Genomic DNA, 288,358 nt, shown 5'->3' on the forward strand with positions numbered 1-288,358 from the left:
AGTACTTTCTCACCACTTGTTGGTAGGCAGAATGATAACTAACATAATATTTTATTTTTTCAAGATTTATTTTTCATGCATGTAAGCTAAAAATAATTGCAATATTTTTGAAATATGATATGTGAGCATTTTGTATTAAACTTTTTGAATTCTGTATGAGAGATTTAGGCTGAAAAGTGTTTTAGTGTTGATACCACTGTTAGTGGTAATAAGTACATTGTAGAGAGGAGTAGATGGAAGAACTTGTGATTTTTTGGACTGCAAAGGTGGTGTGCATTTATGACTCACTTGAAGGATGGACATACTTGAAGTACGAACTGACATTACGGTATGAGAGTATGGAGATGTAATACAAAAACATTAATTGCAGTGTACAGAAGAACATATGTGGGAAATTAAGAATTTTGTTGTGTATGTATTCATACACTATTGGTTCATGTGAAAGTTGGACACACTTGAAATATAAGCCAGTGCTACTAACTAATCAGCTAACAGTACAAGTGTGAAGATGCTGTACAAGGTGAAATGATTACAGGAAGTTATGCTGCGTTGAGTATGAGATATAGATTGATCTACAAGGACTGCTATTGGAATGTTGTGTGTATCATAATACAACTTTATCCTGACAAAACATTCAAATGCTGTTTCATTTTTTTGTTTATTTATTTATTTATTTATTTACACATCAAGTTCCATAGGACCAAATTGAGGAGCAAGTCTCCAAGGTCATGGGATGTGTCAGTACATGAAATTACAACATAAAAATACTAACAGATAAAAATAAGTGTTTATGAACCCGAAAAATGTCAGTCCATAAGTCTAAGTATACACAATCAACAATACAACAAGAATCAGCTTAATTTTTCAAGGAATTCCTCGAAAGAATTGGAGTGACCCACGAGGAAACTCTTCAGTTTTGATTTGAAAGCGCGTGGATTACTGCTAAACATTTTTGAATTCGAGTGGTAGCTTATTGAAAATGGATGCAGCAGTATAGTGCACACCTTTCTGCTCAAGAGTTAAGGACGTCCGATCCAAATGCATGTTTGATTTCTGCTGAGTATTAACTGAGTGAAAGATGCTTATTCTTCGGAATAAGCTAATTTTGTTAACAAGAAATGAGAGTAAGGAATATATATATTGAGAGGCCAATGTCAAAATATCCAGACTTGTGAACTTACACCACTTATTTCCCGAATCACCCATTTCTGGGCCAAAAATATCCTTTTAGAATGGGAAGAGTTATCCCAAAATATAATACCATACAACATAAGCAAATTAAAATAAGCAAAGTAGATTAATTTTCATGATGAATGATCACTCACTTCAGATACCGTTTGAATAGTAAAACTGGCAGTATTAAGACTTTTAACAAGATCCTGAACTTGGGCTTTCCATGGCAGCTTACTATCTATCTGAACACCTAGAAATTTGAACTGTTCAGTTTCACTAATCATATGCCCATTCTGTGAAATTAAAACGTCAGGTTTTGTTGAATTGTGTGTTAGAAACTGTAAAAACTAAGTCTTACTGTGATTTATCATTTTCTACAAGCCATGAACTTAGGCCATGTACTGCACTATTTGAAACTGAGCCAATGTTGTTCACAACATCCTTTACTACCAAGCTAGTGTCATCAGCAAACAGAAATATTTAATATTTTAGAGTTACCCGTAATACAAGAGGGCATATCATTTTTATAAATAAGGAACAGGAGTGGCCCCAACACCGATCCCTGGTGCAACCCCCCCCCCCCCCCCCCCCAAACTGTACCTCATTCAGACCCCATATCACAGCCATTATCAACATTGTGAATAATGACCTTTTGCTGTCTGTTGCTAAAGTAAGAGGTGAGCCAATTGTGAAAAGAGAATATAGCATTTTCAGTTGTTAAACAACTTCTAAAGCCGAACTGAACATTTGATAGCAAATTGTGTGATATAGAATGATCAATTATCCTTACATACACAGCCTTTTCAATAACTTTTGCAAATACTGATGGCATAGAAGTAGGTCTAAAATTATCTACATTATCCCGTTCTCTGTTTTTACAAATCGGCTTTACTACTGAGTACTTTAATAGTTCAGGAAACCGACCATTCCTAAAAAAAAATTACAAATATGGCTAAATACAGGGTTAACAAGTGCGGCACAATACTTTAATATTCTCCTAGACACTCCATCATAACCATGAGAGTCCTTGGTCTTCAGTGATTTAATTATTGCCTCAACCTCCATCTTGTCTCTATCACAGAGGAGTATTTCAGACATCAGTCTTGGAAAGTATTTGCCAAGAAAGTTATATGATTCCCTGTAGAAACTAAATTTTTATTTAATTCACTAGCAACGCTCAGAAAATGATTGTTAAATACTGTACATATATCTGATTTATCAGTAACAGAAATATTTTTACTGCAAACTGACTTTATATCGTTGACCTTGTGCTGCTGCTGACCAGACACTTTCTTCACAACCGACCATGTTGTTGTTGTTGTGGTCTTCAGTCCTGAGACTGGTTTGATGCAGCTCTCCATGCTACTCTATCCTGTGCAAGCTTTTTCATCTCCCAGTACCTACTGCAACCTACATCCTTCTGAATCTGCTTAGTGTATTCATCTCTTGGTCTCCCTCTACGATTTTTACCCTCCACACTGCCCTCCAATACTAAATTGGTGATCCCTTGATGCCTCAGAACATGTCCTACCAACCGATCCCTTCTTCTGGTCAAGTTGTGCCACAAACTTCTCTTCTCCCCAATCCTATTCAATACTTCCTCATTAGTTATGTGATCTACCCATCTAATCTTCAGCATTCTTCTGTAGCACCACATTTCGAAAGCTTCTATTCTCTTCTTGTCCAAACTATTTATCGTCCATGTTTCACTTCCATACATGGCTACACTCCATACGAATACTTTCAGAAATGACTTCCTGACACTTAAATCAATACTGGGTGTTAACAAATTTCTCTTCTTCAGAAACGCTTTCCTTGCCATTGCCAGCCTACATTTTATATCCTCTCTACTTCGACCATCATCAGTTATTTTGCTCCCCAAATAGCAAAACTCCTTTACTACTTTAAGTGCCTCATTTCCTAATCTAATTCCCTCAGCATCACCCGACTTAATTAGACTACATTCCATTATCCTTGTTTTGCTTTTGTTGATGTTCATCTTATATCCTCCTTTCAAGACACTGTCCATTCCATTCAACTGCTCTTCCAAGTCCTTTGCTGTCTCTGACAGAATTACAATGTCATCGACGAACCTCAAAGTTTTTATTTTTTCTCCATGCATTTTAATACTTACTCCGAATTTTTCTTTTGTTTCCTTTACTGCTTGCTCAATATACAGATTGAACAACATCGGGGAGAGGCTACAACCCTGTCTTACTCCCTTCCCAACCACTGCTTCCCTTTCATGTCCCTCGACTCTTATAACTGCCATCTGGTTTCTGTACAAATTGTAAATAGCCTTTCGCTCCCTGTATTTTACCCCTGCCACCTTTAGAATTTGAAAGAGAGTATTCCAGTCAACATTGTCAAAAGCTTTCTCTAAGTCTACAAATGCTAGAAACGTAGGTTTGCCTTTCCTTAATCTTTCTTCTAAGATAAGTCGTAAGGTCAGTATTGCCTCACGTGTTCCAGTGTTTCTACGGAATCCAAACTGATCTTCCTCGAGGTTGGCTTCTACTAGATTTTCCATTCGTCTGTAAAGAATTCGTGTTAGTATTTTGCAGCTGTGACTTATTAAGCTGATAGTTCGGTAATTTTCACATCTGTCAACACCTGCTTTCTTTGGGATTGGAATTATTATATTCTTCTTGAAGTCTGAGGGTATTTCGCCTGTTTCATACATCTTGCTCACCAGATGGTAGAGTTTTGTCAGGACTGGCTCTCCCACGGCCGTCAGTAGTTCCAATGGAATATTGTCTACTCCGGGGGCCTTGTTTCGACTCAGGTCTTTCAGTGCTCTGTCAAACTCTTCACGCAGTATCATATCTCCCATTTCATCTTCATCTACATCCTCTTCCATTTCCATAATATTGTCCTCAAGTACATCGCCCTTGTATAGACCCTCTATATACTTCTTCCACCTTTCTGCTTTCCCTTCTTTGCTTAGAAGTGGGTTTCCATCTGAGCTCTTGATATTCATACAAGTCGTTTTCTTATCTCCAAAGGTCTCTTTAATTTTCCTGTAGGAGGTATCTATCTTACCCCTAGTGAGATAGGCCTCTACATCCTTACATTTGTCCTCTAGCCATCCCTGCTTAGCCATTATGCACTTCCTGTCGATCTCATTTTTAAGACGTTTGTATTCCGTTTTGCCTGTTTCACTTACTGCATTTTTATATTTTCTCCTTTCATCAATTAAATTCCATATTTCTTCTGTTACCCAAGGATTTCTACTAGCCCTCGTCTTTTTACCTACTTGATCCTCTGCTGCCTTCACTACTTCATCCCTCAAAGCTACCCATTCTTCTTCTACTGTATTTATTTCCCCCATTCCTGTCAATTGCTCCCTTATGCTCTCCCTGAATCTCTGTACAACCTCTGGTTCTTTTAGTTTATCCAGGTCCCATCTCCTTAAATTCCCACCTTTTTGTAGTTTCTTCAGTTTTAATCTACAGGTCATAACCAATAGATTGTGGTCAGAGTCCACATCTGCCCCTGGAAATGTCTTACAATTTAAAACCTGGTTCCTAAATCTCTGTCTTACCATTAGATAATCTATCTGATACCTTTTAGTATCTCCAGGCTTCTTCCATGTATACAGCCTTCTTTTATGATTCTTGAACCAAGTGTTAGCTATGATTAAGTTGTGCTCTGTGCAAAATTCTACCAGACGGCTTCCTCTTTCATTTCTTAGCCCTAGTCCATATTCACCTACTACGTTTCCTTCTCTCCCTTTTCCTACTACCGAATTCCAGTCACCCATGACTATTAAATTTTCGTCACCCTTCACTATCTGAATAATTTCTTTTATTTCATCATACATTCTTCAATTTCTTCGTCATCTGCAGAGCTAGTTGGCATATAAACTTGTACTACTGCAGTAGGTGTGGGCTTCATATCTATCTTGGCCACAATAATGCATTCACTATGCTGTTTGTAGTAGCTTACCTGCATTCCTATTTTCCTATTCATTATTAAACCTACTCCTGCATTCCCCCTATTTGATTTTGTGTTTATAACCCTGTAGACACCTAACCAGAAGTCTTGTTCCTCCTGCCACAGAACTTCACTAATTCCCATTATATCTAACTTTAACCTATCCATTTCCCTTTTTAAATTTTCTAACCTACCTGCCCGATTAAGGGATCTGACATTCCATGCTCCAATCTGTAGAACGTCAGTTTTCTTTCTCCTGATAACAACATCCTCTTGAGTAGTCCCTGCCCGGAGATCCGAATGGAGGACTATTTTACCTCCGGAATATTTTACCCAAGAGGACGCCATCATCATGTAATCATACAGTAAAGCTGCGTGCCCTCGGGAAAAATTACGGCTGTAGTTTCACCTTGCTTTCAGCCGTTCGCAGTACCAGCACAGCAAGGCCGTTTTGGTTATTGTTACAAGGCCAGATCAGTCAATCATCCAGACTGTTGCCCTTGCAACTACTGAAAAGGCTGCTGCCCCTCTTCAGGAACCACACGTTTGTCTGGCCTCTCAACAGATACCCCTCCGTTGTGGTTGCACCTACAGTACGGCTATCTGTATCGCTGAGGCACGCAAGCCTCCCCACCAACGGCAAGGTCCATGGTTTTAATTTTATCCTATGAATAAGCTACTCTATTTGCATACCACATACTCTTTGCCTTCCTAATAACATTTTTAAGCACCTTACAATACTGTTTGTAATGGGCTACTGTAGCTTGATTGAGACTACTTCTAACATTTTGATATAATTCCTGATTTGTTCTACAAGATATCCTTGTCCAACTAGTCAGCCACCTGGGCTGCCTATTACTGCTAGAACCCCGATTAGAATGTTCTAATGGAAAACAACTCTCAAAGAGCATGAGAAATGTGTTAAAGAAAGCATTATATTTATCATCTATGTTATCGGCACTATAAACATCCTGCCACTCTTGTTCCTTGAGGTGGTTTAAAAAATTTACTGATTAAGAGATCTTACATCTCCATAAAAAATGTTACACTGTCCTCAACAAGAATGATCAAAGTCTCTATCTTTTCTTTGTTTGAACTATCAGATTACAAAAGTACTAATTCATTTCACTATTTATTTTTCACAATGTTATTACTGAAAGGTGTTGAAATGTCTCTACATTAGAACAGTGAATAGTACTTCAATAAAATCAGTAACTGTAAATCTGAATAACAATTTCACACAGCATATTCATTTTCTCTTCACTAAGCGAGATTTTCTTACAACATATCAACAAGGCAGATGAATGTCACATGAACGGTGTCTTCAGTGCTGCAGAAAGCATAGCCATACATACTGCCTACATTGTATGGCAGTGTGATTATGTTTGAAATCAACACCTGCAAGGTGGGGTTTCAAGTTTACATTGGAGAATCAAAATGTCATGCATCATATCTGAACATGTATTAGCACATGGGCTCAGTGCCAATCCAAGCCTCACAGTGGTGTGTAGTTACCCATAATAATCAATGAAAGGCCATTTTTGGAACAATGAATTTTCATTGTTTGGCTTCCAGATCCATGAGCAAGTTAATCTAATTCCTAAGTACATCCCATTTAGTCACCTGGATTTGTTGAGATGATCAAAGGAGTTATTTGTGCATATGTTATTAAAGTCGTCAATACATCCATATTTCTTTATGCTTACCTGGTACCTAACACAGTGAGTGAGGCTGTAAAAGAAGAAATTGGTCAACTGCAGAAAAACAGTATCATCACCGCCGTTTAGGCAAGAAGTTAATTGATATGACCACAGTAGTAATTAAAAGATGGAATGGTGCTACAAATGTTTGTGGTTGGTTCAGAGGCACAGCTAATGCACTTTCTAACACAATTATATACAGTTCTGGATTCTTAAAAATTGATGGTGAAGTTAGCCGGGAGACATAACTTTTCAAAAATTGAGTTAAGAGAGACATATTTGCCATTGGCAGTAGATGCAATAACACAACAGATACTTGCACTGAATACACCTTTCGAAATGTAGAAGTACAATAGATTACCATATGGAGACAGAGATGCTACCACAATTTTTCAAGAGTATTAAGAGCACCTCATCCCAGTGCTCAAGTGTCAATGCCACTGTCTTCTCCCACCTACCCATGGATTCTGCTTTGATAAACACTAAGTAGTATGAAACTGACTGGCAGATTAAAACTGTGTGCCGGACCGAGACTCGAACTCGGGACCTTTGCCTTTCGCGGGCAAGTGCTCTACCAAGCACGACTCACGCCCCGTCCTCACAGCTTTACTTCTGCCAGTACCTTGTCTCCTACGTTCCAAACTTTACAGAAGCTCTCCTGTGAACCTTGCAGGACTAGCAGCCCCAAAAGAAAGGATATTGCGGAGACGTGGATTAGCCACAGCCTAGGGGATATTTCCAGAATGAGATTTTCACTTTGCAGTGGAGTGTGTGCTGATATGGCACTCCCTGGCAGATTAAAACTGTGTACCGGACCGAGACTTGAACTCGGGATCTTTGCCTTTCGCAGGCAAGTGTTCTACCAAGCACGACTCACGCCCCATCCTCACAGCTTTACTTCTGCCGGTACGTCGTCCCAAGTTCAAGTCTTGGTCCGGCACACAATTTTAATCTGCCAGGAAGTTTCATATCAACGCACACTCCGCTGCAGAATGAAAATTTCATTCTGGAAACTAAGTAGTATGTTTTTAGATCGTAGACACTATGAGCTACATGTTATACGACTTTCCTATCACATTTTGTGAAGTAGCTCACACCACAGTAAACAACTCACTACTTCAGCAGGTACTGTCTTCAACATGGTTTTAGGGAATGGAGCACATGCCTAAAGCAACAGATGTTAATTTCTGCACATATTATTCCCTGTCCCATTGCTTCAGTGCCAGGGATGGCATAGTCAGGGTGTATATGCCGGCAAGAAAAGAAATTCCCTGATCTCCTAGTTAAAAATGTACTTTTCTCCCATTAGAATACACTTCTTCCAAGGTGAAAAATACACTTTTTTCATCATAAGTGAAAGTGTACTTTCTTTGGGGCTGTAAAAAAATAAATCCTTTGAATGGTAAAGATTTCATACATCAGCGTGGAAATTCAGAGGTCGAAAAACTCAGCAAAAAAAAGTTCTGGAAAGATTTGATCTGCAGCTAAACTTACGCTGCATATTTTCATATTACAGTACACTGCACATTTTTATATTCGTATTAAGAAAGTATAGATTCAAAACAGCACCATAGGTTCCGAAGCATTGAAATGCGCTTTTGCAAGTCAGTCATAGCTCACGTTACGAGACCTCACCTGCCAATGACAGCAGAATTCAGGGCATAAGACACACGACGTAGTCAGCCAATAGCAGCCAACTTTTAAATACTGTGAACACACAAATAGGAAGAGTAAATGGTTTAAATTAATGTACGTAGTGCAGCTACAAGAAAAGTTAATCTTTCACATATAATACTGGTCTTTTTCTGCGTGTGTTACACTTTCAGATACATCACACAAATGTGCCAGTAAAATTTTAAATAATGACAATTTCTGGTCTTCAGTACTTGAAATTCTTCTAAATGGCTAGTTCTCAGTGTGTTGAGTTTTAAATGAGAGCCAAATGCTGTTTGATTTAAGAAAGTCTTTGCACATTTGCACATGGAATGTAATTCATCTTGTGTAAAAGGAATTTACTTTGAAACTGATGCTTTTCAAATTACCATTTGCAATATTTCCCTGTGACCTGTTAGAAATAGCTTCATTTCACTATCTGCCAGAGGGCGCCAGAAAACACGTGTTACTGCGCGTGGGCAGCTACGATGATGTAGGAAGCCCATATGTTCGTACATATATAGTATTAAGAGATCTTACATGATATCATAAAAGAAATAGTATACTCCAAGAGCATCGGAATTTTGTAAACCACACTAAACTGCATAATTTGGCTTAAAGAGCACATTCATATGTTCAGATTCACAAAGAAGTACGCCCAACCTGTTATGAAGCTTTCCAGTGCAGTTTTCGGTATGCAAATTTTCTTGCAGTACCAGTACTATATTATCTCATGTTTGGTTCTTTATTATGGCATACTACCATACATGCCAGAAGCTAAAAGTGTGCTCTTGAAATTCAGTGAACAGTTGAAACTAGCCAATAGTGCGGAACAAAACACTTCATTTCTAATAAACTGACTGCCTCTGGGAAAAAGATTAACAAAAGCCATATTTATTTACCAAACTGACAAAAATAACTTCATTGTTCTGCAAGGTGACTGACAGCCAAAAATGTGGAAGTAAAATAAAATCAGAAAGCAAACTAATAACATCTTTTAGCCTTCCGTAATTATGTGAATGTATTTTAGTTCACTTGATAGCTCTCAGCCACAATAACCCATTTTGTTTTCATTTCATGTGAGACATGTAAATGAAGGGAAACAGCAAAATCACTAAACATAAACACAGCTTAAGTGGAGACTAACCCCCTCTCTCCACTACAATCGCAACTGTTACACTCATGCACGAATCTGACAGCTTCGGTGTGACAGCAAATTTTTCGGGATAGCATCTGGCTGCTTGTTGCTAAAGTTGATACAGCTAACACAGGAGAATGTCTGCCGATATGGAACTAACCTGCGGATGCATGTGAGCCCATGGGCAACTGCTCAAACTAACTTAATGTAAACAGTTGTGATGTCACGCTCATTGGCAGCAGTTTCTTGTTATGAAGTATTCCACAGTCTTCGTCCTAACGGCTTTGACACATTTTGCTGTTTATCAGTTCTTACCAGTCAAAATTACAAAAATTTAACTGAAGACTAAAGCAATGAAAAATTCCTGGAATTCTAAAAATCGTGGGTTTTTCACAGTTTTCTCCAGGATGAAAAAATTCCCAGGTTTTTCCCAGATTTCCCAGTTGTCCCGGCATGTATACACACCGCATACCACTCTTGGTCACTGAGGAAGCAGAATGCAGAGTTGCCCTTCTGCCCACGATCCAGCTTGATATTCTCCAGTTACTACATAAATTACAATGAGGGATGTCAACAATATAGCCAAAAAATAGGCTGTTACTTACCGTAAAGATGACACGTTTAGTTGCAGACAGGCACACCGAAAAGACACTTACACATTAGCCTTCGGCCACAGCCTACATCAGAGCAAGAAGCACACTCATATTCATTCATACAAGCCAGCACACCTCACACCACCTCACGCACGTACAACAGCCACTTCCAGCAACTCAGACTGGCCGGTGTCATATTTACAGTAGGTAGTAAACTATACTTTCCCTATATTGTTGATATTCCAACCTGGGGTTTCCACTGTTTGACAATGAGGGATGTTATGTATGAAGGTGTTGGCTCGAGGTCACATTTACTGTCACAGTGTGGATGCCAACACTGAACATGTGGGTGGTACCTCAATGTTTGTGACCGCTACCAGGCAGCACCAACATGGCAGTTTCTCAGGGCCCAAGCCATAGCACCCTTGGGAGTGGGTGCATTTTGACTTCACTATATCATTCCACAGACTGTTGGTGGTGGCTGCTCTAGTTTCCCTTATGTGGCCCAGTTGGCAAACACAACCACTGCATCAAGATCTACAGGCCAAGCCTTCTCCAAATTTTTGTAAATTAGGAAGCTTACGAACTATTGTGTCAGACAATGGCCAGCAATTATATCATCTGTATTTGAAGAATTCTGCCAGTGAAATGGTATTCAGCATTTGATCATTGTATCTTTCTACCCAGCATCAGACTCGTAGGTGGAATGGTTGGTCAGGACATTTAAAATGCAAATGATGCAGGGAATGACAGCAGGGGAAGCGATGAGTGGTTTCCTAGCTACTTACTGGTCCATGCCTGTCAACAGCTGCAGCCTAGCTGAGCTGCTACATGGGTGCAGACAACTCATGTATCTTCCCCTGAGAGTCCAGCACATGTTATTGTGGAGGCTCCTAGGTCTGTGAACAATCAAGCTCATCTGATTTGCCAACCACAGTCAGATCTGGCTACTTCACTTCATGGACAATATATGCCTCACAATGCTGGCTCCCGCTGTAACTCAGTTCCCAGCTGGCATAGCCCACTCTTTCTGACCTTGACTCTGACCCCCCGTCATTATGCTCTTTGTCTGGGCCAGCTTGGTTCCCAAAGACCTACTGCAAAAAGGCATGTGCATCCATAGAATTGGATCCATGCTTTTCAACATCAGTGGAGCTGTAGCCTCTACCAACAAACAAGCATGGAGACCCGGCCTCCAGTTGTGGAAGTTAAAAAGCACCATTCTGCCAGCCACCCCTGTTCCCTACGTGGACATCACCCAGCACAATGCGTCTGTGGCAGGTGGCAAGCGTTAACAGCCCTATGTGCAGGTAAAACGGGAAAGAATATAGTATCCTTACTGGCTAGCAGCAGTGATGCAGAAATGAACTGGGTGGCTAGCATAGATTGTGTCGACTTGTACTGATCTTGGCTTATACCATGGCAGCTATAGTGATCATAAGTGATATGTAGAGGGAGGTACAGCATGCAGTTTAAGCATGGTCCTCAGTACACAAAGTTGATTTTCTGCAATATATGTTACTTATTGTTTAATCCCTTATATTGTTTACTGCATATGACCATCCTATTATTTTAGATTTAGTTCTGGGTCTGTTTGGACTGAACTCATTTTCTCACAATGACTTTGTATTTCTCACATTTTATTGAATTACAAGTTTCAGATTTTGGTGTTTCACCCACTTTCTTCAAAAGTATGAAGTCTGTATTTAGTGGTAGTTCTGCTGCACTTCAAAATGTGTTGTAACCCTATTTGCAGAGATATAAAAGCTACATCCACAGCTCCACAGTGGTGAGACTAATACCATGTTGGACATGCGATATTCTGCCTTGGAGTAGCAGAAGCTTAATGCAGAATCTTTCATTGTCTCTGGCTGTGATTCCCAAATTGTTTCTGAACTTCTGCACTACAATGCTCCCAGTACCCAATGATTTCTTAAAGGCCAGGAATCGCTCCAAAGTGACTTCAAGGTATTTCAAAGCTGTGCAATGTTACAACAGAGCACAGCCAATCTGGAAGATTCTCTGTGTCTTTGTTTCACCTGGTGACTCTTGAAGTAGGCGAATTATGACTTAAGACTTTTGGAAGCTTTCATTAATGCTTTTGAAACTGATCCCCTGTTTAGTTATTGCACAATCATCCACATAAACTTCCCCAACCCCTTTTCTGTCTTCTAACCCTGCTGCTTTGTTTCAGGAGCTCTACAACGTAGTTTAGCTCTTGAGAAGTTTCCTGAGGTCTGTGTAAAATTAAAGTCCTACATTATATTGTCAAACTTCCCGAGTAGGTGGTGATGATTGATGGTATCACAATAAACTGAAGGGGCAATAAACACTACTCTTCTAACCAGCTGCCTTTCATACCCACATGCTGATGCTGTCAGTTTTAGTATTTTTTACTTCAGCATCTCAAGGTGTAAGCTCTCTAGCAATTTCTAAAGAAGACAGAAGAGGGAAACTGATCTATGGGCAAAGCAGGAGGGCAGTTGCCTCAGCCAATTTTTTTAAAAACGTGATAGTGTTAATTTTACTTTAACAGTGGTTGTACAGTGTTTATATCATTCTTGCCAAAAGCTGAGAAATGATTTATTCTTTCACAGCTACTCTGGCTCTGCCACACAGCATCCTGTTGTCTCAATACCCCTCTAGGTGCTTGACAGGCTGTGGTGTGGTTACATCAGCTGCTGTAATCCACTCTCACATACAGTCGCATGAAGCACAGCAAGACTGATAAGGAACCTTCCTCTCATATTACTATGGAGGCTGTCCAGTGAATTCTCATGCATTATCAATTTACTACATGGCATTTAATCTACATCTACATAAGCAATCATTTTCAGTGCACACTGTTAACAGCAGAGCACCATTATATAACAATGGTGCCCCATATGGTGTATCATGTTTACAGGTGGCAGTCTAAGACGTAAAAGCAAGACTATGATTTTGAAACTGTCTATAATACTGCTACACCCACAGCTATGTGTACACAAATATTCCATGGCCCAGCTGTTTTTCACAGAGTTAAGTCTGATTCTGCACTGACAAAAACTGACAAACATGGAGATCAGAATTGCCTTATTATTGCATTGCAATTGTTCAACAACCAAACTTGCATCTTGCCCCATCAAACAGATAGACATATCAGTTCAGTACCAGTTTGAAGAAAGCCACATGTAATGGATACGGTCTAGTATCTTGTTATTCACTACAACACTAACAAGAGACTCTCCCGTCAGCTCAGTTCCTGTGTGCATTCTTGTTTAGGGTCCTATTTTCCCTAGTTCTGCACTAAATACATGATAAGCCAACACATTATGACCACTGCCAACTGCAAGGTTGGATGCTTCCTGGTGGCGTTGGGGGCACATGACACAGTAAGCAAAGTATGTAAGCCAAGTAGACATGGATGGGAGATTACCCTAGCAAAGCTATGCACTGTAAATGGAGAAATCCACTGACTTTGACAAAGGGCACATTATTATTACACAGAGGCTATGAACGAGCATCTCAAAAACGGTGAAGCTGGTCGAATGGTCACGTGCTACTATTGTGAGCATCTACGGAAAGTGTTAGAAGGGCAGTGAAACAACCACCAGGCACTAAGCGGTTGGATGTTCAAAATTCTTCACAGAACATGGGGTTCTGAGGCTTTTCCACTTTGTAAAGTAGAGTAGATGGGGATCTGCAGCACTTCTGTCGAAATAGCTCGATGCCAGTGGATGCACATTTTGGAGCACACCATTCAGCACACATTGTTGAGCAAGGGGCTCTGCAGCAGACGATCCCTGCCTGTTTACACTGGCCCAACAACATCGTCTATTAAGACTGTAGTGGGTTTGAGACCATTGAGATTGGACCATGTATCACTAGAAACATGTCGGCTCATCAGATGAATCATGTTTTTGCTACACCACATCAATGGTTGTCTCCACAAACGCAGTCATCTAGGCAAATGGCTGCTCAAAACGTGCACCTTGCCACAGACGCTGGCTGGTGGGAGCAATATTATGCTATGAGAGACATTCTGCTGTCCTCGCAAAGGACCTGTAATAGTAATCGAAGGCACACTGACGGCTGTGGACCACCTGTACCCCTTCATACTTGATGTCTTCCCTGATGCCAATGTCATCTTTTGACAAAATAATTGTCCATGTCTTGAAGCCAGAACCACACTCAGTGGTTTGAGGAGCATGATAGTGAAATCACCTTAATGTCTTGGCCACCAAATTTGCCTGAAGTGAATCAGATGATTCCCATTTGCATTCAATAGCACCATCACCATGCACACAAATCAATGGCCAGCTGTTTACAGGAATTAAAAGAGATGTGCATAGATATTTGATGCCACACAGCTCCAGAAATGTACCAACGACTGCAGAATCAGTGTTATGCAGAATTGGTGATATATTGTGTTACAAAGATGGCCCAACAATCTATTGAGCAGGTGGTCATAATGAGCAGGTGGTCATAATATTTTGGTTCATCAGTGTATAGGGTATTTTGCATGACTGAACAATGTTGTTCATTAATTGCATAGGCTAACATTTAGTAACTGATTCAAAGTTCTGTACCTGTTACAGTCTTTGAAGATAGCTGCTTTGCTCTTGCTCATGGGAAGATCTAGCTCTACTGCAATGAATGTATGGCACAAGTTGTTTCTTTTGTCAGTGCAAAGCCATATAACTGCTTTCTTTACTATTGTGATGGCGGTAGTTTACTTTCCACTTTGTCAAAGCTGGTAAGTGATCTGTCAGTCTTTACTTTGAAATGTAAAGCTGGTGAGTGATTCGTCAGTCTTTACTTTGAAATGTAAATTTTTTTGGGAAGCACTCTTTCTAGGCCATCTTAACAGCTTGCATATTTGCTCTCAACTCCTATTCATCGCCAGTTCTGTCAATAGTTTCAATCTTTAATAGAATGTTTGTCATAAAGCTTGTAGTAATCTTCCTGCAGGACAGCTCCTTTGGTGTACTATCTGGAAGACAGTGAGTCCCTCAGCCACTTTACAGTATTTCACTTGGTCAGGAAAATATTCATATTCTTCCCTGACCGGTCCACTGTGCTGATCTTCTTATCCAACACAGTAGAAAACTTCACCTTCTTAAAAGTGTATATTATCAAAGGTACCTCTTCTGGTTTTATTGCTAGATAAGAGGTCTGTTCAAAAATTTCTGTAACATTTGTAATTTTGCACCAATGGTGTGTTGGAGCGAAATGTGGTTGGCATCCCTGCACATGCCTGTATTTAACGTGTAACTGCCAGAAGTTTCATTGTTGTTATAGTTCAGTGTTGTATCGAGCAGAATGTTGTGTCACACAGTTTGCGAATTTCGAGATGGCGGAGTTAGAGGAGCAACGCGTCTGCTTTAAATTTTATGTGGAACTCAAGAAAACCTTTAAAGAGAGACACCAAATGATGTGAGAAGCCTACAGTGATGAGTGCTTAAGATGTATTCGGTGTTGCGAATGGTTCACATGGTTTCAAAATAGCCAGACGAAAGTTAAAGATGACTCTCATTCAGGACCCTTTGACATTTACCAATGATGCTTATGTCAGGAATGTCAATGAAATTGTGCATGCCAATCGAAGACTGACTGTCCGAGAGATTGCAGAAGAATGTAACACTTCAGTTGGATCATGTCATGAAATCTCGACACAGCACCTTGGAATGCATCGTGTTGCCACCAGGTTTGTTCCACAACTCATGAGTCAAGACCAAAAAAACCTTCACCTCACAATCTGCCAAGAGCTTTGGGATCGTGCAAATGAGAATGAGATGTCCCTTAAGAGAATCATAACTGGTGATGAGACAAGGGTCTACACTTATGATGTTGAGACCAAGATTTAATCTTCACAGTGGGTCAGGAAAGGTTCACCAAGACCAAACAAAGCTCGTTAGGTCAAATCAAACGTCAAAGCCATGCTGGTAGTTTTCTTTGACTTTGAAGAATTAGTTCATCATTAATTCATGCCACAGAGACAAACTGTTAATCAGTAGTACTATCACCTTGTGTTGCAATGCCTTTGAGAAAATGTGAGAAGGAAACAGCCTGAATTGTAGGTGAGATAATTCATGGAACTTGCATCATGATAATGCACCTGCACATTTATCCCTGTTGGCACATGACCATTGTACAAAAAAATGAAATAATTGTGCTGCTTCCTCATCCTTCATACTCTTTCAGACCTGGCCCCTGCGGACTTTTTTTTTTATTTCCGAAGTTGAAAACCCCACTTAAAGGACAAAGAGTTGCAACAACAGATGAGATGAAAGAAAATTCAAAGATGGAACTTCACATGATCCAGCAAGAGGCATACCAAGACTGCTTCTGAAAGTGGAAAGGGCATTGGTAGTAGTGTATCGATTGTGGAGGAGAGTATTTTGAAGGAGAACATTCACAACAACAGAAGGTAAGCATAGAGAGATTTTGTGGAGAAAGTTTCAGAATTTTTAAGAAGTCATCATACACTATCAAGCAATGTCATGTATTCAATATGAGTGCACATATAAATTATGTTTACTGTTAAACCTCACATTTCTCCACAAACAGCAGATCTGTCATATATCCACAATGCCATTGAGAATGTGAAAATAGTTTAAAGACTCAAAATTCAAAAGTAGCTTTTATAGCAGTTTGAATATACAAACAAAAAAACATTTGATGAGAAAATGAGTAATACTGTATCAAACACTAACTAACATCCTACATGTCACTTGTCTGATGGCATTCTGGGTTCTTAAGCCTAGAGGCAGTCAAATGGACACAGGAAAACCAGTCTGCAAGCCACTGTGGATTGCAAGGTGCATTAACTATGGCTCAACACAGACCCCTGGGCACACATATTCTTATAAGGTCAATATATCTGGCATTTTGTTATGTACCAAAAAATCTCAGTTGGTATCAAAATACCTTATTAAATACATCATAAAATCGCAGTGACACACAGTCGTTAATGAAAATAGAACCCATACATATGAGTTGAAATTTATTTAATGGTAATGAATTTAATGCAGGAAACATATATTAGTTGATGACAAGAGAGGATTCTATATTGCACAGGGAACATCCACTCAACTTGAATAAGGAATGATGAATCTGCCCTGGAAAATAAGGGGCTATGTTCACATATTAATTTAAAACTCGGTAGTGATAAAATTTTATGAAATGGGTCCTCACAATTGGCACCATGGTGACATGACAGTCATGAAGAAAACAGAATACGAAACGAATGAGGCACAAAGAAAAAATTAGTCATATATTCAAAGGAAACTGTTGAAATTTGTAGTGATTTTGAAGAAACTGAGTATTGGTAAAGAAAGGATCTATTGCAGTTTATGTTTTAAGGGCTGATGAAGGAAAATTAAAAAAAAAGATTTCAGAAGTAATAAAACTGTTGTTTGGCTGGAAGATTGTGTTTTTGTCCGAATCACAAGTGTCCATAGTGAGCCAAATATAATGCCACCCGCTGCCAAGTCTGCCTCAGTGTGCCGTTATCCAGCTCGCCTCTTCATGAGGACTCCACAATGCTACTACTCGTACAGTTTACTCTTTAGTGCCACAGATCATGAACTTGCTGTTTCAACGACCTTTTGCCTACATGGAACTTTTGTTATAAAATACACAGTGCATCCAATAAATAATGAGACTGATTTTTTACCAGGAACATTTTTAAGAAACATGCTGAATGTGGTTACCATTTCACCTCCTAGATTGTACTGTTCAATTGTGTCAAAGACTTGACCAATGTATACACTGCTACCAGGAAAGTAATGCTTGGCAAGTAGCAACAGTTGAATATCGTGTCACAGATCAAAGAGCTGTGATAAAATTTTACCATAAATTACAAAAAGCGGCATCAAGACATGCAAAGTGTTTACAGAGATGATTGTCTTAGTTGGCACCAGTGTTACACTAGTTTTCAGCACTTAAGAATGGAAGAGAATCCCTAGAAGATGAACGATAAGTTGGACATCCTGTGTCTGTTCGGGTGCATGAAAATATGGAAAAAGCCAAGAAAACTGTTCCCAGCAATAGACGAATCGCCACCAGAATGCTTGCATGAAACTGGGTGTCAGTAAGGAAATGGTCAGGTCAATTTCAGAGAAAGATTTGCATAAGAGAAAGATCTGTTCCTGTTTGTGCCACATTCATTGGCAGAAGAGCAGAGAGAGCATAGAGCTGCATTAGTTTCATCACAACAGTTGATGAAGATTCCAATCTGTTGAAACAAATTATAACTGGGGATGAAAGTTGATGTTTTCAGTTTGATCCAAAGACAAAAGTCAGACTATGGAATGACATGGAACATTGTCACCAAGGCAGAAGAAATTTAGGTTCTAGAAATCATACAGCAATACAATGGTGACTGTTTCTTTCAATGTTTCAGCAGTGATACATCATGAATTTCTCCCTAAGGACACAACAGTGACTGGATAATAATACTTATGTCGTGCAACATCTCTTTGCTCATATGTGTTACGCCAAGATGCATCTGTTCCAAAGTACGAGCAATGCACTGGTTCATTGCTCACTGCCTATGAAACACTCTGTAGCATCAAAACAAACCTGTGCGCTTGGATATCCACTCTATTCACCTGATTTTCCACCTACAGATTTTTTTCTATTTCTGAAAATTAAATGTGTTTCAAACGGGGAACTTTTCAGTGACGTTGAGGATATCCAACACGTGATCAACAGTCTGAAAGAGGTACACAATCAAGACTTCCAGCATTCACTCAACAACTTGTACGATCGATGTATATGTTGTGTGGAGTTGCAAGGGGATATTATATGTAACTGCAAAATTAAAATAAAGTTATGAAATGTATTCACAAATTCCCAATAAGTTTTACAACTGCTGTATGATTCACTAAAAACATGTGAAAATCTGTGCTGGACTGCAACTCGAACCTGGATTTCCCACTGGTTATGGGCAGTCACCTAAACCCTTTGAGTCCTACCAATATGAAAAAGAATGTAATTTTAAAAATTTTCGCATAATTAATCTTTATCATCATAGTAAGCCTTGAATACAAGAAGAAATTCGCAAAAAAAGGAAAAAATCAATTGTTTTAAGGAGGTGGTTGCACTTTAGAATAAAACTGTACAATTTTTAACAAAATTAATCATTATTATTTTTGTAAGCACCCATTGTTTTAAGGAAGTGGCTTCATTTTCGAACCATTGGGACATTCTATTTCAACCAATCATCATGTTATGTGAGACATTTGAAACCAAATTCACATTTTTCCTTGATAAAATCTCACATCTCAAAACTTCCATGAGTTTATAATGCCTAAAACAAGTTATATTTGTAAATAATGAGCAAAAATGTGTCTAAAATTCGAACTACATATTGTCTCAGTGGTTTCATTTCAATAATACTTCATCACTACGAGTCTCTGCCTTGTAATAGCCTCTGTGGTTTCATGCGAAAGACAGTGGTACTTAAAAAAATAGTAATACTAGTAATAATAATGAAATGGTGATTTGAGGCAGAAATCACTGATATGCAAAGGGTTAACTACTTCAGCTACCTGAGTGCGCGTCCAGGAACACCCCAAACTTCCAAACATTCTGGTGCCTACATCTCATAGTGCTACAATTCACAATTTAATATGGCTATCAACTGATAGCAGCATCTGTTCCTTCAGACACACTAGCATGTCTGAAGGAACACTGCATTAAACTAAACAGACACTATCAAATACAGACACTGCACTACCATAAAAGAAAGTTCTTAGATGGATGTAATGCTAGTGGTCTTCATTATTTGGTGCACTGTACAGGGGATATCCAGCAATGTCCTTCTTGGACTTTATTCTTCTACTCTAGAATGATAGTCAAATAATTTCTATTGTGGTTCTAATGAATATTTTGCTGTTAACTGTTTCTGCTTGCCTCATGGACTAACTGACTTTTTATGTTGTTTTCTACAGAATATTTATTCATGTTCAATAAATGTTGTTGCCAAAAGTGAGCATTACAACAGAACTGATAATTTTAATGACAAATGATACATATGGAAATTTTGAATAGTTCACAAGAGAAGATTTGTTGTCGTGGTATTCAGTCCAAGGACTGGTTTAATGCAGCTTTCCAAACTACTCTATCCCACGCAAGCCTCTTCATCTTCGAATATCTACTGCAAACACCATTTATATAGTCGTCTATTTGACTACTGCAATTTTTACACTCCAGACTTCCTTTCAATTCTAAATTGACAATTCCTTGATGCCTCAGAATGTGTCCTATCAACCGATCCCCTCTTTTAATCGAGTTATGAACAAATTTCTTTTCTTCCCATTTCTATTCAGTATTTCTTCATAAATCATGTGGTTTAGCCAGCTAATCTTCAGCATTCTTCTGTAGCACTGCATTTCAAAAGCTTCTATTCTCTTCTTGTCTCAACTGCTTATCATCCACGTTTCACTTCTCTCTATTTCGACCATCATCAGTTCGTTTACCGCCCAAAATAGTAAAACTCCAGAACTACTTTTAGTGCCTCATTTCCTAAAATAATTCCTTCCACTTCACCTGATTTAATTCAATTGCATATACCATTACCCTTGTTTTGCTTTCGTTTATGTTCATCTTATATCCTCCTTTCAAGCCATTATTCATTTTATTCAACTGCACTTTCAAATCTTTTGCAGCCTCTCATAGAATCATAATGTCATCAGTAAAACTCAAAGTTATTATTTCTTCTCCTTGAACTTTAACTCCATCTCTGAATTTTTCTTTGGCTTCCTTCACTACTTGCTCAATGTGCAAATTGAATAACATTGGAGATAGGCTGCAGGTTTGTCTTGCTCCCTTCTCTAGCACTTCTTTCATGACCTCTGATTTTTATAAGTGCCATCTGGTTTCTGCACAAGTTGTGTATAAACTGTTGCTCCACATAATTATGCCTGCTACCTTCAGTATTTCAGTGAACTTATGCCAGTCAACATTGTCAGAAGCATTCTCTCTGTATAAAAAAGCTACAAATATAGCTTTGCATGTCATTAACTCATAGGATTGGGGAGAAGAGGAGTTTGTGGCACAACTTGACTAGAAGAAGGGATCTGTTGGTAGGACATGTTCTGAGGCATCAAGGGATCACCAATTTAGTATTGGAGGGCAGCGTGGAGGATAAAAATCGTAGAGGGAGACCAAGAGATGAATACATTAAGCAGATTGAGAAGGATGTAGGCTGCAGTACGTACTGGGAGTTGAAGAAGCTTGCACAGGATAGAGTAGCATGGAGAGCTGCATCAAACCAGTCTCAGGGCTGAAGACCACAACAGCAACAACTCATATTCTAAGATAAGTCATACAGTCAGTATTGCCTTGCACGTTACAACGTATAACTGATATAATTTTGTACAATTATGTTGGTCACCAAGTTGAAAATTCATAGTGGTAGTTATGATTACTGCATGCACATTTTGCAGGAACAGAAGGAATGGCCGTCAAAATACAGAGAAGAATGATAAAGAACATCTGTACATGAATTAAAGAAAAATTAACAGATTTTAAAAGTTGAAACTGCTTGGTAACATGAGTTGGAATATCATATGAGAGAAGTTGTTATACTTTGAAGATGTTATTTATTTCATTCGTGTTCTGTAGACCCATTAGCGATAAATCGCTTGGGTGCAGAACATGTCATTGAGTGTCATGTGAGTGTGGGTTTACTACTTGCCTTGCTGTATATGAATTATGGCTCTCAAAGTCTGGCTACTTTGCACAGAGAGTGTATACCTTCTACATAAGGGAGTGTGCATTCAGAGGTGAAAACTATGGCATCTTACAGATTAAATCAGTGTGAACTTTTAGAGAGTGTGTTTTGAGGCACACTGCTACAAGTGGGACCATCTCTGCATACTCACTGTTTCCAGGTAGACCTCAACCACTACAGCATGTTTCAGGATGATGATGAGATTTACTAATTGATAGTCTGGTTTTACCTCTCTACTGCATTGGTATGCATTTTGTGACAGACCATTGCACCTGCTTTTAATATCACAAGCAAGCACAAAGATTATCACCATGGCTAAAAGACAGTTTATGAGTTTTGACTGAAGAGGGTACAATCCTCTGCTTTGTATTCTTGTGAGTAACGCCAGGTGTGAGTGTGGCTGTTTCAGAGCTTTTATAACAATGGAAACTGAAATTTTTCCCCTCAGAACATTATATGTATTCAGATGATCCAATAGTCAGTCATTTATAATGGAATGAATTATTTTTGAGAATGATGACAGCAGAAAAATAAACCTGCAGTTTTCTTCCTCTTTTGTTTTACCTTTCTTTAGAAGAGGCACAACTCTTGCCTAGTTTAGATAGTCTGGACACTGAACTGAGCAGAAAGAGTCAGTTATTATATCAGTTAAGGAAGTTCAGTTGCGTAGCTGATTACAAAAAGGGCCACACAGATAACAACAAAAATATTAATTTAGCTCATTGTAAAGACTGTTCAAAACCTTGGGAATGTTAGTTAAGTCATGTGACTACATATAACAATCAGTTATGCACAACAAGGAAAAAACCCTTGATAATTACTGCATAAACAGTTCTGTCCAAACCCATGGAACAAGATCTAGACTGAACTTATATTTATGAAGAAAGACTAAACATTAAACTCAAAATAGCACTTTTCACCAAGGAATAAAACTGGACAATAAACTGCCTACAGAGGTTAAAGAGATTACTAGAACTAACTCATTTAAAAAGACAGTTTAAAAGTACCTATTACACTATACACTCTATATGTGGAAAGATTACTTAAATAACACAGATTATGGATTTGGTTAAAAAAGTAAAATAAATAAATAACAATTCATTCACAGTACATCTCCTTACAATAATGTCCACTCCCCCCTCCCAGAAAACCTCATACCAATGCTCTGCAATGGCCATCTTATTCTCTTTCTGAAATCAGTGTCTCGCTCATTAAGGGAACATGCTGACTAAATTTCTGAGGCAACTTACTCTGAAAACTCTGATACGCAAAATGAAAAGCAAACATCAATGTCGTTGTCCTCATGTCAGCTGATAGTGTGTGCAGTGACTGATATTGAGAAATGAATTAGCATTTCAGCATTAGATTTTTACATTATCAAATAACTTCTTTTCAAGTATCAATAAGCACAACAGTACTGTACAGTAACACTAAACTGAATTAGGTTGCAAACTTGTAAACAGACTGGTAGTGCTTTCAGGCAGTTGGAAGCTCTAATCCCTATTTGACCATTCTGATTTGCATTTCCTGTGGCTTATCTAAATTACTTCGGGTAAATGCTGAGATGATTCCTGCTATATGACCAGACCCGTTCTTGTCAAATTATACCCGAAAGTACATGAGTACCTGTGTATAGGCTACGGATTATGTTTTTTATGCTTAAACTGTAGTAACATGAAATGCTCAATATCCTTGTAAAATGATGTACACATGAACAAAGTACTACTACTACTACTACTACTACTACTACTACTGGAATGTACTACTACTACTACTACTACTACTAGTAGTAGTAGTAGTAGTTGTTGTGGAATTTACTATTTTCTGACATAATATTCTATTGAGGGTAATAACATGACTGTACTGTCTAAATTTTACAAAAGCTTTGTCTATTTTTGGGAATTTTTGATGTAATTTCTCTGTAGTACAGTAGTACCCCTGTAATTCGACCTTGGATGGTCCGTCACTCCGGTTAGTCCGACCATGCTCAGGCTCGCGAGCCTGTGCCGACTTGTCACTGACTGGACGCCTGTTGCAGTGTCTATTGCTGTGCATACTGTTATACTTTACGTTATTGTGCAGTTTTATCCTTTGTTGGGATTTTAAAAAAACGTCGTTGTTTGCTTTATTCTGTGTTCTCTACAGTACTGATTACTGTAAATTTATTGTGTGTACAGTTGCCTGTTTTTCAGCATGTCTGGATTCAAACAAAAATTTAACTCTTTCACTAAATGAAAAATTAGGAGTTCTACGAAGACTGGATGAAGAATAGCTCCAAAAATTGCAAAGGAACTGAATGTAGTTGTTACTACAATTAAGAATTAAAGAAAGAATCGGAAAGACATTGAATCCTATACAGTTATGACTGATGGTGAAAACACTCTGAAGAATCGCAAAACATTAAAAAAGCCTAAACTTCAACTGATTGATAACGCTTTGTGGATGTGGTTTTGTCAAGAAAGAAGGAAAGAAACTCCAATGTCCGGGCCAATTCTCAAAGAAAAACCGATAGTTTTGCACAAAAAACTGGAAGCCAAAAGTAAATTTGCTGCCTGTGAAGGCTGGATTGATTGTTGGAAAACTCGCCGTGGTGCCCGATTTGTTTCTATTTCCAGTGAAAAACTATCTGCTGATGCCGCAGCTGCTAAGGAGTTTTCTGTTAAGTTTCAAGAAATTGTAGAAGAAAATGAACTGTTACTCTGCCAAGTGTATAACATAGACGAGACAGGGCTGAACTTTAAAATGTTGCCAACAAAAACGCTCGCAGCTTCAAATGAATCCGTGGTAGGAACGAAACTTATAAAAGATAGAATAACAGTCATTTTTTGTAGCAACACAGCTGGTACCCAAAAGCTCCCTTTGTTCGTCATTGGAAAATCTAAGAAGCCAAGGGCATTCAAAAATATAAACTTATCTTCCTTGCCTGTTTATTACCGCAATCAAAAATTTGCTTGGATGGGCTGCAACCTTTTTAAATCCTGGTTTTTCGACAAGTTTGTGCCATCGGTCGAAAAGGACTTGACCCAAAAAAATCTGCCTGTTCATGCTGTACTGCTGTTGGATAACGCACCATCACATCCATCTGAGGAAGATTTGGTGAAAGGGGACATAAAAGCTCTCTTTCTGCCTCCTAATGTGACCTCACTCATCCATCCAATGGATCAGGGCGTTATCAAATGGTTAAAAAGGTGATACCACAGACAGTATATCAGCTCAATCTTGGAAAAATACGAAGGAGGTCATAACTTATTTGAGGCAATGAAATCCCTGAACATCAAAGATGCTATCTACACAATCGCTGCAGTGTGGAATGATCTGAAACCTGACACACTGCGGAAATCGTGGCGTAAGCTTTGGCCACAAGTTATGACTGAAAATGAGCATACCGAAGATGAGCAAAACAAAGACGCACTGGAAATCGTTAAAGATCTACAAATTCTGGAGCCGAACGTCCCTGCCAATGAGGCTGAAGAGTGGATTAACAAATGTGACAAAGACTGTGACACTTTTGAAGAATTCAATTACGACCAGATTGTTGCCGCTGTTAGCCAGGAAACTGTGAATGAGGACTTGGATGGTGAAGATGAACCCCCACCCGGATTTCACACAACGATGCAAAAAACGCTTTTGACATCGCCCTTCAATACATCGAGCAGAATCCAACTTCAACTCCAATGGACGTTTTGTGGATAAATGGAGGGACACTGCAGATAAATCTAGAATAACATCTGCTAAACAAAAATGTATCACTGACCTTTTTTCCAAGTAATTTGTTTTCGTTTTTACTGTAAAAACAATGCATACAGTATAATCATTTCTTAGTTTATACATACTGTAGTTTATTTCTTTGTAAAAAATTTCTTTTTATATACAGTGCTATAAACATTTTTTAGTTTACAGTATATATCGTTTATGCGTTATTAAGTACAGTACAGTACTGTAATATGTTTGTCATTTTTCCTTTTACAACCAATACATATTATAGTGTGTGTAGACGTTTTTTAGTTAATATATTGTTTAACACTGTGTAAAAAACATCTTTTTATATTACTGTAGACGCCTTTTAGTTCTCAAATCATTTAATTTTTTGTACTGAATATCTTTTTATATTTTTTGCAATAAATAGATTTTTCGGATAATCCGGCCTTTTTTTCGTTCTGACCATGGTCCTGATCCTGAAGGTGACAGATTAGAGGGGTTCTACTGTACTGGAAAAACATTCTCTCTTGAAACTTGTTAGTTTATAAGGGTTATTTATTCACTTACTAATGCCTTAATGTGTGCATGGTGACTGCTTTTGTTCAAAAATAAAGCTTTTTACATTATCAAATAACTTCTTTTCAAGCATAAATAAGCACAACCGTATATTACAGTAAGGCTACACTGAATAAGGTGCACTCTTGTTAACAGACTGATATTGTTCTCAGGTAGCTGGAAGCTCTAATCCCTATCTGACGACTCTAAACCAAAATCTGTATGCAGAACCTCCCCCCCCCCCCCCCCTCCTGCCCCCCCCCCCCCCCCCAATCCACACTAATGCGAAGCAACCAATAAATGAATTACAAAATTATGAACACAATTAGCATCAAAGAGCATTACTATTAAATGATAATGAGAAGGATTCATGGCTACTCACGGTAAAGACGACACATTCAGCTGCAGACAGGCACAATGAAAAGACTGTTACACACACGCTTTCTTCACAAAAGAAAGGAAAACACACATATTTACATAAGTAGGCACATCACATGCATACTTGACTGCTATCTCTGGCTACACTGCAACTATTGTGCTGCCAAAAATTGCAATCCTGGGTGGGGAAGGTAAGGGGGCAGGACAGCAGGGTACATGTGGGAAGAAAGAAGAGCACTGTTTAGCAGAGTCTGCAGGGACTAGAAGGTAGCTGGATAAGCCTGCCATGCGCAGCATTGGGAGGCTGTGGAAGAGTTGAGCAGTAGAGAAGCTGTGAGGGAAAAGACCGGTGGCGGTATTACTACCAACCAACTATCCACCAGGATGAAAGGCCACCACCAAACTGTGGCCAAGAGCAGAGAGTGGCAAAACATCCACCTGAATATATCATTCTAGATCTCAATGGGTGCTTTACAACCCGGGCCATCTGGATCCTCCCCTCCACCACCAGCTTTCCTGAACTGCACAGCTTGCACGGCTAGGATTTATCCTGACAACGCATTCTCCACTCCCGAAATTATCTTGGCCTCAATCTAAGAACCTACTGTCCCCATACACTCCAATCAACAGTTTCCGCCCTTCTGCTCTATAATTTCCACCCAATTCACACCCTTCACCCTAACTGTGTGTCGCTCTTTGCCACTGTACCCACCAGCCTATTCCCCTCTCTGCTCCTCTCCTTTTCCACTCCCCTCTCACTCCCCTCCCCCTTCTCTGCTCCTCTCAGGCTTGCTGATTTTGTTCAACACAATAGTTGCAGTCCAGCGGTATAGTGATCATGTGTGCCTGATGTGTTCCCGCTTGTTTGAATGTGTGGTGTTCCCTTCTTTTCTGAAGAATGCTTTGCCCAAAAGCTCAATGTGTGGCAGTCTACCATTTTCATAATAGTTGATATTCTAAACTGAACTTTCCATAATTTGTTTTTACTATTAAATAAGATTCGGTATGCAAACTGTTATAATACTGCCTGTTGGACTGTTGTTTTGTATTAAAGTGAGAATATGTAGTAGTCAACCACACACAGGACATTGAAAAAAAGAATATGTTTATTTACAAACACTATCTAACATCAGTGAATCAACATTTAAAGCAAAAGGCAGTTTTCTTGCTGGCAAGGTGGATTCATCACAGAACTTTTTGGAAGGCATGCCATCGTCTCTGAAATTGAAAACATTTTTCAAAGTTATTCACAAGGATCAGTTACAAAAACATTGTTACAATGAATTCACATTTTCTAGCTTTGCAGTATGAATGTACTGCACTACAGATAGCATACTACAGACACACTTAATGAGTTTTGTCACAGAATATTATTGCATGATATTTTAAATTTGGAGCATAAACAATACTATTTTGGCAAACCAATTAATTTAGATATTTATATTTTCTACAACTAAGCAAGTCTCTAATATGTTCTGTGATTGAAAAATATTTTACAAACCAAAAGTGGCGAAGCTAATTTTTTGTGATGCATCAGCAAAGTATGTCAATAATTATGAAGCAGAATTGTACATTGAAAGAACAAATAAATGCTCCAGTATTTGCAAAACATTCACAAAGCTACAGTATGGCACTGTCATAACTGGTGGTGTAAAATACATGTAGTTTACGATTCTAATAGATGAGTTTCTGGAACAGTAGAGGTATTTTGGTATTTGCTAAGTAGAAAAACTAATGATAGTTGAAATAGAGAGGAAATAAAATCCAGATCGGCAGAGGCAAGAAAAGCATTTCTGAAAAACAGAAATTTGCTAGCATCGAATATAAATTTACAGTTTTTTTTCCTTCATAGCAGATAGCACAGCAAAAACCCTAAATTATTAAATCAACAAGTTCTACATACTTGAAAATAAATGCACAATAAAATACACATGAATTTGTTAAACAAATCAAATACATGTATTCCTGATAACAGTACACTGGTTTCTTTTGACATAACTAATCTCTACACTTACAGCCCTCTCTCCCATCCCTCCAATATACACACATGAATATACAGTCACAGTATTTGAAATTATTATTCCAAGTTTAACTTTATTCTTTGATCAATATAATCATCATCATCAGTTATCTGCTATATTAGCAGGTCCTTTGCCTCTCCATTTTCTGCGATCCATTGCTTCCTTCTTAAGGCTGCTGTATGTTGTACCGTCCATCATGTCATCCAGTATCTGGAATCTCTTCCTTCCTCGCTTCCTTTTCCCTTCTACATAACCTTCTAAAACTGTTTTTATCAGTCCGTCATTCTTTCTTAATATATGCCCAATCCAATTTCTTTTTCTTCTCTTTATTACATCTAGTAACTGCCTTTTCTCTCCCACTCTTCTCAGTACCTCTTCATTTTTTACTCTGTCCATCCAACTTATTCCTTCCATCTTCCGCCATGTCCAGATCTCAAAAGCCTCCAGCCTTTCTCTGTCTTTTTTCCTCATAGTCCATGTTTCAGCGCCATATAGAAGAACACTCCATACAAGACATTTTATGAGTCTCTTTCTGAGTTCTCTGTCCATACCGCTGCAGAAGATTCTCCTTTTCTTATGTGTAAATGTTAAAATGTAAAACTAACAAGGTAGCATTTGTGAACTAAAACAAATAAAAAGCATGCTGACACTTCAATATGTAAGGTATAGTTTTCTATTGCAAATAAATGTATTTAAAATATATTTCACATCATATTTGTGGAGGTAATGTAATGTACTCTAGAGGGTCATTCTAAATGATGGACCCATTTTCAAAACTTCGTACTTATTCAAGTACAAATCCAAAATGTACAAGCTTTATACCAATGAAAAAAAGGCAGTTTCAAAGTTTTTTCATAATGTTTGATATCAATTTAATAAATTTGATAATTTGTAATTAATTAATGTTTAATAATTATTTAATAATTAGAAATGTGATAACTGTTCAATGTGGCCATCGTTTGCTGCACGGCAAACATTGCCGCGATAGCCAAACTCGTCTCACACAGGTGAAAGCATATCTACAGACATGCCAGAAGGCTACAGAAAAGAGAAGGAAGATGAGAGAGAAGTGGCTAGCTGACAGGGAGAATGAGCAGCAAAGGGAATATTTTATCAACATCAGAAGGGAGACAAAGCGAATCCTAAGAGTTGAGAAGAGAATATATCTAACCAGTTTGCTAGAACACGTTGAGGCAGAGAGGCAAAACAAGAACTCAAGGCAATTTTCCCAATACATAAAAAATCGGAAACTTGGATTTCAGAGCCCAACTTTTTTCATTATAGATAAGAATGGCAACTTGATAAATGACAAGGAAAGAATTGTAGAAAGATGAAAGAATACTTCTCAGAACTGTTGAATCGCCCAGACCACGATGAGATATTACCTGCAAACACTACCGAGGAAAGGAAAGATTAAGAAGAATGGGAAGTTAGTGAAGAAGACGTGAAAATTGCAATCAAAGGACTCAGAAACAACAAAGCCCCAGGGGAGGACAGAATAACATCAGAATTAATCAAGGAGGGAGGTGAGAGCTTACACTTATAGATATATAAACTGATCCAGTTGATATGGGAGAAGGAGACACTGCCAGAAGAATGGAAATTGGCTATAATATGCCCAATATACAAGAAGGGAAGCAAAATGGAATGCGGTAACTACAGAGGAACCAGCTTGTTGAATGTAACTTATAAGGTGCTGTCCATCATTATCCTCAGAAAATTGTAACCATTCATAGAGAACAACATACAGGGGTACCAAGCTGAATTTTAACCAAACCAATCAACAATAGATCACATTTTCACACTAAGACAATTGTTTGAAAAACATTGGGAATATGATAAAGATATCTACAGCCTGTTTGTCGATTTTCAACATGTGTATGACAGCATCCACAGAAATAGCCGATACAATGCAATGCGGGACTTCAGAATCCCTGAGAAGCTAGTGAGAATGGTGCAAGTTTGTATGGAAGGGTCAAAGGCAGCAGTAGGTTTCTGAGGAGCCACATCAGAAACATTCGAGATTGAGACAGGCCTCAGACAAGGGGATGCTCTCTCATGAGTTCTGTTCAACGTCATCTTAGAGAAAGTAATAAAAGAGTGTAGGCAACAAGAGTCGGCTGGAGTAGAGATGGACGGTAACTTCAATTGTCTCGCATATGCAGATGGCATAGTACTATTAAGTGAATCAAAGCACGAGTTGAAAGAAATGTACCAGAAAATGGACAATTATGCACAGAAGGTAGGGCTCAAAGTGAATCGAGACAAAACAGAGTTGATGCAATTAGGAAGAAGACAAGAGCAGATAGAATTTCTTGAGATAGACGGCAAGAGGTTCAAGAGAGAAGACCAGTTCAAATACTTGGGATCGTGGTTTACCACGGACAACATAAAAATGGACATCAAGGAAAGAATAGCAGTGGGAACGAAATACATGCAAACCCTCAGAGATACGCTTGGCTCTAAATCGATCTCAGTGAACATGAAGATGAAAATCTACAACACAGTGATATGCCCAGCAGTAATGTACAGTTCAGAAACATGGAGCATGACTAAGTAAGAAAGGGAAAAACTATTAATATTTGAAAGACGAGTAACGAGGAAGATATGGGGACCAGTTTTAGATAATGGAGAATGGAGGAGGAGGAAAAACGAGGAAATCTACCTTTTTATTTATTTATTTATTGCTTGTCATTAGCCAACATTTGTTGAAATAGACAGTTTTGACATTACATTTGATAGTGAATCTAAAATTGGGAAACTATGTACATTCAGATTACATTACATGAGGATAAAGAGTTATTCTCTACATTATAATCCCTTAACATCATAGTTACTCTCTACTACATTCCAATTCCTTAACGTCATAGTTACTCTTTACTACATTCCAATTCCTTTACATCATAGTTACTCTCACTCTCTACTACATTCTAATTCCTTTACATCATAGATACACTTATCAGCTAACAATTTGTGCAGCTGCTTCTTGAAACCATCACCTTGTAGGTCTTTCAGTGATTGTGGTAACTTGTTATATAATTTTAATCCTGTTTGCTTAAAGCTACTTTGGACCTTAGAAAGCCTAGTAAAGTCTACATCAAGATTGTTTTTATATCTGGTATCATGTGAATGAACACCTGTTCTGGAAGGTAAGGTATGTATTTGTTTTTTTATGGAAAGAAGACACGTTTTTATATACAGAGAAGGTGATGTTAAGTTCCTTAAAGTGCTTTCGACATGGTTATTGGCTTTTAATACCTGTAATTGCCCTAATTGCTTTCTTCTGCCACATGAACACTGTCCGAGCACCAGTTGAGTTGCCCCATAATTTTATTCCGTACTGTAAGTGAGATTCAAAGAAGGCATAATAAGAAGATAAAAATTGTTTTCTGCTAACTAATGTTTTTAGTTTCCTTAACAAAAAGACTACTCAAGACAGTCTGGTATATAACAGTTCTGTGTGGGTGTTCCATGTTAATTTCGGGTCCAGGTGGATTCCTAGAAGTTTTACAGAGTCAGACTCATTTAATTTTTCCTGTAGATTGTGCAAGAAGAAATACGTAGTTTCAGTCTTGCTACTGTTGAGTATCAGCTTGTTACTGTGGAGCCATATGGCAGACTTTTCAAGCATTACTTTTGTTTGTTTCTTCACTTCCTCCAATTTGTTATCTGAGGTAATCAGGGTTGTGTCGTCAGCATATATTATTGACTTGTGAAGCATGAAAGTAGGCAAGTCATTCATTCATGTATACCAGGAAGAGAAAAGGTCCAAGCACTGAGCCTTGTGGCACGCCTCTTACAACTGGTAGGGCATTTGATTGCTGGCTATTTACTATAACTACCTGAGTTCTGTTTGTCAGGTATGATCTGATTAATGCCAGTTCATTATTTTTGACACCATAGCACTCTAGTTTATTTATTAGTATTTCATGGGATACAGTATCAAATGCTTTACTCAGATCTAGTAGTACAGCACAAGTGATGGAATTGTTCTCAAAGCCATCAAGTATGTCTGTCACAAGAGTTTCTACTGCATTTATTGTAGACAAGCCTGGCCTAAAACCAAAGAGCAAGGAGGAAAAAAGATTTTGTTCAGCAAAGTAGTTGCAAAGTTGTGTTTTAATGCAGTGTTCTATCATCTTGGATAATATAGGTATGAGGGATATTGGATGGTAACTTTCAGGTTTGTTTTTTTCTCCTTTCTTATGGATTGGGATAACAATAGTAGCCTTCAGGACCTAAGGAAATTTTCCAGCTGTAAGAGTACTATTGATCAGAAAGGTAAGAGGGGCAACAATAATTTCAATTATTTGTTTCAAGATGGTGTTGGAGATGCCATAGAGATCTTCACTGTATGAGCCATGTAGGTTTGTGACGACTTTGTATACAGTTTGGCAGGTCACCTGTTTCCATTTAATGGATAAGTTATTTAGGTCAGGAATGTTGTAGGTAAAACTTTCAGAAGTTGCATCATCTGGTGCAGAGGTAGCAGTAGCTTCGAACTTAGTACTGTTAACAAAAAATTCATTTAAGTTTTCTGGCACTATTAGAATTTCTTGTCTGTTTTTATGCTTCCCTGCTATTTTGTTTATTACCTGCCAGGCTGCTTTGCATTTGTTGCTGGAGTTTTCAATGAAAGCATCATTGGCTCTGTGCTTTGCTGTCTGTATTTCAGTTCTATAATTCTTCCTGGCTTCTTTATACCTCTGCTTTGATTCTAGGTTACCAGTTTTAGCCATTTTGTGTAGGGCAATAAGTGTGTTTCTCAGGCCATGCAGTTCAGGAGTGAACCAGTTGTGCTTCTTTTTTCTATTTGGTGCACCATCTATTTTCATCTTTTTGATTATTTGTGGGCAACAGTTTTAAACTAAGCTTGTTAGTATGTTCATGAATAAGTTAAAAGCATTATCGTTGTTATTACAATTATATACTCTGTCCCACTCAACTTCTGATAATTTTTGCCTTAACTTTGTAATGTTGTCAGGATATAATAATCTGATTCTCTTAATGTGTTCAGGTTGCTGAATAGGATAGTTTTCACAGTTGACCATTAGCCATAGGCTGTCATGGTCAGATAGAACTGGATTTATCACTCCGTACTGACACTCGTCTTTTGTCAAATTGGAGATTACGTTATCTAGGCAGGCATCTAATCTGGTTGGCTTGTTATTCATACAGTACAAGTTGTTAGACCTTAACATGTTTTGAAAGTGGGTGACAGTTGGTGTTTTTAGTCGTATGTCTATATTAATGTCACCAATGTATGCTATCTTGTGGTGTCTGTATTTTACCAGCAGGTACTTATTTAAAGTCTCCATTTGGTCAATAAACTGATGACTATCAGTGCGATAAATAGAAATGATCACTAATTTAAGTTTGGGAAGGAATAATGCAGCAATTTCAAAAAGTTTGCTCTTTGCAACAATGATCGACTTTTTGTGCTACATATTCAATGTTAAAGTTTCTCTTTATAAAAATAGCGACTCCTCCATGACTGCTTTTGGTTCTACAATATGAGCTTGCTAATTCAAATCCTTCTGGGGTATACAGGGCAATTTCAGCTTGTGTGAGCCAGTGTTCATTTACACAGAAAACATGACATGGGTTTGAACTTAGGAACACACCAATTTCATCTATTTTGTTTTTGATTGATTGTACATTTAGGTGCATAATTAAAGTTCTGTTTTTGAGAAGGATAGGCAAAGAATTAGATGCTTCTACCTTGTGATGGACAACCAACTATCCTACAGAAGATAAAGAGCAAAAGAATACAATGGGTGGTCCATGTAGCCCCTATGCCAGATGGAAGACAGGCAAAGATGGCACTAGCGGGGAAACCAAAAACCAAATGCCCTATTGGATGACCAAGGCAGGGCTGGATGGACGACCTGGCGAAGGACCTAGCAGCCCTGGAAATTGAAAACACCTGGTCTGGTGGAAACGGGCACAAAACAGGAAGGAATGGAGGCAGTTTGTGGAAGCAGCACGTGGTCTGCAGGGCCTGTGATCACTGAATATCTATCTATTTATCTGAAATCCAGAGACCCAAAGTTAAACTTTTAACAAACATACATAGTTTAGTATAAAACCATTGAACAGAAGTTTCTGTAGAGTTATATTATGTACTTGCTGTTGAACTGGCATTGCCAGGTATGTAGAGTTATATTAAGTTCTACATGTGTACTTGGCATTGCCCAGGAATGTATTTGTTCCAGTATTCTGTTAGTAATCTTCTCCTTTCCCCTCTATCCATCTCCCCCTGCCCTTCTCTCTGTATATCTGCTCCTCCCCCTCTTTCTGTCCATCACCTGCTTCCCTCCTCAATGTCCATCTCCTCCTCCCTCCCTCCAAGTTATCTCCTCACTCTCTCTAAGTCAATCTCCTCCTCCCCCTCTCTGTTCATCCCATCCTCCTCCTCCCTCCTCTCCCTGTCAGTTTCCTCATCCCCCCCTCTCTCTGTCCATCTCCTCCTCCTGTCTCTGCCCATCTCCTCCTACCAACCTTCTCCCTCAATCATCAAGTTACCACCCCATTGCATTAGCAGGGTCGTGGTTCTAATCCTACAGTATTTCTTTCCAGATAGTAAGTAATATGTGTACCAATTGTAACTGAAAACAGTCCAAGAGTTTAGGAGGAGCCTTTCAGCTGCCGCTTTGCTAGAGTCCACACACATCACATGTATTTAATGTATCTGTCACGTATTTGTATACATATTTCACCTGTATCTGTAGCAGATTTCATCCTGCAGTTCTGTTTTCATGCAGCTCAGTCTTCATGACATCACATCTCTTAAACTGTGTTGTACAATGACATAATTTTGCATGTACATTCAGTGATATATTTGAATGGTGTCTGCAAAGTGTGATGTTAATAGAGTTACTAGTAACAACATAATAAATTAAAATTTCAAGCATGGTGTGGCAGTTTTTCATGCATCTCAGTGATTATGACATCATATATCCTAAACTGTGTCGTACAATGGTATCATCTGCCCTGCCATACTCCCTGCTCCATCCTCCTGAATGATGAACTTATGCATCACTGGATTGGGCGTAGTGGTGCAGATGATGTGGCTCTGTTCCCTTGGCTGCCCAGGTCGTGTGACTTAACGCCTTGTGATTTTTTTCCTTTCGTCATATATTAAGGACTGTGTTTATGTACCCCCATTGCCAAGAAAACTGGAATGGCTCTGAGAATGTGTCAATGCTGCAGTGGTAATCATTGACAGGATATTCCTGCATAAGGAATGGAACAAACTTCAGTCTCAGGACCTGTGTCACGTGAACAGAGGGGCACTCAGAGAACATTTGTAGAGTGAAAAATGCAAACTTGGCGAGTTTATGGTTCTTTCAATGCATCAATCAAATTTGTATGTGTAATACTTCCAAACATATAGAGCTTTGAAAACTAATGAATCATTCAATATAGTCCTGTTACTGAATGCCTTACTGTACACGGCATTCCAAGGAGTGTGGCTCTAATACTCAAAAACAGATAATTTTCCTTCTGTAAAATTTGACAATGGTGTCTTTGGAGGCTAGTTTTGCCACACGCAATTTGCAAATTACATTCCATCACAACCATTGAAGTCACTGGAACGCCCAGCCATCACAAAACTATTCCACCTCATTTACAAGATCTGTGAGACAAGTGAAACACCCTCAGACTTCAAGATGAATGAAATAATTAAAAAAGAAGGAAGGTGCTGGAAGGAGTGCATATTATCAAACTGTCAGTTCAAAAGTCAAGGTTGCAAAACACTGACAAATTATTTACAGAAGAATGAAAAAGCTGGTCTGGCCTGACCACAGGGAACATCAGTTTGGATTTTTGGAGAAATGTAGGAACACATAAGGTTGAAGAAAGGAAGAATGGCAAACCTATGTTTATAGCATTTGTAGATTTAGAGAAAGGTTTGATGGTTCTGACTGGACTACACTCTTTGAAATTCTGAAGGTAATGGGCATAAAATACAGGAAGCAAAATATTATCTACAACTTGTACAAAAACTGGACTGCTGTTAAAACAATTGAAGGACATGAAAAGGAAGCAGTGGTTGTGAAGGAGATGAGATAGGACTTTACCCTGTCCCCAATGTTGTTCAATATGTACACTAAGCAAGAATAAAGAAACAAGGGACATATGTCATAATGGATTTAAAGTTCATGGAGAAGGACAAACATTGAGGTTTGTCAATGACATTGTAATTCTGTCACAGATGGCAGAGGGGTTTGCAGAGGAGATGGGTGGAATGGATAGTTTCCTGAAAATTTTTTTATAAGATGAATACCAACAAAAGTAGTATTAGATTAGGAAATGAGATAGTAAAAGTAGTAGATGAATATTGCTGTTTGGCCACTAAAATAACTGACGATGGTTGAAGTAAAGAAAATATATAATTCAGACTTGCTATAGCACAGAAAGAATTCCTGAAAAAGAGAATTTGTTAACACTTAATGTCAATGTGTTCAGAGGTATTTTCTGGAAGTACCTGTCTGGAGTGAAGTCTTGCATGGAAGGGAAATGTGGACAATAAACAGTTCAGACTAGGAGACATTAGAAGCTTTTAAAATGTAATACTACAGAAGAATGCTGAAGATAATATGGCTAGACTGATTACCTAATGCAGAGGTACTGAATGGAAATGTGGAAAAAAGAAATTTATGGCACAACTTGACAATGAATACAGTAAGCAGGTTCAAATAAATGTTGGTTGTGTATTTAAATAGAGATGAAGAGCCTTGCATGGGAAAAACTAGTGGGAAGAATTGCATTTTCGGACTGAAGACCACAACAAGCAACAGAGCTGCTCATAGGTCTTCTGTAAATGAAAGAATACATTACATGTTTAATCCTGTACAACACAAGGATTTATTAGCATTTCTAAGTCCAAGCATTACACACAGTCCAGTTACATTAATGTGGCCATCACCACGTTCGACGTCAAAGTGCAGTAACCACTCACAGAAAGCATCTGGCAGCACTAGTAGTGGAAGGAATATAAAGCACTTGGGAGGGGGATGGGGGACATGTAAAAAACAGTGCTGTCATTGCTGTATTGCAGAAATGGAATGATTTATCTGCCATCCAAAACAGTACGATCATTGGCTTTCGGGCCAAGGGAGGTAGGAAATTCCGAAATGACTAAGCCTGTTAATTGTTCACACGCCACTGTGGTACTGTGCTCGGTGAAATGGCAGTATCTAAAACCGTAACCAAGGATAGTGTGGTGTAACATATGACAAAGATGAATGACAGCTACAGAGGTGTGTGCTGGTGAACAGACGTGCAATTATGGGTCACCGCAGCAGTCACCTTTCGTGCACCCACGCTGATTGCTGTTCATTATCAATGAAGGCTGGAAGTTGCATACCAATACCGCAGCTGGACGTCTACTTAGGGTGACAGGTGGACTTTTCAGTTGAATCACATTTTATGTTCCATTGGACAAATGGCTATTGGTGTGTGCAGTATGAAACATCTGGAAGCAAACATGCAGCAACCAGGAGGGAGCATTAGAGTCTGGAGAATGTTTTCATGGTGTTCCCTTGGTAATCTCATCATTCTGGAAGGCACAATAGATCAACAAAAGTATGCATTTATACTTGGAGACCATGTCTACCCCTAAGTGCACTTTGTTTCTCCTCACCACAGTGGCATCCACCAACTGGACTATCCACTCTCACACAGCTTGCTGTGTACGTGCATAGTTCAAAGAGCACTAAGATCAATTTACCTGTACTACCCCGGCCATGAAATTCCCTGGATTTAAACCCAATCAAGAATCTGTGGGACCATCTCAATTGGTCTCTTTGCACTGCACATCCCTGGAGCTTACCTGGCTCCATATCCCTATCGGAAACTTCTACAACCTCACTGACTCTCTTCCTGTACATCTTGCAGTGGTCTGCGCTGCAAAAAAGTGGTTATTCAGGCTTTTGACAGGTGGTCACATTACTGTGGCTGGACAGTGTAGTAAATGAGGATTCTTCTTCTTCCACAGTCACCACTTTTTGTTGCTTCAGCAATTTAGACATAAGAGAAATTCTCATGAAGATAAGGAAAATGGTCTGTATGTCCGGCAACAACTGCTATCAAAGAACAAGTTTTCTGTATACCAGTTATAACTGAAGGATATGTTCTCTGTACCCACCTTGGATAAGTGCTCTTTAGATGGTTCGGTAGTTGTCTTACAATTGTACATGACAGATTATGTGTGGAATTGCTTCCAGTTACTGGTTAATATGCTGAGGGGAAAAAATACTTAGTGTTTGGAATCTTGACATTGATTGTGCCATAAGTCTGAGATCAGCACATCGCATCGTAACATCATTGTAACAGTATAACCTACAGGAAAAGAGTTAGTCTTATTTGTATCATCCACGGTGATCATTATCAAACGCATGAAGAGGGCAGGAGTGTGAGCAAAAGACTTTTTTAAGGTCTCAAAATGTTCATTTTATTTCTTAGTTTTGATTTATATTTTTTAGCATTTAGTCTTTCTGTATTTTCTTCAGCCTGCATTATTTATCACTTATTGTATCTACTAAGTGCATTATTTGTCTCCAGTTATGCTCCACTGTTTCTTTTCAATATAATTTGTAACTTTTTCATTTCCCTTTATTGTATCTTTTTATTGTTTTCATGTCTTCTTTGAGCTTTTTGATCTTTTAACATCATCTCACTTTTGTGTATGATACCAAAATTACTTTTTACATGAAGTTTATGTTAGCACTTAATTAGTGAGTAATGATGTGTTCTCTTAGTATAATCTTCCATTTTTTTACATGAAGTTTATGTTAGCACTTAATTAGTGAGAAATGATGTATTCTCTTAGTATAATCTTCCATAACAATTTCTCAGTATTTTTAGAAAATTATTAATATTTTTATTTAAATTTGGACATTCTGATTTTAAGTATTGTACTTATGGCAGATCATACATAATTGCCTTATTATGATGCAAAATGGTAACACACAATTTAAGAAACACATTCTGGACTTACATTTCACCTGAAGTTTCCACTGTCTGATTGCCCACATTTAATCAGGTAACTTCTTCAGGAGAAGTTTTGGTATTTGACAAATACAACTGCTGCTAATTCCTTACAGAATTCCTCAAGAACAATGAATCCTTCAAACAGAGTACTGTTCTCATCCCTGAAAAAAAAAGGCATTTTGCTTATTACATTAATGTGAATCCCAGGATGAGAAGAAGAAATAAAACAGAGGAAAGGCAATCATTCACCAACAGATGGTTGCTCTCTCTCTCTCTCTCTCTCTCTCTCTCTCTCTCTCTCTCTCACTCACTCACTCACACACACACACACACAAACACACACACACACACACACACACATACACGAGTATACCACAGTACAGTATGTTGTTCTCATCAGCATATTTTGTCAATGAATCTGACCTTATGCCCCACATACCCCCAACCCTCTGCCACAAGAGTCTTATACCTGTGAAAGAACAAGATGCAAATGTGTCCTGTGCACCCACTCACCACATCCTACATCCTGTTCGAGTCTCATCACGAGCATATCTTACACTATCCAGAGGCAGGCCACCTGTAAAAGCAGTCGTTCATGTACCTGTTGTCCTGTAACTTTTGCACATTATTCTATGTGGGCACAACCACTAACCAACTTTCCACCCAACTGAATGGGCACTGCAATAGTGGCCAAGAAGAGTTGTCCATCCAGTGGCACAACATACTACTGAGCACAATAAGGTCATTTTCAACTGCTACTTCATAACCTGTACCATCTGGATCCCTGTCCCATTAGCAGCTTCTCAGAATTACGTAACTAGGAACTGTCTTCACGAAACATCCTTTGAACCTGATGATCTCAATGTCCAGCAGTCACTGTCCCACACTCCCCTCTTCCTCAATTCACCAAACAATCTGCACCCACATTTTCCTCCAGGAGTCTCCCTCTTCCTCTGTTCTGTCTCCTCATCTCCAACTATTCCCCTACCTCATGTGTCACATGGAACTCGTCATGCCTGTGCCAGGGCAACCTCACCAGTGACACATTCCCATCCCGTTTCCTTGCTCACTTTCCTTCCCATTCCTTCTCTGCCTCTTCCTATTCAGAGAGACAGAGAGAGGGGGGGAGGGGGAGGGAGAGACTGGCATTCTACTACTTAACTCTTTTTGTATATGCCTATCTGCTGTTTATTGTATCTTTTATTTGATGTGTAATGATCAAATCTCACATAAATTGTCATCATCATCATTTAAGACTGATTATGTCTTTCAGCATTCAGTCTGGAGCATAGTCCCCCTTATAAAGTTCCTCAATGATCCCCTATTCAGTGCTAACATTGATGCCTCTTCTGATGTTAAGCCTATTACTTCAAAATCATTCTTAACTGAATCCAGGTACCTTCTCCTTGGTCTACCCCGACTCCTCCTACCCTCTACTGCTGAACCCATGAGTCTCTTGGGTAACCTTACTTCTCCCATGCGTGTAACATGCCCCCACCATCTAAGCCTGTTTGCCCTGACTGCTACATCTACAGAGTTCATTCCCAGTTTTTCTTTGATTTCCTCATTGTGGACACCCTCCTGCCATTGTTCCCATCTACTAGTGCCTGCAATCATCCTAGCTACTTTCATATCCATAACCTCAACCTTATTGATAAGGTAACCCGAATCCACCCAGCTTTCGCTCCAATACAACAAAGTTGGTCGAAAGATTGAACGGTGCACAGATAACTTAGTCTTGGTACTGACTTCCTTCTTGCAGAAGAGACTAAGATCGTAGCTGAGCACTCACTGCATTAGCTTTGCTACACCTCGCTTCCAGTTCTTTCACTATGTTGCCATCCTGTGAGAATATGCATCCTAAGTACTTGAAACTGTCCACCTGTTCTAACTTTGTTCCTCCTATTTGGCACTCAATCTGTTTATATCTCTTTCCCACTGACATTACTTTCGTTTTGGAGATGCTAATCTTCATACCACAGTCCTTACATTTCTGATCTAGCTCTGAAATATTACTTTGCAAACTTTCAATCGAATCTGCCATCACAACTAAGTCATCCGCATATGCGAGACTGCTTATTTTGTGTTCACATATCTTAATCTCACGCAGCCAGTTTATTGTTTTCAACATATGAACCATAAATAATATGAACAACAGTGGAGACAGGTTGCAGCCTTGTCTTACCCCTGAAACTACTCCGAACCATGAACTCAATTTACCGTCAACTCTAACTGCTGCCTGACTATCTATGTAAAGACCTTTAATTGCTTGCAAAACTTTGCCTCCTATTCCATAATCTCGTAGAACAGACAATAACTTCCTCCTAGGAACCCGGTCATATGCCTTTTCTAGATATATAAAGCATAGATACAATTCCCTGTTCCACTCGTAACACTTCTCCATTATTTGTCATAAGCTAAAGATCTGGTCCTGACAACCTCTAAGAGGCCTAAACCCACACTGATTTTCATCCAATTTGTCCTCAACTAAAACTCGCACTTTCCTTTCAACAATAACTGGGAAGATTTTACCCACAACGCTGATTAAAGAGATACCTCTGTAGTTACAATCTTTTCTATTTCCATGTTTAAAGATTGGTGTGATTACTGCTTTCGTCCAGTCTGATGGAACCTGTCCTGACTCCCACGCCATTTCAATTATCCTGTGTAGCCATTTAAGGCCTGACATTCCACTGTATTTGATGAGTTCCGACTTAATTTCATCCATCCTGGCCACTTTATTGCACTGCAATATATATAATATGTTAAAAGAAAATTTCAGTAACTAGGAGCCAGAACATGACCATACGCTTTAAATCATTGATGAATCAGGCTCATAAATACCTGTAATAGCTACCTATCTCAGTAAACTCCTCCACTTGCCTATGCAGTGCATATGAATAAATCAGAAAGCTCATTTCTGAAAGTAAAATACAATCCACAATGCAAGAATTTTAGGGATGAGTACAGAATGACTTGCAGTAAGTATGATGATCCTATAGAACAAAATTGTGATGTAATAAAATACTGTTAATTTTTTTCTCTAAACAGTGCAACACTACCAATCATAGTTGTATGTAAAGGAGAGTACATAAATAATATAATTTTTTTGATCAGACATAGAATACTGCTGTGGTTAAAAAGTCTTTTGTGATAGGGTCCTCACCATTTCAAATTCAGATAAAATCTAAAGCTTTTGATGGTTGCCACTATCATCATCATCATCATCAGGGGCTAAGCCTGACTGTTGTGAAACTGCCAAGGCTCCCACTTTTATACCAATCTGATTGGCTGGACTATGCCACCATGATGACACACACAAATGACGTGTACGGGTGGTTGTGCCCTATATTTCAATAGATTATGTCTGCATTCTCTATCCATCATCACACCCAGTGTCATCTCTCACATAAGGTGGTATACTGCGAGAGAAGTCTTCATCTGTGCTCTTTCCTTATCACACAAATGCTCCATGCATTACTTAAGGCATAGATGATGTCACTATTAAAGTTGTTTTCACATAGTCTAATTTCAGTCACTCCCTGCTCACAGAGTCCCAATAGTTCAATGCATGAGTATATGTAAATAAATAAATAGCATTGTAAAAAGTGGCTGGTTGCTGTAATCTTCTATGTAAGAGTCAACCTATATTTTGTACACAGCCATGAGCTCAAAATGTCAGTTTTTGACAAAACAGCATGCACAAGTATTTTTGTTTTTACAAACAAAATCTTATGTTTATTTAATAGCCTGTGCCCTGGCACCACTGATTTTTCCAAATTCCTATTTTTGATGTGTTGCAAATACTCAACACAGTGGGCAGCAACAGTCTGTGAGGCCCATGTAACTTTTGCAAAAGTCGCAAGGAATATTATAAATTCATGGCACTTTCAGGCCAAGATTCTCTGCCTTTTTAGGACTCTACCTATAATATTAGTTGTTGCACTGCAGAATGAAAGTCATGCTACATGTTGGTCATCTTGGATTGCTTGAACAGCATTGCTTCTTAGTTTCTTCGGCAACATTGACCTAATAATGCGGACAGAATACCCATTGCTTCTGGACACCTTCATCAGAGGATTAATCTCAAGTCCTAGGTGGTCCTTATGCAAAACAGTCCTCGTTCTACATACTAAGGTATTCAGTATATAGCTCTCTTCTGAGCTGGATGGTGAAAGCTACACCTGCTGAGGTACAGACCTAGATGTTTCGGTTTTCCGTACTCAGAATGGCAGAGTTGTCCATCTGATTTCTATTTGACCAACATGTCTAAGAAAGGTAACTTCCTGTTCCTCTCTACCTCCATTGTAAATATTATGTTAGTATGTACACCATCCAAATGGCCCTCAAACTGCTGCAGCACCTCATTGTCATCAGCCCAGATTAAAAATGTATCACCACCATACCTGAAGAGGTAGGTTGAATGGAGGGGAGCACTGTTTAATGCTCATACTTCAAAATCTTTCACGAAAAAAATTCGTTATGGCTGGTGAGTTGTGAGCACATTACTGTTCCATCAGTCATTTCACAATAATTTCCACTGCACAAAAAGTGAGTGGTCATCAGAGTGTGCCAAAATTACTGGGAAATTTTAGGGGACAAATGTGTGGACAAAAGTTTTAATTTGTCTTTCACTGGTACCTTCATAAACAGGGAGACCACAACAAGGCTGACTATAACTTCACTCGTGCCTATCCTTATCTGCTTTATTGCATCAACACACATTCCTGAGTTCTTAATACAATGTCCACAGTGGCCGACTATGGATACCAATAATTTAGTTAAGTACTTTTCCAGTTTGTATGCAGGGGAGACATGAGCACTAACAATTTGTCTCAATGCTATGTCATCTTTCTGTTTTTTAGGCAGACCATAAAACTTGCGTGACCGAAGTGCTCTTGACTTAAGTTCTTCATAAGTCCATCAGAGTGGCCAGGGTTCTTTAGTAGCTCTCCTATCTTCCTGTGAAATGCTGATGTGGGATGCTGTTTGAGAAACCAATACGTGGTATTTTCTGCACCTGGAGATTGGAAGCCCACCCTGATTCTTTTAGAACAAGACAGCCCCTAACAGTGGTGTCCACCCCTGCAAGTGGAGGTGTACAGTGTCAGAGCTTGCCTGTACAAGTAAGGGCAGATGGGTGGTTGCACTGCCCTGGTCACAAACAAATGCCTTCTATGGCAGAAGCTCAGCTGTTGCTTAACTCAACCCAAGGTGGCCCACCAGCTGAAAATTGTGAAGTCCAAGGGAGTGAACTTAGAACCAGTAGACAGCTTACTGGTGGTGAAGCCTGTGGTGCCATCCTGAAAACCATGTTGCCTCGCCACCTGGTGAGGACCTGCAATCGCAGTAGGTGCAGCCAGACTGCGGATACATCTACTGAAAATGATGGGTATTTATAAAGGTTCAATGCCCATTTGTTGCACTGAGTCAACTGCATACACCAAAACAAGGCAGTGGCCAGAAGATGTGACAACTTGTCTGCTGCTGCTGCTGCTGTGGTCAGCCCACCATTGTGCTAGATTGCTAGTACTGTGAGCACTGGCCCTTGGTCCGCAATGTGGAAACAAACTGGCAGCACTGCTGTATCTGATGCAAGGATTTTTGGTTCACTCTGCACCCATTGGTGTCTGTGGCCCTCTTGTGATAGCTGCAGCACTGTTGCTATTTAATTTGGTAGCAATGAAAAATAGTGGCATTATTACAGGTAGGAGTGAAACTACTTAGAACATCTGAAGCAGGCTGCTAGGATTGCCTGGATACCTTAGTTTATAACAATACTATGTAGAAGAAGTAAGGATTTGGAAATCAGCCAATTTCAATTGGTCAGGAAGTTCCTCTGGCCTATTGTATATAAAACACATATGTGCCTACAAATGTTATTATGCTTAAGCTAGCTTATTATTTTATATTTGAACGTGTTAATAAAAACACAAAGTAATTTACTTAGGGTGATTGTACAAACAACTTTTGTGCAGTTAATACATGCAACAATACAGAATTACATATGCTCCTCATAGATATTTACATGGAACATGTAACTCAATCATCATAACTTCTCAACAGCATATCGTTATCTACACAAATTTTCTCAAGTGAAATAAAATAAGTAGTGTCAAGTATCAGCTGGAATCACGGGGAAACTACCATTTTTATATTTCCCAAGCATAGGTATCTCTACTACACAGTTTAGCAACAATGGGATTCTAATTGGTAAAGTATTCCAGAGGTAAAATAGTCTCCCAATTTGGATCTCTGGGTGGGGACTACTCAGAATGATGATGTTATCAGGAGGGGAAGGGTGAAAAATACAGGCAATCTATGGATTGGAGCTTGGAATGTCAGATTGTTTAATAAGACAGGTAGGTTACAGAGTGTGAAAAGAGAAATGGATAGGTTATATGTAGCACAAATTAGTCTGGTGACAGAAAGAACAGGAGTTTCAGTCAGCTGAACACAGAGTTATCAACATAAAATCAATATAGGTAATGCATGAGTCGTTCCACCTCAGCAGTGCTACACAGACGATACAGAAACTGAAAAAATGTATGATGAAATAAAAGAAATTTTCAGTTTGGTAAGGGAGATGAAAATTTAATTGTGTTGGGGGACTGGAAATCAATATCAGGAAAATGAAGAGAAGGAAAAACAGCAGGAGAACATGGACTAGTGGACAGAGATGAAATGAGAAGCTGCCTGGTGCATTTTGCGCAGAGCACAATTTAATTACTAACATTTTGATTAAGAATTTTAAAAGAAGATTGTATGTATCCATAGAAGAGGCCTGGAGACAGTGCCTGTTTTGACAGATTATATCATGTTAAAAAATATATTTGGATACCAGATTTTAAACTTAATGCATTTAGAGGGGCAGATATGGACTCTGACCATAATTTACCAATTATGAAAAGTAGCAGAAAGATTGGAAATTAAGGAAACAGACTCTGGATAAAATGAAAGATTCAGAAGTTTTTCAAACTTGCAAAGAGGGCCTTAGGTGACGATGGACTGTAACAAAGAAAAGGAATACAAAAGAAGACTGATGGTTAGCTTTGAGAGAAGAAACAGTGAAGGTATCAGTGGATCGAATAAGGAAAGGACAAGGCCCAGTACATTTCCTTGGATAACACATGACATACTGAATTTAACTAGGGTCTTAAAAAAAGTTCCAATTTCTAAGAAGGCAGTTGCTGACTGATGTGAATATTACTGTAACATTAGTTTAGCAAGTCATGACTGCAAAATACTGATGAGAATTATTCACAGAAGTTTGCTAGATGCAGATCTTGGGGAAGACAAGTTTAGGTTCCAGAAAAATGTAGCAGTATGTTTAACAATACTGACCACATGACTTATTTTAGAAGATGAACTGAAGAAGGACGAATATGTGTTTATAGCATTTATAGATGTAGAGAAACCTTTGATAATGTTTACTTGATTGCAATCTGAAATTCTGGTAGTAGCAGTGATAAAATACTTGGACCAAAACATTCTTGTCCAGAAACCAGACTACAATTATAAAATCTGAAGGACATGAAAGGGAAAATTATTGAATCTGCACATTGAGCAGGCAGTACAGGAAACCAACGAGGAATTTGGAAAGGGAATTAAAGTTTGGAGGAAACAAATTATGACTTTGAGGTTTTTCGGTAACTTGTAATTCTGTCAAAGGCAGCAATGGACTTAAAAGTTGGAATGATATAGGATGGATAGTGTCATGAAGTGTGGTTGTAAGATGAATATGTACAAATGTAAAATAAGATTACTGAAACGTAATCAGATTAAATGAGACATGCAAGCTGGTAATAGCATGAAAAGCAGGTTTGTAAAAGATATATATCTGAACTTGCATTATAAATTTAAGTGTTAGGAAATATTTCTGGGAGTTTTTGTCTCCAATGTTTGCCCTGTACAGAAGTGAAATGTAGACGATAAAACAGTACAGACTACAAGAGAATATAAATTTTTTAAACATTGTTACTGAGGAATGCTGAACATTAGATCGATTGTTCAACTAACTAATGAAAAGGCACAGTGAATTGAATTGAGGAAAAAATAAATTTATGGCACAATGTAACTAAAATAAAGGATCAATAACAAATGTTGAGGCTCAAGGAATAGTCAACCTGGTGATGGTTAGATATGGGGGTATAAACTGTACTGGGAGACAAAGGATTGACTATAGTAAGCAGGTTGCAGTAGTTAGTAAAAAATGAGAATGTTTTCATGGAGAGCTGCAGCAAACCAATCATTCAACAAAAGATAACAACAACAGTATCAAGATAAACAGAAATTGTTATATAGTAAATGACTTACACTACATATTCTTTGTCCTGCAGGAGGAACAACTTCGTGGAGCTCAGAATGGCTTTATGATCCTCAATTTCAGAAATTTTTAATATTAACTCTTCTGCCGTTTGTTGCAGAACTTTAAACAACGTTACTACACCTTTTATAATTGGAAGTGTTGGATTTAAAAGGTACTCATGTAAATAGGGGTGTGGTAGCATTGCTAGCTGTGAAATTAAGCCAGTTAGCCGGAGGTTTACTTGGTAGGACTGAAAAATAGTAAGAAATGACAATTAGTTATTAAATGTCTTACAGAGGTTAAATTCAGTTAGCATAATATGTCACATACTGAGGAAAATACTTATTCCAGAGCACAAAGAAAAGAATGTTCATTAGGCAAATCATTTTGCTTTTTCATAATTTTTAAGTTAAAAAACTGCAAAATACAATCTATACAATGTATACTGCAACAAGTGTTGCAAGCACTGTTACTGAACAAACAATAAATTTAATGGTATTCTAATTTCTTTTGTTAACATCTATGGCAAAAGAGGGAGAAGGGGACGGGAGAGGGAGAAAGGGGGGGGGGAGAGGGGGAGAGAGAGAGAGAGAGAGAGAGAGAGAAGAAGAAGAAGAAGAAGAAGAAGAAGCAAATAATCAGGTATCTTCCTAGGCATCAAACTTACAAGTTCTTTAAAAAATAATGTAGACAGAGAAACTACAAAAAATATACTTTAAGTTTTTATCATGATTTCATAATATTTACTTATGAGCTACTGATCTTCAATTTTGGGATCTCCTCTTCCTGTAATGATGAAGAATTACTATATGTGGATAGGACACTGACAGAGGACAGTAAAGGTAATCATTCAAAGTACCTTGCTGTGAATGTACTATGAACCACAAAGAATGAAATTATGTTTCTTTTAGCTTGTCTTAAATACAAACATCAAGCTTTAATTTAATGATGGTTAATTATTACAGAAATCTATAGAATTAATTTCTAACAACGGCTTGTCTTTGATAATGTACCTATGCTTTGACGTAATTCACATTACTGAATGTTGTCCTTCATGACTGTATTGTACAGAACATAACTGAAAGAATAGGGCAAGTCCCACAATGCATGACTTTCATTTATTTTTCATTTATTTCCAATAATGCTCGTATTTTTCAAAAACGGTAATTTGATTCACATGCAAATTTCCAATTTTTGTATTTTTCCTCACATGTTAAATGCATAGCTTGGTAGCAATACACATGTGAATGCACAAGTATATATGTGACTTGAAATCTGCCGGCACACATTACCAATAAAGTTCCTGCGAGTAATTAAGCAGGAATATATGTCTAAATACCTGCAACTCTCAGTTTGTAATAGCATTTTCCCTGTGGAAAAAGATACTATACAACACCTCAGATATATAATGGAAACTGAAAGAAATTCATAGGATAAGGTATGCTATAATCTACTGCAATCAAGAGTCATCATAATACTATGCAACAACAGTTTATATTTGGGTTAGGAGAAATTTTAGGACAATTATGTATAAAAATTCAGACATGGTTCATGACTTCACTTTTGACAAACCTCAATGGTATCAGTACTAACATACTACCACTAAAGTGAAAATAAGCTGTGGACCTGTGTACAAACAATATCTTTCCAATGTTAATGTGACTGACTACAACACTCTGATAAAGTTCTATGAAGTGGAAGCTATTTTGTTACAATCCATCAACAGTTTTAACATTATAGTCAATGTCTTTTTGGTCAACCATTTCTCTACATAACAAGAAACTTTTTGGCTTTTGAATAACATGTTTTTATAATTGCATAGAAGCTTTTATGCACACTGGACTGTCATCTATCAACAGTATCTCTGTTTCAATGGCTACAATCCTCCACAGATAAAATCTCTTCCACTACAATGTTATTTTGAGACATAATACTCCAACAATAATATGACATGCCACATATTTCACAAAACTTATCTGGTTCCATTGGTATTATTGTGAAATACAACCTAAAGGTGTGGCAAGAGATGAGTACTACATAGCAGATAGGAGAAGTTTTTATCAACTGCACATCCATGTCAGTCCAGTAACTCAATGCAGGGCACACTCAGATATACATGGTGATATTGTAACAGCTTTAATACATATGTGAGTAAATCTTCAGACATGATTTTATAGCCGTGAAAAAGAAGACTTTTTTTACACACATATGTAACAGCCCAACCACTGTCTTTGCAATAATAAGCTTATTTAATATTATATAATAGTTCAAATACTGTGTGTTGGTTTTTTTCTGTTAGGGATATCAAGAAATTAGGCACCAAATGCAGCCACTGGTAGGTGCCGAGTCCATGGATGTAATGGTGCCCAACCACATTGCAATCAATGTTTTATTGTACTGGTCCATATAAGTACTGGATCAGATAAAATACACTCCTGGAAATTGAAATAAGAACACCGTGAATTCATTGTCCCAGGAAGGGGAAACTTTACTGACACATTCCAGGGGTCAGATACATCACATGATCACACTGACAGAACCACAGGCACATAGACACAGGCAACACAGCATGCACAATGTCGGCACTAGTACAGTGTATATCCACCTTTCGCAGCAATGCAGGCTGCTATTCTCCCATGGAGACGATCGTAGAGATGCTGGATGTAGTCCTGTGGAACGGCTTGCCATGCCATTTCCACCTGGCGCCTCAGTTGGACCACCGTTCGTGCTGGACGTGCAGACCGCGTGAGACGACGCTTCATCCAGCTTCATCCAGTCCCAAACATGCTCAATGGGGGACAGATCCGGAGATCTTGCTGGCCAGGGTAGTTGACTTACACCTTCTAGAGCACGTTGGGTGGCACGGGATACATGCGGACGTGCATTGTCCTGTTGGAACAGCAAGTTCCCTTGCCGGTCTAGGAATGGTAGAACGATGGGTTCGATGACGGTTTGGATGTACCGTGCACTATTCAGTGTCCCCTCGACGATCACCAGTGGTGTACGGCCAGTGTAGGAGATCGCTCCCCACACCATGATGCCGGGTGTTGGCCCTGTGTGCCTCGGCCGTATGCAGTCCTGATTGTGGCGCTCACCTGCACGGCGCCAAACACGCATACGACCATCATTGGCACCAAGGCAGAAGCGACTCTCATCGCTGAAGACAACACGTCTCCATTCGTCCCTCCATTCACGCCTGTCGCGACACCACTGGAGGCGGGCTGCACGATGTTGGGGCGTGAGCGGAAGACGGCCTAACGGTGTGCGGGACCGTAGCTCAGCTTCATGGAGACGGTTGCGAATGGTCCTCGCCGATACCCCAGGAGCAACAGTGTCCCTAATTTGCTGGGAAGTGGCGGTGCGGTCCCCTACGGCACTGCGTAGGATCCTACGGTCTTGGCGTGCATCCGTGCGTCGCTGTGGTCCGGTCACAGGTCGACGGGCACGTGCACCTTCCGCCGACCACTGGCGACAACATCGATGTACTGTGGAGACCTCACGCCCCACGTGTTGAGCAATTCGGCGGTACGTCCACCCGGCCTCCCGCATGCCCACTATACGCCCTCGCTCAAAGTCCGTCAACTGCACATACGGTTCACGTCCACGCTGTCGCGGCATGCTACCAGTGTTAAAGACTGCGATGGAGCTTCGTATGCCACGGCAAACAGGCTGACACTGATGGCGGCGGTGCACAAATGCTGCGCAGCTAGCGCCATTCGACGGCCAACACCGCGGTTCCTGGTGTGTCCGCTGTGCCGTGCGTGTGATCATTGCTTGTACAGCCCTCTCGCAGTGTCCGGAGCAAGTATGGTGGGTCTGACACACCGGCGTCAATGTGTTCTTTTTTCCATTTCCAGGAGTGTAGCATGCTTCAGGGGCATTGAAGAAGGTAAACATTGTTGTAATGCTCCACTAGTTTACTGTGTGCATTTTTTTTTGTTTGATCATAATTGTGACTGAGTTACGATATAAGAGAAGGGGTACTGATAGCCAGGTAAGAAGAGGAAGAGTGTACCATTTGCAACCATACGACACTGTAAGAATAGTGGTCATACAGATCCTAACTGACAAGGACTGGAGATGAGTGTCAAGTCTTGTCAGTGACAACAGATTTCAAAATCAACAATGAATAGCTGCTGCCAGTGAATGCATGTTTCAGACCAAACATAATGAAGAGAATTGCATGCAGTGGGACAGGTTCCTCAAAGAAGGTCATTGCTACGTTTCCAGTACCATGATTTGGGCCCATTCATTCAGATTACTGTCAACCTGAACCATGATGTTTATTTTGAAATTCTTGGTGCCCAAGTGATACTATTTCTTCTACATCTTCATGATGTGGATACTGTGGACTCTCCTGACTTCCAAGACAATAAGAGCCATGTCCACAGGGCTGTAAAAGTATGATCCTGGCATGAAGAACACTCAGCCATCCAACCTTGACTGGACCACTAAATCATCCGATCTTAATACCACAGAAAATGTCAGAGATCGTTTGGAATAGTGGTGAAACACAGCAATTAACATCACTACAATTTGGTAGCTCTCCGTGATCTATTCCGCAATGAATGGCTCTAGGTGTATACAGCTGAGTTAAAGAGTATTGCCAAGGCAAGAGGTGGTGTTACACAATATTAGAAAGATACCTCTGGTGAGGGGATTGTTTATCCAGTGTGCTTATCACAAAACTGATGAAATGGAAAACATTAGTTTACAATATGCAATTATCACTAAGCATTTTTTTTCTTTTTTCTTTTTGTATCAGCTGCAAATCATCACTGTCGACACAAATATAACTATATTAGCTTATAGAGGCTCGGCTGCATAGCTAGGGAGAAAGAACAAAATTTGATGTCTGGGTAAATCTACAGGGGAGGAGAACGGCCAAAAACAGGGTTGAGAGTTGGGCATCTGATGCCAGTTCTGTAGCCCACCAACTGTCACAAACTGTTGCCAAATGGCCTGCTTTGTGCAACATGCCACACAGGATATATAGACTGCTGGCCACCGTAAATGCAACACCAAGAAAGACAAGAGGTAGCACAACAAAATTTATTTTGTAGATAACATGTTGACCAAGTATCAAATGATTACGTTTATAGACGTCTGTGACATGTGGTTCCTGCCAGAATCAGTAGCCAGAGTAGCCGCCATTGTTGGAGATCACCGCTGCCACACGTCTCGGCATTGAGTCAAAGAGACGTTGGATGTGTTCCTGGGGTACAGCAGCCCAAGCAGCTTCCACACGTTGCCACAGATCATCTGGTGTGGCAGCTGGGGATGTAATCTGGGTCACTCGTTGAGCAACCATGGACTACATGTTTTCTATCGGAGAAAGATCCGGAGAGCGAGCCGGCCAGGGAAGCACTTCAATCTGGTTATTGACGAAGAACCTTTGGACAATGCGTGCCACGTGTGGTCGCGCATTATCCTGTTGAAATATGGCTGTGGCCGAGCCCTGAAGGTAAGGAAGGACAACTGGCTCCAGCACCTCGGATATGTAGCGCCGGCTATTTAAAGTACCAGCAATGCGTACTAGAGGCGTGCGAGAGTAATATCCAATACCGCCCCATACCATAATACCCGGTGCAAGACCAGTGTGGCGGTGCATAATGCAGCTGTCCAGCATCCTCTCTCCACGGTGTCTCCACACTCGAATCTGACCATCGTGGTGCTGCAGACAGAAGCGTGCCTCGTCAGTAAAGACAACGTCATTCCATTCTGCCGTCCACATCCGTCTGTCATCACACCATTGGCGACGGAGACGTCTGTGGTTCTGCGTCAATGGTAGACGAAGCAATGGACGTCTTGTGGACAGACCACTCTGCTGTAAATGGCGTCGAATGGTACGCGCAGACACTGGATGATGCGTTACAGACGCAATGTGCTGTGCTATGGTTCGGGATGTCACTGAGCGATCAGTCACTGCCATGCGCACAATTTGCCTATCAGCACGTGCAGTGGTGCACCGAGGTGAATGCGATCGACCACATCGGTCCGTCGTACCCTCCTGCATCCAACGGTCACATATCCGCATTACAGTTGTTTGGTTTCGTCCAACACGACTAGCGATTTCTCTGTATGATAATCCACAATCTCGGTAAGCCACTATCCTTCCTCTGTCGAACTCGGATACTTGATCAAACGATGTTCGCTGTTGTCTACGAGGCATAACTGATCGTCTTGTGAAACAACCAGAAGGTAAACACACGTGCTGAACGTACACTCGTCGAAATCGCCAAGCCTTAAATGGCGCTATGAGGTGGCGCCACAGGCGTGTGTGATGTGCGTCTGCGCTGAAATTCTAATCAGTTGCATATCTCATCACTGCAAACCCACGGTGTAAATTTCACTTGATTCGGATGCTTCCTTCAGGGTGTTGCATTTACAGTGGCCAGCAGTGTATGTGTCAAAGACCCTCCAAATGACAATCAAGGCATGATCTCTGGCTTTACCGTTGAACAGAAACAGGTGAGGAAGGGAAACACTTCTGAGTATCTGAAAAACAACATGAATGGTGATTACAGCACTTAAACTCACACCCACAGGGCCTGAACAGGCAAAGGTGAGCAGCACTGTGATGTTGATGCACACAAAAAGTCAATGGCATCAACACACAGCAGCTCAGCAGAGGGCAAGGCTGCCTGGTTCACCCTATGGGTTATTGGGTGCTGTTTACCATGCACATCTAACATTACCACCTGCCAGTTTTCCAACAGTATGTCTTTTGCACTGCTGTAAATTCATGTGATTCCACAATCTTAGGAACTTCAGCTAAAGGGAACTGCAGAAAGTCTATTCCCTAGTTGTAACCTTGGAGTCAGTTGTTAACCAGATGATCAGTTCTCTAATTAGCAAACTCCTGCCACCATTTCAAAAATGCTGTCTGAGGTGGTCACAATAAAAAAAAAAAGGAGGGACATCACACTGTAAGATTGTCCTATGTTGCCATTTTACATCTGCACAGAGCATACATAAGAATGTCCTACATGCCACTCTGTATCTGCACAGGGCATGACAACGCCATGAACTGTAAATATTGGCACAAATATAGCCATACTAACCAACGGTGGCTCAGCTGCAAAGCTGAGGAGCTGAAGCCCGGCAGAGAGAATAAAATTCAGTGTGTGAGTTAATCTACAGGGAATAGAAAATCTGAACCATGCTTAGAGACCAGCACAGAGAAATACACAACCTGGCCAGCTGAAGGACTGAATGACTTAGTACGAGGAAACCAGTACACGGTGTGAAGTGAGAGCCAGGTCCAAGTACATTATCATCAAGGTAAAAACTACAAGGCCAAGTATATTATTGCCAGAAAGTTAATACCTGGTTCAATGGCTTTACCCATACTGCACTTTGTATGCACCTTCTTTGACAACGTTCTGCAATATCCTGCAGTGATACCCAGTCCAGCACATCTGCACCCAACTTGATGCCGGCTGGTAGGAATGCTAAAATTTTTTCAAAGCAGGAGAATTTTTGCACTTTTTCCTAGGAGGAAATGTATCACATTTTTAAGAAAACTATTTCTTTGTAAAATCACTTAGACTCTGCTCTTTGGTTCTCACCCTCTTGGTCCAAATTCGCACTGTTGTCGCTGCTTGTTTCGCAGTTATTTTTAGGCTATTGACCAAAATATACTGCCTTACTTTTTCTCTTGACAGTTGACTAGTGAAAACATTTATTTTAAAGCATGGAACTAAAGCGGTACCCGCCAAATAGTTTTTAGCTGTTGTGATGTTTTCAAATCATTTTAGCAATCCTTGTTATATGACAAACCTCACCTGGCTTTTTTGATCCTTAGCACTGACGCGTTCATTATATCGTAATTTCACATTAATATAACGACATATGGAATAATTTCAAAAATGCAAGCATATCTGGAACTTGTAATTTTTATTATTTCCTCAAATGACTGTCATAATTTCAAAAGTTGCTCTAAAAGCTCCCACTGTGCAGCAGTCAGATTGGCAGATAGAGTGAAATGGGCTGTTTTTCTTCCATTACCCTTGCAAGAATATAATACAAGTAGGTGGAATTCCATTGCGTACTGACATCTTGCACCAACTCATGCTGAGGGAGATCCAAATCTTTTTGGACAGAATGCAGTTTTCCCTGTGCAAAGATAGAATGATTAAACTGAGTTATTATCGTCCTACCTGTAGCTATCACTTGAGCCACATTTGACTGAGCCTTCAGACAATCGTTAACAAATAATTGAAGAGTATGAATGAAACAACGTTCTTGGCCAACTATGCATTACTATTAACTTTTACTATGTTTTGTCCATTATCACAAATAATGATGTGAACTTTTGCCAGCTGGATGTCCCATAAATTTGCAATTTTCTGTGAACTAATCACATGTTTTCAGTTGTGTGTTGTCCTTCAAAATGCTCGACACTCAATACTACTTGTTTGACACTGAACTCACGATCAATAAAATGCACTGTAAGACTTAAAAAATTGTTTTGATTATGCAAGCAAGCACATCTACATGTCGCATGTCACAGAAATATAATCAGTCTCAGACAGTAATCTTTTAATAGTCTCAACCACCTTATGATAAGTTTCTCGAATTATTTTGTCTGAAAAGTAAGGGCAGTTTGGTATTTTATACTGTGCCAAAGCACTGTTAATCAGTCTTCTAAAACCAGCCCTTTCTACTGTATTTACTGCCTCATTGTCTAGTGCTATCATTTCAGCAACAAACAGATAGTATTTTTTAGCCATGGGACCATTAATATCGCATAGTTTACACATTTCAGAACTTTATTCAAGACTCTGGTACTCTTTTGACATTGAAGCTTTACTTACATTTTTTTGGTATTAAAGGTTTATTTACATCTGTATCTTGATCTGTAATTTCTTGCCCCATATGAATCATAGGCTACAACTTACAATATTCGTTGCTGTGTTTATTTTTAAAATGATTTATCATTCCTGATGTAGTTGCCATCTTTTAAATGCCATTATGAGAAATTTTTATTTCGCACAATTTGCACACAACACTTTTCGTATTCATCGTCTTCAAAGTACGTCCATATAGATGATTTTGTTTTACAAGCCATAATTGATTATTAATAGTTAGACCTTATACAAATCCACTTTTACACAAAACAAAATGTAGAGTGTGCAATGAAATGTGCTTAAATGTCCTGGCGCTTTCCCAGTTAAAAAAACAGTTTTTCCTGTGTGAACATACACTGTACCCTGGGTGAAAGTACATTTTTTTCTGTATTAGGTGACAATATAGTTTCCCTTGGAGCTGTAAAAATTATCAATCCTTTAAATGGTAAAGATTTTATACACCTTTGTAGAACTTCCTGGCACTTTAGGAAATCCAGCAAAAAGCAACTCATTTTGTAAAGATATTTGATGCACGGTAACATGTACACTGCAAATTTTCATATTACAAAAGCATAAATGCAAATTGCACCAAATACTGCATGATACCTTCCAAAGGGCTGAAATCGAGATTGCGCTTTATGAAGGGCTACTGTCAGCCAATCATAGCTCATGTCATGTGATCTCGCAAGCCAATGACAGCAGATACTCAGAGTAGGGCTGTTTTACTACTTTTTGAGCTTTCATCCCACCCAGTCTTTCTCTTTGTGTGAAGCAAGTTTAGATGGCACAAAGAAGAAGTCTGATTGCACTGGGGTGTGGGGGTGCAGTAACAAGGTATCCGATCGGAAGAAATTTTTAACGCAACTAGTGTGATAGTTCTTCACATTGGTATTCTTCAAAAATAGTTGCTGAAACTGATGAAAAAAAATCTAAATGACAAGATTCGTTTTTGTGTTGTGTGGAGATGTGTGTGGGGAAATGCTGATGTAATTGGCTGGTGCTACCAACAGAAACTGCAATGCTTATCTTCACCACGCAATTTAAACACTACAACTGCTAAGTCACAGGCATGAAAAAAGAGACAGAGAAGTTAAAATGAAGTATTCCGTACAAATCCAATATGTGACAAAACCGAACAATGGACCCATTGGATACCTTTCAGTATGCCACTTACGTGCTGTGGATTGTTTTCATTTTGATTCTTGAGCTGAGAGGGCTAAGCAGGCTGCTAGCTTGTTGATGTACAGAATATCTAATAATAAATGAATACTTATAACAACGAAAATAATCAATTATTGACAAAATAATATAAAGGGTTTAACTGTTACAAGTTTTTGAAGCCAGTGACTCCTTCTTCCCACAAAAGAGTTGCAGGGGAAGGAAGAGGGGTGATGGAAAGGGACAGAAGAGGTTCAAGGACTGGGGTACAGTTCAAAAAAGTCACTCAGAATCCCCCCTCTTTCAGTCCAGTAAGTCTCCCCTGAACTGAGGTTCTGGGTGATTTTTCTGAACTGTACCCCTTTCCCTAAACCTCTCCAGACCTTTTCATTTGCCGCTCTTCCTTCTCTTTCAACTCTTCTGCCAGAAGGATGAGCCATTGGCTCCGAAAGCTTATAAAAATTAAGCCCTTTTGTGTGTATGTTCCCCTGCTGCAGCTGCTTGGTGAGTATATTTTTTATCTATCCATTTATGTTATAATCAATAATTAATGATATGAATATAATAGAGGGAAACATTCCACGTGGGAAAAATATATCTAAAAACAAAGATGATGTGACTTACCAAACGAAAGTGCTGGCAGGTCGATAGACACACAAACAAACACAAGCATACACACAAAATTCAAGCTTTCGCAACAAACGGTTGCTTCATCAGGAAAGAGGGAAGGAGAGAGAAAGACGAAAGGATGTGGGTTTTAAGGGAGAAGGTAAGGAGTCATTCCAATCCCGGGAGCGGAAAGACTTACCTTAGGGGGAAAAAAGGACAGGTATACACTCGCGCACACACACATACCCATCCGCACATACACAGACACAAGCAGACATTTGTAAAGGCAAAGATGTTGTTGAAAGACAGGTGAGGTATGAGCGGCGGCAAATTGAAATTAGCAGAGACTGAGGCCTGGCGGATAACGAGAAGAGAGGATATACTGAAGGGCAAGTTCCCATCTCCGGAGTTCTGAAAGGTTGGTGTTAGTGGGAAGTATCCAGATAACTCGGACGGTGTAACTCTGTGCCAAGATGTGCTGGCCGTGCACCAAGGCATGTTTAGCCACAGGGTGGCACAGTGTTACACCGTCCTGAGGCCTGGCGGATAACGAGAAGAGAGGATATACTGAAGGGCAAGTTCCCATCTCCGGAGTTCTGAAAGGTTGGTGTTAGTGGGAAGTATCCAGATAACTCGGACGGTGTAACTCTGTGCCAAGATGTGCTGGCCGTGCACCAAGGCATGTTTAGCCACAGGGTGGCACAGTGTTACACCGTCCAGGTTATCTGGATACTTCCCACTAACACCAACCTGTCAGAACTCCGGAGATGGGAACTTGCCCTTCAGTATATCCTCTCTTCTCGTTATCCGCCAGGCCTCAATCTCCGCTAATTTCAATTTGCCGCATACCTCACCTGTCTTTCAACAACATCTTTGCCTCTGTACTTCCGCCTCGACTGACATCTCTGCCCAAACTCTTTGCCTTTACAAATGTCTACTTGTGTCTGTGTATGTGTGGATGGATATGTGTGTGTGCGCGAGTGTATACCTGTCCTTTTTTCCCCCTAAGGTTAGTCTTTCTGCTCACGGGATTGGAATGACTCCTTACCCTCTCCCTTAAAACCCACATTCTTTCGTCTTTCCCTCTTCTTCCCTCTTTCCTGATGAAGCAACCGTTTGTTGCGAAAGCTTGAATTTTGTGTGTATGTTTGTTTTTGTTTGTGTGTCTATCGACCTGCCAGCACTTTCGTTTGGTAAGTCACATCATCTTTGTTTTTAGATATAATCAATAATTAAATACACAGCTCTAAATCTGGCCAGTATGTCAATATTTTTTCCGTAACTATAATGATATAGCGATAATTTTTTTTGATGTATCGAGGGATGATAGTGATAATTTTTTAAATATTGATATATCAGATTCCCTATATTTATAAAAATATCAACAGTCCTAATTCAGAGCATATGAGATGTGATGTAGTCAGCCAACAGCAACATCACTGTTAAGTAGCGCAAACACAGAAATTGGAAAAGTTAATGGTTTAAATTAATGAACATATAGTGTAGCTACAAGAAAAACTAACTTTTCACATATATTATTGCCTGTCAAAAATTTTTTGCTGTTTTTTTCCAAGGGTGTGGTTAGGCAGGAACCTAGGAGCATTGCTTAAATTGCTATGAGTCAAATCACTATTTGCAATATTGTCCTGCAACCTGTTAGAAATGTTAACAGTTGTGCTGTCACATCCATCAAAAGCAGTTTCATGTTATACTCTTCGTCCTACAGCCTTCGACACATTTTTCTGTCAGCAGATGTTTGTGTGCAGACTAAATTTTGTTGCTGTAAAGGCACATTTTCTTTGCAAATAAGGTTTTAAATTGGTGTTATTCTCTTGCTTATGCTTTATTGTTGTAGTATTATACTGCAGTAGCAGGCTAAAGCAAAATTATTTGTTAGAGTATCAGTTCTTAGCAGTCTAAACTACAAAAATTTAACTGAAAACAAAAACAATTCAAAATTCTTAGAGTTCTAAAAAATTTTCAAGATTTTCCCACATTAAAAAGTTACCACACTTTTTCTGGTTGTCCCGGGCTGCATACACCCTGATTTATGAAATAAAAGTCTGCTGAGGGTAATATTCAGTACAGTGTTGCTCCACTCCATGCAATATGATGTGCTGGGATCCTCCTAGGCGTGCTGTTCACAAGGCTGTTGAGATGATGCAGTTGAAGCCAGTACCATTCTTTGACAATGGTCTTTCTATGGTCATGCAATGTGGCAGAAGGGCGTCGTGGATCAATGCACAGAAAGTTTCAACTGATCTCAAGCATGCTCAATTGGATACATCAGCATATACCACAGGCCATTCCATTTGGTTGATTTTGATCTCCTGAAGGAATATGTTCATGATGTTTTTGCAGTATCGTCTTGAAAGATGAAGTCACTCGACAACAGACTGGAATATCCTGTCTCCATACTGCATAGCAGTCAAATCAGCCTCGGCAGAAATGAGAGGTGCCTGACATCTACACAATACCAACCCAAAATGTGATTGAGAATTGCACTGGTACCTACACAACTTCACACTCTTTTAGAACGATTACGAGGAGTCATAAAAAGTCTGCACTCATTGGTGAAGAGAACCTGATGCCACTGACCCATGTTTCATTCTGTGTGTTCCCTCACCCACATTTTAATTAACCACAGTGCTCAAAGGAATGTACTGTTGTTCTTCATGGATATCTACAGGGCAATTTGAAATTGTGGAGATGGTCATAATCAGTTCTGTTGGATTATCTTCCAATGGGCAGTACTGCTTTGCGAGCTAAACAAAGGGTTACACCGTTTTCAGAAAGTGAGCCAGTTGAAAGAAATCATAAACTAAAACTTTTTTCACTCAAAAGTATAAATTGGCACGTAAAAATATTAAGGTGGTCAATGAAAGCAATGCATTCATTGTTTATGAATACAGTGAATAATGCGTGTATAATGCAACTCACTGCCAGTTCAGTGCTGCCTGTGTTGTTGACCTGGTTTGTTCTATTCATCTGCAGTGAGTGTTTTTGCTAGTGCTGTTTTGGTCGTGTTTTGTTTTTTACGGTGGCAAGTTCAAGTGAACAATGTGCAGCTGTGAGATTTTCTTTTCTACTCAGTAAAAATGCTGCAGCTTATCAAGATGACGCTATTAGAAAAACTCTGGAAGTTTTAAGCAGATAATACAATAGTGTTCATAAAAAAAGACATGATTTGTGGCAGACAAGAGACTGGTTCTTCAACCACGACAACACACCTGCACACGGAACCATCTCTGTTATAGAGTTTCTGGCTAAAAATGGCATGGTTCCGCTGCCCCACATGCCTTGCTCGCTTGACCTGGTTCCGTGCGAGTTTTCTTACTTCAATCATGAAAAGGAGCATGAAAGGACAATGATTTGAAAACACTGAAGAAGTCAAGAAAAATAGGAGGGAGGAGCTGACAACCATGTCTAAAGATGACTGCAAAAAATGTTTTGAATAATGGAAGCACCAGTAGCACAAATGTATTAGTTGTGATACAGAGTATTTTGAAGGAGATAAGGTTGTTTTGTAAACAATCCTTTTTTTTGGGGGGGGGGGGGGGGGGTTTACCCCTTTGTACATAACTTTCAGGTCGCTTCTTGTAACAGAAACTCTAGAAAGTTGAAGCAGTGACTGAGGTATACATTTGCATATGAGTTTTAATGTCACACCATCAAATGTAATAAAGATCTACCGTTACCAATTTCTGAAAATTTCATTAGTTTTAGGCATGTCATTCCAGCCCTGGAGCTATTTAAATAAAATACTGCATTTCCTTAAGGCCGAAATGGGCTAGAAGTGATCATGGAACTACCATGTTGGAGGTATTCTTTTTTAAAAATATTTAATTAAAACGTTAAAAACAAAAATTTACATTCTTTCTGAAAAACAAGTGTTTTATGCTTTTCTGTATTTACAGCTAAAGTGAAGTGTTTCTAGACTGTAACCTTCGCCACCCATAAAAAGTGATGTTAATTTTTTGGATCTCTAGCATTGTAAAGTTTATTTATGGCTGAATTCCGAACTCCTTGTGATCTGTTGCCATGGATGTTATTCTATTGCTGGTCAGAAATGACAAGGACTAATGGTAATTGCAAGATAATCAGTGCCCTCTTCACATGTTCCACCCTGATAAGCTTCTGTTGAAAGACGATAACTAGTTCCCCATCCCATGGTTAACACAGCTCTCCTAGTTGTCTCCGAAAAGACAGCAACCAGTTTCTTTTGTATTCCTCAGCCACAGTATATTGGTAATGCACATCAGCTGTTGTTGTTGACAGTGGGTGATCATTCTGGGGCACATCTTTGATGTAGTGGTATTGTGACAGCTGTCCTATAGGCTACTGACTCAAAGTACAGAAATATAATCTCTCACTGAAACTACGCGTCCCTGTGATGAACTGCTATCCTCATTGTACTTTCCAGGAAACACTATCCAAAGTGACACAGTGTGTAATGAAAGTTTTGTTAAAATGCCCATCTTGCCATACTCTGGTATCACAGTTTTCTTAAAACACTTCAGGAAGAAGCTGGAACCCCTTCCTTAAAAAGACAGTAGCCATTTCTTTTTGCCTGATATTTATGCAAGTAAGCTAGCATTTTTTTTCTCTACTGGTTAACCATAAAGACCATAATCTCTTCTTACAGGCAGAAGAGCCAGCAATGCTAAATAACATGGGGGATGTAGATGGCACTGGTACTGTACATTGGCCGAAGGCCAACTAAATTATGCTTCCTGCACAAAACCTTCACCCTGCCGGTTGGGCTACCTCTGGCCCAAGGAGTCTCTCCTCTGGAGTTTACCTACAGATATCACAAGGATATTGTGCGTTATGGGCATGATACATTTACAAAGAGTCGCTGGTATGTGATTGTTACAGGCACCACGAGGGAGCACCAATCCTGCTTCTCAGCAACACACGCCTCAGGAAAATGGTGGCATTGCTATTGAGGAACCAGTTTCCACTTGCACAGCACTTGATCGTGGATATCCTTCCACCTGCTGGATATTTAAGGTGGAGCACATCCTCCAGAGGTAGCATTCAACTTCTTGCACAGTTCTGAGCCAGGAGCCAGCTATACCAATAGCATTCAACTTCTTGCACAGTTCTGAGCCAAAAGCCAGTTACACCAAGTTCAAGGAAGTAGATAATATATGTTGTATTTTGTTATGTTTCTTGCAATTTTGGTAATTTTTTTTTGTGTGTGTTATAGGGTGTTGAGCAATGGAAAAAAAACCTGGTATAGATTGCTGAGAGAGAATAAAAGAACTTAATGTATACAGGAAAATGAGAATATGTAGGAACAGACAGTGTGGGAAGTAATGAAAAACAGAGATGATTATATGATGATTAGGAGAGGGGAAGTGTTGACCTGTGTCTGGTCATTTAGGATTAGATCTGGACTGTGAGATAGGTGTTTGTTAATTTACAGGGCTTCCAGCAGGTTGCATCTACAGCTACATCTACATCTACATGGATACTCTGCAAATCACATTTAAGTGCCTGGCAGAGGGTTCATCGAACCATTTTCAAACTACTTATCAACCATTCCACTCTTGAATGGCACGTGGGAAAAATGAACACCTAAATCTTTCCGTTCGAACTCTGATTTCTCTTATTTTATTATGATGATTATTTCTCCCTATGCAGATGGCTGTCAACAAAATATTTTTGTATTCGGAAGAGTAAGTTGGTGATTGAAATTTCGTAAATAGATCTCGCTGCAAAGAAAACCACCTCTGTTTCAGTGACTCCCACCCCAACTCGCGTATCATACCAGTGACACACTCACCCCTATTGCGCATTAACACGACACGAGCTGCTCTTCTTTGCACTTTTTCGATGTCCTCCGTCAATCCTACCTGGTAAGGATCCCACACCATGCAGCAATATTCCAGCAGAGGACAGACAAGTGTAATGTAGGCTGTCTCTTTAGTGGCTTTGTCGTATCTTCTAAGTGTTCTGCCAACAAAGCGCAGTCTTTGTTTCGCCTTCCCCACAACATTATCTATGTGGTCTTTCCAATTTAAGTTGCTCATAATTGTAATTCCTAAGTATTTAGTCGAATTGACAGCCCTTAGATTTGTGTGATTTACCGTATACCCAAAATTTATCTGATTTTTTTTAGTATCCATGTGGATGACCTTGCACTTTTCTTTATTTAGTGCCAATTGCCACTTTTTGCACCATACAGAAATTCTCTCTAGATCATTTTGTAATTGGAATTGATGGTCTGATGATTTTACTAGATGGTAAATTACAATCTAAGGGGGCTGCTCAGATTATATCTCGCTGCAAAGAAAACCACCTTTGTTTCAGTGACTCCCACCCCAACTCGCGTATCATACCAGTGACACACTCACACCTATTGCGCATTAACACGATACAAGCTGCCCTTCTTTGCACTTTTTCGATGTCCTCCGTCAATCCTACCTGGTAAGGATCCCACACCGTGCAGCAATATTCCAGCAGAGGACAGACAAATGTAATGTAGGCTGTCTCTTTAGTGGCTTTGTCGCATCTTCTAAGTGTTCTGCCAACAAAGCGCAGTCTTTGTTTTGCCTTCCCCACAACATTATCTATGTGGTCTTTCCAATTTAAGTCTTCTGGAAATCAAGGAATATGGAACCGATCTGAGATCCCTTGCCGACAGCACTCATTACTTCATGGGAATAAAGAGCTGTTATGTTGTACAAGAATGATATTTTCTGAATCCGTGTTGGTTATGTATCAATAAGTCACTTTCTTCAAGATGATTCATAATGTTCGAGTACAGTATATACTCCAAAATCCTACTGCAAATTGAGGTCAGTGATATGGGTCTGCAATTCAATGGGTTACTCCTATTTCCTTTCTTGAATATTGGTATGACCTGTGCTACTTTCCCGTCTTTAGGAACAGACCTTTTGTCAAGTGAGCGGTTGTATATGATTGCTAAGAAAGGCGCTATTGTGTTTGAATACTCTGAAAGGAACCTGATTGGTATACCATCTGGACTGGAAGACCTGCCTTCCTTAAGTGATTTGAGTTGTTTCGCAACACCTAAGATCTCTACTTTTATGTCACTGTTGCTAAAAGCTGTTCTGGTTTTGAATTCTAAAATATTTACTTTGTCTTCTTTCATGAAGGAATTATGGAAAACTGTACTTAGTAACTCCGCTTTAGTGGCACCATCATCGGTAACATTTCCATTGTTATCGCGCAGTGTCGGTATTGACTGTTTTTTTGCCACTGACGTACTTTACATACGACCAGAGTCTCTCTGGGTTTCCTACCATATTTTGAGATAATGTTTCATTAAAGGCATCTCGCATTGACACCCGCACTAAATTTCGAGCTTCTGTGAAACTTAGCCAGTCTTGGGGATTTTGCGTTCTTCTGAATTTGGCATGCTTTTTTCGTTGCTTCTGCAGCAGCGTTTTGACGTGTTTTGTGTACCATGGTGGATCAGTGCCATCTCTTATTAACTTATGCGGTTATGAATCTATCTATTGCTGTCGATGCTGTATCTTTGAATTTCAGCCATATCTGGTCTACACTTACATAATTAGCTTGGAAGGAATGGAGACACTCTCTTAGGAAGGCATGAAGCGAATTTTTATCTGCTGTTTTAAATAGATATATTTTGCATTTATTTTTAGTGGTTTTGGCTGATATGGTTTTGAGCCTCACTACAACGACTTTGTGTTCACTAATCCCTGTATCAGTCATGACGCTCTCTATTAGATCAGGATTATTTGTGGCTAAGAGGTCACACGTGTTTTCGCAACAATTTACAATTCGTGTGGGCTCATGAACTAATTTTTCAAAGTAATTCTCAGAGAAAGCATTTATTACAATTTTGGAAGATGTTTTCTGTCTACCACCGTCTTTGAACATGTATTTCTGCCAACAAATTGTGGATAGATTGAAGTCCCCACAAATCATAACTGTATGAGTGGGGTACTTATTTATAATGAGATTCAAGTTTCTTTGAACCATTCAGCTATTATATCATGAGTCGGGAGGTCAGTAAAAGGAGCCAATTATTATTTTGATACCGCTGTTGAGTATAGCCTCTACCCACAGTAATTCACAGGAACTATCTATTTCAACTTCACTACAAGATAAACTACTACCAACAGACACAAACACACCACCACCTAACTTATTTAATCTATCCTTTCTGAACATGGTTTACGCCTCTGTAAGAATTTAGGCAGAATTTATCTCTGGCTTCAATCAGCTTTTTGTTCCTATAACAATTTCAGCTTCAGTGCTTTCTATCAGCACTTGAAGCTCTGGGTCTTTCCAACACAGCTACTACAATTTACAACTACAATACTGACTGTTGCTTGGTCAATTCTTGTTGTTTCTTTGCCTGTACCCTTTGAGGCTGGAGCAATGTTTGAGAGTGTGGTGATACTGCATTTTAAAAGGTAAAAAAGGCTGAACATTACAATAATACAAAAGGAGCAAACAGGAAAAACATTAACAGTATACTCAAAACTGTGACTGTTAAAGTTTGCATTAAACTTCTTTGGTGACAATACTCAGTAAATGTCTCAAGATGGCCTTGTAAGCTGAAAGCCAGTTAACACGATAAAAGTAATACTGTAGAACAAAAGCAAACTAGTACTTTTCATTTATTTTAATGTTGTTCTACCAATAACCGACGGAAGATTCAATTACCACTTAGTCTTTCTCATTTTTTTCAGTTCTTCTTTACTAGTCTGCCAATCACAAATTGATTTTTCTGTTGGTGGAGGGTCAAATTGTGCTCAGCTGCTTTGTTTCCCCATTCTTCTGCATATGGTATTACTTTCAATTTATAGCCCACATAATATGAATTCATTTCATTTTTTCCATTATGAAATTAGTTAGAAACAAATCACTTTCAATTAAAGTTCAATGGCACTGTAGACTGCAATGACGCACCATAGGCTAGACGTTGTCTGGATTTGTGATTGCAGGTCAGGAGAGAGACAGTGTCAGCAAGCTTGTGAATTCCCGCGACTCACATTTGTTGCATCAGTGCACTGCTGCTGCCGTTGAATCTAGTGTTGCCAGATAGAGATAGGTTTCCCGTGGCTTCAAATGTATGGCCGTTTTTAAGACTGGTGGGAATTTTAAATCAAACAATAGACCTTTTTGATATTAATTTTAAGTATAAGATGCATCTAAATTTTTTAGGCAATTTTTTGAAGAAAAAATTGCATTTTATAGTCTGTAAAACATGGTAATTTCTGCCCACTCCATTAAGTTGTCTTGAAACAAAATCAATCAGATGTTCCTCTCCATCAAAATCCTGGCTCAAAATACACCCGAGAGAGTGATTTGATGCATCACATGATAATATAAACTCTTCATGAAATTCTGTGAACACAAACACTGGACTCGATGTTGGTACCTCCTTTAATTCGACAAATGCTCTCAGACACTCTTCAGACCATACAAACCTGATACCCCTCTTCAATAAGTAAGTACACAGCCGTACTATACAAGCAAAAGCTCTCATGAACTTTCTACAACAACACATGAGGCCCAAAAAAAGACTGTGACTCCTTGCTTGTTCCAGGTACTGGAAAAACTCGTACTGCCTGTGTCAATCTTGTATCAGATCTCACACATCCATATTAACTATGTGACACAAATAATTTATTTCTTGGAATCCAAAGTGAAAATTTATCGTACTCAGTGTTAGATGTGCAGCTCGTAACCTCTTGAACACCTCCCACAGTCTTTGTCTGTGTCCCTGCATACCCCTTGAAAAACCAATTATGTCATCTAGTGACATTAGACACCGGAAAGGCTGCAATCTTTTCAACACCCCCATCTATCAAATGCTGGAATGTCACTGCCACATTCTTAAAACCAAAATGCTCCAAATGATGACTTAAAAAGTTTGAAGATCACCTTTTATAAATCCCGAGTATACTTGTGCAATGGACTTTGACTGAAAATCCTGAAACCTGGAGTCAATTTTTAGTTTCTGTGTAGTTATGAAGTTGAATCATGTATCCTGTGAACAGAAATCTTGGGAAGAGCTGGGGGAGCACTGGGGATTTATTGATAAAGTACCACTGGCGAGCACTTGTCAGTCAACAGATGAACTTTCATCACTTTCAAACTCCAGTGAAGTAACATCATATTCTCCTTCACTTTCTGAGATGCTAAATTCAATGTCAAAATCAGGACACTATAGCAATCCTTTTTTGAAAGCACTGCCTTGCTGAAATGGATATGAGAGAGGTTTTATTTTTTCAAAGGTCTGAAAAGTTTCCCAAGTATACTTGGGATTTTAAGTTGTTAAAATAACAAAAATGAGATAACTCAGGATTTATGTTAAGCAACTAATGTGAACAGAGATTCTTAAGGAGATCTACATCAGAATGCTGGCTTGCTGAGCTGAGGAGAACCAGGTGACACCAAAGGATGTTGAGAAACTGGAAGAATGACAATAGGCTGTCCCTGTCCTACATGTGCATCATAAAGATGCCATCAATGAAGTTGAACAAGGGGAGGGATATAGGATTATAGATAGCTGCAGTAGTCTTCTGGTGGCTCATGGATAGGTCGGCACAGGACAGTGTCACACAAGTGATTATGACAGAGCTATGGACGTCACAAGAACAATCTGTGTAAGTCCTTTCAGAGGCCACCAAGGATCTTCATTATTCTCCTCACCTTATCCAGAAACACTTCCTACATGCACAAATGAGACATACAGAACTGCCCATATCATCACTGAGTACCACACAGGATGCAACAACTGAACCGTATTCTCTACTTAACTACAGCGTCCTCTGACATGAATGATGATTATCTAACTTTGATCCCTCCCCAAACCATTATTATGGCCCCCTAACAACCACCTAATATTCTTACCCCTCCATCCACCACTTCACTTTCAACACCCTGCTCCACAGGTCACATCCCTGCAGAATATCCGCATCAACAAACCTGTTACATACATCTGCCTATCTAACTTTGATCCCTTCCCAAACCATTATTATGGCCCCCTAACAACCACCTAATATTCTTACCCCTCCATCCACCACTTCACTTTCAACACCTTGCTCCACAGGTCACATCCCTGCAGAATATCCACATCAACAAACCTGTTACATACATCTGCCTATCACTTTATACTCCAGCCTTGTTACTGGTATTTCCTAGCTCATCAGAGGCAGAACCATCTGTAAAAGTACTTACAGCATTTACAAACTTTGCTGCAATCGCTGTAGAGAACTGGATTTGTGGTATGAGCATGGACAACCCATTCACACACTAAAGTATGTGAGTACCAAAGTGATGCTGCAACTCCGTCTGCAAGGCTAGTGACATACACTGTATCAGGGTACAGACTCTGAAGCACACTGGCTGCTTCAACCATGTATGAAGCATCATCTGTTACTTGCAGCAAAGTGTGTCCCATTGAAACCAGCATCCGAGTGCAGTGCACTTTTTACGCCCCTATTCCTACCTCCCACTCCAGGCTCTACTTTTCTCCAGTACTATTTTTTCAGTGTTTTTCCCACTGCTAACTTCTATCTTGCGCTCACATGCCTTATCATTAGGGCAAACCAGCAAAATATGCAACAACTTATGACCTAAAACTTACATAAATATGACCTTAAAAAATAAAATATGACTTTATATAAACTTATTTAAAAACATTCTTGTTGATTCTTTTTTATACAACACATAATACAAAGTTTACTTCTGAACAAACAGTGAGTACAGTAAACACTTTTTGCAGTGTCTCAAATTAACTAGCACTTACTTTTGAAATGTCTACATATGCCTGGGTGAGGGAGGGGAGAAGGGAGGGGAAGTACAGTGAAAACAATAACACCCATCCAGACAAAAAAAAAAAGTTTTTACTACTTCACACCAGGATAATTTTGTACTAGAAAAGCTCCTCTATTACATGCCTCAAGAGCATATTGAGAGTATATTTAACAGTGGCAACATCACTGCAGGCCAACTTCTGTTTACTGTCTTCAAATGCTGTTTCATTCCCAAAAAGACTGTCACTAATTTTGCATTTTGTGGAATATTCAAGATTCTGATGTAAAACACTTTGCAATTTGTCGTTCACTTTGTCAGCCACATGAACACAAGCTCAACCCTACTAACTCTGCACATATTGCACAATATCCATGATGTCACACAGTTGAGTACCAGTAGCTTCCAGTCGTGATGGCTTTTGATACCACTGAAAAATTGGCACAGATGTACCCCAAGTTTCCACGCAAGAGATCTGGAGACCTCTTTCACAGTGTTGACAGCACCCAATTCATCACTGCCTAGGTCATAAAAGGTCAGCAGCATTTGCCATCATGTAAGATGAAAGGACAGCAAAGGCACCTGTTCCTTGAATTTCTGCATACATAGCAGAGCTTTCATGTAGTTTTTCTTGCTACAGGAAATAAATTTGTCCACTTTAGGGTAATCTGAGTGCACCTCTCCCGCAACTCCGTCTGCAAGGCCAGTGACATACACCATATCAGGGTAGAGAATCTGAAGCACATTGGCTGCTTCAACCATGTATGAAGCACCATCGGTCACTAGCATCAAAATGTTGTCTCTGTTAACAACATCCGCCACTAGAAGCTTCATACAGTTGTCAAAGAAAGTGGCAACTCTTGAGTTGTTTACTCTCTGGAGAGCTTCACACATTAAGATGAACATTTCTCCAGGCTTGTCAACTTTTAGAACACCAACAACAACATTTGCAACATAATGACCACCCACACTGGTGTTTTCATCTACAGGCACCCAGACCGTTCGGCCAGAGCAACACTAATTTGCATTTTGCTGAGCAGCTCCTCTTGTTGTTGTTGTTGTTGTTGTCTTCAGTCCTGAGACTGGTTTGATGCAGCTCTCCATGCTACTCTATCCTGTGCAAGCTTTTTCATCTCCCAGTACCTACTGCAACCTACATCCTTCTGAATCTGCTTAGTGTATTCATCTCTTGGTCTCCCTCTACGATTTTTACCCTCCACGCTGCCCTCCAATACTAAATTGGTGATCCCTTGATGCCTCAGAACATGTCCTACCAACCGATCCCTTCTTCTGGTCAAGTTGTGCCACAAACTTCTCTTCTCCCCAATCCTATTCAATACTTCCTCATTAGTTATGTGATCTACCCATCTAATCTTCAGCATTCTTCTGTAGCACCACATTTCGAAAGCTTCTATTCTCTTCTTGTCCAAACTATTTATCGTCCATGTTTCACTTCCATACATGGCTACACTCCATACGAATACTTTCAGAAATGACTTCCTGACACTTAAATCAATACTGGATGTTAACAAATTTCTCTTCTTCAGAAACGCTTTCCTTGCCATTGCCAGCCTACATTTTATATCCTCTCTACTTCGACCATTATCAGTTATTTTGCTCCCCAAATAGCAAAACTCCTTTACTACTTTAAGTGCCTCATTTCCTAATCTAATTCCCTCAGCATCACCCGACTTAATTAGACTACATTCCATTATCCTTGTTTTGCTTTTGTTGATGTTCATCTTATATCCTCCTTTCAAGACACTGTCCATTCCATTCAACTGCTCTTCCAAGTCCTTTGCTGTCTCGGACAGAATTACAATGTCATCGGCGAACCTCAAAGTTTTTATTTCTTCTCCATGAATTTTAATACCTACTCCGAATTTTTCTTTTGTTTCCTTTACTGCTTGCTCAATATACAGATTGAACAACATCGGGGAGAGGCTACAACCCTGTCTTACTCCCTTCCCAACCACTGCTTCCCTTTCATGTCCCTCGACTCTTATAACTGCCTTCTGGTTTCTGTACAAATTGTAAATAGCCTTTCGCTCCCTGTATTTTACCCCTGCCACCTTTAGAATTTGAAAGAGAGTATTCCAGTCAACATTGTCAAAAGCTTTCTCTAAGTCTACAAATGCTAGAAACGTAGGTTTGCCTTTCCTTAATCTTTCTTCTAAGATAAGTCGTAAGGTCAGTATTGCCTCACGTGTTCCAGTGTTTCTACGGAATCCAAACTGATCTTCCCCGAGGTCCGCTTCTACTAGTTTTTCCATTCGTCTGTAAAGAATTCGTGTTTGTATTTTGCAGCTGTGACTTATTAAGCTGATAGTTCGGTAATTTTCACATCTGTCAACACCTGCTTTCTTTGGGATTGGAATTATTATATTCTTCTTGAAGTCTGAGGGTATTTCGCCTGTCTCATACATCTTCCTCACCAGATGGTAGAGTTTTGTCAGGACTGGCTCTCCCACGGCCGTCAGTAGTTCCAATGGAATATTGTCTACTCCGGGGGCTTTGTTTCGACTCAGGTCCTCTTAGCACACGGATAAACAGTTCTTTGTTGATGCAGAAGCATCTGGAATTGGATGTGTTGTGGACTTCTCCAAGGACTGTCTGAAGAATGAATTCTTCAGATTCTCCAATAGGATGTTGCAAGACATCATCTCATACAAGTCCTTGAATAATGACTGCAAGATTGAAGAAGGATCCGTCTGTTCAAATAACAGTGTTTGTGTGTTTCACACAGGTGTTGTTGCACATTAAAGCACTTTTCTGCACTAACTTTAAGTATTGTACAAAATAGTATTTCCCTGTCGGTGCTGAAGAATTTCTCTCCAAAATCATGAATAAAACCTCACAATGTCATGCTTTTGGAGCACTTTACTTTTGGCATGTTGAACCAGACTGAGTTGTTTTCAAACTGAATAGTGTGACCACGTGTGTGGCGTTTATTATGTCTAAGGCCAACTTTGTTGGTTTTGAGAGTGTTTTGCTGACCCTATGCAACAATTTCTTATGCCAGGAAACCAGCTAGTGTGTTATGCTGCTTGTCCACTACAGTCTTGATAAATGAAGCTGTGTAGTAAAGTGTTTAATTTATTTGTGTCATCACCTGAAGCATTGTCATGTGAACAACATTTTGAAGTTTCTGTTCCTGAGTCCTTAAGGATACGACATATAAGAGGGGCGTTCCATAAATAACGCAACACTTTTTTTCCGGCAAATTTCAGTTGCAAAACGACAGAATTAGTTGTGGGACATTTTGATATATTCCTGCTTTGGCTTTACAGTTTCATTACGTTCTGATAGGTGCCAGCACTATACGAAGCCTTCAAAATGCCATCTGTATTGGAGGAGTGTTCCAAGCACGGAGCTGTCACTGAGTTTCTTTTGGTGGGAAAGATATTCATGGGTGCTTGCAGAATGTCTGTGGAGACCTGGCAGTGAACAAACGCACAGTGAGCTGTTGGGCAAGGCATCTATCATCATTGCAACAAGGTTGTGCAAACTTGTCCGATCTCCCACTTATGCCATCTGGTCACACACATCTATATCTACATAGATACTCGACAAATCACACTTAAGTGCCTGGCAGAAGGCTCATCGAACCACCTTCACAACAATTTTCTATTATTCCAATGGCAGACAGCGTGCGGTAAAAACAAACACCTATATCTCTCCGTGCGAGTTCTGACTTCCCTTACTTTATTATGACGATTGTTTCGCCCTATCTAGGTCGGTGTCAACAGAATATTTTCGAATGTGGAGCAGAAAGTTGGTGATTGAAATTTCCTGAGAAGATTCCGTGACAATGAAAAATGCCTTTGTTTTAATAATGTACACCCCAAATCCTATATCATGTCAGCAACACTCTCCCCCCTATTTCTCAATACTACAAAACATGCTCCTCTTCTTTCGACTTTCTCAAAGTACTCCATTAATCCTATCTGGTACAGATCCCACACTGCGCAGTACTCCGAAAGAGGATGGACAAGCACAGTGTAGGCAGTCTCTTCTAATCATTCTGCCAGTAAATCACAGTCTTTGGTTTGCCTTCCCCACAGCATTTTCTGTGTGTTCTTTCCAATTCAAGTTGCTCATAACTGTAATTTCTAGGTATTTAGTTGAATTTACAGCCTTTAGATTTGACTGATTTAGCGTGTCACCAAAGTTTAACAGCTTCCTTTTAGTGCTCATGTCATTTAGCATTTAGTGTCAACTGCCAATTTTTGCACCATACAGATATCTGAATCTTCTGGAGCTTGTTTTGATCTGCACAGCTGTGACTCCTGCGATGTTGGAACATGCAGACATGATCATTTGAAGTGAATGATGGATCACAATCAAACGCATAGCTGCACAATTGGACATCTCTGTCGGTAGTGCTGATACACTTGCCCACCAGTTGGGGTACTCAAAGGTGTTTGCCTGCTGGTTCCTTGCTGCCTAAGAGAAGACCATAAAGAACATTGGAGGACAATTTGTGCAGAATTACTTGCAAATTATGAGGCTGCTCGTGACAATTTTTCCTCAAATATCATGAAAAGGATGAAACATGCATTCATCACTTTGAATGGGAAACAATACAGCAATTCATAGAGTGCTGCTACATCAACTCTCATAAAAAAAGAAAACGTTCAAAGCTACACTTTCATCTGGTTAAGTCATGGTGACAGTCTTCTGAGATTCTGAGGGGATTATTCTGTTTGATATCATCCCTTAAAATGCAATGATCAACTCTGAACTGTATTGTGCTACGCTCTGGAAACTGAAGAAACACCTTCGGTGTGTTCGTCACCATAAAAATATAAACATACTTTTCACGTAGGAAAAATATATCTAAAAACAAAGATGACGTGACTTACCAAATGAAAGTGCTGGCAGGTCGACAGACACACAAACAAACACAAGCATACACACAAAGTTCTAGCTTTCGCAACCAACGGTTGCCTCATCAGGAAAGAGGGAAGGAGAGGGAAAGACGAAAGGATTTGGGTTTTAATGGAGAGGGTAACAAGTCATTCCAATCCCAGGAGCGGAAAGACTTACCTTAGGGGGAAAAAAGGACAGGTATTCACTCGCGCACACACACATATCCATCCGCACATACACAGACACAAGCAGACATTTGTAAAGGCAAAGATGTTGTTGAAAGACAGGTGAGGTATGAGCGGCGGCAAATTGAAATTAGCAGAGACTGAGGCCTGGCGGATAACGAGAAGAGAGGATATACTGAAGGGCAAGTTCCCATCTCCGGAGTTCTGAAAGGTTGGTGTTCGTGGGAAGTATCCAGATAACTCGGACGGTGTAACACTGTGCCAAGATGTGCTCGCCGTGCACCAAGGCATGTTTAGCCACAGGGTGGCACAGTGTTACACCGTCCGGGTTATCTGGATACTTCCCACTAACACCAACCTGTCAGAACTCCGGAGATGGGAACTTGCTCTTCAGTATATCCTCTCTTCTCGTTATCCGCCAGGCCTCAATCTCCGCTAATTTCAATTTGCCGCATACCTCACCTGTCTTTCAACAACATCTTTGCCTCTGTACTTCCGCCTCGACTGACATCTCTGCCCAAACTCTTTGCCTTTACAAATGTCTACTTGTGTCTGTGTATGTGTGGATGGATATGTGTGTGTGCGCGAGTGTATACCTGTCCTTTTTTCCCCCTAAGGTTAGTCTTTCTGCTCCCGGGATTGGAATGACTCCTTACCCTCTCCCTTAAAACCTGCATCCTTTCGTCTTTCCCTCTTCTTCCCTCTTTCCTGATGAACCAACCGTTGGTTGCGAAAGCTAGAATTTTGTGTGTATGTTTGTGTTTGTTTGTGTGTCTGTCGACCTGCCAGCACTTTCATTTGGTAAGTCACATCATCTTTGTTTTTAAACATACTTTTCCTTCTCTATGACAAAATGAGGCCTCACACAGGTCTGCGCATCTGAGAGGAGTTCATAAGACTTCATTGGACTATTCTTCTTCATCCACCCTATGGCCCAGATATCGCTCCTTCCAACTTCCATCTGTTTGACCCAACGAAGGACGTAATCTGAAGTATCTGCACTAGCAGAATACAAATGCAGAAAAAACAAGTCCGAAAACAATTTATTGGACTCACCAAAATGAAACAATAAAACAATATCCAAAAGAACAACTAACTCGATCCCAACTGTGGATCAACACAAATACAAAATAACAAATAATAATAATAATAATAATAATAATAAAAAAGACCCGACTCTTCATGGGGAGCGAACATCAATAGTTCTACAACGTCAAGAGTTTCGTCAACTATACCGAGAGATCGGCCAGATAGAAGAGGCGTCTGGCTGTGGCTGCAGCCCTGTATCCTTCCAAGCAGTGTATTGAACTGCCTTTTGCCAGCAGTGTGCCACCTTATAAAGCCCGTTGGCGGATGTATCTGCCAGAACTATTTGTGATCACGTGTCTGGTGCAGCAAAGTAGTTCCTAGGCTAGTTGCAACATCTGGTGAAGCTGTTCTGCAGGCTCTGCGAATGGGTAGTGGTCCCTGGTGGTCGTTGGTGGAGACCTGGTGGTATGTTACCTTGTGGCCGCCGTTAAGTCTTTGTTTTGACAACACAGACAACGTAAGTTTTCCTGGTGAATATACACCCTGTGATGCAGGGGTCCTGTGATGAATGGACGTAAAGTGGAATGACGATGCTGTAGGCGCTACGATTTCCGAAGTGTGCGGACACAGCATATTCCACGTGAAGTAGTATGTGGATGATGGCGAGTTTATTCATGCAGCAGGACACTGGCTCCAATGTTGACCAGCAGAGTAGTACAGGCTATCTCACTATGGTGGTGTAAGGCTGTCGTATTGACTGGATATTATGTTGAAAAATAAGGTTTTGTAGCCAAAAGAGTGGGAAATAATATGTTGCATTGGAATCCTGAATAAAACCAAACTGCTTTTAGGAAAAAATGTGATGCATTATCCATTGAACGCCCCTCATATATGCATTTTGGCATAAGTTGGCTGGATTGTGAGCTATTACTACAAAATGTGTGAACATGACTTGATGTGCACAAAGAAAATACATTTTTCTACACTACAATGACTGGTTTTATGCATAAATTGTTGTAAAATTCACCCGAAAGTTCAGGGGAAAAATATGACTTGTCATTCAAATCAGGGCCTCACTTTTCACATACATAGTTATATTCCATAGTGGATTAACCAGTGAAATGTATCTAGTGAATAACACAGTGGTTCACTAAGCTACAATTGTTAGCAATAATTTATAGTTTTAATACCTGGTATGGGAGTTGACCAAGCCTAGTGAATAACATCCTCAGGAATGGACCCTCATAGAAATTATTCCGATGATCAGCTTCAGGGTAAGAATCTGAGCTACAACAGTCATCAGATTCCTGTGACTCTGGAAATACTGCTTCAAGAGGCCATTTATATTGACTACAACAAGAGATACAATGTTGGTACTGCTTCCTCACATCTTCAACATATTGCTCATATGTTGATTCTTCAGTATTAGATGTCTGCATGTTCCTGGGTATTAGGGATAAGAATCTGTAACAAAAGAAACAGTATCAAATTTTAGAGTCACTGATATTTTCCTAGAACTCTTTTATTACCATTTTTACAACTTAAAATTTGCCCTTTAAGTGAACAATAAAGTAAGGAAAAATTCTGAAATGTTGAAATACAGCAAAATTTCTACACATCTACATACATACTCTGCAAACCACTGTGAAGTGCATGGCAGAGGTTATGTGAAGCACCTATTAGACATGTTAAGATCAATAAACTTCTACCGTTTAAATGATAAACCCACCCAGCTCAGTGCTTGCTTAGATAATATAATATGCAACCCTCAGCCAAATAAAACTGAATTTGGAACTGTAAGCCTCAGGATATCAGATCATGAAGGGCTGTGGCTTAGGCATCCTCTAAACAACAAAACAGACAGTTCTGCAACTGAACTAGGAAGAGTAATCAGGCCAATCAATGAACATAAACTGAATCAATTAAAAAACCAATCTTAATCACATAAACTTGAATATAGTACTCACTAATGATATGTCTGCCAATGATTCAATACAGAAACTTTTAGAATTATTAGAATGAAACCTTAACTCATGTTGTCCCAAATACTACAGAAAACACCCAAAGCAGAACTGGAAAAATAAACTGCAAGAACTGATTAACTAGTACATGCCACACTTGTACAACCTTAGGGAAGAAATGATGGTGCACTATGATAGATTTCAACCAAATCAAGCTGAGAAGGAAGCTTATGCAGCAGCAAGAAGGGTATATAGTTCAGAATTTAGAGCATCCAAGAGGAAAGCCAATGACAGATGCGTACTTAACTAGACAAATAAGTTTAAAGCAGCATGAAAGGTTATCAAAACAGAGATAAGCTCCGAAAATAAACACAACAACATTCCAATCCAACTAAACACCTTAAATGCACACTTTATCAGTTCTAGTTCATATAAAAGTCCCACTGAAGATGCAAATAAAGCTGTAGACTTGCTTCCAGCTCTAGCCAGTAAGCAACACGACAACTTCTGCTGGACTTGCATACCCTACAGACAGGTTAGCGAAGCAATTGCCACTCAAAAGCAGAAGACTTTTATGGACTTTCAAATCATCTAATAATGGAGAATAGATGACACACACACACACACACACACACACACACACACACACACACACAGATGACCACAGTCTCTGGCAGCTGAAACCAACAGTGTGTGCGAGTTGCGTGAATGTGTGTGCGTGTTTCGTCTATTTTGTGACAGTCTTTTTGTTGTACCTGTCTGTGATTCAGCATTTCCGCTATATGGTGAGTAGCAACTATCCTTTTCATAATATTGTTATATATCATCTAATAAAAAATATAAAGAAATAAATTCCACTGTCATTAACAAAAATCATCGAACAAATGCTACATAAAGGAATCTTCCCAGATTGCCTAAAAATTACTACTGTAATACATATTCATAAGAGAGGTGATCAAGCATCTCCTGGTAACTACACTCCTGGAAATTGAAATAAGAACATCGTGAATTCATTGTCCCAGGAAGGGGAAACTTTATTGAACACATTCCTGGGGTCAGATACATCACATGATCACACTGACAGAACCACAGGCACATAGACACAGGCAACACAGCATGCACAATGTCGGCACTAGTACAGTGTATATCCACCTTTCGCAGCAATGCAGGCTGCTATTCTCCCATGGAGACGATCGTAGAGATGCTGGATGTAGTCCTGTGGAACGGCTTGCCATGCCATTTCCACCTGACGCCTCAGTTGGACCAGCGTTCGTGCTGGACGTGCAGACCGTGTGAGACGACGCTTCATCCAGTCCCAAACATGCTCAATGGGGGACGGATCCGGAGATCTTGCTGGCCAGGGTAGTTGACTTACACCTTCTAGAGCACGTTGGGTGGCACGGGATACATGCGGACGTGCATTGTCCTGTTGGAACAGCAAGTTCCCTTGCCGGTCTAGGAATGGTAGAACGATGGGTTCGATGACGGTTTGGATGTACCATGCACTATTCAGTGTCCCCTCGACGATCACCAGTGGTGTACGGCCAGTGTAGGAGATCGCTCCCCACACCATGATGCCGGGTGTTGGCCCTGTGTGCCTCGGTCGTATGCAGTCCTGATTGTGGCGCTCACCTGCACGGCGCCAAACACGCATACGACCATCATTGGCACCAAGGCAGAAGCGACTCTCATCGCTGAAGACGACACGTCTCCATTCGTCCCTCCATTCACGCCTGTTGCGACACCACTGGAGGCGGGCTGCACGATGTTGGGGCGTGAGCGGAAGACGGCCTAACGGTGTGCGGGACCATAGCCCAGCTTCATGGAGACGGTTGCGAATGGTCCTCGCCGATACCCCAGGAGCAACAGTGTCCCTAATTTGCTGGGAAGTGGCGGTGCGGTCCCCTACGGCACTGCGTTGGATCCTACGGTCTTGGCGTGCATCTGTGCGTCGCTGCGGTCCGGTCCCAGGTCGACGGGCACGTGCACCTTCCGCCGACCACTGGCGACAACATCGATGTACTGTGGAGACCTCACGCCCCACGTGTTGAGCAATTCGGCGGTACGTCCACCCGGCCTCCCGCATGCCCACTATACGCCCTCGCTCAAAGTCCGTCAACTGCACATACGGTTCACGTCCACGCTGTCGCGGCATGCTACCAGTGTTAAAGACTGCGATGGAGCTCCGTATGCCACGGCAAACTGGCTGACACTGACGGCGGCGGTGCACAAATGCTGCGCAGCTAGCGCCATTCGACGGCCAACACCGCGGTTCCTGGTGTGTCCGCTGTGCCGTGCGTGTGATCATTGCTTGTACAGCCCTCTCGCAGTGTCCGGAGCAAGTATGGTGGGTCTGACACACCGGTGTCAATGTGTTCTTTTTTCCATTTCCAGGAGTGTATTAACCATCTTACTCACACCAATCATATTAAAAATTATAAAATATTGTTTGCACAAACAGATGAAAGAACACTTTAAGTAAAATAATCTACTTAGCTCCTCATAATATTGTTTCAGACCTCATCTTCCCACTGTCAATGCAGTTGAGAGTACCATCACAAAAATATATGCCCCTTTTGAAACTAAGAAAACAACCTGTGCAACTTCTCTGGGAAAGCTTTGACACTGTCTGCCATAGCATACTCAGATGGTAACTATAAACAAACAAGCTTTGTCAGGCTGTACTGTATGCAGATGATACAACTCTAATCTCACAAGTTCACAATCCAGAGGAGCTGCAACATAATGTAAATGTAGGAATGGACTGACGCACTAACTGGTTCCAGGCAAGTTATCTACAAATTAACAACAATAAAACTGAAGATATTGTTTTCAATTAATGTCTCCAATGAATATAAAAAACAGTCAAACTATTAGGTTTCCACACAAATCAGAAACTTAGCTGGGAGAGACAAACAGAAAAATTGTGCTCAAAACTTATTTGAATAATTTATAAAATATTGTTTGCACAAACAGATGAAAGAACACTTTAAGTAAAATAATCTACTTAGCTCCTCATAATATTGTTTCAGACCTCATCTTCCCACTGTCAATGCAGTTGAGAGTACCATCACAAAAATATATGCCCCTTTTGAAACTAAGAAAACAACCTGTGCAACTTCTCTGGGAAAGCTTTGACACTGTCTGCCATAGCATACTCAGATGGTAACTATAAACAAACAAGCTTTGTCAGGCTGTACTGTATGCAGATGATACAACTCTAATCTCACAAGTTGACAATCCAGAGGAGCTGCAACATAATGTAAATGTAGGAATGGACTGACGCACTAACTGGTTCCAGGCAAGTTATCTACAAATTAACAACAATAAAACTGAAGATATTGTTTTCAATTAATGTCTCCAATGAATATAAAAAACAGTCAAACTATTAGGTTTCCACACAAATCAGAAACTTAGCTGGGAGAGACAAACAGAAAAATTGTGCTCAAAACTTATTTGAATAATTTATCTGTTGTACAAACTAAGGATTAATGAAGCAAAACCTTACTAGTATATGCATATTTTGCATTTTTCCACTCCCACCTTACCTATGGAACTGTTTTATGGGATATTGCCCAGTTCAAAAACCCACATTCAAGTGGCAAAGAAAGGCTATCAGATGTATAGCAGCACTGACTCTAAGAGAATCCTGTGAAGACCATTTCAAAGAGCTCAATATTTTACAGTCCCAAGCCTCTATATGTATAGTTGCTTTCTCAGTGTTAAAGAGAATTTAAATACTTTTAACCTTAAGAAGTCTGTACATGATCACAAAACAAGAACTGGACAATCAATTGATATACTCCTGGATTTCTCTCTTAACAGTGCTTCATGAAACTTAGTATCCTATCATGCAATAGTTTTGTGTCTATTTTAAAGCGTCTACCAGTTCAGATTTTCCAGCCTTTCTATAACATTCTTTCATGGGTCTAAGAAACCTGTCACTATCTGTACTCTCCTTCTTTTGTATACATTTATTATTCCCTGTCAGGCCTGTTTGGTACAGGCCTCACATATTTGAACAATATTCTAGGCTGAGACACATGCATCTCCTTTGCAGACTGGTTACATTTTCCCAGTAGCCTACCAATGAACTGGAGTCTGCCACCTGATTTTACTTGTGGTTGAGCCTATATGATCATTCCATTTGACATCTCCACAAATTCTAACAACCAAGTAATTTTATGAGTTGGCTGATTACAAATATGACATTAATAATGTACTCATAGAAAACTATGTTTTTGAGTTTTATAAGTGCACAGTTTTACATTTCTAGGCATTTAAAACAAGTTGCCTATCTTTGCATCACTTTCAAATCTTATCAAGACCTGATTGCATATTTGCGAATATTTTTTTTACAGACAGCACTTCACTACAGATAACTGCATCAGCTGCCAAAAGTCTAAGGTTACTATTAATATTTTCCACCAGCTCACCAGTATATGATACTAGTGAACCCCACAGTGCTTTCTAATTGCTGTGTATGCATGGAAAATGGATGTACATCCTAATCTCCTTCTCCCCCCTCTCCTTGTCCACCTCCTGTTCCTCCTCCTCCTTCCCCTCCCTTTATCTGTCCATCTCCTCAATCCTCTTTATCTCCTCCTTCCCCACTCTCACTGCCCATCTCCTCCTCCACCTCCCTTTCTCTGTCTATTTTGTCCTCCACCCCTCTCTGTCGACCTCCTCCTCCCCATCTTTCTGACCTTCAGCCTTGTTTATTGGTATTGCAAATGAAACCTTGATTCAGAATTGAAGTTGCTTAAAACAAAAGGGTAAATCAACTGGGACCGTTGGTATACAGGTTTGACAAGATCACTTCAGCTGCTAGATCTGTGAGGATATGGGCTTCAACAACAGTATTTTGCAGAGTTTTAATCTGTGAATAAGTTGGATTACAAAGTTATGAGCAATTCAGATTCAATAATACTATTCTGATATAATCCAATAAGCCATAAATACAACTTCCCTGTTTTCAGCTAAAATCAACCGTGAGTAAGAAAACAAAACAGCACCTTGATGTGTATTCCATGGGAGAAACAATTTGCCCAATGGTTTAAACATCTGATAATATAGTTAACACCAAATGTGGGAAAGAAGATACAACTACACACTATTTTTTAACAGAAGATCTGTACATTATTGTTTAAAAAATATATAGCCTATGTTTGAAGTAAATTGAAATTTTTCCTACCACTTTTTCCCCTTTATATACTATACATACATATGCATATACTACAGATTCGGGGGGAAAAAAAAAAGAAATACAAAACTTATGTCCATCTGAATGTTTAGTAGAGTATTGTGTAAAAATCTGAAATAAATTGGTAAAGAACATTTTCAAATTTTTGCCCTAAAACATTTCCCGTGTGTGTGTGGTTTTTTTTTTTTTTTTTTTTTTTTTTTTTTTTTTTTTTAAAAAATCAGAGCTGAGAGTTTTGCTAACAACCTTTCCTCTTTATATATATACAGTGTGGTCCATTGATTGTGACCGGGACAAATATCTCACAAAATAAGCGTCAAACTAAAAAACTAAAAAAACTACAAAGCACTAAACTTGTCTAGTTCGAAGGGGGAAACCAGATGGCACTATGGTTGGCCCACTAGATGGCGCTGCCGTAGGTCAAACGGATATCAACTGCATTTTTTTAAATAGGAACCACCATTTTTTATTAAATATTCATGCAGTGCGTAAAGAAATATTAATGTTTTAGTTGGACCACTTTCTTCGCTTTGTGATAGATGACGCTGTCATAATCACAAACGTATGGCTCACAATTATATATGAACAGTTGGTAACAGGTAGGTTTCTTTAAGTTAAAATACAGAACATAGGTAAGTTTGAACATTTTATTTCGGTTGTTCCAATGTGATACATATACTTTAGTGAACTTATCATTTCTGAGAAAGCATGCTGTTACAGCGTGATTACCTGCAAATACCACATTAATGCAATAAATGCTCAAAATGATGTCCATCAACCTCAATGCATTTGGCAATACGTGTAATGACATTCCTCTCAACAGCGAGTAGTTCGCCTTTCGTAATGTTCGCACATGCATTGACAATGTGCTGACGCATGTTGTCACGCGTTGTCGATGGATCACGATAGCAAATATCCCTCAACTTTCCCCACAGAAAGAAATCCGGGGATGTCAGATCCAGTGAACGTGCGGGCCATGGTATGGTGCTTCGACGACCCATCCACCTGTCATGAAATATGATATTCAATACCGCTTCAACGCACATGAGCTCTGTGTTGCACATCCATCATGTTGGAAGTACATCACCATCCTGTCATATAATGAAACATCTTGTAATAACATCAGTAGAACATTAAGTAGGAAATCAGCATACATTGCACCATTTAGACTGGCATCGATAAAATGGGGGCCAATTATCCTTCCTCCCATAATGCCACACCATACATTAACCAGCCAAGGTCGCTGATGTTCCACTTGTCACAGCCATCGTGGATTTTCTGCTGCCCAATAGTGCATATTTTGCCCCCCATGAACCATGGACCTTGCCGTTGGTGGGGAGGCTTACGTGCCTCAGCGATACAGATAGCCGTACCATAGGTGCAACCACAACGGAGGGGCATCTGTTGAGAGGCCAGACAAACATGTGGTTCCTGAAGAGGGGCAGCAGCCTTTTCAGTAGTTGCAAGGGCAACAGTCTGGATGATTGACTGATCTGGCCTTGTAACAATAACCAAAACGGCCTTGCTGTGCTGGTACTGCGAACGGCTGAAAGCAAGGTGAAACTACAGCCGTAATTTTTCCCGAGGGCATGCAGCTTTACTGTATGATTAAATGATGATGGCGTCCTCTTGGGTAAAATATTCCGGAGGTAAAATAGTCCCCCATTCCGATCTCCGGGCGGGGACTACTCAAGAGGATGTCATTATCAGGAGAAAGAAAACTGGCGTTCTACGGATCGGAGCGTGGAATGTCAGATCCCTTAATCAGGCAGGTAGGTTAGAAAATTTAAAAAGGGAAATGGATAGGTTGAAGTTAGATATAGTGGGAATTAGTGAAGTTCGGTGGCAGGAGGAACAAGACTTCTGGTCAGGTGACTACAGGGTTATAAACACAAAATCAAATAGGGGTAATGCAGGAGTAGGTTTAATAATGAATAGGAAAATAGGAATGCGGGTAAGCTACTACAAACAGCATAGTGAACGCATTATTGTGGCCAAGATAGATACGAAGCCCACACCTACTACAGTAGTACAAGTTTATATGCCAACTAGCTCTGCAGATGACGAAGAAATTGAAGAAATGTATGATGAAATAAAAGAAATTATTCAGATTGTGAAGGGAGACGAAAATTTAATAGTCTTGGGTGACTGGAATTCGAGTGTAGGAAAAGGGAGAGAAGGAAACATAGCAGGTGAATATGGATTGGGGCTAAGAAATGAAAGAGGAAGCCGCCTGGTAGAATTTTGCACAGAGCACAACATAATCACAACTAACACTTGGTTTAAGAATCATGAAAGAAGGTTGTATGCATGGAAGAACCCTGGAGATACTAAAAGGTATCAGATAGATTGTATAATGGTAAGACAGAGATTTAGGAACCAGGTTTTAAATTGTAAGACATTTCCAGGGGCAGATGTGGACTCTGACCACAATCTATTGGTTATGACCTGTAGATTAAAACTGAAGAAACTGCAAAAAGGTGGGAATTTAAGGAGATGGGACCTGGATAAACTGAAAGTACCAGAGGTTGTACAGAGTTTCAGGGAGAGCATAAGGGAACAATTGACAGGAATGGGGGAAAGAAATACAGTAGAAGAAGAATGGGTAGCTTTGAGGGACGAAGTAGCGAAGGCAGCAGAGGATCAAGTAGGTAAAAAGACGAGGGCTAGCAGAAATCCTTGGGTAACAGAAGAAATATTGAATTTAATTGATGAAAGGAGAAAATATAAAAATGCAGTAAATAAAGCAGGCAAAAAGGAATACAAACGTCTCAAAAATGAGATCGACAGGAAGTGCAAAATGGCTAAGCAGGGATGGCTAGAGGACAAATGTAAGGATGTAGAGGCCTATCTCACTAGGGGTAAGATAGATACTGCCTACAGGAAAATTAAAGAGACATTTGGAGATAAGAGAACGACTTGTATGAATATCAAGAGCTCAGATGGAAACCCAGTTCTAAGCAAAGAAGGGAAAGCAGAAAGGTGGGAGGAGTACATAGAGGGTCTATACAAGGGCGATGTACTTGAGGACAATATTATGGAAATGGAAGAGGATGTAGATGAAGATGAAATGGGAGATATGATACTGCGTGAAGAGTTTGACAGAGCACTGAAAGACCTGAGTCGAAACAAGGCCCCCGGAGTAGACAACATTCCATTGGAACTACTGACAGCCTTGGGAGAGCCAGTCCTGACAAAACTCTACCATCTGGTGAGCAAGATGTATGAAACAGGCGAAATACCCTCAGACTTCAAGAAGAATATAATAATTCCAATTCCAAAGAAAGCGGGTGTTGACAGATGTGAAAATTACCGAACTATCAGCTTAATAAGTCACAGCTGCAAAATACTAACACGAATTCTTTACAGACGAATGGAAAAACTAGTAGAAGCCAACCTCGGGGAAGATCAGTTTGGATTCTGTAGAAACACTGGAACACGTGAGGCAATACTGACCTTACGACTTATCTTAGAAGAAAGATTAAGGAAAGGCAAACCTACGTTTCTATCATTTGTAGACTTAGAGAAAGCTTTTGACAATGTTGACTGGAATACTCTCTTTCAAATTCTAAAGGTGGCAGGGGTAAAATACAGGGAGTGAAAGGCTATTTACAATTTGTACAGAAACCAGATGGCAGTTATAAGAGTCGAGGGACATGAAAGGGAAGCAGTGGTTGGGAAGGGAGTAAGACAGGGTTGTAGCCTCTCCCCGATGTTGGTCAATCTGTATATTGAGCAAGCAGTAAAGCAAACAAAAGAAAAATTCGGAGTAGGTATTAAAATTCATGGAGAAGAAATAAAAACTTTGAGGTTTGCCGATGACATTGTAATTCTGTCAGAGACAGCAAAGGACTTGGAAGAGCAGTTGAATGGAATGGACAGTGTCTTGAAAGGAGGATATAAGATGAACATCAACAAAAGCAAAACATGGATAATGGAATGTAGTCTAATTAAGTGGGGTGATGCTGAGGGAATTAGATTAGGAAATGAGGCACTTAAAGTAGTAAAGGAGTTTTGCTATTTGGGGAGCAAAATAACTGATGATGGTCGAAGTAGAGAGGATATAAAATGTAGGCTGGCAATGGCAAGGAAAGCGTTTCTGAAGAAGAGAAATTTGTTAACATCCAGTATTGATTTAAGTGTCAGGAAGTCATTTCTGAAAGTATTCGTATGGAGTGTAGCCATGTATGGAAGTGAAACATGGAAGATAAATAGTTTGGACAAGAAGAGAATAGAAGCTTTCGAAATGTGGTGCTACAGAAGAATGCTGAAGATTAGATGGGTAGATCACATAACTAATGAGGAAGTATTGAATAGGATTGGGGAGAAGAGAAGTTTGTGGCACAACTTGACCAGAAGAAGGGATCGGTTGGTAGGACATGTTCTGAGGCATCAAGGGATCACCAATTTAGTATTGGAGGGCAGCGTGGAGGGTAAAAATCGTAGAGGGAGACCAAGAGATGAATACACTAAGCAGATTCAGAAGGATGTAGGTTGCAGTAGGTACTGGGAGATGAAAAAGCTTGCACAGGATAGAGTAGCATGGAGAGCTGCATCAAACCAGTCTCAGGACTGAAGACCACAACAACAACAACATGCTGGTTTATGTTACCACTGCTGGTGAATGACGCTGCGTCTCATAATTTCTCTTGTGCCCAGTGGCAGAACTGTACACGATGTTCAAAGTTGTCGCCATGCAATTCCTGGTGTACAGAAATATGGTACAGGTGCAATCGAGGTTGATGTAGCATTCTCCACACCGACGTTTTTGAGATTCCCGATTCTCGCGCAATTTGTCTGCTACTGATGTGCGGATTAGCCGCGACAGCAGCTAAAACACCTGCTTGGGCATCATCATTTGTTGCAAGTCCTGGTTGACGTTTCACATGTGGCTGAACACTTCCCGTTTCCTTAAATAACGTAACTATCCGGCGAACGATCCGGACACTTGGACGATATTGTCCAGGATATCGAGCAGCATACATAGCACACGCCCGTTGGGCATTTTGATCACAATAGCCATACATCAACACGATATTGACCTTTTCCGCAATTGGTAAACGGTCCATTTTAACATGGGTAATGTATCACGAAGCAAATACCATCGGCACTGGTGAAATGTTACGTGATATCACATACTTATATGTTTGTGACTATTACAGTGCTATCTATCACAAAGCGAAAAAAATGGTCCAACTAAAACATTCATATTTCTTTATATACTACATGAATATGTAATAAAAAATGGGGGTTCCTATTTATAAAACGCAGTTGATATCCGTTTGACCTATGGCAGCACCATCTAGCGGGCCAACCATAGAGCCATGTGGTTTCCCCCTTCAAGCTAGACAAGTTTCATTCTTTGTAGATTTCATTTGATGCTTATTTCATGAGATATTTGACCCGGTCACTATCAATGGACCACCCTGTATATTAAAAATATGTAGTTTACGTCCTTCCCAATATTTATATTTTTGAAGAAAATCAGTCAAGAACGTTTCAGATTTTTTGCAAAAAAAGGTTCCTCTTTTTATTATAAATGTCTTGTCTTTATATAGTAGTATAAATATAGGTAAACAGTATGGATCTCAACACATTTCCCTGGGGCACGCCTGAAGTTACTTTCACATCTGTCAATGATTCTCCATCCATGACAACTTGCTGTACCCTGCCTACCAAGCTATCCTTAATACAGACACAAATTTCAGTTAACACCTGGACCACTCCATGTTATGGAACTAGACATTTTCATAACATTTTAACATGTTTCATATTCCAAAATTTAATTTATATTGAAACATAAACTGTTTCTGTGGCCACAAAACAATATAGACCTAAATATATGAGGAACTTTCAATAAGCAACACAACACTTTTTTTCTCAGCCAGTCTCGGCTGAAAAAATGCAGAACTTGCTGTGGGACATTGTGGAATATTCCTGCTTCAGCCCTTATAGTTCGAAGAAATTCCGACAGGTGACGGCGCTACACAAAGCCTTCAAAATGGCATCTGTAACAGAGGTGAGTTCCACGCAGAGAGCTATCATTGAGTTACTTTTAGCAGAAAATCAGAGCATCACAGATATTCATACGCACTTGCAGAATGTCTAGAAGGACCTGGCAATGAACAAAAGCTGGTGAGTTGTTGGGCGAGGTATCTGTCATCATCGCAACCAGCTCTAGCAAACCTGTCTGATCTCCCACGTGTCAGCTGTCTGTGGACAGCCTCAGGAAATTGAAGAAACAACTTGAATGTGTCCGTCGACATAAAAATACAAACAAACTTCTCCTTCTCAATGACAACACAGGGGCTCACACAAGTGTATGCACCCAACAGGAGTTCACAAAACTTCATCAGACTGTTCCTCATCCGCCCTGCAGCCTGGATCTTGAACCTTTTGACTTCCACCTGTTAGGCCCAACAAAGGATGCACTCCACAGGAAGCAGTACATGGATGATGGGGAGGTCAGCAAGACGTTGGTTCCAATGACAACCAGCAGACTGGCACCATGTGGCATACAGACACTCCCAGTAAGGTGGCATAAGGCCGCCGCATTGAATGAAGATTACATGGAAAAATAAGGTTTTGTAGCCCAAAGATGGGGAACAATACGGTGTGTTCAATCCTGGATAAAACCAATCTGCTTTCAGAAATAAATATGTTATAATTTTAGTAAAATAAAATTATTGAAATATTATTTAGCATTGTGTAAATAATTAAAAGTGGGCATTTGCTATATAAAATGTCACAAGAAATATGTGTTATGAAATTTTTGTGCTTGATAAGTAGAGTCCTCAGTCCAATCTGCATTAACAAAGTTTTTATTTTCATCTGTTATTTTAATATTAAAATTATTTCTTCAAATGACTGAATGGGGCATTTTTTATGACAGACTGGGCCTAGTACAAAACAATTTCATTTTAATTTGTTTTATTTTGAAAATACTGGTTTCCAACTTGACCAAATTCACAAATTTTACATAAAATACACTAGCCACATGTAATATCATTGCTATTCAAGCCATAGAATGAAAACTTTTGTCAATGGTCAATATCAGGCATATGAAGAATTTGAAGAATATCAGACCTTGTTATACACGTTGTATTATCAGTTTTAAATGTAAGTTTTCAATCTGCATTGTTCTTTCTAAAGATACTTCTTGTTCATCAGCATCTACTGTTATAGCTTGTCCTATGAAGTGCTAAACTGACTTTTTGGTTGCAAATTTAACAACAAAAAAGAAACCCACACAAATATCTCCCTTTCCACCAACCATTTGACCACTAAGTTCATTATTGAGGCTGTGCTCAGGAATCACTGCTGTAAACAAAGTTAAACTCAGAACCATTTTTTGTGATAGAATGCCCTTTGTAAATTGTTGTGCTGGTGGGGAGAGGGGGGGGGGGGGGGTGTTTGGGGGTTGGGCATCCACACACTAAACAGAGCAGTGGTTCCCATCCTTTCTGAGAGCATTACCCTTGAGTGCCGTCAGATATCAGCTAGTGCCCCTTTGCCCCATTATCATCAACATTAGTGTTGAACTAGACTTTAGAATGAAAAACTATGTTCTTAGACACTCTTCTTTTTAAAAACACAAAAGAAAGATGATCTTTTGTTTTTGTGAGTGTTTTATTAAATCGCGAACTAATGAGTCAATGAGATGATAGGTAATGCTTACTTTTAACAAACTTTTTACAGAATGATGATGATGAATACATAGTGTGTGCTACCTACAACTCCTTCCCAGAAAAGAAAGCTAACTACCCAAGTTGACAATGGATACTTGTTACAAAACATGCTTCCTCTGCACCACTCCTGTCCCTAGTAGCACTTGTTTACTCATACCATACATGCCCATTTCAAATCAACCACATTAAATTGCGCGTACTGCAGTTAGCGTTTGTGAATCACTTCACTGCTGGACTCCCTACCTTTGTAATGGCAGAAACTGGAAGATATCAGGCTACAACAACAACAACAACAATAATAATAATAATAACAGCCATTACATAGATACTGCTATTTTGTCCTGTCAATCAGCTTGTTTATTCTTGCAACGTGAATAATTAAGCAATTTCTGGTCTATTGCAGGAACTACTACATGTCAGAGAAGGAAAATTTATGGAACATTTATGCACATTTGATGTATACATCTCAATTTCGCTGTGATTGATGCATGATACAAAATATGCATGTAGTGGGTGGACTATATAAGGAATATATGATACATGAAGATGGTATTTGTTCTTTCAGACAGGTCCTAAAGAGCAGATACCATTGGTGATCTTTCAGCTCTCAAAGAATGAGAGTCTCACAGGGAGCACGCCAGAGATAAGTCACTGCATTCACACTATTGTTTCTGTCCCCGATGGCTCAGTTGGATAGAGCGTCTGCCATGTAATCAGGAGATACCCGAGTCCTGGTCAGGGCACATATTTTCGACTGTCACCATTGATATTTATCAATGCCTGTAAGCAGCTAATTTTCTGGATTTCATTGTAATTTGATACTTCGAGTTTCGGACATGTCCAAAAGAACAGATACCATCTCCGTATAGATACGGCTTACCGGCCAATGATCTTCTTCAGTGTGGATGCACTCCCATTGCTCAAACTCTTGTGGCAATCAGTAGACTGACTGCCACGAGTAATGAGTACAGTGGGCAGGGGCGTAGGGCCACTACAAATGTAGTGTGCAGACAGTAAGCTGGAAATGTGGGTCTTATAGGGAGCTTGCCAGAGATAAGTCCCTGCAGTTACACTATCATCTGTGTTCTCGATGCCTCAATTGGATAGAGCATATGCCATGCAAGCAGGAGATCCCGGGTTCAAGTCCTGGTTGGGGCACACATTTTCAACTGTCCCTGTTTATATTTATCAATGCCTGTAAGTGGATAACAGTCTGGATTTCATTGTAATTTCATTCTTAGAGAGCTGCAAGATCACCAATGGTATCTGTTCTTGCAGACATATCCAAAAGAACAGATACCATCTTCGTGTAGATAAGGCTTACCGGCCAATGATCTTCTTCTTCTTCTTCAGTGCAGATGCATGCACATTGCTCAAACTCTTATGGCAATCAGTAGGCTGACTACCGCGAGTAATGAGTATAGTGGGCAGGGGCACTACAAATGTAGTACATGGGTAGTAAGTTGGAAATGTTGGTCTCTCAGGGAGCATGTGAGAGATAAATTCCTGCAGTCACACTATCATCTGCGTCTTCGATGGCTTAGTCGGATAGTGTGTCTCCCATGTAAGCAGGAGATCCCGGATTTGAGTCCCGTCGGGACTGTCCCAATTGATATTTACCAAGGCCTGCAAGCAGCTAATGATGGGGATTTCATTGTAGTTTCCTATGAGGAATATGTTGTTCATACATTTGTTGCACAAGCTGTAATCTACACCACAATGTGTCACATGTTAATGCTAGTATTTGATGCAAAATGGTGATTATTGGTGACTTATTTAATCAGTATTACATTCTTATGAAACTGTGGCAATAGTAATGATGTTTCAAAAATTATTTCATTTCTGGTAGCAAAATATACCTGAATCCTTTTATTTTTTAGCCCTTAGAAAATTGTGTGTTTACCTCTCAGAGTGCAGTTAATACCCAGATTGGGAACCACTGGGACAGAGTGAGTGTGAAGTACTGCGTGATCATCATTAATAGCTGCATCAAATAAAGAACTCCTGTATTTTACTTTGTAAATCTGCAAATGGAGCTAAGGATTTCTGCTTTAGCTTTGCTACCATCAGTTCCAGTTCCTGGGTTATTTGTTACTTCATGGACCCTAGCTTCCATTCCACTGACAGCCTATATATATATGATCAGAATTTCATCAGGTTTTGTGAAAGGTCTTTCAGTATGGTTCTCCTACGACAATTGTTAAAGGCTTCTCAAATTGCACACTTCTGACATACCAACTTGTTTCATTTAATGTATCTCTATCTTCAGTCCTCTGAAATATTTTACACTTACCGTACGGTACTCGCTGTTCCTTTAAAAGTTTCTTGCAGAGATATTAGCTATCACTGAATTTTATTCAGTCTTTTCAGATCAACAGTGTATAATATTATTTGTATGGACAGAAACAAATAATATTGATGCCACACTGTGTTGTGTTTCACATTAAGAAATACATAGGTCTGCAAAGCAATGCGGGATTAGGCAGTCACCAACAGTACCAAATGAAGAAATAGCCCCAAAGCGTGCAAGTATATGACGTTTTTTGATGTGAGTATAAATGGGACAGAAGTACCACAACTGAAGATATTTTATTGCATTCACACAAAACACATTTTGTAACAGAAACATGCATTTTATAATAGTTCTAAAGACACATATATCTACATCTGCATGATTACTTTGCAATCCACAATTTAAGTGCCTGGCAGAGGGTTCATTGAACCACTTTTAAGCTACTTCACTGCCTTTCCAGTTCTACTCTCAAACAATATGCAGGAAAAATGAACACATAAACCTTTCCGTGCAAGCTTTGATTTCTCTTATTTTATTATGATGACCATTTCTCCCTATGTGGGAGGGTGCCAACAAATTATTTTCACACTTTGAGGAGAAAGTTGGTGATAGAAATTTCATGAGTAGGTCCTGCTGCAGCAAAAAACTCCTTTGTTTCAGTGACTGACACCCTAATCCATGTCATATCTGTGGCACTTTCTCCCCTATTTGAAGATAATACAAAACTAGCTGCCCTTCTTTGAAATTTTTTGGTGTCCTACATCAATCCTATCTGATGCGGAGCCCACACTACACAGCAATATTCCAGAAGAGGGCAGACAAACATAGTGTAAGCAGCCTCTTTAATAGACCTGTTATATTTTCTAAGTGTTCTGCCTGTTATATTTTCTAAGTGTTCTGCCAATAAATCACAGTCTTTGGTTTGCTTTCCCTACAACATTATCTATGTGATCATTCAAATTTAAGTTATTCATAAATGCCTGCAATAATTATAAAGCAATGGTGAACAATAAGGCCACACAAATGACGAAATCACTGACCCAGAAAAGAATGACAATGGGGCATAGGAACACTTAACAGATAAAAAGTTTCACAGGTGGCAAAAAGTTTAGGAATGCCAATGACACAATCTGATCTTTTGGAAATATTAGTTCCTTCTTTGGGGAAGAGAGAGGGATAGGTTGGAGAATGTTACAACTTACAGTAGGTCCCTCAGGACCCAGGATGAGACGAACCCACCTATAGTGAGGAAAAGGGGGAGAAATATATGTAGGAGAAATGACAGGGAGAGTAGAAAGTCACAGATAGTCCACTCAAAGCACTCTGCCAGAAAAGACCAGAGATGATGAGGACAGAATAACAAGTAGGGATACTCCAGAAGAGGGCGAACAAGTGTAGTGTAATAGACCTATTATATTTTCTAAGTGTTCTGCCAATAAACCACAGTCTTTGGTTTGCTTTCGCTACAACATTATCTATGTGATTATTCCAATTTAAGTTATTCATAAATGCCTTCAATAATTATAAAGCAACTGTGAACAAGTCCAGGAATAGATCCAGATGGAAGGATATGTTGGAGGGCAAGTTTCTTTCTATGGAGATCAGGTAACTAATAGCAGATGGGAAGATCCAAATAGCCTTTGCCACCTACAGGCATTCAGGTCCCTTGAGAAACACTGTAAAGCATATTCAGAAAATGGGTACTAGGTGTCCCCAAGGCATAAAGTTCTCATATGCCCATACATGCCCAAAAGATAGGTCGTGGCAGTAATTCTGTCTCATAACCATACATTTTGCTACGAGTTAAACTGAGTAGAAGACAGAGCATCACATAGATGAAGAGTAGCCAAGCAGTGTGTACCTTCCCCTCACATACACATCACATAATGATTGTGATGGTAAAAACACAAAAATTTAAGCTCACTGAGAAGCTTATCAGCATCAAATGGTTCAAATGGCTCTAAGCACTATGGAACTTAACAGCTGAGGTCATCAGTCTCTTATCAGTATCCTTTACAGTTACTGTCATGGTAAAAGTACAAAAATTCAACCTCACAGAAAAGCTCATCGGTATCCATTCTTCCTGTGCACCATTTGATTATAGAACAGGAAAGGAGGAAATATTAGTGGTACATGAAGTCCTGTCAGAACATGCTGTAAGGTGGACTTGCAAAGTGCAGAACTGGATATAGATGTGTAATGCAATTCAGTATCAGTTTGAATCAAACTTCCATCATTGCAACTCATTTCTTCCACGCTAATTTCTACAAAATCACAATGCGAAAAGGTAATGAGAACTGTGCAGTTATTAAATTTCAATCACTTTCTGCCATGTTTCCTATATATGCTGTATCATTGTGTAAAAGCTACAGTATTGGATATTACTTGATAATATTTTGTGATTGTCTTCTAGTCTAGCCTTCAATGGAAAAGATAGTAAAGAGAAAGCATTTATTTCTAATATGTATTGGAATTGATTATACATCCTAATCTCCTCTCCACTGTCTCTGTCCATCTCGCCCTCCCTGTTTCTTTGTCTATCTCCTTGTCTCCCCCCCTTCCCCCATGCATGTCCATCACCTCCTCCCCCCCCCTTTCTGTCCATCTTCTCCTCCTCTCCTCTCTCCATCCCCTTCTCTCTCCCAACCCATCACCTCTTCCCCTCTTTCTCTGTCCATCTTTTCCTCCCCCCTCTTTATATTCATATCCTCCTTTCCATGTTTTTTGCCATTTCCTCCCACCCCATTTTCCATCTCCTCTTCCCCCTCTCTCTGACTTGTTTATAGTTATTGCAAATTCCGATTCTGTAATAGTATTCTACTCATAAACCATACCTGTTTGCTAACAATGTTTCACTATTTTGTGTGTGTGTGTGTGTGTGTGTGTGTGAGTGTGTGTGTGTGTGTGTGTGTGTGTGTGTGTGCGCGTGTGTGTGTTTTACACTATTCCACTGTTGAACCAGAGCTGAGGATGACGCAGATCTACCCTGCAATACCATTCAGATGAGATGTTGATTTCTCGTAGGGTGGTCTGGGTAGTGCAACCTGACCCACCTCATTGTGTTCTACGGCCTTCCATGAACCATTTGCACACACCTGTTGCATTGCCAAAACACTTTGTCCTACAGCAGCAGCAATTTCCTGGATGGATGCTTTACATTTCTCATGCCAATAATGTGCCCTCTTTCAAACTCACTGAATTGATGGTACGGTTTGCACATCCATCTGCGAGGCATCCTGCATGTCTGCTCAGGTCACATTGATCCTTTACCTTTGGTTTATAGTGACAAAGAGAGCTGCAGGCACTTTTTACTGGTAGGTAGTGTTGCGCTGTGATGTCGATGTTGACCTTGGACCTGAGGTCCGACGTGGTTCACATGCTAATCATTTCTGCAGAACATACTAATGTACATGAGTTTAAATATTGGTTTGTTCAAGACCATTCATCTCCAGAATTTCTTGAGCAATATATATACATAATTAGAGAGAAAGAGAAAGAGAGAGAGAGAGAGAGAGAGTGTCTATGTGTGTTTAAACATTTATTACAGTAATGCGTAAAAGTTTGAAGTAAATCAGAAAGGTAGTCAAAATTTCAATGAAATTCCTCAAGAACTTCTGGAGATGAATGGTCTTGAACAAACCAATATTTAAATTCATGTTAAGAAAAAACTAGGGATAGGATGTTCATATTCACAGGACATGTACATTAGTATGTTCTGCAGAAATGATTAGCATCTGAACCATGTCTGGGTGCAGGACCAAGGACAACATCGACATCACAGTGCAACACCACCTACCAGTAAAAAGTGCCTGCAGCTCTCTTTGTCACTATAAACCGAAGGTAATGGATAAATGTGACCTGAGCAGACGTGCAGGATGCCTCGCAGATGGATGTGCAAACCGAACCATCAATTCAGTGAGTTTGTAAGAGGTCGGATTATTGGCATGAGAAATGTAATGCGTCCATCCAGGAAATTGCTGCTGCTGCTGCTGCAGGACTAGTGTTTTGGCACTGCAACAGGTGTGTGCAAAATGGTTCAAGGAAGGCCGTAGAACACAATGAGATGGGTCGGATTGCACTACCCAGACCACACTATGAGAAATCAACACCTCATCTGAATGGTATTGCAGGGCAGATCTGCATCCTCCTCAGCTCTGGCTCAACTGTGGAGCAGTGTAACACATTGTATACAACGGGGGTGACAGTCTGTCACCGTTTATTATGGCACGGATTGTGTGTGGGTCATCCACTTCTCCATCTACCTTTGATGAATGAGTAGAAACAAGCTAGGTGGCAATAGTGTATGGAACAACATCACTGGAGACAGGAAAGGCATCAGATAATGCTTTTGGATGAATCTAGGTTCTCTTTATTTGAGAACGGAGGCTGCATTTTGGTGTCAACTCAAGGCCTTATGGTGTGGGGTGCTATTGGTACAACCACAAATCACACCCTGCACGTGTCCAGGGCACTGTGACCAGTGTGACCTATGTGAATGACATACTGCGACCCATAGTCATACCCTTTCTCCACAACACCCCGACGGGCATTTTTCAGCAATACAATGCATGACCACATGTTGCTGTCTGAACACTTGCTTTCTTCATGTCACAAGACGTCAGACATTTACCCTGGCCCACCAGATCACCAGACGTGTAGCCAATTGAAAACGTGTCAGTGTGCGAAACAGTGGAAACAATGTGTGTGGTGCTATGACCCAATGGAAACAATGTGTGCGGTGCTATGACCCAATACCAACAACCACAGATGGACTTTGGAGACAGGCGAATGCAGTGAGGATGGCTCTACCACAGACCCCATTTGTGCTTATACGTGTCGATGCTATCACGCATGGAACAATTCAACAGGGCCCATGGCAGACCCTGCACTTACTAGGCAACAGGACACAGGCTGAACCGAGGTGACTGAAATGCTAATCATTTCTGCAGAATATATTAATGTATAGGTCCTGTGAATATGAAGGTTCTATCTCTAGTCATTGAAGGTGTTCTATTTATCTTTTTTTCTTTCTGAACATAAGTGTACATTTTTATAATGCTTCCCCTTTTATTGAATATATATTACTTATATACCAGAATGTGTATAAAAACACAAGAGTATTTGAATGCAATGTTATGTCAAAATTTCAAAGGAATGCCTGAAGAACTTTTGGAGATTTCAGATTTTGATGAAATGAACATCTATGTCTGTACTTATATAGACACTATAAATGTTACTAATTGCAAATCTCTGAAAGCTTTGGACCGAATGGTTTGAAATTTTGACAAAACATTGCATTTGAATATTTGTCTGTTTTTATATACCTATTTTTAAAAATATGCAATGCATAATTTTTCATTAATTTATTAATAGGGAAATACTGTTACGAAAAAAATCTCAAAAGGTTACAAACGCACCCCCCCCCCCCCCCCCCCCCCCCCCCCGTCACAGAAATAAGAACTTTTGGAGGTAACAAACAAACATTTACATATTTATTTATATACATAGTCTCACAGATAATCTCGAAATGGTGTAATGGATTTGTCTGATAATTTGGTTATATTAAGGCTTGAGGTCCTGCTACATTACACTGATATATGTTTCACCTGTTTTTTGTGTTGTTAAGCAAATGGAGACTGGACCTTAAGTTACGTTTCAGTGCTGAAATACTGGCATGCAGTTCTCATTAAGCAAGGGTTTCTTGATGTACTAAGAAGCTGTCTCCCGTATATCATACAAGAAATTACAGAACCAATAATGGAGCAACTCAAAGGTAAACCAACACCTTGAATAAATTAGACTTACTTATTAATAATCCTATGGACATTTTGTGGTGCCAATGTTCTGCTGACTGGTGAAGAGACCCTGGAAGAAACTGGAGACAAAAAAGTGAATTTTGTATAATATCTGCAATTGAAACTAACTAGTCACAGAATTTAAGCATTCAAAACACAACACATACTCTCATATGGAAGAATAGTAACACAGAGGAACACACATTACTGAAATTAATTGTATACTTGAGGTGGATTCAAATCAACCCTAAAATAATGAGGGTTCAGAACTGTAATTGATACGTGACAAATTAATATGGTCCGTGTTTTCACCATATGCAATCAGACCCTGGGTTTGTTTCTGGGAATCTCTTACAACGCAATTAGTATATGAGTTTACAAGATAACTGTAGAGGTTCCTCATGAGTGGTGCAAATAGAGAGCAATCAATAATATCCAAAACATGTTCAATGAACATCATACAGGGTGTGTAAATAAAGTTTCCAGACTGATTTTTTCCTGATTAGCGGTGCATGTGCAGACCGGTCTCATCACCAGCGCCTGGAGCGAAAACATCATGAGTGCAGGGAGCATCTGTTTCGAAATGTCGCCGAGAAATCGGAGCATCGAAAATGCAACGCCTCTTGGAGCAGCAATGTTCGATCAAATTTTGTGTAAAACTGAACAAGACTGGTACAGAAATGTTCAAAATGATTCAAGAAGCTTATAAAGAATACACCATGTCTTGTGCCATGATTTTCATGCGACACAAGTCGTTCAAAGATGGCTACGAAGACTTGGAGGACGATGAGCACTCTGCAAGTCCTTCAATGAGCAGAACTGACGAAAATTTGCACAAAGTGCATCAAATTTTAAACAGTGACCAATGTCTCAGCATCAGATGAAGTGGGTTTGAATCACTAACTGTGTTTCAGCTAGTGACAGAAGCTCTAATGATGAGAAAATTGTGTGTGAAACTTGTCCCTGAAGTGCTCTCAAATGAACAGAAAGAATGGTGCCTCACTGTTTCGTTGGAAAAGCTTGAAAGTTTACAAACTGAACCTTTTGGACAAAGTGGTCACTGGGGATGAGACATGGGTCTTCGAATATGGTCCAGAGTCGAAGAGACAAAGCTTGGAGTGACATACCTCCGCATCACTTAAGTCAAAGAACGTCCGCATGAGCAAGACATGTGTGAAAAGCATGCTCATTGATCCACAAAGAGTTTGTGCCTGCCAGATAGACTGTCAATGGTCAGTATTTCACTGGAGTGGTTCGCCGTTTGAGGGATCGAGTCCACCGAGTCTACCCAGAAAAGAAAGACGACTGGGTGCTCCACCTTGACAGTGTGACCGTTCACTACTGCTTTGCTGTCACTGAAGTTTTGACCTGGTTCAACATGGCAACACTGCTATATACACCCTGTAGCCCCGACCTTGCCCCCGGTGACTTCCTTTTGCTCCCCCGGATGAAGAAAGACCTGAAAGGGAAGCGGTTTGTCAGAGTTGCAGTGGTCCGAAAGGCTTCGACAAGAGTTTTGAACAGCATTCCGGTTAAAGATATCCAGGGAGCTTACCAGCAGTGGAAATCTCGTTGGCAGTGGTGTGTGGATTCTCTAGGCACCTATTTTGAAGAATTTTAGTCTGATGTGTGAAAGCATTTAATAAGTTTTGTGTTCTGAGACCAGTCTTGAAACTTTACTTACACACTCTGTATAAGATAAATGTGCAGGCCAAGCAAGTCAGAATGCCTGACATTCTTCAAAGAAAGTTTGCAAATTCTCCACTACACTGCAAAAGGCTTTTTCTGCCAGAATATGACTTGTGGAATAGCCTGAAGGACGTGAAATACCTTAAGACTCGCAAACGGCACTGCTGTAGCAGTTGCTGCTGATACTGTTATCAATGTCTAGAGGTCACTATAAGGTATTCTGTCTAATGATATCTTTAATCATCACATCTTGCTTTCATCTATTGTGACAATCAACAATTCAACCTTCCTGAGCCATATTTGCTTCCACGCCCACACCCACACACACGCACGCGCACACACACACACACACACACACACACACACACACACACACACACACACACTAGGAGTTTGGATTCATTTGGCCTGTTCTTCATGGATGTTGCATATTACAATAATAGGATTTGTGATCACATGCTCATTGCTACACACGGAAATTCAATCCCATGGCGTAGAAAGGTACAAAGTAAAAGGATAGTAAGGAAGCTTGAGTATGCTAACGTTACCAATGGAACTTATTTATGTACACATTATTGTGACAACATAAACAATGCAAAAAGACCACAAATTCATAATTCCCATGTTATAATCATTAATGTTTTCTTTATTAAAGATTTATGATTATTCTATTTGGATATAATGATCAAATGATATGATTGTAGATAACTTTCATGATCCTAAGAACTGGAGCATCCACGACTTAATGGATACCACAAATGAACAGTGTATGCTGATAGGGGAAGTTACATTTGATTCTATTTCCAGGCTTGATGCTGGTTTTTGGACAGTCATTTTTCCGCCACATTAAAGCGCATACCTTATATTGGCACCAGCAGCTCACAATTCTACATAACAGAAATGATCAATTGAAGCAAAAAAGTCTAGTAAACATTGGTTCTAAAACACTTACCTTAAGATCTGTGAGAACTTCTTCATCTTTGATATTGTGAAACAAACCTCTTCTACTGCATGCTCTTTGCTATCCGTGTTTTGAGAAGCGGTAGTATGGACACATACAAAAAACATGTCCAGTAAACATACATGTCTTACCAGCTATGAGCATTTGTTCAGTAGAAGAGATGAGTTTCACAGTAGCGAAGATGAACAAGTGCTCATAGCTCTTTAGAGCCCATGTTCACCGAACATTTTTTTCTTGTATTAGTCCACACTACCGCCTCTCCAAACACGGAAAGCAAAGAGCTTGTAGTAGAAGAGATTTGTTTCACAGTATAGATGATGAAGACATGATCATAGCTCTGAAGGTATGCATTTTACAGCCCTTGGTTCTTAGACTTTTTTGCTTTGAATAATCATCCCTGTCATATCTCTGAAAATTGACCATTCCTCCTGGTACACCCTGTGGAGTAACTTTTGTGAGGAACATTTCACAGTGGCTCAAATTATTTGTGACATCCAAAACACACCAGACCACAATGTTAGATGTTCATCAGAAATGATATTCTGCACGGGCATGTTTGCCAATCACATGTCACTGAATTAAAGTCTCTAATGTAGTCTTCACCAATGACAGCTCATAGCCATGTGCATTTTCAAGAATAATAGACCAGAGTTTTATCTCTTTGTGTTGTAAATTTTATAATTTAGCAGACAGTTTATGTTTAACACAATTGTGTTGGCTCTGTGAACTACATACCTCCTTATGACTCATATACTGGTAAAGCAGAAAAAAATCTTTTCCATCACAATCAATAAATTTCACAAAAGGTGGACAAACATACAAAAAACTAAATGACACTGACATTAAAATAATCTTATAAAAAGGTTATTTCATTCCATGCAGTTCTGTGCTAGACAGTACAAATTTCTGACAATAACAGTAAAATGTGGGGGAATGGCATTATGTACACCAAATGTTCGCAGTTTTTTGGGCATTCATATTGGAAAGAACTTACAATGAAAATAATGAATTGTATATTTTGTATGTAACTGTTGATATGATAAAAATTTCAGAAAATTTGTTTATTCTTTCTATTTCCATTTATTAACATTGGTATGGAATATAAACTATCTCCACCATTCATGATTTATATACGTAACTTGTAGGTGACCCTGGTGAGTGCATATGGAGTTTTAAAATCTTATTTGTTTTTTGAAGATGTGTGTGCGTGTGTGTGTGTGTGTGTGAGAGAGAGAGAGAGAGAGAGAGAGAGAGAGAGAGAGAGAGAGAGAGAGAGAGACTGGGGGGAGGGGGGGGGGGGGGGACATCAAACTCAGATCCAACATTCAGTGAAACCCCACTTTTACACTTTTCAAGGATCTTCAAAAAAAAAAAAAAAAAAAAATGGTGTAAAATGCAGGAAAATGTAACATGTGGGAAATAACATTTTAAGCTGTAGAAATTCCTTATAGGATACACCCTTGCACTTTATGTGTGATACATGTATATAACAGGCATTAAAAGACTTGTTAGGGAACTTCTTTATTATCTAATAAAGGTTTATTATCAAATAAAAACTGCTGATGTAACTGGAACTCATAACTGTCTGGGAAGTAGAAACATTTTGACTCAATTTTATGTCATGATTGATGTTTTTGAAAGCCTGCAGCTGTCATCAATTATTTAAATAATGAAGTACTGCACTAGTGCAGTATCATCTTTAGCATGATGCACTTCGAGAATTTTTTCTCACTGAGAAGTGCAAATATGTAAATAAGTATTTTGTGTGGTGTTTGTGTATGTGTTATTTTGTGTCTCTTGCAATGTAGTCATCTTTTTGAGGTTATCAGTGACTGTGCCTCATCAGTTATGCAGAAAACCACACACACACACACACACACACACACACACACACACACACACACACGCACGAACTATCACTAACATTTTTTTGTTTGCGTGTATCATCACAAAAAATTTGTATTTAAATACTGCACTTGACAACGAGTATAAATTCTTGAAACATGTTTTACTCAGCATGAAGAAAATACGTAATTGGCGCTGTGTTTAAACTAAAAACATTTGAGCAACGCAAAATGAATGACGGTGTCAACTAGCACTCCAAGTGGCCATACGCCGAAACATACCAAGTATGGTTCGACAAAGGTGTCATGATGATCACAACAGTCACAAAACTGCATTTGTGCAGTAGAGACGATTTGGAAATGGTTGTGATTGGTCATGAAATCTTTATTCAAACGAACCTAGTTACTCCCATCAGCCACCATGCCAAGTAGAGCTTGGAAGTGGTGGGAGATATGGCACGAATTGTTCCAACTTTTACACATTTACCAGTTCAAATCAGCTGAGTAGAGTGCCCTAGTGTTAAGAAACTTAACAACGTAATATTTGTAAACACTACTGGATGACTAACATCATGCCAGCGTCATTTTTTCTACACAAACATTATTTTTCCAATGCGTAAATTGCGGGAAAGTAAAATATGTTGATGCAAAATCAGGTGTAAATTAACATGGTGGGGCATAGGAAATTTGACAGGACCAATAAAAAATGTCGTAAACGGCAGAAAAACGTTAATTACATGAACATAAAAGTGGGATTATACTGTAGTTTAGTCCTCTTGAATATCACAATGGGGTAGCCACTGAGCTTTAATTCCCCTTCCAATGGCTGTGTCAAACTACATGATTCCACAAGGCATTACAGAGAGATTTGGAATTTAATCTATGCCTTGTGCTTAGGATAGTGATCAAGAATGTCATAGTCCCACCACATCAACCCCTGCCAACCAAATAACAGTGGTGTTAATTTCTTCTCCTCCCACCAGGATTGGACCTGGTTACCTCCAAGTCAAAAACAATTGCATGAGTAAGAATTAGCAGTCTCATCTACAGAGGCGGGTATTTCTCCAATGAATACAGCTGTTGTCAGACAAAAAGAAAAAACAAATACATTTTGGCTGGCAAATTATTCTACTTCATACTCTGAATAGATAATCTCTCTCTCTCTCTCTCTCTCTCTCTCTCTCTCCTCTCTCTCTCTCTCTCTCTGTGTGTGTGTGTGTGTGTGTGTGTGTGTGTGTGTGTGTGTGTAAAAGAGAGAGAGAGAGAGAGAGAGAGAGAACATATGGACATGTTCAGTTAATCTCTTTAAATGTAATTTAAAACATATCATGTAAATGGTCATCACACAGTAATATTTTCACTGAGAAAATGTGCTATTTTTTAACGTAGTTGGCATGTTCCATACTGTACCAGTATATTACAAACATTGAACAACTAACTGACCTTCAATATCTCTTGTCTTCTCCACTCATCCTCTTCATCACTCCAGGAGCCTGCACAGCTATCCGAGGTGGAACTATTATAGTAAGAACGTGAGTTTACATATTTCAACACAAGATTTTTGAGTATGCAGTCAGATGGTTTTTCCAGGAGACTCTGCAATAAAAATTAAAAGCTAGAGACACTAAATGAATTAAATTATACTACATTTAGGGCTGGAACTGAATTGAAGAAACAATATTTGTTGGCTCAACATCGAACTTTATACTCAAATTCTGTATCTATTATTGAGCAGGAATAGTGTTGAATGGTTGAGAGAAGTAGAGGATGTAAGCTTCTCCTGTTTTGGCAATGCTGACACAGTGTCTTTCTTTCTTTTATAGTGAATCACCAAGCAACTGAATCACATTCATACTCCTAGCTTTTAGTTCATATTCATTGCACTTTCACACCAGTAAGAAATATAAACTTTATTCGTCTCAAATACCACAAACTACTACTGAACTATAAATACAATGGTATTACCTACATCATTAAATTTAAGCAACAAAATACATGAAATACTCCAAGTGCCTCCCTATGCCACGTCCACTCAAGAAGTGAAGTTGCAATTCTTAGCAGATATCTGGACTCATTGTTAAGAAAAACCATTGTATAGTAACTATTGGTTTCAACTATTTTAAATTTAATTTATAATAATCATCATATTATTTTAGATGTGAGAATGACTATGGTATCCTCATATGTTGTAGGCCTGTACAGAATATAAATACATGAGGGTTTCATTCACTAAAATCTTATCATCATCATCATGGTTATTATTATTTTTTGCAAAAGAGGTGATATATACAAGGAGGCACCGAAAAAAACTGGAATAACATTGCCATGGGCAGAGCTGGTGTAGTACGCACTTCTGCCACTAGACATGTATAGCGTAAGTCATTGCCAGTTCAGTGCCACCTGTGTTGTCGACCTGGCTTTTCTGTTCATATGCAGTGGTTGTTTTTGCTGGTGTATTGTTTTTGTTTCATTTTTTATGATGGCAAGTTTAAGTGAACAACATGCAGCTGTGAAATCTTGTTTTCTACTTAGTAAAAATGCTGCTGAAACTGTTTTAATGTTGGAAACAGCTTACCAAGATGACTCTGTGGGAAAAACACAAGTGTACAAATGGTTTTCTTGAGTTAAAAATGGCAATGTGTTGATTGATGACAAACCTCGTTCTGAACGTCCATCAACTGCCCGAATCAAATCCCCCAGGTCAGACCGTCAATCAAACCTTTTATTTGGAAGTTTTAAGAAAATTGCATGACAGTGTTAATCAAAAATGACCCGATTTGTGGCAGACTGAAGACGGGTTCTTCCTACACAATGCATCTGCACAGATCGCTGTCTCTGCTACACAGCTTTTGGCTAAAAATGATATGGTTCTGCTGCCCCACACACATTACTTGCCTGACTTAGCTCCATGTGACTTTTTCTTATTTCCATGCATGAAATGAGACATGACAGGACATCGATTTGATAATACTGAGGAAGTCAATATGAAAACAAAGGAGGAGCTGTCAGCCATTTCTAAAGATGACTACAAAAAATGTTTCCAACACTGGAAGCACTGGCGGGACAAATGTATTAATTGTAATGGACAGTATTTTGAAGCAGAAAAGGCTATTTTGTAAAAAATTTGAAAATATATAGCATTTAAAAAACAACTTTTTTTTGGGGTACCCCCTTAACATCATAAGTGATGCTGTAAATGTACACTGTGGAGGAATACAATGATTTATAATGATTATTCAAAGAAAGTTTCTTTTGCCAGTCAAAATAAAATTTAAAACGTGTATTCTCAGCTATTGCACGCACACACACACACACACACACACACCCCTCACTTAAAAATAGAAAACAATTGCTAGCATCATAACAAACATCCTTGTCTACAATAAACAGGTATTGGTTTTTACAACATAAAAATATCTATTGTCCTTGACAGTTATCAGTGTAATTATGTAAATTATAAGCAAGCAAAAGTAGATAAACAGTAGATGTATCTGGATAGCAAATTTATTATTAGAGGTTGGTTGGTTGGTTTTGGGGAAGGAGACCAGACAGCGAGGTCATCGGTCTCATCGGATTAGGGAAGGACAGGGAAGGAAGCCGGCCGTGCCCTTTGAAAGGAACCATCCCGGCATTTGCCTGGAGTGATTTAGGGAAATCACGGAAAACCTAAATCAGGATGGCCGGACGCGGGATTGAGCCGTCGTCCTCCTGAATGCGAGTCCAGTGTCTAACCACTGCGCCACCTCGTTCGGTTATTATTAGAGTGCACGACAATGTGGCTGCTAGTACATGCACTCTTATTTCTATGAGAATAGTGTGTTTAAAATAAACAATATTTTTTTAGAAAACTTAGTAGATGGACAACATACGACCACAAGCAGTTCCCCATCATAGTTTATTAAAATACCCGAGCCTTCCTTAAAATTTAAAAGAAATATGATTAAATATGTAGCCAAAATTGAAAAAATATGATCCAGAGTAGTGTGGCTGATTGATCACATACTGAAAAAGGTTGAACTAACCATTTTTAACTCTCATTAAAATATCCTAGCTAGTAACTTAAACAATTGTCTGGACAACACACAAAAAAATTGAAATTATCAATCATTTTGATTGTGTCTGTAGCACTGACATCTGATTGCAATCAACCACATGTGATTCTTGGCTTAAGAACGAGATTTGCATTGGATTCTTTTATAGGTAATTGACAGTGTTGATTGATGGACCTGACAAAGGTCACTGGACTTGTTAGCAAAAGCTGTATTTTATGTTAGAGTAGTACTTGTGCACTCTCTGGTCTGCATCATGAAATCTATGGGACAGAATACAAATCAACTTTGAAGGGTCATTTCTAAAACTGAAGTAAAAGGTGGCTTTCAACACTTCACTGAACGATCCTTGTTATGTAAATACACTGTCTATTATCACCACACAGCTGACACCACCATTAACATCATAACAAAGATCCTGGCCTTCAAGAGAACAGGAATTGTGATTGGCAGTGGCCCATAATTTGTCTCTCAGTTGTTTCAGCATGTCTTTCAGTGAAATGGCAGCCAGCACCACCTGTCCGTTTGAGGCTGAATATATTGTCCGTGCCTTCAAGCATCATAAGGGGTAGGAAAAATCAATGGGGCAGACCTTGTGTCTTTCCTAAGCACTTACTGGACCACAACTGTAAATAGCCACAGCTGAACCAAGTTATGTCACGAGCCTTAACCCCCCCCCCCCCCCCCCCCACCTTTTTAAGTTGCTGCAGCCAATTCTTGGACTCAGAATATAACAGTCACCAGCGAATCATATCAATGGTCTACCTATGCGGGATGCACTATTGGGCAGAATCTGAGTTTCATGCTGGTCACAGCAGTTTCTAAAAGAAGAACCCATATATTTGCTGTAGCAGCCAATCTACAACAATTGCTGTGATATGAGAACAAGTGACACTCCAGATTTTCCTATCAACCGCTATGCCAAGCCTCAATCAGTTAAGTGAAAGCTGTTCTTGGATAATGGTTTCTTTTGTTTGCTATTATATTTGTTTTGGCATCTGCCTCTAAATCTTGACAGCACTGATGGGTAGTCTTACTCCCAAGGTACATGTATCACGGTAATGAAATTCTTAACCATGTGCCTATGTGACATATGGCCTATCAAACTACTACTCTCAGTACTGCACATAACTAAGTCAATAACACGCAAACAAGTATGAGAAAGGTCTCTTCTAATCAGAATATATTTACTAGGCACTGTCTTTATTATACTGTAAGTTTATAGATAAGCCACTATGATGTCTAAAGTTCACTCACAGGACTTCAACTTTTACACACATATACCCACTAATAAATATGTCTTTAGGAAGCAAATATTGAGTGTTCAAAAAAATTTTAAGCTTGCAGCCAGTTGTCGTCAACTACACTTCAAGATATTTCAACCAGGAACCTGCCAGTTATGCTCAGCTGAGCCATCAAAGATTTGTGAAGATGTCGTTTGTTCTGCAATATACAGCACACTGTGAGTATTTCGCACATGTCAAGATCACACTACCCAGTGGCAGCACACTCACTGATGGGACTGCTGAACTCAGCTGTCACCAGCATTGCTGCTCACTGCAGCCATCGATGCACTCTGTCGTCTTTGATTACGGCAAATCATGGAGATGGTAGACAACTAGTAATCGCTCTCATGGCTCATCAGATTTTCTGCCATACGTATTTAAACGGCTTCTTTAATAATGGAGTCCCAAAAAGACGTTGCTGTGGCCAATATTATTGTTTTATCATTCTTCATTAGATGTCTTGATGAAAGCAATCAGTTTTTGAAATTATAATATAACTGGCTTGGGGGCGGGGGGGAAAGGGGGGGGGGGGGGGGGGGGGGAAACACTACTCACCAAGCAGTGGCAGGAGAAAAAACATATTAAAGTTAGTTGAAGAAATGTGCAAGCTTTCAGAGCCAATGGCTCCCTCTTCTGGCAGAAGGGTTGATGGGGAAGAAAGAGGGATGAAGGAAAAGGATTGGTGAGGTTTAGGAAATGGGGAGAGTTACCAAGAACCCTGCGTCGGCAGAGGCTTACCGGACGTATTAGAAGGAAAGACCGAATGTTGGGGATTGCATAAGATGAAATATGAAAACCTGAGAGCTTAAAGGTGGAAGATAGGGTAATATGCAAGACAGAGATTACAGACAAAACACCAAGCAAGGATATGAAACTTCGTGGCAGATTAAAACTGTGTGCCGGACCAAGACTCGAACTCGGGACCTTTGCCTTTCGCGGGCAAGTGCTCTACCTACTGAGCTACCCAAGCACGACTCAAGCCCCATCCTCACAGATTTACTTCTGCCAGTACCTCGTCTCCTACCTTCCAAACCTCCACCAAGCAAGAGTTAACAAGAATGGAAAGTTAAGTGCACTGCACGCAGTAGATATGTGTGCGGGGATTGGGGAAAAGAAGACAGATCAGAAAATAAAAGACACAGAAAACTGAAAGGGAGTGAAGAAAGGAATAGTTACTAAAAAGAAATAATGCTAAGATCAAAGAAATTAACATACATTAAGACCAGGTGGGTGGTGAAAAACCGAGGACATGTTGTAATGCCATTTCCCATCTGTGTAAATCTGAGAAAATAGTGCCCAGGGGGGGGATCCGGATGCAACATTCGGTGAAGCTGGCACCAAGGTCAAGACTGTCATGTTGCAGAACATGCTTTGCAACAGGATATTATGTGGTACCAGTATACACCCTGTTTCTATGCCCATTCATCCTAGCTGATAACTTGGTTAGTCATATCAGTGTAGAAGGCTGAACAGTGTTTTCGTAACAGCTGGTACATGACATGTATTGTTCCACAGGAGGTTCTCCCTTTGATAGCATATGTTTTGCCAGTTACATGGCTATTATAGATGGTGGTTGTGGTGGTGGTGGTGATGGTAGTGGTGACGGGAGAGGGCATAGGACATTTCTTGCCTAAGAGATGGTCACAGGGATATGAGCCATAGGCTAGGGAAATGGGTGCAGAAGGAAAACAGGGTCTGACCAGGATATTGTGGAGATGAGGAGGAGGAGGAGGGAGAGGGGTGGGGGGACAAAAAGTTATTCTAGGCGTGGTGAGAAAAGTGTCAGACAAAATGAACCTCATTTCGGGGCATGGTTTTAGCAAGTCATAGCCCTATCAAAGTAGCTGATTAACACATTCAAGACCAGTATAGTATTGAGTGACATGAGGCTTTTTGGAAGGATCAGCTGTACCAGGACTGGATGTGATGTCCTGGGAAATCTGCTTTTGAATTGGAAGGTGGAGTAATTACATCCAGCAAAGGCTGAAGTGAGAATGGTTGTGTTGCATTAAAGAATCTGCATCTGAACCCAGCCACTGCATGTCTATTGGAGATACAATGTTCGACAACAGCAGAGTAGCTCGGTTACAAAAGGCAAGTGTAGTATTGATATTTGATGTAGTGTTCTTCCACAGTGCGCATGATCCAGCTTATATAATCCATACCATATTGACAAGGTGTTCTGTAAATTCCATTCTTCGCAACAGAAAATACTCATTCACTAAATAAAGCAGGTCGGCTATCTTAGATGGTGGGCAGAAAACCACTTTCACCTGAAAATTACAGAGGATTCTTGCTATTTGAAATGAAATATTTCCAACAAATGTAAGAAATGCTAGAGATGTTGCCAACATGCTCTCCTCTTGATTACTTCCTGGCCCTTGGTTGTAACTGACAGTGAGTGCCCTGTTAATCTGCCAAGCAGAATATCCATTTTCCTCGAACACTGTCTTTAGGCTTGCAAGCTCTGTAGGCAAACTATCTGCATCTGGAACTGTGAGAACTCTTGCGTACTGGCGTTTTAAGCACTCTCATAGTTTGTGCTGGGTTATGAAAACTTGACAATTGTCAATATAAACCAGTATGAGAGAGCATATGATAAACTGAAAGTCCCAAAGAGCCAGCATTGTTCTGTCTAACCAAAACATCCAGGAAAGACAGACAATAATCTTTCTTTAATTCCAGAGTGAACCAGATGTTCTATAAATGGAGCTTGTAGTGAAACAAGCGCTGTAACGTTTGTGAGATACAGAGGCGAGCAGGTGTGCTGGGACTTACCCCGTGGGACTTACCCCGGTTCACTGTTAGTAGCGCCACGTCAACATAACGCATTTGTGTGTAGCGCACAAGTATTGCACCATAATTAAGAATAAAATTAAAAGTTAAAATGGTTTTTTCAAACTTTGTCAGCATATATTTTAATGTAATAATGTTTTAAATGTCAAGTCTTAGAGTGGTTAGATCATTAGTTTTCCTAAATACATCGTTTTAAGAGAAAAATAAGTGGTGCTAAGTAATAAAGCTAGAAATTGGTCATAATGTGCAGAAGTATGTCAAAATTAACTGGTGCAAGTCTCAACATGATAAAATAAAAATTGTAATCAGAATCTACGCTTTTAAGAAGAACTGAAGGTGCTAGATATTAGACTTAGAATGTAAAAATTTGTGTGATGTTTCAGTTCAACCTAAAAATGATAACTATGTGACCACATCAAGTTACCTCTAATAGTTTTTGAGTAATTTAATGAATACTAAAATTGGAACTAAAACATCCTTAATTGTAGAAGATTAAGTAACTGTAATTTTAATGCTAGAAATTTTTGGTTACAGCACATGATAAAAACTATTAAATAATAGAGCTATAACAAGTTTTGGGACTGTAATGTTAATAACAACCAATACAAGGTCTCTTTAAGTTATAGCTTCAGATGCCAGATTGCGCGCTGCCTTGGATGATGTCAGAGACGGGCTTTTGCAAAAAGCAAGCTTTCAGTAATAACAGATGTGAACTTGCCAGGACTGTACACTGTCCTGGATCGCTTAGATTTTTGCTAAGTAACTGTTAGTGTGCCGTCCGTAATATTTACAAATCTGCTTGGCAAATGGTGACAATTATCTTCCATTTTGGTTGCAAGCATTTATTTTGAGTATCAAAGTCAGGGCGAAAGACAATTTGGTAGGAAACTTGTGACAACGTTCCCTGCTTTATTTCTTCATTGATTGTCCTCGGTGTTGATGTATTGGCTGAAAAAATAGGGGGTGGAAGTGCAGTACTGCCTACTGTAAATTACGTAGCTGACAGATACATATTTGTGTTTCACTGTTGTTTACTTTTACTTTTCACAACCCCTCCCCCCATATACACATTTAATAAGGCCAGTGCACTATTGTTTAACTTTTGATAAGCTTCATTAATATGTTGCAGATGAACATCGACTTACTGCTACAATAGTTTCCTGTTGAACATCTACGAGCAGTAAAAGCCTAAGCACATAGTTCACATTTCTTGAAGAATAAAAAGGTATGTATGGAGCACACACTGTCATTGTTTTAACACATGGTCTAACTGTGTAACAATTATTTCACAGTTATGCTGAAGCATTGTTGTTGTTCTAATTGACACAGATTTCTCGTCTCTAAATCGGCTGTGGACTGACTGTCTCAGGACCAAAAATTGGGCCCTTATATGTTCTCACAATAATAGGTACTGAAACAACACATTGTTCGAAGTTAAATTTACAGAAATAACAATTAAAACTTAACTCATTCGATTAACTGAACACATTGAAAAATTGGTTCTTTTTAACAGTTTCTTCTACCACAAGAGTTAGGCCGAATTATTTGTTTAAATGATGAAATTAACAGATGTTGTTACACACCAATATGTTGACAAAACTGTTAATTACTTTGGAATTAATTAAGGGCTGACTTTGCTAACATGTTTTTGAATAGAGCCAAATAGATACTTTAAGATCACTAGTATGTTGTCTTCCAAATGTTTACAATTATTACAGAATTTATATTTGTTTATAAGTCAACAATAGAATTTAAGTTACAAAACAATTACTGATTTCGCCCTATAATGGAAAGTATTAACTATGAAAATAAATTAGAAAATCAATTACATACATAAAACTACGCACAAAATTAGAACTCGTGTTATATTCTTTAAAACTGAGAAACTGAGGGCTGACCTTTCTCTTTTATGAAAATGCAGATTGTACTCAAGTATGTTTATGGCAATTAGTTAAAAAACAAAAAAATGTGAATTAAAGAGGCAGATATGGCAAAACAAAAGGGGAAGTAAAATTATCCTGGCTTGCTTCGTCACAAACTTACCATAGAGATTGCCTCTGAACTGCTCATAGTGCTGTTTAAGATAGAGAGATTTGCTGTCAGTATGAACATAATGAATACTTCCTGTTGTGCATGAGAAACTGTACTGAGTATATGTATCAATTAGAACTCTAAAATTTCATTTATAATCATAGTCCTGATCCCGCTAAGCAAACAGAGAATAGAAGAATTTCTTTCAGTGGGCTGGACAAGAATGTGGACTTGTAGATTGGGAACTATGTTCAGTATGTTCTCCATCACTTTCTGGCTGACCACAAAAATAGTTGCCAGGCTCTCGTAAAATACCGGTGAACCACCAAAGTTATTTCTACTCGCTGCCCCACAAGCTGAGCTGCTCTCCTTTAATTTATTTTCTCCAGGAAGTCATACTATGAAAGTATCATACGTATACCTCCAAAGTACAGTTTTTTAATAATCACTGATTCAAGTGCTGTCTCCTCTAAGTTCTCCATAAAAAGATTGGCTAACAGGTGAAACAGAGGGCTACTCATGGTGATGCTGTCAGTTTCTTCAAAATATTCATGGTTGAACATAAAACAGGACAAGGAAAGAGCGTACTGAAGCAAAACAGTGATATCTGCCTGAGACTTATTGCCGACTAGTGCTGAAGAATTTGCACGAAGACCTTCATAAAAAGAGATACTACATTAAAGCTAACTAAATGGTTAAAAATATTTAGATGGAGGGCATGCCATCCACTGATATATGATGTGAGCATTTGGCCGACAATGGTCTCAACAAGGAAGCAAGATTTTTGACTAAGTCGTCAGGAAGCTCATACAGTCTTGGTAGTACACAATCATAACGTTTTAACCTCTTGATCTCTTGACGAAATGAGGAAGAATTCATCACTGCAGAAGTCTATCATTTGCAAATGTCCTGTTGGATTGTAATCAAACTTCATATAGGTATAATCGCTTGGTATACAATACATCTCATCAGCATACGAACTATGAGTTAACAGAAATCTTTCATTACCTTTATAGCCTTTCAGTGCCACTATGTCATAATCACGCATCAGATATGCAGCCGTATTGTTATGTTATAGCTTGCTTAATGATAAGATGTAAAGTCTACTACCAAGGAGACCACAAGGCAACTGGATTTTTGTAATTTAAATACTTCTGGTACATGAAGTACGGGATTCAAATGCCTATCTGTCAAGGCAGTTGAGTGCAACTCAAATATTCTCAAGAAAGATTTTGAGGTTTCTCGAGCAAGTTTAATTCACTGAAGTTCATACGATTCTTCGACGGGCTGCATGGCTCAATTGGTAGTGCATGAAATTGGTAATCACTGGATTGCTGTGTTTCACCCTCATTTTGTCCCCCCCTCCCTCCCCCCCCCCCCCCCCCAAATAGCATTGCTAATTACATATTGCACAGCTACTCTCATCAGTGATGATGGTTTAACTCTTCATAAAGTGAACAAGCGAAGGCAACTAATAGTAAAATATATATTTGATAAATGTTATGTTCAAATGACATCGGCATTCAAACTGAGTGAAGGGGAATAAATAAATAAATAAAGATTGAAACAAGACTGCAACCATCAACTATTAGTCTCAAGCAGTACCAATTTAGCCATGTGACCTGTCAAAAACTTGGTGTAGCTTTGGTGAATTACAGCTGCTCAGAAAACTTATAAGCCAATTTTCTCGAGAATTTTTGATAGTTGCATCAAACTACTTTGGTGTATTGGTATTTTTCTGAACTTCCGGTACCATAAACATAAAAAAATTACAAAAATCTGATGGCGGTGTGGTCTCCTTGTAAGTGGCTCAGTATTATGTCCTATCAACCAATGTCTCCTTTTTGTCAAGTTGTATCATAAACTTCTTTTCTCCGCAGTTCAATTCAGTAATTTTTCGTCAGTTATACAATCTATTTGTCAAATTGCTGACATTCTACTGTAGCACCATAATTCAAGAGGTCCTATTCTCTTCAAGTTTGTACTGTTTGTCATCCACATTTCACTTCCACCACTGCTACACTCCAAAACAAATCCGTCATGACAGACTTCCTAACACTTAATTTATATTTGCTGTAAACAAGTCCTTTTTCTCCCTGCCCTCCCCCCCCCCCCCCCCTCCTCCCCCGCATTTTGTACACATTGTACTTTGACCACCATGTTTTGATGTAAAGATAGCAGAAATAATCTACTACTTTTAGTGTCTTATTTCTGATATATACTTCAGCAGAGCCTGATTTGATTTGATGAAATTCTGTTACCCTAGTTTTACTCTAGTTCATGATTGTATAGTAACCTTTCTTCACAAAACTATTGTTTCCTTTCAACTGATCTTCCAAGTACATTCCAGATTTAGCTTAGGTTTTTTTCTGCTGCTTGCTCAATATATGGTTTGAATAACCTAGGGATTGGCTACAGCCCTTTGTTGCTTCCTTGTCAACTACTGCTTCCTTTTCATGCCCTTCAACTCTTTATAACGGTAGTCTGGCTTCTGTTACAGTTTTGGATACCCTTTAGCTCCCTTTATTTTATCCCTGTTACCTCAAGAATGTCAAAAGAGTGTATTTCAGGCTGGGGAGTCTCACTTTGAAGTCACTAACAGCAACAATTCTTGGATAGAAGTCCTGTTGTCAGGTATCAGACTGAACTAGTCATATTCCAAATTTTCATAGCACAACGCACTCTTCTGGCACAGGTGCAACAATTTTTTTTTTTTAAATTCATCTCAGAGATCCAAGATTTACGTACATTAAATACAGTAAAAAAATTATCTCCCATCATACGGACTACAGGTGTATCTTTCTCATCCTAGTGCCTGAGTGACAACTACTTTCTACCTTTCACAAAATTATCCGTTTTTCTCTCTTACAATTCCAAAAGCAATTATTAATGTTTTCATTTTTAAATGTGTGTATTGGCAGTACTGAAATGCCACCTCCTGAATGTGTGAACTGGCCAGTGACTCTACCCCAATGTAATTTTGCAGAACAGAAGAAGCTACATCTTGTACTGGACAGATCTGTTCAGGACGTCTCAGGAGGAATGGTCAGTATTCTGGGATATGATAGGAACAATCAAAATTAATTAAAGCAAAAAAGTCAAGTAAACATGGGCTCTAAAACACATGACTATCTTACATACTATGAGCATTTCTTCACCTTCAATACTGTGGAACAAATCTCTTCTACTGCAAGCTCTTCTCTTTCCATATTTTGGGAGGAAGAAGTAAGGACTAAAACAAGGAAAAAATGTCCAGATGGGCTCTAAAGTGCATACCTCAAGAGCTATGAGCACTTGTTCATCTTCGCTACTGTGAAACACATCTCTTCTATTGAACAAGTGCCCGTAGCTCTTAAGGTACGCATTTTACAGCCCATGTTTACTGGACATTTTTTTCTTGTATTGGTCCTTACTATTTCCTCCCAAAAATATGGAAAGCAAAGAGCTTGCAGTAGAAGTGATTTGTTTCACAGTATCCAAAATGAAGAAATCCTCATAGTTCTTAAGGCAAGTATTTCAGAGCACATATTTACTAGACTTTTGTTGCTTTGAATGATTATTCCTATGATATTCCTGAATATTGATCATTCCTTCGAGACAAAATAAAGCTGTGCTCATAGTACTTAAGGTAAGCACTCTAAAGCCTATTTTTATTAGACTTTTTTGCTTCAAATTATTGTTCCTGTCATATTCCTCAATACTGGCCATTCCTCCTGGGACACCTTATATTTTTAGGCAATAATTACTTTGAACTGCATTAAACAAAACATACTTGAATTTACTGCCTTTCACCACAAACAGATATAGACCCTTTATTTAAAGTGATAATACAAAATCATTCCATGGGAGCACCCAATTTCTATCCATTTCCATTGCTCATTATTAAGCCTTGTAATATAATGTAAATTCTTATGATATAGGTTTAATATTATTACTTTTATTCCGCATTTCATACTTCACTATTTCTTTTTATAATTTTTCTTTTAAAATATTAAGAATGTGTTATGATGTGGCTATAACACTGTGTCACTGATACAAAAATTCAATGGAATTAGAACAAAAAAGAATTACAATATACAAATGATCAGAAAGAACATATATAAGCTTAGAGGAGAAACATGTGAAAACACCAGAGATCTATTTCTGACATTATCCATTAACTGGCACTATCATCAAAACATAGACATATTTACCTGGAACAACTGCAATGCTTCAAGACTAATATCATCTGCTTTATGTAAGCAGCACTCTATAACATTTAATACCGGAGGAGTTTCAGATCTTGGCAATTCATTTTCTTCCGTGTTTCCAAGAAACCAAACCAAAAATTCTGAAAAGAAAAAATAAGATTTTTTTTATTTGTTACTCTATCCCATATTATGTTTTTACACTTCACTGAAAGTGGGATAGGTGCAAATGAAGCTCAACAAATATCAGTAACTCAGTGTTGATAAATATTAGGTGTAAATAAGATCATCGCAAATGTGGCAACCCTATGTTACCACTCATACTGTGCTGTCACCTTGGCAGCCACTGACATAGCAGGACATAAGGCACCGGCGCAAGCCATCACGATTCAACTTGCATGCCCCTGTGCAGGGCCAACTGCAAGGCAGTGGCACGATTAAACATTGAAGGTAGCACAGCATCAGAGTTGGTGTGTGCAGACGACACACAATGCCACCTCAAGAGAGTGAAAATGCAATCTACCTTATATAATCCTGGAGCAGAGTGCATTCAGCCATTCTGTTATCATGTTTCATCATATTAACTGGGCTCCACTCTTGGGGTCATTCTGCACTGTACTGAAATCAGCCTGGCATTGTATTCAGACTGTGTATGGCATTGTATTCAGACTGTGTATGGAATTTCTAAACCGTTATCTCATTAAAGTGATTAATGCACTATGCTTGTACTTATTTGTGTTAATAGTTATTGCATAAGTGGTGACAAGTGCAGTAGAACATTCACACATTTTTTGCCTATTCAACAATGTCGACATGTGCGTCCTTGGAGGTAGTGCTTCAAGATTACTGCAGCAACAGCTGGAAAGCCACAGATGTCTGGAATTGCAACAACAAGAGCAAACTACCATGCTGGACAGAGTGTTGACCATCCTATTAGCAAGGCCTCAGCAACTGCCAGCTCACCTGCCTCCTTTCCTCATCTGCAATGAGGCTGCTGAGTATTAGAAGTGTACAAGAAAGATCTGTGATGACACTTCGCAGTCTTCAAGATATCATATGCCTGTTCCATTAAAGCCCTCTTCCCACCATGGATATCACACCGAATTTACCACTTGTTAGGAAAGTTAGTTTCTCTTCAGGATCCTGCATCCCTTACATTTGACTAAATGTGTCACTTTTTGATGTCATAGTACTGCCAGCATACTCATATTTATTTCCACAAGAGCGGAGTTTTATCAGTGCAGGAAGCAAAACCGTCAATATTATCAGGCTTGGGCTGTGGAGTTGAGGGCCTTAGTAAAAAGTGCTGTTTCGTTACTTTTCAGTCTAAGAAGTCTTATCCTGATGCTGTGGTTAGGGATGCTATCATTAGATCAGCTTTCAACAAAGAGGTCCACCAATGGGTGCTGCAATTTGAAGAACTCAGCCTGGAAGAAGTCCTCTCTCTTTCTCAGTTGTTTGAAATTCCTCAGGCGGTGGGCCATCAGCTGGATTTCTGGGTGGATGGACCAATGTCAACTTAGATGATGGTACGCATTCACATTCCATCACAACTTCAGCAGCAGACACTGCAGTGGTACAGCATGCCCAGCTACCAAGCTCCACACCAACATGTCCATGGATTGGTTTCTGCATGCTCCTGCCTTCTTGACCACCTTATTTTGTTCAACATGTTCGATCAGTCTGCCCTACTTGTTGGTCTTTTTGTCACCACTGTAGAAAGAGAGGACGCACTGTGGCAGTATGCCATGACCAGATAGCTAAAGCTGTGTTTGGGTTCAAGGTTGGAGAATCAATTAACATAGTTTCCAACCTTTGCCATATCAGGAATTGTATGAATGTTGTAAGGAATTTTCGGACTTTTTTCACCTGGGTGAGGCAAGGCCACAGATCATTAGGCTCACACTGCTCTTAAGCTGACACCATAAATTTGTTTCTTCAGAGTTAGACCAGTGCCACATCACTTTGTGACCAAGCTAAGGAAGAACTTGACAGGTGTACTGCTTTAGGTGTTGCTGAACATATATTGTCTGGTCCAAGGCCACAGCATGCCAAATCACACGTAAGCAAGACAGGCAGGCCATGTGCAGACCACAGCTTTGCCTGTCTTGGCTTTGCTCAATTTTTCTTGGAAGTACCTTGTACAGCTTGATATTTCATTTTGTACTGTGGTGCGGTAGTTTTTCGTCGGCACAACTTTCTTCACTTCAGTGGAATTGTGGTGTCAGTGCTATTTACCATTTGCTATTTGTTCATGATATGAAGGATATGAAGGACATTCACAGGTCCAATGCCTGTTTGCACAAAAAAAGGCGTATAGTGGTCTATCATCATAAGCCTTTAACAATGAACAGTAAATGTATTTACAATACCATGCAGGAATAATTTAAAGATTTAGCTGACACTGAAAGAACTAAAAATTACAACAGTTGACAGACAAGATTCACTGTTCTGTACATGGAGAAGCACTTTGTGGTAAATTTGTGGGCATGGAGCATGTGAGGAAATCAGTAGTATGTACAGTAAATTTTCTTAAGTTCCATCCATTTTTCCACTGTCAGTTGCAACAGTTTTCAATGGAATTAAATGAAGACTTTATATATTTTTGTGAAGTACATTGGTTAAATCAAGGAGCATGCCTGGAAAGATTTTTTGATTTAAAATGCGTTATTGTTGAATTTACAAAGGAAAAAGGAAAGCAAGAATGAAAATTAGAAAATCCAGAGAAGACTGCACACCTTGCATTTCAAGTGGAGTTGACTGCCCACAGTAAGATATTGCAAGGTGAGAAACAATTTATTTTTGATTTGATAGGGATGCATTTAAAAAGAAAATTGCACTGCAGAAGGGATAAATTCTTGAAAACACAATCCAGTACCCTAAGCTCACTAGTGTGAAAGAAACTGCAACATTTGAAGAACTAGTTGTGGCCTTGGAAGAATTACAAGGATAGTTTTTTCAAATATTCTGAGGACACTGCCAATGTTACATCTGTTTTTGAGACCATTTGCTGTTTCAGTTGAGAGGCCCCTATGCATGTGCAGATGTAACTGATTGATGTGCATTATAATTCTTGCTTTGAGGACAAATCCTTTTATGTTAAAACTGTCCAGGACATTTTCATTGTTTGCCTCAAACAGAGTTTTCACATCTCCACAAAAAGTGCCACAACATTCTGATAAACATATGTGTATGAAAGACCTTTGATTATGACAGTAAATAAGTTACAATTATGTGGCAACCTGAATGCAAAAATCTGTGAAATTGTCTATGTCCATTCATATGCTAACAATTTGCACCAGATAAAAATTATACTACCTCTTTAGTGTGTCAAAAATAATTAAATAATACTGAAAATTTGTTTTATTTGTGGTCTATGATGCTGAGAAATATGAACTGAAATTGTATGCAGTGCAACTGCATTGCCATTTAAATACGACTCCTCTGCAGTTTCCCCCTTTCCCCTCCTCCTGCTCAGGCAGCACAACATGGCGATAGCTGAAGTTTGCAGTGAGGCAGAGCACTTTGGCAAGCAAGCCTCAGCATGGTTCATGAAGCTGATATCTTGGCCACCCCTGGTCCAAGCCAATGAGCTAGGCCATTAGTGATGATTAAGGAGCCTACTGGGAAGCTTCAGCTATACAGTGATTTCAATGTGACAATTAATGCACAGTCTGTGTTGAACACACATGCCATCCTATGTCCAGAAGAACTGATGACAAAACTAGCAGATTTACAACTACCTGGAGGAGGATTCATGGCAGTTACTCGTAATCGACATGCACTATGATCTCTACAGGTACAGCCGCTTGTTTTTTGGGGTGCCAGCACTCCGGCCCATTTCCGTGACTTTTGGAGCAACTCACATGTGTTCCTTGTTGCATTAACTATCTAGATGACATTGTAGTCATGGGTATCACCACCAAGGAACATCTACAGAATCTCAGGCTTCTGTTTCATACTTTGCATGACGGAGATCTCAAGGGAAAAATCACATTTCTCCCAGCCCTACTAAATACCTGTAACATGTCATTTCGTGTTGGGGTTCCAGCAGACAAACAGTCATGTTGCGGCTACTGACACCTTCCATTGGCCTGTTAAAGTAAAGGAGCACCAAGGGGTTTTTAGGAAAGGTTGTTTATTACCAAAAATTCATATCACAGGCAGCTACTGTGGCATATCCTATCAATCAGTTACTGAAAAAGAGCATGTCATTTGTTTGGATGCCAGCATGTGGCCAAACATTCAAAATCTGAAGGACAGTCATTGTTCTGCCACATGCCTGGCCACCTTCCAGCTGGGTAGATAGCTTGCAGTGGTGACAGTTGCATGTCAGTAGGGCCTGGGGCTGTACTGGTCCATTGCAATCCTGACATTTGAGAACAGCTGACTGTGTTTACCTCAAAGACATACAATGTGGTGGAGAAGAATTATTCTCGAATGAAGAAGTAAGCTATTTCTAATGATTCCAAGAAGTTTCGTGTGTTTCTACAGGGTGTCAAATTTCATTTAGTAATGGATCACAAGCTTTTAGTCTCCTTCTTTAGGCCCATAGAACACATGCCAGACAAAACAGCACATAAGACATCAGTGGTGGGCACTGTTTCCCAGATGTTATCAGTTATCACTATGAGATTCACTTCTGCTCTGTGGCTCAGCACTCCAACGAAGATGCACTAGCACATCTCCCTATGAGTCCTGACCAGCTTCGACTGGGGAAAAAATCATTTGTTTCTACCTTCACCAAGGATACCTTCCCTATTATGAATTCCAACGTCGCTGACGTGGTTGGTTTGGATCCTATTTTCCGCGAGGTGTGACAGTACAAACAGAGGGGATGGCCAAAACAGTTTCTGGCTCAAGCATCAGGTCCTGCCCATAATTATTTTTTTTCTCCACTATAGAATGACTCTCATCAATGAAATAATTTCGTTGGCTACGGAACATGCAGTGCTGCAGTTGGTCATTCCTACCTCCCTCAGGTAGGACATCCTTCTCCTCTTGCATCATGGTCACTGGTTCAAGTGTGCGGGCCACTAGCCTGCGCAGTGCCAATGTTACTCGCCAAGGCCAGAACCTTCACAGCTATATGAGTGTGTCCACCTGGATCTCACAGGCCCCTTTTTTGGACGCATATTAGTTGATTGTTGTAGATGCCTACACTTGGTTTTCATACGTCGTAAACTGTTGTTCCATAATTGTGGAATCGAAGTTGTAGGCCCTCAACTGGATCTTCCCTGTAGAAGGCCTCCCCCACAAACCCTCGTGATGGACAATGGCCCACAGTTTATCTCACAGATTTTTCAAGAATTTGGTGCACAACATGGTATCCAGTACATCAGGGTACCCTGTTCCACCCTCAGGCGTATGGGGAAGCAGAATGCCTCATACAGACTTTCAAAATGCAAAAGAAGTCATCCATAGAGAGCCCACAGAGGAATAAATGCTCACACATTTTCTCAGTTCTTATATGTCCAAGCTAATTAGAAGAACCCAACTGAGCTGCTGCACTGAACTAGCCACGCACGGTGCTGCACCTCCTGCTGCCTATCCCATGCCCACCCAGGATGTCTCCATCACCACGCTAGGCGCCAGGGAACCCGTCCGGGCTTGCACCTCTGATTCCGTCAGCATTGGATTCTGGCAGTCATCGAAGGCAGCACGGCTGGTGAGGGTTCACACTGCAGATGAAGGACGGTCTGGTGGCCTGCCACTGCAACCAACAATCCCCGTGGGTGGGGGGACCGGCCTCTGCCACCCCTACACACACCTACTGAGCCTTCCTCCCGCCTGGAGCCTGGGTTTTCAACTTCTTCTCCATGGGATGGTGGTTCACAGGTACCATCCCCACCAGCTCGTGTTCCTGCTGCAGAGGCACTGGATGTCCACATGGATCTAGCTCCGACACTGCCCCCCCCCCCCCTCTTGGTTGGTGTTGCACCATCGGTCATCCGCCTATGGTGGAGTCGTCACTGCCAAGACAAGTTCCAGACCTAGTCTCCTGTTGCAGCCAACAAGGGACTCCTGTCCACACCGAAGGTATCCATCGTCAGTGCTCAGAAAGACTTGGATGTCATTTTCCTGAATGCTATAGGGCGTTCCACACTGCAAGAGAGGGATGCCTGAGTCACACCATCTCACAATTGCTCCTTCAAGGGGAGAGCACTGTGGTGACCCTACGTTACCACTGGTATCATGTCAGCGCCTCAGTGGCCACTATAGAAGGATGCGAAGTGCCGGTCCAAGCTATCATGGATCAACTTACTCACACTGTCCTGTGGTGCCTGTCTGGCCTCCAGGCAGTGGCACAATCAAATGTTGAGGGCAGCATCAAAACATGATTGGCATATGCAGCTGACAGACAGTGGCACCTTGAGAGATTGACAAGCAATCTACCCACTATAATCCCAGAGCAGAGCACACCCAGCCATCCTGTTGTTTTCTCCTCAAGTTAACTTGACTTCATTCTCAGGACTCTCTGCATTGTATTGGATTCAGGCTGGCATTGTACTCGGACTGTGTATGGAACTTCTGAACTGTTTTCTCATTCAAGTGATTCATGCACTAAGCAAATACTTATTTGTGTGTAGTTACTACAGGAAGTCCTGGTGGAATGGGTAAATGGTACCATATATGAACCAGGAAAACTTCTGAGATTCCAACATGGAAGTCCCTGCTGCATCAAATGTAAAGAGAAGAATAGGAGCAATAGGAAACACAGTAACAGAAGGCAATTACATTTTAAGAAAGGATATTTGAACTTCACTACCCAATTACATCTCCAAGTCAGTAATATAAATGGAGAAAATATAAGAAGCAGTTCTAGACAAAAATCTTATATCACAACGAAAAGGAAAAACTCAAAACAACATATTTGAACATGAAAATTAACTATACAATAAGCACCCAAAAGTGAAATGGGGCACACACAAAAAGAGTTTTTTTATTTTTTTTTCCAGAAACAATGTAGAAGCACACACTGTAAAAATTTCTAGTTTTTCATTTAAAGGCTTATTTTCCATAAAACAGATTAATAAATGCTACATGGTTACCTGCATGGAACAAATCGTGTATAATGTACTCCAATGTTAATTATGCAATAAACATATGACACCCACCAGTCTGAAAAAAATTAAGAACACTGCACTGGGGGGGGGGGGGGGGGGGGGGGGGTTGATTTGGGGAAGGAGACCAGACAGCGAGGTCATCGGTCTCATCGGATTAGGGAAGGACGGGGAAGGAAGTCGGGCGTGCCCTTTGAAATGAACCATCCCGGCATTTGCCTGTAGCGATTTAGGGAAAACATGGAAAACCTAAATCAGGATGGCCAGACGGCGGGGTTGAACCGTCGTCCTCCCGAATGCGAACTGGGCAAGGTCTCATGTGTTTGTAGAGCATGTGTTTCTTTCATATGAGTTTTTTTATGCTTCACAACAAGTTTTTACAACTTGAACTCACTTGTAACATGCTCACAAAACTTTTTTCACTTCTCCTGTAAAATCTAGCTCTTGTGCCTTACTTGCTGTCCCATACAAACACCCCAATTGCCCGTTTTTTCAGCAACTTGTGTTTCTCTAGTCTTTATATTCCTTAGCCTTTGAACATTGATTGTACACAACTGCAGAGTTTTGAAAATACATGTCCGTCATGTATTGTACAAAATTCACATCTCTGTATTTTAAATGCATTTTTAATTGATTTTAGTCACTCAAAGTGGGGTACTTCCGACATTAGCTCGAACTCTTACAACCATACTGTTAGAAATTCCTTTCTATTTTTACAGGGCACTGATACTTCTTACAAGCTATGAGTGCCAACAGTACAGAATACTGATTTGGTGAATATGCCACTATGGTAGTAAAGAAATGTGTGTCACATAATGGAGTATTTTAGCTAAAATCTTAAGACACTTTCCACTTCTCTTCATGTGCATGTTCTTTTTGTGTGTAAAACTACCTCGAAGGCAACTTTCAAAATTAGATTTAACTTTGCAACAAAAAAGTATTTTCAGCGAGGGGAGCTGCCTATTGAATTGGCTTGAACTACAGTAACACAATTAAACATTTAACCTCTATCATGAGACACAAAGCATCAAAGATCTGAGTTGTAGAGTCACCTGTTGTCAACATCACCAACTGATGATTGTTACCTATAAACGATGACTTGTGGACCATGAAAAATGAAGCAGAATTGTCCACTACCTTTTGAGGTAACACGGAGGACTAAGTCACTCCAAACAGTATTCAATCATCTCCCCTATGATCAATCTGGACTCAAGACATTTATAACCAATGACAGACACAATCCTCAGCACCAAGGTGTACGGAAAAGGTACATAAGACTTGTGCACTGGACTGGAGTTCGGAGGGCTATGTTGAAGAGTAGGACAGACTTGAGCAGCAACATCTTTTCCACATTGTGAACAGCAAACGGAGGAAGAGCCCAACTTTTTATAATGAATGTGGTCGAGCATGGTAGTGATTGTTACGCATCAGGCAATTTTGGTTTCACATATATGTATATGTAAAGATGTGCACTTTCAAAGAAGAAGCCTTCATGTTGCTTATTGTTTTCTTTTTAGTTCAGATTTACGTTAATTTTTGGCTTCATAAAGCTAATTTTTTAAGCCCTGTACTCGGTATAGAATCCAACTGGATTGCATCAGGTCTCAGAGCTTTTCTCAGTTTTTACGACTTCATCTGCTTCTCAACACCACTAGTATTAGTATCTATATTTCTAATCTTTGCAGTGATGTGAGAATTTAACTGATGCATTACTCCTGGATTTTCCTTTATAAAGGAACATTTGAAAATGGAGTTAAGCATTTCTACTATTGCTCTGCTATCCACAATTTTACTTCCTGTCTCATTCATGAGCGTCAGAACACTACACTAACTTTGTTGTCATTCACGGCCTTTACTTTTAACCAAAAGTTCTTCACGTTTTGTGAAAGATCTTTCGTTAACATTCTGATCTGGTAGTCACTGAAGGCTTTACACAACATCCTCTTGACAGCCAAAAGTATTTCATTCAGCACCTCTCTACCTACAGCCCTATGCTTTGTTTTACACCTATTACATGGTAGTCTGTTTCTTCAGAAGTTTCTTGCCAGTGACTGTCAACCATGGAGGATCCATCCCATCACAAACTGTTGTGATAGGTACATATAAGTACAGAACATTATCAAGTATTTTTTTAAACCTGAGCCATAGTTCTCTACATACTTCTGACCAGACCAAAGTTCAAGTTCCTCACTGAGATATGATACTACTGCCTCTTTATCTAGTTTACTGAACAAATAAATCTTTCTATTTGTTTAGTCTGCCCTTTGCACTTTGGTAATCATTAGTGCTACAACACCTGCATAGTCACTGATACCAGTTTCAATGCGGACTTTCTCAAACAGGTTAGGTCTACCTGTTGCCACTAGATCCAATATATGTCCATCCTGTGTGGGATTCCAAACTATCTGTTCTTGGTAGTTTTCAGAGAAGGCATATAGTAACGTTTCACAGGATGTCCTGTCATGGCAACAACTAACAGAATTGTAATTATCCTAATTATATGGAGGTGGTACAAAACTTTTCTTGAAGAATTTATTCTAAGTATAAGAAAATAACTATCTATTAAACACATGTCGTGGAACTTAATACTTTACATAGGACACAAAATTTATACCTTGGAGAAGAGCAGGTGCTGTCACAGTTCTAAGGCCTTTTCTTAGTAAAGCAATTATTCCCAATTTTTGATCATCATCAATATTGACCAAATGTAAAGACGTGCATTGTTCCAGAAAATCTCTTCTTATACTTTTAGAAATAGAGTCTCCTATGATTTTGTGAGCTTCCTGGACAAGCTACAGAAACAGTAAACAGGCAACTAAGTATAGAACAATGCTTAGTTAAGTATTTTATTTCAGAAAACATATTATTGACATAATTTTGATCTTCAATGTTACCAGCAACTATGATATAAAATTAAATTACACTTTTGGATGAATTACATTATTTATATATTCACAGACAAGGCTGAGTGTTTATTTTTATTTCTGTCAGGCCAGTATCCGATTAGACGCCCATCTTCAATGATAATGTAGTTTACTTTTGTGCTCTCTGTAAATGTTCCTGGAGATTTTATTTTATATTTTTAGCTGGTTTTCAGTTTTTTTGATGAGTCAGTGTGCTTTACAATACCTGCCTCATCCATAACACTAAAAAAAATGTGCTTAAAACCAGCTACAAAATGAAGTAGGATTTCCAAAATCATCTATAGAGATTCTATGCGGGCAGAAAAATAAAATACATGACCACTGAAGATGGGCACATAACCTGGTACTGGTCCAACAAAAATAAAAATGCAGCCTTGTCTATAGACATAAATAGTGTCAGTCATGAACTTCGTGAAGGCTGCAGGCTATCGTTAATACCAAAATAATAGTTTTATCTTATTATTTTATATTTATTGATTGATTCAGACAACAAATAAATCTCCAAGACACAAAGGAATTAAAGACATTAGCTGCCAGCGGGCACTGTGTCTGGATGGCAAACTGGTCAGCACATCTGTCAAGTAAGGAGGTACCCCAGGTTCAAATTCCAGTCCGGCACCAATTTATTACTTGCCCCATTGATATAAATCAATGCCCACTGGCAGCTAATATCTTTAACTCCTCTATGTCTTGATTCACAGTGGCTGCAGGATCAAAATAGTGTCTGTTCTTTTGGACATGTCTGAAAGAACACACACCACATGTATAAAATTAATCTCTAGCTCATGTAGCAAATCAGTGTATTAGAAAATGAGAATTAAAATAATGTCCACCAGACAAGTCCTCACAATGATTACGTTTCCATAATATAGATAGACTTACTGACTCTCAGCTTTCAGGAAGTCACCCACGTTAAGAGACAAACCACACTGTTGGGTTGCCATAATAAAATTCAGTAGCCGCAAAAGATGTTTGTAAAAATGTACAAAGTGTGACTACTGAGTGAGCCAGGCCTAGAAAAAAGTGGAGGGAAAAATACATAATGAATCGGACACTACTGTCAATAGGGATAAAATGCCTAAAAATTAACTAGACTCTCTACAGTTCCCACTCCTTTCCCACCCAGTGATCTGTTCGTCACTGTCAATGGCACTTCCATCTACAATAACAACCACCTGCTTACCCCCTTCCCTGCTCCAACTCCAGTACCATACAACATGCCTCCTATCCTACCAATGCACCTGCGTGTTCCTTTTCTCTTCTCTAATTCTCTCGTCTCCTCTTCCCCTCTCCCCTTGTTCATCCTGCCCCAGCACAGCCTCTAAATGCTCCAATGCTGTACCCAACAGCACTATCTTGAACCCCACGACATCCCTCCACACTCCCACAGGCAGCATTACGATCTTCCTCCACCTCTACACTGATATCCCTCCCCCTCCTGGCTCCATGCCTCTTCTGTATCCCCACTACCCACTCAAGCAAATATTGCTGCTTACCTCAGATGCAGCTTCAGTCAGTCCTTAGTGCCCAGAGACAACTGGCCATGTGTGTGTGTCAGGCTTGTGTGAATGTGTGTGAGCTTTCTATGTCTGATGAAGGATTAAATATACCTAATATTCTTTTATAATTTTTTGTGATTTGCAAACAGGGGTGGAGATGATACATCAGCTGTATTAGAGAAAATAGATGTGAGATAGTGTTGAATTACATTTGGTTTTACATTTTCTCTGTTCAGTCCTTAATTTCTGTTACCCCATTCAACCCTTAATTTCTGTTACCGCATAACAATAAACAAATGTTTTATGTCTACACGCAAAACTATTTTGCAAAGGAAAACAACGTAATTTAACAGGGTTGCCACAAGTTTTCCCAGGTGAAATTCTATGATGTTTCCCCAATTTCCAGACAAGTTTTAGCATTTTTCCCTGACAAATTTTGAGATCTCAAGGGTACGTAAAGCCATAAGCTGACAAAAAAATGTAAGGACTTCCGTATTTCTCCCCCGTGTGAGCAAGAATCTTAAGTACTAACATCAACAGCTTTTGTAATGAACCGTTTTTAGATGGAGAAAGCAAGCCAAATGGTATATGTGTTTCATTAAGACCACTGTTGTTATTTCATTTCAATAAAACAAAACACATTTGGTGACAAAAATATGCAATGTCTTGGAGTCACAAGACAGATTCAAAATCCCCTCACTGATTTCAGAAATAACCCCAAAAAAACATAAGCCTCTTGAAAGAAGTATGTAAGACACGGAAGAGCTGTGTAAACCAACACTATAGGTGGCCACCAATAAAATGTTGGTTCTACTATGTTTGTTATTGTCGGTTATCAGTCACTCTGTTATGTCTATTATTTTACAGATATTGTGTGATTTTTCTTTCGAGAAATGTATGAGTATGTAGCGTACAAACTGCCAACGACTGCCACAATTTTCTTTTTCTTACTGTTAATACTTTCTAACACACAAATTATTTTCAACGTGCCAAAATGTACTAGAATAAATAAAATGTCTATAAAGCACTGCGCTGTACAATGCACTTGCGGTGAGACAGTCCTGAAATCCATCGCCCATGGCCTCTGGCCTGCCGAGGAGAACCGCAGTCCTGGGTCCTTGGATAAACTACAAAAATCCACTGCATTATGCCACACACAAACAGACCTGACCTGCAGGCAGAATAGTGAGACTACATCTGATGGGCAGGGCTAGCACATTAAATGATGGGCTTCAGATTGGCAGACTCAATCCATTAGAGATACCGACAGAAATGGCCCGTGGTTTTGGCCCATCGTGGACGTCCACTAGTGTGGCCAGCTATTCATATGTCACAGGCACCATGTTGATGAAATGAGACTGGGGTGATCAATCAGTGCAACAGATAACTTGCACAAATACTCTGAGAATCAATACTAATGAGGATAGGTAGCAACTCACTGTAAAGATGATCACTGAGCCACAGACAGCCACGTAGAAAAGACAATCACATTCTTACAACTAAATTTTTGGCCACAGCCTTTGTCAGAAAATGAGAGCATACACACATTCACACAGTTACTCAGACACAACTCGTGCACACATGACTGCCATCTCCGGCTGCTGCGTCAACAATCTCTGAGAATCAGATCCAAACAAACCCCTTCTCATGCCTCCGTGCCTCTCGTTGGCAGCTGCTAGGCTAGTGGCAAAAGGTGGTGGCAGAACTGACTGCAAGCTGAGGAGAACGGTAGGAGGGAAGAAGCAGTAAGAATGATGGAGTAGGGAAGTGGCACACGTACTCAGCTGTGTCCAGCCAGCAACGATGCATGACATCTCAGTAAACAAACCATTTCGTCTACTGAACAAGATTTTTAGATTTTTCCAGTTTTTTTTTTTTTTGCTAATACATTTGAAATTCCTTAATATCTAGAACTTGTGGCAACCCTATTTAAGTATAAACAGCAACTACATCTAACATCCTGGTTTATGAGATATTAAAGATCAAAGAAATTTCTTGCCAATACAAGTCATAATGAACTCTAAACAAGAGTACATCACAAAATAACACAACAACAAAGAAGAGTATGATTACAAAGTATTTCACTAATCATACCATATTCAATAATATATGACAGAGCTATCCAAACCTGGTTGCAGTAGTCAAGCCATGCAAAAAATGATGTAATTTCACGGCAACCGGGAAAGGGTGCTCCTTCATCCCAAGCAGGAGTATCAAACCTAAAGACAAAGACAAAGAGACAAATAGCAATAACAAACACAAAAGGGAGGAAAAGTTGAGTTCTAACATTCTTTTTCTTGTTACTGATCATTCTAACATTCTTTTTCTTTTTAGTGATCATTATAGTGTACAGTTAGAGCACACACAGTGTAACATGCTATTAACAGTATGGACACACTTCATCAGACAGATGATAGCAATGTAGGTTATAGACAGAATGATATCTCAAAAATAGTATTTAATATGATCTCTACACCATGATCATCACAGCAAGGTTTGAGGCAATGAATACAATATTGAGAAACGTTAACTTTCACAACAAGTGAAAAAGAAAGAGAAAGCTGTGTGGAAATTATTCGCTGCAGGGAATTAACAATAGCAAAAAAGACAACAATTGAGGAAAAAGATGGAAATTAAAAGATGTGTAAAAATTCATTCTAATATGAAGTTTGTTCAAAAAATACCGTAACATTCATAATTTTGCATCAATTGTGTGTTGGAGCGAAAAGCGGTTGGAATCCCTGCACACACCTGTGTTTAATATGTAACTGCTGGAAGTTTCATTTTTGTATGTCTGTTAGTAATGCGTAGAATGTTGTGTTGCACAATTCGCGAACTTCTAGATGGCACCATTACAGGAGCAAGGAGTCTGCACTAAAGTTTGCTTCAAACTCAAGAAAACTTTCACAAAGACACAATGAATGACACAGGAAGCTTACGGCTATGAGTGCTTAAGCTGTACTCAGTGTTACTGATGGTTCACATGGTTTAAAAATGGCTGGTTGGAAGTTAAAGATGAGCCTTGTTCAGGTTGCCCTTCGACATCTACTGACGACGCTCATGTCAGGAACGTCAACAAAACTGTGCATGCCAATCGAAGACTGACTCTCCAAGAGATTGCAGAAGGATGTAACATTCAGCTGGATCATGTCTGAAATCCTGACAACATCTTGGAACACATCGTTTTACCATTAAGTTCGTCCCATGGCTCATGAGCCAAGACCAGAAAAACCTTTGCCTCACAATCTGAGAAGAACTTTCGAATCACACAAATGAGTACGAGATGTTCCTTAATGTTGTGTCCTGTCCACTTGTCTAATATAGGGTGCCTAGGAAACCTGCTTTCTCGGATCGCTAGACAACAATTCAAGCAAATCCTATTACTGAATTTTTATTACAGTAAGATAAATGGCAATACTTAACTTTGAGAAATTTACAATGAGATGTAGCAAGCATCTACATCAACATCTACATTCATACTCCGCAAGCCACCTGACGGTGTGTGTTGGAGGGTATCTTGAGTATCTCTATAGGTTCTCCCTTCTATTCCAGTCTCTTATTTTTCGTGGAAATAAGGATTGTCGGTATGCCTCTGCGTGGGCTCTAATCTCTCTGATTTTATCCTCAAGGTCTCTTCGCGAGATATACATAGGAGGGAGCAATATACTGCTTGACTCCTCGATGAAGGTATGTTCTCGAAATTTCAACAAAAGCTCGTACCGAGCTACTGAGCGTCTCTCCTGCAGAGTCTTCCACTGGAGTTTATCTATCATCTCCGTAACGCTTTCACAATTAATAAATGATCCTGTAACGAAGCGCGCTGCTCTCCGTTGGATCTTCTCTATCTCTTCTATCAACCCTATCTGGTACGGATCCCACACTGCTGAGCAGTATTCAAGCAGTGGGCGAACAAGCGTACTGTAACCTACTTCCTTTGTTTTCGGATTGCATTTCCTTAGGATTTTTCCAGTGAATCTCAGTCTGGCATCTGCTATACCGACGATCAACTTTATATGATCATTCCATTTTAAATCACTCCTAATGCGTGCTCCCAGATAATTTATGGAATTAACTGCTTCCAGTTGCTGACCTGCTACATTGTAGCTAAATGACAAGGGATCTTTCTTTCTATGTATTCGCAGCACATTACACTTGTCTACATTGAGATTTAATTGCCATTCCCTGCACCATGCGTCAATTCGCTGCAGATCCTCCTGCGATTCAGTACAATTTTCCATTGTTACAACCTCTCGATATACCACAGCATCATCTGAAAAAGCCTCAGTGAACTTCCAATGTCATCCACAAGGTCATTTAAGTATATTGTGAATAGCAATGGTCCTACGACACTCCCCTGCAGCACACTTGAAATCACTCTTACTTTGGAAGACTTCTCTCCATTGAGAATGACATGCTGCATTCTGTTATCTAGGAACTCTTCAATCCAATCACACAATTAGTCTGATAGTCCATATGCTCTTACTTTGTTCATTAAACGACTGTGGGGAACTGTATCGAATGCCTTGCGGAAGTCAAGAAACACGGCATCTACCTGGGAACCCGTGTCTACGGCCCTCTGAGTCTCGTGGACGAATAGCGTGAGCTGGGTTTCACACGATCGTCTTTTTCGAAACCCATGCCAATTCCTACAGAGTAGATTTCTAGTCTCCAGAAAAGTCATTATACTCGGGCATAATACGTGTTCCAAAATTCTACAACTGATCAATGTTAGAGATATAGATCTATAGTTCTGCACATCTGTTCGACGTCCCTTCTTGAAAACGGTGATGACCTGTGCCCTTTTACAATCCTTTGGAAAGCTACGCTCTTCTAGAGACCTATGGTACACCGCTGCAAGAAGGGGGGCAAGTTCCTTCGCGTACTCTGTTTAAAATTGAACTGGTATCCCATCAGGACCAACAGCCTTTCCTCTTTTGAGCGATTTTAATTGTTTCTCTATCCCTCTGTCGTCTATTTCGATATCTACCATTTTGTCATCTGTGCGACAATCTAGAGAAGGAACTACAGTGCAGTCTTCCTCTGTGAAACAGCTTTGGAAAAAGACATTTAGTATTTCGTCCTTTAGTCTGTCATCCTCTGTTTCAGTACCATTTTGGTCACAGAGTGTCTGGACATTTTGTTTTGATCCACCTACCGCTTTGACATAAGGCAAAAATTTCTTAGGATTTTCTGCCAAGTCAGTACATAGAACTTTATTTTCAAATTCATTGAACGCCTCTCACATAGCCCTCCTCACACTACATTTTGCTTCACGTAATTTTTGTTTGTCTGCAAGGCTTTGGCTGTGTTTATGTTTGCTGTGAAGTTCCCTTTGCTTCCGCAGCAGTTTTCTAACTCGTTTGTTGTACCACGGTGGCTCTTTTCCATCTCTTACGATCTTGCTTGGCACATACTCATCTAACACATATTGTACGATGGTTTTGAACTTTGTCCACTGATCCCCCCCACTAGCTATACTTGAGACAAAACTTTTACGTTGAGCCATCAGGTACTCTGAAATCTGCTTTTTGTCACTTTTGCTAAACAGAAAAATCTTCCTACCTTTTTCAATATTACTATTTACGGCTGAAATCATCGATGCAGTAACCGCTTTATGATCGCTGATTCCCTGTTCTGCATTAACTGTTTCAAATAGTTCGGGTCTGTTTGTCACCAGAAGGTCTAATATGTTATTGCTACGAGTTGGTTCTCTGTTTAACTGCTCAACGTAGTTTTCAGATAAAGCACTTAAAAAAATTTCACTGGATTCTTTGTCCCTGCTACCCGTTATGAACATTTGAGTCTCCCAGACTATATCCGGCAAATTAAAATCTCCACCCAGAACTATAACATGGTGGGGAAATCTACTCGAAATATTTTCCAAATTATCCATCAGGTGCTCGGCCACAACAGCTGCTGAGCCAGGGGGCCTATAGAGACATCCAATTACCATGTCTGAGCCTGCTTTAACCGTGACCTTCACCCAAATTATTTCGCATTTCGGACCTCTGTCAATTTCCTTCGATACTATTGCAATGGACAACAGACAAAATAAGCACATCTCTTCAGTATAGCAATTCTAATACATGTGAAATAATACTGTTCATAATTCATTGCTGTAGCGTTCATAGAAGGTTAGTCTTCAACTGAGCTGTGGCCAGGCGGCGAGGCACTTACGTCCTCTTCTTGTAGATGCCGCTGCTGTCTCATTGTCGTCCTAGAGAGGTGTCAGTCAGCGTACTATTGGCTGACATTTTCTTCACAGCCCTCTCTGCTCTAATGTTCTTGACCATCATACTGGCGCTTGATGTTACGCTGGAACACTTAAGAGATGGGACATGGGTCTATGGTGATGATGTTAAGACCAATGTTCAATCTTCATGATGGGTCAGGAAATGTTCTCCAAGACCAAAAAAAGCTTGTCTGGTCAGGTCAAATATCAAAGCTATGCTGATAGTTTTCTTTAATTTTGAAGGATTCATTCATTATGAATTAATGCAACACAACAAACTGTTAATCGATGGTACTATTGGGACACATTGCAATGCCTGCAAGAAAATGTGAGATGGCAAAGGCCTGAAATGTGGCAAGACAATTCATGGCCCTTGCATCACAATAACGCGCCCACATAATCATTCCTTCTGATGCATGAATATTGCACAAAAAAAGTAATCACTGTGCTGCCTCATCCTCCATACTCTTCAAGCTTGGTCCCTGCCTATCTTTGTTTTAGTTCCAAAGTTGAAAACCTCATTGAAAGGATGAAGACTTGCAACAATAGACGAGATAAAAGAAAATCTGCAGATGGCATTCATATTACAAATGCAAAAGTGGCCCAGCTCTGTGTGTTATGTTTTCATGACTAAATTACTGAAATCTGGGGAACAGCATACGCTACTTTAGAAAGTGTGTAGTACAAGAAATTTATTGATTTGAAGAATATTACATGAATTACAGAAAAATAATTACTCTTTGAAAAGGCTGTTTCTTCTATAACTTTTGAATTATATTGTATCTGTGAAAATGCTTTTATCAGTTGGTATGTTCAACATAATACAATTCAATATGTAACTGGACATCCACTTCTAGCATTACTTTTCCTCAACAGTAGTTGTCAGTACCAGTATTATTTTTCAAATTTTGGGCAGTTCAATATTATCTCAGTGCACAATATGTTATATTTCAAGCTAAAATTTATGAAAAGGAATTACTTTATTTTTGATGTTACAATCGATAAGTAGTAGCTCTGAATGTACAGTTAAAATTATTATTACTATTAATTTTTTGTAGAAATATTTGAATTTATGAAATATTTGGCACACTCAAAATTTCTTTTATTAATTATGCAATCTAGTACTGTTTACTATGTCTATTTCTCGATTCATTTATGAAATAATAATAGAAATCAATAGAAAGATTAAGGAAAGGCAAACCTACGTTTCTAGCATTTGTTGACTGGAATACTCTCTTTCAAATTCTAAAGGTGGCAGGGGTAAAATACAGGGAGCGAAAGGCTATTTACAATTTGTACAGAAACCAGATGGCAGTTATAAGAGTCGAGGGACATGAAAGGGAAGCAGTGGTTGGGAAGGGAGTAAGACAGGGTTGTAGCCTCTCCCCGATGTTGTTCAATCTGTATATTGAGCAAGCAGTAAAGGAAACAAAAGAAAAATTCGGAGTAGGTATTAAAATTCATGGAGAAGAAATAAAAACTTTGAGGTTCGCCAATGACATTGTAATTCTGTCAGAGACAGCAAAGGACTTGGAAGAGCAGTTGAATGGAATGGACAGTGTCTTGAAAGGAGGATATAAGATGAACATCAACAAAAGCAAAACAAGGATAATGGAATGTAGTCTATTTAAGTCGGGTGATGCTGAGGGAATTAGATTAGGAAATGAGGCACTTAAAGTAGTAAAGGAGTTTTGCTATTTGGGGAGCAAAATAACTGATGATGGTCGAAGTAGAGAGGATATAAAATGTAGGCTGGCAATGGCAAGGAAAGCGTTTCTGAAGAAGAGAAATTTGTTAACATCGAGTATTGATTTAAGTGTCAGGAAGTCATTTCTGAAAGTATTCGTATGGAGTGTAGCCATGTATGGAAGTGAAACATGGACGATAAATCGTTTGGACAAGAAGAGAATAGAAGCTTTCGAAATGTGGTGCTACAGAAGAATGCTGAAGATTAGATGGGTAGATCTCGTAACTAATGAGGAAGTATTGAATATGATTGGGGAGAAGAGAAGTTTGTGGCACAACTTGACCAGAAGAAGGGATCGGTTGGTAGGACATGTTCTGAGGCATCAAGGGATCACCAATTTAGTATTGGAGGGCAGCGTGGAGGGTAAAAATCGTAGAGGGAGACCAAGAGATGAATACACTAAGCAGATTCAGAAGGATGTAGGTTGCAGTAGGTACTGGGAGATGAAAAAGCTTGCACAGGATAGAGTAGCATGGAGAGCTGCATCAAACCAGTCTCAGGACTGAAGACCACAACAACAACAACAGAAATGCATTTGTCAAGAAAAATTGTAAACACTTTGGAAATGGTTATTACCACACACTGAGGTAGTAGAAAGCATGCCTCTGATGTGATTGGATATAGTTTTGTATTTTGGGCAAACAACGTAATTTTGGCTTTGTTAATGTGAAAATTCAAAAGACTGTATGTTACACTAAAATGTGACAAAATATATTAACATAACAACAAAAATTCTGCAACAGCAAACTTCAAATTTATTTAGATCAATTCAACCATGAGGTAAATGTGACAAAATATATTAACGTAGCAACAAAAATTCTGCAACAGCAAGCTTAAAATTTATTTAGATCAATTCAACCATGAAGACATAAAATGTGAGAATTTCAGCTTCAAGAATCAGACCACTAGACAAGAAGAACTGGTGCCAACTCTACATGAAAAGCTAAATAAGCTAGAAAGTTTATTGTAATCCTTGCACCTCTCAAATTTTTCATAAAAAACTTTGCTTATTGTGGACATAGCTGAAACTAGGAAGAAAGGGGGAGATTACAAATGCAACAAATAGAAGGCTTATAAAATCCTCACATATTTAATCCACACTTCCATACTAATATTATAAATGTGGAGATAATTCTGTTTGGTATGTTTTAACAACCAAACTGTAAACTGATTTCAATGCAATGGGTTCAAACTTGAGGAAGAAAATAGGCTATTTTAAAAAATAACAACATACGTCAACTCCCTAACAGGGTGAGGTACAGATTGATCCTTTTTTTTTTTTACCTACAACCATGAACTAGAATCGTGCTGAAAAATTATTAATTTGTTGCATAACATATAACTACTTCAGTATCACAATGCATTGATGCATGACCCTGGCTGTGAAATTACACCACAGTAATGTCACAAAGACTGAATGAGAAATCTTAACACCATAGAGAAACTAAAGAGCTTATGAATTTAAGAAATTTGATTCTCTTGACAAGAAGTTTGAACATAACCGTCAAGAACTGTGGGACATGATTACAAATACCATGAAGGAATTCAATTATTTAATTGATTAAACCGAACAGAACTGCACTTAAGAGTTTCAAAGCAAGCATGACATAGTGCAGTCCTAAACTACACAGTCAAACTCCAGTTTCCAATCATGAACAACAAAAAATGCCATAGTCAACTGAAAAATTTGCTGGTCAAGTGATAACATAATATTGATTTTGCTAAATGTAAAAGGCAAATATTCGCAAAACAAGGAAACTGGTTATTGGTGTCCAGCAACAGCTTTTGAAACCAATGTACAAAAAATTAAAAAACAATTACGGAATGTAACACTTGCATTCTTCATTTGAAGCTGGAGGTTATGATAATTATAATTCTGATAGTGATCATTGTGGTTCCAGCAGTGATCATCTTTTGATATTATTGATTACATCTGTTAAGTGGCACTTAATGTCTGATTTCTCCTTATTTCCATTATCAGTTACTAGGTACTTTGTGACAAAATTCATTTTATGTTAAATTAACACCGCCGCAGAGTGCTCTGCGAATGAATAGTGTTATCTGATACATGTTGTAGGCAAGAAATATGGGTCTGTCAGAATCTTCAAGGGTCCAAGACCTGAAAACTACATTGTTGTTGTTGTTGTGGTCTTCAGTCCTGAGACTGGTTTGATGCAGCTCTCCATGCTACTCTATCCTATGCAAGCTTCTTCATCTCACAGTACCTAATGCAGCCTACATCCTTCTGAATCTGCTTAGTGTATTCATCTCTTGGTCTCCCTCTATGATTTTTACCCTTCACACCGCCCTCCAGTACTAAATTGGTGATCCCTTGATGCCTCAGAACATGTCCTACCAACCGATCTCTTCTTCTAGTCAAGTTGTGCCACAAACTCCTCTTCTCCCCAATTCTATTCAATACCTCCTCATTAGTTATGTGATCTACCCATCTAATCTTCAGCATTCTTCTGTAGCACCACATTTCAAAAGCTTCTATTCTCTTTTTGTCCAAACTATTTATCGTCCATGTTTCACTTCCACACATGGCTACACTCCATACAAATACTTTCAGAAACGACTTCCTGACACTTAAATCTACACTCGATGTTAACAATTTCTCTTCTTCAGAAACGCTTTCCTTGCCTTTGCCAGTCTACATTTTATATCCTCTCTACTTCGACCATCATCAGTTATTTTGCTCCCCAAATAGCAAAATTCCTTCACTACTTTAAGTGTCTCATTTCCTAATCTAGTTCCCTCAGCATTACCCGACTTAATTCGATTACATTCCATTATCCTCGTTTTCCTTTTGTTGATGTTCATCTTATACCCTCCTTTCAAGACACTTTCCTTTCCGTTCAACTGCTCTTCCAAGTCCTTTGCTGTCTCTGACAGAATTACAATGTCATCGGCGAACCTCAAAGTTTTTATTTCTTCGTCATGAATTTTAATACCTACTCTGAACATTTCTTTTGTTTCCTTTACTGCTTGCTCAATATACAGATTGAATAGCATTGGGGAGAGGCTACAACCCTGTCGCACTCCCTTCCCAACCACTGCTTCCCTTTCACGTCCCTCGACTCTTATAACTGCCATCCGCTTTCTGTACAAATTGTAAATAGCCTTTCGCTCCCTGTATTTTACCCCTGCCACCTTCAGAATTTGAAAGAGTATATTCCAGTCAACATTGTCAAAAGCTTTCTCTAAGTCTACAAATGCTAGAAATGTAGGTTTGCCTTTCCTTAATATTTCTTCTAAGATAAGTCGTAGGGTCAGTATTGCCTCACATGTTCCAGTATTTCTATAGAATCCAAACTGATCTTCCCCGAGGTCGGCTTCTACCAGTTTTTCCATTCGTCTGTAAATAATTCACGTTAGTATTTTGCAGCTGTGACTTATTAAACAGATAGTTTGGTAATTTTCACATCTGTCAACACCTGTCTCATACATCTTGCTCACCAGATGGTAGAGTTTTGTCAGGACTGGCTCTCCCAAGGCTGTCAGTAGTTCTAATGGAATGTTGTCTACTCCCGGGGCCTTGTTTCGACTTAGGTCTTTCAGTGCTCTGTCTAACTCTTCACGCAGTATCATATCTCCCATTTCATCTTCATCTAAATCCTCTTCGATTTCCATAATATTGTCCTCAAGAACATCGCCCATGTATAGACCCTCTATATACTCCTTCCACCTTTATGCCTTCCCTTCTTTGCTTAGAACTGGGATTCCATCTGAGCTCTTGATATTCATACAAGTGGTTCTCTTTTCTCCAAAGGTCTCTTTAATTTTCCTGTAGGCAGTATCTATCTTACCCCTCGTGAAATAAGCCTCTACATCTTTACATTTGTCCTCTAGCCGTCCCTGCTTAGCCATTTAGCTCTTCCTGTCGATATCATTTTTGAGACGCTTGTATTCCTTTTCGCCTGCTTCACTTACTGCATTTTTATATTTTCTCCTTTCATCAATTAAATTCAATATCTCTTCTGTTACCCAAGGATTTCTACTAGCCCTCATCTTTTTACCTACTTGATCCTCTGCTGCCTTCACTATTTCATTCCTCAAAGCTACCCATTCTTCTTCTACTGTATTTCTTTCCTCCATTACTGTCAATTGGTCCCTTATGCTCTCCCTGAAATTCTGTACAACCTCTGGTTCTTTCAGTTTATCCAGGTCCCATCTCCTTAAATTCCCACCATCTTGCAGTTTCTTCAGTCTTAATCTACAGTTCATAACCAATAGATTGTGGTCAGAGTCAACATTTGCCCTTGGAAATGTCTTACAATTTAAAACCTGGTTCCTAAATCTCTGTCTTACCATTATATAATCTATCTGAAACCTTCTAGTTAGTATCTCCAGGGTCCTTCCGTGTATACAACCTTCTTTCATGATTCTTGAACCAAGCGTTAGCTATGATTAAGTTATGCTCTGTGCAAAATTCTACCAGGCGGCTTCCTCTTTCATTTCTTAGCCCCAATCCATATTTACCTACTACGTTTCCAACTCTTCCCTTTCCTAGTGTCGAATTCCAGTCACCCATGGCTATTAAATTTTCGTCTTCCTTTACATTATATTATTGTAAAGGGATCAACACAATGATCTAGAAGGCACTATACAAACATTAAAAAGCATAAAATATTTAACCAGTTGTGACTTGACCAGCAGTTATTGGCAGATACAACTGCAATCAGAGAGCAGAAAGTACACCTTGTTTCCTTAAAATGGAAGACATGATGAATTCAAGAGAATGTTGTTCAGGTTACACTTGTCAGCAGCACTTACATATATATGTGCTGGACCAAACATGGCGAAACAATTTACTGTAAAATATTACCAATTATGTGGAAGATAAAGGGATTAGTCTGACATTTTGAGAAGAACATATCAACATTTACATCAAATTTTAGAAGGAGTATGGAAATCAGAAGTTACTACAAATTTGGATAAGTCAGAGTTTACTTGAAACTAAGTGAAATTTGGCAAACATTTAATATCACAAAATGGAACAGCACCATATGTTTCAATGAAAGAAGCAGAAATGAATTTTGTGATGCCAACATGCAGCATACAACTTCAAACATTTCTCAGATAAATGTTTCTTAGATACTAATTTTTCTTGCTGCTTCATAACTGACATTGTTTGTCTTCACCAGCTTTATTAAATTTCTTGCAAAAAGTTTTTTGAAGAGCAAAAGACGAACATTGATTTAGTCCTGACCTGTCAGTTTTTTGTTATTGTTTAATTCTTTACATGTGTTAACGTGTACTCAGAGTACGGAAAAATGCTTTCAGTGCTAGTATAGACTGCAGATGAGTTGCACCAGTAAGGTTATTTTCACTCTTTGTAGTTTTATAAATTGCTGCAGTGCATATACTTTTCTTTCAGGGTTGGCAGCATGTGATTCTACTCACAGACACAGGCTTTGTGTGAAGCTTTGTGTATAATCTCCCAATAATAAGTCAATTTCAGTCCAGGAGACTTTAACACAACATAACAGCACTGTTGCTTGATCATACTGACATTTAATGACTTTGAGTTTACATGTTGACAACATCATGCAACTATGATGAATGTATCATAACCAACAATGGTATTCATCTGTTAATTGCACAGGCAGAATATTCAAGAACAGCACAGCATCAGCAAAAAGAGTCTCTGCCACTAACAACATGAACTAGTTTTTACTAACAATACTAGCTGTGCAAGGTATATGCTAGCTCAAAGCAAGAAAGTGGTTAATGATGCCCAGCTTGAGTTAAATATTTTATTGAAAGTCACTATTACACTTCTATCGGCTAGCTATTTACTGACGGTTCAGGTACAATGTTCTTCCACTGAAATCATTGGAAAATGATTTGCATGCATCAAGAATTCTTGAGCAAAATATAATAGTTCCATTTTATGTAATAATAAATTCAATTTCCCCTTTCTATCTCAGTCTTACACCAACACCAAACTTCTAAAGCTTTTCCCATACAGCATACAGTGGGTACAGTAGAGGTTAGACATCAGCTGATTATGCAATTCAGGCAACCCACCATGAGCTGCAGCCTGTTGTTCTGTGTGTTTCAAGAACTGTAAATGGCTTCAACAAAATAAAATATTAGTTTACAAACAGAATACAGCATAACTTTCTTTGCCATTTCTTGCCTAATAATTTATACATGTCCAAATACGATATTTAACTCACACTCTATGACTGTTGGACATGTTTCAAAAGCAAATGTTCACAAATACTGTCATCATCAGAAGCTTTAGTCAACCTATGGTTGCATCTTTAATACCATTTGGCTGGATGGACTCCTGATCAATCTCAAAAACTGAGTAGCAAACAAAAAAACAATTCGCTCTTCTGAAAGATATGTTTACAAATTATTCTGGGAAAGTAAGCCTTGGGTAAGTGCAACCAAATCATTCAAGTAAAGAAAGAGTAAACTCAATGTTGTTTATTGTCTGCAATATACAGAGTGATTCAAAAAGAATACCACAACTTTAAAAATGTGTATTTAATGAAAGAAACATAATATAACCTTCTGTTATATATCATTACAAAGAGTATTTAAAAAGGTTTTTTTTCACTCAAAAACAAGTTCAGAGATGTTCAATATGGCCCCCTCCAGACACTCGAGCAATATCAACCCGATACTCCAACTCGTTCCGCACTCTCTGTAGCATATCAGGCGTAACAGTTTGGATAGCTGCTGTTATTTCTCGTTTCAAATCATCAATGGTGGCTGGGAGAGGTGGCCGAAACACCATATCCTTAACATACCCCCACAAGAAAAAATCGCAGGGGGTAAGATCAGGGCTTCTTGGAGGACAGTGATGAAGTGCTCTGTCACGGGCTGCCTGGCGGCCGATCCATTGCCTCGGGTAGTTGACGTTCAGGTTAATACACCACCTATCAGGAGGTTTAACACCATACTTCGTTCGAAATGCACACTGAACAACTGTCGTCGATTCACTTCTGCTGTACTCAATAACACAAAAAGCTTTCTGTTGAGCGGTCGCCATCTTAGCATCAACTGACGCTGATGCCTAGTCAACAGCGCCTCAAGCGAACAAATGTACAACTAAATGAAAGTTTATAGCTCCCTTAATTCGCCGACAGATAGTGCTTAGCTCTGCCTTTTGTCGTTGCAGAGTTTTAAATTCCTAAAGTTGTGGTATTCTTTTTGAATCACCCTGTATTTCAGTTTGTGGCTTGCCTCTTATCATCTCACTGTTTTTTTTACCTGAGTATAATTGGACCGTTGAGACCGCTCAAAATAACTGACTTTAGGTTTTTTATTCATATTATTTACTGTGATAAATGCAAGACTCAAACAAATGTTGAAAAATTTTGACTCCCTCAGTTACAAGATACATATACAGAGGGACCCCTATTTTACGTTTTCATGCTATCCAGACTTAAAAATCGCGCAAAATGCAGAATCGAGGAAAACATTAAAACCCCAAAAATATGAGCAGAAGCACATGCAATTGGTATATATGATTAAAAATTGCAATCCTCTCCAATACGTTGTATAAAATCCTTCTAAGTGAAGGAAACTAAATGTACAAAACTATATTTACACAATAATTTGTGGTAATGAAGTACAACGGTTCTTAAAAATTCACAGATGTGTAACAGCAAGTTAAAACTCATCAAAAATCAAAACTGTTATCTGGATACAAGGTAATCGAGTCATTTTCTGACGTGCTATGACTGCAAATTATATGTTCAAAACAAGGGTTTCTGAGAGATCATATTTTGTGCTCATCCAGTAAAAAAACAAAAATTGATGAACATGTTGAATTAAACCAAAAAGATCACAGCAGGTAAGTGGTTAAACCATAAGCATAAATGCAGACATCTGCTTAATGACACACTTTGTCACCACTGCTGTTATTGTTTAACGCCTTTCTTACAAGCCACACTTCATATGCTCACCACCATTAAAGTGTTATTTTAGGCTTAATGAGAGCAACAGGGACATGAAAAAATGAGTTTAATTCCCCAATTAATGCTAAAAGCTCATTAGGAGTCGGCTCCGTGAATTTCTGTACACTGGGTGAAATGTAAATTTGAAAGAAAGCTCAGGTGCTATAGTTTCACTTCATGCTCTCTATCACTGCTGCGAGCTTTACTATCTATTATGTGTGGTGCAAAGTATATATGTGAGTAGTGTATGTAGTTGTTGCAATTGTATCATGTCATATATGAACACAAAAGTCTTTAAAATGTGCTTTCGCAAAACCACTGTTCTATTTCCATGTGACGTCCCTGTCATAGCACATCATCTGCAAAAAAGTATATTTTCAGCACTTCACAAAATGCTTTGACCTCTACCTGCACTCCCATCACTGAAGGGCCACAACCCCTCTCCACACATCCAGCAGGCGAGCTCATTTTATGTGTGTCAGTGTGGTGTGGGGCCCTCGCTGGGTATGGGGTGACTTAAGAAGTCAGCAGCCAATAAGAGTTCACTGGCCGGAAATAGGTGAAGTTTCCTCTATTATGACCAAAAATATTCTTCCAGACTCAGTGTTTGAATAAAAATGGTGACGATTTATATTAATGCTGAATCGTCCAGGTTTTTCGCAGGCATTACTTTTCCCAAAAAGTGCTAAATGGTTGACTGCTACAAAAATCACCGGTATTCTCATTTTAATTCTAAGTTTTTGAAACTCTGCTTAAAAATCATGTAATCAGGGATGATACCATTATTTGAACATAATGAGTAGTCAGTCCTAAAGGATGAAAATTGATGTTGAAGAACTCTATTTTTTGTGTTAATTTGTCTATTTTCAAGACCTACAAGCAGATAAAGGCATATTATGTAGACACAGGCACTAGATCAGCTGCAGTCTATTTTTATTGTAACTATGAATGAACTGTTAAGTTTTAAGATTTCTGCGTATACGTCACAAGTTTGTTGAGGCTTCTCCCATTTTTAATCTTTTAAAGCAAATGGAGTATTGTCACCTTATGTTTGACGATGACAATGACAAATTGCCATACAGATCAAATGGGACAAGTCTTGCATATTGCATGTATATGTGTACTATTTAACAGATCATGCCACATAGTAACAGGTACATAACTGTCTCTGCAATGCTGTATCAATTTTCGTGCCATGTGTTTGTTGCTCACCTGTGTCAACAGTTACTAAACTAGCACTTGTCACTTTTCCCATTTTCTACAATAACACAATATTTCAAAGCAATGGAAATTTAACAAATAAAAAAAGGTTTGTTTAAAAATAAAAAAAAATAGCACTGCTGCTAAGGCTAATTGATATTTCGGTTTCTTTTATCTGGTTATTTGTAAAAAATAAAAACAACTGTTATAATCAAGACCAAACATATACTGAAAAATACCTGTCATTCAGAACTAAAATACCAGTATTGGTTTTAACTGGTCAGTTTTTCCTATCCCTATTTCTGCTACGTGGACGACTTAGCACTAACATTCAAAAACAAGGAGAAAATTCCTTGTCCAGGAATCCATACACCCAGAATTTGTATTACAAGACACAGACAGACACTCTAAATCTATGTAAGATAATAGTATGTGCATTCCACTTAAACAATACCATAGCAAGATAACACGTCAATGTTAACTTCTGGAAGGAAAAGGCAAAACATAATTTTAAACCTAACTATCTTGGCAGAACTTCAGATCATTCCTTTATCTTGTAGGAAGGCTTGGCAATGTTTTCAGTCTTTTTTTATCTGGCTACCAACCATTCAACGCCACAGCTGTATGGCGAGGTATCTATTTTTACTCCTCCAACATTTGTACTCCACCCACGATTTTCTATAATCATTTTTTTTCTTCTTTCTTTATTTTTAACAGTTGTTGTTCTGCGAAAGGGACAATGCTGGTAATTGCACTTCTCGATGTACCGCTCGACAACTCTGTCGTTCACCTGGGCAGTGACCTACCTCCATACAGATATGCACAATGCATCCTAAATTTTCCATCACTATAACTAAACTCAAAGTCATTTCATCAGACAAAACATTAGTTTCCCCATTAAAAAAGCAGACTAGCAGCTTTGGAGCGGTATAGGTGGTGCAGAACTGCTACCAGCCGGTCATGTGATCTTCCACTGATGGCTTCAGTCACGGCAATGAAGTGGTATGCATTTGCCAGTCATATGTATGGAATCAATGCAGTAATATGGTTTAACAAAGAGAGATAACAGAATAGCAGAAATGAAAAAGGAAGGAAGGAAGATTGGGTTTAACGTCGTGTCAATATTAAGGTCATTAAAAGCAGAGCACAAGCTCAGATTGTGTCAGGGATAGGGAAGAAAATTGGCCTTGCCCTTCCAAAGGAACCATCCTAGCATTTGCCTAGAGCAATTTAGGGAAATCAAGGAAAACTTAAATTGGGATGGCCAGATTTGGGTATGAACTGCCATCCTTCTGAGTAATAGCAGAAAGGAGCTATAAAGTTTGGAATACCTATGACCACACTTTGAATGAAGTTGCCCAACTCGTACGTATATCAAGATGATCTGTCCAATGTGTCTAAAGGCAAAGATGTGCCACTCGCAGCCCCGTAACATGGAATAAGAACAGTGGTCATAAAAAAACCCTAACCAACAGGTAATAGAGATGATATGAGAAGGAAAGTTGCTACTCACCATATATGCTTTTCATAATATTGTTACTTGTCATGGAACTGCAAAAGGCCATTGCCTACAGCTGCACATCTTCAAAAGGACACAACACAGAAACTGGGCAGTAGCTGAATGAAGGCATGTAGTGTGGTTCAACAATTCATGATTTTCGCCTTGTTCCCAATGGTGCAAGGCATCTAGTGAACTGATGTGCCAATAATGTCTTTAACATCCAGTTAGTAGAGGGTGTGGTTCAGAGTGGAAGTGGTTCTGTGATGTTTCAGTAATGTTTTGGGGTCACCCATTCAGTTTACTACGAACATGAACCATAATGTTTATTTCAACAGCTTTGCTGACCAAGTGGTGCTATTTCTTCTACATGTTCACAATACGTATGCTTTGAGCACTCATATCTTCCAAGATGACAACAGTCATGTCCACAGGAATATACAAGTATGATTCTGGTGTAAGGAACACTTGGGCACCCTATCAACATATTGACTAGCTCATTAAATCACCCACTCTTAATTCTATAGAAAAAAGTGTAGGACTATTTGGAACAGTGAGTGAAAAGTAGCAATGAACATCCTCGCAATCTGATAGCTCTACAGGATCTAATCCTCAACAGTGGGGGGAGGGGGGTTGGGGGAGGGGAGAGGGATGTTCAGCTGTAAACATGCAGGTACATTTGAAGGCCATTATCAGGGACACAGAACCCATGGTCTAGGCGTAGTGTCTTTGATTAGTAATCAAAATGTCCTTGGTCCTGGGTTTGAAACCCCACCACAGCTTAAATTTTGATTAATAATCAGCATTGGTGATCAAAGATTTCCGACATAAGAAGTCATTGTCAAAGAGGGCAGAGCAGCAGATAGAGGTTCAGGGCACTCTCTTGTCCTTCGGGTGGGAAACTGCCCTAAAGGCAGAAGAATCAGCAATGACCAATGGCATGAGGATGCAGAAGGCAATGGAAACCACTGCATTACAGACACATAGTGTGTATCCAGGACATGTGGCCTGTAATTGAAAAATTGTCATGATCTCTCCATTAGCAGAAGATTCCAGAACAGTCCCCCATTCGGATCTCTACGAGAGGACTGCCAACAGGGAGGTGGCCATGAGAAAAAGACTGAATAAGCAACGAAAGGATAACACTCTACAGGTCAGGGCGTGGAATGTCTAATAGTCGTGGTGGACTGGAATGCTGCTGTATGAGGAACGAGTAGAAGAAAAGATTACAGGAGAATATGGGCTTGGGACATGGAATGAGAGATGGTCAAGACTAACTGAGTTCTGCAATAAATTTCAGCTACTAATAGCGAATACTCTGTTCAACAATCACAGGAGGAGGCAGTATCCTTGGAATAGACCAGATGATATGGGAAGATTTCAATTAGATTACATCATGGTCAGGCAGAGGTTCCGAAATCAGATACTGGATTGTAAGGCAAACCCAGGAGCAGACAGACTCAGATCACAATGTGGTAGTGATGAAGAGTAGACTGAAGTTCAAGAGATTAGTCTGGAAGAATCAATACGCAGAGAAATGGGATACGGAAGTGCAAAGGGATGACGAGACACGCTTGAAGTTATCTAAGGCTATAGATACAGCAACAACGAATAGCTCAGTGCGCAATACAGTTGAAGAGGTATGGACAACTCTAAAGAGGGCAATTACAGAAGCTGTAAAGAAAAACATAGGTACAAAGAAGGTAACTGCAAAGAAACCATGGGTAACAGAAGAAATACTTCAGTTGGTCGATGAAAGAAGGAAGTACAAAAATGTTCAGAGAAATTCACGAATTAAGAAATACAAGTCGCTGCGAAATGAAACAAATAGGAAGCGCAGGGAAGCTAAGACAAAATAGCTGCATGAAAAATGTGAAGAAATCAAAAATGAAATGATTGTCAGAAGGACTGACTCAGCATATAGCAAATTATTGTCGGAAGGACTGACTCAGCATATAGCAAAGTCAAAACAGCCTTCGGTGACATAAAAAGCAATGGTGGTAGCATTAATAGTGCAACAGGAATTCCACTGTGAAATGCAGAGGAGAGAAGATCAGTGGAAAGAGTACATTGAAGGCATCTGTGAGGAGGAAGATCTGTCTGATGTGATACAAGAAGAAATGAGTAGCCAATTTAGAAGAGATAGAAGATCCAGTATTAGACTCAGAGAGCTTTGGAGGACTTGAGGTCAAATGAGACAGAAGGGATAGATAACATTCCATCAGAATTTCTAAAATCATTGGAGGAAGTGGCAAGAAAATGACTATTCGTGTTGGTGTGTAGAATGTATGAGTCTGGTGACATACCATGTGACTTTCGGAAAAATATCATCCACATAATTATGAAGACGGCAAGAGCTGACAACTGCGAGAATTATCGCACAATCAGCTCAACAGCTCATGCATCCAACTTGCTTAAAAGAATAAACTACAGAAGAATGGAAAAGAAAATTGAGGATGCACTAGATGATGATCAGTTTAGCTTTAGGAAAAGCAAAGGCACAAGAGAAGCAATTCCAACAATGCGGCTAACAATGGAAGCAAGACTAAAGAACAATCAAGACACGTTCATAGTATTTGTCGACCTGGAAAAAGCGTTTGACAATGTAAAATGGTGCAAGATGGTCGAAATTCTGAAAAAAGGAGGGGTAAGCTATAGGGGGAGATAGATCATATACAATATATACAACAGCAAAGAGGGAATAATAAGAGTGGACAACTAAAAACGTAGTGCTCTTATTAAAAAGGGTGTAAGACAGGGATGTAGTTTCTCAAACCTACTGTTCAATCTGTACATCGAAGAAACAATGTTGGAAATAAGAGAAAGGTACAGGAGTGCAATTAAAATTCAAAGTGAAAGGATATCAATGATACAATTCACTGATAATATTGCTATCCTGAGAGAAAGTGTAGAAGAATTACATGATATGCTGAATGGAATAAACAATCTAATGAGTGCAGAATACGGACTGAGAGTAAATCGAAGAAAGACGAAAGTAATGAGAAGTAGCACAAATGAGAACAGCGAGAAACTTAACATCAGGGTTGATGGTCATGAAAGTTAAGGAATTCTGCTACCTAGGTAGCAAAATAACCAATGACGAATGGAGCAAGGACGACATCAAAAGCAGACTAGCACTGGCAAAAAGGGCATTTCTCACCAAGAGGGATCTACTAGTATCAACCATAGGCCTTAATCTGAGGAAGAAATTTCTGAGAATGTACATCTGGAGCACAGAATTGTATGACAGTGAAACATGGACTGACGGAAAACTGGAACAGAAGAGAATCAAAGCTACAGGCGAATGTAGAAAATTAGGTGGACTGATAAGGTAAGGAATGGGAGGTTCTGCACAGATTTGGACAGGAAAGACACTGACAAGAAGAAGGGACAGGATGATAGGGACATCTGTTAAGACATCAGGAAATGACTTCCATAGTGCTAGAGGGAGCTGTAGAGGGCAAAAACTGTAGAGGAAGATAGAGATTGGAATACATCCAGCAAATAATTGAGGACATAGATTGCAAGTGCTACTCTGAGATGAAGAGGTTGGCACAGGAGAGAAATACGTGGCGGGCCACGTCAAACCAGTCAGTAGACTGGTGGGGGCAAAAAATCAAGGCTACAGGTGTGTTACACGGTATCATCGTGACGTCTCCTGTGGGAGACTAAATTTTTATCCAGTGTGTTTAGGATACCCTCCAAACACAAAGTTATTTTTCAGGGCTACACACTGCCACATACACTACTGTTCTAAAGCAGTGCACGCCCTTGGCCCTTGACTGCAATGACATTCTTTTGTTAGTTACATGTCTTCAGAAAGATATATATATAATAGAGGGAAACATTCCACGTGGGAAAAATATATTTAAAAACAAAGATGATGTGACTTACCATACAAAAGTGCTGGCAGGTCGACAGAAACACAAACACATACATACACACAAAATTCTGCTTTCGCAACTAATGGTTGCTTCGTCAGCAAAGAGGGAAGGAGAGGGAAAGACGAAAGGACGTGGGTTTTAAGGGAGAGGGTAAGGAGTCATTCCAATCCCAGGAGCGGAAAGACTTACCTTAGGGGGAAAAAGGACAGGTATACACTCGCGCACAAACACACATATCCATCCGCACATACACAGACACAAGCAGACAACAGAATTTTGTGTGTATGTATGTGTTTGTTTGTGTTTCTATCGACCTGCCAGCGCTTTTGTATGGTAAGTCACATCATCTTTGTATAATAGAGGGAAATATTCCACGTAGGAAAAGTATATCTAAAATCAAAGATGATGTGACTTACCAAATCAAAGTGCTGGCAGGTCGACAGACACACAAACATACACACAAAATTCAAGCTTTCGCAACAAACTGTTGCCTCATCAGGAAAGAGGGAAGGAGAGGGAAAGACGAAAGGATGTGGGTTTTAAGGGAGAGGGTAAGGAGTCATTCCAATCCCGGGAGCGGAAAGACTTACCTTAGGGGGGAAAAAAGGAAAAAAGGACGGGTATACACTCGCACACACACACACACATCCATCCACACATATACAGACACAGTTGTCCTTGCCCTCTCCCTTAAAACCCACATCCTTTCGTCTTTCCCTCTCCTTCCCTCTTTCCTGATGAGGCAACAGTTTGTTGCAAAAGCTTGAATTTTGTGTGTATGTTTGTGTTTGTTTGTTGTCTGTCGACCTGCCAGCACTTTCATTTGGTAAGTCACATCATCTTTGTATATATATATAGAGGGAAACATTCCATATGGCAGAGTGGTTTGTAACAATGCCTAGCAACAATGTGAACTCTGAAATTGTGCTCAGCCATGAGTAGAAGACTGGAGAAGCTAATGGCCAGAGTAGAAGACTGGAGAAGCTAATGGCCAAGGGGAATATGGAAAATCTACCACAAAGTGGGCACCCAGGCATTTCTTTGTCCCGGAAGGACAGAATACTTCATCAACTACGACAGAAAAAACATGAGTGTTACTTCAGCTGAACTGGCAAAAGCATGGCAAGAGGCAATGGGAGTTGATTCCGGCTCATCTGTTGTTAGGAAAAGACTCTATACAATGTGACTGTAGCCTAGAGTTGCCAAGAAAAAGCCATTTTTAACAACTGAAATGACGAAAAAGAGGCTAGCATGGGCCAGACTGCACGTAAACTGGACAAAAGAGTAGTGACAAACTGTGATACTTTCAGGTGAAAGCTGATTTTTCTTGCTGAGTGACAGACCACAGTTTGTCAGGCATGAACTCAATGAAAGGATGGACCTTGACTACCTTGTGCAAACCATGAAAAATGCTTCATCGGTAATGGTGGGGAGAGCGATAACATACCAAGGTGTGGGAAGGCTATACTTTGTTTAGGGAACAATGACCAGTGATCAATACAAAGCTGTGATTCAGCGCCCTCTAATGTTCATATATGTGATGCTTTGCCAGATGTGCAATAATTTTCCAATAGGATCTGGATCGATGCCATGTATCAAAAGAGGAGAGTTTTCGTTATTGTATCTTTTTAATACAATTTACAAGGTTACTGCTGTTACAAATCACCCAAATCTATCATTTCAGATTCATTCTGTCATGACTGAATTGAGTATCAGGGAACTTCCATTGCCAGGAAATTCACCAGACCTAAACCAAAGTGAGAATTTGTGGTGACTGGTTGGAAAAGGGGTTCAGAAGAAACAGCCTGGAACAAAACAGGGGCAATTGGAGGTGACTGTGAAAGTGTGGCATCATGAAATTGACATCAGTAACATTAGAAAATTGATCCGACTCCATGCCTGAGGGAATGAAGACTGTTATAACGGCCAAGGGGGGCCCAACTAAATATCAAAATTAATTACGGTATGACCACTGAACAAAGTACTTGTGATACACAATATTTTACACTATGGCTAAATTAAATGGAAATTTCATCAAAATATTCAATATTTAATTTTAATATTTTAATATTATGACATGGCATGTCATTGTACAGATATACATATACTGTTGATGTATTTCCTTGAATCAAAATGATAGAAATAATCCTGTCCTTTATTAACATATTACTTCTCACATGCAGACTATCCTCCCTTAACAAATATTTGAAATTTCAAAGATGAATGAGTTCTTAGAAGTTATATACAAAAATTCTCAAAATTCTATAATGGGACATACAATGCTTTAGAATAGTAGTGTACATCTGCAGCAGCATACATATCACAAAAATTAATACAACATAATTCACAAGGGTAGTTAGTTTTATATGTCTCATTCATGTCTGCACAAGAGAAGAATCTAAGTGGATTTTCATAATGAAATGTTAGTTGTCTAATACTTAACACCTGGCTTGAATTTCATGTTAATGAACATGCAATAATAAATTTCTATTAAGTGGATTTTCATAATGAAATGTTAGTTGTCTAATCCTTAACACCTGGCTTGAATTTTATGTTAATAAACATGCAATAATAAATTTCTATTATGGCAAGACACCATCACATTAATACAAACACAGTTAATTATGGAACTACTGATGAAAATTCCCATCAATTTTTACAGCTGAAAAACAAGTATACATGTAAATATGATGTCAATATAATGGAAGGAAACATTCCACGTGGGAAAAATTATATATAAAAACAAAGATGAGGTGACTTACCGAACAAAAGCGCTGGCAGGTCGATAGACACACAAACAAACAAAAACAAACAAACAAACAAACACAAACATATGTTTGTGTTTGTTTGTGTGTCTATCGACCTGCCAGCGCTTTTGTTCGGTAAGTCACCTCATCTTTGTTTTTATGTAAATATGATGTGAATTACTAAAAACTTTGATACTTCAATGTATTATAACGCTTACCCCCAGTTAAACTTCATGTTGTACAGCTCAACAGGATCAATGTCTTGTGGGATAGCATCAAACAACATTCTCAGTTTTGAACACAATGTCTGAGGTAGGCTGGATTGCCGTGTTATGTGCAAGGCATGCTCATCAGACGATATTGAAGCAATCACCATAATACCCTCACAAGCTTTAGTTCTTACATTATTATCCTACAGAGACATAGAGAAGAGTGTTATAAGGCATCTGGACTATCTTAACTTACTAGTTATGAAAACTGCTACTAACATCATGACCAGTATATGACCAGTATGTATAAATAGTAATAGTCAATTTTTAGTTCAGAGCCACAGATAACAATGTTAATTAAACAGCTATTAGCAAATCAATGGCTATATATATTTTCTTGTTCATTAGTAAGCAATGCATCTACAGCTAAATAAAACTACTTAATGTTACAACCCAAGAAAAGACAAAAATTTCCAGCATACACATTAGTAACAGTGTATTATTACTCATGCACTACTGTGCTACTGAATACATATACAATCTTTTGGCTTAAGAAAGATCAACTTATCATTGACACAAAAAGTGTAGTTCAATGAACTAAATGAAGAAGACATAAAGGAATTAATGAATTGGCTCCTAGAAGACATTTATTTAAATCAATAGGGAAAGCTGAAAATCTGTGCCGGACTGGGATTCCAACCCGGGTCTCCTGCTTACTTGGCAGATGCGCTGACCCTGTGCCATCCAGATACAGTGATCATCACAGCGGCACAGACTACACTAGCACGCCTCCTATCAGACCCAAATTCTCAACTTACCCACTCACTACTGATGTAGTGCTCATGGCATTATGCCGATTCCCGTAAGAGTTCGAGCATGGTGTGCGTCTGCACTGGAGTAATGTCTGTTCTTTCAGACATGTCTGAAGGAATGGACCCCGCACATATCAATGAAGATGATTCATGTCACAAAGAAAAATGTGTTTTACTTAAGTTTAGAACAACGGAAGACATAGCCAAAATCCATTGTAAAAATAAGGGAAGTGAAAATCATACAAAGCTGCAGCAACAGCTATCATATATGTCCAACAAAAGGAGAATGAAAGAGAGTTAGATACAAATGTTGACTCACTTTAAATTTGCTCCTTTAATAACATATTCCAAAAGTAGATAGGAATATAAAGAAAGTAATGATGAATGTTGAACAAAAAGAACAAAGAAAGCAAATATGATTTCCAAGGCTGTTGCATTGGTTTAATTTAAAGATAAATTACAGTTCAGATATCACACCTGGAGACACTGTTTGTACATAACGAAAATGGGATATCTGTATTTCTCTCTACAACAGAAAACCTACAAAATGGGACACACAAAATATTTTCACTGTATCAGTTTTAAAAAAACATGAAGCGATTTCATTACCTCATAGGTTAAATATACTGGTTAAACAATGGAAACTCCAGGTAGGAATATCAACAATGTAGGAAAAAAACAGATTGCTACGTACTATAAAGAAGACACATCAAATTGCAGACAGGCACAATTAAAAGACACTCACATATAGCTTTCAGTTACAGCATCATCAGTAAAAGAGAGGCGTGCACGCACACACACCACACACGATTGCCAGCTCCAGCATCTTGGGCTGGAATGCTTTGTGTGTGTGTGTGTGTGTGTGTGTGTGTGTGTGTGTGTGTGTGTTTTCATCTTGGGCTGGAATGCTTTGTGTGTGTGTGTGTGTGTGTGTGTGTGTGTGTGTGTGTGTGTGTTTTTACTGATGAAGGTTGTGACCGAAAGCTTTATGTGTCTTTTAATTGTGCTTGACTGTAACTTGACGTGTCTTCTTTACAGTAAGAAGCAATCTGTCTTTTCTTACATTGTTGGCAAAATATGAGGTGTGTTCAAACAGTAAGGTGATTCTATATTTTTATGAAAAAATATTTATTTGTTCATCAACATTCATGTTGTCTCCTTCAAAGTAACCCCCTCAGATACAACACTTCTTCCAATCCTCGAAGCACTTCGTCATAAGCACTTTTTGGTACAGCCTTGAGTACTTCCAGTGGGGCCAAATCAGGTGAATATGGTGGCTGAGGCATGATTGGTGTGTTGTTTTTGGCCAAAAAATCTCTCACAAGCAATGATGAATGAGCAGGTGTATTATCGTGATGAAAAAGCCGCGAATTGTTTTTCCACAATTTCGGACATTTTTTGCGTATTGCTCCTTGCAAACAGTGCCAAACAGTGCATAACATCAAGGTGATACTCCTTATTGACCACACGGCCTTGAAGCAAAAATTCATTATGCACTACGCCACGGTAATCGAAAAAAACAGTGAACAAAACTTTGACATTTGATTGAATTTGGCATGTTTTTTCGGTCTTGGATCCCTGGGATGCTTCCATTGGGATGACTGGGCTTTGGTTTCAACATCATAACTGTGAACTCGTATTTCATCAACAGTTATGACCCTTTTGGGCAAATTAGGATCATCACTGACATCATTCAAGAGCTCCTGAGCGATGCTCATGTGATGGTTCTTCTGGTCAAAATCGACAAGTTTTGGAACAAACTCCGCTGACATACATCTCACACCCAAAACATCCAAAAAATTGCATGACACAAGCCGACTATATGCCAACATCCACAGCAACTTGTCTTATGGTAATTTGACACTTTTTCAAAACAGTTGTCCTCATAGTTTCGATGCTATCGTCTGTTGTTGTTGTGCTGGGAAATCAAGAGCGAGATTTGTCATTGGCATCTTCTCGGCCATCTTGGGAGAGCTTGTACCACTTGTAAACATTTTTTCAACTTAGAGCAGACTCACCATATGCCACTGTCAACATTTCAAATGTTTTAGAGCACTTGATTCCATTTTTCACACACAATTTTATGCAAATTCTTTGCTCCATTTTTTATAATAATCAAAAATTGCTGAGCACACTAAAACATGTTTAACCTTTCTATCTGTCAGAAACAAAAGTATGCTGTACACTTGAAACTGTGAACATATGTTCGGGACATGTGTACCAACATAATAAAAAAAACAAAGATCGATAATCGAATGTACATTGCCCGTGCAATTTGAAAAATCACCTTACTTTTTGAAAAATCCTTGTATACTAGGTTTTATTGCAGCCTTTCTAAGAATACACAGCAGCTTAAATGTTCAACCTCTGCTAATCATACGTTTCTGTTCCTCTCTCTCTCTCTCACACACACACACACACACAGAGGGGGAGAGAGAGAGAGAGAGAGATAGAGAGAGAGAGAGAGAGAGAGAGACAGAGAGGGGGGGGGGGGGGAGTTGTTTGTGTGGTCTGATAAATCTGAAGAATTTTGTCCAAAATCTACACAGTTTATTGTGTCCTTTCTACTGTATTGAGGATTTTCCTTATTTTAAATACAGGGAAGTGATAAAACATGTACATAATACTCTCAATGGAGAGAGAGAGAGAGAGAGAGAGAAATATTTGTTGTCAATGTTGCTTATCTCTGTATTCTCTTAATTATTATCTTCTGCCACTAATGGTCAAAAATGTAAAGTTGAAGGATGAAACAAGGTCAGGAAAACCATCTACAAATAAAGAACACTTTACAGTTGTCCACACATTATTAATAGTGACAGCAATAGTAAATGTAGGTGACTTGTTTCCATCTAAGAAGGAATCAAGTACAGAATTTTTCACTTGAAAGTGGACACTTCCTACATCATATTGGATATAGCCTGGTGGAGCCAGAAAGTGGTCAAGGTTTCCTGGCTCAACACTCATGGAGATCTTTAGTATGAAGGCACTTTATACTGTGGCCTTTCTTAGTCCTTGGCTCTCAACTACTCTGGAGTATGAGTTGCCATGCTTTTCAGAGGAATTCAGGAATGTTCAAATGTGGGATTATAAGGGATACTGTTCCACACACGGTATTTAGCTGTTCATCAGTTCAGCCAAACTATGAGTATTTCTTCAGGTGTCTCATGTCCACAAACTACTGAATTCACTTCACTGCCCAGATGTAGTCTTGATTTCAGTTCTTATAAGTAGCTGTATCTTATTACAAAGAGTGGCTTAAACATCTTTTCTAGAAGACACACAAGTGAGTCTTCACCAAATGATTGGAGAAGCTATAACAGAGCATATAACTTGAAACCGAGTCATTTGAGAAAATGTGGAGATAAGTACTGAAGTAAAATGGGAATCTGAAGAATGTTAAGAAAAATTTCAGTGACCCACCTATAAACAAATGAAAAGTCTACTTGCCAGTAGTCCTTGTCATGAAAGACACAGCTGGATACAATAAAATAGAAACTAAATCTCTCCTCCCTCCTCCCAAAATCTTATCCAGTTCCCCCTCACTTGCTCAAACACACTGTGTGGCTTTCCTAAAATAGTTTGCACAATCCACTTTTCTTCTCCATAGAAGAAAATTCTGTCTCCTACAGCTCAAGTTTCATCATTATTTCATGGATAAAAGCTGGATTGTTTTGGAAATCAGCCTTAGCCAAACACAATTAGTTTATTTTTATATTTCCCCAGACATGTTTCGACACCAATGTGTCATCTTCTGTGGGTTTGAAGATAGTTGCATTTATGTTACACAGTCAGGGTTATAGTAAGAATATGTCAGCAGGAAAAGCATCATTTCCTTTTATCCCATAATAATTATTATATAACGGGACCTGAGTATCAAGACAACTTGGTTTATTTCATTGAATAAATACACAATTCTAATAAATGTTTATGCCAACAAACATCAGGAATGAAAACTGTAATATTTAAAACCATAACACATTAAGACTGTCATGGGCAGAGTATGGGAATAATTACTCCAAAGAACTGAGAAGCTTATCACATCATTCTACATCATGAACAACAATATGAATTAGGCTACACTGCTACTCACCACACAAAGGAAACTTAAAGTGGAGGACAGGCACATTTAAAAGTAAACTGAGTTATTTGAAAAAGAACTTCATCATATCTAAAGAGAGAGAGAGAGAGAGAGAGAGAGAGAACACACACAGAGAGAGAGAGAGACTAAGCTACTGGACAAAATCCCATTTCAGATCTAAAAACACATCCATATTTAATTTACAAGATTAAGCTATCGAAAGAAGTCCTTCCTCAGATCTAGAAACACACATACACATTTATGCACGGATTCTACATTTTGAATATAAAAAAGCAATAACTTACATAGACAGTATGCACATACAAACTGCACATAACATAAATATTATTTGTGTGCTTTCAAGTCACTGTTTTCTTTGAAACCTTTCGTTAAGTAAGCTCTGTGAATAATATAGGTTATTATTAACTTACTTCACTGCTCAAGAAGGATAGCAGACATTCAAGCAACACATTTGGTGTGGAATACAAATGATTTTCTTTAGTCTGATGTCCTTTGGGTGGTTCTGATGATAAGGGTGAGAGAGAAATTGTGGTTTTCTTGTCACAAACTTTATCCAGGTGTGCTTGCTCAGAGTCTGACACCAAAATGTGAGGATCTGATGACTCTTTAGTTATTTCTGCTTCACTCTTCCTATGGATACATTTGTCATCTCCAGGAGATATTAAGTTACCCAGTTCCATCTCACATTCAACAAAAGTATCTTCACTATTACTCAGTGAATTTGACAGCCACATCTGTTAATAAAACAAGATGAATTATCTGTGTTTATCTATGCATGATAATTAAAATAAAAGACTTGCTACTTGACCTCACACTGTTCTGGAGGGGGAGGGTGGGGGGGGGGGAGGTGGGGGGGGAAGGGGGGGGGAGGGAGGGAGGGAGGGAGGGAGGGAGGGAGGGAGGGAGGGAGGGAGAGAGAGAGAGAGAGAGAGAGAGAGAGAGAGAGAGAGAGAGAGGTCTTTTCCCGGAAGTAAGGAGTAAAAGTGAAGGCTTATAACATGGAAAAAAGGGCAGGCAAGTCATTTTCAACAAAGTTCCTTATAAACCCATTACAGTCTATAGGAAATGGAAAAATAAGCAAAACAAAATAAATGCGGATATGAAAACATGAATTACTGCATTTCCTTGACTTGATAAAGGTTTTAATGTTTCCTTTTATTGTGGAATAACGAACAAGTTTGAAGCAACAAGGTGGCATACTGAAAATGACATCCCATAAAGATTTTAAGGAACTATAAGTAGCATCAACATCTTTCACTGAAATAGAATTATAAAAATTCTCAGAAACAAAAGCCCACATGGTATTGATAAAATTTAGAGTAGACTTCTAAAAATTGTTCTAACCTGATAAATAAAACTCCTTAATGATATACATAACATATTACTAATGAAAGGAATGATTCCAGGAAAAATGTTCCATTGTTAAACATCTTTACAAAACAAATTTACAGAAAGGCTCTAAATAACTATTACCCATTTCCTTACTAATATTTTCATCCTAAGAAAGCAGTTTACTTCAGTTTAATGTCGAACTTAGTAAATATAAACAATTTACTTAGTGCATGAAGATTGTTTTCCAAAAGAGTTGCTTGGCTGAAAATGGTTTTTATGTATTTACTCACCAAATACAATTATTAAAGGGACCCTACCTTAATTTTTGAAAAGATACTGTCTACCTAGTTCTTTACAACAAACAGAACATCATCAACCCTTAAATAATACACCAACATTTGAAAACTCCACACTGAAATATCAACAATACTAGGAAAAGAACAGATTGCTACTCACCATAAAACACACACACACACACACACACACACACACACATATACACACAAAAGCAAGAACACCTCTCACACATATGATCACTACCACCAGCAGTTCTGACCTGAATATGTCACGTTAATAGCAATCTGGAGTGGGGCAGGGAAGGGGGAGGGACAGCAACATAAGTGTGGGTGGAGAGAAGAGCTTTATCTGATGGCACAGTGGGAACTAGAGACTGACAGGTGCAGAGTCGGGAGATGGGGTGAGGGGCAAAAAACTGGAACAGAAAATGAGAGGAGTGGAAAAGAAGAGGAGCAGGGAACAGGAAAGGATGGGCAGTTCAATGGCAGAGGGTGGCACACGAGGAGGGTGAGGGAATGTGGAAAGAGAGGAGGTGATAGGAGGAGGGGACGGAAATTGTTGGGTCAAGGGTGTGAGGACAGACGGTTACTGTACGTTGAGGTCAGGATAATTTTGGGAGTGGAGAATATGTCGTAAGGATAAATCTCATCTTTGCAGTTCAGGAAAGCTGGTGGTGGAGGGGAGGATCCAGATGGCTCAGGTTGTGAAACAGTCACAGAAGTCACATTCTGCTGCATGTTGTGTCACTCTGCTCTTGGCCACAGTTTGGCAGTGGCCATTCATCCTGGTGGACAGTTGGTTGGTAGTCATACCAATATAAAAGCAGTGCAATAGCTGCAGTAGAACTGGTAAACAACACGGCTGCTTGTACGGATGGCCTGGCCTTTGATGAGCTAAGATAAGCCGTGACAGAATGGGAATAGGAAGAGCTGGGTGGGTGGATTGAGTCGGTCTTGCATCTGGGTCTTCCACAAGGAAATGATCCCTGTGGCTATGTGTTGCAATTGGGAGTGCCATAGGGATGGATTAGGATGTTGTGGAGTGTGGTGGTTGATGGAAGATCACTTTAGGAGTGATGGGAAGGATCTTGGGTAGAATGCCCCTCATTTCAGGGCACAATAATAGATGTCACACCCCTGACGAAGGATGTGGTTCAGTTTTTCCAGTTTGGGAGTGATACTGGGCGACGTAGGGGGCACTCTTTTGTAGACGACTCTTGGGTGTGGTGGGACGATTGGGGGGTGTGTGAGGATATGGCACGAAAAAAAGTATCGATACATTGACGGAAAAAATACTGACATACCAGGCTACGGAAATATCAGCTGCACATTGTAAATATGCTGCCAGTTTTAGAGCTGTATATTTAAGTATAATATTGATTTACTATTAGATATTCTGTGTATCAACAAGCTAGCAGCCTGATTAACCCCCCCACCCCTTTCAGCAGGAATCGAAGTGAAAACAATGCATGTTCACACTTTGGCGATAACCCCTTTGTAAACAATGATGGCAACTGCATGTAAGTGGCAGAATAAAAGGTGTCCAATGGGGCCGTTGTTCAGTTTCATCACTTATCAGATTTGTCCAGAAAACTTCATGTCGATTTCCCTGTTTTTTTTCATTTCTGTCAATGCCTGCGACCTCGCAGCTGTAATGTCAAAAATGCATGGTGAAGCTGAACATTGCAGTTGCTGTTGGTAGCACTGAGCGCCAATTATATCAGCACTTCCCCTCACACATCTCCGCCCACTGCAAAGGCCAATCTTGTCATTTAGATTTCTGTTCATCATTTTCAGCAATTGTTTTTGAACAACACTAAAGTGAAGAAATAGCAGACAAGTCGTGTTAAAAATTGTTTTTTAACACAACTGGCGCACTATTTCTTCACACTGAAACTCTTGTTACTCCATTCGCCCTCCCAGTACAATTGGACATCTTCTTTTGTGCCACCTATACTTGCTTCATACAGTCAAAGATAAGGACTGGATGTGATGAGATTTCAAAAAGTAGTAAGACTCCTTCACACAGTGAAAGTAAAATTATGTTCTACAGAAATTTCAAAAGAACAACTTCAAATATTTACTAAAAATTGTGAAAAAATATAATGTAAAATAAAAATATCAGCACTCAATATTGCCATATTGATATAAATATATTGATACAACAGGGAAGAAATTATCACCAGTATATATCAATTTTTTTTTTTTTTTTTTTTTTTTTGGAAAAACATCAATAGCTTGATATTTTATCAACATCCCTAATATATACCCAGACCTTCCCATGTGTTTCATTAGCGTTGCTCTTGCCAATGATCTATCAAGTCATAAATCACAGCCTGAGTCAAAAATAAATCATTATAGAACATATCTTTGCAACGACTCAAACAACCACCTGCCTTGCTGCACTAGCAGTGCATGAAGAAAAGACATGGTAGAGAAGTCCTAGATGCACTTGGTCGTAATTTACCCAAGATTTGTGGGAAATAAGTTTACGTAGCATACAGAATTTTTACACAGACAAATGTAGTGACAGTAATTTAGTAGCATAACAGCAAATGTGTATATTACCTGGTTACAGAACATATGAATGAGATCTGGATGTTCACTGATGACTGCACACAGCATACAAAGGAAAGCAATTTCATCAGATTCATTTGGTGAGCCATTTTTACCATTACATGTCATTATCAACTGCTGTAAAGTGAAAAATAAAATTGAATTAGTTTCTTCTTCAGCACTTCTGAATATTAAAAACACAGCACTCTATTACCAACCATTACTGAAGGAAAAATTGCTGCATTTGACAAAATTGGTTGTCTAATTTTAACAACAAGTCTCCTCACAAATACAAGCACAGTATGCCTCATTCCTGGTGGTGAATCAGACATGGCAAGAGCAACAAGAACATCAAGTAATTTATGATACAAGAAATATTCCAAACATGGACCAGTTGTTCCTACAGCTTGTGCATCTTCCTCTTGAATCAATATCTGCAACACAAAACAAAAATTTTATAACTAAAACTGGAAAAAATTACAGATACAAGGATTATTAAGTTTGAAAGTTCTATTGCTACTAAAATGCTTCAAAGAGCCTCAGATGTAACTAAAAGTGCAATAGCGAGTTACATCAAAAGAAAAGACTGTGATTCTACAGTCGACAAATCCCTAGTTATGAAGTAGGAGTCAAAAGACTTACGGCCACTAGTGTTTCGAATGTGGCCACTGAATACCTTACAGATCCATCAGTACTGATTTTAGTCACACTATAATAGTTATTAATAAATACTGTACATAATGTTTAGGGCCTTTGAGCTAGAATGAGAGCTGAAACAGTTCCTGGCCCACTTTAGAGGCAACCTATAATTCCTTCTCTGGAAAGATAGTTAAATATTTTCTTAATTCATGCTCAGTCCAATTGGATAGCAATTTAAAATGGAGTCAACACAAAAAAAAACTAACGAAAATGCACAGTATAGTATGTTTTACTCTCAGAAGCATCTGTCATATTGTTGACCGAAAGACAAGAGTGTTGGCATATTTTGCATAATTGCACTCTGTTGGGTTATGGAAATATCTACTGCTGCAGTGTACAGTAGGTAAATATAATACTTATTCAGCAGAAGTAAGCAATAACAACATACATTTTTCACATATACTGCTAAGGATCTTGGAATTGTAACACAAACTTCCCAACACAGTTACTTCTTGAAGGTTTTTGTGGCTAACAATAAAGACCAGTTCAGTTGCACTGTGATTCATTTCATCACAATATGAAACACACACAAAAAAAGATCATGTAGACTTTGTCTACCTGTCTAGGTTTCCGAGTGGAGTTATGCACTGCTGTTCAAAAGTATTCAACACATTTGCATTTAACAACAGGAAATTGGGAGCCCCAATCTATATCTACATGACTACTGTGGAAATCAGACTTAAGTGCTTAGCAGAGGGTTCATCAACATACTTCCAGACTATTTCTCTACCTTTCCACTCTTGAGTAGCATGTGGGTAAAATGAACAACTAGATCTTTCCATGTGAGCTCTGCTTTTTCTTATTTTAATATGATGATCAGTTTTTGTTATCTAAGTGAGAATCAACAAAATATTTTTACATTTGGAGGATAAAATTGATCTTGCCACAACTGGAAACGCTTTCAGTTTTATGACTGTGCCACAAACTCACGTATCATATTCATGACACGTCTGCCATTTTCCGTGAAAATGCAAAACAAGAACCTTTCTTCAAACTTTTTCGATGTACTCTGTCAGTCCCATCTGGTAAAGATCCCACATCATGCAGCAATACTCCATAAAAGTATGGAAAGTGTAATGTAGTCAGTCTCTTTAGTAGCTTCGTTACATCTTCTAAGTGTACTGCCAATAAAACACAGTCTTTGGTTCATCTACCCCACTCATATGTGATGTTTCCAATTTAAGTTGTTCCTGTTTGCCTGACAAATTGGGAGACTTTTCGATTGCTCCTCGGAAAGTTTTTTGTTGCCAACCCACTTCAAAATGATCTTCCACTCAACCACACATGGGTCACCACCCTCTATTCAGGCATTAACCAGGCCGACCATGAACGGGGAACATTTGACAGGTGCTGGATGTCCACATGATTCTGACCTCTGGCCTCCCACAATGGTTACAACATGCACGAGCTTCAAGCTGCATGACCAAAGCCAGTACCACCTGTCGCTGTGAGCAAAGGGTCATCAACTCAGCTCACATCTGAAAGCAGCTTTCTCAGTTTCTATCCAAACCAAAGACAGTGGAAAACTAGACCATAAAAATGTGAGAAAATTACATTAACCTACAAAAGCACACACAGACAAATCTAAATAAGTAACTCACTTCCACAAAGAAGCTTGTAAAATGAAAACACAAATGATATTCTTGTGATGCTGCATGAACAGAGTTCAAAAGAAAATTGAAAACATATCCCAGTAACCACTCCCTTTACCAATTATCTGATTATCTATATTCAAATACTGGAATTCCTCTTAGCTACAACACAAGTAACATGTTCAACTGTATAAAGGAAACTGTATTTATAGATCTAGTAAACTATTTTCTCTGAAAAGTACAAATTTATTCAATAAAATAATAAGCTACAGGTATGAGATAAACTGCAGCTATTTAATGTAAATGATGAAGAAGCAACAATTTTCAATGTAGCAGCTTTGCTCTAGTTTACTAAATTTAAATGGCATAAACACAAACAACACTAAGCAGTAAAGTGTTAACTTACTGTAAACTAGCTGAGTACATGGTATTGCCCTGGATGTACTTATTTCATTAGCTCATCTCCTCCACACTTCTCTCTCTGTCCACCTTCTTCTCCCCCTTTTCTCTAACAACCTCCACACTCTATCTCCTCCTACACCCCCCCCCCCCCTCCCTGCTCCCTGGCCCACTCTGCCAATCTGCTCCATCCCCCCCCCCCCTCCAAAGTCTATCCCCTCCTGTCCATCTATCTTCTTCTCACTCTCTTTTATCATCCTCCTCCAGGACACTTTCTGTAGGCTGGGTGCAGCTGCTTCGCATGTCTTAATGTGATTTTGTAGATGTCTCTATGGCAATGCCTCTTCATAACTCCATAGACAGTTATTGTTTTCACCTACAAATGTTTGTGCTTTGCATTTGATATTTGTCAAAACTGCAGCCAGGTGTGAGGAATTCCTTAAGGTTGATTCTACTGCAGGAGTGTCTTAGTAATAAAGAATAAATGTATTAAAACCGTGCACAATGAGGCATTTTTTCATGCATCTCAGTGTTTATGACATATCTCTTGAACTGTGCATTGTACAATGATATCTTTGTACAGGTACATTCAAGAGCATGTGAGGATACTGACAGCAAAATATGTTGTGAACAGAGTTAGAAGCAAAGAAGTAATAAATTTAAATAACATATATAATCTAGCAGTTTTTCATGCATGTCACTGTTTATGATGCCATATCTTCACCTGAAACTTTCACTCTGCAGTGGAGTGTGCACTGACATGAAACTTCCTGGTAGATTAAAACTGTCTGCCTGACCAAAACTCGAATTTAGGCCCCAAGTTTGAGTCTCGGTCTAGCATAGAGTTTTAATCTACCAGGAAGTTTCATGTCTCCTGATCTGTGTGCCATGCACTGATATTATTTTGTAGGTACATTCAGCAGCCTATGTGGATACTGTCTGCAAAATCTGTTGAGAATACAGTTAGTAGAATAGAAGCAACAAATTTAAGTTTCATACACAATGCGGTGGTTTTTCGTGCACTTCAAGTGTTTACAACGTCATATCCCGAACTATGAGTAGTACTTTTGTAGGTGCTTTTAACAGCATATGTAGTTACTATCTGTGAAATTTATTGTGAATGGAGTTAGTAGCACAGAAATGACACATTTAAACATCATACATGATGTGGTAGCTTTTCATGCATCTCATTGTTTATGACACCATGTCTCCTGAACTATGATAAGCAGGTGGTGCTTACCATACAGGAATTGTTGCCTGACTGTAAATGGTAATTGTTTCAAGATAAAAAATATGTATGTATTGACTGTGATTTGCTTTTGTGTGTGTGTGTGGGTGGGGGGTTATTTTGTTTTGTTTTGTTTTCTTTCTTTCATTTCACATCCACATCTGTGAAAGTTCTCCTAACAGACAAGGCTTACAAAATATGGTCAATGAATGTAAAACCAGAGATATAGTTGGTGCATTGCTTGAGGGAGGCAGGATTCCACTCCAGACTATCTGCTTGGTTAATTTGCTTCCACTGCTCCAATTTCCACTATTATTACACTTCCCAAAGTGGAGTGGTATAATGGTTTATGTACTGGAGCTGCATTCAGCAAAAGATTCAGCCAATCTCTAACGGCCTTGTCAGTAGAAGGATATTAAACTCAAATATTCCTTTCCTTTTCTATGACCAATCGAAGAAAAATGTCCAGACTGAATGCTTGATGAACATACACTGAAGTGCCAAATAAACTGGTACACGCATGCTTATTCAAATACAGAAATATGTAAACAGGCAGAATATGGCGCTGCAGTCGGCAACACCTATATAAGACAACAAGTGTCTGGCGCAGTTGTTAGATCAGTTACTGCTGATACAGTGGCAGGTTATTACGATTTAAGTGAATCTGAACATGGTGTTATAGTCGGAGCACAAGCAATGGGACACAGCATCTCCGACATAGCAATGAAATGGGGATTTTCTAGTACAACCATTTCACAAGTCTGCTGTGAATATCAGTAACCCAGTAAAACATCAAACCTCTGACATTGTTGCACCCAGAAAAACATCTTGCAAGAATGGGGCCAATGACAACTGAAGAGAATCATTCAACATGATAAGTGCAACCCTTCCGCAAATTGCTGCAGATTTCAACAGTGGGCCATTAACAAGTGTCAATGTGCAAACCATTCACCAAAACATCATCGATATGGGCTTTTGGAGCCAAAGGCCCACTTGTGTACTCTTGATGACTGCACAACACAAAGCTTTATGCCTCACCTGGGCCCGTCAACACTGACATTGGACTGTTAATGACTGGAAACATGTTACCTGGTCGGACGAGTCTTGTTTCGAATTGTATTGAGGGGATAGATGTGTACGGGTATGGAGACAACTGAATGAATCCATGGACCATGCATGTCAGCAGGGGACTGTTCAAGCTAGTGGAGGCTCTGTAAAGGTGTGGGGCCTGTGCAGTTGGAGCGATATAGGACCCCTGATATTTCTAGATACGACTCTGACAGGCGACACATACGTAAACATCCTGTCTGATCACCTGCAGTCATTCATGTCCATTGTGCATTCCGATGGACTTGATCAAATCCAGCAGGACAATGTGACACACCACACATCCAAAATTGCTACAGAGTAGCTCCAGGAACACACTTCTGAGTTCAAATACTTCTGCTGGCCACCAAACTTTCAAGACGTGAACATTATTGAGCATATCTGGGATGCCTTGCAACTTGCCATTCAGAAGAGATCTAAGCCCCCTTGTACCCTTATGGATTTATGGACAGTCCTGCAGGATTCATGGTGTCCATTTCCTCCAGCACTACATGAGACATTAGTCGAGTCCATGCCATGTCGTGTTGCGGCACTTCTGTGTGCTCGCGGGGATCCTACACGATATTAGGCAGGTGTACCAGTTTCTTTGGCTCTTCAATGTATTTGGAAATATATACACTCGGTCTTGAGAATTAAAATTTTTGGATTAACTGAGCATTTTGCTACTGACAAACAGAAAGCAGAATCTTATAAAGATGCATCACAATGAAACTCGGGATTATGCACGACTGCTGGGTATGGGAAAAGGGGTCAAGCAATAATGGTAGACTTAATATAATTTCACCTTGTGCACCTGCAACTTTCATTCATTGTTTACCCTTTTTGGTGAAAATTGTGTACGATTTGTGTTTTACCATTTTTTACAAGGATGAAAAGATAATTTTCATACCCAAACATTCATGCTGTTTTTGTACTCCTCCAGTTCAAAAACAAGAAAATTGTTCACTGTAAAGAAGAATGGAACAAAAGATACAGAGTCTAAATTATTTGATTCAGGTAGAGGAAACATGGGCGATTTCATCTCAAAACATATAGGTCATGAGAGAATGTGTCACATCACTATTTTGAAGTTTGCTGAAAAAGATATATGTTGAAATTCCACATGATACCTTTCCAATACTACAATATTTTGATTTTCTGATGATTTGTTAAAACACTACAGTCCTCTCTAAATGAGAATGTTCGTGAAAATGTCGTAACGAAAGGGAAAATTGAAAAATTGTAATAAAGAAACCACAAGTGATAGAGATATGAATTTATTTTCAATAAAAACTTTGTTCCCAAGACTATGAGAAATGATTAATATTTTTTCGGAGGGGAAAATGAACTATGAAAATTTGAACAGTCACAAGATGTTAACTGTCTTGAGAAATGATAAAGTGGAAGGACTGCTAACTGTCAGCTACGATATTAATGCATAAAATTCTTGAACTATCAACATATTTGCATGTAAAGATGAAAGAATCTGAAATTTTCTGGTTATTTAGAAATTATTTTCCCCAAAACCCTCACCCAAATGTTCTAAAAATTTTTTGGTACGTTAGTTGGTCATTGTACTTAAAGAATGTACAATCAGAGTGGGCAATACTTGTCTGTAAAATATGTGAGAAATTTTTAGGGAGACCTAGCTCCATTCTCAAGGTCAAAAAATCTTGGACACTTAAATATTTAAACTGATCACTGATTTTTAAGTAAATGGGATGCAAAACTGATATTTCTGAATCAAAATAATTACTTTACAATATTAGAAGTGAGTGGGAAAACAATTCATAATTTTGTTTGAAAGCAATTAAAACAAAAATGAGATGTAGAATAATTATAACCCCATTTTTCTTTTTACGATATTATTCAGAAATTATTATTGTGTTCTGTCATGACTTTCTATGAATTAAAATTTTCTCCAATGTAACAATCAACATCACACTGTTGAAAAGAATTAATTAAAAAAAAATCTGCTTCTCATTGAACTTGTATGGCTGCGCTGAATTTGCACACAGGCAAGGATGATCCAACAAGAGCAGTACTTGGGAAATGGGAAATGTGCACTGATCTTTTGATGATGGCCATTTGAAAGTATTAGCAGGACCATAAGGTGTCATAAAAGAGATGGTTATATCTTGCAGAAGTGCACAGAGATGGACCTGATGCTTTCAGGAATATGTCAAGAGCTGTAAGATGCTTGGTTGCAGGAGTGTGCAATGTGTCCTGGTGCTGAAGTGATGACTGTTGAAAAATGACACCTTCAGGATACTAACCATCATGTAACCTATGCATTATATCTGTCCCACCCACCACTGATTGTCATACACACAAGAAATGAAGTGGCTCACTACAAAGTCTTCTAATATATACTGTGGTCTCTGCATTTCACATAAAGTAACAGGCTGCATTTTGTGGAGAACAGTTCTTGCAACGTATGAGCCACTCTGGGATGCAACCCAGAAATGACTTGAATTCCTACCACAGGTCTAAGCGATGTGAAGTTGGATTACAAAATTCACACCTCTCTCACATCAGTTGACTTACTTGATCTGCACAGCCAATCTTCTTCTCTGGATTGCTGGCTTCGTCGATCTCCAAAACCTTCTTCTCCAAAGAACAGTTCTGGTTACAGGAATTTAAAAGACTCTCTCTCTACTTTTGAAATAATTTAGTACTCGAAGAATACTTTTAGTTCAGTCTTGGTATATTTCAACTTCCACCAATAACATATTCACCATTTCTCACATTAATATTCAAATGTTTACAAGTCTACCGATTCGTCTCACATTAGACTCGATAAAATACTTCCGCAATAAAATTGGTTTAACAACCACATAATTTATGAACCTGTATTGCCTCTAGTGTGTCCAATACGTGAAGTATTGTTCATTTTTCTTTAACAATAATCACAGTCACTAAAACAGCAAAGAATACCAACATAGGTCTAATTACTCCTTGTTCTTTCATCACGGCTTCTGTGGCGCTAGCAGCAAACACTTGTCGGCATCGTTCGACCACCACACTCACAGTCTTCTCATAACAAACTTCCACCCTGCACACAGAAACAGGTGGCGCAGTAGATACATTTCCACTCTCCCACTTATATTTAAAATATCGTGTGTTCGAGACGGTAGAAGGACGATTGGTTCTAGAATTTACGTGGAAATTCTCAAAGCACTACACAGGCTTCATAGAAGACCACTCTTCTCTCTTTTAAACATAATTCCCTTATGTACTTTCATTTAGAATTAAGAGTTTCATGCTTGTTACTGATGTTGACATGGTGTGTACAAATCCAGTAGCATCTCTTATAGCACCAGCAACTTCATGCTGAAGATTAAATCTTGTTGCAAGATGTTTACAGAGACCTCCTACCCCATCATATATGCACTTTTTCCATGGCCTGATGCTGAAAATATACATTTTTTCTCTTAATTCCTGTACTACACTGTTGACCAAGCTCATAAAGCTGAAAGCAGTTTTTAAAATGAGATGTTGCACCATTGGTCACATACACATGTTTAGGAAACACATGGCCTCTAGATGCTGTGCCATCAATTACACTGACAGTGTTGCATGCATGTGCACTGTCATGTGTGAGATCACCACCAACAATAGCAAAACAGTGTGATGTTCCAATGAAGTGAGCAACACTTGTGAATACTGATACCTGTGATGTGTGCCAGTGGCAACTTTGGATTTCATTCAGCAAAGCAACAGACCAGTTCTCAGGGAAGTTGAAATGAAGAACTAATTTGTCAGTATTCTGGGATGTGGCTGATTTTACTTCTGCTATGGCCTGTCTCTGTATCCTATGGATATGATGGTGAGCTATTCCTTTCATGACCCAATGCCTAATCTCTGTAACAAACTTCTCTGGATTTACTGTCTTCTTCATCAACTCTCGCCCCTCCCATAATGCATAGGTTACACCATTGTCAGTATCCTGAAGGTGTAATGTTTAACAGTCATCACTTCAGCACCAGGACACATTGCACACTCCTGCAACCAACATTTATCTTGCAGCTCTTGACATATACACGAAAGCATCAGGTCCATCTCTGTGTACTTCTTTCCTGTGACACTACTTATAGTGAAACAAACAAGTTTCAAATTAGTGCAGTAAATAAATGTGATTACTTCCTTCGCTGGCTGGCATTTTCACCCATTTTGGTCATAAGGAGTAGAATTTTGTGAGACCAATTTTTAAATTTGGATCCTCCTTTTTCATTGGGAGATATGCTTCTCTTATCGATATCTTTTTACCTTTTCAACTTTTTCACCATTTTCACTAACAGAGATAACGTCAGCCTGGTTAGGACTTTGTCTGGCGCAAATAACGTTCTCACTCTTTATTTCAAAAGCTTTTGAAATCAAATAATGTGAGGAAGCGGATATGTATTTCTGTATCTGCAGTTTAGAATAGCTGCCTGATGTCATCGTCAGTAGCTGTACCTTCTCACTACAGGTTGTTGCTGAGATAGCAATATTTAGATTTTGAACCACTCATCACATTTTGTGCACATATCACTATCTTCAGGTTCTGCACCAAGTGCATCTATATTACACACTTCACAAAGTTTTGAAGATGTTGCTTGTGTAAAACTTGTTTCAATTTCTTCCACTTTTCTTTTTACATACTGTTTTCTTATTGTGCTTTATACCTTCCCTGGACGTTTAAGAGGGGATATACTAGGGACTACAGCAGAAATTCTAACATTCAAAGCACCAACAACTTCACACCCAGGAATATAAACATCTGCAATGTCTTCTTCAGTTTCACGTTTGGATTATGGTGATTGTTCAGGTGGGTTGTCACTAAATTTCTTCTTGTAGTGAGTGTAGCAATTCCTGCACAATGGATGTGATGCTAACACTGTTACTTGAGGACCACGATATTTCTGCAATATCTCTGACATATTTCCAACATCTGTGAAGTGCTTTTCACTTTTCTTAACCATCACCTTCTTGAGTCTTTTCTCAAAGTCCACACACCTCACTCTTCCACAAACGTATTTCCTCACTGACATTGTATCTAACAAAAAGTTCAAACCAAACACAAAATTCTATGCAGAATGGTTTATGTGCAAGTTCTCACTCGTTTGTTATAAACAGAGGAGCACTGGAAACAGTGCTTCCAACATACATACTTCACAGTAGAAATTCAGTGTCGCAAAATATCCAGAATGTTGAAAAATTTTTAACACTTTACCCAGAAAAATATTGCCCACTGTGTTTGCACTGACTACTAACATATTAACGAAACAATATTTTATGTAATCCTCAAAAGTTTTCAGATGGGGGTTTTCAAGCAAATAATTTGTAAAAACTCATAAAAATGCAATTTTTTACATTTTTAGTACAAAATATTTACATAATACAGATAGCTGAGCAGAGAAGACACTGTTTATAATTATATCAGTAGTATCTGGTAATATGATAGAAAAGATAGTGTTCTGCAACTTTCCAAACTATTTACATATTTTTTTGTTCCATCCCTTTTTAAGGGTTATTTACAAAATAGACATTTTTCAAAGGGTCATATCATTTACAAAAATTAAGATAAAACAAAAATACTTTATTTCTTATCACTTACAATATAGAGGTCTAATATATATTTTTCCAGAGAAATTCATGACTACGAGTTGACAAGGTCTGTACGATTAGAGACGAAATCGCCCACGTCAAAATTGTGGTAACATTTCAGCATTAATGTAGAACAGCTAATGTTAATAACAATGTCCTAATAATAATTCCGTTTTGTTACAGATATACACAATAAAAAAAGTGTAACACTATGTTACCCCTTGCTTAAATTATCATTTCATATTCTATGAATTCTTCTACTGAATAGTAGCATTTGTCCCACACAATCTGCTAAGGCTTTATTTTTTGAATCTCTGGGTTCATATTTAATATGTTTTTGCCCATTAATTTGTTAGACATTTTCATCCCCATATGATGTGAAAGAATGTGTCTGTAATTTCAGTTGGTGTGGGGGTAGCATAAAATTATTTTTATTTCATAAAACTCTTTTTATTTCTCGTATTTTGTGTGTGGTTAAAATGATCTCCTCAAATAATTTTTGTCTGTCACATTACCAGTACCTACTGTATTCCTTTTAGTATATTTTTGAACTACACGGTATACAGGTTGGTATAAGGAAACAGTGACTTTTAAAATGCATCATGCAAAGCTGGCAGTATTACATGAAAGGGATCACGAGATACAGATATCCTACTGATTCAGTTATCATGGAGCATCGGTTTATGTAACATTGTTCTCTCACCATAAAAATGTTATACAAAAATGGTAATTTCAGAACTGTTCAGCAAGATTTCCAATATTTTAACATTTATAATTCCATAGCTGAGTGCCTCCAAAACAATTACTAAAAGACTTGATTGACAATGATGAACAAGCCAGTATTATGACTCAGAAGTGTGCAAAGCATGCAGGTTACCACAGGTATGTACATTTGTTTTGGAGCCCGAATTTCTAAGCTAGTTGCTGACTACAGTGTTTTAGATTTGGATTCTCACCAGCAAGGTCATTAATGTTGGTTGTTTATATAAAGGGAAGATTATAGCTAAAACATTTAAAATTCAGTTGTCACATCAAATCTATTAATGCAATATTACGATTTTACTACGAGAATGCTTAGCTAAGATGGCAAATGTGTGACGTGTTATGCTCAATTGTGAACATAAAATATTTTCCATATGTATAGAAATGCTATAGGCATTTACCATATGATACACTTCCTCTTGCTACTACACAAATCTCCAACCAGATGTGGGATGTTCAAAATGAAAATGGGTTTTCCATGAGAAACACAGGATGAAACAACACTGAAACATTAAAATCTTCACCCAATCAAAGTGATAGGAGTCCTAACAAAACAGAAAACGTGTTACATGTTAGGTCTAAAGTTTGATACATATGTATATGCAACTATGTGTTGCAAATGGCATGCCTTGTTTAATGTACATCTGTAATGGAAAAAGAACAGAAGACTTCATTAACTCAGTATTGTTTTTACGAATATTATTGTACAAAGGCAACATCAAACCTTCCCAGCCTGTCACAGAGATGGCACTGATGTCAAAGAATATTTTAGTTGTCATTTTGATTAATGATGCATAATGATGTTATGGCCATTGTCAACTTGATCTGTGCCACTGTAGCATTTGCACTGAATTTCAAAGTCTGTAACTACGTTACATCTGTCTGGCTCAAACAGTAAACTGGCACATTGTGTTACCATAAAATCATCCAAAATTGGTGAAGATTTGTAAGAACTATGTTCCTCCATTTTAACCCTTCAGAAATACACAACAGAATTTAAGTGTGACTGTAGTCTTGAATATGATAGATGTGAAAGGAGGAGGAGGAAGAAGAAGAAGAAGAAGAAGAAGAAGAAGAAGAAGCTAATTAGCATATTGACTGCCACCTGCACCCACAGCAGACCTGCATGCCTGAAGCCCATGTGGCTGCCAGCGGCCACATCAGAGCTTCACACCTAACACAGTGTACCTGACATGGTCTGGTGATTACACATCCGTCACAATGCTTATGGCAGTCAGTCTGTTAACATGACTAACAGCTATTCCACAGCACACTGATAGAAGTGTATGGTTCATTTTATATGAAAACTGAAGTATCAGAAAGCTTTATACACAAAGCATGCCAGATTTGTAGATTGATGATTAAAAGGCAATGGGAAGATGAATTTCTCAGTACTGTGATCTCTTTAAAAAGAATAACTTGATTGTGTGTCATTTTGTTACTGAAGAAAAGAATATTGAATTTTAATGGTTTGTTAATAATGACGTCATTAAAGATGGAGATTTCATGCTGGGATCAGATGTGTACCCACCGTCCTCTGCCAAACATGAAACAACAATTTATGCAGTGGGTGGAAGCCACTTTCTCTGTACTAAAAAGGCAAGATCAAAGGGAAGGTCATCTGCCAGAAAGGGATGCGAAAGGGGTTATTGTTACTGATTATCTTATTACTGATTACTGATTATCTTACAAAATGTAAAACAATAACTAATGAATACTTCTGCAGGCCAGGATTGGAGTCAAACAATCACCTCTCATGAGGTCTGCTTATAACATTGCATGACGCACCCAATACGTTAAACTGGAAACTGTCAGCTTGAGTCGACGTACAAAGAATAAATAATTAAATTTTGTATTTCAGCCATTATCCATGCGTGTGACTTCTACATATTTGAGCCTTTTGGAAAACACTGTGTGTATGTGTGTGTGTGTGTGTGTGTGTGTGTGTGTGTGTGTGTGTGTGTGTGTGTTTTCCAGAATAATGCCAATGCATCTGTGTGTTATGCACCTTAGCTCCTATGCCTGCTGACCATGTTAGGAAACAACTACTAAATTCTGTATCCAATGTTTTCATCATTTCTGCTACAGCTGTCACCTGGTATCATTTTCATTTGAGTCACAGTTTTTATAATTCTATAATATTACATGTTACTTTTGTTTTAACAGCAGTTTTTTATTGTGCTTGAATTTTCCCACAGGATTTCAAAATACTGTTGGTAATGTAGCTTCAATTAATGATTATAGTCTTACCTCAGCAATAAACACAGCTGCTTCTTGTTGGATCAAGAGATTTTTATAACAGATGTCATCCATCCTTTCTCCATACTTCAATTTAATCATGTTTAAGCTACCAATCACTAACTTGATAACTTTTTCTTTAATATATTTTACTGGCTCTTGATTTTACTCATTTTAAATGCTTTGTTCATTATGAGATGGCTGCACTGTATATACAAGATGGACTGTTAAGAGCTGTTGAGTGCTTTGAATGTTATGGTGCCCTACAGCGAAAACATTTCAGAAAGAAAATGAAAATTGAGGGTTTATTAAGTTGGAAGTATATGATAAATGCGTTGTAAGTACATGTACTACACAAGAGGCTCACATTGAGTGACAGATCAGTGAAGACCTGGAGAGTGATGACCTCTGAGTCTTATTAATCTACAGTCTTCACAACTCATATGTTGGATATTGTGGAAATATTTCAGGACAGCCAGCCTATAGATGAGCTGTATTATGAGCAGCCATTTCCACCCTACTTGGTCACAGTTCCTTTTACAAATATCTCATTTATTAACTAAAATGCTCCTTTGGTCAGTGCCTCTTCCTTCAAGTCTCCTAGCAATGCTGGATCTTCCCTCTGCTCCGCAGCAATGCCATTTAATGCAGTGATGACTGAGTATTCTGGAAGCATAAGCTACAATCTTCTCAGCACCTTTCCAAATGTGTACTACAACTGCAACCATAACTGCTATTGTTTCAGTGAAGCCCTGTATCAGCATTCTCATCGTACAGTGCTAGGACTAAGGGCCTCCTTAAGGACAAGGAAAGCTCTTTCTCGCACTTCATGTCAGGAACATTACACATCTCCCTGCGGAAGCTCTTGCAAGATACATGCTTTGGTACATAAGACCTTTATGAATTGCTGGTAGTACTATCAAATTCAGAGAAAACTTCTCACCTCACTAATGTGCTGAGGAATCAGAAAATCTGTGGTGGCTCGTATTTTCTCTGGATCGGGATGGACTCCATTAACTAGTTGCCCCAATATTTCTATTTCTTGGGCAACAAAGAGGCACTTTTTTGCATTCAGGCAGATATCTGCAGCCTGAACACACTTCAACATGGTTGTCACATGGTTTATATATTCTTCAAATGTCCAGATAACAAAGATATGTTGTTAGTTTCATGTTTCATGGATTCTTTGGCACGATAAATAGTAATGATGTGGAATGAGTCATTTTACATTCAAATCACAGATTAATTTTTAAATAAGGTACATTCTGAATATTTATTTATAAGGTTTTATTTTTTTAATATGCAGATGCAAGTTATTAACTCCTATTCACCAGTTTATACACATTACAATAATAGAAATTCTTCTATGGAATAGGATGAGTTGTTAAGGACGAACTTTTGTTTTTGAATTTTACTTTGTTGTCTGTCAGACAGTATATATCACTGCGAAAGTGACAAAAAAAAAAATTTGTTGCAGCATTGTGCAGCCCTCTTTGACCTAAAGACAGCCTTAATGAGGAGTAATGAATGTCATGTCTCCTTCTGGTATTGTATTGACGAACATCATTGTTCTTTCTGAACTGCAGTGGATTATTTACAACAAACTCCATGAGGGAATAAATATACTGTGAAGCAGTAGTCAGAATGCCCATCGCCTTAAACAGATGTCTACAAGATGATTGTGGATGAGTACCACATACTTTTCTTACGGCATATTTTTGCACAGTTAAAACATTCTTTTTTAAAGATGATTTACCCCATAACATGATTCCATATGACATTATTGAATCAAAACATGCAAAAAATGTCAACCTATTGATTTGCCTTTCTGCAAGATTTGCAGTGATTCTAAGTGCATATGTTGCTGAATTAAGTTCTTTTAGAAATTCCAAAATGCACTTTTTTTAAATTCTCATCAACATGGACACCTATGAACTTTGAAAGTTTCCATCCTATTTATTATTTTCTCCCCAAGTGCTACATTTATCATTGGTGTAGTATCCCTAAATGAGCAGAACTGAGTATGTTGCATCTTTTTAAAACTGAGGGTCCAATCATTCACAGAAAACCTGTCAACGATACTTTCATAAAGAGTGTTTACCATTTCTTATGTTGCTGTATGTATGTATGGATGGATGAATGGATTGCTTGATTGATTACAATATTAGTGTCAACTGGAAAAATAACTATTCTGCTTGTTGTGTATTAGATGACAGATTGTTTACATACGTGAGGAACAATAGTGGACCTAAGATTGAACATTGGATAACCCCCACATGTGATTTCTTCCCAGTCAGAATTACATCCCCAGACTATATTGGTTGAATTACTAAGTACAACTTTCTTCATTCTTTTGATTAGATTTGACATTATCCACTGGTTGGCTACACCATCAATCCCATAAAACATCAATTTATCTACAATATTTTGATTTACAAAGACAGATGCCTTTGGTAGGTCACAGAAAATACCAACTGGTGCTGTTTTATTATTTAATGCTTGTAAATAATTTAAGGTTTTGAAGCAGGTTGTTCGTCATACTTTCAAAGATGGCTGGCACATTACACAGTCCAAATAGCATAACCTTTAACTCAATGGCTATCATGAGTTATGAAGGTAGTCTTTTCCCAGTCACTCCCATCAACCTCAATTTTCCAGGAGCCTGGCTACATGTCCATAGTTGAAAAATACTTTTCTCCTTTCAAGCAGTCTAGTGTATCATCAGTGTGTGGCAAAGAGAGACATCACTTTTTTATGATTTTGTTCACTCATCAATAGTCAACACAGTAACTCCATATCCGTCCTCCTTCACAAGGATTACAGGAGAAGACTAAGGACACTCTTGAATGATCAATGATAATATCTTGCAGCATCTTCTCCACTTCCTCCTGAATTATGTGTTGTTCAGCTGGCTATGCCCTATACCCTACGCACTATACCCCCGTGTTGATGGGTGTTTTACCACGGATTGGTTGGTCTGTGTTTTCTCCAAACCAGATTTAAACTTATCTTAAAATTGGTGTATAGGCTAACACTCACCAACACTGTTCCTCAGTCAGGCTAGATCCTATTGACAGTTCAACAGTAGCTTCCTCCTTTGCATTGTCTCATGTTAGTGGAGCATGATCCTTCACTGATGGCACTGAGCTGCCCATCCTGGACTGGTTTGGTTGTTCCTATGCATATACCTTAAATGGTGTTCAGGGCTCCTTGTGACAAACAGTGATCTAAAGTTTTCCTCTTCCACCTACGGTGCTTACGTTTATCACCGGTACACAGATTTCTTTTGTGAGCCTGGGCAGCTTCTTGCAAAGAACCAATAAAAGCTTCATGGTTTAACTGTGCATCTAAATCAACAAATGGAACTCATCTTGTTAACGATGGTGGGTTAAAAAGTCCAACAGCAAACAACTGCCCACAGCAACCTTTGTTATGTGCGGTTGTTGTAACAGCTTTGTCAACAAGGTGTGCTGGTCTTCCACAGTTGATGACATGACTGCTTATGATGCCTGCAAGAAGTTCCATTTAAGAATAACATTATGACTACATTCTAAACTAAGCTTTAACTGGACTTGAAAGGCCCAATATTATTGATCGATCGCCATGTCATACTCAGACAATAGATGTCAATGGATGCATGTATGGAGCTGCAGGCGTGCAGCACACCGCCCTTCTGGCCATTGTCAATAAATGACTGGAGCTGCTACTTCTCAGTCAAGTAGATCCTCAACTGTCCTCACAAGAGCTGAGTGCACCCCACTTGCCAACAGTGCTTGGTAGAGTCAATGGTCACTCATCCAACTGCTAGCCAAGCTCGACAGTGCTTAACTTTGGTGATCTGACAGGAACTGGTGTTACATTGCTGCAAGTTCACTGAAATGACTACAATCTACTAAAATGAAAAATTTGAAGGGGGGTGTTCTGTCATTGATAGTTATTCTTGCAACACATTTTCCTACCAGCTTGACATATTTGTGACCTTCAGCACAATGACTTTCTTATCATGGGACATAATCATCTTCAGATGACAATGGTTAAGAATTCAACATTGCAGAATCAAGTAACACCCAGGCACGCTGGCTGTTGATGAGATTTCCTGACATCTTGGTGGCTGCTATCCATGGAGGATTTTCATCTGTGGCACACTCATCTCCACAGACAGTTATCTCACTTAGTCTTCTTCAATTTGGCTGCTAGGCGAACAGCTGGAAACTCTGTATGATGGAGACTGGCATGACATATCAGGGAGTAACCTTGTCTGGGGTGTAGCAATGGGCTTACTCTCACAGTAGAAACATATTAACATGTTGTCCTCTGTCCTCCAAATGTCCATTCTTTTGAGGGGCATTATATGTGGTGGAGGAGATGGTTGTTGAGATAGTCAGATGCTGGGTTGTCGTCTGACGGCTGTAACATAAATCCTAGCCTGTCCAGTCCATTCTTCACAGTACATTTGACTGGTGGCAGGGATATGTGCTAAAGATCGATACACTTCAACATTTTCTTTTATCTCCTGTTGTATGTAGTCCACATTCATAGCTGTTATCTCTTGTGCACTTGAACCGATGTTTAAGATGTGACACCTTTGTGGTCTTGCACAACTGCTATAGGGACCACACTCGGGAGCTGATCATACCTCTTTTGTTGACTATTTTCTGTTGTGTCTCCTCAATGCACTGGAATCACTCAACGAATTCCTCTGTTGTTGTGACGTCTTTTACCAGAGTGGCTTTCTACATGTCTTCTGAAACTCCTTTCACCTAGTATGAAATTTTGTTGGTTTCTGGTAGATTCAAAATTTGGCATAGGGCCACAACATTCTGTGAATAAGGCTACGCAATTTCCCCAGGATACTGGGACCTTTTCTTCAATTGTTCTTCTGCTAAGTAGACTTATTGCTAATCAAAACCAAATATATTCTTCTCTTCATTATTCTCGAACCACTGATAGGCTGTGCTATCCAAGTAAAAGTTCACATTTGCCAAACAAGTCACATCATCCCAACTATTGTATTTAGGCAATTCTGTTTAACCCTTTCAGCCATTTCATCAGTTCCTGATCAGCATGTCTGGAAAACACTGATGGATACCTGTTGAACAGCTAACTTACTACTGTTTTAGAATCTTGCTGGTCTCCTTAATACCGGTATACTGATCTTGGGTATGATGCCCTACTTGTATTCTGGTTCCTGCCTGTCTACGCAATAGCTTTTACATTCCTGAGCTGGAGACACAGTGATGCAGACGTTTTGAATATCAGCAGTTCCACTAAACTGTGTCATGTCATTAATACAATCAAGCCCAAATGTGAAAGCAAGTTCGACAATGAAGACAACACTTAACACTGAAAGCACACTTATTACGGGAGCAAATGTACATACATAACAGAATTGTCTCCTGGACAGACAGTGCTGTTGTCTATACAAACACTGAATATGGTAACATTAAAAACATAAGAAATTTCAAGAACCTTCCCGAAACAACCAGAATTTTCTGGTTATCAGACATGAACTTGTGACCCACAGTACACCAGCCAGTAATGTCAATCACTACTCCACCTTGCATACAGCAAAGATTGCAGGCATATAGTGGTGAACTTCATTTAAACAATCCACTGAGGAATAAATGTTTTACATAATGAAATATTTTCCAAATAAGTAGATTTTTAGTTGCCATACATTATATAAGCTTGTGATGTTTTTTTTTTTTTCAGTGTAATGTGCAGCGTTTTGATCACAAACACTCTGTGTCTCTAATACCTCTCATTCTTTTGATGAATAGCTCACCAAGCCTCCTGATCTGTACTCCCAATTTATTGAACCAATGTCTTGCCAATGAGGGGAAAATACTTTACATGGGGATACTGCCTAGCTAACTTCATATTACAAAGTGGCTAGTACTCTGTTTTTAATGATTTACTGTGAACTGACAAGTAATCTCAAGAACTATGTTCTTCAATAATACTTACTGCGACAAGAAGAGCAGACTGTGTAATTCCCAAATGATACTTACTCTGCACATGATTTTCTTTTTGATATAACTGTCTACTTGAAAGGACAGTGATTTAAGAATGTTAATTAGTGACTTTGTTAATTGAATGGCTGCCACTTTAATGTTAGATTACTGCAATCAAACAATCACATTATACATCAGTCATGTGTAGTATGTGGCTAGCTACTTATCTGAGTACAAATTATAATAGACGAGACTCAATCTCGCAATAAACCATAGGTTATTTAATATTATAGTGCAGTTGGAGCATTTTGGACCGTAAATCTGGTGTGGATCACATCATTCAAAATAGCCTACTTTCAACAATCACTTTTCAGCCTGATCCGACCGAGACGCAGGCATATTAACATAGGTAAACATGGCTTCACTTTAATATGCACATCAATTTTTTTAATTACAACTACAGCAAAAATCCAAATGAAACATTAAACACATTCAAGTGTATTACATTCAAATATATTTTCAGAAGGATATGAAACTAGATTACACCTGATTATTTCACAGCAAGATACTTTTATTCATTAAGGCACCACAATACAACACAACAGGGCACACCACTCTATTCTCTGATATGTACACAATTAATGCCAATAGAGATGAGCCTTTGATAGTCTTCTGCATAACCTTAATGACAACAGCGGTCTAGCATTAAAAGATTGCGTCTTTCCATCACTGATCAAGTTTCTTCCATCCAAATGGTTTTTTCAGCCTGACAAACTGAAAAAAATCTATACGCTTCCACACCAACAACTGAAAACTTTGAAGAAAACTGATTACATTACACAAGAAAGGTGAATGCTTTACAAATAAGAACATACCTTTATTCAACATCAGCCAAACATCACTATCTTAGTTCATTTCCTCCAGGAAACACACACAAAACACTGCAAAACTGTAGTTTATTCAATGTTATTTAGTATCACATTACATTTCCCCATCTCTAAATGAATGACACCACATGGCAAAAGTAGCAATTTTTAATCTCAAATGAGGTACTCTGTTATAATCATCACCCATACTGTCACTTTGTTGATGGCACACGTCTGCTCCTTTTGCTCCCATTCATGTAGTAAATCTCTCAACTATTTTAGTATTTTCTATTTCCATTTTATATCCTTGTCTAGCTCTCCATCTCTTTTCATTATTCCTACAGCAAGTCAGTTCACTCTCTGACTTACACATATACAAATCTTACATCTTCACTTCACAAACCCAACCAACCCTTTTCTCTTTTTCTTTCTTTCTTTTTTTGGTGAAGAAGTACTCACACAGCACTCAGTTTAAACATACATTCCCTGAAGTCTAAGTCGAGCTGTGGCATTTGACAAAATCACAAGAGACCATGGTTCATTAAGACTACAAGATAAGTAAGGAATATCTTTTCAAAAGATAATTAAACAGAACAACTCACGCTGGTCTGACACCACATAAGCAAAGATATAATCAATTCCAAGATTGGTTTGACCACCACAGTGCTTTACTAGTCACCCTCTGACCTCTGACCCAACCAGTTACAGATGGAGTTACAGTTTAAGGTGGATTCTGAACAATGGTGTTACTAACATTTTTTCACCTCAACAAAAATTGCCAGATAGGAAACAAGTGATGAGTGACAGATAAAAATCTTAAAATTGAGCGGTGATTGAATCCGACACCTTTGCCTTTGTAGTCTGCACCTGACCACTGAGCCACCAAGATACACGACTAAAAATATGAAAAAACAGAAGAATTTCTAGTGTATGGAAACTGTTTAACTGTTTTTATTCCTTTGAGATAAAGCAAAAAGGAAAGTAAATGGTTCCTATGTGTGTCACTGGTAAGCAGAAGCTCCTTTTTTGTCACTAGTAAACAAAAATCATGATGCCCTGAAACACCTAAAGCCAGCTCCGACCTAATATTTGTACATGCCACACACCATAGAACTGTAGTATTTTACTCAGTGTTGAGTATATATGAGGTTATTAGACACAAAAACAAATCATAAGTGAGTAATTTTCTATTATTCATATTTGAAGACTCTACGGAAGACTTTAAATGTTCCCTCTTTCTCCACATCCTCACTTCTTTCTCCCTGTGAAGAGTTACACAAGATTCACACGGGTCATAAGACTTTTTAAATTTAGAGTTAGGTATATGCCACTGTTTGAAATCTGAACATTTTTCTTTCAACTTAGGTGAGAGGGGATAGTTGGGACATGAGTGCTCTTGTGAATTTCGAATTTCTAGTGACCATGCTGGTACAGCTTTCTGAGAAAGCCGATTTTTGTACATGTCACCCTCACATTACGACGGGAAGTTATAGAATTCATAAACTGTCATGGAATGATTGTCTTCCCTTTCAACACTTTCATACATTGAAAGGTCATATTTTGTCAGGTTTCTGTGGACATCAGATGTATTCACTTTTTGTAAGCCCCCACACACTATCCACTAAGAATCTTAACTTAAACACCTTTTTACATATCTTTAATGTTTTCATTTTTTGTTGCTCCTGTGTGTGTGGGGAGGTGAGGTGGGGTGGGGGGGTGGCAGTTGGTTTACTTGCCATATAAAATACAACATATGCTACTTCTGTTGTCTTATGTATGGGTAGCTTTGAGGAATGAAGTAGTGAAGGCAGCAGAGGATCAAGTAGTAAAAAGACGAGGGCTAGTAGAAATCCTTGGGTAACAGAAGAAATATTGAATTTAATTGATGAAAGGAGAAAATATAAAAATGCAGTAAATGAAGCAGGCAAAAAGGAATACAAACGTCTCAAAAATGAGATCGACAGGAAGTGCAAAATGGCTAAGCAGGGATGGCTAGAGGACAAATGTAAGGATGTAGAGGCTTATCTCACTAGGGGTAAGATAGATACTGCCTACAGGAAAATTAAAGAGACCTTTGGAGATAAGAGAACCACTTGTATGAACATCAAGAGCTCAGATGGAAACCCAGTTCTAAGCAAAGAAGGGAAAGCAGAAAGGTGGAAGGAGTATATAGAGGATCTATACAAGGGCACTGTACTTGAGGACAATATTATGGAAATGGAAGAGGATGTAGATGAAGATGAAATGGGAGATACGGTACTGCATGAAGAGTTTGACAGAGCACTGAAAGACCTGAGTCGAAACAAGGCCCCCGGAGTAGACAACACTCCATTGGAACTACTGACGGCCTTGGGAGAGCCAGTCCTGACGAAACTCTACTATCTGGTGAGCAAGATGTACGAAACAGGCGAAATACCCTCAGACTTCAACAAGAATATAATAATTCCAATCCCAAAGAAAGCAGGTGTTGACAGATGTGAAAATTACCGAACAGTCAGTTTAATAAGCCACAGCTGCAAAATACTAACACGAATTCTTTACAGACGAATGGAAAAACTAGTAGAAGCCGACCTCGGGGAAGATCAGTTTGGATTCCGTAGAAATACTGGAACACGTGAGGCAATACTGACCTTACGACTTATCTTAGAAGAAAGATTGATGAAAGGCAAACCTACATTTCTAGCATTTGTAGACTTAGAGAAAGCTTTTGACAATGTTGACTGGAATACTCTCTTTCAGATTCTGAAGGTGGCAGGGGTAAAATACAGGGAGCGAAAGGCTATTTACAATTTGTACAGAAAGCGGATGGCAGTTATAAGAGTCGAGGGACATGAAAGGGAAGCAGTTGTTGGGAAGGGAGTAAGACAGGGTTGTAGCCTCTCCCCGATGTTATTCAATCTGTATATTGAGCAAGCAGTAAAGGAAACAAAAGAAAAATTCGTTGTAGGTATTAAAATCCAAGGAGAAGAAATAAAAACTTTGAGGTTCGCCGATGACATTGTAATTCTCTCAGAGACAGCAAAGGACTTGGAAGAGCAGTTGAAGGGAATGGATAGCGTCTTGAAAGGAGGATATAAGATGAACATCAACAAAAGCAAAACGCGGATAATGGAATTTAGTCGAATTAAGTCGGGTGATGCTGAGGGAATTAGATTAGGAAATGAGACACTTAAAGTAGTAAAGGAGTTTTGCTATTTGGGGAGCAAAATAACTGATGATGGTCGAAGTAGAGAGGATATAAAATGTAGACTGGCAATGGCAAGGAAAGCGTTTCTGAAGAAGAGAAATTTGTTAACATCGAGTATAGATTTAAGTGTCAGGAAGTCTTTTCTGAAAGTATTTGTATGGAGTGTAGCCATGTATGGAAGTGAAACATGGACGATAAATAGTTTGGACAAGAAGAATGCTGAAGATTAGATGGGTAGATCACATAACTAATGAGGAAGTATTGAATAGGATTGGGGAGAAGAGAAGTTTGTGGCACAACTTGACCAGAAGAAGGGACTGGTTGGTAGGACATGTTCTGAGGCATCAAGGGATCACCAATTTAGTATTGGAGGGCTGCGTGGAGGGTAAAAATCGTAGAGGGAGACCAAGAGATGAATACACTAAGCAGATTCAGAAGGATGTAGGTTGCAGTAGGTACTGGGAGATGAAGAAGCTTGCACAGGATAGAGTAGCATGGAGAGCTGTATCAAACCAGTCTCAGGACTGAAGACCACTTCATGAATTCATGTCATAACTCTTTATTTCAAGTAATCTCACATTTACCAGTCCACTAACTGCTGCAGACTAAATCTGTAAACTTTAAACTCCTTTAACTTATATTACTGCTGCAGTTCTTTACAAGTACAACTACATGCATTTATCTTAACATGTTGTGATCTTCACTCTGAAGACTGGTTTGATGCAGTTCTCCATGTTACACTATCTCCAAATAACATCTGCAAACTACATCCTTCTAAATTTGCTTACTGAATTCACCTTTTGGTATCCCTCTATGATTTTTACTCCCCCCCTACACACACATACACACACACACACACACACACACACACACACACACACTTACTTCCAGTACTAAATTGGTAATCCCTTTATGTCACAGAATGTGTCCTACCAACAGACCCCTTCTTTTAGTCAAGTTGTCCACAAATCTGTGTCCCCAATTTTATTCAGTGCCTCCTCATTAGTTAAATGATCTACCCATCTAATCTTCAGCATTCTTCTGTAGCACCACGTTTCAAAAGCTTGTCTAAACTGTTTATCATCCAATGTTTCACTTCTGTACATGCCTATACTCCAGACAAATACCTTCAGCAAAGATTTTCTAAGATTTAACTCTGTATTTGATAACAACAATTTTATCTTCTTCAAAAATGCTTTTCTTGCCATTTCCAGTTTATATCTTATATCCTCCCTATTATGACCATCATCAGTTATTTTGCTTTCCAAATAGCAAAACTCATCTGTAGTATTAAGTGTCTCATTTTCTAATCTAATTCTCTCAGGAGCACCTGATTTAATTCACCTACATTCCATTATCCTTGTTTTGCTTTTGATCATTTTCATCTTATGTCCTCCTTTCCAGACAATGCCCATTCTGTTCAACTGCTCTTCAAAATCTTTTGCTGTCTCTGACAGAATTACAATGTCATTGGCAAACCTCAAAGTTTAAATTTCTTCTCCCTGGACTTTAATTTCTATTCCACATTTTTCTTTGGTTACTTTTACTGCTTGCTCAACATACATATTGAATAACATCAGAGATAGGTTACAAACCCTGCCTCCCTCCCTTCTCAATGACTGCTTCTCTTTCACGCCCCTTGACTCTTAAAACGGCTGATTGGTTGTAAATAGCTTTTCACTCCCTTTATTTTACACCTCCGATGTTCACAAGTTCAAAGAGTGTGTTGCAGTCAAGGTCGTCAAAAACTTTCTCTAAGTCTACAAATGCTGCAAACACAGGTTAGCCTTTCCTTAACCTATCTTCTAAGATAAGTCATAGGGTCAATACTGCCTTGTGTGTTCCTATACTTCCCTCGAATCCAAACTTACCTTCCACGAGGTCAGCTTCTACCAGTTTTTCAATTCTTTTGTAAAGCATTCAGGTTAGCAATTTTCAACCACGACTTATTAAATTGGTAGTTCGGTAATTTTCACACCTGTCAGCAACTTTTATTACATTCTTCTGTAAGTCTGGAGGTATTTTGCCTGTCTCGTACATCTTGCACAGTAGATGGAAGAGTTTTGTCATGGTTTGCTCTCCCAAGGCTATCAGTAGTCCAATAGTTCTGACGAAATGTTGTCTGCTCCTGGGGCATTGTTTCAACTAAGGTATTTCAGTGCCCTGTAAAAATTTTTCTCGCAGTTCTCTCATCTCATCTTTATTTACATTCTCTCAATTTCTACAATAGTGCCTTTAAGTATCTCCTTTGTACAGATCCTCTACTATGCTCCTTCCCCTTCCAGCTTTCCCTTCTTTGCGCAGGACGGGTTGTCCATCTGAGCTCTTGATATTCATACAGCTGCTTCTCTCTTCTCCAAAGGCCTCTTTAATTTTCCTGTGGGCGATACCTATCTTTTCTCTAGTGAAACATGCTTCTAAATCCTCTAGTCATTTCTGCTTAGCCATTTTGCACTTCCTGTCAATATCATTTTTTAGATGTTTGTATTTCCTTTTGCCTGCTTCATTTACTGCATTTTATATTTTCTCCTTTCATCAATTACATTCACTATCTCCTTTGTTATTCAAAGATATCTACTATATCTTTTCTTTTTACCTATTTGATCCTCTGCTGCCTTAATTATATCATCTCTTAAAGCTACCCATTCATCTCCTACTGCATTCCTTTCCACCGTTCCAGTCAACCATTGCTAATGCTCCCTCAAACGCTCAACAACTCAGATTCTTCAAACTTATCCAGGTCCCAAATCCTTAATTTCCTACATTTTTACTGTTTTCTCAGTTTTAATCTACAGTACATAATCAATAAATTGTGGCCAGAGTCCACGTGAGCCCCTGAAAATGCCTTGCAATTTAAATCTGGTTCCAAAATCTCTCCAGATCATGAGACCTTCCAGTGTCTCCGGGTCTCTCCCACGTACACAGCCCTCTTTCATAATTCTTAAAACTTTTAGCAATGATTAAATTATGCTCTATGAAAAATACCACCAGGTGGCTTCCTCTTTCACTCCTTCCCCCACCCCCAGTCCACATTCACCTACTACTTTTCCTTCTCTTCCTTTTCCAGTTATTGAATTCCAGTCGATCATCACAACTAAATTTTCATCCCCCTACATTATCTGAATAATTCCTTTTATCTCACCATAAATTTCTTCAATCTCTTCATCATTAGCAGAGCTAGTTGACATATACACTTGTATGTTGTGGTGGGTGTGGGCTCCATGTCCATCTTGGCTACGATAATGCAGTCACTATGCTGTTCATAGCAGCTTATCTGCCTTCCTAATTTTCTTATTCATTATTAAACCTACTCCAGAACTTACTCCTGTGTGATTTTGTGTTGATAACTCTGTATTCACCTGACCACAAGCCCTGTACCTATTCCCACTGAACTTCACTAATTACCACTGTATTTCACTTTAACCTATCCATTTCTGTTTTAACCCTTTGAATGTCAAGGTAAAACGATCTATCATCACCCCCTACTGATGCTAATACTGTCAGGGTGCCAATTCATCAGTACTCTTGTTCGTCTTGTTTAGCTTACAGAATCGTTAGATGGTGTTGGCGTGCTGATTACAGATGCTCTTTGCTTCGAGCTACATGTAGGACGATAGCTATCAACAATTGAGCATCTTTTCTGTGAAATATTAGCGTTCGATTATTCCACTTTTGCATCGTTTGTTTATTGATGTCGTGTTTCACAGTACATGTTTACATTCTGTTATTGCATTCTACGTTCTTGTTTTTGCGCAGTACTGTTATTTATCATTGTTTCTGTGTGTTTTTCTTCATTTCAAGAGTTTACAGTTTGTTTATTTTCTCCGCTTTTTGTGAAAAATGCGACCTACACCAGGCCACAGCAGAGAACTTACCGACGAAGAAATTTGTGAGCTTTTAGAATGTACTAGTGATACAGAGTACTTTAGCGAAAGTAGCAACAGTTCAGAAAGTGACAGTGATGTACTTGATGATATTGTGAATGAAAGTGAAGATGAAATGGAAGATGTACAATACACTGAAGTAACTGCACCTGAAACACTAAAGCCATTACCACATCCATTTCAAGGGCTGCAAGGACCAAAACATATGCCACCAGCAGAATCTCCTGTGATAGAATATTTCAATCTATTCTTCACTACAACGTTGCTGCAGCTTATTGTAACTGATACAAATCGCTCAGCTAAACAGTTCATAACTACACATGCTACATTGTCCAAACCATATAAGAAATAGAAGAATGTGACAAGTACCGAGGTAAGAGGTTTTATTGCATGCTTACTAAATATGGGACTCAATAAAAGGCCCACAATGCTCTCATCCTGGAGCACAAAACGTCACAGACATTTCCATTGTTTGGTAAAATGTTTTCTGCCCACCAATTTAGGCATCTTATGAAATTCTTTCATCTTGTGGATAGTGAGAAATGTCCAGCACCAGGCCATCCTGATTATGACCCATGTATCAGGTACCAGCCATTGGTAGATCATGCCAATAATATACAGGGTGATTCAAAAAGAATACCACAACTTTAGGAATTTAAAACTCTGCAACGACAAAAGGCAGAGCTAAGCACTATCTGTCGGCGAATTAAGGGAGCTATAAAGTTTCATTTAGTTGTACATTTGTTCGCTTGAGGCGCTGATGACTAGGCGTCAGCGTCAGTTGATGCTAAGATGGCGACCGCTCAACAGAAAGCTTTTTGTGTTATTGAGTACGGCAGAAGTGAATCGACGACAGTTGTTCAGCGTGCATTTCGAACGAAGTATGGTGTTAAACCTCCTGATAGGTGGTGTATTAAACTTTGGTATAAACAGTTTACAGAGAATGGGTGTTTGTGCAAAGGGAAAAGTTCTGGACGGCCGAGAACGAGTGATGAAAATGTAGCACGCATCCTGCAAGCATTTGTTCGCAGCCCAGGAAAATCGACTCGCAGAGCTAGCAGAGAGCTGCAAATTCCACAATCAACTGTATGGAGAGTCCTACGAAAAAGGTTAGTTATGAAACCTTATCGTCTGAAATTGGTTCAAGCACTGTCTGCAGCTGATAAGATTAAAAGAATCGATTTCTGTGATTTTATCCTTGCTCAAATGGAAACAGATGAATCTTTTGTTTCAAAGATTGTGTTTAGTGATGAAGCAGATGAAGCAACTTTCCACACCAATGGGAAAGTCAACCGTCACAATGTCTGTATATGGGGCACTGAGAATCCGTGGGAAACAACTCAGTATGAACGTGACTCGCCTAAGGTGAACGTCTTCTGTGCCATTTCAGCCAATAAAGTTTTTGGTCCCTTTTTCTTCCAAGGTGCTACTGTAACTGGACTACAGTATCTGGAGATGTTAGAGAATTGTCTGTTCCCTCAGCTCGAACAAGAAGCACAACAATTCATATTTCAGCAGGATGGAGCGCCACCATATTGGCACTTATCTGTCCGTAACTACCTGAACGTCAACTACCCGAGGCGATGGATCGGCCGCCAGGCAGCCCGTGACAGACCACTTCATCACTGGCCTCCAAGAAGCCCTGATCTTACCCCCTGCGATTTTTTCTTATGGGGGTATGTTAAGGATGTAGTGTTTCGGCCACCTCTCCCAGCCACCATTGATGATTTGAAACGAGAAATAACAGCAGCTATCCAAACTGTTACGCCTGATATGCTACAGAGAGTGTGGAACGAGTTGGAGTATCGGGTTGATATTGCTCGTGTGTCTGGAGGGGGCCATATTGAACATCTCTGAACTTGTTTTTGAGTGAAAAAAAACCTTTTTAAATACTCTTTGTAATGATGTATAACAGAAGGTTATATTATGTTTCTTTCATTAAATACACATTTTTAAAGTTGTGGTATTCTTTTTGAATCACCCTGTATTTAGACATCATTACACACCTCATGAACAACTTAGTATTGATGAGAGTCTAGTTGGCACTAAATGTCACACTTCCCTATTACAGTATTTGCCAAACAAACACCACCACTGATGGGGAATCAAATTCTCGATGCTGTATGACTCTATAATGCACTATTGTCTAGGGTTTTATACTTACGAAGGTGCCAAAAGCCAAGAAGATCAGGCTGAGATTGCAAGACATGGCTTAGGTTATTGTGTTGTCCAGAAGTTGCTGTGTTTGGGCAATTATTTGAACAAGGGATGTCATATCTTTGTGGACAACTATTTCATGTCAGTACCACTTGTAAAAAGTCTTTATAAATTAGGTACATACATTACTGGCACTGTAAGGAAAAACAGAAAATATTTGCCAGAGCAATTTAGAGAGAAACTTGGAATTGGGAAAAAGATGTATTGTAAGTCATGTCCGGTACTAGCATGTGCGTACCGAGAGAAAAAATCCCAGAGTACTCCCGTTCTCTTATTGTCACGTAAAGTTGGTTCTGGTGACATTGAAGTCCAAAATAAAAATAAAACAGTAAAAATGCCAGAAATAATACACCAGTACAACCAGTATATGGGTGGAATAGACACATCAGACGTGATGCTGTATGCATATTTGGATGAGAGGCGAACTCTTCGTTACTGGAAGAAGGTAGTTTTTAACATAATGTCAAGAATGGTGCTGAACTCTTACATATTAAACAAAGAGCATAATGGTTGGTTGGTTGGTTGTTTGAGGTTAAAGGGACCAAACAGCAAGGTCATCAGTCCCTTGTTTCAAATAGACTCCATTCTGCTAACGGGACATCTCAGAAAAGTCAGAACAATAAAACGGAAAAAGGGGAAACATAAAAGGGCAGTCACGTTGTCATTAGTAAAAACAAATGAGGGAAGTTGGCAAGAGAACGAACCCAACACTACGCTGAAGCAGCATAGGCAAGACCACCTGTGACTTAAAAGGTACAACTGCTATAATGCAGAAAGTACGTATGGGAATAGAAAAACTAACCAAGCCTTAAAAAGAAGGGGTGAAAACAGAGTAAAAGGGAAAGAAAAGAGGATTCCGGTCAGGGAGGTGAATCGGGAATCTCTGAACACTGCCTACAGTGGGAGACACCCAAATACTCACCGCCCTGCCCCAACTCCAGAGGGAGATTAAAAACTTTAAAACTGAGAATAAAAACCACTCTCCCGGAGGAAACCTAGAACCAGAGAGACCATCCGGGAATCGTCAGCCAACATCAAAGGTAAAGTGTGGGGGAGTCTGTACTTAGCACGCAGAGCCAAAAGAAGGGGGCATTCAACCAAAATATGGGCCACTGACTGGAAGGCTCCACAACCACATAGCGGGGGTGGCTCATCACGCAAAACGAAACCATGGGTCAGCCTGGTATGGCCAATGCGGAGACGACACAGTGTGGTCGAGTCCTTGCGGGAGAGGCGAAAGGAAGAACGCCATGGGCCTGGATTCACCTTAATGGCACGAAGTTTATTAGACAGTGGAGTAGCCTCCCAAGAATTGGCCCATGACTGTGCAAAGTGGGATTTGATGTGAAGCCGTAAATCCACTGCAGGAGGGGTTACAGAAAACGGGGGGGTAAGTAACTGCTCCCCCAGCCAAATGATCAGCAAGCTCATTACCCGGGATACCCACATGGCCCGGGACCCATAGGAAGTTAATGGAACAAGCAGCACGGTGAAGATCAGCGAGATGGTCATGGATGGCAGAGACCAAGGGATGGCGCGAAAAACACCGGTCAATAGCAAGAAGGCCACTCATCGAGTCCGTACATAACAAAACGCGGTTGTGTTGGGATTGTTTAATAAAGGTAAGGGCCCGGGAAATTGCCATCAATTCCGCAGTAAACACCCCACATGAGGGTGGCAGTAGATGATTTTCCGTTCCAACAAAGGACGTGAAGGCATACCCAACATGATCAGCAGATTTAGAGCCATAAGTGTAAAAAACAACAGCATCCCGAAACTCCCATAAAATTTGGCGGAAAAAGGAACGGAACACCACCGGGGGGATGGAATCTTTCGGACCGCGGCGGAGATCCATCCGAATTCGAGGCCGAGGAACTAACCAAGGAGGGGTGGAGGGGAGGGAGCGAGGAAGACAGGACAAAGAAGGAAGCCGAAAATCACGGTTAAGAGACGCAAGGCGCAGCCCAACCGGTAAACCCGCCCAAGGGCGGGAGTCAGGCGGGCGACGTCCATGGTCTGGGAATAGGATAGAATAGGAAGGATGAGCGGGAGAAGAACGGATAGTAAGGGCATAAGACACCAGAAGCTGGGACCGCCGAACAGAAAGGGGGGGGATCCCAGCTTCAACCAGGAGACTATCAACAGGGCTAGTAGGGAAGGCACCGGTGGCCAAACGGATACCACGATGGTGGACTGGATCCAGCACGTGCAGCGTGGAAGGTGCAGCTGAACCATAAACTTGACAACCATAGTCCAAACGTGACAGAACTAGAGCACGATAAAGACGGAGGAGGAGGGAACGGTCCGCACCCCAAGAGGAGTGGGCAAGGAAGCGAAGGACATTGAGTTTACGGAAACATCCTACCTTCAGGAGTCTGATATGGGGCAGCCAAGTGAGCTTGTTGTCGAAAAGAAGACCTAGGAAACGAAACTGTGGAACCACAGGCAATCTTTGTGCAGCGAGATAGAGCTCTGGATCAGGGTGGACCGTAGTACGGCGACAGAAGTGGACCACCTGCGATTTTAAAGGAGAGAATTGAAACCCGTGTGAGAGGGTCCTTGCAGAGGCACGCTGTATAGCCACCTGGAGCTGCCATTCTGCAGATGGCATCAAGGAGGAACTAACCCAAATGCAGAAATCATCCACATACAGGGCAGGGGCGACCAAGGGACCGACAGAGGCCACAAGTCCATCGATAGCAATGAGGAAAAGAAGGACACTCAAGACAGAACCCTGTGGGATGCCCGTCTCCTGGGTCCGTGGAGAACTAAAAGCAGTACCAACTCGAACTCTGAATGACCGATGGATCAGGAACTGGCGGATAAAAATCGGGAGTGGGCCCCGAAGACCCCACTGATGAAGGGTTAGTAAGATGTGATGGCGCCAGGCCGTGTCATAGGCCTTGCGAAGGTCAAAAAACACTGCAACCAAATGGCGGCGCTGGGAAAAAGCCTGCCGAACTGCGGATTCCAAGCGAAGTAAATGATCGATTGGAGATCGTCCCTCTCGAAAGCCACACTGGTAAGGGGACAATAGATCCCGAGATTCGAGGACCCAAGTGAGCCGACGGGCTACCAGCCGTTCAAGTAACTTACAACCAACATTGGTCAAACTAATTGGCCGATAGCTGTCAACAGATAGGGGGTTCTGACCAGGCTTAAGGACAGGAACCACAATGATATCCCTCCACTGAGAAGGGAAGTCACCCTGGAGCCAGATACGGTTAAACACCCGAAGAAGATGGTGCCGTTGTGGAGCACTGAGATGTTGAAGCAGCTGGTTATGAATGGAATTTGGGCCAGGGGCCGTATCATGAGAAGAAGATAGAGCAGAAAGAAATTCCCATTCAGTGAAAGGTTCGTTGTAAGATTCTGACTCACAAGTGGTGAAACATAAGGTGACAGCTTCAGCCTGCTGTTTTTGATGAAGGAAAGCAGCTGGATAGGAGGCCGACGCTGATGCCACTGCAAAATGGGTCGCAAGATGTTCTGCGAGAACTAATGGGTCCGTACAAATGCCATCTGGGAGGTGAAGGCCTGGGAGGGTGGACTGCCGATGACAACCTTGGAGAGAGCGAAGTGTAGCCCATACCCGTGACAGAGGGACAGTGGAACCAAGGGAAGAAACGAATCGTTCCCAACATATCCGCTTGCTCTGTTTGATTAAATAACGGGCTTTAGCGCGAAGGCGCTTAAAGGTAGAAAGGCTGGCTACAGATGGGTGCCTCTTAAAGTGTTGCAAAGCTCGACGGCGATCACGGATGGCAATGGCAATGGCCGTACTCCACCACGGGACTTGCCGACGACGAAATTGTCCAGATGAGCGCGGGACAGCAAGGTTAGCAGCGCGAACAATCGCGTCAGACACGTCACGTAGGACGTCATCAATACAACCTGACAAAGAGGGAGAAAACTCGACCTCTGCAGTGTATAGAGGCCAATCGGCGCGGTGGAAAGACCAACGAGGTAACCTGTCCATCGGGGAGCGGGAAGGGAGCGTGATAATCAACGGGAAATGGTCACTGTCACAAAGGTCGTCGTGTGGCGACCAGTGTAATGAAGGGAGGAGAGAGGGAGAAGAAAGAGAAAGATCAATGGCAGAAAAGGTACCATGACCAGCACTGAAATGCGTAGGGGAGCCATCATTAAGAAGGCACAGGTCGTGGTCTGCAATAAATTGGTCTATGAGAAGACCTCGTCTAGATGGAAAGGCACTGCCCCACAAAGGATGATGAGCATTAAAATCCCCAAGGAGGAGGAAGGGAGGAGGAAGTTGCTGAAGAAGGGTGGTTAAGGCAGCAGGTGTAAGAGTCCTATCAGGAGGGAGATAAAGATTGCATACTGTGACTGCAGAGTCTAAGTGGACCCTAACAGCAACCGCTTCCAATGTAGTTTGGAGAGGAATCCACGTGCTAGCAATGTCTGTACGGACCAACGTACAAACGCCACCAGAAGCCCGCAAGGGTCCGACCCGATTTCGACAGAAAACACGGAACCCACGGAGGGTCGGTGAGTGAGCATCAGTAAAATGAGATTCTTGGAGAACCACACAAGCTGCTGAGTAGGACGAAAGAAGGGATTTCAATTCCGGAAGGTGACGATAGTAGCCATTACAATTCCATTGGAGAACCACAGAACGATGGTTTAAATGAGGGCTGAACACGCTAAATCCAGTCATACCGCCGGGTCCCCACCCGTCACCGACAAGGAGGGGGCGACATCCATAAACGACAGGTCAGAATCCGGTTGTGAAGTCGGGGAAGGGACCTCCGGTGACACCAGAGGCTCTTTGTCCCGGGACTTATGTTTCTTCTTCTTTTCAGGCTGAGATCGAGGAGGGCTGTGTGGCATAATGGAGCCAGCTGCAGTAAGATCAGGAACAGAAAGAGACCGGGCGACCTGGGGGCCGATAGACCGCGGCTCTCGCGGTCGCCGCGCTGCAGCAGACCTTTGACCTGGAAGGTGCCGGGAAGGGGCATCCCGGGAGAGGCGCCCTTGACCGGCAGACGCCGAAGGAGTGGGACACTTCTCCGGCTGGGGAGGGGGAGCAGCGCCCAGAGGAGAAGGTGTGGGAGCCGCAGGGGAGGGGGGAAGGAGAGGGGTCCGGGATGGGGGTAAGGAAGGGGGAGGAAGGGATGAAGATGTAACCAAGGCGTAACTAGATGTCATGGACACAGGGTGCAATCGTGCATATTTCTTACGGGCCTCTGTGTAGCTTAAACGATCAAGGGACTTATACTCCTGTATCTTTTTTTCTTTCTTATAGACTGGGCAATCTGCTGAACGTGGAGAATGACTACCATGACAATTTACACATACAGGAGGGGGAACACAGGGACTCCCCTCATGGAGTGGACGTCCACAGTCACCACAGAGAGGGTCCTGGGAACAGCGAGAAGACATGTGGCCAAAACGCAAGCACTTAAAACACCGCATAGGAGGTGGGATGTACGGCTTCACATCACAGCGATAGACCATAATCTTAACTTTCTCAGGAAGGGTATCCCCTTCAAAGGCCAGGATAAAGGCACCAGTATCAATACGATTATCTTTAGGACCCTTCTGAACACGCCGAACAAAGTGAACACCCCGCCGTCCGAGATTGTCCCGAAGTTCCTCATCAGTTTGAAGGATGAGGTCCCTGTGAAAAATCACACCTTGTACCATATTTAGAGACTGGAGAGGGGTAATGGGCATGGGAATTGTGCCAAGATGGGTACAGGCACAAAGGGCCGCAGATTGGGCAGCCGAAGCAGTTTTTATCAGCAACGAACCCGACCGCATCTTGCTCAGGGAGTCCACTTCGCCGAACTTGTCTTCAATGTGTTCCACAAAGAATAAAGGTTTGACACTGGTGAAAGTATCTCCATCAGTCCTGGTGCAAACTAGATAACGGGGGAAAGGTTTTGCCCCTAGACGACGGGCCTGACCCTCCTCCCAGGGGGTAGCCACAGAAGGGAAGGCCGAAGGGGCAAGAGAAGCAGCACTTGAGGAATCAGTACCACGCAGAGAGACGGCCGCAGAAGAGCGGCCAGAGTTTTGGACCCGTATGCGTTTCATCTGCATAGCGTCCGCCCTGATACCACCCACTCCGATCAGGGGCTCTCCTCACGGGCGCCACCCAGCCACAGCAAGGGCCGTCTGGCACGGCGGCCATTGCCGGGAGTTCCGATGCTCCAGGATGACGAGCAACCACTCCAAGGCATGCATGAGGAGGTCACAGCTCAGGTATCAGAAGTGTGATCCCTGTGTGTTCAGGGGGCTCAACCAAAAGGGTACATAGCGACCCCACCACACGGGCTGGCTACCGTGCTGGCTATGCACCCTAGCATCAGACAACGACGTAAAAGAAAAGGTGGAATGTACTAGGAGGGCACACGTCGGAGACACTAGGTAAGGTGCTCTTCCCCAAATGGCTCACACTACGGAAGAGAAATTTTGGAATGGAGGTCAAACCCCAGAGGGGGACCAAGGAATGCCAAAAGGAGGAGATGATTACGCAACAAAGCTGGAGTGTAAAACCAACAGAACCAGGAGGATAGCGGGGGCCAACATAAGCAAGGACACCAATAGAGGGAGAGGAGAGGGCGAGGGGAAAGGGGTATGGAGGGGAAAGGAGGGGAAGGGAAAGGAAATGCAGCCCGGGAGAGAAAGAAGGCTGCAATGGCTCGGGGCCCCGTGCTCGCCACGCACGTATCCACAAAAGAGTTGTGGACCCCCTGGGGGGCAAAGAGCATAATAAAGGAAGGAAAGTTGTTTCCAGATATGTATATACTGTAATGATAATTGAAGCATAGTCAGATGAATGGCTGCAATAAAAAATTCAACTGATAATCCTTGTGGTTCTCCGGGTTTCAGAAAACTTCCAGAGAAGAAAACCATTTCGGTTTATGTCACTAGGCTGGATCAGTCAATCATCAAGATTGCTGACCCTGCAACTACTGAAAAGGCTGCTGTCCATCTTCAGGAACTACACATTTACCCAGCCTCTCAAAAGATATCCCTCCATTGCAGTTGCACCTACAGTATGGCTATCTATATCGCTGAGGCATACAAGCCACCCCACCAAAGGCAAGGTCCATGATTCATTGGAGGTGAAGTGTCTAAACATACACAACCTTTAATTTTTCTCATTACATACACTTTCAATTTAGCAAGTATCTGAATAGTATAGTTTCTTGCACACTGCACACAAATGTACATTTCCTGCCAAATTGCACTCATGTGAGGTAACCATTCAAATCCACACTGATTACACGTAACTATTGTGATTGTACACATGAAATCCCAAATTGTAGATGGAATACAGCAGAAAGGTTAAAGCATTTCTTTTATGATATATTCATGGAAGCTTTCTGGAAGCCTGAAAAAGCAATACAGCAATTTTCACAATCTTTTCCATTTTCACACGGAAATAATAGATGGAAAGAAGCTATCTATTCATGGAAGACAAGCAAACGGATGGAAAGAGGGAAGGTAAGTATCTAATGTCCTGCTGACAGCAAGACCATTAGTGGCTGTGCCCTAGTTAGTACTGGAAAAGGATGGCGAAGGAGAACAGTCAGATACTCTTATAAACAATGTCCTTGGCGTTCTCTTTAAGTAATTATGGGAAACCTCAGAAAACTATGTCCAGACTGGGATTTGTGCACCACCCTTCCTGAATGTGAGTCCCAAGCCTAAATCAGTTCACCAAGAATACAGATAATGTTGCGGATGAAATGTCAGTGAACTGGAATATGGAAAATTTAAAAGGAAAACAGATGCTACCTTAGAATAAAGAATTTTATAACTGAACAAGAAAGCTGTAGGCTTGATGAGCAACAGTAAAGCGGGGAGGCTATACTGGGAATTCTGACAAAACTGGTCAAGTTGAGACAGAAGTAAAAGAAGAGTAACTTTCTACAAGTTTTCACTCTGTAGCAGAGTGTATGGTGTGTATACCGATGTGAAACTTCCTGGCAGAGTAACACTGTGTGTTGGATGGGAACTCAAACCTGGGATCTTTGCCTTTCGCAGACATCTGGAAACGGTGCACTAGGCTGTGACTAAGCGATTTCTCTGCAAATACCCTCTCTTCCCAGAGTGCTAGTTCCCCAAGGTATGCAGGACAACTTACGTGAAGTTTGGAAGGTAGGCAGAGAGGTACTGACCAAAGTAGATTTGAGGGTGGATAGCTCAGTCAGCACAGCACTTGCCCACCAAAGGAATAGTTCCAAAGTTCGAGTCTCAGTCCAGCCAGAACATTTCATATGAAAAGCTGACCATTTTCTTTTCAAGTTTCTACTTCTCACATACAAGCCCTTTCTGTATTACATATTCTCGCGGACTGCACTATTATGTAATTTTTCATGCTTCGTGCCTTCTTCCCTTCCAAATCCCTCTTACATTTTCTTAATTCTACACCTTTCTCTGTGAATCTTTATGTTACTTACATCATAGTGTTTCCCTCACTTGATACCGTCACCAACTCAAAGTTTAACCAGAACACATTTACCCTGCAAGCCACCATAAAGAAAATGGTGTGGAGTATATTCTACTACTATCAAATTCTCCTTTTCCTGTTTGCATTTGACGCAAGAGAAATCTGTCTGTGTGTTTCCTTTTATGCATAACCTTATCTGTTTCAGCAATCAATTCTTATGCATGATATGCTCACAGTAGGTAGTTTTATACGTTTGAGTGAAATACTAGTTCTCTGAATCTAATGACAGCATTTGGTGACAAAAAACACTATCTCTACCTCTGACAACCACTCAAGTTCTATGAATGGATTCATAAATTTTCTGCATGGACTGAACTGGTCAGTTACACCCTCTCCTCTATTCCAATTAAAAATCAACATGAAACATAATCTAATATAAGAAGTGCTCCATTTGAAAAAAAATCACAAATTAAAGAAATTATATGTCTTCATCCGAAAACTGTATTTGAATGTGACCATTCTAATCAAAATGCTAGGTAAGATAACCATGCTATGAGACAGTACATCCACAGTATTCGAGAAGTTAGAAACACATTTTTATTTGAATGGGGTAATAGCTGCAAGCTGCACCTCCAATAACTGATCCAGATGAGCTGGAACATTAGTGATTTCCACAGCATTTCTATGAAAATCTCTTCTTTCATAAAACTTTAGTATCATCCTCCAGTGATACAGGAAATCATCCAGCAAAGTTCCTGAAGAGGAGAACTGTAAAAGAAAAGAGACTGGAATGAAATATATTTCCAAACAATTTTCATCAGATATGAAAATGTTACATGTATAATGTTTGTTCACTTATAAATTTAATTATGAAATACAAATCTTTGCTGACAATGGCATGCAACTGTTGACTAGCGGGTTAATGAAAATTTACTCAACAAAAGAATAAAAGCACTACAAAATCACTGTTTACTATTGAGCACAACACAGCAACCAACAGCAAGGATTTAAAGAAAACCCTATTTTCTCTGGATGCTTGTTACAAACTTAATCATGTATCTCCATTACCCTTTGTTGTGCAGGGTTATACTCAATTTTTACTACCACAAACTAGGTACACTTTGACTGCCATGGTTACTCTGACCACTCACATATCTGAAGTTTTACAGCTGGCTATCAGTTGAGTGTTTGGCATATACCTTTGGTGATAAAGTTTCATCAATACATACTAGATGGCACCATGTCATGCCAATTTTCTCACGCAACAGTTCGTCAACCAGTCACAATTTATAACTGCGTACAAAAAAGTGTCTTAAAATCTGGTGACAAAGTTTCATCAATACATACTAGATGGTGCCATGTTGTGCCAGTTTTCAAGCACAACAGTTCATGAACCTGTCACAACTTATAATGGTGTAGGAAAAAGTGTCTTAAAATCTGGTTGTGCATAATACACTGACATCATTTAACTGAAAAGACATAGGTGTTCTCAACTATATTGATTAATTCTCAAAACAGACCACTGATTAGTTTATTGTTCACACGTATATATATCTGTCAATATACTATGATTTCTGTTTCAGAGTTACTTTGAACCACTGGTCGTTGTTACCCCAGGATTACGGATACACAATTTACTAAACAATGTTGAAGCCAATGACAATGGAGGACTAACCAATATGAACATTAACCATCCTTATATAGACAAAGACTCATTTGTAACTGTTAATGTGCCTGCAATTAAGAAAAACAAACGACACTCTATATTGGTCAAATTGCAAGCTTGTGTGGTTCAGGCAGTGATTAACGTGCAACACATAACATCAACTAGCTCCAGAAACAAGGAATGAAGTTAGTTGGGCTTATAAGTGCCAGATATTGCCTCGACAAGTGAAGACCAGGTAACTTTAGTTATAACTGCACCAGACGATTTGAAATGAGGGTTACAGTTTAAGGTGGATGAAGCTGAAGGTATTATAAAAAACTAAATTTGGAGCTATGTGTGTGGTACTCCATCCTAGTACCTTTTGTTGCATTTATAATTTTGATGATGTATTACACTGTTTGATTTATGTACCGTACTAGGTTGTCTTCATTTATGATGCTTAATAAAGCACTCAAGAAAACTTTAGATCAATGTATTTCTTTCTGGATGGTCAGAGTTTCATTGTGTTTTTGAAATATTGATCAAAAATGGAATGGTAGTTGACAAAATTGTTTTGGAAGTATAGGCCAGTCAATATATCCCTAAATCCATGCTAACTTTGAGCACCTACAATTTTTCCCATTACTTCCTCTGCATTAATCAGCTTGTAATCCGTTCATACATACCCCTATGTTCACTACCATAAATATCACAGAGTTAAAAAACAATGATAATCACATTTGAATCTGAAAATCGGTGGAAGTATACCTTGGTTTACGATACTATTGTACAGTGTCTGACTACAAACAAAATTCACTTTTTCCAATTCTAGTACTTTTTAGGCACTCAATGTGACTCTTACTTCCAGCAGCTCTCTTTGTATAAGCAAAATCCACGTTACATTTTATTTAATTTTGTATCCATTTTTCCCACTAATAATCCCTGCTCCCAGGGTTAGAGAGGGCTGTGTGAGATATGTACCAATGGTTCACATTTCATGTCAATATTAAGTCCCCCAATAAATAGCTGCAAAAGCTGGTACTCAAGAAAGCATGGTCAAGTGATTATCTCCAACACAACTGTGTACAGTAAAGCACACAATATTCAAGTCATCTAACAGGTCAATGACTGCATCATTTTCAGATGGCAAACAAGAATGAATGTACACAAGAAAGTAAAGTAAAAACAAAATTCTTTAAGTCTGAATAACTGTACATGGTATGATGTTTTCTAACAACAAACATGACGAGAATTGGACTATGCAACAGTATCTAGCAATCTTCACTAAAGGTGTGTCAAGTCGAAAATCTAATTTCTCTGTAACTATAAGAAAGACTAATGGGAGGGGGAAAGTTGGGAGAAGAGGAAGAATCTGAACATTAACATAGGGATATTTACTATTAAAAACAATCTTGATCACGATTTATTAATTAAGGTGACCGGTTTCGACCACTACTGTGGTCATCTCCAGACCATTGAGTAGGAACCTCTTTCTGCTGGAGAATCACTAAGTAGGAACCTCTTTCTGCTAGAAAGTCACTGAGTAGTGTTTCTCTAGCAGAAAGAGGTTCCTACTCAATGGTCTGAAGATGATATGATATATTGCGAACCATGGATGAAGGGTATCATACAGATGCCATATTCCTTGACTTCCGGAAAGCTTTTGACTCAGTGCCCCACTACAGACTCCTAACTAAGGTACGAGCATATGGGATTGGTTCCCAAGTATGTGAGTGGCTCGAACACTTCTTAAGTAACAGAACCCAGTACGTTGTCCTCGATGGTGAGTGTTCATCAGAGATGATTGTATCATCTGGACTGCACCAGGGAAGTGTGGTAGGTCCGCTGTTGTTTTCTATCTACATAAATGATCTTTTGGATAGGGTGGATAGCAAAGTGTGGTTGTTTGCTGATGATGCTGTGGTGTACGGGAAGGTGTCGTCGTTGAGTGACTGTAGGAGGATACGAGATGACTTGGACAGGATTTCTGATTGGTGTAAAGAATGGCAGCTAACTCTAAATATAGATAAATGTAAATTAATGCCGATGAATAGGAAAAAGAATCCTGTAATGTTTGAATACTCCATTAGTAGTGTAGCGCTTGACACAGTCACGGCGATTAAATATTTGGGCGTAACATTGCATAGCGATATGTAGTGGGACAAGCATGTAATGGCAGTTGTAGGGAAGGCGGATAGTCGTCTTCAGTTCATTGGTAGAATTTTGGGAAGATGTGGTGTGGTTCATCTGTAAAGGAGACCACTTATAAAACACTAATACGACCTATTCTTGAGTATTGCTCGAGCGTTTGGGATCCCTATCAGGTCGGATTGAGGGAGGACATAGAAGCAATTCAGAGGCGGGCTGCTAGATTTATTACTGGTATGTTTGATCATCACGCGAGTGTTATGGAAATGCTTCAGGAACTCGGGTGGGAGTCTCTAGAGGAAAGGAGGCGTTCTTTTTGTGAATCACTACCGAGGAAATTTAGAGAACCAGCATTTGAGGCTGACTGCAGTACAATTTTACTGCCGCCAACTTACATTTCGCGGAAAGACCACAAAGATAAGATAAGAGAGATTAGTGCTTGTACAGAGGCATAGAGGCAGTCATTTTTCCCTTGATGTGTTTGGGAGTGGAACAGGGAGAGAAGATGCTAGTTGTGGTATAAGGTACTCTCTGCCATGCACCATATGGTGGATTGCGGAGTATGGATGTAGATGTAGATGACCACAGTAGTGGTCGAAACCGGTCACTTAATTAATAAATCATGATCAAGACTGTTTTTAATAGTAAATATTTGTAACACATTGATCACAGTCACTCCCATGTTGTTGTTTTTGTGGTCTTCAGTCCTGAGACTGGTTTGATGCAGCTCTCCATGCTACTATATCCTGTGCAAGCTTCTTCATCTCCCAGTACCTACTGCAACCTATATCCTTCTGAATCTGCTTAGTGTATTCATCTCTTGGTCTCCCTCTACGATTTTTACCCTCCACGCTGCCCTCCAATACTAAATTGGTGATCCCTTGATGCCTCAGAACATGTCCTACCAACCGATCCCTTCTTCTGGTCAAGTTGTGCCACAAACTTCTCTTCTCCCCAATCATATTCAATACTTCCTCATTAGTTACGAGATCTACCCATCTAATCTTCAGCATTCTTCTGTAGCACCACATTTCGAAAGCTTCTATTCTCTTCTTGTCCAAACTACTTATCGTCCATGTTTCACTTCCATACATGGCTACACTCCATACAAATACTTTCAGAAATGACTTCCTGACACTTAAATCTATACTCGATGTTAACAAATTTCTCTTCTTCAGAAACGCTTTCCTTGCCATTGCCAGTCTACATTTCATATCCTCTCTACTTCGACCATCATCAGTTATTTTGCTCCCCAAATAGCAAAACTCCTTTACTACTTTAAGTGTCTCATTTCCTAATCTAATTCCCTCAGCATCACCCGACTTAATTCGACTAAATTCCAGTATCCTCGTTTTGCTTTTGTTGATGTTTATCTTATATCCTCCTTTCAAGACGCTATCCATTCCGTTCAACTGCTCTTCCAAGTCCTTTGCTGTCTCTGACAGAATTACAATGTCACTCCCATAATGTATTCAAAAGTAATTAACATAGGGAATTGAAGAAAAAAATTTTTAAATGTTTAACACCAAAGCTGCTAATTATTCACTGGCTGACTAGCTTCAGGCTTTGCCAATTTTCACAAGCCTCATATTTTGTATTTGGGATATGTTTAGTGTGAAAAGATCTATTTATGTCATCACACTTACATGTAGTTTGGATCTTCATTATTCAGCATGATCTGATACACGTGACGAGGATATTTTGTACAAAATGGAGAATATGTTCTCACTGGAACACACTGTGTGCCATGCTGGCTTATTTTAGACAGCCAACAAATTATTACCAGCTTTGGTTTAAACAAAATGTCTTCTCTTCAAAGCCTGAATGCTGCAAGATACAACACACTGAATACCTTTATATGAATTCAGGGAAGGACAGGGCAATTGATCCAACTATACTGCCATTAACACATAGTATTACTAAAAAATAAATTTAAAAAAGAAAAACAGCAACAATGCAGGCACAACTCACAGAGACAAGCATACCCTTTAAGAGCACATGATGTTGCCTAATGAGAAGGGGACAAAAACATTCATCTCTATCTACACGACTACTTTGCAGCTCGCCCAAGTCCTGACAGACGGTTCATTGAACAACTGAGATTATTTCTTTACCTGTCTGCTCTCAAATACCAGGTGGGGAAAAATGGTTGCTTAAATCTCTCCATGTGAGCTCCAGTTTCTCTTTTTTATTATGTTTGTCATTTCTTCCTATGTGGGTGTGTGTCAACATATTTTCACACTTGGAAGAGAATCATGCTGATTGAAATTTCATGAAAAGATCTCACCGCAATGAGAAACGCCTTCATTTTAATGACACTTTTACCCTTTTTCTTGATGATTTAAAAAATAAATAAATAAATAAATAAATAAAAAATAAAAATAAATAAAAAGAAAAAAAAAAGAAAGAAAGAAAGAGAGAGATTCACTTCTTTGAACTTTTACAACAGCCCTGTCAATTGTGGTGGTTGCCACATAACGTATAAAAATGATATTAAATAACTTCGCAAATATACCAAACTTGACGTCTTAACGAAATATGTTACTGTGTGAACTTTCAAAGATATAAGTATTATCTCTTCTCAGAAAAATAACGAAGACTCTGTAATCAATTAATATGATCTGCGAATGTAATTGCAATCTCTATTTTTTTGCAAAAAGTTTCCTTCTCTTTCCCTTTTGTGGTTTCCCCACAGCAAATATCAGCACTACTCAACAAAGTGCGGCAGCTACTGGCCAACGCTACACACCCAACAGAATGAGCTCCACCTACTACAGCTGCTATACCACCTTTTCGACAGTTTAGTGAACAAGAAGAGGAATGGCTCAAGTGGTTATCACAGCTCAAGGCACATTTACTTGCCCACAATGTACCAGGTACTGTGGAACTTCCCTATCTATTATCCCCGGCAGGAAGTGCAGTGTTCAGATTAATTCAAAAAATCTTTCCTAACGCCACTCTGCGTGAACTTGCGTATGACAATGTAAGAGAGTCACTATGACACAATTATGAACAACAAGTAAATGTGATAGCAGCTAGGTATCAATTCTTCAATTGCAAAAAACAGTCAGAAAAAACTTATCCTGAGTGGGTAACAGATTTGCAAGGTATGACAAGGAAATGCAAATACAAATGTGCTTGTGGTGCTTTATATTCAGACATTATGTTGTGTGATGCAGTCATGTACAATGTACCTGACGTCAAACTCAGAGAACAAATTTTGAAAGTCTGATCCATCATTTCAGCAGGTAGTGCAAATACTAGATCAGTACAATTCCGGTATCTTGTTAGCTCATACATTTGAGCAGCCAGCTATCTGACAGGCTGAGTCCCTTAGTTGTGATCACTGGCGGCGTGCGCTTGCCAAGCCGAGTAAAGAACACCTCGCCACACCGCGTAAGCAGTTCGCTAAACAGGCGAGCAAAATTAAGTCTTGCCCTAGATGTTATTCATGGCACAAATGCCAAGACTGCCCCTCCCAACAAGCTCAGTGTTACACTTGTGGTAGGAAAAGATATTTACAATCCGTATGTTTGCAATGGAACAGACATCAGAATTCAGTCCACTCACTCACAAAAATCTAGTCACAAGGCCCATGTCGTTAATGCAGTATACTCCAAGACTGCAACTAGCAAGCATGCAGTTTTGTCAGTGATACATCAGTCAAACAAACTTCTTGTTCATTTACTTAATTGTGTGAAACGTGTGAAATTTCAATTGGACATGGGTGCCTCTGTCACTTGCTAGGCTCCCCACCCCTGTCTAACATTAGCATGCAACTGACTGCTTATAATGGACAAGACATTCCCATTCTTTGCCTGCCATGTATCGCTCGCATACGCGAACAGTGACTTTTACAGTACTACAATCACGCAAGTGTGAGACCATATTTGGTCTTTATTATTTTGATTTGTTTGGCTTTAACATTCAGACCAATGTGTTGTCAGTGTCTGCATTCAATGCAAAAGACAGTGTAGCTAGCTTGCTAAAAGAATTCCCGGAACTCTTTTCTGAAGGTTTAGGCATGGCTAACAATTTTGTTGCACATATTACACTTCAATAACAATGCTCAGCTGAACTTTTGCTGGACCAGAACTATTCCCATTGCATTGCGGGATAAAGTCACTGCTGCACTTAAGGAATTGCAAGATAACGGAATTATTGCACCCATATCAGAAAGTCATTGGGCAAGTCCATTGGTTTTGCTCCCCAAACCTGCAGGTCGCATTTTCCTCTGTGTTGACTACAGTCAACCCACAAACAGCCACTGATACTTATCCACTGCCATGCCCAGAGGATCTCATGGACAAATTAGGCACTGGACGCTACTTTTATAAAATTGATTTGCGCGACACGTGTCTTCAAGTACTGTTCGATGAAGAACCTCAAAAAGTGTATGTAATAAATACTCATTTGGGCTTGTTTGAATATTTGCTTCTGCACCCACCATTTTCCAATGGTATTTGGAACAGCTGACTGCACATGAGCCACACTGTTCAAACTATTTAAACGATATTGTCGTAGCAGGTCGTACACCTGAAGAACATATTGCAAATTTACGTGCATTGTTGTGTGTGTTATCTGAGGCAGGACTAAAGACTGGATAAATGTGATTCTTTTAAACCTGAACTACAGTATCTTGGTCACGTCATAAACAGTCAAGGAGTACTTCCTCTGCAGTCGCATTTGTTAGCCATTCAACACTTGGCAGTTCCTCACAATATCACAGAATTGCAGTCAGTTTTTGGGAAAATAAACTATTATATTCGGTTCATACCAATTGCTGCACAAGTCGCACCTCCATTGCGTCGCAAGAATGTCCCCTTTGTTTGGACACATGAGAGCCCAGTAGCTTTTTAAAAACTTGAAGATGCATTGCTCAGTAATCGATGCTTAGTTTACTTTGATCCTAACAAACCGGTTGTATTGCAAGGTGATGCTTCCTCTTACGGAACTAGTGCCATGCTTTTGCACAGAATTGGTGATACAGGTATGCCTATTGCTTTCACATCAGAAATATTGTCCAAGCTCAGTGTAACTACTATTCACAAATTGAAAAAGAGGCTTTGGCTATGGTGCATGGCGTCAGCAAATTTCACCACTATTTGTATGGCAGAAAATTCTACTTAGCAATGGATCACAAGCCTTTGCAGTCTCTGTTTCATCCGACGAAACCGGTTCTTGTACGAACTGCCCAAAAACTGCAACGGTGGGCTTTGTTTTTGTCTCAATACCAGTAAGAGATTGTATGTCGTCCAACAGCTCAACATAGTAATGCTCATGTGCGTTCACGTCTTCCAATTGGCCCAAACACAGACTCTGATGCTTCTGCTGCATCTTGTTGTCACATCAATGCTCAGGATTCTGAATTGCTTAGATCTTTTCCGCTGAACTGTAAGAAAGCTGCACAGGCCACGGAAGCTGATTCTGATCTGAACATTTTTCTCCAGTACATTCGCACATCGTGGCCTCACTCAGCGAATAGCATAAAGGACTTTGTAGTCGCCAATACTTTGCACGTCAGCATAGCCTCGCTGTACAGAAAGATGTGATTCTTGTTCAGAGTGACAGCGGTCAGTCACGTGTTTATCCCTAAAGCTTTGCAAAAAGAAGTGTTGCAGTTACTTCACCAAGGAAAGCAGACAGTAGGCTCCAGGCGAGATCGTCTCAACTTGGCACTTGCATGTATCTTCTTTCAGGACCAGATGGCTTGCAGTGCCACCATCAAAATCAACTTCGCCTCTTGTCACGGACACAATGACCTTTCAGTCTCTCTTCCCCCAGATTAATGGGTCAAGAGGACACTGCATCCACAGCAGCTGCCAGGGGGGGGAGAGCCGGGGCGGGGAGGAGAGCCGGGGCGGGAAGGGGGGGGAGAGCCGGGACAGGAGGGGGGGGGAGCCGGGGCGGGAAGGGGGGGAGACCCCGTGGGGGGGGGGAGCAGAGCCGGGGTGGGGGGGGCAGAGCCGGGGTGGGGGGGGGAACCCTTGGGGGGGGGGGCAGAGCCGGGGTGGGGGGGGCAGAGCCGGGGCGGGGGGGGGGGGGGTCAGAGCCGGGGTAGGGGAGGGACCGGGGCGTGGGAGGGACCGGGGCGTGGGAGGGACCGGGGCGTGGGAGGGACCGGGGCGTGGGAGGGACCGGGGCGTGGGAGGGACCGGGGCGTGGGAGGGACCGGGGCGTGGGAGGGGCGCATGGGGGGGGACCAGGGTGTGGGGGGGACCGGGATGTGGGGGGAACCGGGATGTGGGGGGGGGAGGGGGAACAGGCCTGGAGGGGTACTGGATCGTGGGGGGGACCGGTGAGTGGTATCTCCTGGATTTCCCAGTTAAAAATACACTTTCTCCCAGGTGAAAATACACCTTTATGTATTAAGTGACAGTATACTCTTAGTCCCAACTCTAAAACTTACCAATCCTTTGAATGGTTATCGTTTTATACAGCACTTTAGAAAACAAAACTCAAGGGAAAAAACACATTTTGAAAAGATTTTATGCACACTAACATGTACACTGCATACTTTCCTATTACGAAAGTATGAATTCAAATTCCACCAAACACCGCATGTTACTTTCCAATGCACTGAAATCGAGAATGCGATGAGCTATTGTAAGCCCGTCATAGCTCATGTCACTTGATCTCGCAAGCCGATGACAGCGGATATTCAGAGCATAGGACACATGATATAGACAGCCAATAGCAACATCACTGTTAAGTAGTGCGAACACACAAATAGTAAAAGTTAATACATTAAATTAATATAGATAGTGTTGCTGCAAGGGGGGGGGGGGGGAAGCTTTCACTTATAATATTGGTCTTAAGCTGCGAGACAAGCTAAGCTTTCACATATAATGTAGATCTTTGCGCGTGTTACACTTTAAGATAAATCACACAAATGTACCAATAAAAATTTTAACAACAACATAAATGTCTGATGATCTGGGCTCTAAATTCTTCTAAATGGTCGTCTTCAAAGAGTTGATTTTTAAATGAGAGCTAAACGCTCTGTGATTTAAGAAATTCATCGTACATCATTGCACATAGTTAATCTTGCATAAAAAGAAAACTTTGAAACTAGTGCTTTTCAAACAACCACTCGCAATATTTTCCTGCGACTTGTTAGAAACAGGTTCGTTTCAGCAGTTGCCAGAGAGGCCCAGATAAAAGGCGCCACCAAGCTTGCGCAGCTACGATGGCGTAGGAACCCCGTATGTTTGTACGCGTAAAACATTGAAAGATCTTACATTATGTCATAAAAGAAACAGGACATTAGAGGATACTCCAAGAGCATCAGAATTTCGTGAACCATACTAAAATCCGTAACTCAGCTTAAAGTGTCCAGATTCGGTTGTAAATTTTCTTGGAGTACCAGTACTGTATCATCTCGTGTTTGGTTCTTTATTATGGCACAACGCCACACGTGCCGGAAGATAAAAACTAGGACTTGAAATGCAGCAACCAGATGAAACTAGCAAATAGTGTGGAGTTAAACACTTCGTTTCAAATAAATTGACTGCCTCAGTGGAAAAGATTTATTCTTTAGCAAACCAAAAAAAAAAAAATAACTTAATTCTTCTGCAAGGCGATTAATGCTTCACTGTAACAAAGTTGGAAATAAAATAAAATCTCAAACTAATAATATATTTTAGCCTTCCGTAATGTCGTGAATGTATTTTAATTCACTTGACAGCTCCCAGCCATAGAAATCCGTACTACAAATCAGACTGCTCTGTGCATCAACCCCAGATATACGGTATTTCTGGACCAGGACAATACTAAGATAGCTCCCCCCCCCCCCCTCCCAAGCGTTTGAGGTAGGACACGAAAAATTTAAAAAATCTACTTTTCAAAAAAATATGTTCATTTTGTAGCGCACTTCTTTCTGAAGAGTCTGACACACAAAACATGTGTTCGAGGAAATGTAAGACATGTTATTTAGTCTTAAGTGTGCCAAAGTGCGGTGTCATGCCTCTTCACACAGCATTGTTTTATCGCTCTATGGAATTCAACCGTCTAATATTTCATAATGGATGTCATCAAATTATATTCAGGACAGTGGAAATTAAAATGTCCTGTGGTGCCTCTTGCCCCCAGTAGGCCGGTTTGACATCCTGCCCCTCTTAAACTCGCAATTAATACTAGATGGGATTATTTGTAACCGGGAGAAAAAGAACTCTTCAGAAATTTTGCGCACTCTATTGCCTATTGGCTAATAACCTGCTGTTTTGTGTGACATAAAATTAAATATAGGATACATAGAACCAGTAAAGACAAGACACAAGCAAGACACTACACATTTCTTCAATCCGCAAGTCCTGGAATTTTTTTCTCTCTAATCTTGCTACGGCTTTACATGGTGTGCTTTCCTTCCTGGAAAAGAATCTATTACATCATCAAAGTTCGTCAAACACTTTGCTACATGAAAAAAAGAAATGTCGTTCCCTAATACTAAAAAAGCTGTTAGTACAAATTGTACCCAAGACTGGTGTGGTTTCTCGATCTGATTACGTGTAGTTTGTCACTGTCTGTTAGATAAAACGCAGCAGTTGTAACAAACACCAAATGAACAAGACTGTTTCGGAACAAATGGTCATTTTTATAACACAACAGAATATAATTCACGAAGTATCAATATGAAATGCCTATTAGGCCTACTAAAGCTAAAAGCTTGAAAATAGTTTCACAGTTCATTCACACGCTCCAGCTTCTCAAGCATGCGATAGAGAAGTAGTAGTACGAAATTTTTATATAAATTTGGAATCGTCATTTTCTTCCACAATTTGTGTGATGTCCCCATTTCATCTCCTTCCTCGTTCTAATAAACAATCTTGTCATCACTAATTCTGTAACTATTCTTCCTTCCAGTGACAAAACTTATTGTCTGGTTAACTGCCACGATCACCGGTTTAGTTATCCGCTGTTTATTCTCCGGTTAGGCGTTATTACTTGTTCGTACAACACGTTTTCCGTGCTATTCTCAAAATAGAACTTCAGCGGCTGCCACGATCACCGGTTTAGTTATCTGCTGTTTATTCTCCGGTTAGGCGTTATTACTTGTTCGTACAACACGTTTTCCGCGCTATTCTCAAAATAGAACTTCAGCGGCTGCTAGCCGGGGACTGTACAACTGGCCCTTACTAGTGTAGCGGCCTGGCCAAAAATTTTCTGTCAAAATTTCATTTTCTAGGATACAACGAGAAGACAATACCTAATCTTTCATACCTGTTCATCGTTTATTTCCATTCTGGTAGTCTGAATCTATGGATTTCGCTAGTAAATATAACAACGCTGATCATTCGCAAACCCAGTCAACCACTTAAACAGCAATAGGCATTCACCTGTTCGGCTGTATTCCGATCAACTCGTATGGCCCTGTCCCCTTTTGTCTGTAGGAAAAAAATGGTTCAAATGGCTCTAATTACTATGGGACTTAACAACTGAGGTCATCAGTCCCCTAGACTTAGAACTACTTAATCGGAACTAACCTAAGGACATCACACACATCCATGCCCGCGGCAGGATTCGAACCTGAGACCGTAGCAGCAGCGCGGTTCGAGACTGAAGTGGCTACAACCGTTAGGCCACAACGGCCGCTATCTGTAGGAAAGTTTATTTCTAGATGCGACAGGGATTCCCGTGGCAGAGGCATCACGTACACTATGCAAGGATTCAAAAATCAACTTATGATTCATTCGGAACTCAACTTAGAATGTGTTCAAAAACCAACGGGGATGCGTTTCAAAACCATGTGAATAATCATCGATAGACCAACGTGTGCTGGATGCTAGGCGCTTTGTGAAACAAGATTTTTATCCTCAAGAATATGAATTTGGCGCACCCCCCCCCCCCCCACCCCCCCCTCAAAATTGCCGTCCGGGGAGGATCCCCCGGTTAGCCCCCCCCCACACCCTAAATCTGCTAAATCTGGGCCTGTTGCGCATGCTTGAATCTGGCAGCTTGGGCGAGCCAGTAAAATTTTTCCGGGTAGCATCTGGCTGCTTGCTGCTAATGTTTATACAGCTAACAGCCACACTTCTGTAGCCAGAAGCGCGGAGAAGGTACTACTCATACGCGACTCAACTGCGCACGCGCTCGCTCGCAACTGCTCAAACGAATCTAAATGTAAACACTTGTAACACGCTCATCGGAGGCAATTTGTTGTTATGAAGCATTGCACGGTCTTCCTAAAGCGTTTGACACATTTTGCTGTTGGCAGATGCACTGTGTTTTGTTGTTGTATATGGCACATTTCCCTTGCAACGTCATGTTATTTTCGTTTTTTCCACTCATGTTTTATTGCTGCAGTATTACTCTGCAGAAGCAAGATACAGTGATATCCTTTGTTAGAGTACTGGTTCATACCAGTCAAAATTACAAAAATTTAACTGTAAACTAAAACAATGACAAGTTCCCGGAATTCTAAAAAATTCCCGAATGAAAAAATTCCCGGGTTTTTCCCGGATCTCCCGGTTGTCCTGGGTCGTATACACCCTGTAAGAGGCAGAGGTCGAGTTGGGACAGCAAATTTTCGACATCTCTGCCAATGGCCAGGAAGCACAGTGCCATCCCACAAGGGGTTAATGAGCGTGAAGATCTCCCAAAAGTAGGTAAGGTTCAGGGAGATGATTAATCAGTGCAGATAATACATTCAGGGGTACCATCAGGAGGAAGATATACATTGCAAACAGTTATTTCCTGCATCGTCGTTATTCTGACAGCCACAGCTTCAAGAGGGTTTTTAAGGGGCACAGTTTCGCTACAGACTGAGTTTAGGACATAAACGCAAACTCCACATGACACACTGGTTTCTGTCATATCCCTTATAGCCATGGAGGGCAGGGGTCCGCATTGCTGGGAACCAGGTTTCCTGGAAGGCAATGCAGAAAGCAGGTGTAAAGCTTTAACAGTTGCCGTAGCTCAGCCAGGTGGTGGAAAAAAACCACCGCAATTCCACTGGAGGATGACATCATCGTGAGACTGGGGAAGGGCATGGGACATCCAATGAGGCAGTTTACACCTCAGGGTCACCTGCTGCCATCGACTTTTTGCCTGAGCAGTCTATATGCATCGTGTCTAAGGGTCGGGTGAGAGGTAGGTCCTCAGTGGATGCCAGAATCTCCACCTCATCTGCAAATGCAGAGCTTGTAGGTAGCGGTGGTGTGGGTGCCACTACAATTCTCTTCGTCTTGGGGACCTTCGCTTTGGATTTCTCTCGCTGTGTAATGATTCGAGAATGTCTGTGCAAATTCATAAAACCACTCAGCCTCTCTACCGTCTCAAACACACGATATTCTGGATATGAGTGTGGGATGGTAACAATACTACCTACTGCACGTCACGTTTGTGTGTGCTGGTTTAAAATCAGCCGCGGGGAAGAAAGTAGACGCGGCGGACGAACACCACTGCCAAGTACCTATCGGGCAATCCACAGATGTTTTATTGAGTGTGTAAGGAAGAACCATAATGCTTATTGGGTCATTGACTATTGTTATTAAGACAAAGACAGTTGAAAAAGAACTCTTGAAAACTCTTGACATAACCTTGCTATAGGCAAGAATTATTTTCCGATTTATGTTAAGGAAAGTTATGGTATCAAAGCCAACTTTCTTTTAATTGTAATTTGATTTTTTCTGACGTTCAACTGTATGAGGGACTTTCCAGAAGTTATATATTTATGTTGAAAGTGAGAGTATTATTGCGTATGGAAGTCAAATAAGTCGTTAATTGATGAAAAACAAACAAAAAAAACCAAAGCGGCGGCCATACGAGCAGGGTCACAGCTACAGGATGTATCGCGCTCAAACTTCCTCTTAGCCTCAGTGTAGGTCAGTTGGTCCAGGGTCTCATATTCCATGATTTTCCTCCCTTTCTGTAAAATCCTGTAGTCTGGCGAGCAAGGTGAATGATGCTCCTCCGCAGTTGACACAGATGGACAATGAGCGGCACATGGAGTATTGGAAGGTGATAGACTTCCACACAGTGGAAGACATATGGCCAAACGTCCAGCACTTAAAGCACCACATCAGGGGAGGGATATATGGCTTGACATCACAGCGGCAGACCATCGCCTTGACCCTCTCGGGCAATGCGTCACCCTCGAAGGCCAAGATGAAGGCACCGGTGTCAACCTGATTATCCCTCGGACCCCGATGGATGCATCGGATGAAATGAACACCTCGCCACTCTAAATTGGCACACAGCTCATTGTCAGACTGCAAAAGAAGGTCCCTGTGGAATATAATCCCCTGAGCCACATTTAAGCTCTCATGGGGCGTGATGGTAACAGAAACATCCCGCAACTTGTCACAGGTGAGTAATGCCTGTAACTGGGCAGAGGATGCTGTTTTTATCAAGACTGACCCAGAGCGCATTTTGGACAAGCCCTCCATCTCCCCAAACTTGTCCTCCAAATGCTCCACAAAAAACTGAGGCTTCATGGACATGAAAGGTTCCCCATCAACTCTCATACATACAAGGTACCGGGGTGAATAAGCTTCACTGCCATCCTTAGCCTTGCATTCCTCCCATAGTGTGGCCAGGGAGGGGAACGATTTGGGGTCATATTTCTTAGCACTGAAGTTAGACTTTGCCCGCTTAGAGAGCGCTGGCGGTGGAACATCAGCAAGAGAGGATGTACTGCGCTTCATCGCGTGTCAACCCCCTCATGCCACCCACTCCAACCAGGGGCCCTCCCCACGGGCACCACCCAGCCTCAGCAAGGGACACCTGGCAGGATTGCCATTGCCGGGAGTCCTGATGCCCAGGGAGATGGTCATCTACTCCATGGCATACATGGGAAGTTAACAGCGCAGGCATCAGCAGAATTGTCAGGGGGCTACAACCAACAGGGTACATAGCAGCTCCACCGCAACCGACTGGCTACCGCGCTGGATATGAGGTGCCAAGAAGTCCATAGTCATCGTCGGCGCAGAAAACGACACTGCATAGTGCATGGTGAAAAACGCACCCAGGAAGGTGTCCTCACTGAAGATATGGAGAATGAGCAGAATTGAAATGCAACAACGAGAAAGTGGGCTGAAGATCTCAATGCAAGATGGACGTGATACACCATGTAAGGCGCCCTTCCCCAATTGGCTCACTCTTCGGGAAAATTTAGAAAGATGGAGGTCAAACCCAACAAGGACCAGCACATAAAGGTTGAAACGTGTGAGACTCTTTTTAGTCACCTCTTACGACAGGCAGGAATACCTCAGACCTATTCTAACTCCTGGACTTAAAAGTTTGTGGCGCCCTCCATCAAATGCTGGAATTCAATATTGTGTTGGCTCACCCTTAGCCATACGGACAGCTTCCACTCTCACAGACGTACTTTCAATCAGGTGCTGAAAGGTTTCTTTGGGAATGTCAGCCCATTCTTCAAGGAGTGCTGCACTGAGCAGAGATATTGATGTCGGTTGGTGAGGCCTGGCGCCAAAATTGGCATTCCAAAACATCCTAAAGCTGTTCTATGGGGTTCAGGTCAGGACTCTGTGCAGACCAGTCCATTACAGGGATGTTATTGTCGTGTAACCACTCCATCACAGGCCATGCATTATGAACAGGTGCTCTATCATGTTGAAAGATGCAATCGCCATCCTTGAGTTGCTCTTCCACAGTGGGAAGCAGAAAGGTGCTTAAACATTAATGTAGGCATGTGCTGTGATAGTGCCAAGCAAAACAACAAGGAATGCAAGCCCCTTCCACGAAAAACACGACCACACCACCTCTGAATTTTACTTTTGGCACTACACACGCTGGCAGATGACGTTCACCAGACATACACCATACCTACACCCTGCCATCGGATTGCCACATTGTGTACCATGATTCATCACTCCACACAATGTTTTTCCACTGTTCAATCGTCCAATGTTTATGCTCCTTACACCAAGCGAAGTGTCGTTTGGCATTTACCAGCTTGATGTGTGGCTTATGAGCAGCTTCTCAACCAAGAAATCCAAGTTTTCTCACCTCCCACCTAACTGTCATAACACCTGCAGTGGATCCTGATGCAGTTTGGAACTCCTATGTGATGATCTGGATAGATGTCTCCCTATTACACATTACGACCCTCTTCAACTGTCGGCGCTCTCTGTCAGTCAACAGATGAGGTCGGCCTGTATGCTTTTGTGCTGTATGTGTCCCTTCACGTATCCACTTCACTATCACTTCAGAAACAGTGGACCTAGGGAAATCTTACGTACAAGTGACACCCCATAACCTGACCACGTTCAAATTCCGTGAATTCTGTGGAGCCCCCCATTCTGCTCTTTCACAATGTCTAATGACTACTGAGGTCACTGACATGGAGTACCTGGTGGTAGGTGGCATCACAATGCACCTAATATGAAAACCGTATGTTTTTGGGGGTGTCTGGATACTTTTGATCACATAGTGTACGTATTATGTAGTCTTGTTGTATGACACTCTCTCAGTTGTTGAGGATATCTTCATAATTGATCTACAAAACAGTGGATATCCTATTTAACCAAATGACTCCAAGCATTGACTTTTCTAAGTAATTCCACAAATTGGCAACAATGTTTGCTTATTAATGTGCCAAATGAATCTATGAATGTGCAACCTAGCATGAAAACGTGATATAATGTTTCCAGAAATATGGATCTGTTTCTTCTTATTGTGAACAGTGTAACAGCCATCTTCAACACTGAATTTAAGTTGTTGAGTCACATACCTGGTAGTATATATACTTTAGAGTCTTGCAACAAATGGAGGCGACAGCCATAAATTCTGAATTCATCAAAATGATAAGTGAAAGCGTTTGGAAGAAGTCAGAGCACACCTAGTTATTCATCTAAGAAAAGTCCACAGCTCGTGGTCTTGGGGTAGCGTTCTCGCTTCCCGCGCACAGGGTCCCAGGTTCGATTCCCAGCGGGGTCAGTGATCTTCTTTGCCTCGAGATGACTGGGTGTTGAGTGTCTTTCATCATCATTTCATCCTCATTCACTCTCAAGTCGCCATAGTGGCGTTAAAGAACTTGTGGAGTGGCGGCCGAACCATCCTGCGAGGGGTCTCCCGGCCACCAATGCCATACGCTCATTCATTCACTCAATCTAAGAAAAGAAGTTTCATGAATGAGGGTGGAAACTGCACTGATGAGAAAACAGTTGGTTGTAAGTCTGAGTAGTACACAGACTGGTGCTGTTCATTAAAGATATAAATGTGTAGAGATCTGTCATTACAAAACACTCGATTTCAGTGAAAATTTCAACTTTGTGATTTATTACTGACTGGAACAATATCACAAAATTTGATGTAGCCTCATTACATAGGTATTTTCAATAGCTCTTTTCATTTTTAAAGCAATAGCTCCAGTACTGTATAGAAAAATTCATTGTGTGTTATCACAAAGACAAAAACGAGGCAAAAAAAAATCTTAGAGTAAGGCAGTTCGTGCCATTATTACACATGAAATGAATATATTCTGAAAGCCAAACACTTTTGAAGCTACTATTTAATCCCTTCATTTCCAGTTTTTCCAACTGCAATATTGTTGTGACTTGGAAAAGTGTTCTACAAGAAGTCGGTTACATTGCCAGATGTGTTACCACCTCTCAGTTTGCTAATGTGGAACCAGGCCATTTTTTTGCTATACAGCATTCCATTTTCATCACCACCACGTACAACGACTTCATTTCTGTTTTTAGTACTGATATTTTCAAACATTTGCATTGTAGGCTTCAAAGTAGGCCTATCTTTTCACCAGCTTCTCCATTTTGTAACACAGTCTTGGATGACAGTTGTATTTCCCTTTGCTGTGTCTGCATTGGTTATGGCCAGTCCGTTTTTTCACTGCAGTTGAATTTCTTCTGCCCCCCCCCCCCCCCCCTCCCCGCTTGTTGTTCACTTGATGCCAGTCTGTATTTTCATCATCTGTAGAGTTTATGTCCAGCTACTTGTTAATGCCTATGTATTGTGTGTTTACAACAATGGATCTTGTTTCACTGATGCACACGTTGGTTACACTTCAGCTGGTTGCCACTACAGCAGTATTTGGATCTTCGTGACCTGATGGTTTTGCAGGTTTTTTACTACTATTCTGATTAGTAATAGTGGTAATTGCTGCTTCTGTGATATTCTCCAATCTTGCATATGGATTTTGCCTCAGATTTGCGAAGTTTACCGGTTTAGTTTCGATCATAATACATGCACACTATTTTCGACATACTTTACACATTGTGTTTCTGCGTTACTTGAAGATTAAATGGCACTGTTTTTGTGTACCGCCTGATATTGATATATAAAAACTTCTCCACTAACAGTTATGAATTGCACAGTGCATTGTAGAATCACCCATGTTGCTAACCACATTGTACGTTTCTGTAGAAAACACTTTTTGACGTATGTTGTGTTGCCCTACAAGATTGTACTATTAGATAATTTGAGTGAAATCATGTATAAGTCTCAAAACTCAGGTTATCACATTGAGAGAGATTTCCAGTGTGTAGCTAGCAGAAGGGAACATTTTGGTTTAAACTTATCCATGCACTGGTGCTACTTTGGCTTAATATCAATCTGGATGACTAAGAACGCCACATATGGCATCTCATCAAACATGTGCCCAGTAACATCAACTTTTCATACATGTAAGTCTTTTTGATTTATCTGTAAGTAAGTATTTTTGATTTGTTTGTAATTGCTTAACTTGAGCCTTTGTTGGATTAAAGGTTAAACAGTTATGAGCCTGTTGTGTTACTGTACTGGATGTGTCTGGTAGAGAGAGGTTTGTGCCTTTTGTCAGTATATTTGTCTCTTCAGTGCACATCACCGTTTTTAAAAATTCCTTTGATGTCCCCTGCAAATCATTTCTATTGGTCAAAATCGGAAGTGGACCAAGCAGCAAACCTTGTGGGACAGCATATGTGATCATTCCCATGTCTGTACTACATATACATATCTCTGTTTTATCATGTGTCAATGGGATTCTCTGTTTCCTGTTGTTAAAATAAGACTCCAGCAATACAAATGGAACAATTTTAGTTGCATGCTACTTTACAACCTTGCCAAGATCACATAAAATGCCAATTGGTAATTTGTCTTGTTCAGGTCTACAACAGAAAAAAATATCGTGAGATCATATTAGGCAAATTGTTTTTTGAGTAGAGAAGCCTTTATGCAAACCAAAGTCAGTGGTTTAAATTGCTATTGTCAGAGAGAGAAATCAGGAAAGGGGGATACGGGTGTATAATTAATGTTATTTGCTGATACCCACTTTCAAAAATGGATGTTACTATTGCATAAATTCCTGCATATTTAGCTGAGGTCACTGATGCACACCTACATGATGGATCTCTGTGTGGAGGTGGTCATTTTGAATCCTGGTTTTGGGAGAAATTTTCATTGCTGGTGTTTGACTGACAAGGGCAGGAGATATGATGGTGTATAGTTCCTGATCATTGGACTTCGGGCCATTATCCTGGATTAAATACCCAATACCTCCATAGTCTCATAGAGTGAGAACATGTGATACTGTTAATTGTGATCCATCTGTCAGACTGAGGCATAAGCATGGGGACCCATCTGTGCTGTTCAGGAGGATTAGGCTATTTGCCAGCACTGGTTTTTACCCCGCAGGTCATTCCATGTCAAATCATCTAGAAATTTAAGAAAATGAAATATTACCTCCACAGAAAACTTTCAAATTTTGTGTGGTGAAAGTTTAGGAATCCCTGTGACAGATTCCAAAATTTGGTTAAATGATTGCTGTGCTATAATAAGAATAAATTAAGGAATTTTGTGACCATATTGTCGAAAGCTTTATCTGTCATTGAGAACATAATATAATAGTTCCTATAATTTTTGCAGTAGGTTATTGACCTTTTTTTATTTTTTCCAAATGAGAAGATAGTGTTATGTTTCGAAGTGACACCATTAAGTTTAGAGACATTCATTTCTTTTGTCTTACATTGCTTGTTTTTATAAAGATGACATAAAATGATTGCCTCCAAATTAATTTATTTTTCTCAAACTTTAGGATTTTGTTCAAACTTTTAGGTCATTAAGAACCAAAGTAGACACAATAGAAATGACAATTGTTTAAGAGAAACAAAAGACAATACTGAAAATGCTTTGATAAAAAATAGTTGATGGCAGTAAACCATTTGTAGGCAACATACAATGAAATCAATATTTCATTCACATCTTGATATTACTTACTCTGATTTAATGTTATTAACTGCTGAGTTAAAGATGTTTAACTGTCAAAACTTTCCAGTTTTACTTAAAAGCTGTAATGTATATTCCAAAAGACAACAATTCCTAATTTTCAGTGGTTTCCATCGGTTTAGAGTAGTTTATTTAAATTGTATTATCATGAGTCAAGAAAGCACAAGTCTCTTTTATAAACAAAGAAATATAAACAGTGATGCAGATAAAAATTTAAAAACAAATTAAATATAAACAGTGATGTAAATAAAACTTTCTATATTCTGAAAATATTGGAACTGTTTCACTGGGAGAAAATATCTACCAACAGCGCGCGCGCACGCACACACACCACCACCACCACCACCACCACCACCATTAACAACAACAACAACAACAACAACAACAACAACAACAACAACAAATAATAATAATAATAATAATAATAAAGCACCTCCACTATGAAGTTTAGGGGATTTTTTTATTGTTTTCAATTTACAATATTTTTTCCTGCCTTTTGTTCTCTTTGATATGGCAACATTCCTTTGTCATTTTAAGCATTCTTTGTCCTGTGAAAGTCATGAATGCTCACACTACATCCCTATACATTAGTGAGTTTATGGAAAGATTTGAGCAGTATTGTAGGTATACATAATTTCAAATACTTCAAACCTTTCATTAACAGATCGAAAAAATTACTGGCATATTATTTTACTAAATTGAGACTATAATATTCCCATTTTTCTAGGTTAAATAATGGAGAGCTGCTCATCTAGAGAATTTTCTCATACAAGTTACAATGCAGATGAATGTGATCGTTCCCTGACAAGTATTTCTGACCTAACTGAAGAAGAGCAGGAGTTACTGTTATGGCATAGTGTTGGTGTATCTTTGCCTTTACATCAAGTGTTCTAAACACAATGGAATATATTTAGTAAGAGTCTCACTACATAAAAACAGATGCGTTGACACTTTGAGTTTCACAAAAATAAAGTGACGTCTGATTTTCCTGAAGTGAAATTACAGCAAGCAAAGGAACTAAAAGAGAAAGGACTTTCTATCATTCCTGGTGCAAAGTTATGCCAAACTTGTAGAACCAATGTTGCAGAATATAAGAAAGGGAATGAAGGAACTTGTTCAGAGGATATCAGTGAAACTAGATATGTGACTATTCAGTCTCTAGGAAAAAAAAAAAGCTAGTCACAAGTTTAAAATATTTGGGACTGTCTTCAGCTAAATTGCATTCTGTTTCTCATCACAGGAGGGTTGCAATAGTCAAACCTAAACTGGAATCCTGTAACGGAGGCATTACAAAATAAGCTTCCACGTGTGTACGATGTTGAATTGGAAGAGAAATATGTTGTTGTTGTTGTGTTGTTGTGGTCTTCAGTCCTGAGACTGGTTTGATGCAGCTCTCCATGCTACTCTATCCTGTGCAAGCTTTTTCATCTCCCAGTACCTACTGCAACCTACATCCTTCTGAATCTGCTTAGTGTATTCATCTCTTGGTCTCCCTCTACGATTTTTACCCTCCACGCTGCCCTCCAATACTAAATTGGTGATCCCTTGATGCCTCAGAACATGTCCTACCAACCGATCCCTTCTTCTGGTCAAGTTGTGCCACAAACTTCTCTTCTCCCCAATCCTATTCAATACTTCCTCATTAGTTATGTGATCTACCCATCTAATCTTCAGCATTCTTCTGTAGCACCACATTTCGAAAGCTTCTATTCTCTTCTTGTCCAAACTATTTATCGTCCATGTTTCACTTCCATACATGGCTACACTCCATACGAATACTTTCAGAAATGACTTCCTGACACTTAAATCAATACTGGATGTTAACAAATTTCTCTTCTTCAGAAACGCTTTCCTTGCCATTGCCAGCCTACATTTTATATCCTCTCTACTTCGACCATCATCAGTTATTTTGCTCCCCAAATAGCAAAACTCCTTTACTACTTTAAGTGCCTCATTTCCTAATCTAATTCCCTCAGCATCACCCGACTTAATTAGACTACATTCCATTATCCTTGTTTTGCTTTTGTTGATGTTCATCTTATATCCTCCTTTCAAGACACTGTCCATTCCATTCAATTGCTCTTCCAAGTCCTTTGCTGTCTCTGACAGAATTACAATGTCATCGGCGAACCTCAAAGTTTTTATTTCTTCTCCATGAATTTTAATACCTACTCCGAATTTTTCTTTTGTTTCCTTTACTGCTTGCTCAATATACAGATTGAACAACATCGGGGAGAGGCTACAACCCTGTCTTACTCCCTTCCCAACCACTGCTTCCCTTTCATGTCCCTCGACTCTTATAACTGCCATCTGGTTTCTGTACAAATTGTAAATAGCCTTTCGCTCCCTGTATTTTACCCCTGCCACCTTTAGAATTTGAAAGAGAGTATTCCAGTCAACATTGTCAAAAGCTTTCTCTAAGTCTACAAATGCTAGAAATGTAGGTTTGCCTTTCCTTAATCTTTCTTCTAAGATAAGTCGTAAGGTCAGTATTGCCTCACGTGTTCCAGTGTTTCTACGGAATCCAAACTGATCTTCCCCGAGGTTGGCTTCTACTAGTTTTTCCATTCGTCTGTAAAGAATTCGTGTTAGTATTTTGCAGCTGTGACTTATTAAGCTGATAGTTCGGTAATTTTCAGATCTGTCAACACCTGCTTTCTTTGGGATTGGAATTATTATATTCTTCTTGAAGTCTGAGGGTATTTCGCCTGTCTCATACATCTTGCTCACCAGATGGTAGAGTTTTGTCAGGACTGGCTCTCCCACGGCCGTCAGTAGTTCCAATGGAATATTGTCTACTCCGGGGGCCTTGTTTCGACTCAGGTCTTTCAGTGCTCTGTCAAACTCTTCACGCAACATCATATCTCCCATTTCATCTTCATCTACATCCTCTTCCATTTCCATAACATTGTCCTCAAGTACATCGCCCTTGTATAGACCCTCTATATACTCCTTCCACCTTTCTGCTTTCCCTTCTTTGCTTAGAACTGGGTTTCCATCTGAGCTCTTGATATTCATACAAGTCGTTCTCTTATCTCCAAAGGCCTCTTTAATTTTCCTGTAGGCGGTATCTATCTTACCCCTAGTGAGATAGGCCTCTACATCCTTACATTTGTCCTCTAGCCATCCCTGCTTAGCCATTTTGCACTTCATGTCGATCTCATTTTTGAGACGTTTGTATTCCTTTTTGCCTGTTTCACTTACTGCATTTTTATATTTTCTCCTTTCATCAATTAAATTCAGTATTTCTTCTGTTACCCAAGGATTTCTACTAGCCCTCGTCTTTTTACCTACTTGATCCTCTGCTGCCTTCACTACTTCATCCCTCAAAGCTACCCATTCTTCTTCTACTGTATTTATTTCCCCCATTCCTGTCAATTGCTCCCTTATGCTCTCCCTGAATCTCTGTACAACCTCTGGTTCTTTTAGTTTATCCAGGTCCCATCTCCTTAAATTCCCACCTTTTTGCAGTTTCTTCAGTTTTAATCTACAGGTCATAACCAATAGATTGTGGTCAGAGTCCACATCTGCCCCTGGAAATGTCTTACAATTTAAAACCTGGTTCCTAAATCTCTGTCTTACCATTATATAATCTATCTGATACCTTTTAGTATCTCCAGGGTTCTTCCATGTATACAACCTTCTTTCATGATTCTTAAACCAAGTGTTAGTTATGATTATTAACTTCAACCTATCCATTTCCCTTTTTAAATTTTCTAACCTACCTGCCCGATTAAGGGATCTGACATTCCACGCTCCGATCCGTAGAACGCCAGTTTTCTTTCTCCTGATAACGACATCCTCTTGAGTAGTCCCCGCCCGGAGATCCGAATGGGGGACTATTTTACCTCCGGAATATTTTACCCAAGAGGACGCCATCATCATGTAATCATACAGTAAAGCTGCATGCCCTCGGGAAAAATTACGGCTGTAGTTTCCCCTTGCTTTCAGCCGTTCGCAGTACCAGCACAGCAAGGCCGTTTTGGTTATTGTTACAAGGCCAGATCAGTCAATCATCCAGACTGTTGCCCTTGCAACTACTGAAAAGGCTGCTGCCCCTCTTCAGGAACCACACGTTTGTCTGGCCTCTCAACAGATACCCCTCCGTTGTGGTTGCACCTACGGTACGGCTATCTGTATCGCTGAGGCACGCAAGCCTCCCCACCAACGGCAAGGTCCATGGTTCATGGGGGGGAAATATATATATATATATATATATATATATATATATATATATATATATATATATATATATATATATATTTATGTCTGCTTGTGTCTGTATGTGTGGATGGATATGTGCGTGTGTGCGAGTGTATACCTGTCCTTTTTTCCCCCTAAGGTAAGTCTTTCCGCTCCCGGGATTGGAATGACTCCTTACCCTCTCCTTTAAAACCCACTTCCTTTCGTCTTCCCCTCTCCTTCCCTCTTTCCTGATGAGGCAACAATTTGTTGCGAAAGCTTGAATTTTGTGTGTATGTTTGTGTTTGTTTGTGTGTCTATCGACCTGCCAGCGTTTTTGTTCGGTAAGTCACCTCATCTTTGTTTTTATATATATATATGAATATATATATGAACATGAAAATTATGAGCATGGATAGAAAGTAATTCATTTTGATAAATTAATGGAACAAATAAAAGAGAAAATGAAACACTGCAATAATCAAGAAAAAATTCAACTTTTGACTCTTGTGCTAGAGGCTTGGACTTGATAAAAAGTATGTGAAATGTTGGTACATCAGGTACGTACTCTTTTGAAACAAAAGGGAATTTTATCACTGCCTGAACAGAAAAGGGGAAAGACAGTATCACAGGAAACAACTGATAGAGTAAAAAAAATTCTATTTGCTTGATGAACACTCTAGAATAATGGCAGGAAAGAAAGACAAAGTGAGCATCTTGAAAAATGCACATCAACAGTAATGACTGATTTTAAGTATTGGTACTCATTCTGTATCATTCATCAAACTTTTCAGTTGCCAATACATGAAATTAATCTTAAAAAAATGGTACCAAGATCAAATAGGAGTAATAATTTGCAACATTTATCACAGAACCTGTATCCTTCGTCTCTGTGACACATGTCCTCCTACGTCCCTACTTCAGAGATACCTGCAAAATCATGTGGAAGCTTTTGAGCCTGCTGAAAGAGTTTAATACAGCCAGTGGATTTCAACAGACAGGATGAATTTGGTTCTTCAAGTAAGCACATTGTCAGAAATTTGTGAGTTGCTGGTAAAAAAGATAGAGAAACTTGCAGCTCATCCCTTCATCACAAAATATCAGTGTAATTATTTTAAATGAGAACAGAAACTCTTCAAGAAGGGTCTGTTTCAATGTTGATGGGTTTCAGTGAAAATTTCAGCTTTGCTGTGCAAGACAAAGCTCAAGGTTATTGCTGGAATGACAACAGTTGTCTCTTCACACAATTTGTGTGTACTATAAGGAGCACCAAAGTTTGCAATCTAAAAGCCTTTGCATTGTTTCTGATGATTTAGAGCATGATGTGGACATGGTTCATCAAATGTAGAAGACTGTATTGCAGTTCTTGAAACAAGATCTTGAATTGCCTATAAGTGATACTGAATATTTCACAGATGGTTATGCTGCACAGTACAAACCTGCAAGATGATTTTCTCTCTCTTTTTTTTTTTTTTTTTACATAAGCAGGTCTGTAAAGATTGTTTCATGGGCAAATACTTAGTGCTGCACACGTTTTTCAGTTTTGTCAAGAAAACCTGAAACAACATGCATCCACAGGGGCCTTCATCATCCTTTTATTGGTCTGAAAACAACACTTGTAATGTTCCATTCTCCCACACTTTATGTCAGGTAAAAATCAACACAATGACACGACAACTATAAGTCAGGTCTCTCCCAAAATTGCTGGAAGCAAAATGGTCCTTATGTATACCAACACAGGCAATCACAACTCACCATGCGCTCTCCTGAACAAAAATGTTCAGTACACGTTCCATAATTTTACAATAATTTATATGGGAACTGTGGTCATTTAAACTAGTTGTAGAGTTTTCATATAAATTGTACAGCACATTACATTCCAGTTCATTACTATGAATACAATTACTTTATTACTATAAAAATTGGCCAAAATCCATCACATTATATATCAAACAAGGATACAAAGTTTTAACATGTTTCCGCATACATAGGTGTCATGGCTTGTATGATTTGACATGGAATGACACCCTCTGCTCTCTCTCATCATCGTACAACAGAACTATGACATTATGCTGTACATATACTCATTGCAGTCACCTATTCTCAACAGATGCACTTAAAAGACAACTCTCATGCCATTGTGCATGAAATAAGAAAACCCTTCCACTTAGGCAGCTGAACCTACCACTTGCTGTCTTCCAGCTAACCATACCATATGACTTCACTTTCTTTACTACAGTCCTTGACTGGTTACAAAGGTACCTCTAGGGTAGTGCTATTGGTACCAAGTCGGCACAAGATTTTAGTATTTGGCTGAAATACCATCATAGCCAGAAGAGTTACTGCTTTTCCGTAACCTAATTTTTGTGATTTCTCTAACATGTGAATCAGAAATACCGATGTCTGTTGGTCTAGTATGCTTGCCGTCTAAGTAAGTTTATTGGATCTTCTTTTGATGGAAATTTTGGCCCCACTTTTTAGCTACTGTTAGTAGCCAGTGATTTGAATTTTATGTTATCTGTCTCGCTACTACTGTCATGGCTGCAGTACCATATGGCAAAACTTGATACATTATCTCAGTTTGCTGAGCAAGTGATATCTGATGTATTACATACATATGTGGACACTGGATAGCACAAACAGAAACACAATACTAAGAGGGAATACTGGATATCTGGAACTGGTGAAGGCATAGAGCACTGAAAGTCAATGACAAATTTAACCTATTTATAAAGGAATTTATGTGACACTTTGAAGCTATCTTCCCTCTAAGAACTGCAAAGAACAAGTACCAGAGCCATACCAGCAAACAGTGGCTCACAAAAGGAATAAAAACATCATGTAGGACTAAAAGACTGCTTTATGTTTCTCTCAGAAATACAAATGATCCTGATATAAGAGCTAATTATAAAAGGTACTGCAAGATCTTAAATGAAGCTCTGATAAAGGCAAAAAGTATGTTCATCAAATCAGAAATAGATAATTCTGGCAACAAAATAAAAACCATCTGGGGTATTATTAAAAGAGAAACTAGTAGTTACTCAAACGATGCAGAAAATATTGAAGTTAGACATAATGGGAATATCATTGATAAAGGTGAAAATGTTGCAAAAATTTTCAACAAGTATTTTTTGACTGCAGCGGATAAAATAGGGTGTAATGGTTTTATAAATGAGGCTCTGAATCTTTTACAAAGAAGTGGACTTAGTGCAACACCCCACATTAGCATGCCTCCTGTCACTGTTGAGGAAATTAAGAAGATGATAAGGACCATGAAAAACAAAAACTCAACTGATATTGATGGTATTTCCATCAAAGTGTTGAAACACACACACATTTTCATTTGTGAAGTCCTGTGCCACATCTTTAATGAATCACTGAGACTAGAATTGTCTCTGATAGACTCAAATATGCAGTGGTGAAAGCATTGTACAAGAAAGGTGACAGAAACGAAGTAACCAATTATCGTCCTATTTCACTCTTAACTTTTTTCTCCAAGATTCTCGAGAAACTTGTACACAGAAGGATTCTTGAACATCTTAGTAAATACAATATTCGCAATAAAAGTCAATTCGGTTTCCAGATAAACATCTCAACAGAAGATGCAATATATTATTTCACCAATGCAATTCTTGAATCAATCAATAATAAAATGTCTCCAACTGGAATTTTTTGTGACCTTTCTAAGGCGTTCGATTGTGTGAACCATGAGATTTTTCTGAGAAAAGCAGAATTTTATGGGTTAACTGGAGAAGCAGGGATGTGGCTTGCCTCCTATTTAAAGGACCAGAAACAGAAAGTAATTGTAAACGACACTAATGGGGAACCAGTGTCCTCTTCTTGGGGCACAATAAAATGTGGACTCCCACAGGGCTCTATTCTGGGTCCTCTACTTTTCCTTATTTTCATAAATGACCTTCCAATGTGTACAAGGGCTAAGATAAAATTAACTTTGTTTGCCAATGACACAACGATTCTGGTAGACAATTCAACAAATACTAATCTTGAGATCACTGTAAATGTAAATTTTTCAGGAGACCTTTAACTGGTTTACCTCTAATGGATTATCACTAAATTTTGTAAAAACTCAATTGATTCAATTCCATACAAGTCAAAATATCGAAGGTGAGATTAATGTTAAATACAATTATGGGAATTTAGCAAGAGTGGAGTCAACAAAGTTCCTGGGTCTAGTTGTTAATAGCAATCTAAATTGGTCCTTACACATTCCTTACCTATATAAAAAAAACTAAACTCGGCAATTTACACTATTCGTGCGATTGCTTCCTTCAGTGACATATACTTTGAAAGCTGCCTATTTTGGTAATTTTCATGCCCTGATGGCCTATGGAATTATATTCTAGGGAAACCAGTCAAAGGCAAACAAAATCCTCATAGCCCAGAAAAGAGTCATTAGGATTCTGTGTGGTGTCAATTACAGATATTCCTGCAGGAAACTTCCAAGAACTGAGAATACTCACAACAGTATCTCTCTCATGTGTTTCTTGTGTAAAAACCATTCCCTTTTTGAAATTAACAACATGTATCATAACTATGACACTAGGGTAAAAAATGATCTACATCTTGAACAAAAGAATCTAAGTATGGTGCAAAAAGGAGTACACTACTCTTGCATAAAAATATTTAATGCTCTCCCTCAGGCAATAAAAATGCCATTTACTGATCCATCTACTTTTAAAGATCAACTTAAACAGTATCTTCTAAGTAAAACCATTTACTCACTGGACAAATTTATATATGAGAATATATGAATGGATTTTGATCTATTGTAAGTCTGTTCAATGTAATTTGCAACTTTTTACAAAAAAACAATCCTTGTAAACATTGTTTCTATGTAATATATTATTCATTGTACAACCTATTATTATAAACAAATGTCTCAAATCTATGTAAATGACACATTCTACACCCAAGCGATTTATCGCTAATGGGTCTACAGAACACGAATGAAATAAATACTAAGATCAGTGACAAGAAAATTGACACAAATAACTTCTGTGTGGACCTGGACCTAGAACTGGCTGCTTTGGGGGCTTCCATTCAACATCCATATTGGGGAAGGTAGTGACAAAGACAGCTTTTATGAAATTATTAAGCAGCTATGTACTATTTGTGGCAAGTTATCTACTAACAAGAGTAGATGTCTATCTTGTTACAGCTGTCACAGACCTAAGTAGTTGGGACTACAAGGTAAATGTGGTTGACCCTCTGCTTCTTGATCACAGTGCAGTGATCATAAAGCTACGGACAAACTTGGGAAGTACCTAACAAATTTCCAGATGGCATTCAAATTATGTCTTAAGAAGTAAGGTTATTACAAAGAACAATTTAGATGATTTCAAAACTACAGTGCCCTTTACAAATTAGCATCAAATTATGAAGAATTGGCACCAAATGATCCATTCATTTCCATGTTCCAGACTCTTCAGACCAAATTTGATGAAAATTTTCCACTAAAACCCAAGAGATATTAAACTGCCAAATAAAAATACAAACAGAAAACTGTCAGAGTAAGAGCTGATATACTTCTAGGTTAGCTAAAATACAATGCATCATAAGTCCAAGCCACTGAAGACATTGGCATTAAGGAAGAGTATACCTCAATTATTTATGGGCCAAAATGCTGTACAGAAAAGTAGTAGACACAGCAAAAAAGGAAAGCAATGGCACATTTATTGAAGAAGCTCACAATCCTTACAAGTCAGTATGGGATTTGGTTACTGAACACAGGCAAAAGCCCACCTCTTGCAGTCCAGTTAAATTTAATGAGTATTTTATAAATACAGTAGGAAGCACATTAGGTGAAGAACTACTGACTTTGGAGGAGATCCTGCAGTTGCTGTGAAATTTGGAAATAAATGCAGTGGGGTAATGCGAAAGTGTGTTTCCAAAAGACACAATTACAATAGTAAAATACTACAAACACTCACAGAGCCCTGTTATTAATGGCATGCCCTGCACCATAATAAAAACTATAATTGCTTAACCATTTTCAGTAATAATAAATAGATGCTTCCATAACAGGGAATTTCCCAACTTCCTGAAAGCAGCATGCACACTATCAGTTTACAAAAACTGTAATCAACATGAAGTGTCAAGCTACAGGCCTACATCTATAATATTGGATCCTGTTAAGGTGATTTGACACCATAACAAAAAATCAGCTATTAAGTTATTTTGAAGGAAATAACCCCTTTTACAGCACACAGCACGGCTTTGGGAATGGCAAGTCAACTACAACAGCACTAAGTACTTCACTTAGCTACAAATATAAGTCAACTATGCAATATTCCACAGCTGCACAACTATGGCCTGTTACTGTGGGGCCATTCTTCAGGCTGTTTACTGTTAATGTATTTGCAGTTCCCTGTCCACATAAGATAAATCCTGAGATCTGCAGAAAGAGAAATAAAGTTCATCAACACACCACTCGCTATAAAGACAGTATAGACAGGATCGCTATAAATACAGTATAGACAGGACAACATTTCGATTTACTAAGATGCAGAACAGCTTCCCAATAATGGTGCTCAAATTATTTAACACTCCACCTAAGGATTTCAGTCAGTCCCACTGCTTCAATTTATAACTAAAATTTTGTGTATATTAAAAGAGCAATCTTTGTACTGTATTGAAGAATACTTCTCTGGTGATAGAACAATGTCTACCTGAGCTGCAATTCATTGCCAATGAAAACAGCAGCAACTCTGTTATTTTGCTACACTGTGTTGTGTTACAGATTGTCACATCAATGGAGTAGATCAGCACCACTGGTAAAACAAACTGAGAAAACTGCAAAAGGAAAGGGGTAGGGAAATAAGTAATTTAATATCAATTATTGTTATATTCGCAACAGCTGCCTGTAGCGGCTGATTCTACCTGTTGATGTATAACTTCACTCTTCCATGTCGCTCAAGGCTCTCCTTCATGACGTCATTTACGGAACACGATACAGTGAGTGAGTCGTTCGTAATCATTTAGCGGTACCCTTGTCGTAAGTTGTTGTTATACAACTTGTCTGCGTCAGGTAATTTCAAAACGGCAAATGGGGAAGCGCCAATATTGTGAACGTAGTCTCTTCCATGCATTTCGTGGTTTCATTCAGGTATAAGCAGCCTCTTTTGAACAGCCTGCGCGGCATGTACGCACAAAGTTTATGGTAGTAGCTGCAGTACACATGTGATTTAGCGGTGCACAAAAGACAAAACGAGTATGGGTACTTACGCTTTCCACTGCATTATGAACAGCTGCTGACAATCTTTTAAACATTGTTGCAACAAATAGGTATAGGCATGCTCATCACTTAATGACTTTTCCGATTTCACAACTAACTCAAAAGCGTACTACCATCGATCACAACAGAAAAAAAATCAGACAATAACATTTCTTTCATGTCAAATATCACATCTACTTCGACTAAACCTAAAACCTACACAGCGTAACACATCTCACACGTTTGAACACTGCGCGTGCGCGATACATACAAAAAGTGTTTACGAATGTCATACGTGGTAAGGTGGCTCTCTGCAAACTTCGGTGTTGTGCAATCTTTGTTACGTACGGGTTTTCGGTAGCAACATTTCTAGCATTGTCCACGCTCCCTAATGAGAATTTGTTCAGGTTTTCCAAATTAACAGCTAATTATGATCCTCATTAAGGGGAGCCGGAGGTGGTCAAATCCAAAAAATTACGATTTTTTTTTTTGCTACCGAAAATTAATTGGAAAATTCCTCTTTAATGTAAACTTTGAATTATTGTTCTACTCGCCCTAGAAGTGGAGTTATTACCATTTTCCCCCACGCCTGCAGAGGAAATGGGCGGCCGCTGAATGCATCTAACACCCTCTCGTGACTTCCTGGCGAACTGCTTGGGATTTTCTCGGCCTGTTACGCATACAGCGCCTTATGTTACGCATACAGCGAGTGTGCAAGGGTTGGCTACATTGTTTTCTGTGACAAATGAAGCGCTAAGAGCGCGGAACATCGTCTCTCTGCTGTTTACCGTTTCGAATTAGTTCAGTGTTGCGCCTGTTGTTGGTAGTTAGTGGTGGTTAGTGTCGTTTAACGTCCCGTCGACATCGAGGTCATTAGAGACGGAGCACAAGCTCAGGTTAGGGAAGGAAATCGGCCGTGCCCTTTCAAAGGAACCATCCCAGCATTTGCCTGAAACGATTTAGGGAAATCACGGAAAACCTAAATCAGGATGGCTGGAGACGGGATTGAACCGTCGTCCTCCCGAATGCGAGTCCAGTGTGCTAACCACTGCGCCACCTCTCTCTGTGTTGTTGGTAGTATTATAATTCTTGTGTAAAGCGTTGTTCTGGTTACGATGCCACGTTTTAGTAACCGTGTATATAAGAAGAGGAAGAACGTAGGGAAAAGAAAATTAACACTAATACCAAGTTGCGATACTACAATTACTGAAACAGTGCGTTCTTCTGCTAAGCAACACATGGCCGGCCATAGCCCTGTGACATCTTTTGCAAGAAGCTGACTGGTGGAAGTGACAGATTTCGTGAATATGTTAGTGACAGTGATGATATTAACGAAGTACTGAATATTGGATTATTATCTTCTGTGCTGAAAGAAAGTGTTCTGTGCAAAATGTGTACAAGTGTAGGAGTGGGACTAGAGATAACAAAGCACTTTGGTTTAGTTTGTGAGATGAAGATAATCTGTGCATGTTGCAAGTATCAAGTGACTTTCTACAATTCACATGCCAGTCTCTTTGGTGAAAATGGACGATCTAGAGTGTTTGATGTGAATGTTCGACTTGTGTATGGTCTTCGATCCATTGGAAAAGGGTCTGCTGCTGGTAAACTGTTTTGTGATATTATGAACTTGCCATCGCCTCCAAGCAAATTTGGGTACTACTGTGAACTGGTAGGATCCTCTGTTGAAGATGTGGCTTTGAAAACTATGAAAGAAGCAGTGGAGGAATCTGTAGGAATGAACGGTGGTTCTAAGGATTTGGTAGTGGCATTAGATGGTTCCTGGCAAAAGAGGGGTCTTAAATCCCTGAATGGGGTTGTAACTGCTACTTGTGGTGATAGTGCAAAAGTGATAGATGTTGCAATATTATCAAAACATTGTAGGTGCAAAAATAAAACCAAAGGAGAGCACAGTGGAACCTGTGAGGCAAATTTTAGTGGATCAAGTGGAGCAATGGAAGTGGATGGAGTGAAACAAATTTTTGAACGTTCAGCTCCCAGATACAACGTTAGGTACAAATACTACCTTAGGGATGGTGACTCCAAAGGTTTCAAGACTATAGAGGAACTGAAACCATATGGAAATGAATTTGTAGTTGAAAAGTTGGAATGCATTGGGCATGTGCAAAAGCGTATGGGTGCACAGCTTCGAAGGCTCAAACTAACTTTGGGTTCAAGTAAGCTCAGTGATGGAAAGACAATAGGAGGGAGAGGCAGGCTTACTGATGAGGTGATTGAACGTCTACAGAGATAGTATGGGTCTGCTATAAGGCAAAATACTAGCAATGTTAGTGACATGCGAAAAGCAGTGTGGGCATTGTTCCTTCATACTGCCTTTTCCAATGACTACCCTCAACACAGCCTGTGCCCAAAAGATTCCTGGTGCAAATATAATGCAAAAAAGGACTATGATCACAAACATGGTTTGCCAGCAGCTGTGATAAATGCAATAAAACCAATTTTTCATGACTTAGCACAGCCAGAATTGTTACACAAATGTCTACACGGAAAGACGCAGAATCCTAATGAGAGCGTAAACAATTTGATTTGGAAAGTGATTCCTAAAAGGGTGTTTGTAAGCATAAAAACACTGCACTTTGGCATTTATGATGCAATAGCAACCTACAACCAAGGGAACAGTGTGAAGTGTGAAGTTCTGAAGGCATTAGGATTTACAGCTGGGGTGAACACTGTACGAGCACTAAGAAATATTGACAGAGAAAGGATAAAAGGAGCAGAAAGAAGAGAAAGGCATATGAAGTATGATGGAACAACAGGTCAGAAAGGAAGACAGAAGAGGAAGCTTTTGGAGGATGAAGAAGAAGACCCTGATAATCCATCCTATAGTGCAGGAATGTATTGAGAAACTTTGATAGCCATTTCCCGTAAATTAGAATTTTTCGAATATAAGGAACATTTTCTCAAAATCCACTCAAGCTAGAGAGATGAAATTTTTATACAGCACTCCTAGTGGTCAAACTTACATTTTAACACAGTCATTTGGCAATATGTTCAGTAGTTTCATTTCAGTTTAATTATAAAGCAATTATTTGTAAAAAAAATTGGGTCATTAATAAAAAAAATAATTGGAAGGAAACTAGAAAAGATACTCCAAAATCCCTCTGTCATAACTGCAATGCTAAACCACTCTATATGTAAAAAAAATTCAAATTTTTCTCTTTGGTAGTTTACTCATAAATGTTCCTCAAACTTAGTGATTTTAACATGGGCAGCATAGGTACCTCCGGGTCCCCTTAAACTACCAAATTTTCATTATTCTGCAATCGATAGGAATAATTGTAATCTCGAAGTGGTAGGCATGACAGGTCAGTCTGCTGCTGTAAACAATATTATAGGAGGATGGAAGAAAGATTGCGTTTCATCGACCCATTGAGTCAGTAGCTGAGTGATCAGCGCAACAGAATGTCAATCCTGAGGGCTCTGATTCGATTCCTGGTTGAGTAGGAAATTTTCTCTGCTCAGGGACTGGGTGTTATGTTGTTCTAATCATCATCGTTTCATCCCCATCGACACGCAAGTCGCCGGAGTGGCGTGAAATCGAAAGACTTGCACCTGGCGATTGGGCTACCTGACGGGAGGCCCTAGTCACACGACATTTACATTTTACGACCCATTGACATTGAGGTCATCAGAGATGGAGCAGAAGCTAGGATTGTATCAAGAATGGGGAAGGAAATCTGCAGTGTCCTGTCAAAGGAATGATCACGACATCTGCTTGGAGCGATTTAGGGAAATCAAGGAAAACCTAAATCAGGATGCGAGTTGGAACCATTATTCTCTCGAATGCGAGTCCAGTGTGCTTACCACTGCGACACCTTGCTGGGTGACAATATTGCTCCGTCAATGGAAACTACCTTAGAACATATAATTAAGAGGCCCATTCATAGTTGTCTATAGACATTGTGGAGGGACTGTCTACACAACATGTGTGAGACCCTTTGGGTCAAACTGAAATAGGCAAACAGCAGTGGCTGAAAATGCATATTTATTGTGATATGGACATACACAGTGTACACCACGTAACAACAACATAGCTCACAGTAATTGTTCGAAGTGAAGACTGCCAGTCTCAACATGTGCATGGCAATGGCACATGAAGTTCTGCCACACTCTCTCGCAGATCACTGCCATCTGTTGTACCAGGAGAAAGGAAGCTTGAGCCCTAGCAAGCAGGTCTTCATCCATTTCTATAGGGGTTTCGCACACTAACGTCTTGGCGTAACCCCAGAGAAAATAGTCCAGAGCTGTGAAATCCAGCCATGGGACAGGACCTCCACTCTCAAACCAGTGATGAGGGCACGTGTTGTTCAGGTGGTCGCAGACATTTACATCAATGTGCGCTGGTGCACCATCTTGTTGAAGCCACATCCTTTTGCAGACACAAGGGATATAGTCTCCTAAAACTTTGGCAGCACATCTTCCAGGAACACCAGGAAATGCGGACCAGTCAAATTGGATGGCAGCGAATGACATCCTATTAGGTGATCTTGGATAATGCTGGTGGCCACCGATATGGCTGGCTTGGGGATTGTCCTCAGGCCTTGTCCATGAACAATATGAACTATACAGTGTACAAAGTTTGGCTCTGCAGCACTGTTCTGGATTCTCCATTGACAGATGTGAACGTGAAGCTCAAAATCCCTTAGGCCCAGTGCTTGCCCACGTCTTTTATGGTAGGGTGTTAATACCTGCTGCACCAGCTCTCTCCACACTGTCTCTTTCGACGTGTGCATATAACAAACAATTTGATGGGTACTTATTGCTGGGTGATCGACCCAATCTAAAACAGTTCCCTCAAAGTCTGGTGTTCAGACATGCCTTTGGCGGGACCTCGGCCAGCTCTCTGTGGTATGAACAATCCTGTCTCTTGAAAGTTGGTATCCATGGAGATAAATGTTTTCAATTAGGATGACGCCTGTTGGAAAAGCATTCTCTGTACATTTGTGCTGCTTAAGGGAACTACATCCTGCCACACTGTTCTTTAAATGCATGTCTGGCATCTCTCATGATGAATGGCATTCCATCTTTGACTATGGGTCATGTACTGTACACAGTAACACACCTTACTATAGACACTTCACACCCCGACTGATGCAATGAACAACTGACACCAGGAATAGTGGTGTGTTTGCAGCACAGTTTAATGCACTGGTGTGACACATGTGGTTGTCACATGACACACAAGCTATGGGCTAAGTTGTGTACAATATGTCTGTTTGAGAGTTAGGGTTGTACACTTTTTGTCACCCACTGCCTGTTCCAGAGTACAACAGATACCAGAATCTCTGCAAGAGTGAGGTAGAACTGAACGTATGATTGCAATACAGGTATTGACAGTGGCATTCTTCGCTTTGAACAATTACTGTTATTTACATTATTGTCACATGGTGTACATTGTGTATGTCCATAACATAATAAATATTTGTTTCCCACTATTGGTTCCCTACCTCAATATAATTCGTTGTGGACCAACTATCATCTGTTTCAGTTTGATCCAAAAGCTTTGAAACACCCTGTAACCATGTAGGTAGACAATATGTACATAGACAGTCTACAGACATTTTCGCATGTACACACTTGGATGTCTTGTTCCTTGATATTTGCTTGGCTTGTGTAAGGATAATAATGGATAGTGAAAGAAATCGAAGGAGGAGATATTAGAGGGAATACGAGCTGTTCGTGGAAGAACCTCATTGATGCTATAATTTACTTTCGACTTTTAAAGTAGAAGGCAGGAACGATTTCTGAAACTTCATATTTTGGGTCCAAGTGACTTCAAACAACTGTTTCAGCTTTCAGGCGGAAAAATAAAAAAAAAACTGAAAACAAATTTAGAGAAAGCGTTCCACCCTCTCTGAGACTGGCAGTGACACTGTATTATCGACAACTGCAGAATTGTACACCAGCCTAGTGTATATGCTTAGGATGTCAAAGCAAGTTGTATCACATATTATTACTGATGTGTGTAAAGCCAAGGCGTGTATAAATAATTATAAACTAACTACAGAAAAACGTTTATATTTGTGAAATAACATACATACATCAAAAAAAGTTTTGCATCACCCTGGTCCCCAAAACCCCTGAAGATAGACGCTGACTATGGATACTGTATTACAGACACAATCCCTTTGACTATTCACAGATGTAACTAAACCCAACCAAAGATGTGAACAACCATGCGTGAGCAATGCCTATTAGACGGAGGAGGTCCGACAGCCGATCAGTTCCAGTCATTCCATCAAGAAGGAGGTACATAGCTCGTGTTGTCTGTAGTTCAATCAGGCCTAGACAGTCAATATCACGGTTCAATCGCGTCCGCATTGCTACTTTGTGCTAGGAAGGACTCTCAACAAGGGAAGTGTCCAGGCATCTCCAAGTGAACGAAAGCGATGTTGTTTGGACATGGAGGAGATACAGAGAGACAGGAACTGTCGATGACATGCCTTGCTCAGGTCGCCCAAGGGTGACTACTGCAGTGGATGACAGATGTCTTCGGATTATGACTCAGAGGAACCCTGACAGGAACCCACCATGTTGAATAATTCTTTTTGTGCAGCCACAGGACGTCATGTTACGACTCAAACGGTGCGCAATAGGCTGCATGATGCACAACTTCACTCCCGACATCCATGGCGAGGTCAATCGTTGCAACCATGACACCATGCAGCATATTACAGATGGGCCCAACGACATGCCGAATGGACCACTCAGGATTGACATCAAGTTCTCTTCACCGATGAGTGTCGCATATGCTTTCAACCATAGGAGGCAACGGGGTCAGGATGAATGCCTTATACACACTGTCCAGCAAGTGCAGCAAGGTGGAGGTTCCCTGCTATTTTGGGGTGGGATTATGTGGAGCCGACGTACGCTGCTAGTGGTCATGGAAGGCGCCATGATGGCTGTATGATATGTGAATGCCATCCTGCGACAATTAGCGCAAACATATCGGCAGCATATTGGAGAGGCATTTGTCTTCATGGACGACAATTCGTGCCCCTGTCATGCACATCTTGTGAGTGACTTCCTTCAGGGTAACGATATCGCTTGACTAGAGCGGCCAGCATGTTCTCCAGACATGAACCCTACCGCACAGGCCTGGGATACATAAAAAGGCCTGTTTAGGGATCAACGCCGAATCGCCATTGAGGAGTGGGAAAATCTGGACCAACAGTGCCATGATGAACTTGTGGATGGCATTCCATGACGAATATAGGCATACATCAATGCAAGAGGATGTGTTACTGGAAATTAGAGATACTGGTGTGTACAGCAATCTGGACCACCACCTCTGAAGGTCTCGCTGTATGGTGGTACAACATACAATGTGTGGTTTTCATGAGCAATGAAAAGGGTGGAAATGATGTTTATGTTGATCTCTATTCCAATTTTCTGTAAAGGTTCCAGAACTCTTGGAACTGAGATGATGCAAAACTTTTTTTGATGTATGTATAAATGGATTATGAAAAGCACAGAAAAGAAAAGTGACATTTAGTTGTGGCACCATAAATATACAATTAATTATTATTTAATTACGTGAAAAGAAATGCTTACAATCTCTTTAAGAGTACTTTACTAACAGACACAGTGCCCAGGTAGATAGGTATCTACACACATCAAAAAAAGTTTTGCATCACCTCGGTTCGGAGAGTTTCGGAACCTGTACAGAAAATTGGAATAGAGATCAACATAAACATAATTTCCGCCCTTTCTATTGCTCATGAAAACCACACATTGCATGTTATACCACAATACAGCGAGACCTTCAGAGGTAGTGGTTCAGATTGCTGTACACACTGGTACCTCTAATATCCACGTCCTCTTGCATTGATGCATGCCTCTAATCGTCATGGCATACTGTCCACAAGTTCATCAAGGTACTGTTGGTCCAGATTGTCCCATTCCTCAACGGCGATTCAGTGTAGATCCCTCAGAGTGGTTGGTGGGTCACGTCATCCATAAACGGCCTTTTTAATGTATCCCAGGACTGTGCGATAGGGTTCATGTCTGGAGAACTTGCTGGCCACTCTAGTTGAGTGATGTCGTTACCCTGAAGGAAGTCATTCACAAGATGTGTACGACGGGGTGCGAATTGCCGTACATGAAGACGAATGCCTCGCCAATATGTTGCTGATATGGTTGCACTAATTGTCGCAGGATGGCATTCACATATCATACAGCCATCATGGCGCCTTCCATGACCACCAGCAGCGTACATCGGTTCCACATAATGCCACCCCAAAATAGCAGGGAACCTCCACCTTGCTGCACTTGCTGGACAGTGTGTCTAAGGCGTTCATCCTGACCTCGTTGCCTCCTATGGTTGAAAGCATATGCGACACTCATCGGTGAAGAGAACTTGATGCCAATCCTGAGTGGTCCATTCAGCATGTCGATGGGCCCATCTGTACTATGCTGCATGGTGTCATGGTTGCAAACATGGATCCTGCCATGGACGTCAGGAGTGAAGTTGTGCATCATGCAGCCTATTGCGCACTATTTGAGTTGTAACACGCCGTCCTGTGGCTGCACAAAAAGAATTATTCAACATGGTGGCGTTACTGTCAGGGTTCTTCCGAGCCATAACACAAAGGTAGAGGTCATCCACTGCAGTAGTAGCCCTTGGGCGACCTGAGCGAGGCATGTCATAGCACAAAGTAACAATGCAGTCGCGATCGAACCTCGGTATTGACCGTCCAGCCATGTTTGAACTACAGATAACACAAGCCGTGTACCTCCTTCCTTATCGGCTGTCGGACCCCCTCTGTCTAAAAGGTGCTGCTCATGCTTGGTTGATTACGTCTTTGAGTGGGTTTAGTGACATCTCTGAACAGTCAAAGGGACACAATACAATATCCGCAGTCAATGTCTGTCTACAGGATTACTGGGAACTGGGGTGATGCAATACTTTTTTTGATGTGTGTATATTTCCAAAGAGGCTATGATCCGTGTTTTCATGATTTCTTCCAGTGTGAGTAAGCATGACTGCAATAACTTTGTTAACTGTTGGGCTCACTAGCCATGGAGGAAATGGATGTTGCTGTAGAAAGTACACTTGGAACTTGTGCAGCATACAATCCCATTCTCAAACGAAGTACAGAACTGTGTGTTTTGTGCTGAGCAACAGATACCACAACTCTGGTTGGTTGAAGCTCCTCAATTTGTTTGCTATTAGTTCACCAAATAATTGTATTCATCATTGGATGAGGCAAGTGATTACATACAGATTACTGCTTCCTGGACAGGAGAGACATTTTTAAGCACTTATTTCAGAGGTTTGGATTTTTAAACTGGGGAGTATCGCTCACCATCACTTGTGGATTCTTGTCTTCAAGGTTTTCATGCTCTGTGTTGCACCTGTTCTGGAAACAGAAATTATTATCATTATCTACTGTCGTCATTCACTAATCCAATGTGATCAGCTGGTACACACACACTGAACAGTCAATTCAATTGCCTTCATAATATTTCCTATATATGCCAACTAAGGCTACTTGTTTTTTGTTACAGCTACCAACACCAGAAACTGAGTGGCGAGCTTTTTCTGACCTATTTAATACTAGAGGGAATTTTCCTCATTGCTTAGGGAGTGTCAATGCCAAACACAGCCAAATATTGGCTCCAGAACATAGTCGTAGCTTGTGTCTTAATTACAAAGTGACAGTCTGCATTGTGCTGCTTGGAATCAGAAACAGTAACTACGACCTCATTTGAGCTCTTCTGTCAGGAGAGTTAATTTGGAGTTGGAACAGCTACTTGGATCTGGTGCAGGGTCACACATTGGTGTGATTCCTGTTGATTCACTCTGCAGATGGGACTATACTAGACATGGCCTACACCTCAACAAGAAAGGGAAGGGTAAACTGGCTGGGCTGATAGCAGGAAATTTAGAGGGGGGAGGAACTACATCTCATGGTGGAAATTCTTTTTTTAGTGTAAGATCAGTGTCCAGTGGGAAACTCAGCCAGGCAAGTACTAAAGATGTTAAAAAAGTTCAAGATACTCTCAAAAGTAAAGTAAAAATAATCTTAGTATATTTCATCAAAATATTGGGGGGATTGAAGAATAAAATTGATGAGCTTCTGCTTTGTTTAGAAGATATAGAAACTGAGAATGTAATAGATGTTCTATGCCTGTCTGAGCATCACATTGTCACTGATATGCAAAAGGTTAGCATCAATGAGTACAAATTAGCTGCACATGTAAGTAGAGATAATATGATGAGAGGAGGAGTTGCCATATATGTCAAAAGCTTCCACAGTGTAAAAAATTTAGAAACTAAAAAATTTTGTGTAGAGCAACATATGGAAGCATGTGCCACTGAACTAAAACTAAATGGTGGCACTTTCATAATTGTAACAGTGTATAGGTCCCCCTCAGGGAATTTCCAGCTATTTCTAGAAAACTTGCTTTGTTGTGCTGTCTGTCAGACAGGGGGAAGCAAATTATCATTTGTGGGGATTTCAATGTTGATTCCCTGAAAGAGTGTAATAGGAAGAATGACCTTGTAGTATTACTCAGTTCTTTCAATTTGAGCTCCGTCATTGATTTTTCCTACTCGGATAACAAAGAACAGCAGGATATTGATAGATAACTTTTTTATAGACCAAGATAAGTTTAAGGACATAAATGCTTATCCTGTTGAGAATGGTCTTTCAGATCATGGTGCACAGCTAGTTACAGTACATGACATAGCTCCATGCAGTATATCAAATCAGAATTTCAAAGCAGTGCGTTCAATTAACAATATAAATATTGCAAACTTTAGGGAAAGCCTACAGCAGCTAGACTGGGATGAAGTGTATAAGGAACCCGATGCAAACTTGAAATATAACTTATTTCATGATACATTTTTAAGGGTATTTGAAAATTGTTTCCCAAGAAAATAGTTAAACATAATTCCAAGAAAACATATAAAAAACCTTGGCTAACTAAAGGAATAAGAATATCTTGCAACTGTAAAAGAGAACTGTATCTAACAGTAAGAGTGAGTACTGACCCCGAAATTGTTCAATATTATAAAAACTATTGTGTGGTACTAAGAAAAGTTATTAAAAAGTCCAGAAGCATGTGTATCATGTCTGAGATCAGTAACTCTGATAATAAAATTAAAGCAATTTGGAATATTATTGAAAGGGAAACAGGGTAACCAAGAGCACAGGAAGAATTTAGTGCCATAAAACTGAATGACAAGTGTCCTAACAAACAATCAGAAATTGAAAATATTTTCAATAATCATTTTTTAAATGTTGTGGAGAAAATAAGATCTAGATCTTTACTAGAAGAGGCAACGCTACTAACAGAAGAGGCCATACCTGTGCAGTTTGAAACAACTGTATTTCCACCAACCTCTCCTTCTGAAATCAGTAAAATAATAAACTCACTGAAAAGTAATAGCTCTTACGGAATTGATGGCATTTCCAGCAAGGTACTTAAAGCTTGTTCCCCACAGATATGTAGTATTCTCAGCCACGTATGTAATAGCTCTTTGGAGCAGGGTGTTTTCCCCGATAGACTGAAATATGCCATTGTAAAATCATTGCATGAAAAGGGGGATACGTCGGATGTCAACAACTATCGCCCAATCTCTCTCCTGACAGCTCTATCAAAAATTTTTGAGAAAGTAATGTATTCAAGAGTAGCCTCCCATATTTGTAAAAATAAAGTACTAACAAAATGTCAGTTTGCTTTTCAGAAAGGCTTTTCAACAGAAAATGTTATATACACTTTCACTGATCAAATATTAAATGCTCTGAGTAACTGGACATCACCCATTGGTATTTTTTGTGATATCTCAAAGGCCTTTGATTGTGTAAATCATGGAATTCTTTTAGATAAGCTAAATCATTATGGTTTGAGGGGGGCAGTGCACAAATGGTTTAATTCATACTAAACTGGAAGAATGCAGAAAGTTGAAATAAGTGGTTCATGTAATGTTAAAACAACAGCTGATTCCTCAAACTGGGGGGCTATCAAGTACGGGTTCCCACAGGGTTTGGTCTTAGGTCCTTTACTGTTCTTGATATACATTAATGACTTACCATTCCACATTGATGAAGATGCAAAGTTATTTCTTTTTGCAGATGATACAAGTATAGTAATAACATCCAAAAACCAAGAACTAAGTGATGTAATTGTAAATGATGTTTTTCACAAAATTATTAAGTGGTTCTCAGCAAACGGACTCTCTTTAAATTTTGATAAAACACAGTATATACAGTTCCGTACAGTAAATGGCACAACTCCAGTTATATATATATAAACTTTGAACAGAAGTCTGTAGCTAAGGTAGAATTTTCAAAATTTTTAGGTGTGTCCATTGATGAGAGGTTAAACTGGAAGCAACATATTGATGGCCTGCTGAAACGTCTGAGTTCAGCTATGTATGCTATTAGGGTTATTGCAAATTTTGGTGATAAGAATCTCAGTAAATTAGCTTACTATGCCTACTTTCATTCACTGCTTTCGTATGGCATCATATTCTGGGGTAATTCATCGTTGAGTAGAAAAGTATTCATTGCTCAAAAACGTGTAATCAGAAGAATTCCTGGAGCCCACCCACGGTCATCCTGCAGACATCTATTTAAGGATCTAGGGATCCTCACAGTATATATATTCACTTATGAAAGTTGTTGTTAATAATCCAACCCAGTTCAAAATTAATAGCAGTGTGCATAGCTATAACACCAGGAGAAAGGATGATCATCACTATGCAGGGTTAAATCTGACTTTGGCACAGAAAGGGGTAAATTATGCTGCCACAAAAGTCTTTGGTCACCTACCAAACAGCATCAAAAGCCTGACAGATAGCCAACCAAAATTTAAAAATAAAGTAAAAGAATTTCTAGATGTCAACTCCTTCTACTCATTGGCTGAATTTTTAGATATAAATTAAGGGAGGAAAAAAAAACCAACTTAAACATTAGTGTCATGTAATATTTTGTGTAATGTAATATCTTGTACAGACATCTTTTATTAACCTGAAACGTTCCACATCATTACGAAGTGTCGTATTCATGATCTATGGAACAAGTATTAATCTAATCTAATCATCCACACTAAGAAATCTTGCGCAACACTGTCTCTGAAATGTCTCATTTCGTCCATTTGAAACTGAAGTCAGAGTCCTGCGATTTTGTTTCAAAAGCTTCTCTACAGCAAAAAATGTCTTTACAAATAATCTCTTGATTATCTATAGACAATGTCTAGATATAAAAATCAGTAGACTTTGTACACTATTGTGTACAAGCCTTAACAGCCGCCGTCCTTGGACTCAGTCCCGAATTCCACTGAAGAGACCCAAAAAGTTGCAGGTAGCGCAAGCTGGCAGTGACAGCTCAGCTGGAATCTTGGTGCATCCATACAGTAGACAGAATGCATTCGAGACGTATTCATGTATTTCCATATTCTAAATTATATGAAACTGAAATAGAAAACACTTGATAATAATACTGTTTATGAAACTAAAACAGAAAACACGTGATAATACTGTCTTTATACTGTTCCAGGCTCTTTTACCACAACTTTATTATGTTCATTGTCCATTTTCTCACAAACCTGAGTGCTCAATTCAGTGTTGTGATCTTATGAAACGTCAACTGCTTCATCTTGATCTTTCAATAAAGACCCTGCTATCTTTTGGCTCTCTGTTGGGTCACATCTTGCAGATGGGTTGTCCTGGATAGCTTTACACTTTTTTGTCGAAGAAAAACCTCCATTGTGAAATAATTTTTGTCTTCTCAGATGTTTCAGTTATTAGTGGGACAAAGACAGCATGGTCTCACTCTGTATTGTTGCCAGATGTATTCAAGATTTCGGATCCAAGGTGGGGCCATACATGTGACAACATCACAAAGACACCATGGTAGGAAGTACAAATATTGGCAGAAAATAGGTCAATTGGGCTACCTCCACTAACCTAAACACCTCCCCTCCCCCTCCCTCCCCATCCCCTCCCCACCCCAACCTGCAACTGGTAACTGGCGAGAAGAAATGGACTTTGCTGGCCTGTCATATATGATGGAAATAAGTCTTTATTGCATTGTTTATTTCAACAATTTGAGTTATCATAGGCAGTATCTCCATCCAGTGTGCTCACCATGAGATCCAGAGTCCTACTGACCTAGTTCACAAAGCCACAGCCAGAGGGCTCTATCGTTCCTCCCCCTCTCCCTTCCTGTGACGTAATCCAAGATGGCGGTCTGGGGAAAATGGCGGGAAAAGGAGTCAGTCTGTGTCTAGCTCCTGGACTAGGAGGACAGACATAATTATTTAATATCATCAATGGAGGAGATGTCTGTGCCAGAGAAGGAGTATATTAGCTATAGCCATGCTTGTAGGCACTGTGCTGATAGCAATGATATTTGGTAAAGATGAATACACTTTATGAAATAATGATGATGGGCTAAGTTACGCTTCTCGACTCATGCTGATAAGTGTGTGTGCTGCAACTGTAGCTCATTCGACAAAAGTCCAGTCAGTAAGTCTTCAGAAGTGCAAGAGGTGAGACGTTCACCCCAGAGCCTCCACGTCCGCTGGATGATAGGTAATACGCCGGGCTCCCTGCCCCAAGTCTCCACGCCTGCTTACAGCACAGCCATGCGATAGCCACAGGGTCGCGCGCTAAGCACTTCCTGTCGTGTTGCAAATACTCATGACCTTCATCCTGTCCATCCCCAGTGCACAGATACCCAGGAGTTATTAAATCTGGTATTGCAGAATAATGTCACTAATATAACTTGAAGATATCATAGGAACTATATGTACCACTGAACAAAGACAGAGAGAAACAGTCTTGCAGATGACGCGAGAATATTTAAACAATTACACATTTTATTTTCACCTCTACACTCGAACACGAACTCTTAAAAAGATCGTGACACACTTGTGGAACCATCCCCGAGGCACAACGTGCACCCGTGTCTTTGAGCGCGAGCTACTTCAGAAGCTATTAAATCCAACTGAATATGTCTGTAACCACACCTTCAAAAAAGATCGATGCACAGTAGTTTGCTTCAATTTTGCGATGGATACTGCCACACTCGAACACGGACTCTGAAAAAAGTTCGCTGCACACATGTGAAACCTCCCTGAGACAATTCACACGCTATTGTGGGAAACGGATCTCGAAACCGATATCAGCTGCAATATCTGATTTTACACCCCAAACGATGATATTTGGAAATCAAAATAAATGTCTCTGTAACTCTAAAAACAGAACACTCGCCACTTTACGAGTTTTAGCTACTTGCTTGTAGGCTCTGCCAGAGAGAGATAAAAATTTCTGAGTCCTACAGCTGCTGTGGTTTTCATCACTTTTCTGAAACGGGAGGCAGGGACGTTATTTTCCTCACTTCATGAAGCACACACTGGTGACCAAGCACAGACTGGAAAATTAGAAAAACTGCACAAACAGAGTTCGAAGCAGTCGTAAAGACGAGATAAATGGCTGGAATTTTCGGTGTCCTAGAGCTGCTGGTCTGGAAATGCTCTAAAGCCACAATGGTAGGTGAGGGACAGCACATCCCACCAGAGGTGGACAGTCTACTTGGACCTGTCTCTCAACATCCGAACAAAGAAGACACCATGTGACCCAGAATTTTCCGTATCTACTTTTCCCCTGTCTTGTTCAAACCTCTCTGTTGAGGCTCCTATGCACCACGCAAAGGATGTCTTGTGAATGGAGCATTCTGATTGGTTCTTACTGAATTTAACCGCCCAAATGCTGCTGCAGTCGGTGTGGAAGCACTGTCAGCCATTTTCTGCAGACAGACGAGTTGCAAACCATTCAGCACCATAACGGATTTGTACAGATCGAGAAAACATACAGCAGTCATATTGCAATGACAGTTGAATCCTGGAAAAGTGGTCTACAGATCCTGAAATACGGAAACCACTACCAAAGATATTTTCTCAGTTACACTGCTCTGCTACTGTCGAGGAGAACTTAAATTTTTCCGTGTGAAACCCGCCAATCTGCTGCTGCTGCCAGTGTGGGAGCACTATCCGCCATTTTTTTCTGGTAGATGGACAGATTACGAGACTTTCAGCAGCAAAACTATTTTGTACAGACTGAATAAAATGTACAGCAGTCATACCGCACCGACTGTTAAACCCTGCAAAAGTTGTCTACATATCATGGAATATTGAAATCACCGCCAAATACACTTAGTCAGCTACACTGCTCTGTTACTGTGGAGGAAAACTTTAATTTTTCACATGAAACCAATCTCCAACAGGGCTATATCACCGCATACTACATTGATATAGTAAACACAATTAGTGCCCCATACCACACAAAATCATCACTTTTGGATGCTGCATACAGCCATCGACCAACAGACACTCGTACATATACCGCAAAGACAGACAGATCCAAAAGAAAAACGTAAGCACATGCACAGTACATATTCTTTGCAGCACTAGATATTTCCCCCTGAGGTCTTGTTGGTCATCTACCACAGCCAACAGTTGCGTGGCAACTGCTCCCACACATATGTTGGCCCGACGTGCGACCAGAGGGCCCTTAGCGGTCTGCGGTCACTCTCCTAACTGATGTAAAAAGGCTGAGTTGGTTCCCTCCTGGGACAAAGGCATTACTGTCTCTGGCCCTGACCTGCTTGCTTGCTTGCTGCCATTTTTTCTAGAGAGCTGTTGCCAGACTCTAGGATTACAAAAACATATGTATTTTCACATGGTTTTCCAGAATATCATAGCATTACACATAGTGGTTAGCTACTGATCGCTTGCACAGTATAATTCCAAAGACAAGGAATGGAAATTATTTCTCTAGAAACCAGAAACTTTATCGAGGTGCAGCAAGATGGAAAACGCTACAACCACTGAGTAACTAAAAAATTATCTTGTCTGCGAAAATCCTTACGTGAAAACTCGAAAAAATAGAGGAAACTGGTTGTTCCACTCACGACTACCGATGTCAGTGTTATAACGGATTCCAGATCATCGCCGACCGGAGTGGCCGTGTGGTTCTAGACGCTACAGTCTGGAGCCGAGCTACCGCTACAGTCGCAGGCTCGAATCCTGCCTCGGGAATGGATGTGTGTCATGTCCTTAGGTCAGTTAGGTTTAATTAGTTCTAAGTTATAGGCGACTGATGACCTCAGAAGTTAATTCGGACAGTGCTCAAAGCCATTTGAACCATTTGAACCAAATCATCCTTCTACTTTACAAAGTCAACTGATGCGTTTCTCATGTCTAGAGAAACAGCAAACATGTCTTCCACCCGTCATTCACCATCTAGATGCACACAGCACACATCACAATCGATGTTCTCTCAACCAAACACTGACAGGAAATGTTTAGAAGCAGTCAACTGGACGGTTTACATGCCCATATTGAATTTTCTCATATTTCCACACAGAACATACGCTATCACAAAGACGTCCAACATATACTGAGTATGCTGCCTAGAGGGCTCCACTGTTAGGTCATCTACATTCCTGTAACCCAGCTGGTTTCTGCAGTCCAGACGGCTCCCGCCATAAGCTGGAAACGTCAATCGTTCTGGCCATGGGCTACCGCCACCACACGCCTCGCACCTGAGACAGCATCGTCCTAGGAAACCAACCACATATATTTTATCACTGTACTTACAATGAAAGACTACAATAACAGTCTCAGTCAGATGACATTCTACAAAGAACGAAGTACTGGAAATACCTACTCCTGACGGCTGTCGCTCTGGAAATATAAATATCTGTACCATCCTTATGACTGGACTTAATTTTCCACATAAAACTCTTTCATTCCTCTTACGGCTATCACAGTTTTCCACATAAAATCCACACCTTCCCTTGCAACAGGACGTAGTTTTTTTTTTTTTTACATATGTCGGAACACACACAACTTTATAAGCCTGCTGAACACGGCAAATCTATGACGCATGTCCTACTACTAAGTATAATACTTCGTCAAAACCTGAATGCTGGCGAAGCCAAAGAATATTGAGTGAAAATCCGCGATGGACGGATATACACGATGGATGGGTATGTCTCATTTGCTTGTTTCTTGTGAGTGGTACCAGTGTGTCTTAGGAAGAGAGACGTAATCGTCTTACAAGCGAGAAGCTATTAAGAAAACACAATTGCAATGGCTATGTTACTGTCACAAGCGGTCTTGGTTCTATAGGCACACACAAGTATCGCTAATGATATCCATGTTAAAAACTATACAAGCTTTATGAATCAAGATATGGTATTGCTTCAAATGAAGTGGCTTTCCACACAAATACCGCGACATTGAATATAGACGATGATCGCAAGGTGTGTATTAACAGACTGGAAGTGCGGGTGAACGTCGCCAGCGGTGTAATCTCTTTATAAAATCACAGAATTTAGAAAGTGATTTGGCTAAGGAATATGGTATGAAGCTGATATTTGCAACTATCTCACACCCCACTTGATATTCTCCAGTATTTGTAACGCATTCTATCCCGATGCCACGTCACAGTTTCTGTGATATGCCCACTGGGTTATAGGCGATGGTTGATTGAGAAAGATGACATGCAGTAGATGGTGTGCTATGCAATGAATCTCTTAGAGAATGCAACGCTAGACTGACGTCATAGGAAATGTACTCTGGCTTTACAGATCTATAGTGTTACACTTTCTGGAAGAAATGCTGTCTGCAATTTGGAATCAAGTCTCCCCATTCAGCCACATACTTGCATTGAATCCTATGGAGATGTCTTTTAACTATTACAACCACTGGTGAATCATCATGATACAGTACAGCACTCTACTCAAATGCATCCAGTCACCCTCAGCCACATGTTCTACAGCTGCAGTACGTTTGTTCTGTTTTCTGCATGTCTGTGTCGGTGCATGTGTCGCAGATGGCTCCCATGACCCAGAGTAGACCCGAATTAGTGTTGAACTGTGAGCCCACCATGCGTTGTATCCAGGGCTATTTTGCGATACAGATCCACAATATACCACATATGGGATAGGGATTGAAGGTGGATCTGCTGCACGTTAGATGCATAGCGATGTTCAGAGGCGGATCCATAAATTGTCACATCTGTGAAAGAGCTTGAAGGTGGATCAACCACTCATTATGTCGAGAGATGTGTTCTGTTTTCGAAGTTGGATCCACCAGCGGGGGGGACGAGGTCATGGGATCCATCCACCACACATGTACAGACAGAGACATGCAGAAAGCGGAGCAAACGGACTGCAGCTGTAGAATATGTCGTTGGAGGTAACTGGATGCATTCGAGTACAGCGCTATATTATACTGTCCAACCCAAGAAATAGTGCATTTGTGCTAGGTGTTGGCAACTGGACTAGATTTACAAGGAATTTCAGAATATGGAATGAGAAGTGATGTCATGATCACAAGGGTACAAGTGACATAAAATCGATAAAATTATGAAAAATGACATAAATTGCATATAAATTGAGGGAAAATATACTGACATGCAGGGATATTGAGGGAGTACTTGCATGTCTTCTGCTCGGTGCAGGACAATTCTTATACATGGGAAGGAGGATGTGATAGCAAGAGGAATAAGAGAAAACGTCGACAGTGATAATACACTTGGAATAGAATGCTTAATGTGGATGACCACCAAACGTAGAGTAATAAATGTATATAGGATGGAGAAAAATTGTGTCACGAAATTTTCACCCTGGATACCTGATGCCAGTAGGGACCAAAATTACTAATGTTGTGTAGGTCGACAATGCTGGAGATTGGAGTTATGGGGGCGAGGGACGTTTGAAGGTGTGAACCAACAGCTATAGCACTGCCCATCGACCGACGAACGGCAACAGGGCAATCCAAAGGCCAATTGGAGCACGTGGTGCCAAGTTTCCATAGTTTAAAAATGATGGTTTGTCGACCTACACGACAATAGTAATTTTGGTTCTTACTTGCATCAGCTATCCAGGGTTAAAATTTCGTGACACAATTTTTCTCCAACTTGTATCTGTCGGATCACAGGCCAGGTGTAATCCCAAAGTTATTGCCAATCGCCTTATAAACCTTTATAAAGTGTTCTTAGCTAAAGAGCGTTGTATTACCGGCTATGATGACTAAAGTATATAGCTACAGAATGGACCGCGTGTTTGACTCTGTGCAGGACCATTTAGTTGTTTTAAACCCTAACAAATAGTATTTACAATGTACTTCTCCATAATCTCGGCAAATCACCATATGGCGGTGTCATCCAACAAACAGTTGCTGTATGGCAACATTCTACTGTATGTCTATGGAGATGATTGTCATACATGCAAGTCGACTGCTGTCTTTGATGCTTTCTTGGAAAAGAGGGTCATCTGCCTGTAATCTTACATGGATCTGCGTTAAAGGACGCTAGGAAGTTGATGGAGTGATCGGTTGACAGGGAGAGAGGAAGATGTTGCAGTAGGTCATTTATCACGCATTTAAACATTTTTTCCGTCATTCTCCAGGATGTATCAGTTGTGTGGTATAACCTGATAACGACTCACATACAACTGTGTGTTCTCTGTGTGACTTAGAGCACTGTCTACCTGCGATAGTAAACAGTAAACCTCTCCAGACCACAGTCATTAGGGGACTTCCAATCCATGTGTGATGAAACATGTCCATCGACGGAAAACCTGTTTCGGTACCCTCCTCTAGACGAACAAAAATGTATGCGAAGTAGCCCACCTCTCTGCCACACCTTAGACGTAAATCTAGTTTTCAATTTCATATAGGTACGAAACGACTGTTACTATACTTTTCATATTTGTCCTATCCTAAAGGCATGCAAGTGGATCATCGGGAAGAGGGCAAATCATGCAGCTCTGGAAACCTTTATAGTGTTTGTGTTACAAGGAATCGATATTTTCTGTCATGTGCATGGTAGCAGTTTTACCACTTTACAGTCATGTGCAAGGTAGCAGTTTTACCACTTTACAGTTTGTCGCCATAGTTTTTCGCAGAGAAACTTGCATGGGTAATGTATGTCATGCGCTGGGGATATATTTCTTACATTGGAGTATTAGCAGCATTGCCATTCCACACGACCAGTAGGTCGGAAGTCGCACCGCTCTAGTGTTATAGCGCATTTTAAGGGCAGAATCTTGTAGCCTTAGGAAGGCATGTGTTTATGTTCTCTCTTACCAATACCTTGTTGTTACTGGCCCTCAAACACTATAGTAATACTTCTGAATTGACTCTGCAGTATATTTACGTAAAATGCTTCAAACTACGTCTGTCCTGCACCCCCATTGCTCATATTCTTCTTCATAACCCTCTGTTACATCATTACAACACTTTCATGTCTACAACACACGGATAAGGGATGCTAACCTCCACGATATGTGCACATCTGGAGAGATCTTGTGCACTTGGATGGGTATCGTGAGTAAGATTGGCGTGGAATAGCACTTACGGACTCGACTTGCTCTGCCCCTTCGCAAGATGTGGAATATAGGGGTCTACTTCTGGTCAGCTGCAAATTAAATCGGCAGTTATGCTAAAAATACGAGAATGCTGTGTGACTCACATCTGCCTAGGCAAAAATGGGCAATCGTAATCGTAAATTACACCCCATGATTGAGGTGCTAGAAATGCGTACATCACTGTCAGGTATACTTTGGTATAAATGTAAGTTCAGGAATTAACAATGAATGGACATACTGCCAGTCATATGTCTACATTCGCACTCTAGTATATGGTACTCGCAAAGTAGTGGAGGGGTGGTTTAGCGATGATACAGAAACTGAGAAGCATGCTGCCGTGTCACTGATCGGCGTTGAAAAACTGGTAACATTGTTAAAATTGAACGCACTATCAACTGTGTCGCTTATTTCATTACATCGACGGTATCTTTTCCATTCCATCCACCCACTAGTGTGCTGTTGATTACCACACAGTGAATGACGGATATCGCTTGTTTGAGATTCAGAAAGAGTCTTTGTGGGACCAACACCTTCCAGGGATGGCCACCACAGAAACAGTGCTCGCATACATGACTGCAGTATGAGGAATAAGTTGAAATGATACACCGAGATATCAGCAACCCCATCACTGTGAAAGATGAGTTTAAATGTAGAGTCATCAATCACCTTTGGACAGCTATTTGGAAACTCTCCCCAATGCCAAAAATCTCTTCCAGTTTCCTTATGTTGTGACTGTCTTTTATTTCAATCATCCAGTGAAAGTGTTATGGGAGCAGCAGCAATGTAATTTGCACTGCATTATATCCGGTTTTCTGTGAGAGCCCATGGATCGAAAAATGTTAAAGTCAGTTTAGAACCTGACACAGACTTCGAAGTTGTGGTGGAAAAAAAAGTATGGCTGTGTACAAAGCTGTAGCAATACCGTGCTTGCACATGTTACAGCAGAAAAAGACAATGTATCAGACAACAAAAGAGGGGATGTCTCTTGCATCTGATAGTCTGTGGTATATGGAAAAAAAGGACTGTCCTATCGCATTAACTCAGCTAAACCTGTTTCTCTGTCTGGCGCAGAATGAGGTAGATATAGCGCTTTCTGACTTGGCTTTTGTTCCAACTTAAATTATAGCTATCACATGCACACAGTTGCAGAGATTGAGGAACAGTTACAAGATGCAGAGGGACCATCTAAAGCAACATAGAACTTTTGCTGTAGGAGTTAGGTTCGTAAAAGGTGACTTGTTTCGGGATATTAAAGTGGCGTGAATATGTTTCATGAGTGGTTGTAATAATTAAAAGACATCTCCATAGGATCCAATGCAAGTATGTGGTTGAATGGAGTGACTTGATTCCAAAATGCAGACAGCATTTCTACCAGAAGGCGCAACACTATAGATCTGTAAAACCAGTGCACATTTCTTACGACCTCAATCTACCACTGCATTCTTTAAGTGATTCATTGTATAGCACACCATCTACTGTATGTCATCATTCTCAATCAACTATCGCCTGTAACTCAGTGGTTATATCACAGAACCTGAGACATGGCATGGAGATAGAATGCATTACAAATACTGGAGAATATCAAGTGGGGCGTGAGACAGCTGCAAATACCAGCTTCACACCACAGTCCATGGGTAGATCACTTTCTGAATTCGGTGATTTTGTTAAGAGCCTACACAACTGGCGATGTGCACCCGCACTTTCGGTGTGTTAATACACACCCCGTGATCATCATCTATATTCAATGTTGCGGTATTTGTGTGGAAAGCCACTCCATTTGGAAGTAATACCATACCTCGAATAATACAGCTTGTATAATTTTTAACATGGATATCTTTAGCAATACTTGTGTGTGCCTGTAGAACCAAGACCACTTGTCACAGTAACACAGCCGTTGCAATTGTGTTGAAGGGTAAACTGGCTGGGGTAAGACAGAAAGATGTCAAGCTCTACGAGAGGTCAGGATTGAAATAAATCTTCAGTTTAGGAAAGAAATTAAACAGCACAATTCTAGTACACTGGATCACCAATCACAGCTGTCAATTATAAATTTTCACCAATCACCAGAAATTTTGTCTCCACCAAGTTGTATCTCAGTCATAGATAATTGCATTGATGAATTAAAGTCACCCAACCCAGTTGACATTATCTGCCTCTCTGAACACCATGTGACCACTGGTATAGGAACAAGGCCTAAGCACAATGAGAAACTCAGACAGGAGAGAACTGCAAATGTTAGAATAAGGAAAGGTTCTCATAAAAGTATAATTAAAAATAATGTAAGTATATTTCATCAAAATATTGGGAGTATAAAGAATAAAATAGATGAGCTTCTGGTTTGTTTAGAAGATTTAGAAGCTGAGGATGAAATAGATATACTATGCCTGTCTGAGCATCACATTGTTACTGATATGGATAAGGTAAATGTAAATGGATATAAGCTCTCTGCACATGTAATGAGAGAAAATATGGAGAAGGGAGGAGTTGCCATATATGTCAAAAGTTATCATTGTACAAAAAGTATAGAAACAAAAAAGTTTTGTGTAGAGAAACATATAGAAGCATGTGCCTGTGAGCTTAAATTAAATAAAGGCACATTTATTGTTGTAACTGTATATACGTCCCCATCAGGAAATTTTCATCTATTTCTGAAAAATTTGGACTCCTTGTTGTGCTATCTGTCAGACAGGGGGAAGCAAATTATTATTTGTGGGGACTTCAATGTAGATTCTCTGAAAGAGGGTAATATGAAAAATGACCATGAAGTATTGTTCGGTTCTTTCAATGTGACACTCATTATTGATTTTCCTACTCGGGTGGTAAAGGATAGCAGCTCACTGATAGATAACTTCTTTATAGACCAAGATAAGTTTAACCAGATAAATGCTCAGCCTGTTGAGAATGGTTTTTCTGATCATGGTGCACAGCTAGTTACAATATATGAAATAGCTCCATTCAGCAATACTAAACAGTCCTTTAAAGTAGTATGTTCAGTCAACGATTTAACAACTGCAAATTTCAGGGAAAGCCTACAGCAGTTAGACTGGGATGAGGTGTACCATGAACCTCATGCCAATTTAAAATATAATTTATTTCATGACATTTTTGTAAATGCATTTGAAAACTGCTTCCCCAAGAAAATAGTTAAATATACACGTAAGAAACCTTGTAACAAACCATGGCTTACTAAGGGTATAAAAATATCTTGTAACCGGAAAAGGGAAATGTATCTGACAGCAAGAAAGAGTAGTGACCCAGAAACTATCAAACATTATAAAAACTACTGTGTTATATTAAGAAAAGTTATTAAAAAATTCAGAAGTATGTGTATCATGTCTGAAATCAGCAACTCTGATAATAAAATTAAAACAATTTGGAATATTATTAAAAGAGAAACAGGTCAACCAAGAGCACAGGAAGACAGTATTACCATCAAATTGAATGAAAACTTTACGAACAAAAAGCCCTGAGTTGAAAATATTTTTAATAATCATTTTCTAAATGTTGTGGATATAGTAGGATCCATTTGTTCATTAGAAGACACTAGGCTGTTAATGGAAGAGGCCATACCTATGCAATTTGATACAATTGAAACCTCACCCACTTCTCCCTCTGAAATTAGGAAAATAATAAACTTGCTTAAAAGCAAAAACTCACATGGAATTGATGGCATTTCCAGCAAAATACTAAAAGCTTGTTCTCAACAGATAAGTAAGATTCTCAGCCACCTGCGTAATAGCTCTCTGGAACAGGGCATTTTCCCTGATAGACTGAAATACGCTATTGTTATACCTTTGCATAAAAAGGGGGATAGATCTGATGTCAACAATTACCGTCCAATCTCCCTTCTAATAGCTTTATCCAAAAATTTTGAGAAAGTAATGTATTCTAGAGTAGCTTCACATATCTGTAAAAGTGAAGTACTAACAAAATGTCAGTTTGGTTTCCAGAAAGGTTTTTCAACAGAAAATGCCATATATTCTTTCACCAATCAAATTTTGAATGATCTGAATAACCGAACACCACCCATTGGGATTTTTTGTGATTTCTCAAAGGCTTTTGATTGTGTAAATCATGAAATTCTGCTAGACAAGCTCAAGTATTGTGGCATGAGTGGGACAGTGCACAAATGGTTTAATTCGTACCTAACTGGAAGAGTGTAGAAAGTTGAAATAAGCAGTTCTCATAATATGCAAAGATCAGCATATTCCTCAAACTGGGGAACTATCAAAAATGGGGTTCCACAAGGGTCAGTCTTGGGTCCTTTGTTGTTCTTAATATATATTAATGACTTGCCATTCTATATTCATGAAGAGGCAAAGTTAGTTCTCTTTGCTGATGATACAAGTATAGTAATCACACCTGACAAACAAGAATTAACTAATGAAATTGTCAATACTGTCTTTCAGAAAATTACTAAGTGGTTCCTTGTAAATGGACTCTCACTGAATTTTGATAAGACACAGTACATACAGTTCTGTACAGTGAATGGTATGACACTATTAATAAATATAGACCTTAATCCGAAGCATATAGCTAAGGTAGGATATTCCAAATTTTTAGGTGTGTCCATCGATGAGAGATTAAATTGGAAGAAACACATTGATGATCTGCTGAAACGTTTGAGTTCAGCTACTTATGCAATAAGGGTCATTGCAAATTTTGGTGATAAACACCTTAGTAAATTAGCTTACTACGCCTATTTTCACTCATTGCTTTCATATGGCATCATATTTTGGGGTAATTCATCACTGAGGAATAAAGTATTTATTGCACAAAAGTATGTAATCAGAATAATAGCTGGAGTCCACCCAAGATCATTCTGCAGACATTTATTTAAGGATCTAGGGATATTCACAGTAGCTTCTCAGTATATATACTCTCTTATGAAATTTGTTATTAACAACCAAACCTAATTCAAAAGTAATAGCAGTGTGCATAACTACAATACTAGGAGAAAGGATGATCTTCACTATTCAAGATTAAATCTAACTTTGGCACAGAAAGGGGTGAATTATACTGCCACTAAAGTCTTTGGTCACTTACCGAATAGTATCAAAAGTCTGACAGATAACCAACAAGTATTTAAGAAGAAATTAAAAGAATTTCTGAATGACAACTCCTTCTACTCCATAGAGGAATCTTTAGATATAAATTAAGAAAAAAAGAAAAAAAAACAAAAAATTATTTAAAAAGAAAAAACAAACAAAAATTATAAAAAAATCAAAAACAAAAAAATCAAAAAGTTGTTATATTAACTTAAGTGTGTTATTAAATTAACTTAATTATGTCATGTATTGGAATATTTGACTCGTTCTGCATCATTACGAAATATTGTATTCATGATCCATGAAACTAGTATTAATCTAATCTAATCCAATCTTAATACCTGGGCACTTGTTAGACGATTTAGTCTCTATTTCTATGAAACACTGGTACCACTCTCAAGAAAAAAACAAATGAGACACATCCATCCATGGTCTATATTCATCCACTGCAGATTTTCGCTCAGTATTATTTGGTGTCGCCAGCGTTCAGAAATTTTCAAAGTATTATGCTTAATAGTAGGGGATGCGTTATGGATTTGCCACGATCAGCAGGCTTATAAAGTTTTGTGTGTTCCAACTTGTGCAAAAAAAAGAAAATACTATGTACTGTTGCAAGGGAAGATAAGGATTTGCTGTGGAAAACTGTGATAGCCGTAAGACGAATGAAAAAAATTTTTATGTGGAAAATTAAGTTCAGTCATATCAATAGTACACATATTTATTTCCAGAGCCATTGCCATCAGGAGGGGGTATTTCTGATACTTCACTCTTTGTGGAATGTCGTCAGACTGAGACTGCTACCGTAATCTTTAACTGTAATTACAGTGATAAAATATATGTTGTTGGTTTCCTAGGACGATGCTGTCTCGGGTGCGAGGCGTGTGGCGGCGGTAACCTGTGGCCAGAACGATTGACGTTTCCATCTTATGGCGGCAGCCGTCCGGACTGGAGAAGCCGACTGGAGTATAGGAATGCAGCTGACCTAACAGTGTAGCCCTCTAGGCGGCATACTCAGTATATGTTGGACGGTCTTTGTGATAGCGTATGTTCTGTGTGGAAATTTGAGAAAATTCAATATGGGCATGTGTTGCAGTGAATCATTATTACCTCCCATGTAAATTGTTCGTTTGACGCTCAGATGCCCAGACTTTGCCTTCCCTCTCGAACGCCCAGAGGTGTCATTTTGACTCCAACCATTTAAAAAGAGTTTTCTGAACTATTATTTCGAAATTTTAAGCATTTATTATATTTTTGCAAGATTTATAGCCATTTCAATACAAGGTTGTGAATAAAAAGAACAGTCACAAATTATATTACTTATTGACATATAAACAAATTTCACTGAACCTGGTAACACCCAAACAAGTGTGAGCAAATGACAGGCTTTTCTTTGGTCTAAATTCATTTAAAAATGAACTTTTCATGTGTTCAGAAATTTCTGCTACTTCACTGTTTTACACAATTGACACATTTGTATTCAGTTTCCTTTCTACAATTTCCACAATCCATCTTCTTACAAACACTGCACTTGGAAATAGCTTTATCCCTTTTGCAGAATTTGAGAACTTGACATTTACGGCGCTTCTGTGGCATTTCGTCTTCATTTTCATTGTTTTCATACTTGTCAGTGGACATACGAGGAAAGTGACTCTTCACATACGCAGAGCGTAGTTCATCTGCAAGCTGCTGAAAAAAATGTCTTCTTTTGAACTTCTTCCCAGTAACAGCCCTAAATACTACATATGCATTTGTTCCTGTTAGATCAAGGATATTGTAGGAGTGCACTGACGACTTCTTGACGAAGCCTTGACTGAATACTGCCTCGCCAATTTGTCTACTGTGTCAACCCCAAATTTTGTTTTGTCGTAATAACATACAGTTTGTGGACTTTTTTCTCATTTGTATTTATGGTAACGCTAGGATGAAGGGTGTGTGGTTTCCACACAAAATGATAGGCCCCAAGAATGTGACCATAAGCTGTGAAGGTCTGTACTTCAGAAACCATTCACATGATGAGCATAAATAATTGCAATAAATGCTTCTACTTCTTCCGGCTCATTGACCAACTGTCATTTCCTAGTACTCCATGTGCCTCTGTTATAGTACCTTTCAAAATATGTTTGATTATGTAATTGTCTATGAACAAGTGCCAAGCACTTGATACAAGTTCATCACTTACATTTCTTTTTGCATGTGGTGTAGGCCCAGCAGATTCTCTCAAAATATTGTGATTATGAAGACTTCCACCTTATGAATTAGGCACTGCTTCTACCCAAACCGTTCCATCAGGAGAAATTTCTTTATGTCTTTCAACAGACGATGAAGGGCATTCACTTGTTCTACACTCCAAGGAACAGGATTATCTCCTCCTTACATGATTCTTCTCGATCTACAGAGCACGAATAATAGAATAAATGTAAGAAAGCCACTATAACCTCAAAATTAAGTACAGTACTATTATATATAGATAAGAATATGATGATTATAAATTAGTGGTAATAATAATAATAATAATATACTTACCAGACTGTAAACTTCCATTATGTGTATCTGAAGAATCAGAATCATCAGTATTAGGTGATTCATCTTCTCTCAATGTCTACAGTAAAAACTCTTCCTCTGAATCGCCAGGAAAAAGTTCACCACCATCTGAATCAACTCCATAACTCTTTGTAACTCTGCAAGAATCTCTTCATCTCATAAATACTCTTTCCAATTCGTTTCAATCTTCAGCTCACAATCACTTTTGAAAGACTGGTTCTTTCAAGGGAATGATGAACAATGGTGAACCTAGTCCATTGTTGTCATTTCATGTGGCACTATGAACGAAAGTAAATTATTGAGCCAGCCGCGCTGGCCGAACGGTTCTAGGCGCTTCAGTCTGGAACCACGCGGCTACTATGGCCGCAGGTTCGAATCCTGCCTCGGGCATGGATGTATGTGATGTCCTTAGGTTGGTTAGGTTTAAGTAGTTCTAAGTCTAGAGGACTGATGACCTCAGATGTTAAGTCCCATAGTGCTTAGAGCCATTTGAACCATTTAAATTTTTGCATTACTGAGCACTGTAGCTGAGGCTAGAGAATCCTTGAGATAAATATATGGCATAACTCTAAAGAAAATTGTAGCTTTTTTCTAAAGGGGTCAATATGTCCCCTCTGGGTGTTGAAGGTAAAACTGGAAAAAAGTGATAGTCCATTATGCAAAATGCACTGTTTTTTAATATAATGAAAGTACATGTCAAATTACTTAATGTCACTTGAATCATTCTTCAAAACATAGCTAGCACTTAAAAACCGAATAGGGTCATTTTGACCCCACTGGGAGTTCGAATCTTAACTGCTTCTACACATCTCCCGTCATTATTTGGTTGAGAGAACATCGATTGTGGTGTGTGTTGTGTGCATCTAGATGGTGAATGACGGGTGGAAGACACGTTTGCTGGTTATCTAGACATGAAAAACACCTTAGTTGACTCTGTAAAGTAGAGGGATGATTTGGAATCTGTTACATCACCGACATCGATGTTAATAAGTGGAACAACCAGTTTCCTCTATTTTTTCGAGTTTTCACGTTAAGGTCTTCGCAGACGAGATAATTTTTTAGTTACTCAGTGGTTTGCAGCATGTTTCACCTCGCTGCACCTCGATAAAGTTTCTGGTTTCTAGAGAAATAATTTCCATTCCTTATCTTCGGAATTATACTGTGCAAGCGATTGGCAGCTAACCGTAATCTGGCTGATATCGAGAACTATCGCGTAATGCTTTGATATGCTGACAAAACATGTGAAAATACTTGTTTTCTTGTAATCCCAGAATCTGGTGACAGCTGCAGAAAGCATGGCAGCAAGCAAGCAAGCAAACAGGTCAGGGCCGGAAACAGTAACGCCTTTGTGCTGGGAGGAAACCAATCCAGCCTTTGTACATCAGTTTGGAGAGATACCACGGACTGCTAAGGGCCCTCTGGTCGCACGCCGGACCAGCATGAGTGTAGGTGCAGTTGACATAAAACCGTTGGCCGTGGTGGATGACCAACCGACCTCGCGGGAAATATCTAGTGCTGCAAGGACTATATACTGCGCATGTGCTTATGTTTTTTTAGATCTGTCCTGCTTCACTGTATATGTACTAGTGTCTGGTGGTCGATAGCTATATGCAGGATGCAGAAGTGATGATTTCGTATGATGCATGACACGAATTGTGTTTACAACATCAATATGGCATGCAGTGGTATAGCCCTGTTGAGATCGGGTTCATGCTGAAAAATTCAATTTTTCCTCGACAGTAGCAGAACAGTGTTAATGACGAAGTGTCTTTGGTGGTAGTATCCGTACTTCAGGATTTGTAGGCCACTTTTGCAGGATTCAACTGTCAGTGCAATATAACTGCTGCATGTTTTCTCGATCAGTACAAAACAGTTTTACTGCTGAATGGCTCATAATTTGTCTGTCTGCAGAAAATGGCTGACAGTGCTTCCACACCGACTGCAGCAGCATTTTGGCGGTTAAATTCAGTAAGAATCAATCAGAATGCTCCAGTCACAAGACATCCTTTGCGTGGTGCATAGAAGCCTCAACAGAGAGGTTCGAACAAGACTGGGGAAAGTAGCTAAGGAAAGTTCTGAGTCTCGTGATGTCTTCTTTGATCGAGTGTTCAGACACAAGTCCAAGCAGACCTCTGGCGGGATGCTGTCCCTCACCTACCATTGTGGCTTTTGAGCATTTCCAGACCAGCAGCTCTAGGACACCGAAATTCCATCGAAAATTCCAGCCATTTATCTCGTCTCTGCGACAGTACTTCGAATGCTATTTGTGTAATTTTTTCTGATTTTCCAGATTGTGCTTGGACACCAGTGTGTGCTTCGAGAAGTGAGGAAAATAACGTCCCTGACACCAGCAGCGGCAAATATAAATCTAGACCCACTCACCGTTTCAGAAAAGTGATGAAAACCACAGGAGCTGTAGGACTCAGAATTTTTTTTCTCTCTCTCTGGCAATGCCTACAAACAAAAAGCTAAAACTCGTAAGGTGGTGCACGTCCTATTTTTAAGAGTTACAGAGATATTTATTTCGACTTCCAATAACCGTCGTTTTGGCGTGTAAAATCAGATATTGTAGCTGATATCGGTTTCGGGATCTGTTTCTCACAAAAGCGTGTGAATTGTCTCAGGGAGGTTTCACATGTGTGCAGCGATCTTTTTTTCAGAGTCTGTGTATGAGTGTGGCGGTAAACATCGCAAAATTGAGGCAAACTACTGTGCAGTGATCTTTTTTGAAGGTGTACTTAGAGACATATTACGTTGGATTTAGTAACTCCTGAAGCAGCCTATGCTCAAAGACAGGTGTATTTCGCATTAAAATGCGCGAAGTGTCTGGAATGATTTCACATATGTGCAGCGATCGTTTTTTCAGAGTCTATGTTCAAGCGTGGCGGTATACATCACAAAATTGAAGCAAACTACTGTGCAGCGATCTTTTTGAGAGTGCATTTAGAGACATATTCAATTTTATAGAGTAACTCCTGAAGCAGCTCGTGCTCAAAGACAAGGGTATTTCCCGCAGATGCGTCCTATGTGTCTCACAGATGGTTTCACAAGTGTGTCGCGATTTTTGCAGAGTCCGTGTTCAAGTGTGACAGATGGTTTCACAAGTGTGTCGCGATTTTTTTAGAGTCCGTGTTCAAGTGTGACGGTGGTGGTATTTTTCGGATTAGAATGTGTAATTGTTTAAATATTCTTGCGCCATATTTAAGGCTGTCTCTCTCTCTCTCTCTCTCTTTCTATCTATCTTTGTGGAGTGGTACCTTTAATTCCTGTGATATCTTCATATTACGTGCGTAACAATATTCCGCAACACCAGATGTAATAACTGCTGAAGCAGTTCATGTTCAACGACAAAAGGTATCCGTGCACCGGGGATGGGAAGGAGGAAGGCCACAGGTATTTCCAATATGACAAGAAGTGCTTAGCGCACAGCTCTGCAGCTACCTCGCAGCCATGCGTGGAGACTTGGGGCAGGGAGCCCAGCGTGTGGCCTCTCTTCCAGCAGGTGCAGAGATTCTGGGGTCAACGTTTTGCCTCTTGCACTTTGGAAGACTGACTGACTGGACTTTCATCGAATAATCTACGGTTACAGCACACAGATTTATCAGCATGAGTTGAGAAGTGTAACTTAGCCCAGCATCATTATTTCATGAATCGTATTCGTCTTCACCAAATTACATTGCTATCGACACGGTTCCCACATGCATGGCTACAGCCAATATACTTGTTTCGTAAATAAAACGGCCTTTTGTTGCCTCAATTTATTTTTTCCAGACGCGTTTTGTCTTTTTCTTGCTCTAAGGCATCATCAGTGGGATGGTTTGCTGTGATCTGCGTTTCCTCTCATCTGGTCTGGAGGTCGCCACACCACTTTCGTACTGACACATAAGCACATTTTTGTGCTCTGAACTTTCTCACACCGTTCACCATGTTTCTTCTTCTTTTTTGAGGTGTACTATTATTCTTAGTACACTTGTGGCCTTAGTCTGTCTGTGATAACTGTATCTGGCAAGCTGAATCTTGCAGTCCAAGTCTATACAGTGGTATGGGGTGGTAGACTCTTCTGTGATGTCTTTGAGTGGTACCACTTCTACCCACAGTGGGGCTCTGTCCATCATTGATAGGAGGTGTTTGGACCCCTCTGACACTGGGAGGGGCCATGACAGCGGGCTTTGGGATATCAGATTGGCCTAATTGTGGCTGCAGGTGTCTTCCGAAATTGCTGCATTGACACGCTGCAAATGACTGTGCCTAGTTGCAGCAGTCCTTCTTGATGTTGGGCCACATGAAGCATTCCGTTATAATATGTGCTATGAGTCTGATGCTGGCATGGGAGAGATCGTGGAGTTGGACAAAAATATCTTGTCACATAGTTAGAAACACCAGCAGACAGATACTATTAAGGAAGATATCGCAGACAACTGTTGAATCAGTCCCCAGGATGGCGCATTGTTTGATACATAGGCTGGTAGTCTCGATGTGTACCACTTCTCCAACACTCACTTTATTCTGTTGGTCAGTGGGCGGTTTCTCATTCTCGAAGCAGAGAGACAATATTGACTCATGATAAATAGCCTGGAACGAGATTGTCTGTTCCTCATAGGTGATGTATATCTAACGTGTACTGGGGTATAAGGTCCAGGTGCCATTAGCGCCGACGATTGACAACTTTTGTTGGGTGCCATACGGCCCTTGGTGATTGGTTTGTGGTCTGTAAACAATGTGACACGATGGCCTCCCATATCTTTATGGAATTATTTCATGGTTTCATGAACAGTGAGGAGTTCTTGGTCAAAAACTAAGCAATTCGATTGAGAGGGTGTAAGTTTTTGTGAGAAGGAAAAGAGGGTTTGTGCTTCTTCAGCAACTAGCTGTTGTAGTATGGCTTAAATGACATGGTCACTTGCATCCGTGATGTCAGTTAGTTGAATATCTGGAATGGGGTGCGCTCCTTGTGCAATCTCTGTGGTATTGTGCATAACCACACCACAGCATCTCACCCTCAGAGCAATAGATTTGCCGAACAGTGACACCAGACCCTAAAAGCAGACTTTATGTGTCATGGCAGATCATGGACTGAACCACTACTTTTGGCACTACTCAATATCATAACAGCCTTCAAGGAAAACCTGAATGCATCCCTCACTGAGATATTGTACAGTGAATCACTTGTTCTCCCTGTCAACTTCATCCTAACCACGCAAGACCATGAACAGACAGGTTTACCTGCCTCAGTCCAGCGAATTAAGGCCCACATCTGACATATTCACATGCCACCCCCAACCCCTCAGTTGACACCTAGAGTCTTTGTACACAAAGCCCTTGCAAATTGGAGATATGTAATACTAGGGTGTGACATGGCCTGACTAGCAATACTGCCACTGGCCACAGGTCCCTTCAGGCTCGTTAAAAGAGGTGAAAGACCCCCGAATATGGTAAACTTAAAATTTATTCAAAAATGAAACAGTGATAAAGAAATAACAAGGACCGACTGCAAGCGTTGGCAAAGACATTAGTTATGAATGCGCAGTAAAGGATTGGGGAGAGTGGGGAAAGATGGGGTGGAGGGCAAGACGGGGCTTTTGTAAGTGCTGCTGCTGCAGATGTTGCAACCTAGTGGCGAATAGTTGAACTAGTAGGCTGTTGCTATGCGAGTGCCTGACAGTGATGGCAGCCATTTTGAGCAAACCATTCGGAGTGTATTCACCAAAATTTGTTTTCGTGTGTACTGATGTAGTTTTTTGTCGTTTTCAAACGTGAAAAGATAAGAGAAGTAATTGTTTCTCGTACTCTTAAGTATTATCATTGAAAAAAGCGCTTTTAGCAATAAATTAATGCATGCAATAACTAATTGAATATATCCTTTGTGCTATAATATTAACCCAACCTAAAAGTGATCCCTGGGAGCAAAACAGGGTATGTAGTGGGAGGGCAAGATGGGTTGCCCCACATGACATAACACATATGCACGAAATCTAATTATATTTTTTATTTCCAGAAAATTGTTCAGACATATAAAAGGAAAACAGAGAGGAGTTCATGGAGTGAAGAAGCTGTGAAAAATGCTGTCATTGAAGTAGAAAACGGCCGAATGGGCTATTGTCGACCAGCAACAGCATTTCAGGTGCCTCGAACAACTCTTGAATGTAAGGTAAAAAAATTCAAATCAAAATCTAATGAAGTTGAAAAAAGTGAATCTTTTGTTGTAAAGGATCAACTGGGACCTTACAAAAGTGTAATTAGCCCAGAAGAAGAGCAAGAATTAGTTATTTATATAAAGAATATGGAAAGCCATTTGTTTGGTTTGATTGGTAATGCTGCAAACTGGCTGGCATACCAATTAGCTGTGAGAAATAACAAGCAGCATAATTTTAACAAAACCAAAGAATCAGCCAGAAAGGATTGGCTTAGGGGATTTTTGCAAAGAAACCCAGGTTTATCATTCAGGAAACCCGAGCAAACCTCTGCAGTTAGAGTGATGGCTTTTAACAAAGTTAATGTAGCCAAATTCTTTGGTTTATTAGGGGAACTATATGACCAGCACAAATTTACAGCAGATCGAATTTATAATTGTGATGAAAGTGGGATTTCTGTCGTTTCAAAGAGCACTTCCAAACTGTTGTTGTTGTGGTCTTCAGTCCTGAGACTGGTTTGATGCAGCTCTCCATGCTACTCTATCCTGTGCAAGCCTCTTCATCTCCCAGTACCTACTGCAACCTACATCCTTCTGAATCTGCTTAGTGTATTCATCTCTTGGTCTCCCTCTACGATTTTTACCCTCCATGCTGCCCTCCAATACTAAATTGGTGATCCCTTGATGCCTCAGAACATGTCCTACCAACCAGTCCCTTCTTCTGGTCAAGTTGTGCCACAAACTTCTCTTCTCCCCAATCCTATTCAATACTTCCTCATTAGTTATGTGATCTACCCATCTAATCTTCGGCATTCTTCTGTAGCATCACATTTCAAAAGCTTCTATTCTCTTCTTGTCCAAACTATTTATCGTCCATGTTTCACTTCCATACATGGCTACACTCCATACAAATACTTTCAGAAAAGACTTCCTGACACTTAAATCTATACTCGATGTTAACAAATTTCTCTTCTTCAGAAACGCTTTCCTTGCCACTGCCAGTCTACATTTTATATCCTCTCTACTTCGACCATCATCAGTTATTTTGCTCCCCAAATAGCAAAACTCCTTTACTACTTTAAGTGTCTCATTTCCTAATCTAATTCCCTCAGCATCACCTGACTTAATTCGACTACATTCCATTATCCTCATTTTGCTTTTGTTGATGTTCATCTTATATCCTCCTTTCAAGACACTATCCATTCCGTTCAACTGCTCTTCCAAGTCCTTTGCTGTCTCTGACAGGATTACAATGTCATCGGCGAACCTCAAAGTTTTTATTTCTTCTCCCTGGATTTTAATACCTACTCCGAATTTTTCTTTTGTTTCTGTTAAAAGAAAAGAAAAAATTCCTTGACGTCTATATTTGTGTGCTGCTCCATGACTCTGCTGTCAATATCTTTATTCTTGGCTTGTGTGTAACTTCTGTGTATTTTCTTACAGTAAATGTGTTTTTTTCGTATCCAGGGTGTAATTACAAAGCTAATAAAATGTTTTCTTGCCTTTAAATAATATTTTTCATCAGGTTATGGGCCCAGTACACGTGTAAAGGCAAACAACACAGTTTAATTAAAACAATATTTGAAATGAGCGTATGTCTGTAAAGAAACATGACTGCTAGCGGCGATTATAAGGTCAGCACTGATAAGCTTGAAGGACCTGACGACTGGGCCAAATGGAAATGGCATATTTCTATGGTGCTACGTTCATATGGACTAGAAGATATTATTAACGGTACACGTGAACGTGTAGAGTTGCCGCAAGATGCGACAAGTGAACAAAAAGAAGCGTATGTGGAATGGCTCAAGGACGACGCAAAGGCAGCAAGTCTTATAGCAAGTGCGCTAACTAAACCTGTTGCAGAACTCGTCTTAACGTGCAAGAATGCTAAAGAAATCTGGGACAAATTACGCGCCCGATTTGAACGTAGCAGTACTCAGCGTTTGAATATGTTGATTGAAACATTTTTCCGTGTTAAACGTGATGAATCGGAAGATATTAGTGCACATGTGGCCAAACTGCAAAAGTTATTTGCGGACCTGAACGATGAATTATCAAAACATGAAGAAAATACGCTATCTGAAAGAATCTTAAATGGTCGAATTTTGTCTACACTAGGAAAAGACTACGACAATTTTAAGGATCCCTGGGATACGATACCGACAGAAAACCAAAGCTTGAATTTATTGATTGAAAAACTCTGTACTATTGAACTGCGTGAACAAGACGTTAATGGAAGTGCAACTTTTGTCGTTTCTAAAACAAGAAAACGGCAAACAAGTAATCAGCAAGCAAAGATGACGAAGTCACAATTAAAACAGGTCACTGGGCAGCAGAGTGTCCACAGAACACTCGTGTCAGTAATAAAAGAAAAGAGAAGAAGCGAGACAGTGAACACGCTGCATTTACTTCATACGCTATGGGTGTGTGTACCAGTAATCACAGTGACCCAAATAAATGGTATTGCGACAGTGGCGCTACAAATCATATCACTCCCAACAAACAGTATTTTGTTTCGTATTGTGAATTTGATGTTCCTCAAGTAATTTCATTGGGAAAACAAGATGTGAAAATGTGTGCGTACGGTCAAGGAACAGTTTACATCCAAATCCGACGAAACAATAAATGGTACAATGCTAGAATGGACAATGTTTTATACGTCCCTGATGCAAGTGCTAATCTGTTCTCTGTGAGAGCCATTGCCTGCAGAGGCTACAGTACTAATTTTAATTATAATAATGTCTGTGTTCGAAAACAAGTTAGTGGCAGTATTGTTATGACAGGTTATGTGAAAAATAGACTTTATGTGTTGAACATGCGTGTTGTTAGAAATGCAAAAATGAATCGTATGAGCTTGATGATTTCATCCGAAACATTGCAAGTGTACCATGAAAGGTTTGGTCATCAGAATAAACAACATGTGAAGAATATTTTAAAAGGAATGAACATTAATGTGGAAGATGCCAAGAGTGAATTTTGTGATGGCTGTGCGGTTGGAAAGATGCATAGGCTGCCATTCAAAACACGAACAATATGCGCTACCAGTACTGGTGAATTAATCCACGCGGATGTAAATGGACCAATGAGCACGAAATCTTTTGGAGGCAAGCATTATTATGTATGTTTCAAAGACGATTTTAGTAAATTTCGTCGAATTTTCTTTTTAAGACACAAAAGTGAAGTGTGTACTGTGCTTAAGCAGTTTTTAAATGAAGCGCGAACTAATGGACATGTTGTCAAACAATTTAGATGTGATGGTGGCAAAGAATTTAACAATAAGAATGTCAGTGAACTGCTAGCAGACAGGGGAATAGAGCTACTGATTCCTCCTCCTTACACTCCTGAACAAAATGGTGTGGCGGAACGGGAAAATAGGACCATTGTTGAAGCTGCCCGGTCAATGCTAAATCCGAGTAAATTACCTAAAGGGTTGTGGGCAGAGGCATGTAACACAGCAGTCTACCTAATAAATCGTACTGGAAAATCTTCAGTTGAAAATAAAACCCCTTATGAACTATGGTTTAATCGACCAGTAGGACGACTTGATCATCTCAGAATTTTTGGTACAGGCTGCTATGTTCACATTAACAAACAATTCCGTTCCAAGTTTGATGATAAGGCAGTTTTTGGACGACTTGTTGGATATGTTAATGACAAAGATGGGTTTAGAATTTGGATTCCATCTAAAAGAAAAGTGGTGTTGAGTCACGATGTAAAATTTAAGCCAGAAATTGTTTGTGATTTACATAGTGATCATGTTGAATTTGAAGTCCCTCGGGAAGAATTTAATGATCCGAATTCATCTAAAGATGACCAATGTAAATCTCCTAGGCTGTACACTTCTGGAGGAAGCCAAACTCAAGACAAAATTGGCACTCTCGATTCTAGAGAAAGTCAAGAGTCGAGTGAATCTGAAGAAAATAAAGAATTAACAGAATTTCTAAAAGCAGAAGCTGCTGAATCTTCTAATGAAGAGAAACAAAAGAATAAAAGACAACGAAGAAAACCAACCTGGATGGAAAGTGGTGAATTTTGTATGGCAACAAAAGTTGATGCACTTGGATACAAAGATCCAAACTGTTTTTCAGAAATATTGCAGTCAAACGAGAAGGAAGAATGGATGCAAGCTATTAGTGAAGAACTTCAATCACTTAAGGAAAACAATACCTGGGTGTTGGTTGACCGTCCGAAGAATGCCAAAGTATTGCAAAACCGCTGGGTTCTACGGCGAAAGGTCGCAGTCAATGGAGGTACTCGCTTTAAAGCCAGATTGGTTGCAAAAGGCTGTATTCAGAAAGCAGGAATTGATTATGACGACGCCTTTAGCCCTGTGGCACGTTATGACACCATACGAACTCTGTTGGCTGTAGCTGCTTCAAAGAAAATGCTGCTAGAACAATTCGATGTAAAGACAGCTGTTTGAATGGAATACTTGAAGATGAAGTATATATGGAACAACCAGAAGGTTTCGAAGATGGTACAGGCCGAGTATGTTACTTAAAAAAAGGTCTTTATGGGTTGAAGCAAGTGCCACGTTGCTGGAACAAACGTTTCGTTGAGTTCATGAAGAAAGCTGGTTTTTCAAACAGTGATGCAGACCCATGCCTATTTTATCGTAGACAAAATGGAAATAGCCTTTATGTGGCAATCTACGTTGATGATGGCCTGATTGTCGGCAGTAACAAGAAAGAAATTGCTGTTTTTATGGATATTTTACAACATGAATTCGAAATAACAACTGGCAGTCTTGACAATTTTCTTGGCATAAAAATAAAGCAATATGAAGATGGAGCAATAATGATAAGTCAAGAGAAATACACAGAAGAAATTCTGCAAAGATTTCGAATGGCAGAAAGCAATACAATCTCAACTCCTATTGGACGTGAGGACAATAATCAAAACGAAGAAGTTTCGTCATCTGTACCCTACCGTGAAGCAATTGGTTGTCTCATGTACCTTTCAACAGTAACTCGTCCAGACATCACTTTTGCAGTCAATAAAGCTGCTCGAGCTATGGAGAAACCAACCACTGAAGACTGGAATAGAGTAAAGCGCATTTTCCGGTATTTGAAAGGGACCTTAAATTTTGGAATTGTATATAATAAAAAAAAAGAGTTAAAGATTTACGCTGATGCAGATTTCGCAGGTGATAACCGGAAAAGGCGCTCAACAACTGGAATTCTTGCAAAGTACTCAGGTGGTGCAGTGTCATGGACAAGTCAGTTGCAGAAAGTAGTGGCCACATCCACAACCGAGGCGGAAATAATTGCAGCTAGTGAAGGAGCAAAAGAGTTAGTTTGGTTACATCGTCTGCTATCAGAATTAGTGGAAATGTCGGGGCAGCCTCCAGTTCTTTACATTGACAATGCTAGTGCATTGAAGTTGGCAAAAAATCCAGAATATTATCGCCGTTCTAAACATATAGAGGTCCGACATTTCTATGTTCGTGAAAGATATCTGAACGGTGAGATTTTCTTGGAACACATTGATGGACACAACCAGTTGGCAGATATTTTGACGAAACCTCTTGAACGAGTTCGATTTAATTTTCTATGTTCAGAAATTGGCATGCAAGAGACAAAGCAATAATTTCATGATTTTTTCTTTTGGAGGAAGTGTTAAAAGAAAAGAAAAAATTCCTTGACGTCTATATTTATGTGCTGCTCCATGACTCTGCTGTCAATATCTTTATTCTTGGCTTGTGTGTAACTTCTGTGTATTTTCTTACAGTAAATGTGTTTTTTCGTATCCAGAGTGTAATTACAAAGCTAATAAAATGTTTTCTTGCCTTTAAATAATATTTTTCATCAGTTTCCTTTACTGCTTGCTCAATATACAGATTGAATAACATCGGGGATAGGCTACAACCCTGTCTCACTCCCTTCCCAACAACTGCTTACCTTTCATGCCCCTCGATTCCTATAACTGCCATCTGGTTTCTGTACAAATTGTAAATAGCCTTTCGCTTCCTGTATTTTACCCCTGCCACCTTCAGAATTTAACAGAAAGTATTCCAGTCAACATTGTCAAAAGCTTTCTCTAAGTCTACAAATTCTAGAAACGTAGGTTTGCCTTTCCTTAATCTAGCTTCTAAGATGAGTTGTAGGGTCAGTATTGCCCCACGTGTTCCAACATTTCTACGGAATCCAAACTGATCTTCCCGAAGGTCGCCTTCTACTAGTTTTTCCATTCTTCTGTAAAGAATTCGTGTTAGTATTTTGCAGCTGTGACTTATTAAACTGATAGTTCGGTAATTTTCACATCTGTCAACACCTGCTTTCTTTGGGATTGGAATTATTATATTCTTCTTGAAGGCTGAGGGTATTTCGCTTGTTTCATACATCTTGCTCACCAGATGGTAGAGTTTTGTCAGGACTCGCTCTCCCAAGGCCGTCAGTAATTCCAATGGAATGTTGTCTACTCCAGAGGCCTTGTTTCGACTACGGTCTTTCAGTGCTCTGTCAAACTCTTCAAGCAGTATCGTATCTCCCATTTCATATTCATCTACATCCTCTTCCATTTCCATAATATTGTCCTCAAGTACATCGCCCTTGTATAGACCCTCTATATACTCCGTCCACCTTTCTGCTTTCCCTTCTTTGCTTAGAACTGGGTTTCCATCTGAGCTCTTGATGTTCATGCAAGTTGTTCTCTTTTCTCCAAAGGTCTCTTTAATTTTACTGTAGGCGGTATCTATCTTACCCCTAGTGAGACAAGCCTCTATATCCTTACATTTGTCCTCTAGCCATCCCTGCTTAGCCATTTTGCACTTCCTGTCGATCTCATTTTTGAAACGTTTATATTCCTTTTTGCCTGCTTCATTTACTGCATTTTTATATTTTGTCCTTTCTTCAATTAAATTCAATATTTCTTCTGTTACCCAAGGATTTCTACTAGCCCTCGTCTTTTTACCTTCTTGATCCTCTGCTGCCTTCACTACTTCATCCCTCAAAGCTACCCATTCTTCTTCTACTGTATTTATTTCCCCCATTCCTGTCAGTTGTTGCCTTATGCTCTCCCTGAAACTCTGTACAACCTCTGGTTTAGTCAGTTTATCCGGGTCCCATCTCCTTAAATTCCCACCTTTTTGCAGTTTCTTCAGTTTTAATCTACAGGTCATAACCAATAGATTGTGGTCAGAGTCCACATCTGCCCCTGGAAATGTGTTACAATTTAAAACCTGGTTCCTAAATCTCTGTCTTACCATTAGATAATCTATCTGAAACCTGTCAGTATCTCCAGGCTTCTTCCATGTATACAGCCTTCGTTTATGATTCTTGAACCAGGTGTTAGGTATGATTAAGTTGTGCTCTGTGCAAAATTCTACCAGGCGGCTTCCTCTTTCATTTCTTAGCCCCAATCCATATTCACCTACTACGTTTCCTTCTCTCCCTTTCCCTACTACCGAATTCCAGTCACCCATGACTATTAAATTTTCGTCACCCTTCACTATCTGAATAATTTCTTTTATTTCATCATACATTTCTTGAATTTCTTTGTCATCTGCAGAGCTAGTTGGCATATAAACTTGTACTACTGTAGTAGGCGTGGGCTTCGTATCTATCTTGGCCACAATAAAAGATATTGGCATTGAAAGGGAAAAAACAAGTAGGCTCATTATCACCTGCCAAAAGAGGAAAAACTGTCTCTGTTCAATTTTGCATGAATGCAGCTGGTGGTTTTATGCCACCCATGTTAGAGTATCCTCGACAGCGAATGAAGCTGTAACTACTCAACTAATGTTCACCTGAAATGTGGGCAGAATGTCATGTCTCTGGTTGGATGCAAAAAGACATTTTTGAAAAATGGTTCACAAATTCATTGAATTTTCTAAAGCAACCAAAGAGAAACCCATGCTGTTACTGTTGGATGGACATACAACCCATACGCAGACCCTGACTATAATTGATAGAGCAAGGGATAATGGTGTGATCCTCCTCTGTTTTCCACTCTATTGTACCCACAAGCTTCAGCCTCTAGATGTTTCATTCATGAAGCCTCTCAGCACGTACTATGATCAAGAGCTAATCAACTGGCTAAGATCAAATCCTGGTAAAGTTGTTACCATGTTTCTGATTGCAGAGATTTTGGGCAAAACTTTTCTCAGAGCTGCAACCATGTTGACTGCCACAAACGGTTTCAAAAAAAAAAAAAAAAAAACAGGAATTTGCCCTTTCGAACCAAACATCTTCCCAGATTCAGTGTTTGAAGCTTCTCTCACTACAGACACTCCTTTAGCTAAAAGTGAGGCTGCTAACGTTACAGTCAATAATGACCAAGGAGAAGCTTCAGGTGGCTCAGATAAGTAGGTTATGATAGAGACAAGTGATAGACCTGTCAACCAAGCCGGTCCTAAAGAGCAAGATGCACTTGCTGTAGGCCTAAGCCCTGGGTGCTCATTTTGGAATGATAATAAGCCCAATTACCACACTACAAAGAAGCAGGCTTCTAAGAACAACACCAATCAATTAAGGTCATTTGCTGATTCACCTGAACAAATTGTCCCAATCCCTCATGGCGGAAAGAAAAAATCTGAAAAACAAGCCACAAAAAAGGAAAAATGTTGTTGTTACTAGCTCCCCTTACAAAAGAGAAATTCTGGAGAGTGCAAGTTAAGTTAAGCCTGGCAAAATGACGGTACTAAAGGAAAGAGCGCACCTGAGAAGAATGTTAATAAGTCCCTCTTTGTTTGTAAAGGAAAAAGTAAGAAAAGTAAAAAACGAATGACAAACTTGGAAAAAGATGATAAAAAAGGGGCAAAATGAAGAAGAAAGAGCATCAGAAGAAGATGACACTGTGTGCCTGTATTGCAGCTATTTCTACTTGCAGTCAACAGAAGGATGGGTGTCATACATCTCTTGTAAATAGTGGGTTCACTATTAATGTGCAGGAGAAGAGGATGAGGATGCCAAGATACATCATGTCTATGATAACTGAATAAAAATAAACTAAACCTACTAGCGATTAAAGTAAAAATGATTGAACATCTTTATCCTCCATTAACAAGAATTATTTTAGTTAGGCCTATTGAAGTTAATATTTAGAGTAATAAATATAACTTTTTTTGTCATACAATGTTTTAGGTATTGAAGTTAATGTTACAATTACTTCTTTAAGTTAGTAACCTATTTATATAATTTCTTCATAATATAATGTTAAAAAGATGATTGGTATTTAGTTATTGGAGTTATCTTTAGTAATTAAAGCTAATGTTTAAAGTTAATATTTTAAAGTTAATAGTTACTGAACTTTAACATCATATAATGTTTACTTAATGCATTTTCGTTACATACTAAAATAAATTTTTTATAAATTTGTAAACCTTTGTTCAATGAATCGTTTAATAACCTTTCCCCATCTGCATACCCCATCTTGCCCTCAATGTAGGGCAAGATGGGGTACTTAGTAAATCCTGAAATAAATATTTTTATAGTAAATACTAACATTTTTTGTTCCTAATTTATTTATAAACTCTAGAATTACTGAAGTTTAAGGTGGAATACCTGGTATTTTTACTGAGTATTTTGTAAGCCTACAAAAAATAGTTAAGTGCTTAAGTACCCCATCTTACCCCACTCTCCCTTAGACAATTGACCATAAAACATCAATCACTTTTTTTGCACATGATTTTGTTTCACTCTCTCACATGTAGAAGTTTGATTAAGCTGTACTGCTTGGAGTATGACTGGCTATGAGTCTTTTGTATCATATGTGTTTCTGAATAAGAGAAGACTTTATAATAGTATTAAGTATTCTTCTTACAGTGGAATAGAACCAAGTTAAGAAAAATTCCTTCATGTTTTATATCATCTTGAGAGGCGCTGGAGTTCCCTGGAGTTGGCTGCTTACATCTACAATTGAAATGAAGGAAAAGAAGTCCACAGTCATATTTTCGTAACATTAACAGATGGAGAAGCTTTCAGAAGTCGACAAATATAATTAAAATATATTTAATGATGGATACAGAAATAGAAACGACGCAAAGTAAAGTGAATGAACAATAGCAAAATTTCATACATGCAGAACATTTCATAATAATGTAATTATCCTAATATTCTCCTTTCATTACAAGTGGCAGAACAATTCCCAATCAAATTTCCTTCATTCTTTCCTTTAATTAATTATTTTTTTATTATAATACAACTGGCGACCTAAGTGCCACGAATTCAGGACACCAGTTGTAACTAGGATTATGGATTATTAGTCATAAAAACTAATTGTCTGTATTTTCTGTTTGCGTGAATCACAATTAAGGGGGGGGGGGCAAGTAAAACAAAAAACGCAAGAAATTGATGAGAAACCCTGGGAAAAAATAAGAGTTGGTCTCAGGTCATGTAAAATTCTTGATAGTAAGCTCTTTTATTCAGTACAGCAAATGTAGGACTACTACGCAAGTTGCTGGCATGGTTATGCATGGTAACGCCTCTTTTGATGTAGACAGAAACCTTTTCTGCACCATTCTTTTCCTTGAATTTTGTAGTGGAAAATTTACAGGAACTTTTCAGTGTGATATGTGTTGTCGGCAAAACATGAAGACCATAAAAGTGTAGTAATTAGCATACGAAATTGTTCCATTTTTTCCGAAATTTTGTTTTTGTATATTCATACAACAAGAGAGAAAAAATATATCTATTGTTGATAACAACAGCGAAAACGCAATCAGCCAAGATGGCGTAGAATTGCGCGATCGAACAATTGAAGTTCAGGTACCATGCATGCCTACCACAGAAAGTTTAAGTAGGTCAGAGATGAGTGTCACAGTTGTGACAAATGATAACCATGTTCCACAGCAGAATAACTTTGACCACACAGTGTATACAGTTGATGAGACAATGTCATATTTCTCCCAACGCGACACTAATATGACTCTTGACAACACGTTACAAACACCACTTGTTCACAACACAAACATTAACTTGGAAAGAACAGCTGACAGCGGTCACAGTAGTACAACTGACACACTGCTATGGCAGTTATTATATAACATAAACACGAAATTAGATAATATGAACCTATTTCAGTTATATGAAACAAGATAAGAACACTGTAAAACAGCTACAAAGTGCTGTTACACAAGATCTAAATACAATGAAAGAAGAACAAAAACAAGTATTCAAGGATTTGCAAGACATGGTCTCACAGTAGTCTTATGACTTAGCCAAAATTTTCGGACTGAAATCGACGAAAAATTGAATGATATTAAAAGTAAAGCACGAAGTACTTTCTGAAGTTGACAGTAACATTACGGAGTTAAAAAACAGTAGGTATATTCCTTTAATGACCATCGTGATCTAGTAGAGCAACAGATCATAGACGCGAACACAGACATTGAAGCCACACAGAACCAGTTGTGTTTGACAGTAAAAAAGGTAACCACTGTCGTTAACAAACTAAAAAAACCCTATGAACATGTACCTCTTGCTGTAGAAAAGCTTACTTTAAGTGTAGCAACATTAGAAGTTGACTCAGCGTGTGCTAAGAAGGAGAGAGAGAGAGAGAAGATTAATGAAAAGCTGAGTGATATCTTCAATCTGAAGCAGGTACGCTAGATAAGGGTAACGCCATTGCAGAGAAGTTAGTAACCGATTGTAAGTTATACACAGATGTAGTAGAAAATCGAAAATGTAATAGTGGGCAAGGTAAACATTAACCTACAAGCCGCAGAAGGTAAGATCCGCAATCTTTTAGAAGAAAATATTACCGGATCTCGAAATACACACGTAAATAATACACAGGCTACACTGAACAAACCACAACCTGTCAGTATTTATCCACAAATTGTCACGAGTCCTACAGCCAGTACGAGTGACAGTCGCAGAATAAAAAATGTAAATATACATACAACTCCAGCACCTGAGCAATTACCAACTGGAGTTACTGGTAACTACAATAACAACATAAATACGACATAAAATGTCACGTGTCTATCAACTGATTTTGCAGACAAAGGTTTGCTGAGACATCTAAAATTTCCTACATTCACTACCGAAGGTAAAAGAATGAACCCAGTAGTATTCATCAGTGTTTTTCGTCATATGATGAATAGTGATGCATTATTCAACTATGAAAAAGTTGTCCTTGGTTACGGATGATAAGTGTCAGGAGGACTTTAATAACATTAAACAGGCATTAGTCAATGCAAACGTTCTTAGCCATCCTGACATGATAGATTTGTGTCTATGCACAGATGCCTCATCTCAGAGGCTGGGGGCATGCATGTTCCAGATGCGAGGAGAAGAAGGAAAGAAATACCCAAGGCCATCAGTTTTGCTAGTCAAACATTATCAGTTGCAGAAAGATCTTACTCTGTTTCAGAATTGAGACGTTTAGCTGCAATATGGGCATTTAAAAAGTTTGAATATTTTTTGTGGGGCAAAAATACCAAAGTTTACTGTGACCATCAGTCACTGTCATTTCTTTTAACATGTAGACTATTGTACCATAGTTTAGCTAAGTGGTGTCTATATTTACGAGAATTAAATTTCGAAATCACTTATATTAAAGGAATTCAAAATGTTATTGCATATGCCTTGCCTAGGTTACCTCAAGGTTTGATGAATTTAATGAATTAACAGAGGAAGATTTAGAAATCAAAACGTTATTAATACAAGGTACAACACAACAGTCAGATTACCGTAAGTTTTGTAAGCAAATGGAAACTATACAACAGCAATATCGCAGCTGGAGTAAAGTCATCCAAAACCTTAAGCAAGATCAAGGTGGAAAGGTAAGCAAATGGTATCAGGAGTTCAAAGGCCTTTTGTTTCATAGGAAACATGAAAAATCTGATCAATGGTGTGTGTGTATCCCTGAAGATTATATGGCCGAATTTATAAGACATACACATGAAGTGTGGGAACGTTACGGAGTAGGAAAATGTACTGACAAAACTGCAACACTTTTTTATTTCCCAAATTTGAGAAGACGAGTCCTTCAGGTATTAAGAAAGTGCACAATGTGTCAAAATTCAAAACAGTCCAATGTGTCAAAATATACTGAGCTACACGAATGCTCACAAAAAACCCTCTAGATACAGTATCACTGAATATAGCTGGTAAATATCCAAGAAGTAAAGGAGGAGTAAGATACATAGTGGTACTATATGATATTTTCCCCAAACACATGAAAATGTATGCCATTAAAAATGTAACAGCCGCAAATAACTGAAAAAAACTGCGAGGGCTATTTGAGAAGAATAGGTAAACCAAAGCTACTACTAAAAGATAATGCTTTATATTTCATTGGACAAAAGTGGAAACAATTTCTGTCCTCACAGAGCATAAAAAAATGTGTTAGTAAACTTTTTCCACACAGAAGCAAGCCCAGTGACGAGTCTTTAAAGAATTTAACCGGTTTATTATATCACACACCACTCAAAAACAAGCCCGATAGGCAGAATACGTAACTCCTTTCATGCAAGTTTGTCAATAACCTTCCACATTCTTCAACAGGTTTCACACCTAACGAATTCATATTCCAGACAAAACAAACGAACGAGTGGGAGTCGCCCACACCAAAGTTACCCACTACAGAAATGCCACTACAAGCCAAAGTCAACACGCTATGATTACACTCGAAATCAGGGCCGAGTACAGAAAGAAAATTTATAAACTGAAACATGTTACACAATTTTTTGAAGGGCAATGCGCCCTCTTATGGACGCACACTAAATCGAAAAAAATTGGCAAACCGAATAAGATGTGGCAATTACTCTATTCTGGACCACATACAATTTCTAAAATACCTTACCCTGAAACGTACAGATTAGTCTATGAGAAAACAGGGAGAGACAAGGCTCTCCATCCTCACAAAGATATAAAAACTTATATAGAATAATGAAGCTAGGTAGCATTTTTCTTTCTGTCACAAGATAATTGTACATAATGTACATAACTCTAAGTGAATTTTTTTCTGGATTATATTTTAGAATAAAGTAATGTGTATAGGTATAAGTAATACTTTTAATTTGTACATGTAAGCATAAAATCGACAGGAATGAGAAGTAATACACCACTTCACGAGGAGCGAAAGTATAAACAGAATTAACTTATGGCCCAGCTGTGCGCGTTCAACAATATGCGCTAACATCAGTAGTATGAGAGGAGGCACTGACCAGTGTGCATGTGCGACAGACAGGCAGAAGGCGCAACCAAATAGGAAAGCGATATGTAGAAGTACCTAACTTAAAAATAAAGTAAACAGAAATACTAAGCAATTACACCTACTGTCTAAAAAATAAGGAACCTATTGATATATGTACACAGAGATTTAATTAAATACTAAGCTACATACAACATATTCAGAAGCAAAAGGAAGCACTATGAAAAAATATAGGAGAAGTGTAAGCTAAAGGCCATGGGGGACTAGCCGAGTGGTCTGCAGCGCTGCAGTCATATACTGTGCTGCTGGTCCCGGCGGGGGTTCGAGTCCTCCCTCGGGCATGGGTGTGTGTGTTTGTCCTTAGGATAATTTAGTTTAAGAAGTGTGTAAGCTTAGGGACTGATGACCTTAGCAGTTAAGTCCCATAAGTGTTCACACACATTTGAACATTTTTGTAAGCTAAGGAGAAGTGACAAAATACCTTAGGAAATGTCATATAATTCTACTTACAGGGTAAAAGATCATAAAGGGTAACAGCATAATGACCAAATGTTGCAGTGACCACCAAGCTACGTAATGCAATTAGTTTTAAGTTCTTTTATTGCAGATACCAGTGCATTGTTACGACACAGAAGAAGAGAATTACGTCGAGAGTAGCAAATACCAAATGAAGAAAAGTGCCGCGCCTTGAGTAAACAATTTAGTTATAAAGATATTTATAGGAAGGTCATAAGGCAATGAAAAATGAAAATATGCATCGTTGCCATATAGCTCCATGACATTTACCAGTACCTGTTCGCAGCAAAATACACATAAACATTTAAGCATGTGATTTTACAAAAATCAATTAAGTTTTATCATGTCACAAGTAAGCATAAATAATGACATTTCCATGTATTCGAGAAACGTAAGTCTACAATGGTTGAAACTCCTTCATAACTCGCCTTATTTGTTCATGAGACCCAGAAAATATTAGATACAGGCTCCCAGGTAGATGCTATTTTTCTTGACTTCCGGAAGGCGTTCGATACAGTTCCGCACTGTCGCCTGATAAGCAAAGTAAGAGCCTACGGAATATCAGACCAGCTGTGTGGCTGGATTGAAGAGTTTTTAGCAAACAGAACACAGCGTGTTGTTATCAATGGAGAGACGTCTACAGACGTTAAAGTAACCTCTGGCGTGCCACAGGGGAGTGTTATGGGGCCATTGCTTTTCACAATATATATAAATGACTTAGTAGATAGTGTCGGAAGTTCCATGCGGCTTTTCGCGGATGATGCTGTAGTATACAGAGAAGTTGCAGCATTAGAAAATTGTAGCGAAATGCAGGAAGATCTGCAGCGGATAGGCACTTGGTGCAGGGAGTGGCAACTGACCCTTAACATAGACAAATGTAATGTATTGCGAATACATAGAAAGAAGGATCCTTTATTGTATGATTATATGATAGCGGAACAAACACTGGTAGCAGTTACGTCTGTAAAATATCTGGGAGTATGCGTGCGGAACGATTTGAAGTGGAATGATCATATAAAATTAATTGTTGGTAAGGCGGGTACCAGGTTGAAATTCATTGGGAGAGTGCTTAGAAAATGTAGTCCATCAACAAAGGAGGTGGCTTACAAAACACTCGTTCGACCTATACTTGAGTACTGATCGTCAGTGTGGGATCCGTACCAGGTCGGGTTGACGGAGGAGATAGAGAAGATCCAAAGAAGAGCGGCGCGTTTCGTCACCGTGTTATTTGGTAACCGTGATAGCGTTACGGAGATGTTTAATAAACTCAAGTGGCAGACTCTGCAAGAGAGGCGCTCTGCATCGCAGTGTAGCTTGCTCGCCAGGTTTCGAGAGGGTGCGTTTCTGGATGAGGTATCGAATATATTGCTTCCCCCTACTTATACCTCCCGAGGATATTACGAATGTAAAATTAGAGAGATTAGAGCGCGCACGGAGGCTTTCAGACAGTCGTTCTTCCCGTGAACCATACGCGACTGGAACAGGAAAGGGAGGTAATGACAGTGGCACGTAAAGTGCCCTCCGCCACACACCGTTGGGTGGCTTGCGGAGTATCAATGTAGATGTAGATGTAGATGTAGATAACACTGAACTACATGTGAACTGAAGTAAACAGCAGTATTGCATGAAGAAAACATGATAGTACATGAATGATTAGTCAGTACACATCATTTCTATGAAATAAGAGTTCCTTGGCAACAATACCATGATTGCACGAGTAACATTTCCTCATAAATCCTTGAATCAGTAGATGAATATTTCCTATCTTCTCTCCTAAACAAAGGAGATGGCGCCAAGCGTAGTTGGGCTAGCAATGCATGATGTTTGAATGTTTTTCTCCCTCCTCTCCCTAAGGAACTAGTGAGCTCCCATAAGTGACAAAAGCATGTCTATAAAATGAAGTATAAATATATCGTATGCTTGTATTGTACCTTAGTGATGTGTTATGTAATTAATTTGTATATGTGATGTGAATGAAGATAACTTGAAACTAATAAACAAACTGTAGTAACCGAAACCAGTGAATGAAAAATTTATGACTGAACATTATTGTCAGCATGCTAAATTCAAGTATGCAATGAACTATCATCTTATGTTTATAATCTTTTAATTTCTTGTAGAACTCTAGCATACATAGGATGAGCTGACATATTCACTAAATAAAGAAGAAGCTGACAAATAAAGGGCATCAATCCCTACTGGCAAACGTAAATATGTTATAGACATACAAAAAACACTGTATGTCTCCATACCATGTAAATGTATAGGGTGGGGGCAATTGTGTAGGTACATGGTGAAAGATCCCCAGATATGAAAAAAGTTAAATTTATTAAATATAGTTGAAAATAAATTAATTAATTAAAATTATTAACTAAAAATAACTGGAACATATTGACTAAGGGAGATAACCCCAAAAGAAAATCCTAACCCTACTAGAAGGGGGTTGAGCAGATGGCTGGTAACCAACTCTCAGAAAACACAGACTACTCCCAGTACCCAAACAAGCCTTGGAAACAGGACAGTCTTCAAGGTAAATGAAAAGACTATGAAAAAGGAGAAACAAAAATTGATAAGTGGGTACATCAAAGTGGAATGTGAGAGGAATTTCGCAAAAGGAGTTAGAACTAGTAAATATACTAAGCGATATGAATACTGATGCTGTAGCACTCAAAGAAACTAAAAAGAAATTAAGAAGAAATAAATATGTAGGGGGTCACATTCTGTTCTATAGTGGTGTTGAACAACATAAAAGCCACACAAAGGTGTAGCACTACCCCTGCATTAAAAAAGGGAAAAGAACATTCAAGATTGTACATATGTAAGTGAAAGATTACTTACAGTCAGGCTGAAACTGATGAGGGGTAATGCCACCTACATAAGTGTATTATGTACCTGAAGACCGGGAAAAAAAGATGAGCCTGAAAGCTTCAATGAATAACTACAGAA

At 39.6% G+C, this 288,358-nt stretch overlaps 1 protein-coding gene across 1 annotated transcript; it reads right to left on the reverse strand.

Moving 5' to 3' along the window:
• Positions 1 to 27,635: 27,635 nt before the first annotated feature.
• On the reverse strand, positions 27,636 to 235,977 carry LOC124796264 (FHF complex subunit HOOK interacting protein 2A-like). The gene is given in 15 exon segments (XM_047260375.1): positions 27,636 to 27,765; positions 39,574 to 39,727; positions 47,883 to 48,124; positions 77,539 to 77,812; positions 99,299 to 99,358; positions 105,218 to 105,378; positions 118,138 to 118,274; positions 127,810 to 127,987; positions 131,747 to 131,837; positions 155,064 to 155,257; positions 160,376 to 160,699; positions 164,162 to 164,287; positions 164,368 to 164,583; positions 202,906 to 203,043; positions 235,679 to 235,977. Coding segments are annotated over 14 exon segments (2,286 nt in total). The 5' UTR covers positions 235,724 to 235,977; the 3' UTR covers positions 27,636 to 27,765; positions 39,574 to 39,627.
• Positions 235,978 to 288,358: the final 52,381 nt, after the last annotated feature.

The sequence above is a fragment of the Schistocerca piceifrons genome, chromosome 4, assembly GCF_021461385.2.
Source record: "Schistocerca piceifrons isolate TAMUIC-IGC-003096 chromosome 4, iqSchPice1.1, whole genome shotgun sequence".
Classification (NCBI taxonomy): domain Eukaryota; kingdom Metazoa; phylum Arthropoda; class Insecta; order Orthoptera; family Acrididae; genus Schistocerca; species Schistocerca piceifrons.